This window comes from Hippocampus zosterae, chromosome 19 (assembly GCF_025434085.1).
Source record: "Hippocampus zosterae strain Florida chromosome 19, ASM2543408v3, whole genome shotgun sequence".
Taxonomy (NCBI): Eukaryota; Metazoa; Chordata; class Actinopteri; order Syngnathiformes; family Syngnathidae; genus Hippocampus; species Hippocampus zosterae.
Window position 1 is genome coordinate 10,295,627 of NC_067469.1, and position 283,729 is coordinate 10,579,355.

General features: G+C 44.0%; 18 protein-coding genes, 1 long non-coding RNA gene and 1 other non-coding gene across 39 annotated transcripts; 8 read left to right on the top strand and 12 right to left on the bottom strand.

The window, feature by feature from the left end:
- The first annotated feature begins 774 nt into the window (after positions 1-774).
- On the top strand, positions 775-13,029 carry LOC127591917 (uncharacterized). Its single transcript, XM_052052219.1, has 7 exons — positions 775-834; positions 5,368-5,606; positions 10,289-10,478; positions 11,126-11,139; positions 11,316-11,381; positions 11,981-12,076; positions 12,615-13,029. Exons 1-7 carry the CDS (start codon positions 792-794, stop codon positions 12,699-12,701), a joined length of 735 nt encoding a protein of 244 aa, XP_051908179.1. The 5' UTR covers positions 775-791; the 3' UTR covers positions 12,702-13,029.
- A 1,099-nt stretch (positions 13,030-14,128) lies between these two features.
- LOC127591891 (cytochrome P450 2K1-like) lies at positions 14,129-25,494 on the bottom strand. Of its 2 annotated transcripts, XM_052052168.1 has the most exons (14): positions 25,030-25,420; positions 24,383-24,545; positions 24,166-24,315; positions 23,545-23,705; positions 23,232-23,413; positions 19,830-20,004; positions 19,216-19,378; positions 18,991-19,140; positions 18,530-18,690; positions 18,256-18,438; positions 18,005-18,143; positions 16,410-16,594; positions 14,918-15,059; positions 14,129-14,786 (listed from the first exon to the last, which is right to left on the bottom strand). In XM_052052168.1, exons 1-14 carry the CDS (start codon positions 25,234-25,236, stop codon positions 14,596-14,598), a joined length of 2,352 nt encoding a protein of 783 aa, XP_051908128.1. In that variant the 5' UTR covers positions 25,237-25,420; the 3' UTR covers positions 14,129-14,595. The 2 variants fall into 2 exon arrangements, with proteins under 2 accessions (XP_051908128.1, XP_051908127.1); XM_052052167.1 differs by lacking the exons at positions 14,129-14,786; positions 14,918-15,059; positions 16,410-16,594; ... (4 more) ...; positions 19,216-19,378; positions 19,830-20,004 and adding exons at positions 21,273-21,719; positions 21,787-21,928; positions 21,995-22,179; positions 22,248-22,389 and having other exon boundaries at positions 23,234-23,413; positions 25,030-25,494.
- LOC127591927 (uncharacterized) lies at positions 14,990-23,000 on the top strand. 4 transcript variants are annotated; one of them, XR_007960019.1, is made up of 6 exons: positions 14,990-15,139; positions 16,426-16,619; positions 19,008-19,145; positions 19,276-19,392; positions 19,860-20,092; positions 21,517-23,000. It is a non-coding gene; the product is annotated as an uncharacterized LOC127591927 (long non-coding RNA). The 4 variants fall into 4 exon arrangements; XR_007960021.1 differs by lacking the exon at positions 14,990-15,139 and having other exon boundaries at positions 16,471-16,619; positions 21,517-21,749; positions 21,842-23,000; XR_007960020.1 differs by lacking the exon at positions 14,990-15,139 and having other exon boundaries at positions 16,471-16,619; positions 21,517-21,734; positions 21,842-23,000.
- Positions 25,495-25,575: 81 nt separating the features above from the next.
- vash2 (vasohibin 2) lies at positions 25,576-37,647 on the top strand. Of its 2 annotated transcripts, XM_052052193.1 has the most exons (10): positions 25,576-25,715; positions 25,946-26,238; positions 27,160-27,571; positions 29,070-29,158; positions 29,254-29,310; positions 30,822-30,896; positions 33,741-33,978; positions 34,059-34,202; positions 35,924-36,048; positions 36,855-37,647. In XM_052052193.1, exons 3-10 carry the CDS (start codon positions 27,266-27,268, stop codon positions 36,922-36,924), a joined length of 1,104 nt encoding a protein of 367 aa, XP_051908153.1. In that variant the 5' UTR covers positions 25,576-25,715; positions 25,946-26,238; positions 27,160-27,265; the 3' UTR covers positions 36,925-37,647. The 2 variants fall into 2 exon arrangements, with proteins under 2 accessions (XP_051908153.1, XP_051908154.1); XM_052052194.1 differs by lacking the exons at positions 25,576-25,715; positions 25,946-26,238 and adding an exon at positions 26,536-26,725.
- On the bottom strand, positions 32,680-32,752 carry trnat-ugu (transfer RNA threonine (anticodon UGU)). The gene has a single exon. It is a non-coding gene; the product is annotated as a tRNA-Thr (tRNA).
- Positions 37,648-45,306: 7,659 nt separating the features above from the next.
- Positions 45,307-49,629, bottom strand: angel2 (angel homolog 2 (Drosophila)). Of its 4 annotated transcripts, none has more exons than XM_052052161.1 (9): positions 49,473-49,629; positions 48,172-48,596; positions 47,810-48,042; positions 47,665-47,734; positions 47,002-47,426; positions 46,697-46,841; positions 46,536-46,608; positions 45,946-46,079; positions 45,307-45,850 (listed from the first exon to the last, which is right to left on the bottom strand). In XM_052052161.1, exons 1-9 carry the CDS (start codon positions 49,481-49,483, stop codon positions 45,690-45,692), a joined length of 1,677 nt encoding a protein of 558 aa, XP_051908121.1. In that variant the 5' UTR covers positions 49,484-49,629; the 3' UTR covers positions 45,307-45,689. The 4 variants fall into 4 exon arrangements, with proteins under 4 accessions (XP_051908121.1, XP_051908120.1, XP_051908122.1 ...); XM_052052160.1 differs by having other exon boundaries at positions 45,946-46,082; XM_052052162.1 differs by lacking the exon at positions 49,473-49,629 and adding an exon at positions 48,837-48,998 and having other exon boundaries at positions 45,946-46,082.
- Positions 49,630-50,267: 638 nt separating this feature from the next.
- On the top strand, positions 50,268-53,445 carry LOC127591921 (phospholipase A and acyltransferase 1-like). Its single transcript, XM_052052222.1, has 4 exons — positions 50,268-50,428; positions 50,839-50,959; positions 51,432-51,730; positions 52,679-53,445. Exons 1-4 carry the CDS (start codon positions 50,285-50,287, stop codon positions 52,772-52,774), a joined length of 660 nt encoding a protein of 219 aa, XP_051908182.1. The 5' UTR covers positions 50,268-50,284; the 3' UTR covers positions 52,775-53,445.
- A 753-nt stretch (positions 53,446-54,198) lies between these two features.
- On the bottom strand, positions 54,199-116,459 carry galnt14 (UDP-N-acetyl-alpha-D-galactosamine:polypeptide N-acetylgalactosaminyltransferase 14 (GalNAc-T14)). Of its 4 annotated transcripts, none has more exons than XM_052052155.1 (15): positions 116,113-116,459; positions 111,895-112,064; positions 82,254-82,352; positions 75,674-75,741; positions 74,191-74,256; positions 67,092-67,213; positions 64,850-64,937; positions 64,437-64,521; positions 63,167-63,270; positions 62,914-63,040; positions 62,436-62,528; positions 62,103-62,186; positions 59,494-59,638; positions 57,437-57,589; positions 54,199-55,833 (listed from the first exon to the last, which is right to left on the bottom strand). In XM_052052155.1, exons 1-15 carry the CDS (start codon positions 116,287-116,289, stop codon positions 55,675-55,677), a joined length of 1,740 nt encoding a protein of 579 aa, XP_051908115.1. In that variant the 5' UTR covers positions 116,290-116,459; the 3' UTR covers positions 54,199-55,674. The 4 variants fall into 4 exon arrangements, with proteins under 4 accessions (XP_051908115.1, XP_051908114.1, XP_051908112.1 ...); XM_052052154.1 differs by having other exon boundaries at positions 62,103-62,189; XM_052052152.1 differs by having other exon boundaries at positions 63,131-63,270.
- Positions 116,460-117,931: 1,472 nt separating this feature from the next.
- LOC127591918 (AN1-type zinc finger protein 3-like) lies at positions 117,932-125,301 on the bottom strand. Its single transcript, XM_052052220.1, has 6 exons — positions 124,743-125,301; positions 122,484-122,524; positions 121,077-121,271; positions 120,933-120,998; positions 120,658-120,846; positions 117,932-119,627 (listed from the first exon to the last, which is right to left on the bottom strand). Exons 1-6 carry the CDS (start codon positions 124,808-124,810, stop codon positions 119,473-119,475), a joined length of 714 nt encoding a protein of 237 aa, XP_051908180.1. The 5' UTR covers positions 124,811-125,301; the 3' UTR covers positions 117,932-119,472.
- An 811-nt stretch (positions 125,302-126,112) lies between these two features.
- btbd9 (BTB (POZ) domain containing 9) lies at positions 126,113-136,869 on the bottom strand. 2 transcript variants are annotated; one of them, XM_052052144.1, is made up of 11 exons: positions 136,725-136,869; positions 135,494-135,699; positions 134,208-134,571; positions 133,879-134,146; positions 132,505-132,724; positions 132,014-132,133; positions 130,275-130,384; positions 129,982-130,171; positions 128,652-128,759; positions 128,475-128,553; positions 126,113-126,879 (listed from the first exon to the last, which is right to left on the bottom strand). In XM_052052144.1, the coding sequence occupies exons 2-11, from the start codon at positions 135,679-135,681 to the stop codon at positions 126,688-126,690; spliced, it is 1,839 nt and encodes a 612-aa protein (XP_051908104.1). In that variant the 5' UTR covers positions 135,682-135,699; positions 136,725-136,869; the 3' UTR covers positions 126,113-126,687. The 2 variants fall into 2 exon arrangements, with proteins under 2 accessions (XP_051908104.1, XP_051908105.1); XM_052052145.1 differs by lacking the exon at positions 136,725-136,869 and having other exon boundaries at positions 135,585-135,699.
- A 314-nt stretch (positions 136,870-137,183) lies between these two features.
- LOC127591920 (uncharacterized) lies at positions 137,184-139,932 on the bottom strand. Its single transcript, XM_052052221.1, has 2 exons — positions 139,465-139,932; positions 137,184-139,141 (listed from the first exon to the last, which is right to left on the bottom strand). Exons 1-2 carry the CDS (start codon positions 139,792-139,794, stop codon positions 138,776-138,778), a joined length of 696 nt encoding a protein of 231 aa, XP_051908181.1. The 5' UTR covers positions 139,795-139,932; the 3' UTR covers positions 137,184-138,775.
- Positions 139,933-140,514: 582 nt separating this feature from the next.
- On the bottom strand, positions 140,515-153,945 carry slc35f1 (solute carrier family 35 member F1). 2 transcript variants are annotated; one of them, XM_052052175.1, is made up of 7 exons: positions 153,594-153,945; positions 150,361-150,536; positions 148,693-148,820; positions 146,482-146,641; positions 145,512-145,668; positions 142,934-143,225; positions 140,515-141,452 (listed from the first exon to the last, which is right to left on the bottom strand). In XM_052052175.1, exons 1-7 carry the CDS (start codon positions 153,686-153,688, stop codon positions 141,231-141,233), a joined length of 1,230 nt encoding a protein of 409 aa, XP_051908135.1. In that variant the 5' UTR covers positions 153,689-153,945; the 3' UTR covers positions 140,515-141,230. The 2 variants fall into 2 exon arrangements, with proteins under 2 accessions (XP_051908135.1, XP_051908136.1); XM_052052176.1 differs by lacking the exons at positions 150,361-150,536; positions 153,594-153,945 and adding an exon at positions 149,274-149,360 and having other exon boundaries at positions 148,693-148,868.
- A 1,759-nt stretch (positions 153,946-155,704) lies between these two features.
- On the bottom strand, positions 155,705-165,434 carry nus1 (NUS1 dehydrodolichyl diphosphate synthase subunit). The gene is made up of 5 exons (XM_052052213.1): positions 164,884-165,434; positions 163,691-163,822; positions 160,387-160,539; positions 158,224-158,323; positions 155,705-156,426 (listed from the first exon to the last, which is right to left on the bottom strand). The coding sequence occupies exons 1-5, from the start codon at positions 165,275-165,277 to the stop codon at positions 156,336-156,338; spliced, it is 870 nt and encodes a 289-aa protein (XP_051908173.1). The 5' UTR covers positions 165,278-165,434; the 3' UTR covers positions 155,705-156,335.
- A 533-nt stretch (positions 165,435-165,967) lies between these two features.
- Positions 165,968-185,244, top strand: rad51b (RAD51 paralog B). 5 transcript variants are annotated; one of them, XR_007960012.1, is made up of 12 exons: positions 165,968-166,177; positions 166,337-166,450; positions 166,838-166,942; positions 167,937-168,073; positions 168,217-168,336; positions 169,384-169,567; positions 172,664-172,706; positions 175,907-176,025; positions 178,749-178,827; positions 181,409-181,430; positions 181,462-181,592; positions 184,697-185,244. XR_007960012.1 is itself a non-coding variant. In XM_052052195.1 (10 exons), exons 1-10 carry the CDS (start codon positions 166,094-166,096, stop codon positions 184,786-184,788), a joined length of 1,077 nt encoding a protein of 358 aa, XP_051908155.1. In that variant the 5' UTR covers positions 165,968-166,093; the 3' UTR covers positions 184,789-185,244. The 5 variants fall into 5 exon arrangements, 1 of the variants encoding a protein (XP_051908155.1); XR_007960014.1 differs by having other exon boundaries at positions 181,462-181,552; XR_007960013.1 differs by lacking the exon at positions 181,409-181,430 and having other exon boundaries at positions 181,440-181,592.
- A 4,365-nt stretch (positions 185,245-189,609) lies between these two features.
- Positions 189,610-217,035, top strand: psmc6 (proteasome 26S subunit, ATPase 6). 2 transcript variants are annotated; one of them, XM_052052185.1, is made up of 14 exons: positions 189,610-189,615; positions 211,913-211,992; positions 212,285-212,324; positions 212,420-212,472; positions 212,560-212,627; positions 213,009-213,123; positions 213,468-213,555; positions 213,652-213,713; positions 213,790-213,913; positions 215,770-215,831; positions 216,117-216,237; positions 216,310-216,390; positions 216,493-216,564; positions 216,662-217,035. In XM_052052185.1, the coding sequence occupies exons 5-14, from the start codon at positions 212,605-212,607 to the stop codon at positions 216,778-216,780; spliced, it is 867 nt and encodes a 288-aa protein (XP_051908145.1). In that variant the 5' UTR covers positions 189,610-189,615; positions 211,913-211,992; positions 212,285-212,324; positions 212,420-212,472; positions 212,560-212,604; the 3' UTR covers positions 216,781-217,035. The 2 variants fall into 2 exon arrangements, with proteins under 2 accessions (XP_051908145.1, XP_051908144.1); XM_052052184.1 differs by lacking the exon at positions 189,610-189,615 and adding an exon at positions 211,321-211,459.
- Positions 194,894-204,063, bottom strand: zfp36l1b (zinc finger protein 36, C3H type-like 1b). The gene is made up of 2 exons (XM_052052217.1): positions 203,855-204,063; positions 194,894-197,721 (listed from the first exon to the last, which is right to left on the bottom strand). Exons 1-2 carry the CDS (start codon positions 203,903-203,905, stop codon positions 197,014-197,016), a joined length of 759 nt encoding a protein of 252 aa, XP_051908177.1. The 5' UTR covers positions 203,906-204,063; the 3' UTR covers positions 194,894-197,013.
- A 1-nt stretch (position 217,036) lies between the features above and the next one.
- On the bottom strand, positions 217,037-224,744 carry cgrrf1 (cell growth regulator with ring finger domain 1). The gene is made up of 6 exons (XM_052052204.1): positions 224,532-224,744; positions 222,835-222,971; positions 221,535-221,712; positions 220,246-220,393; positions 220,027-220,134; positions 217,037-218,168 (listed from the first exon to the last, which is right to left on the bottom strand). Exons 1-6 carry the CDS (start codon positions 224,633-224,635, stop codon positions 217,815-217,817), a joined length of 1,029 nt encoding a protein of 342 aa, XP_051908164.1. The 5' UTR covers positions 224,636-224,744; the 3' UTR covers positions 217,037-217,814.
- A 373-nt stretch (positions 224,745-225,117) lies between these two features.
- ddhd1b (DDHD domain containing 1b) lies at positions 225,118-241,922 on the top strand. Its single transcript, XM_052052137.1, has 13 exons — positions 225,118-226,170; positions 227,356-227,532; positions 227,668-227,796; positions 228,253-228,400; positions 228,470-228,579; positions 232,525-232,631; positions 232,819-233,075; positions 234,766-234,841; positions 235,400-235,549; positions 236,321-236,385; positions 237,290-237,468; positions 240,209-240,460; positions 241,714-241,922. The coding sequence occupies exons 1-13, from the start codon at positions 225,438-225,440 to the stop codon at positions 241,896-241,898; spliced, it is 2,568 nt and encodes an 855-aa protein (XP_051908097.1). The 5' UTR covers positions 225,118-225,437; the 3' UTR covers positions 241,899-241,922.
- Positions 241,923-246,186: 4,264 nt separating this feature from the next.
- Positions 246,187-255,369, top strand: stxbp6l (syntaxin binding protein 6 (amisyn), like). 2 transcript variants are annotated; one of them, XM_052052216.1, is made up of 8 exons: positions 246,187-246,371; positions 248,007-248,174; positions 248,553-248,683; positions 248,773-249,067; positions 250,185-250,283; positions 254,047-254,159; positions 254,611-254,657; positions 254,749-255,369. In XM_052052216.1, exons 2-7 carry the CDS (start codon positions 248,021-248,023, stop codon positions 254,632-254,634), a joined length of 816 nt encoding a protein of 271 aa, XP_051908176.1. In that variant the 5' UTR covers positions 246,187-246,371; positions 248,007-248,020; the 3' UTR covers positions 254,635-254,657; positions 254,749-255,369. The 2 variants fall into 2 exon arrangements, with proteins under 2 accessions (XP_051908176.1, XP_051908175.1); XM_052052215.1 differs by lacking the exon at positions 246,187-246,371 and having other exon boundaries at positions 247,982-248,174.
- A 22,221-nt stretch (positions 255,370-277,590) lies between these two features.
- Positions 277,591-280,823, bottom strand: gjd2b (gap junction protein delta 2b). The gene is made up of 2 exons (XM_052052211.1): positions 280,240-280,823; positions 277,591-278,467 (listed from the first exon to the last, which is right to left on the bottom strand). The coding sequence occupies exons 1-2, from the start codon at positions 280,308-280,310 to the stop codon at positions 277,627-277,629; spliced, it is 912 nt and encodes a 303-aa protein (XP_051908171.1). The 5' UTR covers positions 280,311-280,823; the 3' UTR covers positions 277,591-277,626.
- Between the last annotated feature and the right edge of the window lie 2,906 nt (positions 280,824-283,729).

Sequence of the window (283,729 nt, forward strand, 5' to 3'; positions counted from 1 at the left end):
CTCTGAGCATTCTGCGCTGTTCTGGTCTTGATCCAGATGTGCTGTCAAGTTTCAGGCCCATTTCCAAACTGCTTTTCATTTCCAAAATTCTGGAAAAAGTGGTGCACATGCAGTTGAAACTTTTCTTGGATGAACATAACATCTTGGAGGTCTTCCAGTCAGGTTTCAAGACGATGCATAGCACAGAGTCAGCCCTGTTGCGCGTTTCTAATGACATCCTCCTGGCAAATGACTCTGGAGACCACATGTGTCTAGTTTTATTGGACTTAACTGCAGCATTTGATACAGTGGATCACAGTATTCTGCTGACTCGTTTGCAGCACTTGGTGGGCATTGTCGGGAGTGCTCTTGGGTGGTTTAGGTCCTATCTAGCTGACAGAACCTTTTGTGTCAGCCTTGGCTGCTCTGAGTCACGCACTGCTCCCCTGTCATGTGGTGTTCCACAGGGCTCAATTCTGGGGCCTCTGCTGTTCTCGCTGTATCTGCTCCCATTGGGTTCCATCTTAAGGAAACATGGTATTCCCTTCCACTGCGATGCAGATGACTGCCAGATCTATGTCCCACTGAGCAAGAAAGACGCCTTCTCATTAAGGCCACTCCTATCCTGTCTGGAAGAAATCAAAACCTGGATGGCACGAAATTTCTTGAAATTTGTCCCAGTTTGGTCCCAGTGGCCCATGTACATTCCATCCTGTAGCCTTGTGCCCCCTGTCTCCTCAGAACTCCTCAATGGGAGACGCTCACGTGGACCTGAATTGTTCCCTGGACTGCTTCCCAGGCAGTGGATGTAGATGGCGGGTAGGAGGCCTCCGCTGGTTGGACGAGCAAGACAAGGTGCGTTCCCCGGTTCATACTGAGCAGAGCAACTGCATCTCCTTCCTCAAACTGTTTCCTGTTAGCTACGAAAGGAAATAGACGTGCCAATTTGTGGCAATTTGTGGAGGGAGACTATGCAAAGGTCCAAGTCCGGTACACAGCGCCCTTGGCAGAAGTGAACAAAGCATACCTGTCAACTTTTCGGAGTGCCAACCTGTATAAACTACCAAAAAAATCCTTATAAAGACCAAAAAATCCTTATAACATACTGTTGGGGGAAGAGTGGCCTCCTCTTCCCTGCGTGTTCGTTGAATTTCGGACGAGGAGAATGTTGGTACTCCAAATAAAGGCTGGAGGTGATGAACAGTTCCTTCGAAGCGTTTACTTTATTTTTCTGCAGTTTACGAATAGATTCAGGCTCTTGTTGGGTCCAGATTTGAATCAGGAAGCCTAAAAGAAACACATTCATGAGATATATAATATGATAATGAGAGGCGGGGAGGTACCCCTCTCAAGCAAATACCCCTCCCAGCCTCCCATGTGGCTGGAAGAAGTTGGGAGTGGTGAGGTGAGACCAGACCACCACTGCCCACCATTTGGTGTGATGGCAGGAACACAGATATTTGAGATAACAGTTCCTCTTTTGATGTTAAACATGTCCTGTGCAGGGGGGCCCTAAAAGTGGTGGGAGACGAGGGGCACTAAAGGTGATTGTAAACACAGTGAGCAGGAAATACCTTCAACGGCATTCTCCATTGTTTCTTTCAAGTGTCTGAACAAACACAACTAACAGAGAGGAATAACACCTTAACCATCAAACCTAACTAAGAAGAGAGGAATAATACAAGAGTATTCCAATTCTAGTAGATGATTGTTACAAGGACGCAAAGCTACGCTGTGGGCATGGGAAGGTTATACAGCATGACTAAATATGAGCAAAATACAGACTTCAATACCAGAGCATTTTATATGTCAAAATAACAGCAGAAAAAAACCCCACGACATTTTCAATTATATTTATTGTAGATCTCCATAATACAATGACTGGTTAACTCATTCACTCCCAAAGACGTTTTTAAACGTCTTTTCAGACTTGCTCCAGAATTGGCTGGTACTGAATGAGTTAATGTCTAATCATCATTCTACTTAGTGGCATTACTGTGTTCAGAGTTGTATTCCTGCGTTACTTTTTTCACCAACTCCAAATGCTGACCCATCGGCTCGAAGTTACAGCATCCATTCATATTTACTTTGCACTGCAATAACGCTGTCAGTGTTTCTGGTGCAAGCGATCAGTCTTACCAGGCATTATTGCGCCATTAAACTGTGATATCCATTTTTGAAGAAACCTTCCACTGTGCTTCGTTTTACTTCTCTTTCTTGTTGGTTCCATTGTGCAATATGAATGATATATTTGTTTACTTGTAGAAATTGCTTGTACACTACCCAAGTATGCAAGAATACTCTGCTGTTTTCAACTAGAAACCATGTGATTTACTGGAATGTTACCGGAAATGAAAGCATTCCAGTAGACTAGCAGCACCATTCTGGGCAAAAGCAAAGGGAACTACCTGTTAGGGGGGGACGGGACGGAAATTTTCAGAATCCTTATGATTTGTGCGATACGGCCATATACGTAAGATTCACCACTATACCGTATGAACTATGGCTAAACGGTATGAGTTGACAGGTATGACAAAGAATGAATGCAGAATAAACCTGAGTGATGCAAATATGTGCGTATGTGTATGGGGCTGGATTACACTTTTTTTTTTTTTTTTTGCAAGTCACCACAAAGGGGAAATAATGACATGGACCAAAAGCTCAACTTGCCCATTGAAGATGATCACGCGGGAATTAATTCTTATTTTTCTACTTCACTTTGGAGGTAATTGACTTTCTGATGTATCAAAGTTGTTTCACCGTTTGCTAACAGGAACCTCCACCTTAACACTTTGCTCATACTACAACACAGGAACAACATTGGCTAGTGTTAGTGTAAGTGTCATCAGAATAGTTCAATTGGAAATGAATAATATTTTGTTTCAACTTCAAGGCAAAGAGGACATTTTTTTCTTTGTCTTAATGCACATTATGTATTCACGATGTGAAATATTTATTTTGTAAAATTAAGTTTCGTTATTTCGATGTTATCGCTATTATCACGAGACGTGCGCTGTGGTAAGGTGGTTTTTGCCCAGACACTCGAACGCAAGACATAAGAAGAGCAGCAGTTTTCAGGACTGTTGGCTCGTTGTTGAAGATCCCAAAAGTGTATTTTTTTGTTGCCCAAGACCTCCGAAATTGCAGGCGGCAATGAGTTTTCAAGATGTTGGTGTACCAAGACAACCTCAAAGACACTATTAAACACCCGTCATTTGGAAACCGGGCCCTGGTTTTGTTACTTTGGAGTTACAGTTAGCATAGTTGACGTGTGCTCATTGTCTTTGCCCGAGTGCTGCGCGAGAGTCGGCTTTCCAGAATTGGAGGACATTTTACGTCCCACCCACCAAATTTGAAGTCGTTTCCATTCAAAATACGAATTTACCATTTACTTATTCCGAGACCAAATCTAAAAAAAAATGAGAAAAGAATGCTTAAGTGGTTTAGAGTACTGGACCCTCAAATCTTGCCCCAAGCCCTCATGACCAAATTTAATTTCAAATAAAATAGTTAAAATGAAATGATATTTGAAATGATTTTTTAAAATTGTTGTTTCTTATAAACGTGGGAACATTAGTGTTAGGCTCCAGCACCTCCCGCGACCCTAGTGAGGATAAAGCTGTTCGAAGAATGAATGAATGAATAAATTATTGTTCATGGAACGTGTTTCCCACAACACACACCTAATCCTTGTTCCCATAACCTTAAGCATGATAGAAGAAGAGGAAAGCAGTAAATCACCCTTCAACAGCCCCCACGTCGCCGAAAATGTATAGGGGCCATGTAGGTCTGATAGATAAATGCAAATATTCAAATGAGCAACCGTTTGGGATAGAGGCCGCAATAAAACAGTTTTATTCTTTGGCTTTTGACTCAGAATGACTTTTTAGTGTTACTGTTTTTTGGCTTTCAACTGTTTTCGTTAATTTGTAAGAAATTATTTTTGAGCTAATATTGCTGACCAGTGCTAACAACAGCAGCGAAATTAGCTGATCTTCTCCTATACCATACCTTATTGTTTCCCCTCTGTGGTGTCTTGCAGTTGTCAGCGGAAAGCTCACAGATGTCTTTGCCAGGGCCGGGGACGTGGCCATCCTTTCCTGCAAGAATTCACCCTGCGACCGCTTACACTGGTTCTATAGTCGGGACCAGAGCGGAGTGGAACGTGAGGTGAAAGATGGCCAAGTGGTGACCAGCTCGGCCAGAAGTCAGCGCCTCAGCCTGATGGAGGACTGCTCGCTACTCATTCACAATGTGGTGGCGGCAGACGGCGGTTACCTTGTGTGTGAACTCGCTGGACAACAGGACCGCATCTTTGTGCTGATGGTGATGACATGTGAGTTGTCTCATCGGACAGTGTCAACTACTGTAGGCTTGCCCGCCAGCCGTTTTGCTACATTGTGGCCCAGGAGGTGGAGCGGGTCTGGAGTTAACTGAAGTGTCAAGAGTTTGAGTCTCGGGTCCCGCTGTAAAGAATTGAAATGTCCTTGGGCTTGGCAGGGCCTTGCATGGGAGCAGGCGACCGTTGCTCCGTCAACGTAAAGAACTTTGGGCACCGTATGGTGTTGATAAAAGCAACCTTTTTTTTACCTTCAATCTCAAGTCTCATTCTTGACTTGATCTCAAAATCTCGGTCTTGAGTCTTATGGCCTGATTTCCAACCTTAAGTTCCCAAGTAGTGGCTTTCAACTGGCATGCTCACTCGAGCAGATTGTAGGTGCTCGTGTTGCACGTGATCTTCCAAAATTCCAGCCTTACTTGCCTATAATCGAGTTATCAGATCTCAGAAATTGTTTTAATGCCCTTTCGCTGGCATTGTAGCCTTTTGTATTGTACTTAAGATAGTAAAAGAAGCTAAGGAAGTGGTCTCCGCCCCAAAATCTGTAGGAACGGCCTTCGCGCCAGAGCGATGCAGCTCTGGTAAAATGGCTCGGTCCTGCGTGATGGTTGTTGGGAGGACACAGGCTGCCTTGGGCTTGGAGGTGAGGATGCGGTGACTGGGCTCATGAGACTGCTGTGCTGTGCTGTTGCTGGAGGAGCTCCTTTTATCATTTTATGTTAACTGTTCTGTTTATGGTGGCGCGGGTACCCGCAGCGGGTCCTCTCTCTCCCGTGATTGAGAGGAAAGAAGTTTCATCTGTGCTGTATGTTGCCCATAGAACACATTTGACAATAAAGTTGACTTGACTTGAGACGTTCGCTGCTGCCATCTAGTGTAGAGGTAAGATTGGGCCGCCCGATCCCGAGCCCGACCCGGGCCTTCAAATGTCAATCATTCCTTTGGGTTCGGGTCGGGCTTCTCTCTCGCTGACTTTTTTTTTTTCGAGGCCGTGAATAGTTTTGGCCACGAGAGACCGTCCGTGGTTTGCAAAAAAACAGAAGTCGCAGTGACGCCGTCGTCTTCTCCAATGGGAGAGCATCTCTTGTTTCTCGAGTGTTCCCTGACCTGCTGGCCAGACAAGGCCTGTAGATGCCTGGAAGGAGGCCTTCGCTGGTTGGACGAGCAAGGCAAGGCGCTTTCCCCGCTTAGTACTGAGCAGACCAACTGCGTCTCATTCCTCAAAGTGATTCCTGTCAGCTACGAAAAGAAGTACACATGCCAGTATGTGAAGAGTGGCGACGTAGAGGTCCAGGTCCAATACACAGCCGCCTTGACAAAAGGGAACACAAGAGTTCCTGGGGGTCATGGAGCTCCCCCGCCTGGCCATACCCAGCTTATCAACATAATTCGGTTGGCCGTCGCCGCCTTGATCCTGATTGGGATTGTTGTGGCCGTCGTCCTCGCCAAGGTGAACTTGAGAAGAAACGCAGGTCAGGGTAGAATGACTGGATAGTCACTAATAGTGATCAAATTCCTTCTGAAGTATCCCAGCAATTCTTTTTCAACAAAACAGTCTTACACATATGTATCAAACGTCTGGAGCGCTTCTTTCTCATTAGCGCTCCAGTTAGCGTAAGGTTTTTAGCCTTCGAGAGCTAACTATGGCCATCGAGGACTACGAAGCGTTCGTGGCTGGCTTAAAAGTTCATTGCATGCCAGGAAGTATTTGTTATTGTTAGATTCAGACGAGGATGGACGCTGCATTGCTAAAATGGCTACAAAACTGACCTTTTGATGTCGAGAAGTTAAGACAAGAAGAGCTCTGATGCCTGAAGAGAGGGTAAAAGTGATCCAAATGAAAGATGGAGCAAGCAAAATATAAGACATTATGCAAGAAATTGATGTAAGTGAAAGTGAATGCTGATCGTAAATTTCGCAATTTCTTTCCCTTTTTTTCTTTCTACACTGACAATATGAAGTGTCAAATGAGTGTGTGTTCATACTTATGCATGTCACGTCGCGTGTCCGCCGGCAGGTGGCGGGTTTTTTCCTCCGCCATCTGCACACCTGTCCGTAATTTCGGGCTGATTATCCTCCTTTATTAAGAGACTGCGGCAGTCCTCTCACTGCCGGAGAAATCCTTACCGTGCCATTGCTCTCTCGCGCTATTTCATCGTTTGATATTACTCGCTGCCTTTTTGCCTTACGGCCACTACTATTGTTATTCGCGTTGCATCCAAATTGTTATTGCTCTAGTTTACTGATCTCTGTACTTTCTCGCTCTTTGTTTTTCCGCGAGCGTTTTCGGTTGTTTTCCTTATTTCCTGGTCCTTATTTGACCAGCGTTTTTTGTTACCGTTTTCCCTGTCGGGCTCTTTCTGTTCGTTATTAAAACCTTTTGTGTTTCATACAAAATCTTTTCGTGTCTGCTTTTCCCTGGGATCCACCTCGTTATTTTTGTTGTGCACGAGGCGATTTTTCATCGCCTCTGGCGCAACGTGACAATGCACTATTGGAATAAAAATAGAGTACACGTACGTTTGTGTGTGCGTGTACACGTGTTTGTGTGTGTGTGGGTGTGTGTGTGCTTATATCTGAGATCAAGTTTGCTACAGTGAAAACCCCCCCCTGTTGTGAAAAATTTCTTGCTGCAAACATGATTTCGTTGGAGAGGAGTTTCACTGTACAACTCGTAGTACTACTCTGAAACTCTTGTCATTCAGCTACAACTGAGTGAATGGTGAACGTTTCAGTGTCACACTTCCTGTTCCTGTATTAAGAGTACAGGTCCATCAGTGAAAAACCTTGAGTGGTAAGACAGTCTCGGATCAGCTGTGTGTTAATCGTTCGTGTTATTCGGTCTCTGTTGTGAATGGGGAGCAGGTGTGTTCAATTTGGTTTTCGCGCTCTCAAATTGCTCAGTGGAAGTTTATCGAGGCATTTCACGAGGAAGATCTCTCAATATTTGAAACAGGATTCCATGCTGAATATACGTCCACTCCAAAAATATTTAGTTCTATTTCTTCTTTTTCCACTTCCCGTTTGGACGGGATTGTGCTGCGATTAACAAGATTGAAAAGCGTTGCCGCCGCTCGGTCGGGCCTCTTGTGAAATACATTTCCTCTAAAAGGATATATGCAGAACAAACCTGAGTGATGCAAACGTGTGCGTGTGTGTATGGGGCTGGATTATACTTTTTTTTTTTTTTTTTTTTGGCAAGTCACCACAAAGGGGAAATAAGGACACGGACCAAAAGCTCAACTTGCTCACTGAAGATGACCACGCAGGAATTAATTCTTATTTTTCTACTTCACTTTGAAGGTATTTGACTTTCTGATACTGTATATCTAAGTTGTTTCACTGTTTGTTCACACTTTACTCACCCCGGGCCCTCACCACAGTGACAACATTGACTCGTGTTAGCATAGTTGACGTGTGCTCATTGTCATGGCCCGAGTGCTGCGCGAGAGAGTCGGATTTCCAGAATTGGAGGACATTTTACGTCCCACCCACCAAATTTTAAGTCGTTTCCATTCAAAATACGAATTTACCATTTACCTTTTGTGAGACCAAATCTAAAAAAATGAGAAAAGAATGCTTAAGTGGTTTAGCGTACTGTACCCTCAAATGCCATTTTCTCTTACCCCACCCACACCCCCCATGACCACATTAAATTTCAAATAAAACAGTTAAAATGAAAGGATTTTTAAAATTGTTTCTTGTAAACGTGGGAACATTAGCTTTAATAAACGTATGTCAAATGATTATTGTTCATGGAACTTGTTTCCCACAACACACACACACACAACATTGTTCCCATAACCTTTAGCATGATAGAAGAAGAGGAAAGCAGTAAATAACATGATACACTGGGCTTGACATTAAATGTTTTCCAAAACAATGGAGAGTGCAAAGGTATGGCATCTTTTCTATTTTTCCACATTTTCATAACATAGTAAAAATTGAATTTCTCCCTCTACCTCATGTAACCTTGTTCTCCTTATGATCAGAATAAGAACCTTCTTTTTTTTCCCTTTACTTCGTGACACACCACCCTTCTAAATCACCCACATTGCCAAAGTGTATAGGGGCCATGTATGTTGGATAGATAAATGCCAATATTCAAATGAGCCACTATTTGGGATAGAGGGGGCATTAAAACTGAGTTTTACTGTTTGGCTTTTGACTCAGAATGAGACTTTTTAGTGTTACTGTTTTTTGGCTTTCAACTGTTTTCGTTAATTTGTAAGAAATTATTTTTGAGCTAATATTGCTGACCAGCGCTAAAAACAGCAGCGAAATTAGCTGATCTTCTCCTATACCATACCTTATTGTTTCCCCTCTGTGGTGTCTTGCAGTTGTCAGCGGTGAGCTCACATATGTCTTTGCCAGGGCCGGGGACGTGGCCATCCTTCCCTGCAAGAATTCGGCCTGTGACCGCTTATACTGGTTGTATAGTCGGGACCAGAGCGGATTGGTACATGAGGTGAAAGATGGACAAGTGGTGACCAGCTCGGCCAGAAGTCAGCGCCTCAGCCTGATGGAGGACTGCTCGCTGCTCATTCACAAGGTGATGGCGGAAGACGGCGGTTACTTTGTGTGTAAACCCGCTGGACAACAGGACCGCATTTTTGTGCTGATGGTGATGACATGTGAGTTGTCTCATCGGACAGTGTCAACTACTATAGGCTTGCCCGCCAGCCATTTTTCATTCATTCATCTTCCGAGCCGCTTGATCCTCACTAGGGTTGCGGGGGGTGCTGGAGCCTATCCCAGCTGTCTTCGGGCAGTAGGCGGGGGACACCCTGAATCGGTTGCCAGCCAATCCGTTTTGTCAAATTGCGGCCCAGTAGGTGGAGCAGGTCTTTAGGTGACCGTAGTGTCCTTTTGGATAGTACTTAAGTAGCTGTAAAGAAGCTGATAGGGTGTTGTGACCTTCGCTGCTGCCATCTGGTGGGGGAGGGCATGAAGCTCACTTTCAAATTATATTTTTACTGGCAACATTAAGCAACAAAAAAAAAAAAAGAGTGACGCTTTGTAATTGGAAAAACTCTCAAGTTGGGGGACTCATAAATGAAGGCCCTTTCCCACTGCCGCAAAATCACGGCTAAACACGCCTTTTTTGGGCAGTGGCAAATGCTCACTGGCCAGTGTCGATCCGTGTCCACCAGGACGCCATCTGAGGCGGGTTGTGATCGCCTCGGATCGCCTCCGCTTGCAGTTTGAAAGCCCAACACGGGACTTCCCGGTAATTACGTGATGACATTGGGCGGTATGCGATGCGTCATAACATCGCGCGCCATCGGCCTCTCAGCACACCCCCATGAGATCGCCCCTTAAGCTGTGGTAGCAATCCGCCATCTCCCAGCCGTTGCAAAGACTTCATCCTCCGCTGCTTTTCTGCCTTTCATTTTGAGGACGGTAAAAAGCATGATAAAAGAAAGAACACTCGCTTGTTGCTTTGTTTACCACCAAGAAATCTGCCGCACTATCATCTACGCAATCACAGCGTGGTGACGTAACGAGACGCAAATTGGTGGTGGTGGTGAGGAGGGGAAATCGCCTTCTGTTGGTCAATGGGAAAGGGACATATTGCCCTTTGGTTGCGTGTCGCCACTGATCACTATTAACCGCATGTTTCAGTGGGAAAAGGGTAAAACAAATGTCTGGCCAGTTTTTGGTCTTTGGTCCACCAGGTTTTGAATTCTCATCAGTTTTGGGTAATTTGGTCTCGTCTTCTTCCCTTCAGTGACGCCGGTGTTTCCTCCAATGGGAGAGCATCACTTGTTTCTACAGTGTTCCCTGACCTGCTGGCCAGACAAGGCCTGTAGATGCCTGGAAGGAGTCCTCCGCTGGTTGGACGAGCAAGGCGAGGCGCTTTCCCCGCTTAGTACTGAGCAGACCAAATGCGTCTCCAACCTCAAAGTGATTCCCGTCAGCTACGAAAAGAAGTACACATGCGAGTATGTGAAGAGTGGCCACGTGGAGGTCCAGGTCCAATACACAGCCGCTTTGACGAAAGGGAACACAAGAGGTCCTGAAAGTCCTGGAGCGCCACCACCTGACAGCAAATTCTTCATTATCATCGGCGCCGCGGGCGGCGGCATTTTGATACTGATCATCGTTGTTGTGGCCATCATCCTCGTTAAAATAAAGTCAAGAAAAAACGCAGGACAAGGTAAGAACATTATTTGATAATTGATATTCGGTTCGAGTCGAGGTGAGACTTGTAGGTAAATCCAACTAGTATTTCTGTGATTTAAAAAAAAAAGTACATTTTATTTAACAATTTTGGGGGGACAGTGAGGGGCTTCTAATTTGACCCAAGAAAAATTACACCACTCTTACATGTTTTTTTTTTTTTTTTTAAACACAGTCCCTTTATTTAACCCTTTCAGGGACAGCGGTGACTACAGTGGACAGCTTATCGTTTTGTCCGGGTGCATGAAAGGCTAAAAAAAATTGCAAGTCTGTCTACTACACATGACTAATTTGAAATTTATGTTTAAAAAGAAAATCAGGAACCATGTAATTTTTTTTAAATTCAATCAAAATGTATTCATTACTTTCATTTTTGTATGGTTATTTAATTAAATGTTCTTGTAATTCAAATGCATTTATGATAAACACTTTGAATGATACATTTTGCATTAAATAAGTGGTTTGTAAATAACAGTTGAATAGCATCAAATATTTGTGTGATTGTGAATTTAATTTTTAAATGAATTTTATTTCAAGTTGACCTATCACCCGTTACTCCGTCTAAGAAATCAGCTTCCCCCGATGACTAATCACTGTATTTGTTCTTTTTTGGTTTCCCCACAGATGACTCCAAACATGTAAGTTTTTTCCTCCCCTAATCCTTCATGTATGTTAAAAAATACCCCACCAGGCCGTATTTCAACAGGAACATCACCTGGTAGTTGCAAAACTTTGATTTTCGTAGATAATTTCGACCAATTGAAAATGACTGGAGGTAACCAGTGAAACATGACATTTTCTGGTTGTTGGGCAGGAAGAAAACAACGTGACCTACGCCAGCGTCAGTTATGACCACAACACAGAAATCAACAAGCACCAAGTGAGAATGTTCTTCCATTATTATTATTATTATTATTATTATTATTACGACAACAGTCTTGAGATCAGTTTTATTCCATCTATGACCAAATTTCCTCGTTCAAAGGGACAGATATGCCATTAATCTGTTCCAGCTTCCTCCAAACCACAGGTCATTTTTAAAAAAGGTTTTCAGAATTTAAAATGCACTTTTCACGCAGCGTTGATGTGTTTAAAATGTCCTCCCCTCACAACATTTGCATTTGCTCCCTCAGAACAAGCAAACGCGCCGCAACGAAAGTGTATCGAGTGTAAATTCCTTTTTTTGCCGGTTGGCAGTTGGCAAAGCAGCTGAATGGCGCACTGGCGCCATCAACTGGTGATGTCTTGCCACTGCAAGGAAACGTGCACGGCGCTACACCTGAGCTAGCTTGTGCTACAGAACGTGTTGGTCGTCGTCAGCTGATAGTTCCTGGCAAATAAAAATAAAGATAAGCCTTAAAACACAGAGTCATATTAACAACAATGAAGAAATTGCTTCAAAAGACGGAAGAGAATTCTTGAGCAGTTATTGAATTTGTTCTAAATATCACGCTTGCGTTTATCTTCTCATTTTAAAAGGGTGGGTCCCCAGAAGAAACTGAGAGCGGCGTGACATACGCTACTGTGAACCTGAAGAAGAAGAAGAAAAAGGAGGAGGAGAACGGAAAAAAACAGGTCAGTGGTGCCGACTGCTTTTCAACCTCAACTACATCCTTCACCACCGCTTTCCCGAAATCCTAATGAGGATTTCTTGCTTTCCTTATCTTGCTTTTATTTTGGGATCGTCACATGATAGTATCCCCATTTATTTTTCCAGTTTTGATGTTTTATTTGATCTTTTCCTTTCCTGATTTCATTTTGGGATTCCATCTTGATTTTCATCATAAACAGGCACAGGGGAATTTGCAAAGCTGTGAGGGTAATTGTAAACCTTGTTAAAAACTTCTGGTTGAACACACACGGATCAGCAACACATCCAAACATCCATGGGAAAATATTCTCACTTCAAGTAGGAACAACAAATGCAGCAAATTATAATTTTTTTCTGGTTCCAGTTTAAAGCTAAAGAATAAGTTGATAAATAAAGAACTGCAGAGGTTTATTTGGAGGGGAAAAACAAAATTGTGAAAAGGTATTTCACAAACATCTGTCATTTCATAAAAGAAAACCTTAAGCTTACCTGGCTGCTAAATTCATGTTTGTGGCTGCGCAGGTGGCTGAAGAGGGAGAGGAGGTGGTGACCTACGCCGCCGTCAGGACGCCGGCCAGGATCCCGCCTCAGCAAGATGGCAGCCAGTGAAAAGACAATCAACAGGAAAGGACATGTAGTTGTCATGTCAACAAAGTTAAGGAGCGCCGGCCTTATCGACACACAAACACGCGCAGAAACACACAGTTTGCGGCTGTCGTTGAGTTGGAAAGACAACTCATTTGAATATTTATTCAAATGAGTTGTTGTTGTTGTTATAAGAATTGTGACTTTTCATACAACTAAAACCCTGGCAGGGGAAACATGTTTAATGTTTAACTGAAAAAATACAGCGAGTGATCTTTGAACCGCATGCAATTGGCTTAACAGACTTTTGATTCCATGACAAATCAAATAAATAAACAGCCAGTAAAAGTCATTGGAAAGTAAGTGCGAGTCAAAAGACGATCATTTCAAATAGCACCGTGGGAAGGAAATAAAGATGCTTGCTTTTCGTGAATGGAAATCAAGTTCAGTTCAATTCAGCTGTTAAAATACCCCCCCACCCCCAGCTTTTTTTTTTTAATGAGTTGGGCAACCTTACGTATCACAATGACTTCCAACTATGAATAACTTGTCACTTTTTTTCTGGCAACGTTACCCCAAGCAACACAGTAGATATGAAAAGTCTACACACCCATGTTCCCACATTTGATTGGGAGGTTTTGTTTGGGTCGGGGCAGCCCAGTGGTCGACTGGTAAACGCGTCGGCCTTACAGTGCAGAGGTACTGGGTTCTATTCCAGATCCGGCCTTCCTGTGTGGAGTTGGCATGTTCTCCGGGTATTCTGGTTTCCTCCCACATTCCCAAAAACATGCATGACAGGTTAATTAATGGAACACTCCAAATTGTCCCTCGGTGCAAGTGTGAGCGCGGGTGGTTGTTCGTCGAGGTGTGCCCTGCGATTGGCAGGCAATCAGTTCAGGGTGTTCCCCGCATACTGCCCGATGACAGTTGGGATAGATTCCAGCAAGCCCCACGACTCTTGTGACGATAAGCAGATCAGAAAATGGAGTCTGATGAAAGGAAGGTTTAAACATTTGGACCTAATTCCAAAAAAATGCCGTAGCTACTGTGATGCATGTTGCTGGCGTTGTCATGAACAGGGACTGCAACTGGCAAGAGGCAATTATGAGCAGATCCAAATAGCAGTCAGGTTTACACAAAAGCTTCACATTTCTGCAGGAAAGAAACAACATGTCAAAGAAAGCCTACTAGATCATTTTAACTTGATTTGGTGTTAATGGAGGGGCGGCGGGCGGATGGGGGGACTTTAAACGTTAGCGTTTGTGTGCTGCTGGCTCATGTCGAACTTGAGTTGCAATTTAATTGTTTCATTCTGGTGCATTCGACACAACCCCAACTCTGGCTGGCAAAGCTGTGCACGCTTGTGCAACATTTACACTTATTTTTACTTCCCTCCTTGAAAAAGACCATTTTTAATGGAGTTTGTTTTAAGATAATTTTACCCTCGTCTCTTTGTTTTTTTTTTTTACATTTGAACAGTCGTGTGTAACCTTTCCAAAGCCATTGTATGTATATATTTTTTTCTTGATAGCTGTGAAAAAAATGCGTTCTTTTTGCGGAAAATAAATGTACTTTTTTCTCAAAATAAACACAATCCCGAAAAAAATTATTTGAAATGCTCAACAATTTAACATTATGGTGTAAAAGAGTAAACACTCTGAATGTTTCCACAGTGAGGACACTTGACAAATGCATTTAATCAACTTTATTCACCAAAGGTGTCAAACACAATTTAAACGCATGTGGGACATTACACGCTATTAGCATCTACTGGACATAAACATTTGTGCAAAGATTACAGAGTCACAAATAACAATGTATGCGGTTATTAGTTGTGTGATTTAAAAAAAATTAACTGCTGGGAGATGATTGCAAAAAAAAAAAAAAAAAGCCGCCGTGACGTTAGCTTGCTAGCTGGCTAGCCGGCAAGGGAGACGGCGCGAAGCTTGTGTGGCGCGGGGCTCAGCGTGCCACCCACCATCGGGGTCAAGTCCAGCTGGTCCTCTGAGACACCTGGGGGAGGCCGGAAGCGGAAGTGCTGCAGCAGAGTGACGAAGAAGACAAAGAGCTCCATGCGGGCCAGGCTCTCTCCCAGGCAAACCCTGCGACCTGCAGCGCAGCAAGTAGACCATTATTAGTTTATTTTTAAGAATATTCTAACTACTCTCTACACATAACATAAAACTGCGTCAATTTCTGCCTAGCAACAAGTGACGACGCAAGTCTCCCGTTTGCCGCACCTGCCGAGAAGGGCATGAAGGCGTCGTGCTTAATGAACTTTCCGTCCTTGTCCAGAAAATGTTGGGGATGGAAGGAGTGAGGCTTCTCCCACACGCTGTCGTCGTGCAGGACGGACGTCAAGAGGGGGTACACTGTCGTGCCCTGGGGGGAGAGGGCGGAGGCATTTTTAGCAGCGGTGGGATGTAACCAACAACAAATATTCGGTCGTGGTACTTCTTCAGGTATCTCTATTTGAGCATTCAATGTTCAGACCATTTTTTTAACTCGATACATTTGAAAATGAATCTGCCCTCTATTTTTTTGTTGTCCTATCATTGAAGCTGGGATCTTCTTAAAAATTCATTTCAAATTGTTACTTTTTTTCAACTTTTGTACTTGAGTACATTTCAGAGTCTGTGCTTTTTTTAATGTAACTTTAGACTGTCTAAAGCGGATTCAGGGACTGAGTTGAGTTGATATTCAACCATTTTAGTTTTCGTGTTTGCTTTTGAGAGGTGGCGGGGGGGGGGGGTACATCAAAAACCGATACATTTGAAAATGAATCTGCCCTCTATTTTTTTGTTGTCCTATCATTGAAGCTGGGATCTTCTTAAAAATTCATTTCAAATTGTTACTTTTTTTCAACTTTTGTACTTGAGTACATTTCAGAGTCTGTGCTTTTTTTAATTTAACTTTAGACTGTCTAAAGCGGATTCAGGGACTGAGTTGAGTTGATATTCAACCATTTTAGTTTTCGTGTTTGCTTTTGAGAGGTGGCGGGGGGGGGGGGGTGGTACATCAAAAACCGCACTTGAGCATCTGGCTCGAGTCGCCTCACCACCGCTGCATTAGAAGTTGATCACTTTTGTTCCTGTCGGTGGCTATCTGGCACAACTGCAACATACACTTAGCTAGCTAGCTATGCCAATGCTTCCCTTCAGATAGACTGCTGTTGTGGTTGCTTTAGAGCGCCTCGTTGTTAGCTGCAAGGGCACACAGCGCTTATCATGCAGAAAGATGAAAGTAGGAATAAGATCCCCCCACCCCTAAAGTAAGACTTGACGACTAACGAGTTGACCGGTCTTTGGTCTGGTGTGGCCGCTTTAGAGCGCCTCATTGTTGCAGTGTGTCAAAGCCCAGCTGAAAATTATTCCACCACTGTAGGCTTGAAGACGATATCTTTTAGCAGCTCAAGCGTAGTTATGGGTAGGCATAAGAAAGGTGAGTTGTATTTGATTGAGAGTTAAGAATGGAGCGGGGCTGGTTTAAGCGCATTCAGCGGGCATTCCCGCAGCGTTTGGGAGAGAGATGGGCTTATTTTTTTTTTTTTTTTTTTTACAAATTTCAAGACTTATTTGATATGTTTGGCAATCTTTTTAACTGTTTACAACTTGGCAGGGTTTGTTCAAACACTCATGACTGGTCACATGGTAAAAATTTTGAAGGCGTGCCCACTTTCACTTTACTTTGTGTCAGGACTTTTGGCACCTCTGCATTTTCCATTTTGCTGACCTTCTTGATGAAGTAGCCGTGGAAGGTCACGTCCCGGCTGGTCCGGTGAGGGAGCGCCATGGGAATGATGTTGGCCAGCCTCTGCGTCTCATGGATGACGGCGTCGGTGTAGGGCAAGTTCTTGCGGTCTTCCACCTGGACCTGACGATCTCCGATCACTTGGTTCAGCTCCTCTCGGACCTTCTCTGCGGGTTCACAAAAACGAGCGGGGTAAGTGTAACTCACTTTGTAACCAAGTAGACGGTACTTGATCATCTGCGTGTCGTTCCGTCTTTCTACTTTCAATTGGCAATCAAACATCCCAAAGTGTAAAGTGACAGATTATTGAGTTGCTTGCTTTTTTTTTTTAATCCAACACAAACATGGGAGGAACACCTGATTTTCCTAATGTCATGGTGCCCTCAAATGCTTAGCGGCTGTGATCTGCTCAACAGGTAGGAGCTCTTAATCTTGAAATAATTAGTGTGGAGGAGAGAAAAGGAAATAAAGAGGCAAAGCAGAACATGAAACAGACAAGCCATGGTTTGAGTTAGTGGTTCAAGAAAAGTCCCAAATCAAATTGATAGCCAAGTGGACAAAGAAGGATGCAAGTCCCTCTGTGGACAAACTTCAAGAATACCACTGACTAGTTATGAACATTCTCATGTTATGATGCTCATATGTTTAAATGTCATGTTAGCCTGGCGATTCGCTTAGTCGTTAGTTTTGCCACATTTTAGGGTGTCCAAGTGTGATTTTTTTTTTAACACCATTCAGGACATGACCCTAGCAATTAGCTCAACATGCTAATGATAACGTAAAATGCAATTCGTCAACCTCAAGTAACGTGTTCTATAAATGTGTTGACATGGAGCCAAACTAGCAACCTTAGCCGAGCTTAGCATATCTTAAAGTGTGCTTGAGCAATGTGGTCATTTTGTTGGGAGGGAATAAAGGCCTACTTCTTAGCTCGAGGAGAAAACAAATTCATATGTTATAATGTGATACAGTTAATGTTTGATGTAATAAATTTAATCTGATAATTTGAAAAATTATCAGGCTCAAATGGGATCAGTTTTATTTCTGTTTGGCAAAAAAAAAAAAAAAACAATTCCTTCCAGTTCAGCTCACTAGTCCACCCCGTTTATGGGTATGTTTGTCTTTTAAATATTAAATGAATAAAATTAATTTTAAAAAACAATTTAACAGTTTATAGTTGGCGTAGCTAGTGACTTTGATAAGACACAAAAAGGTCCGCCTGTGAGCTGAACCAGAAGGAGCTGCTTTGGTTTATTAGCGGTAAAAATAATGGATGATGGAAGTCAAACTTGTCCCGTTTTCACACATTAAAACGGTGTAAGCTTCCGCAATTTCACGCATTGATGGCATGACTGTTGGCTTTCGAAGTTTTCAAGCTGGTTTCAAGACCTCAATCCAAAGACGCTATATGGAGGAAGAGAACCTGCCGTGTGAGTTACGCAGGGACTTCGCTTGCTGCTGTTGGCCTTTTTAGAGTGAAGAGAATGAGGCAAAACTTCAAACAAGTCAACATTCAGTTTGGGGCTATGATTAAAAAAACAACAACCAATGCAGAGGTGGCACACTGTTCTTGTTACCTTGTATGTGGGGATACTTGGCCATGAGGAGGAACGCCCATCTCAGCGTAGTGGAGGTGGTTTCTGTGCCGGCAGCAAACAAGTTGGAGACGGTCATGAGAAGGTTCGCATTGTGGAAGTGACCCACATCCCCGGTGTCCTACACAAACACGCACAAATGGAAGCGCAACATCGGCGGCGGCGGGGTGGAAAATCAGTCACTCGACTTTGCTAGCCGTTGCGAGTTGTCACGTTAGGTTGCGCGGCGCCACCTCCTGCTGCTTCTGTCGGAGGAGGAAAGCGTCCACCAAGCCTCGGCTGCTCTGCGGGTTGAAAGTCTCCTTCAGAGCCTGTATCAGTTCCGTGGCCTGCTTTCGGTTGGCCTTTCCTAGATTGTGGAGCTCCTCCCTGGCCGAGGAGAACAACTTGCCGAGCCACGGGAACATATTGTACAACTGAGGAAGAGCAACATTTTGACGCAGGCCTTGAATCGATCTGCTCTGCGTAAATATCACGTTGTGTGGAAAAGGACGGCACCCTACCCACCAGCAAAGATGGTCCGCCCACGATTTGAATGCTTCTGCTGGTGCGCTGCACCATGGCGGTGAAGGCGGGGTCGTCGTACCGGAACCTGCTGCCAAACACCAGCGAGCAGATGATATTGGATACGGCGTAGTTGACCGGCTGCTGCGTGTCGAACGCTTCCCCTGAAACCATAACCAGTACTGTCAAAGTAAACAGTTGAAGTAGGAGTGGCTTCTATACCACTTTTCATCAGACAGATAGAAGCATTCGCTCCTGAATCGTCACCGATACCACAAATACTTTTGATACATAAAATGAAAAAATAAGGCAATGACAGAATAAGTTCTTGATTTCTTTTTGCTCTCATCAGCAATTTTACTGAAACTGCAAAGACAAAATTTGAGAAATTATAGGAACATACAAGTTCAAAAAGTAGGCAACGGGTGAATGCACTGAGCTCCTCTGTGTTGCATGTGCGTCACCTCTGAAATTCTTGAAGACTTCCAAGAGGTGCTGACACTCCTCGATGATCTTGTCCTCGCACGCCTTCTTTCCCATCCCAAAGTCTCTCAGGTTGGTCAAAGTGAAGCGTCGCATCTCCTTCCACGACTCTCCGTTGTTCCACAGGACACCTCGGGTGAGCCACACGAAGTCACGCATTCACTTCCTGCGCTGGCCGTGCACTCGATCGTTGCCGTGTTGCTTACCGTGCTCGAGCTTGACCTCCTTGGCGGTATTCAGAGGTTCTCGTTCTCCGAATTCTTCAGCGTGCTGGATCAGGGCCTCTTTCACTGTCTTATATCCGGCCAGAACCACCACTTTATTGGGGCCCATGTAGAAGGTGAACACCGGACCGTACTTCTTGGACATCTTGGACCAAAGAGGTGAAAGTGCACGCCAGAGTGAGAAAAAAAAACAACAACAAAGCAAACAGATTGGTTGAAATTCGTTGTTGCTATTTATTATATTTTTTTACTTTGGAAGGACACCAAAAGGGTGCAACCCAGCCGGGCTACAATCCCAAAGTGCACAAATCAGAAGTCCAAAAGTCCACAAATAAAGTTCCCGGCTCATTATCGCGCATCACGAAAGAAGCCTATTCCGGCATAAATTGCGTTTCAAAATAAACGTTAAATAAAAAAATATATATATCAAATGTTCGAAATTGTTTACTACTTGATATAGTGGACTAAAATGTCCACTGAAAATGCCAAAGTAGTGACTCGGGAAAGGGTGAATGGTAACAAACGCCTTCATTCGCAACGCTACGATATAGCGCGTAATTAAATGTCGTCCGCGGGGTGCATTCGAGGACGCTCACCTGCAGGAGGGTCTGGTGCGGTCCGTTCAGGTTGAGCTGGAGCAGGTTCCCGAGCAGCGGCAGCGGCCTGGGACCTGGGGGCTCCTGTCCCCCGGACTCCGTCGACCTGGAGGCCGACGACCAGGCCATGTAGCCGACGAGCAGCGCCAGCGCGGAAGCGAGCACGTAGCTGGAGCTCAGCGGCAAGAAGTCGACCGAAACGTCCATGTTTACGAGGCTGAAAAGAACGACCCCGAGCTTCCCTGTGGGTGCGTGACGGCTCGGTAAGTCACTGCGGTCAGACCAGCCTCCACTCGCAAAGTTTCATGTCAGGCCAGCCCTCCACTAGCAAAGTCCAACCCACATCGGGGCGGGACGCGACGGGAGCTCAATCCCCAAAGTTCTCCGTCGTTCGTTTTGGAAACGGAAGTGTGGACTAAACACAAGTGAATCAATAACACGATGAAGTGCTTTTGGTGTCCTCACCGGAAATGGCCAAACGCGCTCACAAGATTTGTCCACGACTTTGTCGCGTCCCCCACACTGCTCTGACGAATAATACGGTGTCTATCCATCCATCCGTTTTCAACATTCCTTATCCTGAAGAGGGTGGTCGCGGGTAGTTTCTTGAGCCTAACCCAGCTGACTTCGGGCGGAAGATAGACGACACCCTGAACTGGTCGCCAGTCAGGCACAGGGCTCATATGGTGACAAACAATCATGCACACCCACATTCACACCATCACTGAGTGGGACCCCATCCCCGCTCCCCGCACACAAGTTCGGCTCGTGTGTCTCGACACCATTAGTGACTGAATATGGTGTGTGTGGAGGAATTGGTGACATGCCTAACACCCCCCACCGCCCCCCCACCCCGTTCCCCAACATGGTTGCATTGTCCTAAAACTGTCGTATCAAGTCTTTTTTTTATTAATTTGAAAAAATAAAAAACACAAATTTAACTCCATAATATTTTTGAATACATATCGCAACTATGAAAAATTTCAAGAATGATAAGTTCATTTCTGACCCTTATGGTGCACGTGTGTGATTTGGCCACAAGGTGACAGTATAATACATTGATGGATGTCAAAGTCAAGGTCCGGGGGCCAGATCTGACCCTCCACATCATTTTATGTGGCCCGCGAAAGCAAATCATGTGTGTCAACATCCGTGACCCTTGCTTAAATCTGAACTGAAATTTCAAATTGTCATATGGAATAAATAACTGACATTTTGCGATAACTTTGTCACCCGGTTTACACTCGCTTGTACAATAATTGAACAAATAGTTTGACCGATTTCAAATCTAGTGAGCCAGTTTATTTTTTATTTTTTGTTTGTGTACAAGTATACGATGTGATGATTAAACATTTTCACTGTCGTAACGGCCCTGCGGGGAAGACGTAATTCCAAAGTGGCCCACGAAAAAAAGGAGTTTGACACCCCTGGTATAATACAATATTGCAGACAAATGATGAGTTTATTGTAACACAGTTTTTGGCAGAGGATACAAATATGCCTGAGCGGATTGATCTCGTCTGTCTCCATGTGTTGCTTCACTGATTGTGGTCAAATATAAAGCTGTCACATGGATACTATTCTTTAGCCTGTGGCATTTCCGATTATGTGTTAGAATTTAACTTAGCTTAGCATAACATTTCTGCCTTTCACAACTTCACTTTGGAAATCAAATCATCTTTTTCAGGTGAAACTGTGACGCTCACATGCAGTCCAGCGCTCTGAGCTTGTGCGCTGTCGGACTGATCGTGAAGCCAACGCGGGGAGTCAAGTCCAGGCTGTCCTCGGACACCCCCGGGGAAGGTTGGAAGCGGAAATGCTGAAGCAGTGTGACGAAGAAGATGAAGAGCTCCATGCGGGCCAGGCTCTCTCCCAGGCAAGCCCTGCGACCTGCAAGCACAATCAGTAAATAGCGCGGCCGTGAGCAAAATGTTTCCATCATGTGTCATTTCCCTACCTGCAGAGAAAGGCATAAAGGCGTCGTTCTTGACAAGCTTCCCATCCTTATCTAGAAAGTGGTCGGGGTGGAAGGAATACGGCTTTTCCCATTCGCTCTCGTCATGGAGGACGGACGTCAGGAGGACGTAGACGGTAGTGTTCTGCGCAACAGTAATCTCGAGAGACAGTTCCAGTCCTGAGAAAAGGTTTTAGTGTACCAGTCTTACCTTCTTGATAAAGTATCCTCGGAAGGTGACATCCTGGCTGGTCCGGTGAGGGAGGGCTATGGGTGCGATGTTGGCCAGCCTCTGCGTCTCGTGTATGACGGCATCGGTGAAGGGCAGGTTCTTGCGGTCCTCCGTCCGGACTTGACGATCTCCGATCACCCTGGACACCTCCTCATGGACCTTGTCTTTGTGGGTGAGCCAGGCCTTTAGGTTATGATGCAGAAGACTTGAGGTCTTTTTTTTCTGGTCTTACCTTGGATTTCAGGATACTTGGCCATGAGAAGCAAGGACCACCTGAGCGTAGCAGCCGTGGTGTCGGTGCCGGCGGCAAAGAGGTTCTGAACTGTCCATATCAGGTTTTCGTCATGGAAGTGACTGTTGGTGATCCCGCTCTCCTGAACGCACCAATAGACCAGCCATTAAGCAAAAGACGTTTAAGAAGTTGCCAAAAGGCACCTGAAGAACTTTCAGACCACTAGATACCAAATTCTTGGGTCTGACGAGACAATCGTTGAAGTCTTTGGTGTGAATTCGAGTCACCACGTGATCACCTTTTCCAGATTAATCTGGACTGAGGGGAAAATGAATGCTGTCATTTTCAGAAGCATACTCGATGAAAACCTGTTCCGGTGCATTCTTCACCTCAGACTGGCCTAAACGTTTATCTTTTTCGCAGTTTTATCAGCCCTACGCACACAGCTAGATAGGAAAGGAGTGGCTTCAGGATAACACTGAATGACCGGTATATGACTCCAATCTGATTGAATATCTTTTCCTTTGACCTGCACAACATTTGGGGGATTTACCTTGTACAATACAGTTTATTTTCCGGATTATAAAGTGCACCTAAAACGATTCCATTTTCTCAAAAGCCGACAGTGTGCCTTATAATTCGGGGTGCCTTCTGTATGGATCAATATTCCGATTTCTTGGACGTAGTATTTTTAAATGTTATAGCTGCAGCAGTTGTGACATCTTGATATAAATAAAGCTGTATTGTGTTGTATTGTATTGTATTCCCTTTAGCGTAGCTCCATCTAGCGGTGTGCCCTATATATGAAAATAGGTTTAAAATGTGCCATTCATTGAAGGTGTGCCTTATACTCCGAAGGGTCTTATCGTGCGTAAAATACGATGGTTATTTCAGTTTGACCGGTGCAACTTTTAAGGCATGGGGGTGGGGGGGGGGGGGGGTCACGCTAGTCCTTTTTTTAACCTATGCCATTTCAGTCTTTGCACCTCCAGCTCTTGCTTGCGGATGAAGAAGGCATCCACCAGGCTTCTGGGCAAAAGCGGATTGAGGCTTTCCCTGAGTTGGCTGAACATTTCCAGAGTTGTCTTTGTGTAGTCAGACGTCAATCGGAAGAATTCCTTGTTCTGTGGCAGCCACTTGCCAAGCCACGGGGACAAGTTGAACACCTGGGGAAGGAAGTTTGACCGTCACGCGAAAAGATTGCTATTGGAATGAGGAGCGATACAGTGAATGCCGATTTGACACATGTGACTCTATGTTCCAGATGCATGAAGAATTTGAATGATGATTTCAGAACCTGGGCAGAAGGTGAGCCTGCCAGCTGGATTCTCCGATTCATTCCGTCCACCATGGCGTTGAACTCGGGATCATCGTAGTTGAACCTGTCCCCGTAGACAATGGAGGTGATGATGTTGGAGACCGCGTAGTTGATTGGTTGCGTGGTGTCGAAGGCATTGCCTAGAATACAAAATCAAAACAAACAAAACAATTTTGGCGTGTATTTTGAGATCCTTATCTGGAAATTGCGGATGTCATCCATACGTCTTCAACCCGCTTGTCTGTCCTTTTATTTATTTTTATTTATTCTTATTTTTGTATGTATTTATTATTTATATTTTTATATTTATTTTTATTTTATGTATTTATTTTATTGTTTTTATTATTTATTTATTATTTTTAAAATGTTATTATTTTTATATTTATTTTTATTTTATGTATTTATTTTGTGTTTTTATTATTTATTTATCATTTTAGTATTATTTATTTATGTATTTATTAATGACAACTCTCCGCATGACATGCAGTCCACTTCTTCAATTTAATATGACCATGTGACCTGTCCGTCGTTTGTCAAGATGCAAAAGACGACTGTCGGAAAACGTGTAGCCGTAGTGTCCCGTTAAACAGAAAGCCTTACCTTTGAAGTTCCTGACGACCTCCAAGAGGTACTGACACTCCTCGATGATCTTGTCTTCGCACGCCTTCTTTCCCATCCCAAAGTCTTTCAGGTTGGTCAAAGCAAAGCGTCGCATCTCCTTCCACGAGTCTCCGTTGCTCCATATGACACCTCGGGGTTGAAAATCAACTTCCATCATGATGAGTGGTGCTCCAGAAGGTGATTTCGCTTGACTCACCGTGTCCGTTGTTGTACTGGCTCACGATGCGTAAGATATCTCTGTCCCCAAACTCCTCCGCGTAGTTGACCAGAGCTTCTTTCACTACCTTGTGGCCGGCCAGGACCACAACCTTCTTGGAGCCCAGGTAGACCCTGAACACCGGCCCGTACTTCTTGGACATCTGAGGATGTGCAAGACAATATGGTTAGTCCCTCAATGTCAAATTGGGTTTGTTTGACTGTATCCAGCAGAGGTGGGAGTAAAAATTTGGTACATTGGGCTTTCAGGTGGACATTGTGAATTTCTTTTATGTATCTGACCTTTCAGAAATTTTTGAATACCAGTTGTTCATTTTAGTCACACACTTTTTGCACATGCTGTTTGACAATGAACTGAAATCCAAAATTCATGTCATTAAATTCTTAGCCAGTTTTGTGATTTTCAAACATAAACATGCATCTTGTCAGATTATGAAATTCATGTCAAAACCAAGTGCAGCATCATGAATTCCATATCAAATTCAAGCCCGGTTTCTCATAAAGTTTAGCCAAGCAAGTCTTCAAATTGGCAATTTAGTCTAAATAACCCGAGTCAAGTCATGTGACTCGAGTCCCCCACCTCTGCTCTTTCTAAACACAAGGAGAAGGCGTTTGAATGCTGTGGACCTCCACGAGGGTGTTGTAGGGTCTCTTGAGGTCCAGCTGCAAGAGATTCCCGAGCAGAGGCAGCGGTCTCGGGCCCGGAGGCTCATTGGAGTTTTCCTGCGGGATCCACGCGGAAGAGAGCGCATAGACCAGTAGCAGGACGCCGGCCGCCGCCAGCAGAGTTGCCAAGACGCCGCCGGACTGAAGAGAGAGGTCCAGGATTCCCATTTGTGGTCTGATGAAGGGCGAAGTTGCACAACAACAACGACACTAAAATGTTGAGACGTGAAACTTGACACAATGGATAGAAAATGTAGGAGGAGTAAAAAGGCGGGGGCTGGGCTCGTCGATCAGGTTTTGTGGCCCACATTTAGGTTTGAAAGTTTTGCGTCCCGGTCGTCGTCAGGGTGTTCACGCATCGAGCGCCGATTTGTCTTTGACGTCTGACAAATGCTGTACTCTTCTCGTCTTTGTCATGCAAAATAACATTTTTTCAAAAGCAAAAAGAGAGAGACATTATTTTTTTCAGGCGGTACGTTATAAAAATTACATTTAAAAAAGCTGCTCAAAGTAATTAAACAGTCGTGAAAATTTTGCAGCAACTGTGATTTCAGTTTTTTTAATACACTTTATATCCAGCAGGGGTGGCTATAATACAAGTGAAGGCGCGTCATCATCAGAGATAAAACGCCACTTTGCAGCAGACAGTACGTAAATGCTTTTTCGTGCACTTTTATGCACTCAACTTTTTATGCTGAAATCGATGCAGTTGAGTTGCATGTGTGCAATTTTCCTTCTTATTGTATTTTATTGTTTTTATTTTATTTATTTAAAAATATATTTTTCAGATATTTGTTAAGAACCCTGTGTTGTAATCAAAGTTAGTCAAATTAACACAGATGTGATAAAGTGCATCAGTATCCTTTTCATATTGCAGACAAGACTTGTTACGCCTCACACCTCCGAACTGACCAATCGGAGAGCAGCGTCGGGCAGCGATACCCCCCTCCGTCCCGCCCCTCATTGTTGGCTCGACCAATGGGAAACCAGCCACCAGCACAGGTTACGAGCGACTTGACAACAGTAAGGACCGAGCCGCATCGTTGCTTCTTCTTCACTGGTGGTTTAATCTTGTGGGAAACTGGCGAGGGGGCACTTGAATCAACATGACGCTGAGATTGCGGGGGAGGTGCCGGGGAGGCCGCTGACGGCGGGAAAGGCTAACAAGAGGTAATTTATTTCCCCGTTTGAGAGGCAATAGCGGCCCGCGGTGAAACAAGATAAGTGTACATGAGCGAGGGAGTCAAACCAAGGATGTCCGGCAGGGATTTTCAAAGTTCAAACACTCACTGCTAGATTTTGATGCCCTAAGTTTATTGACGGTCTCGTGTGATTGAACGCATGATTATTATGAATATTTAATTTGTTCTTTAGTAATTTGGTCTTTGTCGATTATCAAAATCGTATATTTGTAGGCTATGAGGGCTTAACGCTGAAGTGAATTGTACGCGTTTCCGGTGGTAGAAGTCATGTAATCGCGATTTTGACAACAGTTGGGTGTAAAGGGATGAAGTTGCAAAGGCTCGCGACACCAAAGCAAGACAAAACTAAACAGGAGCGCAACTGAGTTTTTTTGTTGCATTTTTAAATATTTTAACGCAGTTTTGACCATTACGTCTTTTTCAACGTCTTTTTCGTGACGCCGGTGCACGATTTGGTGAGTTTGAATTGACGACGTTTCAACGGATGTCCTAAAGAAAAAAAAGAACAACGACAACAAAATGAAATAAATTTGCAGTCATGCTACACGTTTACGGAATGCTTGTTGTTTATCAGATTACTTAAAAAGAAAGAGAGAAGCATCTCAGTATCAGAGTTCCAGTGACCAGACGTCGCTTTCTGGGGGGACCTTTGACGTCATTGTCACAGTTGCAGTGTTGGACCACTTGTCGACCCCCATTTCTATTTTTAAATAGTTTAGCTCTTTTGCCAGTCAGTTCTCACGTGATTTGACGAGTTTACTTCGTTTTCTATAGATTAGAGGCTCCTAGTTTGAAGTTTTCATGTTGTACTCAAAGTGTTGTGTGAGACATAGGAAAATGTGTTTGTTGTGTTGTTAATATTTACTCTTGCTCTTGCTACGTTTTTCAGCATGTTCTCAGCGAAGCAAGGCGCAGTCAGGAGCATGTTCCCTTAGCGGGACTCGTCCGTCATCCTCCTCTTCCTTGTCCCCCCCCCCCCCCCCCCCCCCCCCCCCATGACCGGCCCTGACCCCCCGAACCGGGTGGCAGCCCGCTCGGCCAAGCTCAGCCGGCACGGACGCTCCAAAAGCTCCAGTGCCCACTGCCTACTGCGCCGGGCTGCCTGCGAGGATTCGAGCGAAGGCAGCAGCCCCAACCGCGAGGAAGAGGAGAAGGATGGAGGACTGCTCTTCCACGTCAACCGCGCCGGCTTCCCCATCGAGGGGGCCACCTGGGAGAGGATGTGGGCCCATGTGGCCGCCGTGCACCCAGAGGGCCAGGAGATGGTGGACGCCATACGCAACGCTGCCTACCTGCCCAAGGTAAGGTTGACGGTCAAACCCTTGTTTGTTGCGTGGGAACAGAGGGCTGCGTCCTTTTAGCAATTACCCACAATGCACTACCGGCGGCCATATTGGAGGGCTGTTATAAACACGAATATAATTCGAAGTCATATAATTCGTGTATGGCTTGTTTATAACAGCCCTCCAATATGGCCGCCGGTAGTGCATTGTGGGTAATTGCTAAAAGGACGCAGCCCTCTATACAAAAAAAAAATCTGCACTATACCGAGACTGCAAAGAAACAATTTTTCATGAGTCATTGCAGTGATTTGCGAGACAGCTTGCCTACCCAATGAAAAGCGGACTTGACCAATTTAAATATTGGTGGCACAAAACGAGTGACCGATTTAAACGTCTGCGCCAGCAAATATGTCCCTAGGAAGTTTAGGCATTTGTTTTCCCAACTTTGGTTCACACACGAGAACATGCGCACAAACAGCACACCAACAAGAAGAGGAAGAACAAGCGCAAGCATTTTTTTCCTTGCCAGCCGCACATTCCAAATCATTCAAAAACAATCATCCATTATGAGAGTACTAATGCTCTGAGGAGTTGTGCATCACCCGCAGACAGGAGAAGAAGCGCGCCGACACACACACACACATACACACACACACACACACACACTTTTTCCAGGGTAGGAAGTTTAGCCGTTGCCACCGCTGCAGCGGCCTCCATCTTGTCAATCCCAAAAGCCGTCTGTGACCTTTCTGGACGTAACAATCTGTGTGAAAACTTGACCACAAGACAATAGCTTCTAACAGGAATGTGACATCTCCCTAAATATTGACACCACTTCAAATGGTCTTCAAAAACATGAGTTGGAATTGTTATTTTTTTGTTCAGCTCTTTGACTTTTGTCATTTATAAATCCTTGACCATGTAAAATAATCGCATGTGATTTTTTTCCCGGGCTCGCAAGCCTTCGCAGTGGTGATATTTCGTGTCGCGCAGCGGTGTTCTCTCCCTCGCACCGCCTTTGTGGCCTAAATTACACAAAGAAAATAATCCCTCCAATACAATCTGGCCAGCGGATAATCTCCGGACGCCAGCAGGACTTTGAATGAGCGTGGCACGAACCGGCCCGCTTGATACGGGACGCTCTTCCCGTTGTTTAGGGAGGTCTTGATCGCGCTTTCTGTTTTCCTCTTTGAGCGCAGAGAGGCGGGATTAAGAGGAGGAAGAGGGCGGACGAAACAGGAAGGGAGACAATTTAATTGTGGGGCTGATGCAGCTGGCCTGGCAGGAAGCGTGATTCAACACTCGCGGCGTCATTGACTTCAGGTTTGCACGTGCAAAAGAAAAAAAATGCAAAATGAGAGGCGATGGGAAGAATGCATCTCTTTGTTTGTGTAAACACTTTCTGAAATGCCAGAAACATCAACCACGGAGACTTGGAGTTTCTCTTTCGGTCGATCACGTGACATGAGACTATATAAAATAATAACTAACGGCTCTCATTTCTCTCCCTTGGCAGCATCACGTCCCCCCGCTGCCCACCTTCAGGCCGGCAATGTCGGTGCCAGACTGGCTTGTGGTGGTCCAGAATTTCATGAAGGCTCTGCAGTATCCTTATTTGGTGTGTGTGTGTGTGGGGGGGGGTCGCAGCTTCCATTCTACACACAAACAGCAGGCGATCGCTTCATAACTGCTTCCGCCAGATATAACCACACGGGCACGCAGTTCTTCGAGATCAAGAAGAACCGACCTCTCTGTGGGTTAGTCACATTTCCCATTGTTGTTGGTGGTGGTGATGGGGAGGGGAGGAGTGGAGGGGGGGTATAAACATATCAACATGTCATATGTCACATGGCGCGAGGTTAAAAGTCGAGTTTCCTGACTGCTGTGGTGATGTGATTCAGAGTACACCGGGAACTCAAATTGGACCGCATGTTCACTAGCAACGCAGTGAGAATTTTTCGGTTTTGTTTCTTTGAACAAAAAGGTATGAATTATAATTACACTGTCTAAGATGGGAATTTAACACTTTCAGGGACAGTGGTTGCTACAGTGGACGGCTTATCATGTACAGTGAAAACTCCTCTACAACGAAATCATGTTTGCAGCAAGACGTTTTTCACAACAGGGGTTTTTTCACTGTAGCAAATTTGTTTGAGCATACACTTATTTGACACTTAATATAGTCAGTGTAGAAAGAAAAAAAGGGAAAGAAATTGTGAAATTTACGATCAGCATTCACTTTCACCAATTTCTTGGATAATGTCTTTTATTTTACATGAGGATTTTTTCACACTAGGAGGTATTTTGGCCCATGTAGGTTTCGTTGCAGAGGAGTTTCACCGTAATCAGGTCACAGGGTGCATGAAAGGTTTAAGAAGTAAAGCGAAGAAAAGGGTTTAATAAAATATCCCTCCTGTTGTTTGCATGCAGAATTAAGCACTGCAACTTTTTCGCTCAATATTGTCATAATGTGACAAGTTCTCTTTCATTCTTTTTTGGGGGGTTGTCAAATTACCAGTCCCGCTAAACATTTTTGGGGTTGTCCTTTTCAAGCGGTAATTTGTAAAATGACAGAGAGTGTTCTGAGTTTTAAAATCATAAAGGTCTAAAAATTGTGCTTTTAAAGATCAAACTTGTAATTTTTATCAGTAGAAAATGTATTTCTTAAATTTGGGGAAACAGACCACAGGGCGGATTTTGAGTCCCAAAATACAAGGGGTGTCCCAAACGTTTCGGGCCTGGAGAACATAATGACCCTGGAGTTGATTTGATTTGTTCCATCGATGCTGCGGTTGCACAAAGTCCATCCCGGAAGCAGGTTTTGATCGCAGCACGTCGCACATCTTCATCAGAACCAAAATATTGACCACCAGGTTCATGTCACAATCTGGGGAATGACACCAAGTCCGATGGGGCCAAATGTGCTGAGGAGGGAGGTTGAGGAAAGGGTCCGCTATCCAGACTCGCCCACAGTCCACATTGAAAACTGGTTGAACAGCTTCTGAAACCAAACACCACGTCCAAGTTCCCGCCGACGTTGAAAAGTACTGGCGCGTTGATCGCTGGTGATTGAGCAGCACCAATATTCGGGCCTCTCCGCTGTAGCCAACACAAATCAAGATGGCGTCCGTGTGAATTTGTTTTCAAGGGTGAGGCCGGACGCTTTTGGGACGCCCCTCGTAAGTTATACTTGGAAGATTTGAGTTGTAGCGTCGTATCGTATTGAGAGCGTTGTTTTACGATACAAGCATGTTTTTTTTTTTTTCAGGTTAATGGAGACGGCGCGGGAGATGGTGCGAGAGTCTCTGCCAATCAAATGTCTGGAAGCTGTCATCCTGGGCATGTATCCTTTTTCACAGCAACAGCTGCGGCGCTTTTGCCTCGCCCCAATTGGACGCTTGACCCCCAACTGAACCCAGAGACCCCTTTCTTCATCTGAACAAACTGTCCCCCAATTAACACACACACCCGCATGCACGCACGCACAAATAGGTCGGAGGTTTTGTGTGCATGTGAAATCTAGCTGACGAGCTGCTGCACTCGAACGCACCGCACCAGCGCCGCCATCCTCTGCTGTTCTTGCCCAACCCTGTTGCCAGGCAACAAGGGCTCACTTCAAAGTTCCCCACCGCCGCCCCTCGCTCCCCTTTACCGGCACGCGCGAACACACGCTCGTGCACGCGTAGCTTCGTTGTCTTATATTCGCAAAGGTTGAGTTGTAATCATTGGCCATTTGCAGCTGAGAATGGATTTCTCTTTGCCTGGCTGTTGACAGCAAGTAAAAAAAAACATCAATTAAAGACAGACTACAAATTGTACAATAATGTAGTCATAAATAACTGGACAAAATATTCTCCAATCCGCATCCTTCAATCAATTCAGGATGGCGTGAGCTTGCCCATATTTGGCACAGATTGCTAAGGAACGCAGCAGGAAATTGCCTGGTACCTTTTCGGACTGGTAAGGATGGAAGAGAACCGAACAGAAAGTCCCTACAAGGAGGACAAGACGCGATCCACGTGAGGTGCGGCTTTGAGGTGGAACGGTCAAGATAACCCACTCAAGGGTTTAGGTCTTGGTTTTGGGGCCACGGCGTGGTACGTTTTGAGTCCAAAATATTTCCTTGTTTCGAGTTACCCATGACTTTAATACAACTCTTTCGAATGGTAAACTGCCTCTTCCTTTACTACTCCTTGACGAATTATGGACACGTGACGTTAGAGTAGCATCAAATATTTTCAGCTAATTAAAACATACAAACATAAAAGGAAAAAAAACACTCCGTGTGGAGCAGTTGGATTGCACGTGGGTCGGTTGGTTGACGCACATCGAACTATTGTCGCTTCGCCGTGTTGATTAATTGCATTCTTTGATTGTATTTGGATTGTCTTCACATTCATTCTTTAATTATATTCCATAGCCTCAAGGCAGACAGATTTGCGTCACATTTTAAACAATGTTCTACCATCTCTGCTAAAAAAAATCATTTTGGTTTGATTGTCACTAAAATAAAAAAAAAAGCCATGCGCACACACATGCACAGGTGATTTTTTTTTTTCATGCCTGACGGTCCAATGCAGTTGGATGCGGATGTACAGTCTCGCTTCACTTCTGTCTCACTGTCTGCCTTGATGTTATTCGTCTGTGTTGTGCGGGATTAGGATGTAATGCCCCCCCCCCCCCCCCCCCCACTCTTCATTTTCAACTATTGACTCATGGTAATGGAGAGGAATACAGGTTCCAGCAACCCAGGTTCTAAATAAGATTCACTGTCACGGGCAACTGTTGAGGGCTTGTTTGGTTGTGTGCTGGAACCAACTGAACCAAGGTTCATAATTAGCTGGAAGTGAAGTGGCTTGAATATGCTCACCAGTGAAATTGATTTGAAAAGCTTATAATAAGGTTATATAAAAAGGTTGATACGGCGCAGTGGAGTCTGAAAAGGCCTATCATGTACTGTACTGTTGTTGCTCAGAAACAAAGGGAAAATGCTGTCCAAACACTGCACAGCCTCTTCAAATTGCTTATGTTAAAAACGGGAAAAGAAGTGGTTCACCGAAGTCACATTTGTTTCGCGTTATTTGTATTTTTCAATCGTAATATTAATCGGGGGAAAAAATGGAAGCAGGCCCCAGCGAGAATTGAACTCGCGACCCCTGGTTTACAAGACCAGTGCTCTAACCACTGAGCTATGAGGCCACATGCCTCTCAGAGCGCACTCTTCACTATACCACTACTTACCAGATAGAAGGTTCTCTTTCACCTCTGAAAGTAACGTGACCCCCTCCGAGCGAAATGTATAAAAGTGTGATTTTTTTTTCCGGCTGTGTCCCATGACGAGTCCGCAAGCTGCTTCCATAAAAGGACCATTCATGAGTCACGACACGGATATTAGCATTTCACTTCAGCTGCTTTAACACTTTTGCAGTCCATTACTATTAGAAAAGCAAGAAATGAAAAAAAGCGATTGGATTATTTCCAGTTGGCACTGGTTTGCTTTGTTTGCAACGCCGACAACGCTAGATGACGTCACTCACACCAGACACATATGGCTCGCCTGATCCCGCGATAATTGCAAAACGCGCGAGAATTGCACTTCTTTCAAAACAGGACGTCAAGACAGATAGATAGATTTCTTAACATTCAAAATAAAACGACTACAAAATATACTCAACTAGATTGATGCCGTTCAAAAAGGTTAAAAAAATACCAAGGTAGAAAAGACAACTCAATTTTATTCACTCACAAAGTGATTTACAAAAGTACAAATTGGACATATAAAAATGAAGCCAGTTCAAACAATAAATGAATCAACTCAAAACAGTAAAGACAACAACACACTAAAACAATACAGAGTCAAAAGCCAAAAAATAAAAAAAGTGATTTAAGACGAATTTTAGAGTTGGCTTGCTAACGTTTCATTCCAAAGGAAGAGACCGGCAACGAAAACATCTCCCATCACCTCTGAGGCTCCGCTTAGTTCTCAATATCTCCAATGGTGTCTAGCCTGCCTGGCAAGTCCATATTTTTATTTAAAATCGGTGTTAGACTGTTTTAATTTGTTGCTTTGGAGTGACGTGACATTGGCAGCATTTGACAACTTGCCTTGCTACTGATGAACTTTGTTGGCTGTACGCAGTGATGCAAATTTGATTGTGAAGGCAAATCCTTACATGGCTGCGTCCAGCTACCTGACCAACGGCCTGACATCGCTGGAGCGCTTCCCCATCAGCTTCAAGACGCAGTTCTCGGGCCACTGTTTCCACCACGTGGTCCTGGGCGTCTACTGCAACGGACGCTACGGCTCGTTGGGCATGAGCCGGCGCTCGGACCTCATGGACAAGCCGCTCAACCACCGCACGCTCGGTGAGCTGGTGGACGACTTTGAGAGCTCCTACAAGCGATACCAGCACAGCCTCAAGAAGGCACGTATTTAAATTGTCGCATGTTCAAATTTTTTAAAAATGATTTCAACTATAAGTATGTGCGCTTTTTGGGTGTTCAGGTGAAGATCGGCCTGTACGTCCCTCACGACCCTCACGTGTGCCAGGCCATCGAATGGAAGTACCTGGTCCTCAACGCCACCAAGATGGCCGCTCCGGAGATGAGGCATGAGCTGGAGAAACACGGGCGAGACATGAGGATGAAGGTACGCGTGCACACATCGCAAGTTTTGCGAGATGTCTGACCTACATAACTTATGACACGCAGCCAACTCCATGCGGCGTTATTTGACACCTGTCATCCGATCACGCACGCGCTTAGCCAGCACAAGCACGACAGCGTCAGCTGTTTGGGGCTTTGCTGTGATCGCCGCTCAGTCCCGAAGTTTTTTTTTTAACCCTTTGAGGGACAGCGGTTACTACAGTCGACAGCTTATCACATTATCAGGTTACATGATTTGTGCATGAAAGGGTTAAATATACCTGTACTTCAGAGTTTATGTGTCCCAGTTGTATTTTTGTCAGCTTTGCCATGTTGGGATTTGCTACGGCTAGCATTAATTCATGTTTAAGTCGTTAAAAGAAACAAAAAAGCTGGCAAAAAGTGGGCAAGTGTGCAATATTCTTTTTTGGGAGAGTTACCAATGGAGTATCAACGGAACTAACTCATCAGTCCCAAAAAGCACAAGATGAGAATCCATTCGAATGCCACTCGCTAAAGTCCACGTGAGTGTAGCGTTCTTGACATGCTATGGCACCGCCCTTCTCTTCTGGAATACTGTGACCAAAAGTAGCGTATTGACCCGGTGCATAAAGCCTAACAGCAATAATATAATAATAATACCGTCTTGGCCCGAATATAAGACGATGTATTTTGCATTGAAATAAGACTGAAAAAGTGGGTGTCGTCTTATATTCGGGGTCTAGACATTATACCCATTCACGACGCTAGATGGCGCCAGATATCATTGAAGCGAATGCTGAACTTGACTCCCCAGGCCAAAGTGAACCCCTGTCACGAAGAATAAAAATAAAAATTGTGGTAGCATGAAGAAGAAAAATAAAAAAAAGCGGTAAGAAAGAAAAGAGAAGAATATTATAGAAACAATAACACAAAATGGAGAAACGTAGCGACAATCTGGAGAAAAGTGGCTCGAAGATCGGCCAGGTTAACCGGCAGCTGAGGAGAAGTTATGATGTCATTTACATTTCAAAAACCAGAAGCCATTCATTTGCGAATGTGATTGCACTTTAGTTTACATATTTAAATGTTCAGATATTAAGATTTGAATGAGGCAAAATAACCAATTCTCTCAAATATATTGTTATAATCATTTTTTTCCAGAGGTACTGTAATTATTTTCTGTATAAAAATTAATTTGGTGTTCAAAAAGTCTTTTATCAAACGTGAGTATTGAAAAAGTTGTCTTATAATCAGGGCCGTCTTATATTCGGGCCAATACGGTACGTGGTTGAGAAAATTTCTGTTTCAAAAAGGAGGCACTCGGCCAGCGGCCTCAACCAGAAGGAATTGCTTCATTTTCTTTTGCTGAATGCGTGCGGAAGTGAAACTTGGCACCTTTTAACATGGTGAATTTGTTACATTGACATGTGACATTTTGTCCAGGTGTGAAATTTGTCACGTTAAGCAACAGTACTCTCACTTGAGTACTTTGTGGCTACTCGAACGCACGCACGCACGCACGCACGGGATGACCCACTAATCAAAACTGACAACGGCGAGCTGCAGCTGTTCACACAGTGCCAGAAAAAGCCGTCACGCATCCCTGTTAAGTCGGCACTTTTTTGTCACCTGCTGACTCCTTAATGCTCACACACGCACACAAGCACATGCACGCGAGTGCTACTTTTGTGTGCTTTGATTGATCTGGACAGCGAACGGTCACTGTGAATTTGTTGATTTCAGATCCTGAAGTCGTCAAGCGCTCAGTCTCCCATCAAGGAGCGAAGTCGCGGCAAATCGCTCTCGCCGCGCCGCCACCGGCAGGGCGGCAGCCCACAACGACGACTGGGGCGACGCAGGGACAAGTCGTAAGTAGGACACGGCATCGTGCAAAATAAAACGGCCGCGCGTTGCTGCCTGGGTGTGTGAGAAATAATGTGTAAATAATAATAATAATAATAATACATTGTATTTATAAGCGCCTTTCAAGACACCCAAGGACACTTTATAATAACAAAAAACACAAAACAATACGGGTTGGGCAGCGGCAGCCAAACGCGGCAGCCAAACGCATCAGCGTTCACTCAACCCGGGCTCGGATACATTTTGGAAGGGACGACTGTCGATCGATAGATCGATAGATCGATTGGTAGATAGATAGATAGATCGATCATCCAATGGGGACCTCCCTCCCACACAACGAGCCTGACCTCATGAAGACAGGTGTACTGGACATGATAAGGCGCCACGGTCTCCTCTCCTTTAATCTCCACGCTGATGTGCATGCGGATGGCTCCCGACGCAGCAGATTTATCGGTCCTCTTGTCGAGGTTATTGTACGTGTGCGCGAATGTGAACGTCGGCTGTACGGCGGAGAGGAAACACGAGCCGACTTTGACAACAGCTGCCAGTCAGAGACCACGTGGCACCACCTCGTGTTACCGTGTGTGTGTGTGTGTGTATGTGTGTGGTGAGTAATTCGAGAAGTGCAAGGTCTAGAAAGAGTGGACAAGGACAACATTTGTGTTATAACAACAAGACAATTTTTTTTTTAAAAGCACACGACACCAATGTGATGTCACAAATTTTCACGGTGAAATTGTCATTGCTTGTTCGCATGCATTCGTGTATGATCAAGTTTTCAGGAAAATAATTTGTGTCGCATTTTGTCCAGGCCGGCGTGCGTGGAGGCGAAATCTCCCGAACTGAGCACACTGACTGACGGATACCAGATCCGAATTTGACTTGCGGATCCTTTCCCGGGCCTCTTCGCTTCTTGGCCTTCAGCAACGTCAACCGTAGCCAGTCTCCTTAGACTCCGCCCACTTTGCACACAGCCAAAGGCACGTTTATGCAAAGCGTCCAATCACGGCAAACCTGCCGACGAGCTCATTTCGGCGCCAGCACAAATCTCCATAGCGACCACGACGGGCGATAATCAATCGCAGAACCACTAAAAGAGGAGCTCGTGGATTTCAGATTCATCCTGACAATTCAAACATCTTCAACTTTCAGACCTGTAATGTCAACTTTTCAATCAGTATTTTATTTTGTAGTAATTGACGTTTGAGTGTGATGCATTTTTGTTCCAATTAAGGTTGTTAGCACACACACACACACACACACACAAACACACACACACACAAACACACACACACACACACACACACACACACACACACGCACGCACACAAAATACAGTGGAGCAAATGAACAAGTGGCCTGTCCTTAAAACCAAGATGTTTTGTATTTACAGTACTTGCATCTAAAACATTTTTTTAAAGCGTTTCAGTGTTTTTCAAGTTGAACGCAAAAAAAATCATGTAGAGTGTGCTTGCTTTTGTAGCTATGGGAAGACGCCCCCCCCCCCCCCGGCCCCCAACCCACCATTGCAACTCTTGTGATGTCATCTGACTGTTACCACGACAATGCATGTCTTCAGCAATCAATAAAATGATTGAGCTTTTTTTGTGGTGGTGGGGGGTTGACGAGTTACTTCATTTGGCACAAGACAGAAATTCTCCCAACAGTTATTTTTGATGGTCAGGATGCCTTTGAATGAGCACCCTGCTTGTGATTGCGCTTGCAGTTTTCGGGAAGGTGGTTGAATGCGGTTGGTGTCGAATCGCTTTGGAAGGCGGAAAGAGCGAGGATGGCACACGTTGCCTCAGCAGCACGTCGGTTCGCCTTCACAGCCGATAAATCGGCTTTACCGTCGTCTGTGCGTGTGCGGCGGATTTGCAGAAATAATCCTTCATATTTCAGGGTTGCAGTACGTGAAAGATCAACAAGCAGCAGGCACCCCATGAGGACGATGTGTACGTGCGTTTGCATGCGTGCAGTGGGCGAAGCCCATGGGGCATCCACAGCAACCCCCACCGCCGAAAAATTTTCAGGGCCAGCCCTGTCAAAAAATCATTTTTCAGGGGCAGGGACCAGAGTGTTATGGTTTCAAATTATTCATTCATTCATTCATTCATTCATTCATTCATTCATTCATTCATCTTCCGAGCCGCTTGATCCTCACTAGGGTCGCGGGGGGTGCTGGAGCCTATCCCAGCTGTCTTCGGGCAGTAGGCGGAGGATACCCTGAATCGGTTGCCAGCCAATCGCAGGGCACACAGAAACGAGCAACCATTCACACTCACACCTAGGGACAATTTAGAGTGTTCAATCAGCCTGCCACGCATGTTTGTTGAATGTGGGAGGAAACCGGAGCACCCGGAGAAAACCCACGCAGGCCCGGGGAGAACATGCCAACTCCATACAGGGAGGCCGGAGCTAGAATCGAACCCGGTACCTCTGCACTGTGTAGCCGACGTGCTAACCACTGGACTACCGGGCCGCCCGGTTTCAAATTAATTGAGTTCAAACAAGGGTCTTAAATCTTGGGTTAGGGTTTCAAAGCAGGGTTTGAAATTTGAGTTACGGTTTCAAAGTAGGGGTCAGGTTTTAAACCAAAGTTAGGATTTCAAAGTAGGATTTTAAACTAGGGTTATGGTTTCAATGTCGGTTTAAGATTTTAAACTAAAGTTAGGGTTTCAAAGTCGTTTTTTTTACCCTTTCAGGATCAACCTGTTACTACAGTGGACAACTTATTAGGTTACTGGTGCATGAAAGGGTTAAATATGGCCGTTGTTCCAAATTAGGGTCTTATATCCAGGGTTATGTTTTATTTAGTAGTGGCTCTTTTGGTCATTGGATCGAATGTTTCGAACCAGATATTAAAAAAAAAAGAACCCGGAAGAACAACTCTGATTTGATTTTCGTTTTAAAACAGAAACACCAAAATTGAAATCCAGCTTGATTTTCTCGTTTGTTGTCGAGAAGGAGTTAAGTAAAATGTTGCAGCTCTGAGACCAAAAGAGCAGCGGTCTTGGGTTTTAATCGTACACTTTATTAATTTCATGAAGCTCCCAAAAGAATACAAGAATCTCTCACGCACTCTTCTTCAGAATTCGGATCGAGAGGCATTCAAGGACCGCATCAGAAAAACGTAAATTAACGATACCTTCAATGGCAACAAGAAAGTTTTAAAAAATGCACTAAAACCTGTTGTGTCCAAGGCCTGGCAACCCGAGGCCAAGGCCAAGGACTTGGAAAATGTTCTGAGGCCAAGGACCAACTGATTTTGAAGCTGAGGCCTAGCCGAGGACGTGTATAAAACAATGCGATCATACCACTTGGCAAGTCTTCATGATTTGCAACACCCCTCCATCATAACCCCTTGCACTCCCTAACGTTTGAATGAAGTATTTTTATTCAAACAGTAGAACAGTCAGGGTACATGTTATTTATACTGAGAAAAACAAAAAAGCATATGATAATGTACATTTATGAATTAATGTTTTAGTGCACAACCGATTCAGGGTGTCCCCCGCCTACTGCCCAAAGACAGCTGGGATGGGCTCCAGCACCCCCCCCCCCCCCCCCCCAGCGACCCTAGTGAGGATCAAGCGGTTCGGAAAATGGATGGATGGATGTTTTAGTGCAGTAGTTTCTTAATATGAAGTTGTATGAAGACAAGTTGAGATATTACTTTGTATTGAAGTCAATCCCCTCCGAGAGTCGTCACCTTACCGTGGTGGAGGGGTTTGTGTGTCCCAATGATCCTAGAAGCTAAGTTGTCTGGGGCTTTATGCCCCTGGCAGGGTCACCCATGGCAAACAGGTTCTAGGTGAGGGGCCAGACAAAGCACGGCTCAAAGACCCCTATGATGAATGAAATAGATGGATCTAGGTTTCCCTTGCCCGGACGCGGGTCACCGGGGCCCCCCTCTGGAGCCAGGCCTGGAGGTGGGGCTCGTTGGCAAGCGCCTGGTGGCCGGGCCTACACCCATGGGGCCCAGTCGGGCACAGCCCGAAGAGGCAACGTGGGTCCCCCTTCCCATGGGCTCACCACCCATGAGAGGGGCCAAAGGGGTCGGGTGCTATGTGAGCTGGGCGGCAGCCAAAGGCGGGGACCCTGGCGGTCCGATCCTCGGCTGCAGAAGCTAGCTCTTGGGACATGGAATGTCACCTCTCTGGCAGGGAAGGAGCCCGAGCTGGTGTGTGAGGCACAGAATTTCCGACTGGATATAGTCGGACTTGCCTCCACACACAGCCTGGGTTCTGGTACCAGTTCTCTCGAGAGGGGTTGGACTCTCTTCCACTCTGGAGTTGCTCACGGTGAGAGGCGCAGAGCAGGTGTGGGCATACTCATCGCCCCCCGGCTCAGTGCCTGTACATTGGGGTTCACACCGGTAGACGAGAGGGTTGCCTCCCTCCGCCTTCGGGTGGGTGGACGGGTCCTGACTGTTGTTTGTGCATATGCACCAAACAGCAGCTCAGCATACCCACCCTTTTTGGAGTCCTTAGAGGGTGTGCTGGAGAGTACTCCTGCTGGGGACTCCATTGTTCTGCTGGGGGACTTCAATGCTCACGTGGGCAATGACAGTGAGACCTGGAGGGGCGTGATTGGGAGGAACGGCCCCCCCGATCTGAACCCGAGTGGTGTTTTGTTATTGGACTTCTGTGCTCGTCACGGATTGTCCATAACGAACACCTTGTTCAAACATAAGGGTGTCCATATGTGCACTTGGCACCAGGACACCCTAGGTCGCAGTTCGATGATCGACTTTGTTGTTGTATCATCGGATTTGCGGCCGCATGTTCTGGACACTCGGGTGAAGAGAGGGGCGGAGCTGTCAACTGATCACCACCTGGTGGTGAGTAGGCTCCGATGGTGGGGGAAGATGCCGGTCCGTCCTGGCAGACCCAAACGTATAGTGAGGGTTTGTTGGGAGCGTCTGGCGGAATCTCCCGTCAGAAGGAGTTTCAACTCCCACCTCCGACAGAGCTTTTCCCATGTTCCGGGGGAGGCGGGGGACATTGAGCCCGAGTGGACCATGTTCCGTGCCTCTATTGTTGAGGCGGCCAATCTGAGTTGTGGCCGTAAGGTGGTTGGTGCCTGTCATGGCGGCAATCCCCGTACTCGCTGGTGGACACCAGCAGTAAGGGATGCCGTCAAGCTGAAGAAGGAGTCCTATCGAGCCTTTATGGCCTGTGGGACCCCAGAGGCAGCTGACGGGTATCGACTGGCCAAGCGGACCGCGGCTTCGGTGGTCGCCGAGGCAAAAACCCGAGCGTGGGAAGAGTTCGGTGAGGCCATGGAAGCCGACTTCCGGACGGCTTCGAGGAAATTCTGGTCCACCATCCGACGTCTCAGGAGGGGGAAGCAGTGCACCACTAACACTGTGTACAGTGGGGATGGGGCGCTGCTGACTTCGACTCGGGACGTTGTGAACCGGTGGGCAGAGTACTTCGAAGACCTCCTCAACTCCACCAACACGCCTTCCTTGGAGGAAGCAGAGCCTGGGGACTCTGAGGTGGGCTCTCCTATCTCTGTGGTTGAAGTCACCGATGTGGTTAAAAAGCTCCTCGGTGGCAAGGCCGCAGGGGTGGATGAGATCCGCCCGGAGTTCCTCAAGGCTCTGGATGTTGTGGGGCTGTCCTGGTTGACACGCCTCTGCAACATCGCGTGGTCAACAGGGAGAGTGCCTCTGGATTGGCAGACCGGGGTGGTAGTCCCCCTTTTTAAAAAGGGGGACCGGAGGGTGTGTTCCAACTACAGAGGGATCACACTCCTCAGCCTCCCTGGTAAGGTCTATTCAGGGGTGCTGGAGAGGAGGGTCCGTCAGGAAGTCGAGCCTCAGATTGAGGAGGAGCAGTGTGGTTTTCGTCCCGGCCGTGGAACAGTGGACCAGCTCTACACCCTTAGCAGCGTTCTCGAGGGTATGTGGGAATTTGCCCAACCAGTCTACATATGTTTTGTGGACTTGGAGAAGGCGTTTGACCGTGTCCCTCGGGGAGTTCTGTGGGGGGTGCTTCGTGGGTATGGGGTACCGAACCCCCTGATACGGGCTGTTCGGTCACTATACCACCGATGTCAGAGTTTGGTTCGCATTGCCGGCAGTAAGTCGGAATCGTTTCCAGTGGGGGTAGGACTCCGCCAAGGCTGCCCTTTGTCGCCGATTCTGTTCATAACCTTTATGGACAGAATTTCTAGGCGCAGCCGAAGCGTTGAGGGGGTCCGTTTTGGGGGCCGCAGTATTGCATCCCTGCTTTTTGCAGATGATGTGGTGCTGTTGGCTCCTTCAAACGGGGCTCTCCAACTCTCACTGGAGCGTTTCGCAGCCGAGTGTGAAGCGGTTGGGATGAAAATCAGCACCTCCAAATCTGAAACCATGGTCCTCAGTCGGAAAAGGGTGGAGTGCCCCCTCCGGGTCGGGGAGGAGATCTTGCCCCAAGTGGAGGAGTTCAAGTATCTTGGGGTCTTGTTCACGAGTGGGGGTAGGAGGGAGCGGGAGATCGACAGGCGGATCGGTGCAGCGTCTGCTGTGATGCGGACGTTGTATCGGTCTGTCGTGGTGAAGAAGGAGCTGAGCCAAAGGGCGAAGCTCTCAATTTACCGGTCGATCTACGTCCCAACCCTCATCTATGGTCACGAGCTATGGGTCGTGACCGAAAGAACAAGATCCCGGATACAAGCGGCTGAAATGAGTTTTCTCCGCAGGGTGTCCGGGCTCTCCCTTAGAGATAAGGTGAGAAGCTCAGTCATCCGGGAGGGGCTCAGAGTCGAGCCGCTTCTCCTCCACATCGAGAGGAGCCAGATGAGGTGGCTTGGGCATCTGATTCGTATGCCTCCTGAGCGCCTCCCTGGTGAGGTGTTCCGGTCATGTCCCACCGGGAGGAGACCCCGAGGAAGACCCAGGACACGCTGGAGAGACTATGTCACCCAGCTTGCCTGGGAACGACTCGGGATCCCCCGGGGAGAGCTGGAAGAAGTAGCTAGGGAGAGGGAAGTCTGGGCTTCCCTGCTAAAGCTGTTGCCCCCGCGACCCGGCCCCGGATAAGCGGTAGATGATGGATGGATGGATGGATGAAGTCAATCAGTGAGTGCAGAAAAAGCGGTAATCTCTGCAGTGATAATTTTACAGTTAACCGGCAAGCGAGTCCCAGGACTCGCTGATCAGAAAAGTAAGAGTCCCGTTATGCATTGAGAGAGTCCCAAATTTCAAATTCTGAAATGGTCTACTTATTAAATTGCATATGATAATAACACAAACAACAACATATATATACAACTATAAACAAATGCTGCAAAAATTTAAATAATTCAGTAGCAGGCCTGAGGATTTCGGAAATTCATGGAAACCGTTTTTCGGTTCCGTCGGATTACCCAATGGGAAACCACAAGAACAAATTTGGGTTCCGTAAACGTTGATCATGGGAACCCATTTTTCTATTGTGACTGATATTCATAATCAAGAATTCTGACACTCAAAAGTATAATGTTTCAAGGGTAAATGATTGAAAATGATGCATGATTGAAAATGATGCATGAACAATGAATGCCTTACATGGTCGTTGTTTTTCGGCTAAAAATGCCTTACTGTAGATGGTCGTTTTTTTTGGCTAAAAATGCCTTTTTATACATGGTCGTTTTTTTTCGGCCAAAAATGCCCTACTATACATGGTCGGTTTTTTTGGGGCTGAAAATGCCTTACTATACATGGTCGGTTTTTTTCGGCTACAAACGCCTTACTATACATGGTCATTTTTTTCAGCTAAAAACGCCTTTATATACATGGCCTTTTTTTCGGCTAAAAACGCCTTACTATACAAGGTCTTTTTTGGGGGTGCTAAAAATGCCTTACTATATGTGGTCGTTGTTTTCGGCTGAAAACGCCTTACTATACATGGTCTTTTTTTTTTGGGCTAAAAACGCCTTACAATACATGGTCGTTTTTTGGGGCTAAAAATGCCTTACTATGCATACATGGTTGTTTTTTGGGGGCTAAAAAAGCTTTACTATACATGGTCGTTTTGATGCTAAAAATTCCTTATTAAACATGGTCGTTTTTTTGGGGTAAAAACGCCTTACTATACATGGCCGTTTTTTTCGGCCAAGTATGCCTTACAATACATGGTCGGGTTTTTTTCAGCTAAAAACGGCTTACTATACATGGTATTTTTTTTCAGCGAAAAACACCTCACTATACATGGTTGTTTTTTGGGGGCTAAAAATGCCTTACTATACACGGTCGTTTTTTTCGACCAAAAATGCCTTACTCTACATGGTCGTTTTTTTTTCGGCTAAAAACGCCTTACTATACATGTTTTTTTTTTTTTCCTGCCAAAAAGGCCTTACTGTACATGGTCGTTTTTTTTTGGGCTGAAAATGTCTTTATACATGGTGGGTTTTTTTCGGCTAAAAACGCCTTACTATACATTGTCATTTTTTTCAGCTAAAAACGCCTTTATATACATGGCCTTTTTTTTCGGCTAAAAACGCCTTACTCGACATGGTCGTTTTTTTCGGCCAAAAATGCCTTACTATACAAGGTCGTTTATTGGGGGCTAACAATGCCTTACTATATATGGTCTTTTTTTCAGCTAAAAACGCCTTACTGTACATGGTCGTTTTTTCCGGCCAAAAATGCCTTACTATACAAGGTCGTTTTTTGGGGGGGCTAAAAATGCCTTACTATATGTGGTCGTTGTTTTCGACTGAAAACGCCTTACTGTACATGGTCGTTTTTTTCGGCCAAAAATGCCTTACTATACAAGGTCGTTTTTTTGGGGGGCTAAAAATGCCTTACTATATGTGGTCGTTGTTTTCGGCTGAAAACGCCTTACTATACATGGTCTTTTTTGGGGGGGCTAAAAACGCCTTAGTATATATACATGGTCGTTTTTTGGGGGCTAAAAATGCCTCACTATATATACATGGTTGTTTTTTGGGGGCTAAAAATGCCTTGCTATACATGGTCGTTTTTTTTCGACCAAAAATGCCTTACTCTCCATGGTCATTTTTTTCGGCTAAAAACGCCTTACTATACATGATTTTTTTTCGGCCAAAAAGGCCTTACTATACATGGTCTTTTTTTTGGCCAAGTATGCCTTACAGTATTCTATCTGCGATGCAATCATCAAAAGAGCCACATCTGGCTCGTGAGCCATAGGTTCCCAACCCCTGCTTTGGGGGCTACCTGGTGGTTGACTGGTTAGTATGTCAAAGACAAGCTATACGTAAATTCAAATGGAAACAAACTCTTCAAACACCAATAAAAACAACACCGCATTGTGTTAAGAACAGAAGCCCTTTTATTTAAAAAAACTATTTGATTTGTCTTTTAGTAATGGAAGATCATTTAAAAAATCTATTTATGTATACACACACAATCTTCATGTATCCATTGTTTGGTTGAAAGTGTCCAATGTTTTGTCACTTTGAGACTTCCACTTGCCATTCTCACCGCAGCTTGTCGGCAAAATCCAAAGGTTTTGTATTCAGTCTTCTATATTCTATATGAAGGATGCTAAGTAGCGAGCATGCAAGCTACCCAGCATTCAAGGTTTGATCACCTCTAGCGTTCTAACAAGCCCAAAAATGAGAAACACCAGAATTCCAACATACAACAAGAATGACAACATTTGAACTATAGTCCTTTGTTAGCACGGCGGCATCACGAGCGCTCGCCGACCATCCATCGAAAGCGAGCAAGTAGCGGGAGGTGGTCTGACGAGTGCCGAACGTTGGGCAGGCCGTTCACTTCCTCCAACTCGGGCTGGCCCACCAATGACAGCCTGCCCAGCAGCTGGAGGCCGCGCCCGCCTGGAAGCGACTCTGCGCGCAGGGGGAGGACACGCGCGTACAACATTTCATGTCAATGTGCCGTGTGGTGAAAGTAGGCTTGGCCGCTTGCAAGCGGGCGAACGTACCGCATGGCGTGTACAGGATGTAGTCCACCATCATGGCGCAGCGTGAGTGGCACGTGGTGACGGCAGCTCGCCCGTCCGGCGGCAGGCAAGGCGGGTAGCACGAGCGCAGCGGCACGACATGCTCCAGACGCCAACTGCAAGCGTGCGTGTACAAACACACACACACAAATTGGTACAACATTTTTGTTTGAGGAAATATGCACCTTTTCAGAAACTTTTTTTAAAATAACTTTTTGAAGATGGCCAAATTTATTTATAAAATTATACAACGTTTTTTTTCCTCTAAATTAAATGACTTACAAAAAATCAAATCTAAAATATAATTTTTTGGGGGGGTAAATATATACAACTTTTTTGAGTTGTTTTTTTTTTTTGGGGGGGGTTGTTTTTGTTTTTTGAAAATGTACCAAAATATTTAACTTACTTTTTATACACAGGTTTTTTTTCAGAAAGTACATTTTATGTTACAATAGTTTGAATTCTTAAGAAATGTCTCAACACCAACTGCATTTTTTTTTTTTTAGGATGAGGCTCATTCCAAACAAGACCTTCCATTTCGAGAATAAAAAAAATTACCAAAGCATCAAAACCTGTTCAAAGCTTTATCGGCGTCTGTTGGTTGGGCGACTTCTTGCACAGTCAGCTCGGAGATTTCTCGTTCAACTGCATGCATACGACAAGTCGACGTAAGAGTTTAGTGAGCGTGCGGTTGGAGTTGCAGCGGGCGGGCGGGGCAGGGATGACCGACCGGCGGCGGCGGCACCGCAGGAGTGCGAGGGCGTGACGGAGGCGCTGGTGCTCTCGTACTGGCATCGCTGGTTGATGCCCAAAGCGGGAGACCAGATGGGACTCTCCAACAGTCGCTGGCCACGAGAACCATACTCCTGACCGGACACCTGCAAGCACGCACGCGTGCGCACACACTTTTAAAAAATATATACACTTCGCCCCCTCCCAAAAAAAAGAAAAATTAACATTTTCAATTTCTTTTTCAAAAATCGTTTTAATTTTCCTTTGACCGTTATGATGAATATTTGATTAAGAATTTGTTGGCACCGTGCTGATGGGAAGGTGGCGGTAGTCAAGTCGTCCGTTGGTGAGAAAGGTGGCGAGCGGACTCCACGGCGTGGAGTTGAAGTCCCCGCACAGAAGCACGGGGTGGGCGGTGCCATTCGAGAGGCGGGACAAGCGGCCAATCTCGGCCAATAGTATGGCCAGCTGGGCCAGCTTGACGTCGCCCCGGCGCGGGTTGTACAGAAGGTGCGTGTTGGCCACGCACAAAACGTCGCTGGCATCCACGCCGGCGCCCGCCGGCCGCAGCAGGACCACCAATCCCACGTTGTCGCGGTCCAGGAGGGCGTCGCCCGGCCGTAAGAACTCAACAGGTTTGGATGCGAGCAGGCACAGGCGCGAGGTCTTGAAGGCCACGACGCAGCCGTCTGGCTTCTTGCCCGTGCGCTTCTTGTACACGCACTCGTAACCTCAAAACATCGGAAAACAGCAGGACACTCAGTCACAACAACAAAAATCTTTTTCACATGTTCTTCCTTCAAGTGAGTCTCACGGAAAAGCGCGAGGGACCAAAAAACATACAAACACCCCCCCCCCCCAAAAAAAGTTAAAAAAAATTAACGCAGTTCTAAAAAATAAATTGAACAAAAAATAAATAAATAAATACCAATCTGAAAATATGAAATCTCCTCTCCAACGGAAAAGTACCTTGTGTGTGTAGCGCCGGCCGTATCTGATTTTCAAAGTGGTCTTCCTGAACTTCCTGAAGGCACAGCACCTGAGGGGACAGGGGCACAGAGGTCAAACGTCACGTGGGGCGAAGGTTAACCTCGGCGCAACGCGGCGGCCTCACGTCAGCATCGTAGTGGCGCAGTTCAGCCAATAGATTGCGCAGCCGGTAGGACCAGCGCAGGGCGGCGGGCGGGCAGTGAGTGTACAAGTAGCCGTTGGCTCGCAGCAACTCCTGCGACAGGATGTTGTATGACATCACTGACAAGTCCAATGCTCTGCCACCCCTGTGTGGCGCCATTGCCGTGGCGCAAGCTGGCGACCCTTCCCACCATCTGGGCAGCAGCGACTCCCAACCTTTATTCCGCCGAGGCACAAATTTGACATGCAAAGAAAAATATTTCCAGGCCTTTGAAGTGTTCATTGCATCTTTTTTTTAGAAATTCCACAAAGGTTCGAAATGTCCCATGTGCTCCAAACGCTCACCTCGCATTGGAGCTTGAAGGTCAGGTGATTCAGTTCCCGGTGGAGGGGGCTCCCCGACAGCATCCTTGGAGGATGTTCCGAGCATCTCCTCTTTGCACTCACTCATGTCCCTCATAGTCCTTGCTACGTGCTTGCTTTTAAAATCTCCGCTCAAAACTTTTCCAGGGCGGCTCGTGTCTCTCGGGCGAGAACCCCCCCTTAAGCCGGGGCCTCCTCCTCTGTTTGCATCCGTGTCTTTGACGCTCCTCTTCTCCTCCGCGCTCCGACTGCGTTTGGAAGGAGGCTCGTGGTCCATCATGAGGGCAGGGTAGGTGGACAGCCAGCGAGGACTTGTGAGGCAGACGAGGATCAGCCGGCAGGCGGACAGATGTTGAGGAAGGAGGCCGCTGCCAATGCCGCTCAACTGGCCAAGAAACATAATGCGGCTGGCACCAAGAAGAATAAAATGAAGATGAATTCATTGTCACTGCACGGAAAACACTCTTTTTTCCACAAACGGAAACATCACACAAGATATCTAAAAATAAAAATTAATCCATAACAATGCGACTGATTCGCCGGAGAAGTTTAAAAAAATAAACTCACAATTAAACAACGAAGTGGAAAGTTAAACATAAACTGGAGTGATCGCTACTCGAGTTTCCGTTTGTCTTTTAGGTACTCACGTCGTTTCTCAGTCAGTGACGGAGACATAATTCGTTTCCAAAGCACTATTTTAATAAAAATTACTAGGAGTATTTATAGTGAGGATAATACATTTGTAATGCCAGGTCTGGTTGGGACAATGTACACCGACGGTCGTCGACATTAGACGTCATTGTCACGTAAGAATAAGGCGTCAGAATCCACTGAGACGTTTATGACTTCGGAACATCGATATATTTTAGAGCTTTATGCTCAAATGTTTGCATAAAAATAACAAATTAGTTTAAATATTTCATTTAAATGATCTGATTAATATAAACTGTATATTAATTCAACTGTTTTCTTCTCCACAACTCACATTTCATTGGCGGCAGAAAAACCTAATATTTTCCCGAAAGACATTGAACGCAGCACCAGAAGTCGACTCTTCATTCGTTTGTGTGATTTTGTTGTGGCTCATAAATGGACTACAAAAGTGTTGGTGCTACGGGAATAGCATCTCGACTGGAATCTTTTTTTTTCCATTCCAGTGTCACGATTTTGAGGAGTAACATTAGCAATGTAATGATGCAATTAGCATATTTATATCGAGGTAACATTTTGATATCGTCGCCAAAATAAAACAAATGTTTTGAATGATTAAACTTATGACTTACTATTTGTGCATGTCGGTCTGCCGGTTACCAGCAAGCGAGCAACTCACCGTTGCAAGCCGACATGTCAGCTTTCCTGCGGCGCCGTGTTCACGTGCCGCTTTTTATGATGCAAAGTTGCACGATGCAAGGCGGGATTGATTTTCACGGGGGGGGGGGGGGGGGGGGGGGGGACAATAGCCAGCTGTAGCGATGGCGAGCCCCTCAATTAAACATAAGACGGTAATTTCGCAACAATTTTACCAGCCTTTAGGCAAATTACTTATGACGAATCACTCTGACGTTATAAGGAAATGGATGGCTGGATATCCATCCAGCCATCCATTTTCTGGTCCGCTTTATCCTCACAGGTCGCGGGGGGTGCTGGAGCCTATCCCAGCTGCCTTCGGGCAGTAGGCGGGGGACACCCTGAACCGGCTGCCAGCCAATCGCAGTGAAATGTATATGAAAGATATAATAATTCAAAAAGATTCTTCTTTTTCTCCTTTCGGCTTGTCCCTTTTCAGGTCAGGCTTGTCATTAATTTCCATCTTTCCCTGTTCTCTGCATCCTCTACTCTGACCCCCAACTACCTGCATGTCTTCCCTCACTGCATCCATGAATCTCCTCTTTGGCCTTCTTCTCTGTCTCCTACATGGTAGCTCTATCTCTAACATTCTCCTACCAATGTGTAAAATAATTAAAAAAGATAAATATGTACAAAAAATAATACAGTAATTTTTAAAAAAGCATTTGATACCCTTACTTCACGAAAGAAAATGGAGCCTCCTTTTCTACTTGAACTACTTTCGATGTCTTAATTACTCTCAAGTTGCATGCATTTGTCAGTGCCCAAACCTGAATTGCACACTTACACTCTGCAAATACACACACACGCCAACACACGCCCTTTTCAAACACGCACAAGTCAACCTCAAGGTAAGCTGTCAGAGGAGTCCAGGATGGACCTCGAGGCGCAGGTAAGAATCATAAATATCTAGATTTTGAACACAAATTTGAGCAAAACCTCTGATATTTAGGATGTTACATCTAATGCCATTATTTTCCCAGTCGTTTTTGAACGTTTTATCAAACAGCGATGAATGAAGATCTATTATTTGTAGTGAATAATTTTTTCCTGGCACCACGGGGACTAGAGATCACTGTTCCATATTGCTGTTATTTATTTATTTTTTTTAAACCAACCCCACATTAAGAGTACACTTTCAGGTATTCACAGCCTTACTGAAGGACGTGAGATACAATTGTGACTTGCACATAGTTGTATTATTCCCACCAGTGTAGTAATGCAGCGCAACCTGCTTGAACACGGGTTGAGGTGTGTCCCATACATCTTTTACCTTCTTCGGTTGTTGCTGTTTTTACTAAGATCGAGGAGATCGCGTCATCAGCCCAATTCGGAGACCTGATTGAGTTCTCGTACCCGATCGGCTACTCGCACTGGGGCGTGTACGATGACGACAAGCATGTGATCCACTTCGCTGTGGCGGGTGAGTAGAGAAGTCCAATCCATGTTTTTTTTTTCCAAATTAAAAGAGTTGCCAGGTATCATAATAGCACATCTGTGGAATGCTTTCATCAAATTAGGCATAGGCCCAACTAGGGTTTCAGGGGTGGATCTGTCTCACGATACTGCTGGGCCAATTGATCACAGCCATTCCGTGGCATCTCCTCATCTGTACCGTTACGGTCTGCAGAAGCTTGAATTTCACAGACAAGCTGGATCGGAGCCTGTTCCACCCCTGTTGAAAAACTTGACGAAAATATTCATTGGTGGCATTCACTCCCAAAGACGTTTTTTTAAACGTCTTTTCAGACTTGGTCTAGAATTGGCTGGTACTGAATGAGTTAATAGTTGCATGGTTTTAAGCGTCCATAGCAAAATGATTTAACGTTGTAGTAATGCACATGGGAAGTGTTTTTATCCTCTAAAGGTTTTCAAACATCTTGTGTGTTGCACAGACCAGGGCCAGCTCATGAACAACTTCCGCACCTCTCTCCAAACCGTGTTCCCCCTTTGTGGCGACCTGCTGCTGGGCACCACTCGCATTCGTCGGGTGCCGCTGTCCGAGGTCAACGTCCCCAGTGGCGTCCACATCCTGATCAGCAACAACCGTCACGCTTACAAGCCGTCCTCCCCTGAGGAGATGAGGCGGCGACGCGACGCCCTGGAGGATGAGGAGCTCACCTACAATCTCTTCTGGCTTAATTGCGAACACTTCGCCACATTCGTGCGCTACGGGAAAGCCGTCTGCAACCAGGTAGTCACCTCGCCGGGCCGCTTTTCGCTCAGCTCAATAGATGGATGACATACAAAAGCTAAGCTAACATTGCATACACATTTCAGCGAAGTGACAATAGCTTTGCTCCAAAAGTCCCATTAGCTTGCTTGCGCCATGGATACTACTAACAAGGCTTCATATTAGCAGCATAGCATTAGTCTTTCTGTCAATGATTGATAGGGTATCGTTACTTTATGACAATTCCAACAGCCTATGCTAACATAGCATCAACATCCCAACACAAAAGTGACACACAATATTCAGATAGCCCTGGACTGTTGGAGTCCATCAAAAATTAGCATTACAAACATAGCAACCCGGAGCTAGCTGTGTTAGCTAAGCTTGTTATGGTTGCTGTCGCCATGGAGACTAGTAACTAGGCCTCATCTTGGGTGCATCGGTATGTCAAGATTTTGGTTGACCAACTAGCAAAAGCATGCCATGGCTTAACGGCAAGTAAAAGATACATGTTGGTAAGCTAACTTAGCATAGACATCAAAACGGAAAAGTGATGATACAATACAGACAAGAGAGCACTGTCAGTGCTCCTTTCAATTATTAAAATTACTTGACTGAAACAGACAATAGGCAATAAAAATGTTGACACCATGTGCAAGCCTGGCGAGTTTAGCTTACTAGCCTACTGCTACGGTTCTGCGCCGCAAACTCTGTGCTGCAAATAGTGCTGCGTAGACTTTTCCGCTTAGGCAAAATATGACAGCTTTGAGTACATGATTTGCTTTCACGTGACTCCATCTGACTTCACCAGCATTTTAAGCCATGATGAGTGAATCTTTTTCAAATGAGCACAGCATAATGTAGCACTTCACTGACAGCCATTTTTCACAAAGAAAGACTGAGCCATATTTTGGTCGACACAGAAAAAAAAAACACTGATATGTCCTCCCTTCACTTCCCCTTCCACAGATTCCCACCAAACCCAAAAACGTCGAGACCAAGTCCGCCACCAAAGCCTTCAAGGAGATCGTTGATGCCAAATACCCAAACAAAGACCCTTCCTAGCCACACACACACACACACACACACACACACACACATTATCATAAACACATTTACAATTGTATAAATAAGTAATAGTAAAAATGATTTTAAAAAGTAAATTTAAACAATTGAAACGGAGGGGCAGTGACCCGCCAGTTACAGATGATGAAGAAAAGCTTGCTGTGTGTGTGCGCATATGTCACTTGCTTCTACTTTTTAATGATCATTACCGCCATCTATAGGACAAGAGTGGAACTCATGATGTTTTGGCTTGTTTGGCCTTGATGGAGGTTCAGGTGGTCAGATTCTTTTTTTTTTTTTACACTGACTGCCACTGAAGTGTTTACATAATAAAGTGGCCACTGTACTTAGGTTAACATAATAGACAACATTGGGAGTCCACACCGACCTGTAAAGTACTTTTTTTTGTTTTTTAAAAAATTAAATTTAGTTGTATGGGCTCAGGTCACATAAATGGTAAAAAAGGTTTCGATATAATTCATCTTGGTTTCACTTTGCTACTTTGCAAAAAAAAAGTGGTTTTTGAACAGGAGTGGGTACACATTCCATATGCACTGAATGTTCTCAACGTTCGTTGTTGTGACTTGAGGTGTCGGAATGAGATTGTAATGCAGTCCAACCTGCTTGAATAAACGTGTACGACTGGCTCTTAGGTGGGGGCGTGTCACCTGCATCTTGTGTGATTATTGTTGTTGTTAATTACTGGACTACGCTTTGTGGGGTAAATCAAGTAATAGATGGCCCTTTGAGAACTTTTTGGGGGAAATGACAGATGATGGGTGCCCAAAATTATCTACAAACAGACGAATTAACCAATCCATTGCTTTTCTTTTTGTGCCCCAATATTGACTAGCGACCAGTCCATTTGTGGCAAGAGGCAGTGACCCAATTTATGTGTGATTGGATTCCACTTTTTAATGTGCATTACGGCCACCTGCAGGACTGGAGTGGTATACTTCAGGGGCAAACGGTGCTAAAGTGCGTGAACCTAATAAAGTGCAGCTGTGCATTGCACTAATATTCATTCATCTTCCGAGCCGCTTGATCCTCATTAGGGTCGCGGGGGGTGCTGGGGCCTATTCCAGCTGTCTTCGGGCAGTAGGCGGGGGACACCCTGAATCGGTTGCCAGCCAATCGCAGGGCACACAGAAACGAACAACCATTCACACTCACACTCACACCTAGGGACAATTTAGAGCGTTCAATCAGCCTGCCACGCATGTTTTTGGAATGTGGGAGGAAACCGGAGCACCCGGAGAAAACCCACGCAGGCCCGGGGAGAACATGTAAACTCCACACAGGGAGGCCGGAGCTGGAATCGAACCCTGTACCTCTGCACTGTGATGCCGACGTGCTAACCACTGGACTACAGGGCCACCTCCATTGCACTAATATTGGAAAAAAAATTCTCCGTCAACGATGACTCGGTCGTTATAAAACTTTATTGTGATGAAAATAAGCTAGAAAATAATCTTCTAGATCGACGAACACACTTCCATTCGCTCAACTGTTACACACTAAAATGTGGCAAGACAGCTCATCAAACTCGAAAATGTGTGCGTGATACAAACATGCAGAGCAATCTTTTCTTTCTCCCTCAGTCCACGCGTCTTGTACAAAAGCAGCACGTGCTTCGCCAATCTCTACGTGCAACAGCCAATATGAGTTTGGTTACGCTGGTCGCCATCTTGGAAGGGTAACCTCGACTTTAGAACGTTGAGGACTCGATTTTGTGTGTGTGTGTCGGAATTGAGTTAATTGATTAATTCCATTTTATTTACGAGGACTATTTTTAGGAGCGATTTTCATTGCTTTCCGTGTTTTAAAGGGGTAGTTTACAAAAGTCACTGTTGTCAAACTAGCGATAATTCCTTTTTGTGCTTTTCCAGTATTTAACAACTCTGGGAGAACAAAGCAAAAGTAGTTATGAATAATGTAATTATCATTTGTATATATTTGTAGCGATGGGGTAAAAATGAATTAAAATCGACAATTAGGGCTTTGTGGCGAGAAGAAAAAAATATGGCCACACTACCCAGCCCTATTCTGTAGTTGTGTGCGTGCGTGCGTTGTGGGTGAGCAGACAACACAGCAAGCAGGTGAGTCGCAATTAAGCTTTGGTACCACTAGGTGGTGCTCTCATCCTGCAGCAAAAAAGAAGCCAACAGAAACGCTACCCGCTCTCCAATTAAAACAGAATATACTTGAAATTAGTTGTCATGCTGAGATGTGCACGTTAACAGACAACAACAAGATGACGTGTGCTTTGTGCCACAATACATAAATACACCAGACACAACTTCAGCGACACCCGCCTTGGACTGCACCCCGGGGACAAATTATCTCTCACATTTTAGTTGCCTCATTTACTTACAAGAGAGTCAACATGAAACAAACACGTATCAGTGCATCCATTATCTGAGCCGTTTCTCCTCACGAGGGTCAAGGGCATGCTGGAGCCTTTCCCAGCCTCTTTGGGTAGTAGGCGAGGTACACCTTGAACTGATTGCCAACCAATCATAGGGCACACAGAGACAAACATACATTCACACTGGTAATCACACCTAGGGACCATTTAGAGCGTTCAGTCAACCTAGCATGCATGTTTTTGGAATGTTGGAGGAAACTGGAGTGACCGGAGAAAAACATGCAAACTCCTCTGAAATGTATCTAATGTTGTGCCAACCAATGAAATAAATAGACGAGTAGAATTCTAAGGTGCACTTGGTGTCTCTTGTCCACAAAGCCGTCACGGCGCAGGGGGTCGGAGAAGGTCACCTCCGAACCCGAAGGTTGGTGGTACGAGACCAGAGTATGCGGTAATGTTGACCTTGAGCAAGATATGGAATTTGCAGTTGGGCGTCCCACAGGCTTGCTGGGGCGAGCTTCCGGCTGGCGGGTCAGGAGAAAGGGACGTCCCAGCGCTGCGTGGAGGCGCCCGGCTCACATGGGCCGATGACCAGCATGCGAGACGAGTCCAGCCCGTCCAGCGCCATGGCCGAGTCCAGGCAGAAACGAGATGCCACGTGCTCAAGGTGCGTGCCCGACTTCTGCCAGCGCTGAGGGATACACACACACACACACACACACACACACACACACGCACACACACAACAGACTTTTACTGCCTCCTGCTTGACAGGAGTGACTCCCTCCTCCTGCTTGCTTGCTCCACTGTACCCCCCACCCACACCCTCCACGCTCCCCACTCTCACATAACCATCACCCCTCCCACCCCCAGGTGATTTATGACTTGTCAGGTTCTTGCCGCTGCAGGGACTTCGGGGACGTTGTCAAGGTGCCCACTGGTCAGGGAATGACAAGTGTGTGCCTGCGTGTGTGTATGTGTGTGTGAGAGAGAAAGAGAGAGCATGAGAGAAAGAAAGTGAGAGCGCGTGGAAGGCGAGAGAAGCGGAAAAAACGATAAGAGTGGCAAGAGCGAGATGGAAAGCAAGAGAGAAAGTGAAGAAGACAGAGCGACAAAGAGGGCAAGACAACAGACAATGAGAGTGAGACCGAGAGCGAGATAGAGAGTGAGAAGGAGGAAATGAGAGTGAGTGAGTGTGAGAGCCAGAAGGAGTGACAGTGAGTGAGAAAGCGACAGAGTGAGAGGGAAAACGAGACAGAGATATTTATTTCATTTTTAAATTAGCGTTTTTTCCGCGCTAAAAGGCGCACCTTCAATGAGTGGGCTATTAAAAAAATATCTTGCACGCACTGGACGATAAGGCGCCTTCTACAACGCATCCACTAGATGGAGCCATAGCCCTTCATTTGACTCGAGCGGAGTTCATGACCACCCCCCCCCCCCATAAATTAACGATTACTTCAATGAAACTACGAAAAATGAAAATACAGTAATGCATCAAAACAGAAAAATCAAAAAATAAATTCTATAGCTCCTCCCGTACAGAATTGATTTGGGGATTTCCTTGAGTGTTGATACAACAGAACGATCAGATGTCAGTAATTGGAGGGGACTCGACTGTCTCAGAAGTGTTTATTTATTCCTGTGTTATGTACTGTATTCACAAACGAGGAAATCACAAAATAAATTCTGTAGTGGGGCTGTACAATTTATTTTGGGATTACCTCGCTTGATTTTCTGTTTTGATGCATTATTTTCAATTTTCATAGTTTCATTGAAGGAATCCTTAATTTAGGTTTTTCGAGGCGGTCATGAACGCCTCTCGAGGCAGAACGGAAAGAGAGAAGGCAAGAGATGGACAGACATACCTGTATTTGTTGAGACTGAGAAAAACATTCATAAAGTTTGTTTGTTTAAACAACATCACAGCTCTCCTTTTTTTCGGGGCTGCAACAAAAACTTATTTAATAAAGCAGCGACACAGTTCACTGAACCAACAGCAAGTTCTAACATTGTAAGCATGTCTCCAGGAAGAAGCCATCTTGGGGTCGACATACTACTGTAATGACCATACACGAGGTGCGCGGACTTTTCGGTGCGCCTTATTGTGCGGAAAATACGGTGTATTAAAAAACTTTGTGCCCAATCCCAATTGAACTGCATGTAATAAATGTGCACTCGGGGTCGCTAAGTTCCACATTTTTGTATTTGCAGCTTTGAAAGTGTGTGTCTTTAAAGGCGGGGCCTGGCCTGGTGAGTGACGTGGGCGTCAGCCAATGAGCACGGCTGCGTACCTGTTTGGCGTCGTCCGCGTGGCAGGGCAACAGCAGAATCTGCGAGGCCGGGAAGGTGGCGGTGACCGACACGCATTTGTGGGCGTCGGGGTCATCGGCGGCGTCGGCGTCACGCTGCTGTCGGATCTGCTGGCCCGCAGTGTAGATCCACTCCTGCACAAAGCAGTCACACGCTTTTTTAACGCTTGCAAGCACGTTGCCATCAGGCACGCGCACCGGCGCCTTCATTCGATGGCTAACACGAGAGCCATTTCCCCTTTAAAAAAAAATAATCATTTTCATTCTTTTGTTTTTCAGTCAATGAGAAGCAAAACCTGCACCGTAATGAGGTGACCGGAGCTCGTGTGCGCGTGTGTGCGTGAAGGCCAGTGAATGGAACGTCCACACGCGCACGCAGATGAAGCCACCGTTAAATAACGAGCACGTTGTCAGACATGGTTATGAAGTGTTGTTCCTTCCGTCAGCTGCTTCATTGCTTTGATCGTAAATGTATTCATTAACATGGTGATTGACGCACGGCCATTCGTTTTGGTCACGGCGAAAGAGTGACACGTCATATTAATGGAGACGCCACGACGCGACCGCAAACGACCTCAATTATACAATAATCGCAACCTGATATCTTTTAAATTGCCGCTGTGAAACATTGCTTTCGGCTTGAAATGAGCGACGGTTTGTTTATATTCGTGTCATTTTTTGCAAGGTGACGCGATTGTGTTTATTTTCATTTCGTTTGTTGCTCTGCTACTTTTTCAAAAGCCGCAGTAGCATCCAAATGATTTTGGAGCTGATGAAATAGCTGATCGAAAAGGACAGACAATTGATTTGTACTGTGGGTCAAAATGACCAATTTGAAAATCTGGAATATGAAACCTTTTTTTTTCCATTTTCTTGGAAGAAGAAGTCCAAGATGGCGCCTGATTAGGCAGCGTCGGCAAGTGCTCTCAAGAGCCTTGCTTTTTTTTCTGTGTGTGTATTTTTTTCGATGTTTTGTTTTGTCACATTGTCTTTGTTGTTACGTCGGGTGGACCTGATGTGGATTGTTTTCAGCATTTTTTTTTTTTGGGCCACGACATTCGTCAAAGGAGAAGAATCTGTGCTTGGTGGTTGCGCCTTCTCGGCGGCACGTGTGTACCAGCACAGATTTTGATTGGGAGGAATGTTGGTGCCATTTGACTGTCGGTGCTGGACAGCCCCGGGAGCGATTGTGTTTTTTGCGCCTGTATTGGGAAGCCTTTTTCACAGCCCCATTTTGTTCAGCGCAGATGTTGGCGCTATTGGAAAGTCTGCGTTGGTGGTTTTTTGAACCAAGAAAGAGGAGAGAGGAGCGTCGGCGCGGAACACGGATGTGTATTTGGAATTGAGAGTCGCCGTTTGGAGTTGAGGCGGATTCACATGGGGCAGGAGAAATTAACAAATCTTTTTTTTTTCTCATCAATAGACGCTACAGCTTCTTGTTTACTTTCAAACTTAGCTTCTCGTAGTCGTGTGCACATTTTGACACCTCTGATCCACTTGTGAAAGGACACTTTGATTCTCACCGCTTTCATCTAGAACTGCTTCAAACGACAAAGCGTATGCAGGAAAAAGAGGTGAACAATTTCATGACTGTCCGTGTCTGATGTTATGTGTTGTCTTATATTTTATTTTCTGTTAACTGTTTTATAAAGTGCTTTGTTACAGCTGCAGCTGTTGTGAAAGTGCTTTATAAATAAAGATGTATTGTATTTAAAAAAAACAACAAAAAAATTATTTTGTGCTGTTTGAAAATCTAAAATAAAAGAATAGTTTTAAATTCGGTACTGCATTTATGGTAGTCCTTTTTTCAGAATAAAATTAATGGAAAATAAAAGTGCATTGTGTTATTCTCTTATTTAAAAAGTAATTTATTGATTTATTTGCTAATTCAAGGTGGTTATGCGCAGTCCCAGCTGGCAATGATGGCAATGTTTTTGAAATTAAATGTTTTTTTTTAAAGTCGAACATCAATTCAGTTGTGCCCTGCGCAGAAGCAAGGAGTGCTGCTATTGTTGCCGCGTTGTGTTTGTAGTGTGGACCTGGTTGCGTGCGCGGCCACCGTCCCGCTCCACGCATGGCGCCAACATGAGGACGGGTGTCTCCTGGCCGTCCACGCGGCGAGACTCCAAGCAGTTGTGCCGCTGTCGGATCGGGCCGTACTGCCAGTCCGAGTCGTCGGGGACCCTGAACAAACACGACAAGATTGGGCTGAAGCCGTACGGCCCAAGCGACACAATTCGTTCCCCCGGCTTCCATCACGAGGCTCAACTTAGCTGCGTGATCTGAATGAAGTCTAGAAAAAGGAGCGTAAACTCATCAGGTCCATCAAGATGAAGTGTTTGAAAAAGCATGCGGACTTTAAATACTTGAGCAACTTTCTTGGGGTGATCAATCGGAGGAAGTCGTTAATTCAATCTGGTATCTGGCCTCCATTTAATAAGCCCTCAAAAGGTGGAGAGGGGCCGCTCCCCCGAGAACCGTGCTCTTCATTCCATTCGGGGGGATTAACACCGTGCAACCTTTTTAACTCATTAGTGGACGTTACTGTCGAAAGATTAGGCGGCCAGTAATGCCAGTAAGGAGGAAGAGAAATATGAACGTAGGGGCAGTCTGACAAATTTGGCCATGTGACAGTCCGAAGAGCAAGGATGTAGAAACCTTGTGTTGCCATTGGGAGTAACGATGACACAGTTCATGGATTGATTGATGAACGCCATGTTACAAAAAACAAAAAACATGAGCCATGTGGTGAATCAGCATTTCTTCTTCTACGCCTGTAAAATATAATTTGGCCATGCAAAGTCCTTTCCCAGTCTTGTTTAAGTTGTTTGACAGTTTCAGCAAAAAAACCCCCCAAAAAATCCATCAGTCACTTTTCTTTTCGCAAAAAAAACCAAAACAATAAATACATTTCTCTTCTTTTGGGTCAGAAACTAAAGATTTCCCCCCTTTTTATTATTTAGAGTTTTATCTGTGGTTTTATTGTTCTTTGTTTTGTCCTTGATTGAAAACTGTCCTTGAGTGTTGTAATTGTTGCTTTTCAATAAAATGTATTATTATTATCATTATTACCGTATTGGACCGAATATAAGACCCCCTCTTTTTCAAGACTCAAGTTTGAAAAAAGAATTTTTGAACACCAAATTAATTTTTATACAGAAAATAATCACAGTACATCTGAAACAAATGATTATAACAATATATTTGAGAGAAAAAGCATGTTATTTTGCCTCATTCAAATTTTAATATCTGAACATGTAAATATGTAAACTGAAGTCCAATCACAGTCGTAAATGAATGGCTTCTGGTTTTTGAAATGTAAATGACATCATAACTTCTCCTCAGCTGCTGGTTAACCTGGCCGATCTTCGACCCACTATTCTCCAGATTGTCGCTGCGTCTCTCCATTTTCTGTTATCTCTTCTATTATTTTCTTCTCTTTTCCTTCTTACAGCTATTTTTATTTTTATTCTTCGTGACAGGGGTTCACTTTGGCCTCGGGAGTCAAGTTCAGCATTCACGTCAATAATATCTGGCGCCATCTAGTGTCCTGAATGGGTATAATGTCTAGACCCCGAATATCAGACGACCCCCACTATTTCTTATTTCAATGCAAAATACATCGTCTTATATTCGGGCCAAGACGGTATTATTATTATTATATTATTGCTGTTAGGCTGCTGAATAAAAAATAAAATGATGTGAAAAAAAATTGTAAATAGCTTATCTATATCTATATTTACATTGCACTAAATTGAAGGGTGTAAATTGAAACTGTGACATTTATTTTGTGAATACAAACACTTTGTTTTTCTTCTTTCTTCTTTCTACCCACAATCTTAAAATAACATTTACGATTTAAGATATCCTTTATTTGTCCCACACTGGGGAAATTGACAGTCAGAGTTCAGAAATTAAAGGATATCTTATGTTATCTTTATTCTTATTATTATTAAAAAGACCAATGTTTCACTGCTGATTACTCAAGAGAATGAGGTTGAAACAAACTTTTTTTTCCCAGGTGAGATTAGTCAACTATTTCTTTCATGATTTCTGTGCTTATGTTGTCACAATATCCTGTGAAGTATCCTTAAAACGCTGTGAGAAACTGGTCAAAATGGAAGCAATGAAAATGTTTGGAAGCGGCCCGGTAGCCCAGTGGTTAGCACGTCGGCTTCACAGTGCAGAGGTACCGGGTTCGATTCCAGCTCCGGCCTCCCTGTGTGGAGTTTGCATGTTCTCCCCGGGTCTGCGTGGGTTTTCTCCGGGTGCTCCGGTTTCCTCCCACATTCCAAAAACATGCATGGTAGGCTGATTGGACGCTCTAAATTGTCCCTAGGTGTGAATGTGAGCGTGGATGGTTGTTCGTCTCTGTGTGCCCTGCGATTGGCTGGCAACTGATCCAGGGTGTCCCCCGCCTACTGCCCGAAGACGGATGGGATAGGCTCCAGCACCCCCCGCGACCCTAGTGAGGACTAAGCGGTTCAGTAAATGGATGGATGGATGGATGGAAGTGAACAAGTAAAAGAAACGTAAACAACAAGTAAAAGAAACAAAAGTATCGCGACAGCTCCGGGAAGTGACAAGGCAAGAAAATGGTCCAAAAGCAAGAAACAGAAACAGGCAGAGAGACTTGAGTGATACTGACTTGAGTTGCGGGTAGACATGCTCCAGGTACCACTTGAAAGGTTTGCACTTGAGCTTGCGCCTCAACTCCAGGCGGCCTCCGATGCTGCTGACCACAAAAGTCCCGTCAGTCACAAAACCTCACATCGTCGCGAGATGGCGGGGCGGCGGCGCGCTTGAATGTCAGCGCCGCGTCTGCGGGAGGCTGATAAACACTGACATTTTAACACGGCCGACACCTTTTCTCATCCATACGCAAATGAAGCAGCTGGGGGCCCTACCGGAAAAGCGTGACAGCAACAACGCCTTGGGATGCTCGTCAACTGTATGCGAGTTTGTGTGTGTGTGTTCTTACTCTCCGTACGATTTTCCTCGAGCTGCCGGCCGAGCCGAGTAATAGAAGAGGCGAAAGTCGTCCATCCAAACCTCAGCGGTGCGCCGCGTGTTCCTAACACACACACACACACACACACATACACACACACACTTTGTCACGCTTCAATTCATGCACGTGATCACAAATGATCCCCTTGTCCGCGGATGAGAAAGTGCGCTGCGCCCCTCTGCTAACTTGCTTTTGTCTCCAGTTTAGCGGACCGTAGATGCACGTCTGCCGTTGTTGCCATGGCGACATCCTGTCCTTTTGTTTTTTTCTTTGTGGGGGCCCTCCATCAACACGATGCGTTCATATGCGACCTTTTATGATATTTATTAATCCGATAAGGAGGAGCTCCATTGCGCATTTCTGTGGAATGCCGACGGACGGATGAACTTCCTGTTCGCCGACTCACATCAACGAAAAGCTTTTATGCTAACAGCCTTTATGGACGTACTTGATGTACGTGTTGGCGCTGCCCTCCGGGAAGACATAGGGATGTTTCTTCCGGAATACGTGACCCACGCGGCTACACGGAATGATCTCCAAGCTTCCGCCACACTGCCACACCCGGAAGGAGATCTCTGCACGTGCGCACACAGAAATCAGAGATTTAATTTCACTTGGTTAGCACGTTCGCTCGCCAACTCCCTGAATCTGACCGGCTGACGCACTTGTTTGATTGGTGCGCGTGTGGGAAAATGACTCACCAAAGTTCTCGCCGCCCCAGATGTCCATGGCCGTGTCGTACTTGCCCAGGTGCTTGAACCACGAGCTGTCGATCACAAATAGGCCGCCGGCGATGATGGGCGTCCTGCCAAGTGGCACAATCCTGTTACAGTGAAATTCCTCTACAACGAAACCTACATGGGAGAAAATACCCCCAAGTGTAAAAAAATCTTCATGCATTAACACCATTCCCACTTTCCTGCCCCCCATACAATGAAAAAACCACTGTTGCGTTTTACGAAATCTTTTTCTCTGCTCTTGCCTCGCGACGAGATTCACTACAACGAAGTCTAATCCAACAGCGACCTCTGCTGCTTCGTTCGGAAACGGCAACAGGAACCACCACACTGGTTTACACATGCGCAGTAGTCCAGGAAGTATTTGTTATTGTTAGTTTCAGACGCAGCAAGAACGTTGCATTGCTAAAATGGCGACAAAACGGACCTTTGGATGTCAAGCAACTAAGACAAGAAGAGCTCTGACGCTTGAAGAGAGGGTAAAAGTGATCAAAATGAAAGACGGAGGAAGCAAAATAATAGACATTATCCAAGAATTGATGTAAGTGAAAGTGAATGCTGATCGCAAATTTTGCATTTTCTTTCCCTTTTTTTTTCTTTCTACACTGACTATATGAAGTGTCAAATAAGTGTATGCTCATACTTATGCACTTTTGGAATAAAAATAAAGAGTACACATACGTTTGTGTGTGTTTACATCTGAGATCAAATTTGCTACAGTGAAAAACCCCCTGTTGTGAAAAATTTCTTGCTGCAAACATGATTTCGTTGGAGAGGAGTTTCACTGTAATCGTTTGGCCCCTACACACCTGCCCGGCACCTCAGGTCTGCGGACCAGACATTATTAGAAGTACCAAGAACTAAACTAAGGCTCAGACGGGATCGAGCCTTTTCTGTTGCTGGTCCCTCTCTCTAGAATGGCCTCCCACTGAACATTCGGCAAGCCTCCTCGCTGCCATCTTTAAAACTCGCCTCAAAACTCACTTGTATTCTTTGGCATTTTACTCAGCATGACTTAGATTTGTTCTTGGTTTTGCTGTTCGGTGCTTTCTACCGCCTTTATTACCGATTGTCTTACTGTTTATTGTGCATGTTGAATTGCTTTACTGTTTGTTGTTAATTTTGTGTTGTTATTTTCTCCCTGTACAGCACTTTGTATGCAGCGATGGCTGTTTGAAAGTGCTCTTTAAATACAGTTGAGTTGAGTGTGTGTGTGTGTGTGTGTGTGGGGTACTTGATTGGCAGGGTGGGGTCGGTGCGGCGATCCCTCTCCTCAGGTGATAGGCCCTCCCACTTGAAATGAAGACTCCAGTCAAAACCTGATGAGCAAAAAAAAAAAAAAAAACATGAAGATAAAGGATATGCCTCGCCTTTGTGATATTAACCCTTTCATGCACCCTGTAACCTGATCACATGATAAACTGTCCACTGTTGTCAGCTGAAAGGGTGAAGCCTGAGTCAGGTTTTAGGTCCATGATTTTAAACCCAGGTCGGGCGGTCAATCTTTGAGATTAGGTCCAAATCAGGATTTACATTTTGGAGATTGAGCCGAGGCAAGGTCAAGTAAATTCGGAGGTCTTTGCTGTGGGTCGGATGAGTTGCAGGTGAAGACAAGGCAAAGTGGTTTTGGGTGTGGTGTTGGCGTACCTCCTCGTAGATCAGCCGACGCGGCCACGTAGGCAAAGGTGTCCATATTGATGATGTCAATGACGGGGCTCACCACCCTGGTCGGGTCCTGAAAGAAGAACAAACGTGAAAAAAAAAACAAGCAAACAAAAAACGCGAAGCGCAGACAGGCATGCAACACATGCCATGGTTGGAAAAGTAAATAAAATTAAAATAAAATAATTGATCGATGGTAAATTGGGGCTTGTAAGTGCAGCTCTAGCATGTTAATATCAGATGGAGCTCAAGGCATCCCGACTTTCCCCGGTGACATCCAATAAAAGATCGGCACGGCGAAACCTTTGTAACTTTCCGGCTCACTAGCGCCCCCGTTAACCTTTAAATGAGATTCCGAGTGGCCGTTAAAAGACGATGTGGACCGGCTCCAAAGTGGCTGTGGCATCCCGTCGCCTCATGATGGGGATGAAAAGCCGGCTGCAGCTGGCGGCTTTAATGCCGGCGCGTGCCACCATTAGCGTGCTCAAACGACCGCCAATAATATTAGCCGGCAGGTGGGACGGTCGCGGGCCATTAGCTGCGGCCTGTGCATGCAGAGGACGTCGATTGTGTCCGCTATACACAGTCGGCCTCTTGAAAACCAGTTGGACGCCTCTGTGTTCGATTGAAAAAACGGCTGAGACGAGTTTTGTTCAATCGCCAACCTCACCGTTACCTCTAGCAAGGAGCCACTTCAATACTTGCGGCTTTTACAACAAACCGTTGCAGTACCGGACCAGGGATTGGATCTGCAACTGTGATGTTAAATCAGGTGTTAGGTTTTTGAGATTCCACTGCGGTCAGGTCTGAAATCTGTGACTGAGCTTCAACATTCATCCATCCATCCATTTTTCCTTATCCTCACAAGGGTCGGGGGGGTTTGTTGGAGCCCATCCCAGCCGTCTTCGGGCAGTAGGCGGGGGACACCCTGAACCAGCTGCCAGCCAATCGCAGGGCACACCGAGACGAACAAACATTGGTGCTCACAATCACACCTCGGGACAATTTGGAGTGTTCAATCACCCTGCCATGCATGTTTTTGGAATGTGGGAGGAAACCGAAGCACCCGGATAAAACCCACGCAGGCCCGGGGAGAACATGCAAACTCCACACAGGGAGGCCGGAGCTGCACAGTGAGGCCGACGCGCTAACCACTAGACCACCAGGCTGCCAGCTTCAATATTTTTCATGTTAAACCTCATGTAGGTCATCTTTGGTGATTCTGATGATCATAAAGTCGCAATTTATGGCTTTCAGGGACAGGGTTACGACAATGGACAGATTATCATGTTAGCAGTTTACAGGGGGCATGGAAGGGTTCAGACTGGGCCTAGGTCAAATTCTAGATATCTGAGACCAAGACTAGGGTCACTTGTGAACATTAGATCTTACGTTTTTGACAGTAAATTTATTTAGCGACACGAGGATGAAGTTACGAGACCAGAAATATTGTTCTCATTTAACAAAGAAGGACGTTGCCCACTTTGGGGCCAGAGCAAGGCCTTGTTTGTTCCGTGAAGGGTCTCTCAGGCTGCAACTTTCCCTACCCGCCGGCCGGACTTGACACCATTTAAGAAGCCGCCTCTCCCTCCATCAACAACACCCGCATTTCCATCTCGACACAAAGTGCAGACCGCCAACGCCGCATGATGCGTGACTCTTCCATCTCACGCACACCCACTGAGACAGAATATGGATGACGCATGTTCAGATGTGCATGCAAATACTTCATGTTTTTTTTTCTTTCTTCCCTCCAAATTCCGCTGCTGTAGAATGCGAATTTCTACATTGCGAGACAAATAAAGGCATGTTTATCTTATCTTATCTTAACTCATTCACTCCCAAAGACGTTTTGATACGTCTTTTCAGACTTGGTCCGGAATTGGCTGGTACTGAATGAGCTAAAAAAGGGAGGTGAGAGAGACGCGTGTCTCAGAGCAGAAAGGTCATTGATGTCAGGGGAAAAAAAAATCTCGCTGGGGTTTGGAGGACAGGCGCAGAGAAGGAAGACACGTCAGGTGAGGAAGCAACAGAAATGAAGACTGATGGCAAAGAAGCCTGATGAGAAGGAAGCCTGAAAAGATGCAAAAGAAACATGAAACAAAGGAAGAGGAAGGAGGGAAGTGAGGAGCCAGAGTAAAGGAAGTAGCCTGACAAGCCGGCGCGCGGGAAAAGCCATCGAATGAAGAAAGGCAAGGAGGCGCCTCCTTTGTGGCGAGGCGCAGACCTGCTGGATCCTGTGAAGGAGGGGCGGCAGCCAGTCCTTGTTGACCTCGCAGTGGCTGTCCAGGAAGGCCAAGACCTTCGCGCTGGCTGCATCGGCGCCGAAGACCCGAGACCGGATCAGACCTGACGCGCACAGACAGCAGCGTTAACCATCGTGCTTCGTTCCGTTTGACGTTTCTTTATTTCCATTCTGTTCAATTCCTGGGTGGCCAGGGTAGTCCAGTGGTTAGCACGTCGGCTTCACAGTGCAGAGGTACCGGGTTCGATTCCAGCTCCGGCCTCCCTGTGTGGAGTTTGCATGTTCTCCCCGGGCCTGCGTGGGTTTTCTCCGGGTGCTCCGGTTTCCTCCCACATTCCAAAAACATGCGTGGCAGGCTGATTGAACACTCTAAATTTTCCCTAGGTGTGAGTGTGAGTGTGAATGGTTGTTCGTTTCTGTGTGCCCTGCGATTGGCTGGCAACCGATTCAGGGTGTCCCCCGCCTACTGCCCGAAGACAGCTGGGATAGGCTCCAGCACCCCCCGCGAACCTAGTGAGGATCAAGCGGCTCGGGAGATGAATGAATGTTCAATTCCTTTTTCAGAATGCCTTTTCTTCATTTTTTTTGTCCACTTGAAAAAAAAAGATTGGCTTCAGTCTAGCTTGAGTTAGAGTTTTAGGTTTGTGTGTGTGTGTGTTTTTTGAACATGGACTATGTGACAAGCGCAACATAAAAAAATAAAGATCCCTCAACTCTTCTGTACGCATCTTCGTTTCCGAGCCGGCAATTGGTGTTGCTGTCGCACGGGGACGTAACCTTCTAACAAGACGGCCGCGCCACAGCAGACAGGAGGAGTCAGCATCCTGCTTGCCTGCATGTGCAAATGAGCTTGTTAGGCAAGCCCGTGTTCTATTCTGTTTCAACTAAATGCTCTGATCAATATTCACTGACATGAAACTGTGTGTGTGTGTGTCAGTGACATTGTCAGAAGTTTCACGCGGTGCCGTCGGGCCGCGGCTCAGCCAATTTAAAATCCCATTTCATCCTCAATAAGGCTTTATTTTCTGGTTGGGTGCACGCACGCACACACGCCCAGGCACACACACACACGCACGCGCGCACACAGAAACAATGAAGAATGAGGGCTTTTTTTTTGTTGAAACAACCGCTTGTGCGCGCGCGGCAAGCAGTATTGGCTCGTGTGTATTTATGGGCGTTGAAAAGACAATCAAGAAAGACGACCCGAAGTCATAAAGCGATGACGAGCCAAATGGAGATAATTGGCCGCGTGTGCGTGTGCATGATGCAATGAAGGTGGGCAGCGACACGGTGTGGGATGCCTTCGCCTTCCTGTCGTCAAAGAAGTTGAACGGGGAAGGAAAAGGACGAATGTCACTTTTCAGTCCACGAAAGGCACCAGAACTTAGCTGCTAATGGTTGTTTCACTCTGTTCTGTTCTCACTAAACAGAGTGGATGGTTAAATCATTTCCTTACTTGCCCATGGACGGAAATCAGTCTCGTAACATCGGGGGGGAACATATGTCACTTTCGGTTGCCTCACCCAAAGCTGTCCCCTTAACAACAACTCAATCTAACAATACAATTTTTCCAATGGTTATTAGCATCTAGCAAAGTGTGTTGAAAACACCACCATACAGTGCTTGTGTCTCAAATTTGGACTCGTAAGGCAACGCAATAAATAAAAAATATAAGACGAGTCACGACTGCAGTGATGACAAATCCAGCAGCAATAAAAACATCACATTTATATATTTACTTACTTATTTTTTTTAGCTGTTCCTGTCACGCTTGTTTGCCAGCATGCAGTGCGACGGGTGCAAATGGTGAAAAGCTCGTGTCGCTTAAATCCGCGCATTGTGTCGCTGTCACGTTTATTTGGCATATGGCGTTCGGTCTCATTCTATTTTTAAGAGCGTGAAAAAACGATCCGGGGAGTGTGACGACGCAGCGCAACCGCCGCATTAAGTCGGATTCAGACACGTTGGACATGCGCCCGAACCGTCTGCCCAACACACAGGTGGCACACTCCCTTTTTCACAGCAACAAATAAACGGCAACAAAAAAAAGGCAAAAATAAGACCAAGATATGCACTGTGTCATGTGAATATATACCGTATTTTTCAGTTTATACCTTGCTCCGGATTATAAATTGCATCAGCCAAAAATGCATAATTAAGAAGGAAAAAACATCTATAAGTCGCACTGCCGTATAAGTCGCATTTGGGGGGGGGGGAATATATTTGATAAAATCCAACACCAAAAACATACATGTCATCTTGAAAGGCAATTTAAAATAAAAATAAAATAGAGAACAACAGGCTGAATAAGTGTACGGTAGACTAACGTTACATGACTGACATGCCTGGTATTGTCAGTAACGACGTAACATATTAAGAGTTATTCAGATAACTCTAGCATAAAGAACATGCAAACAAGTTTACCGAACGATCAGTTTCACTCCAAATCACTAAATCCAATGAAATCTTCATCCTCCGTGTCACTTTTAAACAACTCCCCCAACTCGGGAGTTAGACGATGCGCCGCTTCCTCTTCCATGTCGCTTACGTCAGACTCATCGTCGATTTAGCAACATAGGCCGAGAGCACCCTCTTGTGGTTTAATTTGAAAATAACATGTGAAATGACATAATCATATGTTAATAATTTCACACATTAGTCGCTCCATTGTATAAGTCGCACCCCCGGCCAAACTATGAAAAAAACTGCGACTTATAGTCCGGAAAATACGGTATATATTTGTGTTCAAATATCCATCGTAGAAAGGGTTACATAGGCATTCCCTGTTACTATATGTGTTAGTATTAGCATGAAGCTAACTGCTAAATTGCCTGCCTCCATCCAGGGAGTGATTGTTCACGTAGGAACAAATGACACTGCCCTCCAGCAGTCCGAGCTCACCAAAGCCGATTCTAAACACCTTTTCTATTTTTGGGACAGTTGGGGTAAGTTAATGGTCCCTTTCTACCGCTTGGCTGGGGCTCAGCTTGTTTTAGCAGAATCCTCAGTCTTCACACCAGGCTCCAGTCCACCTGTCGGTCCCACAATGGTGTTTTTCTCATACAGTCATATTTCGGTTTTCAACCATAATCCGTTCCCGAAGATTGTTCAAAAAGCAATTTGTTCGAAATCCGAAACTATTTTATCAGCCCATGATTAGGGGCTAATACAACTGTGCAGAAATAACAAAATAATCAGATTTAAATTTAAATTACCGTATTGGCCCGAATATATAATATAATATGATTATAAGACGACCCCCTCTTTTTCAAGACTCGAGTTTGAAAAAAGACTTTTTGAACACCAAATTTATTTTTATACAGAAAATAATTACAGTACATCTGAAAAAAAAAATATTAAAACAATGTATTTGAGAGAAAAAGCATGTTATTTTGCCTCATTCAAATCTTAATATCTGAACATTTAAATATGTAAACTAAAGTGCAATCACATTCGTAAATGAATGGCATCTGGCTTTTGAAATGTAAATTGCATCATAACCCCTCCTCAGCTGCTGGTTAACCTGGACGATCTTTGACCCACTTTTCTCCAGATTGTTGCGACGTTTCTCCATTTTCTGTTGTCTCTTCTATTATTTTCTTCTCTTTTCTTTATTACCGCTATTTTTTATTTTTCTTCTTTGTGCTACCGCTATTTTTATTTGTATTCTTCATGACGGGTTCACTTTGGCCTGGGCAGTCAAGTTCAGCATTCGCTTCAATAATATGTGGCGCCATCTAGTGGTGTGAATCGGTGTAATGTCTAGACCCCGAATATAAGACGACCCCCACTTTTTCATTCTGATTTCAATGCAAAAACACCGTCTTATATTCGGGGCAATACGGTAAATCACAACACACACATCTGCTCACAATGAACGTTACACGACACTTCCTCATGTAAGGAAGCCGAGAGGAGTCGAGTGGCGTATTCGGTTTTGCTCAGTTTGGTCAAGAACTGGTTTTTGGTCGTAATCTGAGGTGTAAAATTCTCAAATTTTCTGTTCGAAATTCGATTTGGTCGAAAACAGAGGCGTTCAAAAACCAAGGTTTGCGTGGAAGTGCAGGAGTTGTAACCAGTTTCACCGAGATATTTATGTGATGTATGTTCTATGTTGATGCCCGCAACTGATGATGTTCTATGTATTTAAACACGTGACCATGTTTTCCTTTTTTCTCACTGTTTAAAAATTTCAATAAAAAGTTTAATTAAAAAAAAATGAGGTTTGACTTCCATTGGGACCGCCTTCCTGTTTTAAAACGGCATCCACCCCAACAAATGAGGTAGCCTCACCCTCGTGGCTAACATATAGCACGCTGCCCACTCATATCCACGTGAATTACTATTTACTCCACCCCCACTCCTCCCCGCCACCCCCACCCCTCTCTTCTCTTCTTCTACTCTGCCACCTCTTAACTCCATTTCCTGTGAACAACTCCGCCCCTACTGGCCCCACATGTCACTACAACCTTCAGCTACCCCATTCACACCATCACAGACACCTCCAATCACAGTGTTAATTCTGTTAACAAAGGCAATCACCTCAACATCCCACCCTGTTATCCTCATTATGGCTTCCAGTACATGTTTATTTACTCCTACCACTCAGTCAACACCCTCCCGTCATTTTGGTCTCATTACCACTCACTTTCCTACCACAATAGCCAAATCTTCACAACGCACCAGAATTGTCAGCATGAAACTTGTCAGTTTCAACTCGCGGTCTCCAAACACCAAACCTGTCATGTTCTGCTCTGCTTTGTTTTTGTTTTTGTTTCACAATCAACCGGAGTGTTGGGCGTCACCGTGCACCCGCGTCTTGTCATGCAATCAAGCTTCTTTGCATTTAACGACTCCGACTTCTGCTTCTCTTTGTCGGATAATTGACCTTGATCGCTGTTCATGCCCAAGTGCCGTTTTCTAGACCTCGTTCTCTCGCTCATGGTCGCTTTAGCCTCGATAGATTTTGATTTTGTACGTAATTTCTTTATCAAGCTATTTTTGACAAGTTTAACGTTCGTGTGTTTGTCATTTCGTTTGGTGGATTTTCGGTGATCAATTTTTCCTTGGAAGCGCTTTTTGTTCTCATTGGATTTATCTGGCTGTGTGTCGCCAGCGATTTCTGTTTGTACTTTGTCGGTCTCTCACTTTTCCCTAAATACATTTATTTTTTGTTGTCATAATTGATCTGAGTCTGCATTTCTGGGATCCCCTATGCACCCGGTCTTTGTTCAGATCTTTTCACATCCTCCACAATTTTATGGTAGCGTCATCTTTGATCCAACCCACATCACCAAAACTGCATTCTTTCACCTAAAAAATATCGCCCGCATTCGCCCTTACCACCTCAAGACCCGACAACTGCAACAGCATCTTCTACAACTTAACCACCAAAACCCTCAACAAACTTTATTGCATGCAAAATTCTCCTGCCCGTCTCCTCACCCACTCCCACGCCAGAGACCACATCACCCAAGTCCTCCACCACCTACACTGACTCCCCATTCAACAACGAATCCAATTTAAAATTCTTATCATCACCTTCAAGGCCCTTTACAACCTCGCCTCCTCCTACCTCACTGACCTCCTTCACCCCCCCCCCCCCACCCCAATGAAATCTAAGATCTGCCCCTACCAACCTCCTCACCCCTCCCATCCGAACCAAGCACCTGACCTGGGGAGACTTCTCTATCGCCGCCTCCTCCCTCTCGAACTTGCTCCCTCATCACCTCAGACACACTCACACATTCCCCTCTTTTAGAAAAAACATTTATTCTTTTTTTTTACACACTGTTGCACCCATACAGTTTTTAAAATTACGATTGTCTTATTTTTCGATTTTGTTACATGCCTAATTTGTTGTTGTTGTTTTTTTTTTACCATGTAAAGTGCCTGACAAACAAAATGTATTCATCCATCCATCTATTTTCCGATCCGCTTTATCCTCACAAGGGTCGCGGGGTGTGCTGGAGCCTATCCCAGCTGACTTCAGGGAGTAGACAGGGGACACTCTGAACTGGGTGCCAGCCAATCACCGGGCACACATAGACAACTATCTGTGCTCACACTCACACTTAGGGACAATTTAGAGCAGGGGTGTCAAACTCATTTCACATTGTGGGCCACATATGGACTTGGTAGATGTCAAGTGGGCCAAATCATTAACATTATACCATACTGTGCTATGAATCACAAAAATATCATCTCTTTCCTTTGTTTTGGTCTCAAGAAGCATTGATTTGGCGCTTTCATATCATTTGCTGCGTTGGGTCTATCTCGGTGACAGACTGAGACTGCTGTTTTCTTCCCTGATCAAAACAATGTTGTCTTCTACTGTGATCAAAACAGTGTGCCCCCAGTGGATAATCCACAAATTGCATTTTATTTAAAATATTCATTTGGTGTCTTTTTTTCACTTTTGAATGATCCCGCGGGCCGGATCGAATCTACTTGGGGGCCGGTTCCGGCCCGCGGGCCGTATGTTCCACGCGTCTGATTTAGAGTGTTCTATTCACCTTCCATGCATGTCTTTGGAATGTGAGAGGAAACCGGAGCACCCGGAGAAAACCTACGCAGGCACAGGAAGAACATGCAAACTCCATACAGGAAGGCCGGAGCCGGAATGGAACCCTGCACCTCTGCATGTGAGGCCGACGCGCTAACCAGTTGACTATTGGGCCGTCCATAAAATGTATTATTATTATTATTATGATTGATATTATTATTGAGAAGGTAGTGCAAAAAATGCTATGTGCTTGTTTTGAATGCACAATTCTCTTTGTGTTTAGTTTTAGAGTCTTCGATTCAATTGGGAATGGCTATGAACAGCTTCAAATCTCTTTTTTAATATGTTCACTATTTTACACAGCCCCAAATCCTGAATGGGATCTTGTACGTCAGGTCACTCTGAATATTACTTTTTCCAAGCATACTTCAGAAAAGCTAATTCACACACAAGCATATTACTGAGCAGAAAAACATGCACACGCACACACACACACACACACACACACACACACACACACACACACACACACACACACACACACACACACACACACACACACACACACACACGTACCTTCTCTCTTGTTGTTGTGTAGACATTTGACTTTGGGCAATTTGGTGAGAAGCTGACAGTCGCTGCCTGAAACAACAACAAAGAAAACAACATGAAACGCACAAAGCGCTCTGTGCGTCGTTATTTGTAATGGAAAGCAGCTCAACGATGAATTATTAAAATGAACGACAAGTTGAGGGTTTACTCAGGGTGCGTTTGCTACAAAAAAACAAAACAACTTCTCATCCTCTGTCCCCAAAATTTTATGGGGACTGAAAATCCTGCAGCCAGCATCATTTTCTTTGTTTACACGCAGCATCTGTCATTTAGATTTGCGTTTTCTCCCCTGATGGGACCACTGCACAACTTGCTCAGAGTTGGTCTACTTTCTTCTTCGGGTTCACTTTTCCTTTCGGTGAGAAGGACGCCGCGTGTCTCCAGGGACGAGCGGTTGCAGCTGGATGACCTCTACGCTCTCTGAACCCAAAATAGATGCCTCACTTTTCACCTGACTGCTTGCATGTGCGTGTGTGTGTGTGTGTGTGTGTGTGTGTGTGTGTGTGTGTGTGTGTGTGTGTGTGTGTGTGTGTGTGTGCCCACGTCTGTACCTTTGTACAAAGGCATCGAGATACGAATTTAATTCATCAATGGATTGTGCTCATAATTCAAATTATGTGTATCTCAAATGATCTTTCCCCATTGAAATGAATGGAAATGCCATTAATCAGTTTCACCTTCTCATCAAAACCATCATGTTTTTTCACTGACGAAAATAACATTCTGTAAAACTGTTTTTTAATAAGGAAAAAAAAGAACTGTGTAATATGTGTTATATAAACATACAGTGATAATAATGAAATAGAATTAGAAAGAATTTAGTCACGCTTTCAATTGTACTGCTCATTTTCTGGTGTGTGCACCTTGGCCGCCTGGGGGCAGTATAAGACATCCATCCATCAATTTTCCGAACCGCTTGATCCTCACTAGGATCGCGGGAGTTGCCGGAGCCCATCCCAGCTGTCTTCGGGCAGTAGGCGGGGGACACCCTGATTTGGTTGCCAGCCAATCGCAGGGCACACAGAGACAAACAACCATCCACGCTCACATTCACACCTAGGGACAATTTCTTTTAGAGAGTACAATCAGCCTGCCATGCATGTTTTTCTGGAATGTGGGAGGAAACCGGAGCACCCGGAGTAAACCCAGGCAGGCCCGGGGAGAACATGCAAACTCCACACAGGGAGGCCGAAGCTGCAATTTAACCCGGTACCTCTGCACTGTGAAGTCGACGTGCTAATCACTGGACTACCGGGCCGCACAGTATAATACAGCCATTCAGATGTACCTGTACTGTGCTCCAGACTGAACTCCTCTTCTGGCTTCTCATTGTGGCAGAAATACCAATGGTTCAGAGCAGAGCGCATATGACTGTGTGCATTGTTATATTGTCTGTTGAAATGTGTTGCTGCACCGTGTGTGTTCATGTTTGTGTGCATGCGCTCACCATCATCGCTGAAGTCGTCCACCAGAATGATCTCATGGATGAGATGAACAGGAGTTCTGTTTAACACACTGACAGAAAAACACATCGTGTCACACACACACACACACACACACAAACACACACACGCGCACACACACACACAGACACACACACAAGCACAGAGCTGAGGAATCCATTACGTGTGCGTGGCACACCATTTGTGTGCAGTCATGGAAAAAAGTCAGACTAAATTCCCTCCTTGGAAATGTGTTGGCTTTCTGTTGCCCGGGAAGGAAAAAAATATTTCATTAAACCTCAAGATTGAGACATCAAAAATTCATAAGTTGCAAGCGCCAAAATGAGAAAATGTCTTTTTGTCCAAGCATGGCTTTTATTTTCAATATTTACACTTGGCTCTGGCTGCCGCCGGCAGATGGGTGGGGGGCGAGTGGGGGGAAGGGGGGCACCAAGATGACAGGAAGAGGAAGACTGAACAAAATAAGTGGGTTTCACGTCCCACTTAGATGCATTTGAACACAATAAAATGGACCGCAAATCATGATGTGCCCGTATGAACATAAACAGGATTCACTAACTAGCATTCTCTAACTATAGAATGCCATCCCCCCAAACAGTGAACGATAAGGGTCTTGCTAATTAACTAAACATGTTTTTTTGCCGATTTGAAAAGGACACCCCCATTTCCCACACACACACACCTCTACCAGAAACCACTCTACCTAGCACCAGCACTGGAGCCCCACAGGGATGTGTCCTCTCTCCACTGCTCTTCTCTCTCTACACAAACGATTGCACCTCAACAGATCCAACTGTCAAACTCAAAGTTCGCAGACGACACCACGGTCATCGGTCTCATCAAAGACGGCGACGAGTCTGCGTACCGCCAACAAGTGGAGCAGCTGGAGCTCTGGTGCAGCCGACACAACCTCGGGCTGAACACGCTCAAGACTGTAGAGATGATCGTGGACCTCAGGAAACATTCTTCTCCACAGTTGCCCCTCACACTATCCAACTGCCCTGTGTCAACCGTCGAGACCTTCAAGTTCCTGGGAATCAAAGTCTCCCAGGACATGAAGTGGGAAGTCAACACCATCTCCATCCTGAAAAGGGCCCGGCAGCGGATGTACTTCCTGAGGCTGCTGAGGAAGCATGGCCTGCCACAGGAGGTCCTACACGAGGTCCTGCCGTTCGACACGGCAGTCATCGAATCAATCCTGTGTTCTTCCATCACGGTTTGGTTTGGGGCCGCCACAAAAAAGGACAAAATCCGACTTCAACGGACGTTGGCACCGCCCTACCCACTCTTGAGGACTTGCACACTGCAAGAATCAAGACAAGGGCACGGAAAATCCCCCGCACCCTGCCCACCACCTTTTCCAGCTACTCCCCTCAGACAGACGCTACAGATCCATGCGCACCAAATCCAGTTGACACTTAAACAGCTTCTTCCCTCTAGCCATTAACTCCTTAATGGTCACTGACATAGTCACTCTTCTTGTACTACAAAATGGTACTACAAAACTAATGGTTACTCTAAAATGGTTCAATGATTTTGTTGTTTACGATGATACTAATGCAGCGTGTTATATCGGAGACAAATTCCTTGTGTGTTCTTCATACTTGTTCCACGGCATACAACATGAACACAATAAATGGGTTCAGTTCTTACAGAGATAGAACTTGGAATGAATGCTTGGGTTCTGATCAGAGACGGACGTCCATTTTTGGGACGGAGGATGAGAATTTTTTTTTTAAAAAAGGTCGGACTAAGCACGGACGTAAATGAGCTTTCATCCATCCTTTTAAATGTCCCTCAACGGGTTAAGTATGTGGTGTTGGGAGGAAAAATAACAAGGCCAGAGTGTCGTCAAACACTGGATTTTCTTAACAGCCTTTAAACAGCACAACCTTTTTCATCTCAACAGTATTTTTATTACAACACTAAGTACCTACGGACACCCATTCCACAAACGATCAATCCAGCCGGTTAAGAAAGCTGGTTTTGTTGTATGTCTCTTGGTGCCCGCCCGCCAAGATGCTTTTGCGATTTTGAGGGACAGATTTCTATAAGTCAAGTTATTATTATTATTACCGGTATTCTATTTCATCATAGTAGATATATTTGTATTGTGAAATACTAATGTTGGGTTGCTTCTCACTATACGGCGAGAGAGAAGGGACAAATTACATGAGTGTTGGCAACTAAAGAGGCATTTCATTCATTCATTCATTCATTCATTCATCATCCGAACCGCTTGATCCTCACTAGGGTCGCTGTAGCCTATCCCAGCTGTCTTCGGGCAGTATGCGGGGGACACCCTGAATCGGTTGCCAGCCAATCACAGGGCACACAGAGACGAACAACCATCCACGCTCACACTCACACCTAGGGACAATTTAGAGTGTTCAATCAGCCTGCCATGCATGTTTTGGGAATGTGGGAGGAAACCGGAGTACCCGGAGAAAACCCACGCAGGCCCGGGGAGAACATGCTAACTCCACACAGGGAGGCCGTAGCTGGAATCGAACCCGGTACCTCTGCACTGTGAAGCCGACGAGCTAACCACTGGACTACCGGGCCGCCCTAAAGAGGCATTTGAAGAGTTTAAAACAAGATTCCATGCAAGCCAGAAACTCTTTGTAAATGTAAAATGAATATAAATATTATGTTTCTTTTCAATTCTGGAGCAGACAGTTGCTGAACCAGGTCGAAGTGAAATGTCAGTCCATCCGCCATATTGTATGTGGCGTTAATATTAGGCCATAATGAGCAAGGATCACATCATACGTTCGAAAACAATCATCGTGTATTCATCCAGTAAGTTTTTGATTGATGATACATTTAAAAAGAAGGAAGCATATTCACAATTTACTTCACTTCACTTAAAAGTAGATGAAATGAATATGAGCAGAATAAAGTTGGCTGGAAACGGTAACGGAATGAATATACCGATAAGCGGAGTTCGGAGCCGGCTGGGGTGAATCTGAAGGTAATAAGCATGTGATATGGATCAGGAGCTGGTGTTGTTGATGAATTGCCGGAAAGATCGGCATGGCGACTGCCTGTCTCATCAGGGGATGATCTATCGACGATCGCGCTGGTGGCAACAGCGACACGACATAATAAGCAGAGTTGCGACTATAATGGTGTGAACAGGAGCCGTCACCCACCTAAATAGGAGCCCAGTGAGGGGTCGAAAGACTACGGAGGTAACAATCAGTTCTTCCCACTCTGATACATATAAACAATGACCGTAATGATGCGTCATTTGTCGATTGAAAATAAATGCACAAAAATGACTGGATTCAGATTCGGTGACTACTTTGCTCTGTGCCATCTGTCAAATTAAAAGTTTTTCAAAGTAAAAGCAGATGTTTGCTGTCAGAATTTATGTAAGTAGGTTATTCCGCATTTACTCTTATGGTATTTACAAAACATCTGCTCAGGAGTGTTTCCTTGCAAAAACCTCATTTATGTTGGGATAAGTTTACAATGAGTGGTTTGTCCGTTTGGGAGAGACCAGTCGGTTCCTATTCTCAGTTTTGAAGTTAACACCCTTTGATGGAGTTAACGGTCTCTGATAAAGTGAACTGCTGCTTATGAAGATATCATCACCCCTTGGACGACGCACAGCGGGACGTCAGCGGCTGCAATCACGGACCACTGACCTCCAGAGTGACCCGCCTGACCACCTCAGGAATGAACTGAATGCCCTATTTAAGGAATTCATTGCTGTTCTGAAACGTGTGGACACTACCCACGCTCCTGCAGAAGATCATCTATCACGGACATCCTTCATAAAACCAAGGAGAAAAGCGTGGTTTCTTCAGAGCTGTCCAGGGACTGTAACGGTTTACACATCTCAGCTAGCTGCAGAGCTGTTCTGAGATTGTGAACCAAGACATCTCTCAGCGCACTCTGCGTGCAAGAAAGACAACTGTCAGTCCGGTCCCATACAGGCTCAGTGACTGCACGTGAGCCCATGACTACATGACGTGGACACGATGTCATGTTGGCGAGGGGCGGGCAAGCCAAGCCCAGCAAGAGGCCATCTGGCTAAGCGAGGCGGCAAGATTTGAAAAGCGCTGCTGCTGATGTTCCCGTCGCATTTTGACACCATGACGAATCAGGCGGTGACCTTCTGAGAAGAAAGAAAATTGTCCCTCTCAAGTTTAGTTTGTTGGAGAGAAGAAGCATGGAAGCGCCATGCTAATCTCATCGCCTGACTTCTCCCACAACGCCTCCGTCAGCTCTGATGAGACGATCAATTGTCAGATTGCGGCTTGATTAAATATCGACAGCGAGAGAAGAGAGCGAGATCGAGAAAGCATGTCTTTTATCAAAGGCGAATGCCAACGTGCACGAGGAACCAAAGCCGGCGGGTGCCGACTCCCCCCCACCCCCCCTGACTCTTCCCTGCACGCCCCAAGCCGCAACGTGAAGCTTTATCCCATTAAATTGAAAGAGACAACACAGGTTTTATCTTTTTCTTTCAGACCACCGTTACTAAATTACTAAATTAAAATATTAAAGGATTAGACGCGCAAAAAAAAAAAAAAAAAAAGAATCAAAGCTCTCCAACTACTCAGGAAAGTTACACAAAAAAATCCACTTTTTCTTTGCTGATCTCAACTACTTTAAAGGATAAATTGAGAGTATGTGACTTTTTATTAGTCCTTAAATAGCAAGCGCGCAGTGTGATGCAAGTGCCCCTCTCCCAGCCTCTTACAGTGACCATGGGATATGTGCTTTATTTTTTATTTTTTGCAACACTACAATAAAGTGGACTTGCACATCCACTACAGTAGGGGGCAGTGGTGATCACTTTTTTTTTCAAGCCAAATTGATACACATCAAATCTTTGCTGTTACAGACTAAATTATAATAGTAAGAACGTTATTCTTTGTGTCTCTACATTTTTATTTGTTCTTTTCTTTCATGTCGGATACAATGTGAAAGAGAGGCGCATTTAAAACAACGGGATCGACAAATAATACGATTTAGAGCCTGTACGGTTTTATATGCATAAGCTCTCTATCCACTCTACTGTATTGATGTTGTTTTGATGCGCTCTGAAATAATTGTAACGATACATACGAAATACATAAATAAACATCCATCCGCCTATTCTGGGAATGGTCGCAGACGTGCCGGAGTTTATCCCAGCTGTCTTTCGACAAATGGCCCACCCTGGAATGGTTGCTAGCCAATTACAGATTATAAACATCGATGAAGCGATACTGTTCATCTTGGGGGTCCTGGATCCAAAAAGGGGGAAACATATGGGACAATAAACTCATGTAAAGCCACGGGAGGGAGGGGATATTTCAATAGAGGTGATTTTGACCTTGCTGTGGAACCGTACAAAACATGATGACACACTGAGCGACCTCTCCCAGGAATATCCCCTCAATGTTTGGACTCTCCACACGGTTACAGGAGCGGTTTCTGAAAAAATGTTTTTGTATACTGCACCGTAGTGTTCCAAAGACTGAGCCTTCAAATACCTGAAACACTTAAGCTACATTTAAGTGATGAAATGAAGACACACAAATTAATGTGTGTGTTTCTTTCGGGCCATATTTATTGCTGAGGAGGCGCCGAGTATCAAACATCGCGTCTCCGCCTCGGCTCATAAATTATGCAAATACAAAATGTTCACACGCCACACTGCAAAGCTCGAAAATAATCAAAATGCAAAAAAAAAAAAAAGAAAAAAAGTGATGATTCCAAGAATAACGGCAGCGTTCGCTCGTTAGCTCACTTGCTCACAGTCTGTGGATGCGCCAATGCTGCAAACTCACCAACTAAAAATAAAAGCCGGCAAAATAGTTGCAGCTCCCAAGTCAACACGACACACACACACACACACACACTCAAATTGGGAAAGCACAGGGAGCAGCGTGTCCCAAGGAGACAGATTGTCTTTTAATTGGTTGAAAACTGCAGAGCTTTAAGAAGGCCTGCAGGGGAGGACGCAAACACACACACACACACACACACACACACACACACACACACACACACACACACACACACACAAAATGTCCTCTGTGATAGTCGGAAGGAGTCAGTCCCACCACACTGGCTGCTGTAATGAGCTGAACTCAGGCCAGTGTGTGTGTGTGTGTGTGTGTGTGTGTGTGTGTGTGTGTGGACCTGCTGATACCATCAAAATGAGCGAGAAAAGAAAGATGGTGCACAGATTGAGGGTCAGTAAAGTGTGTGTGTGTGTGTGTGTGTGTGTGGTTCATTTGGCTTTTGCTTTGCCACACAACACATCCAAAATATAGACAAGATGCACCACATCTTGTCTGCGCAGCACATACACATCAATGTCCACCCCATACATTTTCTGTTACAGACACCCAGGAAGAAGAAAACATTTTGCACCCCCCTCAACTCTCTGCCGTCACTCGAGTATCGCTGCGGCATTACATCATACCCTTATTGGCAATGAAGAAAACAAAAACAAAAGAAATGTACATTAACTTATAAGAAAAGTGACAAGAGAGCGACACTGCCACCTACTGTCGTGGATGTGCAATTGCACTTCATTCTTTTGTGTAGCGTGCATACCTCCTGACGGTGCGCAGCAAGGTGGAGCGTGCCTCGTTGTGAAAGGTGATGATGATGGAAGTCGGGGGGAGCTTGGCGTCGTAGCGCAACGAGCTGCACCTGCACGCAAAAATAAATAAACATTGGCAAACAGTAAGAGCGAGCGCTATGTTATCTTCACAAATCTCTCCCGCCCACACATGGACGTTGCACAGGCGCATACTTTCTCCTGAAGTGACACACATGTTCACGGCTGCAGAACATGATTTATAAATGAGCAGCCGAGCTCATTAAAAAACAGCCCGCAACAATGGGAAAGTGAAGCCCGCTGCCGCTGGATCAGCACACTTTTCTTCGCATACAAAAAAAAAGACGCACACATGCACACGCTTGCACGCACGCAGAGCATAAAGAGGACACTGGCCTTTATCGTGAGATTGATGGATGGTTAAAATTTTGAAACAAAAGCAGCTGTCTGCCTCACCTGTGGCCTTTCTACTGTGTGTGTGTGTGTGTGTGTGTGTGTGTGTGTGTGTGTGTGTGTGCGTGTGCGCGTGTGTGTGTGTGTGTGTGTGTGTGTGTGTGTGTGTGTGTGTGTGTGTGCGTGCGTGAGTTTAATGCGGTGACCTGCTGAAGTGTCCTTGAGCCTGACAGGAAATGTGAGCTCGTGCAGCGTGAGCGCCCGGCCGTGAAATAAGCCTATCAGGAGATCATTAAGCAGCAATTAGTTTTTTGTTTGACGTGAAAAAGGTAGAGGGGGACGCAACAGCTCAGAAGGTAACAAAAGTAGGGTGCACAGGACACAAATTAAGCCTCAAATGATGCTATAACCCTTGAAGCAACAGATTGAACACAGCGGCACTTGAAGGCACACAATATAGCAGTACTCACAGTCACACATTCTTTATCCTCTGCAAAGAATGATTGGTATTAGTGCTGTACTGATGAGCTGAAAGCTTACCCAATGGACAATATGTTGATCTGTCTGTCTTATACTGCCCCAGGTGGCCAAGGCAAGTTACTACTGCATGTTTTGACAAAGCGTGCTACTTTTCCTCATTAATTACACGTTTCAAAATATTTTGTTGAGTTTTATAAGAACGGACAAAACGGGCAAAAAGTAAGCGATAAGCCTTGAAGCAACAGATTGAACACAGAGGAACTTGTAGGCACACAAAATAGCAGTATTCACAATCACACATTCTTTGTCCTCTGCAAAGAATGATTGGTATTAGTGCTGTACTGATGAGCTGAGAGCTTACCCAATGGACAATATGTTTGTCTGCCTCACGTGTACTTTTTCTCTCATTTGCTGCGTGCGCCTGTCTTTGTTAGTATCGTTGTCTTTATTTGTTTGTTTTTTTTCTCTCAGGTAGCCCTCCGTTTCTTTCCAAAGAAAGTGAAAAGTGCTTGCTTGGTTGCTTGCGGCTGTGCCATTAGGAAGACGAAGCGAATGACTGTTGACACAGTCGAAAGCAGAGTTCAGCATGACAACGTTGTTTGTCTCCGTGGAGAGACATCATCGGTGTTATTACTAAATGTTTTGGCGGAAATAATGCCGCGTGGGGGAGCTGAAAGGGCTGCCACCCTCTTGGTCCTCTTCCTCCCCTTCTTCCTCCACTCCTCCTTCCTCAGCTTCCTATTGTCTCGCAGCCTCTTGCCAAGAAAGAGACTCTCCCCACTGTGTACACACACACACACACACACACACACACACACACACACGTATATATTTCTCCTATCGCATCCCATCATGCACCGCTGTGCCGCCATCTCCACTTTTGCCGCACTTGATTTATGCAGCAGCTTCAGCCCAGAGCAGCGATCGTGAGATAAAGGCCGACCTGAAACACGAGCGTGTGTCTGTGTGGCGCGCGCACACACACACACACACACACACACACACACACACACACACACACACACACACACACACGAACGCACACAATGGCGGGCACAGATGTACAGACAACGTTTGTGCTGACATATGACTGATGTTGGAGCTGATATGAACCCGCTCGCATACTCTACCAGTGTGCGTCTGTGGGCGTGTGCGCTCTTCAAGCATCATGTTCGGAATGAAGAGACAGGAACTCCCTTGTGAGACTCACGGGGGCGAGTCAAAGACGAGGACAACGCCACCATCAGGAAGAGGACACGAGGAAGAGGAGGAGGTGACGAGGAAGAGGAGGAGACAAGGATGGAGGAGAAAGGGCACGATAACGACGAGGAAGATGAGGCCGCAAGCTAGGGGAAAAGACGTGAGCGTGTGAAAAAGGAAAATGCGGGAAACAGGAGGATGAGGTGGAGTGCGTGTGTGTGGGGGTGGGGGGGTGGGGGGGTGAGGGGGACGGAGGTGCGAGTGAGTTGAAGATGGGAGAAGTGCGAGGACACGAGGAAGACAAAAACAAGACGCCGCTAAAGGGCGAACGAGAATGTGAGTGACGGCGTGCAAATCTGTCGGGGGTGGTCGGTCGTCACGCCGGATGGCTTTTTGACGCCCACCTGCTGTCAGTCATCCACCAAATGTGCGCATCCTTTCACAGGTTGCCACTTTGACAGCGGACGCCATTTTTCCCTTCGGGGGTATGTCACGAATGTGTCAGGTGAGGTAGAGTGAGAAAGGCGCTAAGTGCTTCAACGTCGAAAACTGCGAAAGCTGCATAGGGAGGCAGCCTCGAGGACCATCTTAGCAGGGTTTTTTTTTGGAGTTGTAAGCACCGTCTTGAGATATGAAATATTCCTTATCCTCTGCATAGAACAAACAATATTTGTGCTGTAATGATGAGCTAAGAGGAGTTGAGACATCTAAAAGGATGGTTTTATAGTGCCCCCGGTGGCCAAGGCGTGCGCAGCAGAAGGAGCAGCACAAGATGCATTCAACTGAAGCAGAAAGAGTGTGTTGAATTCTTTTGGAGCCCATCCCAAATTTCATGACCTCATCAGTGGACGTTTTGATAAAGCAGAAAACGATGGAGTGCTATTTCGCCACAATTTTGTTTATTTTTGGGGAAGGCTCGAATGGGTTCATTTCCTTCCATGTCCATGGGAAAAGCTGATTTGGGTTCCGAATTGAACTCATATCTCAAGGCACGGGTGGAAATGAAAGTTCGATGATTAAAAGTCATGATTCAAATGCAACCAAAACGTCAGGGAGCTTGATCGTTCAAATGTGAGAAGAGTTGGACTCTCGATGTGCATATCCCGACGCAAGTCCGACAAGTTTTGCTAAAATAAAAACACAACGGCAACAAGATGCACAGAGACGGGAGAAGTATTTCCGACTTTCTTCCAATGCACCGTGATTGCGATCAACATCATTAATGAAATGCAAACAAACATTCCGGGATAGGCAAAAAAAAAAAACTAAAAATCAGCATTCCTCCCTTGGCTTGTTATTCTGGCCGCCCGCCTTGCCTGCAGTGCAAAAACTGTGTTTCTTTCTCTTTGAAGAACATGATGCCAGTGCACGGGTGTACACGTGCAAATGAGGTTTTGCGCTCACATGAAAATAACGAAGGAACTCTGCTCGAATCATTAGTCAGTAGCAACGTTGGAGAACGGATATATTTTTTTTGCAATATTTGTGATGAACAAGGCACTCTAAAGCAGCCACGCTGGCGCAAAGTGACACAAGTGGGCACTCAGGATGGACCTTTCTCAAAAAAAACACCACACTCTTTGACAACAAGGCACAGTAGCCACACAAGGCACACTGGCATTGACCATACACTGGCTGTCAAGTCAAACTAAAAAAAAAAAAGATAATTCTGCCCTACCCGTTTTTTTGCATTTCTCTGTGGGACGTGCACACACTCACAGGTGACAACGAGGCACTCTAAAGCGCAACAGTCTACACGCAAGCTGTCAAGTCAAACTTAAAAAATAAATAAATAATAAAGATAATTCTGCCCTATGCGTTTTTTTGCATTTCTCTGTGGGACGTGCACACACTCACAGGTGACAACGAGGCACTCTTAATTGCAGCAGTCTACGTGCTAGCTGTCAAATCAAACTTTAAAAAAATAATTAAAATCAGCTGACAGCTGACAGCTGACAATGAGGCACGACGACAGTAGCCAGAAACTACAGTCCACTTGCTGGTTGCCATGTTAGGCTTTAAAAAATAAAAACTCAGTTTTTGGACATTTTCAGCAATTATCTCCAAACATGTCGAACGTATTCGGAAAGGAACATCTGCGACGCAAGCTTTTAAGGTTCCGTGTGGACAAGTGTACTTCAAGGTAGCGCCCTGCCGTGCTGCACTTTATTTCAGGCACGAAAAGACGATCGTAATGAAACATTTCGGCAGTCTGCTGAAGTGTACTTAAAGGTTATGTTGTGTGTACAAGTGGACTGAAATGGACTGCTGTGTGTACAAGTGGACTTAGAGCTCCTCGAGTGCGTTACATTGTGTCTTCGCGCGTGCTTGTGTCGTGGCTAACGACTCAGAGGGGGCCTAGATTGAATAATCGATGTTGTTAGTGCCGTGTCCATTTTCTTCCCTGCTGCATCTTTTTCTTCATCCTCTCCTCGCTGGTCCAGTTTCTTTTCAGCCCTGGCTAACAAACCGCACCATAACCACATTTTTTCCCCCAAATCCTTTTTGATTGTCTGCTTGCTGTCATTTAGTCCCACAGTGGCGTGAGTGAGTCTGAGATGAAATTGTCCAGATTTTCTATTTACAGTATGGATTGACTGTCAGACATATTGATGTATAAAATAAAACCTGGCAATTAAGCAAAATGGAACATTCTTTTCGCAAAATGCTTTCTACTACACTGAGATGCTGATTTAACCCTTTCGGGGATAGCTGTTACGACAGTGGGCATCTTATCATGTTATCAGGTTAAAGGGTGCGTGAAAGGGTAAAATTGGTTTATCGTATTGGCCCGAATATAGGATGGTGTTTTTTGCATTGAAATAAGACTAAAAAGTGGGTGTCGTCTTATATTTGGGGTCTAGACATTATACCCATTCACGACGCTAGATGGCGCCAGATATCATTGAAGCGAATGCTGAACTTGACTCCCAGGCCAAAGCCCTGTCACGAAGAATAAAAATAAAAATAGCGGAAGCACAAAGAAGAAAAATAAAAAAAATAGTGGTAAGGAGGAAAAGAGAAGAAAATAATAGAAGAAATAACAGAAAATGCAGAAACGTAGTGACAATCTGGAGAAAAGTGGGTCGAAGATCGGCCAGGTTAACCAGCAGCTGAGGAGAAGTTATGATGTAATTTACATTTCAAAAACCAGAAGTCATTCATTTACGAATGTGATTGCACTTTAGATTTGAACGAGGCAAAATAACATGCTTTTTCTCTCAAATATATTGTTAGAATCATTTGTTTCAGATGTACTGTCATTATTTTCTGTATAAAAATGTATTTGGTGTTCAAAACGTCTTTTTTTCACACTTGAGCCTTGAAAAAGAGGGGCTCGTCTTATAATCAGGGCCGACTTATATTCGGACCAGCACGGTAATTGATGAGCCCTACTAGAATTAAAAAAAATAATAAATTAATAAAAAAAAAAATTCAAACTATGTCCCATAAAACATCCCCAAAACAAACACACACACACACACACACACACAAATCGCTGCAGTCAGCCGTCTTGCAACAATTGGAGCGATTCATCCCAAATGTGTTTTCAGCTGGCATCTTTTGTTCAACATCTGCAGACTGTTCAGAGCACACGAGCGTACGCGCGCGTCTCGAGCTTCTTGTCTGCATCTATTCTATTTTTGCTTTATTTTGCCAGCGCGTGTTCGAGCAGCGTGTATGCCGGCTTCTGACTGGCCCACCGGTGCAATTCACAAAGGCCTCAAGGTCTGTTTTTGTTTTTCCAGCCCCCTCAAGGAGAAAAGCAAATTTCACAAAAAGTCTCGCTGCAAAGTTGGAAGACTTCAGCCTTTGCGTCTCCCAACGATTTGATGCACTTCATCCGTCCATAAGCCTGAACAGTTTCTGAGTTGATTGGGTCAAAGACGACGATGACAAAAACAAATGTAGGGTTTTTTTTTGGTGCAAAACTTAATCCCACTCAAGCGATCGTTATTTTAATCCCATTTGCTCGGACATGCTGATTAAGTGAATTACTGCGGCCCATTTACCACGCACGCATACTTAGCTTCTGTAATATGCAGAAGAAAAATGTATATTGCACTCGTTTTTTTTTTAATGTCCTTATTATATTTACTCACACCATTAAAAGACGCATTTAGCTTCGAAAATTGAGCTGTTTTCATTCGGGCAGCTCAAATTCAGTCTAAATAATCCTCTTAAAAACAACAATAGTGCGGCCATGTGCCCCGTTGTGTATCTACACGGAAATGTGGTTACACAGTGTACCCCTCTCATGGTTTAGCGCGTCCTTATGATTTTAAAAACTGGCGTGGGCAGAGCAGGTTGGATCTACAGTGGTACCTCCAGTTAAGAAATTAATTGGTTCTGGAAGGAATGTCTGAGCTAGAAAATGTTGTAAGTGGAGACACGTTGTAAAAGCCCTAATACGTTCCAAGGCCCCCCAAAAGTCAGACATCAATGTTTTCTAAAGCATAAAAATGCATCGAAATATGTAGCAAATACATGTTACAATTAGATTATTGCACAATAATAGAGAGTTGTGGATCATGTAAAAAATCAAGAATTGAAATGATGATCATTTAACCTTTTACTACGTCCTCATCTGGGGTTTTTTTTACCCTCTTTAGTTCATGTTCTCTCTCAAACGTTCTCTCTCTCTTACGTTTTGTAAAGAACTGATCCAAGGACGTTTGCTTTTGTTGGCTTGTAACAATCCTTCGAAAATGTCCATGGCAAACATCGGCATTGTGAGCGATCGCCCGACTGGTGAACACTTTTTCTGGGTGATTCACGTTTACGCAAAACTATCGGAACGCATCATGACACGAGAGGCGAATGACAAGGACGCCGCATAGACACAAATTGATCTATCTAACACAGACACATTTGGTAAAGCTCCCTCTTAGCCAATTGGATGCCAGGAAGATGCTCGGTAGTAGCCAATGGCAGCGCAGCTAGAAGTATGTTGCGTTCAGGAAACTTGGAGCACCGAGTCGCAGACCAGACTGTATTTTTACCTTTTGTATCTTGAAACTTCTTTCGTGACACAAGGAAATATTTTCCTGTTGATGCGTTCTTAACTTGAACCTTTCGTGTGAAGAGACGTTCGGAAGTAGAGGTACTACGGTAGTTGGAACCCGTCAACCTCCCACACCAGTTTAGGATCCTGAGCTAGCCGGTGGACGGGGGGTGGCGACATCGCCGGCTCTAAAACGTGGCTGCTGAAGGTGGGGATCCGAGCACCCGCTGATGTCCCCGCCCTCGGCCGGCAACCAGATCAGCGAGCAGTGACCCGCATCCAGGCCAGGGAAAAAAAAAGTCTTCCACCAGTTTTCTCTGGTCCCCGTTTGATCGTGGTCACCCTGCCAGGGGCATAAAGCCCCATATAACCGAGCTCCTCATGTCATTGGGACACAAAACCACTAAACCACAACAAGGGAACAGTTCAGGGAGACGGGAAGATATTTGACATCTGAATTGGCATTTTTTGCAACGTGCCATGTGAATTTTAGCTACGATGATCTTTGATTTCAAGTACTCGTTAATCAATCCGGCTGTTTGAGGCAGCGAGCGGGCTCATTCCACGAATCAAGTCCTGGCCGTAAACAAACACCTCCAGCAAGAAAAGGACGGGCCGCATTTTATCTTGGAAGTCAAGCGGGAAGTTCATTTTGGATGGTTTTTTTTCTTCTTTTTGTAGCGGCACGACAGGAAATGAAGTGCATCAACGCCGCCGCCGTCGCCTCACGCTCATTAGTCTTTGTTGTCGACCGCCCGTCGATGTTTCATTTGTCTACCGTGAGGCTGACGGAGAAATAACGACGTGGAAAATCACGTCTGAATCACTGCGTTCAACACGTCAACCACTTTTCTGGAGTTGGGAGGGGGGAGGGGGCAAGGGGTGGGGGTTCCTCCCCTGACTCAATATTGTCTTTGATTTTTCTCTTTTTAAGACACTCAAGTAGCAGCACTTCTCTCATCAAGGTGGCAGCGGGTGAGCTGCAGTTTGTCCCAGCTGATTTGGGGCAGCAAATAATAACTTCAACTGGTCGCCATCCAATCGCAAAGCACATGTAGACAAACAATGGACTGGTCGCTTGCCAATTGCAGATCACTATCAGCCAAACATACATAAAAACATCAGCGCATAACTTTCTCAATCATGAAATCATTCTTTTTCAATTTCATTAGCGAACTGCGAAGCAAACGCGGGAACCGTTAGCTCACCGTGCTGTCCTAAAGTTGTCATTTTCTCGAAAATTGCAGCGGTTAGTGTGTCAGGAATGTAAATAAAAGGAGACAAAAGCCTTTAGTGAGCCCTAAAACACTTTGGAAATGTTTGTTAATTGGCGACCGCCGCGACTAACAAGACAAACAAAGATGCTAGCTAGTCTAAATGTAAATTTTCTGCGCGCGCGACTGCATCACATGAATAAATAACGAGCCAATAAAGGAACCCTTCTGGGACGGAGGTGAGCAGCAGCGCTGCTGAGGTGGAATGTCAAAGAAGGGAAAGCGATCGTTCAGCTCACGCACTTGTAGGTGGCTTAAAGCACACAATTTTTAAAAAAGGCGCTTTTAATGGCCCCACAGATGTCCTTGATGAGCTCTCTCGCTACACAAGCCAAATGTTTGGAACGCTTCGCTTTACTCCTCCCAACTCGTTAAGTGTTACCATCACTCTTTGGGTTTCCCTCGCAAGGTTGCAAAAACCATTAGGAAAGAAAACGTCTTGGAGAAAAGCTGCCGGCAGGCCAATCAGGAAGTTTGCCTGAAAACTAAAAACGCCATCGGTCATGTGAAAAACGAATGTTCAATTAACTGTTGATTAAAGCGAGCTTATTCTTATCTACACCAACATGTTTGATTGTTTTCTTTCAAATTAAATTACGCTTATTTTACAACCGTAAATTGATGCTAACAATTGCTACTGGAGCTACTAATTGTGTTTATGCTAATGCTAACCAAGTGTCACTTCTACATGTCACTCACAGACTCAACTCAACTTCTTCGCACTTTTATACCTTTTTTTTGTTGCTTTCCATTTTATTTTTCTACCTTTTTTATTCGTTTTCCATCCAAACACGTGCTTATATTCCAACGATAAATGGATGCTAGTGATTTTTATTCTGATTTTCTTCGTAAAGCTAAAGTTATCTTGTCAGTGATGTTTGATGGATGGTAGAATGTCAGAATGAACTCAGCATATCACTGAGAATGTATTTTTTTAACCGTAAATTTATGCTAATAATTGCTACTGGAGCTGCTAATTGTGTTTATGCTAATGCTAACCAAGTGTCACTTCTACAAGTCACTCACAGACTCAACTTCTTGTCCCCTGCACTTTTATACCTTTTTTTTGTTGCTTTCCATTTTATTTTTCTACCTTTTTTATTCGTTTTCCATCCAAACACGTGCTTATATTCCAACCATAAGTGGATGCTAATGATTTTTATTCAGATTTTCTTCGTAAAGCTAAAGTTATCTTGTCAGTGATGTTTGATGGATGGTAGAATGGCAGAATGAACTCAGCATATCACTGAGAATGTTTTTTTTTTAACCGTAAATTGATGCTAACAATTGCTACTGGAGCTGCTAATTGTGTTTATGCTAATGCTAACCAAGTGTCACTTCTACATGTCACTCACAGACTCAACTTCTTGTCCCCTGTACTTTTATACCTTTTTTGTTGCTTTTTTACTTTTTTTGGTTTTCCATCCGAACACGTGCTTATATTCCAACGATAAGTGGATGCTAATGATTTTTGTTCGGATTTTCTTCGTAAAGCTAAAGTTATCTTGTCAGTGATGTTTGATGGATGGTAGAATGGCAGAATGAACTCAGCATATCACTGAGAATGTTTTTTTTTTAAAGAACTGTGGCATAGCAGGTCTACATTTTGTATGGTGGTGCGCCGTTTGTTTGTTTTTTTTCAATGCAGAATGCGTGCCTTGCCTCAGCAAAGCTTGGGAAAGTCTGCAAGCAACCAGCCACAGTTGTGATGAAACGCAAAGTCAGCACTTTTTCTACCAGCCGGTCTTTGTGGACATTAAATATCGGCCAAGGTGAGCGGCGGTTGGTCGGTCCAGCGAGCCCGGCGGGATCTTTTGTCAAATTGTAATACGCTGGCACGCTTTGCTTAATCCTGTCCTGTTGATGGCTAATCCAAATGGAGCACTGAATAGCCTTGAAGCTAATAGCTTCCCGGGAGCCGACACCTCCGCTCAACCCCGCACCCCCACCTCACGCCCTGAGGCCATTAAAACCTGCTTCCAATTTTTTTTTTTTTTTTTACCACATTTCTCCACCGGCTGACTGTCTCGGTCCTCCTCCGCCTTTGCTGCCCTTTTCATCCTCTTGGGAGGCTGGAACGGACGCAAGCGGAAGAATAAAATAGAAGCGCTTTGATGGGATCAGGTTGTTAAGTGAACAAACAGAGTGTTAACTGAATAAATGTGCTGTGCAATTTTTGTTCTTTTGGCTGCTAACGAGCACCCAGCGGGCACCAGACTGAAAAAAATAGATATCATGAACCCTTTCATGCACCAATAATGATAACCTGATAACATGATAAGCTGTCCACTGTAGTGACCGCTGTCCCTGAATGGGTTATTAACTGTTGCTCCAATAAGATATTTTGTGATGTTTTCTTTAATCAATGTATATCTTCTCAGTGAAAAACTGCTTTGAGATGATTGCATGACTTGGTGACTTGCTTGCCTAAGCAATTTCAGAGATGGACTCTGGAGCCTGCCTTGACGACTTCAGAGATAAACTATTGAGCCTGCTTTGACGACTTCATAGTCTGCTTTGCTTGAATTGTCAAAACTTGATTGTGATCAATGCCACTTGATTACACAACAAACAGTGTGGCGTAGGGAGGGATGAGAATGGCCACTCACCCCTCCCGAGGCACACACTTTAGAGGATAAAAGGAGGGGAGCGATGCTCCTCAGCAGAGTCCGCTGTGGGTTAACGTAGGAAACGCCCAGCTCGTATTGAAGCTCACTCTGCTGAGGGTGTTGGCTCTCCACCCTAATGGCATACGGTAAGAGTTCTTTAGCTTCATACAACTTGTTTGAACTGTGTTATCACTTCTGTGTGGGACCAATAAAGTGCCTATTGTTGGTAGCCAGAAGTGTCTTGTCGTTATTTCTGAGTGCCTATCTCCGACGATCCTTTATAAAACTTGATATTCATTCAAATTGAGTATCAGAAGTGTTTCAAAACAGGAAGTCATAACTTCCTCATTTGTACAGTGGTACCTCCACTTACGAAATTAAGTGCATTAATTGAAATTTAGTCTGAGAAATTTCTGAATTAGAAAATTTTGGAAGTCGAGACGCGTTTTCCATGTAAATGCCCTAATCAGTTCCAAGCCCCCCCCAAATTAAGACATAAATGTTTTCAAAAGCATAAAAATGCATCAAAATATGTGACAAATACATGTTATAATTACATTATTGCACAATAAATGAGAGTTGTGCATAATGTAAAAAACAAAGAATGAAGACTAAAAATGATGGTCATTTAGCTTTTAACGGTGTCCTCATCGGTTTTTTGCCCTCTAGTTGATCTCTCTCAGAAGTGGTTTTTGCCTGGTGTTTTGTAAAGAACAGATCCAGGACGTTTGCCTTTGTCGGCTTTTAACATTTCTTTGAAAATGTCCAAGGCAAACATCAGCATAGTGAGCGATCGCCCGACTGGTGAACACTTTTTCTGGGAGATTCAGATTTACGGAAAACTATCGGAACAGCTCAAGGCGCTGAGGGGCAAATGACGAGGACACCCCATCGACACATCTCTATCTACACACATAGACAAATACGGCCGATGTCCCTCTTAGCCAATTGGATGCCAGGAAGTTGGTCGGTAATAGCCAATGGCAGAGCAACTAGAAGTATGTTGCGTTCAGGAAACTTAGAGCTGCAAGTAGCAGCCCACACTGTATTTTTTACCGTTCGCATCTAAAATTTTCTTTTGTAACAAGAGGCAATAGTTTCTTGTTGAGGCGTGGTGGGGGGGTTATTTATTTATTTGTTTTTAATGATTCCGACATGGAGGGAATCCATTTTGTGTGCTGCGGGCACCTCATTAGAGCGTGATGGAGTTTTGTTGGCAGCAACACGAAGAAGAAGAAGAAGAAGGTGACAGAAGATGCAAGATCCGTTTATAGTGCCAGCTCGTTAGAGCCCCGTCACGCCTTCTGCACCGGCGGCGTGTGAAGCGCAGGCCATGAAGCCTTTTTTTGGGGGGTTGCTTGCACCGTGCTCACTTGCTTCTCTACTTGCTGTCTCCATCCCATAATAGTTCCAATGACAGCCAGTGGCTTGAAACTCTGGCTCATCTTCTTGGAGGAGGAGGAGGAAGAGGAAAGCTGTTTCGGGAGGGTTTATGGTCTGCTGAGAATGAGCCGGGCCAGCTCTTAAAAGAGCGCCGTTTAGGGTACCACCGTGTAAGCGGGGGGTGTGGGGGGTTCCGAGGCCTTCATTGTACTCGTTTGCTCCATTCGGCTAATTGCTAGCATTGATGTCAAATGAAACGGGCGCGCCATCTCGTTGAGGCTGAGCGAAGGACTGGCGTGCAGAGAAACGAAGTCTACGGTGAGCGGGGCTAGCTTCTCCTGACACGTTTTCACACGTTGCTCTTCATTTCCAAATGAGAGCGTCAGCATATATACTGTAGATATGTGAAAAGCAGCACACATTTGGCCTTTTTTTCCTCTCTGGTTTTAAGTTTGGAGAGTTTGTAATAGCCAGTTTAAAACAAAAAAACAAAGATTGCGTAAGGAGCACAGAAGAAGGCTGATTCAGTTAAGCGAAGTCCATGTGCGACTTTGGTAGTGTGACTTTAAATGATTTCAAAAGGTCACACCTTCGCTCTCATATTGGTTGTTTTTCCTCGGACGCGGTGATTTCTTAAAAATCAGAGTTGAGGTACAAAATGGCACCAGAGAGAGGATTCCTCCCACCCCCACAGATCATTTTAGTGACGTTTATGCTGATAGTATTTTTTCCAGGGGCGGGTGATACAACCTTTGACCCTGGAGAACCCACGGGGTAAAATTTGGCCCCTATAAATTCTGCTATTTAAATGCTACCCTTAAACCCCAAAGGGTCAAATTTGGCCCTAATCGTAAATTAGGATTAAAGCATTAAATATTTGAAAAAAGAAAACCACTAAACCACACAAAAGCAGTCATTTAATGTATAATTCATCATTTTCCAAAGAAGAAAAGGGGTCTTCGGTCTTTAGGGTTAATTGAAGCTTTTTTTTAGGGGGCGGGGGGGGGGGGGGTTCAAGGTTCCCCTTGTGTGTGACTTTTTGTTAGATTTTTTTTTTCTGACCCTGTTGATGGATGCAACATTTTTGTAGTAGTTAGTTAGTTAGTAGTTAGTTAATACAATACAATACAATACATGCTGATTTATATAGCGCTTTCACAACAGCGGCAGCTGTAACAAAGCGCTTTACAAAACAGTTAACATAAGGTAAAATAATAATAGTTAGTAGTTAGCCTAGTATTTGGGCTCTATTGATGCAAATGAGAACCGAACCGGCATTTGGCGTGTGAGGTGAACTCTGCGGGCTGAGCTGAAGTAACAACATTCCGTGAGCATTCACACGCCCAAAATATCATCCTCATCATTTCCCGTCGCTGCTTTCCACGACATTCACCGGGGGACGAAAGTATGCGCGTGAGTGTGTGTGTGTGTGTGCGTGGGCACCAGATGGTGCATGACGACTCCCAGCGGCGCAGCTGTCCGAGCCAATACACCGGTGCACCTCTTCATCACGTTAAATAAGCCCCCATAGCACGCACACGCACAAGCGGGGAAACAGACACAGCCGCCACCTGCTGTGGCCCTCGGCTCGGAGCCGCCGTCTGTGTTGCTTCCCTCACACATGCACGCGGTGTCTCCCCCCCCCCCCCCCCCCCAACCCTTCTCGTGCGCAAGATGTCTGTTTCCACACAGATGTGACTCAATTGTGTCTCACTGCATTGGTGTGTGCGCGAACGGGTGCCGTCATTTACACAAAGTGAACAAAATCGTAAACATGAGGGGGGGAAAAAATGAACATTAAAAACGGGAGCGTTTTGAAAAAAGAAGCTAACAAATGACGCGTTGTGTTTACAAAACGATTCGGAGTGAACTGTGGTTTTCCTGTCTGCATCAAAGATTTTATTGAATTTGTGCCAGCAGGGGGCGCACGCACAGAAACGCATTTCATGAAGTGAGCATCGCACGCACGTGATGCGTGAACTGTCGAAACGTTCTTAAATGGCTTCGATATGTCGGCCAAAATTACGGTATATTCATTGAAAATGAACTAAATGCACGCATCATCAAAAATATGTTTGTCTTGTCCGCAAAAGTGAAAACAAAAGTCAAAACGAAAGGAAAATCCAAATGATGAAAACTCTCAAGTGGTTGAATGGGTGTGCGCAGATGATTTTTATGAGGCGACAAACTTCCACATTGTTGTGAAACCTTGTCAAAAGTCAAGTCAGGGATAACTGAGTATATGCGCGTCTGTGCGCGCGTGTGCGTGCGTGTGTGCTTGTAAGCAACCATCTCATTGTTGAACCTTGATTGTGCTTCTGAATTTAATGCGTGTGCGTGCGTGTGCGTGTGTGTGTGTGTGTGTGTCTGTGTGTGTGTGTGTGTGTTTTTCTGGGAAGCTCTCCAAATTAGGACTCGCCCTCCAATCACCAGCTGCTTACCTCAGATAGCTAAACGCGCACACACACGCACACGCACACACACACACACACACACACACAGACACACACACAGACACAGACACAGACACAGACACAGACACAGACACACACACACACACACACCATGACCAATACTGGAATGACGATTTGTATACATATATAAGCAGGCATTTATATACAGGGTACATGTGCATTCAGTGTATATAAAATTCCTCGTCTATAAAATTCCTCGAGGGGGTGTCCGTCCCTCATTCAGCTCGGGTCCTCTTACCAGAGGCCAGGAAGCTTGAGGGTTCTGCGCAGTATCCTTGCTGTTCCCAGCACTGCACATTTCTGGACTGAGATGTCCGATGTTGTTCCCGGGATCTGTTGCAACCAATCATCTAGTTTTGGGGGTCACTGCCCCTGAGTGCTTTTTTTTGCACATAGAAAACTGATTCATGATTCCATGTTGATGAGAGCATTAAAATGGGGAAAAATAGGACAAAAACTATAAAAGGAAATTCAGAAACTATAAAAGAGTTTTTAGTTCATTTGAGTTAATTATGACAGTTGCATTTTTAATTAGATTAAATATTTTAATCGTTTAATAACTCTAATATGTATATATATATATATATATATATATATATACAGTTGGTAAGGCATCGGTTTGGCATTCGGAGACGGTGGTTCGAATCCCGCTTGGGGCAAAAATGAGCACATAACACCATCCAGTGTGGGTCCTTGGGCAAGATCCTTCACGCTAATGCCTACCTCATACAATGATGAGAGACAATAAAACGAATGACATGCCGGCTCAGACGTCGCCCGGCCAAACAAGGTCTGCGTCAGGTGCTGGGGAACCAGAGCACCTTGATGAAAAATGGGCTACTGGAACAAAGCGGAGATGGGCGAGATGCGATAACATGGCTCTGTTGGAATGCTACTACTCAAGCAACCCTAGTCAGAGGGGTTACATGCAGAGAATGTGGGCTAAATGGTTACTTCGAAACCCACAGTCACGGTTGACCACGAAACAACTAGTAGCTCAGTGTTCCAACATCCACAAACGGCAACTGCTGTCACAACTTGAGATTGATGAGGTACAACGCAGGTTCCATGGTGAAGGGCCCCAGGCTGCCAGATCAGAGGAAGAGGTCATACAAGAGATTGGGAGGCAAGCCCCAAAGAATGCAGATGATGAGATTGGGTGGCCAGCCCCAATGAATGAAATGCTGAGCGAGGCAGCAACTGACCTGAAAGCTAAGATCATGGCGAGAATGAAAGCTGGGCAACCTAGAAACCGATTACAACGGCTATGTGAAGTACCATCTGAAAGTCTCATAGAAAGTGTGAATGCAGCACTGAGGGCGATCCCTACCGTAACGATCACAGAAACCAATGAGCTGATATACGCTTCAGCATCAGTGATCCTGGAGACTCTGGGCTATAAGAGCAACCATGGAAGCCATGAGATATGTTACCCACCATGGAAAAGACGGTTGGAGGCTAAGATCAAGGCGGCCCGGAAAGATGTGAGTCAATTGACGGAGGCCCAGAGAGGTGTGATGAAAAGGCCGATACCCGAGAGGTACATCCAGATGACCATACCTGAAGCACTCGAAACTGCCAAACAAAGGCTCCAAGCCTTGTCCAGTCGCCTAAAGCAGTACACGAAAGAGAATGAGGCCAGACGAATAAACAGGCTGTTCGCAACACAACCTGCGAAAGTGTACGCTCAGTGGCAGGGTCCTAACAACAGAGCTGACCCACCAAGACTGGAAACTGAAAGGTACTGGAAAGGGAGAAGGAGGTTGCACATAACAGCAGTGCACAATGGCTGGTGACCCTGAGAGAGGAGCACAGACACCTCCCTGAACAGAACCCAGTTACCATAACAGTGGCAGACATACAGGAAAGAGTCTCAGATATGAAGAACTGGACAGCACCAGGCCCGGACATGGTCCACACCTACTGGCTAAAGAAACTCACAGCACTCCATGAGTGCCTAGCAGTACAAATGAACCAGCTGCTGAGGGATGGGACTCACCCAGAATGGCTAACCAAAGGGAGAACGATCCTGATCATGAAGGATCCCTCGAAGGGTGCAGTCCCATCCAACTATCGGCCAATAACCTGGAAGCTCATGTCAGGCATCATTGCAGCTAAGATAAGTGGACACATGGATCAATACATGAACGAAGCGCAGAAGGGCATTGGTAGAGATACCAGAGGAGCCAAACATCACCTCCTGGTTGACAGAACAGTCGCACAAGACTGCAGGTCCCGACCTGTGCACAGCTTGGATTGATTACAAGAAAGCTTATGACTCGATGCCACATACATGGATCACTGAATGCTTGGAGTTGTATAAGGTGAACAGGACCCTTAGAGCCTTCGTTGCGAACTCGATGAGGATGTGGAAAACCACACTTGAAGCCAATGGCAGGCCACTTACCCAAGTGTCCATCAAATGTGGCATATACCAAGGTGATGCACTCTCCCCACTGCTGTTCTGCATAGGACTGAACCCCCTAAGCCAAGTAATCACCAAGACAGGCTATGGATACCGCCTCCGAAATGGAGCTACAATCAGTCACCTCCTCTACATGGATGACATAAAGCTGTATGCCAAGAGCGAAAGGGACATAAATTCCCTGATCCACACAACCAGGATCTACAGCAGCGACATCGGGATGTCATTCGGGCTTGAGAAATGTAGTCGGATGGTGACTAAGAGAGGAAAGGTAGTCCGCACTGAAGGGGTCTCACTCCCTGAAGGAACAATAGCAGACATTGAGGACAGCTACAAGTACCTTGGTATACCACAAGCCAATGGCATCCTCGAACTGGCAACAAGGAAAGCGGCTACGGCCAAATACCTCCAGCGAGTGAGGCAAGTCCTAAGAAGCCAGCTCAATGGCAAGAATAAGACCCGGGCAATAAACAGCTATGCCCTGCCAGTGATCAGATACCCTGCAGGAATAATAAGGTGGCCAAAGGAAGAGATTCAGACCACGGACGTTAAGACCCGAAAGCTCCTAACCATGCATGGAGGGTTCCATCCCAAATCCAGCACCCTGAGACTGTACGCAAGCCGAAAGGAAGGAGGCCGGGGACTAGTGAGTGTGAGAGCCACTGTCCAGGATGAAACAGCCAAGCTCCATGAATACATCAAGGAGAAGGCTCCAACGGATGACGTACTCAGAGAATGTCTCAGACAATGGGGAACAGAAGATGAGGCGCTGGAAGAGGGACCATCATGGGAGGACAAGCCCCTACACGGGATGTACCACCGGACCATAACTGAAATGGCTGATCTCAAGAAGTCCTATCAGTGGCTAGAGAGGGCTGGCCTGAAGGACAGCACAGCGGCACTCATCCTGGCTGCTCAGGAGCAGGCCTTGAGCACCAGAGCCATCGAGGCCCAGATATACCACACCAGACAAGACCCAAGGTGTAGGTTGTGCAAAGAGGCACCTGAGACGATCCAACACATAACTGCAGGGTGTAAGATGCTGGCAGGGAAAGCCTACATGGAACGCCATAACCAGGTGGCTGGCATAGTCTACCGAAACATCTGTGCGGAGTATGGACTGGAAACCCCAAGGTCAAAATGGGAAACACCTCCGAAGGTGGTGGAGAATGACAGAGCGAAGATCCTGTGGGACTTCCAGATCCTGACTGACAAGATGGTAATGGCGAACCAACCAGATATCGTGATCATAGATAAAGGGCAGCGGAAAGCCGTTGTAGTGGATGTAGCGGTCCCAAGTGATGGAAACATCAGGAAGAAGGAACATGAGAAACTCGAGAAATACCAAGGGCTCAGAGAGGAGCTGGAGAGAGCCTGGAAGGTAAAGGTGACAGTCGTGCCTGTGGTGGTCGGAGCACTCGGGGCAGTGACCCCCAAACTAGATGAGTGGTTGCAACAGATCCCGGGAACAACATCGGACATCTCAGTCCAGAAATGTGCAGTGCTGGGAACAGCAAGGATACTGCGCAGAACCCTCAAGCTTCCTGGCCTCTGGTAGAGGACCCGAGCTGAATGAGGGACGGACACCACCCGAGGGGTGAGATGAGGATTTTTTCTTTTTTTTTATATCCTCTGAATAAGTCCTATTGGGCCTTTATGGCCTGTGGGACCCCAGAAGCAGCCGACAGGTATCAACTGGCGAAGCGGAACGCAGCTTCATTGGTCGCCAAGGCAAAAACTCAGGCATGGGAAGAGTTCGGTGAGGCCATGGAAGCCTACTTCCGGACGGCGTCGAGGAAATTCTGGTCCACCATCCGACGTCTCAGGAGGGGGAAGCAGTGCACCACTAACACTGTGTGCAGTGGGGATGGGGCGCGTCTGACTTTGACTCGGGACGTTGTGAACCGGTGGGCAGAGTACTTCGAAGACCTCCTCAACTCCTCCACACACGCCTTCCTCGGAGAAAACAGAGACTGAGGACCCTGAGGTGGGCTCTCCTATCTCTGTGGTTGAAGTCACTGAGGTGGTTAAAAAGCTCCTCAGTGGCAGGGCCCCAGGGGTGAATGAGACCCGCCCGGAGTTCCTCAAGGCTCTGGATGCTGTGGGGCTGTCCTGGTTGACACGCCTCTGCAACATCGCGTGGTCAACAGGGAGAGTGCCTCAGGATTGGCAGACCGGGGTGGTAGTCCCTCTTTTCAAAAAGGGGGACCGGAGGGTGTGTTCCAACTACAGAGGGATCACACTCCTCAGCCTCCCTGGTAAGGTCTATTCAGGGGTACTACAGTGTGGTTTTTGTCCTGGCCGTGGAACTGTGGACCAGGTCTACGCCCTTAGCAGGGTCCTCGAGGGTACGTGGGAACTTGCCCAACCAGTCTACATGTGTTTTGTGACTTGGAGAAGGCATTTGACCGTGTCCCTCGGGGGGGGGGGGGGGGGGGGGGGGGGTTATGTGGGGGGTGCTTTGGGAGTATGGGGTACCGAGCCCCCTGATACGGGCTGTTCGGTCCCTATACTACCGATGTCAGAGTTTGGTGAGCATTGCCAGCAATAAGTTGGAATCGTTTCCAGTGAGGGCTGGACTCCGCCAAGGCTGCCCTTGGTCGCTGATTCTGTTCATAACCTTTATGGACAGAATTTCTAACACAGCTGAAGCGTTGAGGGGGTCCGTTTTGGGGGCCTCAGTATTGCATCTCTGCTTTTTGCAGATGATGTGGTACTGTTGGCTCCTTCAAGCAGGGCTCTCCAACTCTCACTGGAGCGTTTCGCAGCTGAGTGTGAAGAGGTTGGGATGAAGATCAGCACCTCCAAATCTGAAACCATGGTCCTCAGTCGGAAAAGGGTGGAGTGCCCTCTCCGGGTCGGGGAGGAGATCTTGCCCCAAGTGGAGGAGTTTAAGTATCTTGGGGTCTTGTTCACAAGTGAGGGCAGAAGGGAGAGAGAGATCGACAGGTGGATCGGTGCAGCGTCTGCTGTGATGCAGACATTGTATCGGCCTGTCATGGTAAGGAAGGAACTGAGCGAAAGGGCGAAGCTCTCAATTTACCGGTCGATCTACGTCCCAACCCTCATCTATGGTCACGAGCTATGGGTCGTGACCGAAAGAACGAGATCCCGGATACAAGCGGCCAAAATGAGTTTTCTCCGCAGGGTGTCCGGACTCTTCCTTAGAGATAAGGTGATCGGTCATCCGGGAGGGGCTCAGAGTAAAGTCACTTCTCCTCATCCTCCACATCGAGAGGACCCAGATGAGGTGGCTCGGGCATCTAATTAGGATGCCTCCTGGACGCCTCCCTGGTGAGGTGTTCCGGGCATGTCCCATTGGCAGGAGACCCCGTGGACGACCCATGACACGCTGGAGAGACTATATCACCCAGCTGGCCTAGGAACGCCTTGGTATCCGCCAGGAAGAGCTCGAAGAAGTGGCTGGGGAGAGGGAAGTCTGGGCTTCCCTGCTAAAGCTGCTGCCCCCGCAACCTAACCCGAATAAGTGGTGGAAAATGGATGGATGGATATACTGTGTAATATATAGATAGATAGATAGATAGATAGATAGATAGATAGATAGATAGATAGATAGATAGATAGATAGATAGATAGATAGATAGATAGATAGATAGATAGATAGATAGATAGATAGATAGATAGATAGATAGATAGATAGATAGATACAGTAGATAGATAGATAGATAGATAGATAGATAGATAGATAGATAGATAGATAGATAGAGAGAAGAGAGAGAGAGAGAGAGTTTGCATGTTCTCCCTGTGGCTGCTTGGGTTTTCTCCGGGTACAGCAGTTTCCTCCCACATTCCAGAAACATGAGTGGCAGATGAATGGAACACTCCAAATTGTCTCGAGATGTGAGTGTGAGCATGGATGGTTGTTTGTCTCTGTGTGCCCTGCAATTGGCTGGCAACCGGTTCAGGGTGTCCCCCGCCTACTGCCCGAAGACGGCTGGAATAGGCTCCAGCACACCCTGCGACCGTTGTGAGGAAAAGCTACGTATTAAATTGCTGCTGTGTCATTTTATAAAAAATTCCACGCACAAACGCGCACATCGCAGCACTGCGATGGGTGTTGACAGGTTTGCATGGGAAGAAAGCGGCGAGGCTGTGTGGAGAAGGTCACCTTTGTTCTTGCGCCGCGAGACAACGGGGGAATAAAACGTAGACCCGCACTGGATCGTCAATTCATTGACAACTAAATTGGGAATTGATTCATCCTTCAGAAGCCTCGTTGAACTTTCAACGGTTGAACAACAATTTCAACAGTTTCCGAGGTTACCGCCTGACCACCGAAAGTCGAAGTTTGTCCCAGCAGAGATGGAAGGACAGCCTGCACACACCTGGCTGCCACATTTCCTCCTTTTTTTCGAGGGGGGGGAGGGTCTGGTTGCTATGACGACGGGCCGGCGCATCAATGAAGGGAGCTTGCATCATTCATCAGAGTCATGCCGGCGCGGGCGCGCATCACCCGCTTCATCTGTGATTCAGCGCTCGTCTAGCGATGCCTTGAAGCTGAATGTCGCAGGAAGCCAAGCTGAGCGAGTGGCTTGTTCGCTTTGCCGTCCTCGAGCGATCACTCCCGAACGCATCTCGTCTCTCCATCTGTCACCACATCTCGGAAAATCGACGCCATTCAGCCTTCAAATAAAAGTTTTTTTTTGTCCTCCACACAAAAATTCTGGTAGGCGTAAGGATGTCGAACCAAAACTATTCGCTAATGGGTTTGCAGACACCCCGCAAACCTGTTGACTCGACTAATAATAATAATAATAGTGCATCCAATTTGCACAGCAGCCTTGGTTTGGTCAGTCCTGACGAATGACAAAGTCTTGGCGGAGGTCTTTTCAAATCCGTCACCTCTGAAGATGTGCTTTGTGTGTGTGCGCTTTTTTAAAAAAGTGACGCTGGCTCGTTGCGGTGCAAAGTGTCTCATTAATGCCGAATGTGTTGCAATGAAAGCGAGAAAATAAATGATTGGAGTTAATTGTATTTTTTGATTAAAAGTCACTCTGTGCTCAGCTCATTAAAGCTCAACATTCATTCAAAGCTTCGTCACAACGCCGGCCGCTTCAAACGCGGATTTCTTTTCTCTACCTTTCATTGAGGTTTTGCCCGCGCGAGAGAAGAAAATGCCGCTTGGAACTCATTTTAATGATTCAAGGCGTTGTAAAAACATCATCAGCATAATAACGATGACTCTAGGTGAGCTGCCAACCTCGCTCGCATTTGGCTGGCATCTGCGTCAGCACTCGGAAAGCAAAGCCAGCAATCCCCAAGATAATACGCGAGGGACATTTGGTGACATTTAGCACTTTGTTCTTTGTTGTTTGGATGACTTCATGTCCACTTTGCCTGAGGAGCTTCATTTTCATAACGAATAACATGAAACGATGCAAATGGACAGAATTGAAAAATGCTTTTTTTTTTTTTACCCATTAGTTTTTTTATGTTAATGTTCCCAATTGGACCATTAGATTGCAGCGGTATGATATGCCCACCAGATGGCGTTACTTTCTGCCATTCAAAGCATGAAGCAACACCCTCCATCCATCCATCCATTTTCTGATCCGCTTCATCCTCACAAAAGTCGTGGGGGTGCCCGAGCCCATTCCAGCTGACTCCGGGCCGTAGGCGGGGGACACTCTGAACCGGTCGTAAGCCAATCGCAGGGCACATAGAGACGAACAACCAGCCGCGCTCACACTCACACCCAGGGACAATTTTGATAATTATAATAGTAATAATAATACATTTCATTTGCAAGCTCTTTCACAACACTCGAGGACACTTTACAACTAAGAGCAAATAATAAAACCACAGATAAAATTATAAACAAAGAAGAGAAAGATTTAAGGTAGATAAGCAAGTCTGAATAGGTGGGTTTTCAGCTGGGTTTTGCATTTTGAGAATAGGCTGCAATGCATGTTTTTGGAATGTGGGGGGAATTGGAGTACCCGGAGAAAAAACCCACGCAAGCCCGGGGGAACATGCAAACTTCACACAGGGAGCTGGAATTGAATCCGGTACCTCTGCACTGCGAGGTAGACCCGTTAACCACTGGACCACCCGGCCGCCCAAAGCAATACCCACATTGCATATTTTTCTGAGATCGCACAGCCCTACTTTGTAGCCTTCATCAAGTGTGTCTATCTGCAAAATCGCTGCTCACCATGCGTACCAACCCCCCCCCCCACCCCCCTTCTTGCAATTATCACGAGTTGAGTAAAATCCACAAAAGTACCGCAACTGAAAACGCATTTTTGTTGAAGAACTAATACACGCATGAAAATGCTTTTGACAACAAAAGTAGAATATATTTTGCCTTTGTCAATGAATATCATACAGGAAGACCTTTCGGGGGTTCATTTTAAATGTATTAATTTGTACTTTTTATTTTGCACCTGAGAAATATTCCATATTTTATTTGAAAAACAAAACCAAACCAAAAAAATAACAATCCACCAACACTAATAAAAGTCCATTAAAATTAAGCTTTTTTGTAAAAAAAAAAAATCACTACACTTCCTGTAACGGCGAATTTAAGTAAAAAAGGAAATAAAAAATTAACTACCAATGCAATCGAGAACCTGCCTTACCCGAGACGGATGAGGGTTAAGAAAACAAAGCTCCATCTTCAAGGCTCACGTGCGTGCCCTCACACACACACGCACACACACACACACAGGAATGAGTGTGCTTCGTACCGAGTTGGTCACATAAACACGTTGGGTGCACATGAAGGCACAAGCAGCTGTACACACACCGGGAATGCTGACAGCGTGTGTGCATGTGTGTTCCGTTGGGTGATGAATGAAGCAATATTTCAGTTTAAAGCAGCGTCTCAGCACAGATGCTGGCACGGAGAATCGCAGATGTGACACTGCACGTGCATGCCGCCGCCTATATGCAGTGAAAAACACATCCTCTCCCCTGCAAGAGCAACAAGGTCTGCCGCATCGGAAAAATCACCTGTCTGTTGATACGCGTTCGTTGGTGCTCCGTCACTATACGGAGGATTGTGTTGTTTCATTGGACTGAAGCAAAGCAGACGACGGGGCTCAGTGGCAGGCAAGCGTCCGGCGACGGCTTTTCGCACGAATTGTATTGTATTGAATTGTAGAAATTCAAGCCGTTTGCAACCGTTTCAGTTTGATGGGCAAATTAGTCAATATCAACGCGGGCAAGGCTTCAGTGCATTTAGTGGACACATCCACAGTGTTTGAAAATGGAGGCATTGCCTCCACTTTTAAATTTTGTTATAATTATTTACTTATTTATTATTATTTTTTTACAATTTGGTGTGTCTCATTTACAAGACGTTTTTGTTTTCACGTTGAGCACAACACAAGGATTCTCGTGACTGTTCTTCCTCAAGCACCACCTCATTTTCATTCGCACCGTTTTCATGTGGCTCGCCTTCGCATGCTCCTCACACTCCGTCGCGTCGCGCAGGTCGGCACTTTGACCTCCAAAACAGTTCGGCTGGCGCGAGAAGCCGGCGTACGTTTCTGCGGCTTGACTCGCCGGGCCTTGTCAAGGAGACGCGGACGAGGTCGCTTTGCGCGTGATTAATTGCGCTAATTGGCCCTTTTGACAGCCTGTTGCTTAGCGGCAATGCCGATGACGCGTATCGAGCGGTCACGCCTCCGCAGCGTTGGCTGATCAAGGCCGCGACGAGCCGATAAGATCATTAGCGAGCCGCTGAAACAGCCTCGCGGCCAGAGCGCCGTCCTCCTTCAAAGGAGAACGGAAACCGTCTCTCAGTTCTGTTTCCACTCGCAGTGCTTGCTGGACATTTTGAGAGACTAATTAGGCGTTTGGAACGCTTGTTAGCTTTGCTTGTGTCATGAAAGGTTTGACTGCCATCAAAAAGAAGCGCATTAATTTTTCACACAAAGCTTTGATTTGTGCAGTCACTCACGACTGGCTTCGTAATTAGCCCAGTGTTTGTTTTCAACAGGCCCACAAAAGGCACCAGTTTTGCTAAGCGTGTGTATCCTCGCGAAAATAGATACATCCGAGGCGTCTCAAGCACAACACTCCAAAAGTGGGTGGACATTTGTGTTAGGACAGGATGAGCCAGAAAGTCGCAAGGAGCCACGCACCAAACTGGAAAACGGAAGTCGGCCATTTTGGTTTTACGGTGGTCAAATTCACCAAGAGTTGTACCCTGGAAAGTTACCAAAAAACATTTAATCAGCCCCTGACATCAGTTACACTGATCGACACACAGTCGATTGAGCATGTCTATCGTAACCAAACGTGGCAAAAACTCTCAAGGAGCCACGCACCAAATTGAACAGGAAGTTGGCTAATCTTGGTCAGAAGCGGCCATTTTGGGCAAAGTCTTAATGTCCGGAGCGCGCTTCGCGAAGAAGAGATTCCGAAAGATAAGAGACGGGCGTGTTTGTGTATCGTCTCGAAGCGCTAAAATTTGGTCGAAATTGCTTCTTTTGCTGTTACCATATCAACACGTCAGCGGCCATGTTCGCTCTCGGCATGCTTCGCCTCATTGTCTCGCTGCTTGGATCCCTTCCCCGCTGAGGGAGGTGCTCCACTTCACTGAGATAATAGCACAGCACTGGCTAGGGTACTTTGCGCACGCCCAGACTTATCGGTGCTCTCAGCATCTCCTCCTTAATCCCCTTCGGTATCGTTCCCATCTGACCCAGCGGCAGCCGCAGTTGTGCTTGAACTCGCTCCAGCAGCAGGAACATCTCGACACTGCGCCCAAATAATCATTAAAAAAAAGCCGGCTATATCTGACATCGATTCTCCTCTACATCTGCTTCGTGTGCTGTATTGCCCCCTTTGGTATGGGACGCAAAAGCCAGCCCAGTTTACCGTATTTTCACGACTATAAGGCGCCATTAAAATTCTTACATTTTCTCCAAAATGGACAGGATGCCTTATGATGCGGAGCGTCTTGTGTATGCGCTGAGTTCCGAAACCTGACTGACAGCCGACACGCTGTTTATATAGAGAAAAGGCGGAAGTGACTGTGGACAGGCATGCGACAAAGAAGTCGGCCAATCAGTGAAGGGTGGGCGTGTATATATACATATATGGAGAGAGAGAGACAGAAGGCAGACGTGAGAGAGGACAGGCATGCGGGGGAGAAGTCCGCCAATGAGTGAAGGGTGGGCGTGTAAGTGGACGCTAAAGGGACGCCCCAAGCAGGTACCAACACCTGTACAGAGTGTGGCTATGTGCATTGTTGCAAAACAACTTCGGTTTGGGTTTCTAAGAACCCCCGAAAATAAATTCTACAAAGAGACACGTCTACAAAGCTCAGTTCAAACTTCAAGCCATCGGTTATGCTTTTGGCATGCGTGCCCATCTCACAGCAGCGGTGAAAAACCAAGTCGAGCAAATGAACTCTGAGCTTGCCGCTATTCCCGGAGGCTTGACTAAAGAACTCCAACCGCTGGACATCGGCATCAATCGGGCGTTCAAAGTAAAGTTGGGAACGACATGGGAACAATGGATGATCGATGGCAAACACAACTTTACAAAGAGTGAGAGGCAGCGTAGGCCGAGTTACGCCACAATTTGCAAATGGATCGTGGCTGCTTGGACGAATGTGTCTGCCTGCACTGTTGTTCGAGTTTTTGGTATCATTTCTGTGGAGCCACATGGCAATGAGAGTGACTCTGACAACGAGAGGGAACGCGGCGTTTTTGATGGATTACCGGTACTTGCACAATTGTTCAATTCTGATACAGAGGATGAGGACTTTGATGGATTTCTGGGTGATGATTGATCGAAAAACGTGAGTACATTGTACGATGGCTAAATAAAATATAACGGAATTCAGTTTTGCTTCCGTTGCCTTTTTAAAAACGTGTTTTTAGCTTGTATCTGTATCTCTTGGCATGCTACCGTATGCTACAAGCTAACGTGTTTTTAGTGTGCGCGCATGCGTGCCGTATGTTTAAGCTGTCGTATGTTTTACCATTATAAAACTGCGCCCACTAATACAGCGCGTTTTGTCTTTGTGTCAAATACAGAAATAGAACCCATTAATGAGACTGCGCCCAACCATACGGTGCGCCGAATGGTCATGAAAATACGGTAGCTATGGCCCCTCCCCCAAAAAAAGTGGTGCTTTTGAAAAATAAATTGATTCATATTTTCTTATTTTAAATGATTATCAGGACTTGTGTGGTAGCTTCACTTACTTAATCAATTCATCAACACAGTTAATTGATTGTCAAAATTAATCAGCAGATTAATCAAGATCTTGTCCAAACTGCAAAATGGCGGCCACTCAAGCGTAAATCTTCTCTTCTGTCATCCTCCATGAAAGGAGACTGATTGTTGTTGTTTTATTTTTCAAAAGAAGGCATTTACAAGAATCTTTGCTTTGACTTTAGAAAATCAACATTTGATCAACATTTTGACTGATTTTGATGACGGATGTTCCGGACCAGAACAGGAAGGGAATCATCAGTAAATTTCCCCATTGTGGGATGAATAAAGGATATCTTATCTTATCACTTCATATCGGATCATTTTCTCCACTTGTTTTGGAAATCAAGGGACGGAAATTAAAACACACACCTTGATTGAACGGCAGACTCATTCCTTTTTTTGTTAAACAACAGCCAAGTGGATTGAAATTCAAAATTTGAATGGAAAAAAAGTGGTTGAAAACTGTGACGGCAAATATGAGATTTCACTGTACGTATTGTGTGTGTGTGTGTGGGGGGGTGATCATGAACCTCCCCAGCTTAACATGCGCCAGCTTCACAATTACTGAGCCATAGATCACAAACGCACCATCATCATTATCATCCTCGGCAAGGTAAATGAACATGATCAACCCCCACCCTGCCACCAGAAAGTAGACAGAGCCCAACATCTTACAACTTGCCGTTTGGGCCCATCTGGCAAGCAACCGAGATGATTCGATTTGGCTGTTCAGACTTGATGAACAACTGCACAGCCGCAGCCAAGCGAATGGGGAGGCGACCTGCCGTCTTTGGGGCCCGGGAGGACCCAAATGTGATGAAAATGCCAACACACGTACACAATGGCGTTTTTGTTTGCCTTTCCAGCGAAACAGGCGATTATGATTTTGCAGCATCAGCAAACGGTCCCAAACGTGGAGTTGCCACATGCGAACCTTCCGCCACGTTAAGCAAAAATGAATTGGGGTGCGGCGGGGGCGGTCATGCAGTCAGCAGTAGTCGGGTCCCCTCACGCAAACCCGCACATCCCACAAGCGCCCGCGAGCAAGAGGGTTTCTTTCGCCGTCCGAGCGCGTCGCTGTTCAGTTGTACTTTGTCCTTTTCATTTTATTTCCACGCTTGGCAGTTTCAAAAGTTTGCTTTTTTCTTTCTTGGTTTTCCACCAACAGTGGGCGGGAGGACACTTCCTGCTGGCAGAAAGGTTCCCTGAAGTCAAAGCAGGACAGAAACTTGCTGCTGTGTTGCTTGTTTTACCCGTTTCCCTCCAAACCTTCGACGAGACTCCATCAAACCTTATGGCTGAGGAGAAGAAATCAAACGAAATCCAGTGGTGCCATGAGGTACAAGCTGAGGTCAATTGACCTTGCTCCGAACTCCAAACACCTCCCCACCCTCCAGGTTAAATGGGAAAATGCCATCTAATAGCTCCAACCACCCCGCCCCCCCAAAAAAAACACATAACCAGCAACAAAACATTCAGAAATGTCATCTTCAAGAAGGAAAAAAATTGTACTTCATAATAATCCTTTATTTATGACATAAATAAACCCAAAGTCAAGAATGAAATTATTATTAATTAAATGAATTTAGGATTAATTTAATTTTTAAATTACTTTGCTTAATCTCAATGGGTATTGTGCTGCTCCTTCTGCAGTGCACATTTAACCACCTAGGGGCAGCACAAGACAGACAGAGGCATAAACTGTACATGGAGATAATCCCAGCTCCTCTCCCGGATCCTCGGCGCAGCACTAATACTAGTCATTTTTCATGGGGGATAATGAATCTATGACTGTGATCGCTTTGGTAAATTCTCCCTGTGTTGCTGCGCAGTTTGTGTTAAAATAACTGGTGCGAAAATCTTTATAACACCACAATGATTGATGCAAATTATGAGTCTGTAAATGGCATTCCCCATTGAATACGTTAGCATAGCACCACATTGCGCTCATAGCTCAAGTTTGCAATGGTCCTTAACAACAGTTGCACGACAGGAAACAGACAAAATTTTAGACTGACACGGCACACATTCCAACTCAGGAAACCTGCATTCGAGCAATTTCATGTCTTCGCAATCGCTCTACCTGAGCCAAAGAGCCTCAACGGGTTTTGGCTGACGAGCGGTTGCATCGGATAAGGCCTGAAGCACGTTTGGCCGTGTTGGTGAAGTGTTGGTGCCGTCTTGCACTCACCTGTGGTGGCGCGTGTCAGCGAGCGCTCGATTGCTGGGGACACGTTCGCTCTCCCGCTGGTTGAAGGCGTAGCGCGTGTACGGGTCGTCGCCGGGATGCCAGCGTCGGGCGCTCAGATAGCCGCGCTCGTCGAAGCCGTCCAGCAGGTCGTCCCACTCGCTGTCCGACATCTGCCCGCCGAGCACACACACCGATTAGCGCCACGCAACGACCAGACAAACACGCACGCGCACACACACACACACACACACACACACACACACGCACACACACACAAACTGTATGGACGCCTAGGCAAGCGACATGAACGTTGTGCACGGCCTGTTAGTCTCCTCCCCCATTGCTCAGCCACACACTTGCTGATGCCACACTTTGTCTAAATGGGCCCATTAGGGGGGCTGGGCGAGTATGTGTGTGAGTGTGTGTGTGTGTGCACGCGCACGCGTCTCGTCACTCCCCGGGCAGCGCTAACAACGGAGCGTGAAACAGACAAGTACAAGAGAAAAATGAGCAAAAGAGGAGGCAAAGCAAAGATGAACAAGGTGGCAGGGAATGACAGGAGACCAGCAGGAAGTTGGAAAAGCGGTCGGTTGCCTAAATAGGAGTCAAATTCCAGAATGCCTGTGATTGGTCGCCGCCGTGACTTGCTGTCATTTGTCGAGTTTCTGTTGAGGCCATCCGGTGATGAATCATCAGTATCATGGCACATAAACACGCACACACACACAGAATGCTGTTGTGATGAGTCAGCACGGTGACGAAGAGCCAAACGGCTGCGATGAAGTCTGCGTCAAGCAACTGCGCTTCCCTTTGGCACAAAGTCGCTGGTCAGCAGCATGGAGGCGTGACAGCAGCGTCGCCCACGACACTCCACGTGGCTCATCGGAAGATAGACAACAGGTCGCAAACTTCGTACGTCTGAATATCGTCAATTAATTTCGCAAATTGATGCCACTGCATGGTTAGTTGTTTGGATGCAAATTCACCCATTGAAAGTGATGAAATGTCTGAAGTCATTCACTACCACGGACATTTCTATCGAGATGCAAGCGATGCCGAGCATATTCGCAAAGTCTGTTTTTCAAGATTTCAAGATTGCATATTCGCAAAGTCTGTTTTTCAACGGTGAGCTTTGACCAGATTACCTGAGAAATTCATTGTTATGAATCAGTGTAAATGCCAAGAAATCCATGTAGACGGTGACAATTCATCGTTTGGGATTTGTGATCAGCACAGCTTTTAAGTAGAAGATAACAATTGGGTGGTAAATCTCAGTTTGTCACGTCAATTATGAGGGACAGAAATGCTCCAACACTCCACAAAGCAACACTTCGTGTATATGTCGGTTAAAAACAAGCGTGTGTCGAATGTGAGAGTCTGAAGGACGAGCGAAAATGACGAACGGCGTGTAAAAAAAGCTACCGGTGTTCAACTTGAGTCATGCGGTGAGTTAGCGTCGCCCACAGTACGTTTTGAAGTTGCATATCTGTTCAGACATTTTGTTTCTGCCATCAAAAGCCATTCCTCAGTTTTGTTTTTGCTGTTGTATACGCTCACAAAAAACAAAACATATTTGCGTCCAAGTTCCCCAAACAAAAATTCAGTTTTTAACCGCCAAAAAGCATGGTGAAAACTGCGGACAACTGCGGATTAGCAAAGCCTGCCTGAATAGATTTTTACTTGCTGCTCCTTCATCAGAGCAACACAGTGTTTGTTTGTCTCCAGTCCAGGCTTAAACTGGCTCCACAACACACACACACACACACACACACACACTCATCGATTAAGATGGTGCATGTGTGCGTGCCTGCAGCAGTAACGCTTGTTTGGGTTCGATATTGCTTTTCTCTTCCAGCTATGATATTCATCTTTGTCTACGACCACACACAGGTGCGCACACACACACACACACACACACACACACACACACACACACACACACACACACACACACACACTTCTTTGACAACTTAAACACTGTTGCATTACTATTTAACGAGGAAACAGCAACCGTGGTCGACATTTAGCGTCATTAGCGATTTATAGCCCCTACCGAGCAGGAGTTCAGAACATTCAGAGTCATTCTCATTCCCCGAGGCGTGGAAAAGAAACAAAGCTTGCACTTGTATGTTCACATCCCCTATTAAATCCGTATAATCTTTATTTTCGAGCAGCGGCATAACTCCAATCGTGCGCGTGTTTGCGTTCGCGGGCGCATGCGGGCGGATGGGAAGCCATTTTGCGCTGAGCTGGCACAGTTGCACTTTCTGCTTCCCACTTTAAAAAAAAGACAATGAAATATTTGGGGCGAGTTGGTCCTGATGTTGTGCAACCTCCTTCTCGACCAATCACATCGCTTGGGTGCTAGGTACGGTACAAGTAGAAATACTTGGTGCTGTAGTTGAGAGGATTTATTTCGCAGTATTAAAATATATTTTTTTAAATGAGGACTATTACAAAACAAGGTTTGCCATCCGCTGTAGGAGCGGGAATCGTGGCCATTATTATCATTTTTATTTTGTATCCTTATTTCTTCTTGTTGTTATTGCGATTGTGATTTTCCCTGCAGGAACCACTTCCAGCTGCTCCGAATCTCATTTCCTTCACAGGCGCCCGCCGAATCGCTCGCATTGAAGAACAATGGCTGCAGCCAGCATGACGCAAACCAAGCAGAACTTTAATAATCTCTGCCAAGCGTGCGCACGCATTTGTGGATGATGCTTCGCGGGAGATAAGACAGAAAATACAGCGAGAAAGCAGGAAGTGGACAACAATGTCTTGGCTAATCAGAGGCCGAGCTGGCCCTCATCTGAGTGTGCAGACCTCTGCCAGCGTCACATATCAAATAAAATAAATGAGTGACAGGCATCAGGTGGCTCCGATGATGCAAATACTGGACAAGTGCCACCTATCAACACGTTCAAATTTGATTTTATAGGTTTTGTTTACATTGGCGCTTATTAAATGGATGTCGCCGGGATTGTTTTGCAACCACTTTGGATTGCAAGGCAGCGGAGGCGCTTGCATCAGTCGCCTCGCGAACGTTAATGGGTTCAACTTGAAAGTGAGAGCAAATCTTGGCATTTATGTCACTTGAGCGGCGTTTTGGTTTGCCGTCAAGTGGCGCGATGAACATGCGAGTGCAAATACACGTTAGACGTGAATAGAGTGCTAAACACGAAGTAAATACGATGCATTTGTTTTCTGGATCATTACTTGCGATTTAAAAATGCCACAATGAACACATAAACATTCCATATAGGACTCGGTGGTGGTGTAAAAAACAGGACATTGATGACGCGTGCGACAAGCAGGTCATTCAAAAATAAACGTGGCACTCATATTTGGCTTCACAGGCGACCGCTTCCACGTGCGTGAAGATGAAGTTGACGTCGAAGGCCGTAATGTGCCAACGCTGCAGGTGCACTGACGTTCACCAGCAAAAATCACACGGCTGATATAAATAGCTTACTGACTTTGTGAAGTCAAACAGTCCTTCTGAATTCACGTTGAGAGCTGACCGCACGTGCCTCACGTTGAGAGCTGACCGCACGTGCCACAAGTTACAAAATAATGACGCAACACAGAAGCAGACGACATTTGTCATTGGCTGTCGATGGAAATTAATAAAGCCGAGGTCAAGTCAAACATTTCTTGACACCAACTCTGATGTCTCGCAAGTGGCAAAATGGCCGCCCTGCGAGATGTATAAAACCCGGTGGCTGTTGCTGCTTCATTACTATTCACCAAAGAATGCCATGTTTCAGCGAGTTAGGGTGTGTAGAGCATATTAGTGTTTATATTCTTGACTCAACTTCATCTTTAAATCTGGATTTTAGTTTTATCAATCTTCCAACAAGCAGTTTTTACATATATATGAACACATAGCGACAGGTAAGAAATAAAAAGCAAATAAATATTTGCAGTGTTATCCTCTGTTAATAAGATGTCTAAAGGGTTTGTGGCTTCGCTGTTTTGTTTTGGTTTTTTGGGGGGGCGCGGGGGGGGGGGCGGGGGGGGTTCTCCCCCTGAACTTATTTTAGAAGACCGCCAAGCCTGCTGTCAGATTTTACCACAGGTGCTCCCACGTGACAGCAGCTGCACCAATCAACAGGCGCATGCGCAGTCACGCACATACAATCACATTGGCGGGAAAACTGTCACGCAAGTGCGCGTGAAGAAGGTGAGTGCGTGCCTGCGTGCGTGCGCGCGCCTCACCTGTTTAGTTTGCCCCGCTCCAGGTCTCGCTCCGTACCCGACACTGACGCGCCCGGCGCCGGGGCCCCCCCCAAATTCGGGCTGCCTCCTGCGGCTGAGCACCAGAAGGTACACGAGCGCCCCGAGCCACACCAGCACCGCCGCGGCCACCGACGCACGCCGACACACGCGCTTCATTCCCGGTCACTGAAGCGGCGTTGACAGCCGCCCCCCGGAAGCCAATCCGAGGAAGTCCGAGCACCACGCCGCCGCCACCTCGCGCTCATCCTGCCCTCGGTCCTCAGCGCGCCGACAAAAGGAGGAACAAGCGAGCGCTCGCCACTTGGTCCTTCCTTCAACTCTGGCGACCTGCAGTTTCCAGCCAGCCAGCATGCGCGTGTGTGAGCGCGCGTCAATCGCTGCGAGTCAGCGTGGAAGAGCGTGCGCGCGCTAGCCCGTTTCCGGGGGTGATAGCGCCACCTGCCGATTCACACTAGCTCAAGGGTCTAAAATCGACGTTCAAAAAAGTGACTGGGATGAAAGAAGTGAGAAATTCTTTTATGTTAGATGGCTGAGTCAAATGGAATAAAATTTCAACATACTCATGACACCTGATTAGGTACAATCGTGGGGGGGGGGGGGACAAAGGGCTCGCAGAAGAAACACGTGTAGCCTGTAGACCAGGGTTACCCAACATTTTTTAAACAAAGATCTACTTTTCGAATTACATACTGCTGACTGCAACTTCCGGTGATGCAGGTCAAGAGCCACCGTAGGTTAAAGCGGACCTGCTTTTTTATTTTAGTTCATTTTTTTCCAAGACTTTTTGTGAAAATGAGACTGATAGGATGCTAAGGGCACTCACACAAAAATCCCTCATATTCATAACACAGACAGAAATGTTTTGGGTTGGGGGTTTTTTTCCCCTCCACACCTCTTGCAATTGGAGCTTGACTTGAGCAGTCCGCAAGCTACAGGTCGATCGCGATCGACATATTGGGCACCCCTGCTGTAGACAGTGGCCCCCTACATATTTGCCGTTCGGCATCTGCAGATTCACCTGTTCCCAGATTTAGATTTTTTTTAAAAATATAAATAATCATGGAAACACCCACTAATTCACAGCATTTTTTCAGTCTTTTTTTTACCTGAACCTCTGATTATTTTCTAAAAAGGCAATTATTTGTGGAGTTTCTTCATTTTTTTTAGACAAACTGGTTAAATGAGAATGCATTATTTTACACACACGTTTTGACTTGATTAAATCTAAAAATTACCTGGATGTTTCTTCTTAAAAATTAAATGCGACCCTTTCAGCATGGCGTTTCCCAGCCCCGAATTAGATCCAAACGGAAAGAGACCGTAGATACAGTACTAACACGTTAGATTCATCCATAAAACAAGTATGATTCGTGGCAGCAAATCCCAAAAGTGTGCCACGCGGTCCTCTGCCGCCCTCTAGTGTTCTCCAGAAGAACTGCTTTACTCCAAGAACTTTCAGAAATTGTCAACGTTTCCGACGGTCCCAAACGTACCACTATTAAAATTATCATTGAACAGAAATGAAACGATGTGCTAATGAGTAAAAGCCACAATCATCGTAAGTGAAGCAGTATCGCTTACATTTTCTAACATGGGACACTAAGTTGGGTTTAATTGGGACAAACAATAGAAAATGACTTATTGTACTACACATCCCGCAAAATGAGTCAATTTTGAGTTATCCATCTCTGAAAAGCAAGCAGTTGTGTATTTTGCTGTAAAAGTGGGGCTAACTGACTAACATTTGGTCACTCTCAAGAAGGCAGCGTCCTTGGAAGAAAGTACAGCAAACCACATTATCTACTCCAGTTTATTTCCTCATCAGAAAACGCAAGACAATAAAATTAAAAAGGAGAAACTAAGGACAGAATTCTGCTTTCATAATACATTGAAACTATGCCACTCTATGCTAGGGTGTAAGTAACTCAAACTGATATACGGTTAAATAATTCTTTGCTTTAAAAAGGTACACAAAGATATTTTCTTGTTCTTCAGTTTCTCATCAGCACTCAAAAAACAAAACAAATCCAGAAAAGTAAGATCCGCACCGTGTCCTTTCCTCTCACTCTAGCGCCGTCGCGCATCTCCGTGTGAGGAGGAAGAGCTTCAAGAGGACCGGGACCAAGTGGCAAAAGTTGCTGGGCTTTCCTGTCGCATCTCCATTGAGTTGTGACACTGATGGAAACGAGACGATTTTTTTTGCCAATCGAGAGCGAGGACACCACAAAGTCTTTTCGAACGGTTGAGTTTGCATTTGCCATGTGGAATTCATTCACTGGGCCACATCAATTATTCAAACATTGAGAAATGTTGTCTGATAGCAAATATCGAATGTGTCTACTAGATGGACAGACACCACCAAACGTGGGGAAAAAAATGGACTTTTTGTCATTACGTTGGTGACTCGCTATGAAAAGCCAGTTTTAATGAGCAACACCAAGTTTGGTCACAATCTCAAGAAACGGCAGGAAGTCAGCCATTTTCCTTTCCAAGAGGCAATTTTGAGTTAGTTTTTTTTTCCCCCCAAAAGTGTTTCACCTCACAAAATGAAATTTGGTAGAGTCCCGAATCACAACGAATCCCCGCAAAGACACAGGAAGAGGCTAGCGTTAGCTTCAGCCCGTGTCGCGAGCGCCAATTTAACACGAGTAAGAAAAGACTCTGTTCACACTCCAAAACAAGCAAACACTCCCAACAATCAAAAAAAGTACAAACCACACCCCATCGATTAATTATAACCATGAAACACAACCCCAAGAATCAAATAAATTAACAGAAGCCTTTGGGGAGGTCACGTAATGACTTTAGATGCTCGGCAGCCATGTTTTGGTGAACAACTTCGCCCCGCCCCCGAAAGGAGAGAAAAAAAAACTTCAGTCGTACTTCCCCACTTAGTGCAGGGAGGAACTATGTACTGAGCATCGTGAGGAGGAAGAGGAAGCTCTCACGTGCACGCACGCAACTATGACACAGATCGGGTTGTGTTCTCCTGGAGTCCATGCGATCAGAAGTCCAGTTCAGAAAGGGCGGCGAACATGCCGCTCCCCAAACAAGTGAAGAAGAAAAGGAGGACGAGGGGGAGGAAGGCGGGTTCGACCTGAGAGAGAAGACGGCAAAAGTTCTGCGCAACTTCCTATGGGTGATGGAAAAACTCGTGCAAGTGGACCAGAGACCAGCGGGGAGTAGGTAGGGGGAGGGGGGGGGGGGGGTTAAGGCTGAGCGAGTGTGAGCGGCGTCCAGGTCCAAAGTGGCTCTGACTCCTCCTCCTCCTCTTCCTCTTCTTCCCTTCTTGCCTCCGTCCAGCCACACGCGTCTGCGTCGCTCGGACGGCGCGGCCGATCAGGAGCACTCCTCGCCGATGCGCTGGCACGAGCGGCCCACCTTGCGGTCCAGCTTGACCATCTTGAGGACGGCCTCCTGCCGCCCGCGCCCTAAATGGTCGAAGAGGCAGTCGTGCTGCTCGGGGAGGCGGTGCAGCATGCAGAACACATAGCCTGCAAAACAGAGCAGCAACATGGAAATAAGGACACCGTGCCCGTCAAGAGTAAATCAAGTCGGACATTTTGCTTCCAAGCGACCATTTCAGGGTCAATTGGACCATTGTCAAGGATCCTTTGAATTTATTTAGCCACCAAAGCCGCTTACGCATGGCAAGACAGAATTTCCATCGAGATTATCACCTCGCTCCGCAAGTTTACCATTTTGCCCACTTCACAATTTATTTGGCCATTTGTGAGGGTCATGAGCATTTTGGGGGGGGGGGGGGGGGGGGGGGGGGGGGGGGGAATTCAGCCCTCAAAGCCAATTCGCAACATGAAATCTGGTCGCTATATTCTATCATGGTGCCCCGGGCGTCCAGTGGTGAGCGCGACGACCTCACAGTGCAGAAGTCGTGGGTTCGATCCCTGCTCTGTGGCCTCCCTGTGTGGCGTTTGCACGTTCTCCCTATGCCTGCGTGGATTTTCTCCGGGTACTCTGGTTTACTCCCACATTCCCAAAACATGTATGGCAGGTGAACGGAACACTCGAAATTGTCCCTCGGTGCGAGTGTGAGCGCGGATGGTCTGTGTGTGCCCTGCGATTGCCTGGCAATCGGTTCAGGGTGTCCCCCGCCTACTGCCTGAGGACGGCTGGGAGGGGCTCCAACACACTCAGCGACCCTTGTCAGAATAAAAGCAGATCAGTAGATGGATGGATGGATGGATTCTATCATGAGTAGACCCACAAAAAAAAACGTTCAGCCATCTCAGTGTCAACTCCGCCCTTCCCATGTGTCCTTTTGAAATTTTTAAAAATTTCTAATTCTACCTCAAAGCCAGTTTTTCCACTTGGCAAAATGAAAGTTGGTGGACATGTCTATTCTTAACTGATTCAGTACCAGCCAATTCTAGACCGAGTCTGAAAAGACGTTTAAAAACATCTTTGGGAGTGAATGAGTTAACAGACCGAACCCATATGACTCAAGGAGCCATGCAGCGACGTGTTTTGGGGCAAAATGTTGTCGAACGTAATGTGTGCACCAACCACAGCGACAGGAGCCCAGTTCCTGCTGCACCAGCTCCAGTTTGCTTTGGCAGCTGTAACAGCGCCGGCGGTTCTTCTGCTTGGGCGTGCCGCCCCCCGCCTCCTCTCCATCTTCTTGTTCTTCTGCTTCTTCTTTCGCCTCAGCCCGTGGCCGCTTCTCCGGCGTGGCCTCGCTCTCTGAAGAGGAGGCTGTGAACGTAGCGGAGGAGAAGAAGGAGAGGTTTAGCGTCGATTGTCCGGATACGGGTTTGGCAGACCGGACAAAAAGAGCATACCCGACTCTCGAGGACGTTTCGCAGATGCCCGCATCGTCCTCTGCGCCGTCACTGTCGACGACACGCCTGAAAGAGGCAGAGAAGACACTTTTTATATATTTGACATGCATCAAGTGTCAAATTTGGTTCCTCCTGCGCGCTTACTCTCCGCGGAGGCGGCGAACAACGGCGAGGCTTCCTCGGCGGCCGGCGGCTTCATGGCGGTGGGCGGGGACAAAGACGGCGACGTTGACGACGATATCGATGGAGCCTTGGTGGCGGTGGCTGCGGCGGACTCGCCGCTGCCGCTGGTGAAGACGGCCGATTGGCTGTCTACGCCCGGCTGCTTCTTCTTGATGTCTGCACAGTGCAAGCCAGGAAGAAAGAAAGTAATCGCTGCCATTTTAATTTTCACAATCGTTGAAGGAATTTAAGACTTTTCGAGAAACAGAAGAGTTGGTCAGAGGAGTGGCCGGAGTGCCAAATAGTCAGGAGGACATTTTATGATGCTGCTGATCAGATATTGAAAGTTTCAAACATTTTCAAGTCTTTGCCATTTTGTCTTCGCTTACATTGCGTTCTTAAGAACGCTGCACAAGTGGTAAGAACAGACCTTTTGTTGTTTTTGCGTTTGTTTTGTCACTTTGTGTTTGTTGTTACGTCGCGTGGACCTGATGTGGACTGTTCTCAGCATTTTTGGCCATGACGTTCGTCAAAGCAGAAGAATCTGTGCTTGGTGGTTGCGCCTTCTCAGCGGCACGCGTGTACCAGCACTTGTCTTGCGCCTGAAATAGGCAACATTTCACAGCCCCGCTTTGTTCAGCGAAAAGGTCGGTGCTGATGGACAGTCTGCGGCTGAATGGATGGATGCATGGCTTGAGGAGCCGACGATGAGAAGAAAGGAGCGTCAGCGTAGTGCGCCGATGCGTATGTGGAACTGGCTGTCGCGGCTTGGAATTGAAGCGGATTTACATGTGACAGGAGATGAGAGCCAATCACTTTTTCGTAAGGGATGCTACAGCTTCTTTCAAGCTTAGCTTGTGTGCACATTTTAGCATGACGTCTTTGATCCACTGGTGACAAGGACACTTTGATTCGATCCTCTTTCATCTAGTACTGCTTCAAACAATAACGTGAATGGAGGAAAAGTGGTTCAGCTAGCACGTCTCTCTGTTTTATGTGTTGTGTTGTATTATTTTGTCAATTTATTTTGTGCTGTATGTTCACACATTTGACAATAAAGTTGACCTTGATGTCTCCCAGTTCTGAGGTTCTCGGGGCAAGAGTTTTTGTTCTCCTGCACTTGCGGGGATTTCCACTGACTTCCTCCCCCACAGTCACATGCTGGGTCACTGACGATTTAAAATCGTCCAAGTGCAAAGGGCACCGCATTCTGGTCTGCAAATTGTTCATGCTCAAGCTAAAGTGCCATCTTTGTGCCAAGGAACTATGGCAAAGTGAATTGAGCTTAAATGCTACATTAGCTAAGTAGTAGCTACTGTACTTGAAAGTTCTTCGACACGTCTCCCTAATATGCGTTTTGCTATTTGGCAGGAGTTTGAATGAACTTACCAGCAAAACACTTGGAACACATATTCATGGTCTTGCTGGACCTACAACAACAACAACCAAAAAAAACCAGTCATGGTTAGTGTCGACATGCCCCAGGGTATGCCGGTCTCACTCAAATCTGTGAATCGTCATTTCAAAGAATGATTCAACTCTTTGACAGCATTACCATGCCTGAAAACTCTTGGCAATATATGTTTTATGTTAGATATAAAAAAGAATTAAAATCAAATTCAGTTCCCGACACCAGTTTCAGCAATTGACATGAAAATTGGATGGATATGTCGAAATGTCTCAAGGACCCAAAACACAACACCAAGTGAGCCATTTTGGTTTGAAGCGGCCATTTAAGTGTACATTCCATCCCAGTCCCCCCTCCAACAAACAAACAAAAAAAATCAGAGTTTCATACAAACAAAACTAGTGACGGAAGTGCTGAAAACGTAGGGATCCCCGAAACAAGTTCAGCAAAATTAAATTACACTTTACATTTACATTTTAAGGCTCATGAAATTACGCTAAGGTGGCCTGCAGCTAAGCAACTACTTATTTTGTTATTTTCAAGCCTTCTTAAAAAAAATAAGAAAAAAAAGGCATGGATGAACTTGGCATGTGGGCAAACTGCTTTGCGGTGCATTTGACAAGTGGGAGTCACGTCGCAAACATGCACACGTCACCTGCTGTTGACAGGTGGGCTGTCAGCCCAACTGGCACACCCCACAGGTGGGAGGCAGCGGGATTTACAGGTTTTAAAGAATCAATGAGATCACACATCTTCCTGCTCTAACTTTTTTTTGATGCTCAATATTTTATGGAGGCGGGCTTTGCACTGCATGCTATGGATGACAATTCCCATATTTCTTTTTCCCACTCGAGTGACACAACTGGAATCTGCGATATATCCACCGCTCACAATCAGACCTCTACCAAATGCGGCTCAAAAATCTGACAAATATCTGCCAAAGCAAAGAGCAGGCTCGACCCATAGACAGCACCATCACTGAGAGGGAAGTGAACATTTGACATCTGCAAAAATAAGTTCAGTAGAAGAAATGAGATTGAACATTGAAGGGCATCACTCAGTAATCATGTTTTGCCACTAACTTCACACATGTTGCTTCTGTACTGCATACATCTACGGACTCATTCCAAAGTCCATAAGTTTTTTTTTTTTGCACTGTCTGTTGTCGAGTTCAACAAATAAGGATGGCGTATTGGAAAATAGATGTTATGCATGAGAGGGACAATAAAATGAAATTATTTGATTCATAATGTATATTTTTAGATTAAATTGTCCAATCAAACAGTAATCGGATTTTATTTTCCATCAACTATTAGAACAGGAGTCAAGCAGTAGTAATCATTTGATATTTGTGCATTTTCTGCAATGTCAGTTCTAAGTCATCTCCATTAAGCGTCGACATTTTGAAAGTTTGATGCATCTGATACCTTTGTTAAACATGGATTTTAAAAAATATTAGTTGCAGCTATAATTTACAGTGTTTTTCCACCTATAGCCATACAAAGAGGTCAAAAAGTATTAGGGAATATAAAACTGAAGGTTCCCCCTGTAGCCACGAGGGGGCACCCTTGCGAACCGTTCCCGGTAGAATTACTTTGTCTTCGTTATTAATTTACTGTTTAGTCGTTTGTTGTTGTATTGATTATTTTTGCTCCGTGTACATCCCTTTGTGTACGGCGGTGGTTGTTTTAAAGTGCTCTATAAATACAGGTGAGTTGAGAAAACCTGAAAACTACTCCTTGATGACGTAGCAGACTGTGAATCATATCCGGTATGCAACAGACCGCACGGTACCGTGCATCCACTTTGACGTGACACATCAAACATGAAATTCCAATGAAGATAAGAGAAGCCCTTTAGAACCTCAACCCGAAGACAAGTGAGCATTTTACTCCCAATTCTAAAGTACAAGTTGTCATTGTGAGAGCAGCAACAGGCCAAGCTGCCTTTACAAGGAACCTGCTCAAACTGCTGCCAATAAATCATGCTGGACGTTGGCACGTCAGGTCCCAAATGTCATCGAACGACACCCAAAAGACGACAAGACACTGACCGGGTCCCCAAAGTTCAGCAACAGCTGTCACTGGCAGGCAGGAGGTTGATTTCTTAGGCAACTTCCCAACCCCCCACCGTCGGCCTGCTCAACGTAACAACAACAATGGGCGACTTGGGTCCGTTGGGAAAGATTTCATCCGCGCACTTTGGTTTCATTGCGAGGCGACCGAGCGGACTAAACTTACCCCCAAAAGCCGCACGGACACCGGGGAGGGAGGCCGGGCGGCTTGCTTCTCTCACTGGTGTCGCCCATGGCAGCCGGCCGCAGGCGACGCGAGGCCGGGGATGATTCTGCGGCCTGCTCTTTCGCTGGAGCCTACCCCCTAAAAAAAAACTAATTTGAAAAAAAAAATGGGGAAAAGCGACACGGACGATAACAAAACGTCCCCGTCGGGTTGAATAATCCTCGGAAAATAGGTGAAAAGGCAAGCCGCTAAAGTGTCGAGCTACGTTTGAAGAGAATTGAAAGGCACTCAATGCAATCAGCTGGACACGTTAGACACGACCAACAAGCGAGGGGCCGGGGGGCATCCGCGTTCAACTACAATCCGTCGAAAAACTCGCCAGTCTTCCGCCGAGGTAAAAAAATAGTGACTTAAAGAGATGTTGAAGCCGTGCGAGGGCGTTTAGCGAAAGCAGATCGCTCGAATCCGCGAGGCCGGCCCAGGCGAGCGTCCGGGGACAACCCCTCCCGTCAAGACGTCCATGGGCTGAACCCAGCTGGGCCGGAAGTGCGTCCAGCAAGACCAAAAATGTCAACAGTGGACAGCAAAATCGACAAGGCGACTTCAAGTGAGCTCATGTCAGGCAACAATGCGACATCTGTTGCCACGATCGACTAGAAATGTTCAAGTTGCTGCTCTTGTACGGCTATTCGTTTAGTTTGAGCATTCAAAGCAATGACACCCCAAACTTTATTCCATCGTGACACAACTGCGCATACGTTGAAATCATGTTTCATAAGTCGATGAAATATTCAAATTGATTCCCCACAACATCGCTGCATTTTCTGACTACGTATTATAAAATTGCAGTGAAATAATCCATTCAACCGTTTTTAACACCGCATCCTCATTGGGAACCAGCTGACAGGGCCATAAATGCTAATTTAGTTGGCATCCTCATGAATGTCTTTCACTGCTCACTCACTCTTTCTCTCGATATATACACGGCAGGCGACTGGTTGGCGCGTCGGCCACACAGTGGAGAGGTGTAGGGTTCGATTCTGGCTCTGGACTTCCTGTGTGGAATTGGCATGTTCTCCGCGTGCCTGCGTGGGTTTTCTCCAGGTACTCCGATTTCCTCCCACATTCCAAAAACATGCGTGGCAGGTTCATGGAACACTCTAAATTGTCCAGAGGTGTGACTGTGAGCGTGAATAGTTGTTTGTCTATGTGTGCCCTGCAATGGGCTGGGAGCCAGTTCAAGGTGTCCCCCGCCTACTGCACGATGACAGCTCTCCCTCTCTCTCTCTCGCTCTATATATATACACATATATAAATAAACACACACACACACACACTTCATTGATTCACTGAACATACTGGGAGCGTGATTGCTTTGTCAGTCAAAAGACTCAAGGCGAGATCTTTATTTCCACAACTTGAGTCTTGTAAAGTGCCAATAGCAGCTGCTCGTGTTATGTCAAGTTTAGTATTTTTGCGCAAATACAGTAATTTGCTTTGGGCTCCTCAGCCCCAATTGCCATCAACTTATTGCTTTCCTTGGCAGCAGGTGGGTAAATTTAGTCGATGGAGACGTGTTGATATCAGTCCGGTTACTGTTGTGGTATGGGCGAGGGGGTCAAACAGTTTGTCACTGAACACTTAAGTAGGGGCTGGTTGGATATGCAAATGCATCATCATGGGATGAAGTTCAAGTGCATATAAACGCGTTGCAAAAATAGTTGCCTGATTTCTTCAAAATACATCACATTTTCAGGAAGTCGGAATCAGACGGCGTCCAGCACGTCACAAAAACGTATCAAACGTGTCAGGACGACGGCAGGTTCGAAAAGGCGCGTGAAGACGACGAAAGAGCAGCACGAGTTATGACGGCAAGACGGCGGCGGCGGTGCAAAAACGGCAGTCCTCCCAACGGCTTCCAGCAGGGGGCGTGGCTGCGGCGGTGTTAGCGATTGTTGGCCTGCGAGGAAGCTGAAGACAAGTTGCAGGGCTGCAGGATGTGCGTGCGCGACGGCCGTTGAGGTCGCGGCAGCTGCGAGGTGGAAGGGGCCGAATCCGAGGCATCTGGGCCCGAGCCGTTTTCTTTCACATCTGTGTCCAACTGGGCCGGACACTCAAAGTGGACGCAGTGGAAGACCTGCAAGGAAGACATTGTGTGAAGGTGCTGGTGGTCAGTAGGAAGACACAACCACTGGTGCAATTTCAATGGCTTTTACTGAGTAAATGCTCAAAACAATCCCGAAAGAAGCACACAAACGCACACGCTAAAATTGGCCGAATCACGGTAATGTGTTAGCCAGTTAACAGCCAGCCAAGCCTACGCTCTCAATGGCTGAGGCCCACGTCACTCACCAGGTCCGGCGCCACCTTTTCGAGCTATACACACCGTCATTAGGTGAGAATGGTGACCACAAGTGGACAAAAAACCCTGCACCTCATGTGAAATCTGAATCTACTCAATCAATGGGCTAGTCAGTAGAATACTTGATTGAAAAAAAAAAAACGATTGGCCAAAATGTCCTTTTTTCTTTTGATTGCCAGTGTATCGACTGGGATTCAGGCTGGTGTGGCGGCCTTCAAGCGCCTTGTTCTCATCCATGAATGCACAGGTGGGTGATGTCAGACAGTGTGTGAACTGGCCGATTTTGAGTATGTGCCTCGTTGTTGCGGCGTTAAAAAGCAACACAAGGACATCCTGCCATTGGAGGCTTTAAGAGGTGGTGTTCGATACCACGTACCAATACGAGGGTTCGCACTCTTCCACTTGCTTTTTATTTATGGACCTTTTAAGTACTTTTGAGGGCAAATTTAGACATTTTAAGGACTTTCTCCATTCAGGAGGGGATTCACGGTGGATTTAATGCCCGCTCAGCAATATGCGAGCTGACCAGAATGCCACATATCACTGAGTTGGTGGAGCTTTTTAGGGGCAAGCAGCTAACCCTTTATTTGACATACTGTATGTCAAATTTTCATTTTCCTACCTGTACTAGGTACAGTACTGTACAGGTAGGAAAAAAAGTACACTAACAATTTTTTTAATTTAGAAAATATAAAATTTCAATTTATTTTTGAATAAAAATTTCTTAAAGGATTTTTATTGATTTTAGAAGCTTCCCCTGAAAATTAAGAACATAATTTTACAACTTCTTTTTTGATGGATTTTTATGAACTTTAAGGACTCGTAGGAACCCTGAATACGGCAAGTAGTTTTGATGCATCACATTTCAGTGAACATAACAGATAACTTGAATGACACTTTCCCTTGTTTCTGACGCACATGATGATTCACCAACGGGTAAAACCGCCACATTGTAGGACCAACAACTGGCAAAGAGGACTTAGTCAATGTCCATTTTTTGGGAAATATTAACTATTGATGGCTGGTTTCAGCAGCCTTCAAGAGTGGTCAAAATGTCCAGAATATGTATTTTGGCGGCTCGAGCATCCAAATTATGTGTAGGTAAAAGAAAGATGCTAGACAAAGACGGATTCGCTTTTCCAAGTGGTGCTCCTCGTATTTGATAGACAGCAGACAGTTGAACAGGACGTGCCTTCGACATAGCAATTTGATTTAAACTTTTATGTTGCGCTTGCAAACAAATGGCTGGAGTGTGAATTGATTGCGCTTCTTTGGTTCGGCTACGTCCCATTTGTGTGAAATGTGTGACACGAACGCAGCGTGGCCGAGACGGACATGGAGAAGGCGTGTCAATGGCGGTCTGCGCTCACCTCGTTGGCGGTGTTGTGCGTGCCCACGATGCGGATGAAAGAAGCCGGCTGCTTGTCGAACTTTAGGCTCTGCCAGGACCTGCCGCACAAGGAGGTCACATGGACAGCATTAGCGCACAAAAAGCAATGCTGTCCGTCCATCTATCGGCGCTTATCCGTCGCCTTCGCTGGCCTCACCGACACGTCACTCGAGTGCGGTCCACCACCTTGGTCCACTGCTGCTGATTGGTGGAGACCTCAATGTAATAACTGTATGACCGCTCGTCGCAGTCCCACAGCAGGAGCCTGCGCACAACGTAAAAAAAGTGAGCATGACCGACAGAAATTGGTTTTCAAACAATATTTTGGGGAATTTCCAGCACTATAAGGCGCACCTAAAAGCATTCAATTTTCTCAAAAGCTGACGGCACGCCGTATAATCCCATGCGCTTTATATTCATTCATTCATTCATTCATTCATTCATTCATCTTCCGAGCCGCTTGATCCACACTAGGGTCGCGGGGGGTGCTGGAGCCTATCCCAGCTGCCTTCGGGCAGTAGGCGGGGGACACCCTGAATCGGTTGCCAGCCAATCGCAGGGCACACAGAAACGAACAACCATTCGCACTCACACTCACACCTAGGGACAATTTAGAGTGTTCAATCAGCCTGCCACGCATGTTTTTTTTGGAATGTGGGAGGAAACCGGAGCACCCGGAGAAAACCCACGCAGGCCCGGGGAGAACATGCAAACTCCACACAGGGAGGCCGGAGCTGGAATCGAATCCGGTACCTCTGCACTGTGAAGCCGACGTGCTAACCACTGGACTACCGGGCCGCCCTGTGCTTTATATATGGATCAATATTCTGCTTTCTTGGGTGTAGCATTTAAAATGTTTTATAAAGTGCTTTGTTGCAGCACAATCTAAATAAAGCTATAATATTGTATTCCTTCAGTGTAGCTCCATCTCGTGGATGCATAACACAAGCTCAGTATTTTATTTGTAGCTTATACTCTATGTGCCTTATAGTGCGGAAATACGGTATTCTTAAAATAAATGGATAAATAAATAAAGCCACAGCCACTATTGTAGCTTCTATTGTATGGGCCTTATAATGCAGTTCGCCCAAAATATGAAAAGGATTTTAAAATAAGACCATTGATTGAAGGTGCGCCTTATACTCCGAAGTGCCTTATAGTGCGGAAAATATGGTCATCTTAAAAAAAAAAGTTCCAAGAGAGAGCTTCAAGTGCTACTTCCAGTTCAAGGTGACTGTAAAAATCAACGTACGACAAAGAGAAAGACAACCCATGTACAGTCGGCAACCAAAGTCCGCTAGCTTAATGCTCACGCACAAAGCACAATTTTCTGTTCTTTGAAAAAATATACTTTCACCTCTTGCAGGCAGGTGTGGAAGGTGTGACCCCACATACAATGGGGGCTCACTCTAACAAATAAGATAACCTTTATTTGTCCCACACTGGGGAAATTTGCAAGCCCGTCCATTTATTGATTTGTGGGTCACCTTAAAGAGCCGATGCAGTAAGGCTGAGCCAGCTGGATGACGATGGCGCCCGAGCCCAGCTGGTGGCAGGTGTAGCCCGAGTCCCAGTCATAGTTGCGTGTGTCGCCGTTGAGCAAGGCGTTGCGGCTACGACTGACGCCTTCGACCACGCTGGCGCACGCCGCCACCGTGGCCACGTTCTCACTGGGCACTGCGCACATTGCACACGGCACGATGAATGGGAGAGGTCGGTGAGTGTGAGGAAGGAAGCGAGAGACGTATAAGAGAGAGAGCGCCCCGTTCTCGGAACTCACCCAGCAGTCCTTGCTCCAGGGTGAAGGTGCGGTTGGTGAACATGCACTCAAAAGCCACCAGATGGAAGACCTTGTTGACCGTGTTGTGCGTTCCCACAATGCGAACATATCTACCACGCGCAACAAAAAACGGTGCCGCGGTGTCAACAAGAGCAGAAACAACCCGAGCAGCAGCAGGCAGTGGCGTTCCGTCAGGGCCAACAAGGCCTTCTCTGCTGTCCTAAACATTCTCAGAAAAGTAAATTTAATAAATTTACTTTTCTGAGAATAGCATTAATTTGTTATTTCATTTTCATAAATTTGGAAACAAAATTATTCTCTGTATTCTTTACGTCATATTATTTCCACTTAGTCGAGTGGCTTTCAATATTATTTTAAATAACATTGAAAGCCACTTGATAAAAATGTATTTATTATGGTAGAGTTTTTAACCAATCATATTTCAGCTAGCTTGTGTTGCCAGGTAAATTAAACTTGCTCTGGGCCTTCAGATTAAACAGAGCAGGCCCTTGTGCACTGTGAGTGAAAGGGCACAGTCAGGTTGCAATAGGCAATCAGATCACGGGTCTCAGACTAGTGATCTGACTCGTCTGCATACTAGGGCCAGCTAGAAGGCCTTACGTCGAGACTGGCCGTGCGCGTTCGGTGATTGGATTAGCGCCTTTTCTGTTTACTGTGACTTGTTCAATAAAGATTCTTAAAAAAAGAAGATTGGATTAGCGCCTGCTAGAGCTATCACTGCATTTTACCCCAAAATGGCAGAAGGAGAAGACGTTGATCTGGTTGCAGAACTACTTTCCACACAATTTTCAAGACGGACCTTCCACGAAAAGCTATATTGTGCGAAGAGGTCGGCCAACTCCTGCGCTAGCTAGCCTGTCCGAGCAAGGAAAAGGGTTTGTCCGTCATTTTCAGACGAGTAATTATGAACGGTACCCGTGGCTCACAGCCTCTGAGAAACACTGCAAATTGTACTGTTGAGAATGCTTGCAACTGACCGATTTGGTGTTTGGAGCCACACTGGATTGTTTTACCAAGGCAGCAAGGAAACATCAGAGCACGGCTGGACACTTACAAGCTACGGTGCGTTTAAAAACGTTTGGGGCCACTCGCGTAGATCTGCAGCTCAGTGAACAGGCACTACATTGGTGTGTAAATGAATTTTATTTTACATTTCTTCTTGTCATTTGATTTCATTTGTATTAAATTAATGGTAACAAAATAAAATGACAAAGATACAAAAATGTATCAAATAAATCTGTTCACCTGCAATTTATAATGCCGCATTCATGCACAAAAGTTTGTTCAATCTCAGCTGTTCAACATTTTCAGTTATTTGCTGTTGTAGCGCCGATTTTCAAAATGCAAATGATCTGTTGTTTACTTAATTTTCAAAGAATAGTTTGTTTTGTTATTGGTTGGTTGGTTGGTTGGTGTCTTATACGAAACTGCGACATTGCGCACTTTATTCGACAGACTTGTTTAAGATCACACAGCGTAATTTGGGTGGCATTTTATTTAGTATTTTTAAATCATCTTTTTATTTTTGACAATATCTGTAAATTTAGTTTCCTGCTCTTAATTGTGAAATCATACTTGATGGTTTTAAATGCTCCTGAAATTAAGTGCTGCTTGACGATCCTATTCTATTGTGTATGTATGTGACGTCACAGAAGGCCTAAGGTTGAAATGCACGGCCCGCCACTGGCAGCACGTAAGACACGGGGGGAGGGGCTTACCTGCACACCCTGGGCGTGAAGAAGAGATTCTGCCAGGAGCGGCACAAAAACTTGGAATGGTCCACCACGCGAACCCAGTCCAGCTCATCCATGGAAACTTCGATGTAGTAAGAATACGAGCTGCCATCACGACAAGACAACTTGGATGAGATCACTCAGCTGCACTTGATCACACATTAAACAAAAAGGAAGAAAGGCAGACTTTTTCCCCCTAGAACAAAAAAGATTTACTTTTGCGGCGGTGTGAGCGATATAGATTCATTCTTAAATCTTTGACTCCAAAACCCCCCTAACCTGAAATCCAAAACACTGCCACCCACATGGACTGGTTTGTCATTACAGTTGTGTGGAAGTTTGATTTTCAGACAAGGTCACACAAATAATGAAATGAAGATCAAGTCGGCAAGCACTGTCGCACTCAATGCCTGCGAGGAGGAAAGCGAGGCGCCTTCGCAAGACAGGACAACGCGCTCGCGAGGGGGCGGCCTTACCGGCTATCTCTGTCCCACAGCAGCAGTCGCACGTGGTTGATGATGGACGGCTGTCCCAGTTTGACTTGGATGCCGGCCCGGCCGTCCTCCTCGATGGGGTGCCTGGAGAAGCCGTGATCCAGGTCATAGTTCTGAGTGTCCCCGTCCAGCAGCGCCGACTTCAGCTCGCCTTTGGTCACCTGAGCGCCGTGCTTCATGGTTGCGATGTTCTCCTCTGGTACTGAAAGACAACAAGAGCGTCAATGCCTACGTCGTCTTCTACTGGCGGCAAAACAAACATGCAGAGCATATTTCAACATAAACAATGAATGTCGAGGAGTGCTTTTTGAGGTCCAGGATGCTTTGGGGTGTTGTCCTCAGATCGCAACATATGGGACAGGAGCATTTTAGTCAATGGAACTAAAAACAAAGATTTGTATTGGCAACGGCAGCTTTGTTCTGCTGGTGGTTTATGTCATATCACTCGCGTTCTGTTTCAGACGCTTCATTCCTCACGTCCGAAGTCGCAGATCTCATCACATTTCTCATGACACGTCTCATTCTCATGTTACATTCAAGTTCCAAGACCCGCGTTTCAATCCTGATCCTCTCACATTTCAAGCCCCCGTCCACTATTTGTCAGGTAGCGATTAAATGTAGTCTGATTATTTTGAAGGTGTTTTGAAAGACAAAAGAATTACAATGCTATAAATACAGCCATGGGTGTATTTAACTCATTCAATCCCAGCCATTTTCACTGGAGCAACCCCCTCAATCCCAGAGTTTTACTGGATTTTGACTGATCTTGTAAAGCCCACAGAATATTTGGTTCTAAAGCTATATAAACATGGAGCCTACCAAAATAAAGTTTGGACTCTTTTCTTTCAGCAGAATTTTTTTTATATTTCTTTTCCATTCTTCAGCAATCAGCCTTACAAAATGTCTACGTTTCATGAAAATGGCGATTCCTGAGCAAAAAAAACGAAGAAAATGAGCTTTTCGTAAAAGCATGCATTTCAATGACGTGAGGCACCACTGCCACCTACTGGTCGCTTTTTTTTACATAATTTACAATGCAAACGGCTTATTTTCATTCAGATTGCATCAGACCCTCCTGCTATCTATGACACAAAAAAAAGACTGAGACTACAAGTACGTCCTTGGTAGGCGGGGCCTAATTTTAAAAGGACGTACAAGTACGTCTTGTGGAATGAAAGTTAAAAATGCTACATGGCGGATTTAACCGCTCTATAGTTCCTAGTATGCATGCAGGATGTCTCTCTCATATCTTTTTTTATGCACCATGTCATGTCACATCACATTTCATATCTCCCGCACGCGGGCAGCGCCCAGCTCCCACACTCCATACGCACAAATAAGAGCAAGGGTACTGACTGAGCATGCCGCGAAAGTTGAGGTCCATGTTACGGCTCTCCGAGCGCTGCTTGATGGCGTCCAGCAGGTGGTCGGGGCTGAGCAGGCCCGAAGGCCGCACCACGTTCAGCATTTCCGTCAGCGTCATGAGCGGCAGCCGCACGGCCGCCATCACCTCCTGCGTCTCGCCGCTCTCGCTGCGCTGCCGGCACCAGCGGCACAGCGCCTGGAAGATCTCCCGCTCGCTGGCGGCGAACGAGTCACGCCGCACCACCGTCAGCAGCGCCGTCTGTCAATGCAGAAAAAGCGTCAGCTCTGCGCCGCGGCACCGGCTCCCCTTAAGTCCTCACCTTGGAGAGCGCCAGGAAGCCGTCCGAGTTGAGCACGTCGGGAGCGTGCTTGTCCATGTAGGAGCAGCAGGCGGCGCCCAGCGCACTAAGCGAGTACAGGCTGGCCACATCAAAGACCAGGCACACGTTACCCGTGTGCAGGACGGTGCGCAGGAATTCAGAGGTGGAGTCCTCCAGCGGCTGCAGGCCATAGCGGTGGGCCAGGCCCAGGAAGTCCAGCAGCACCTCCTCGCGGGCCGAGCTGAGGCTGGCGCGGCCCGTGTACAAGTAGCGCAGCAGCATGGAGAAGGCCTCTGCCCGGGTCTCCTCCAGGCTCACCTCCGCCTGTGGCTGGGACTCCTTCATGCCACCGTACAACAGCGCCCTGCCGGATGCACACGAACATGCAACAGTCAACTTGGGCGGGCTTTCAATGGAATCCAAACAAGCATTCAACATTTCTTTTGTTTTCAACAAGCATTAACTTGAAACCAACTTTAACACAAATTAGAGAAGCGCTTTAACGTGTTTCGTTTCATGACATACAATAAGTGTGTCTCCCATTGTCTTCAATGACAGTATAGCACAACAAACTGCAAGAATAAAAAACAAAATACTTCTTTCACCAGAGAAAAAAAGTACAAAAGTAAAAGTTTTGTACTTCTGTAACCAGCAATAGAACACAAAACACCTCTTTCTGACCAAAAAGCTATGAAAATGAGATTTCTGTCAGTAAAACATCAAAACAAGACTTAGAAAGGGTTTTGATGATCACTTAGACAGGTTTACAACTGCTGTCAACAACTAGTCAATGATTGAGTGAACCTGTAATTACCCAACAACTATTTTGATAAACAGTTAATGGTACCAAGGCCTTGTTGAAATGAAAATTGTTCATCTCCTCAGAATTTCAGCCTATCAACAGTAAACACTATTTTGATGGCTCTTCATCCATGAAATCCAACTGATTTATCTTCGCGTTGAACCAGGTTTTTGGGGCCAGGTGGCTGCTTCTATTTTGGAAATTAACAATCAGCAATTTTGGTAATTTTGGGGGGGGATCTTATGGACAAAAGCAGTAAGTGAGGCCTTGTCAATTTATGATGCATTTTTGACACTTTCAATTTGTGTTGACATAATGCGGGCTGCTCCTTCCTACACTACAAAAACACCTGCAGCGCAAATAAGGGTAAGCAGTCTCGAAGACGACTTGTTTAATTTTTTTTTTTAATGGCTTCTCTGTATTTTTGTTTGTCTTTTTTTTTTTTTTTTACTGAAAGGAAAAGCTCATCAGTTGCAGGCACTACCTGAAGTAGTGGCAGCGCGCGGCCAGGATGACGCGATGCGCGGGGAAGCGCTTGCCCTCCACGATGAAGGTAACGTCGCTGTAGTCCTCACCCAGCGCCAGCGTGCCCAGCTGCTCTGACAGCAGGTGAATGTGGTCGATCTCCGACACAGAGGCCGGCGGCCGCAGGGGGTGGCTATTGTTGCTCATGCCGGTGTCGGGGCCCACCTGCCGACAGCGAGGCAGACAGCACAAGCAAATGGAGAAAGAGACAGTAAGCTGGGCAGGCTTCTTTCACTTGAGTCATTCAATTGAGGTGCCGAAAAACAGGTCTATGACCTCTGTGGTTCAAAGTAGAGCCCCGCTGACCCACATTGTTGACACTCACAACCAGGTTGTAAACAGAGAGTTGCAATGATTAATCGACAACTCATCAATTATCAAATTGGTCTACAAATGTTTTGACAACAGATTCATTTTCAGAGCCCCTTGTTCAACTTATTGACTGATTTCTGTAATTGTATATGGTAGACTATATGGACTATTTTTGTGTTTTGATTGTTATTTTTATTAAGCCAGTTGCTTTTTTTTTTTTTTTTTTGAAACGATGCTCAACATTTTTGATTATTTTCTGACTGAAGTTACAGACCAATCCAGTAACTGATTGATAATCACTGTTTGCTTTTGCATTTTCTGCACTGGCACATTGGAATTGTATTGTGCACGAATAAAGCGATAGAAATTAATTATTTTTTTGTAGCTGATTCGTCGATTAAATGAAAACAATCTACTTTTCGTTCAATTCTCAAAACAATCCTTGTTTGATGTTGAATTGTTGATGCATTACAAATAAGATCGTGTTTAAATTTTGACAATCGAGGCATTTGAGAAATAACTCTTTTACATATTATCTGGAAAGAAAAAAACATTTATTTCGATTATTTTTGTGAAAGTTAATTCTAGCATGCTTGACAGCAGCAGAAATACAGCGAATGCCCGAAGGGGAAGAAAGCATTGAAACAATGTGGCCTCATCGATCACAAGCAATCAGAACTTAGACTTTTTTTCGGGTTGGTGGGGGTTAATTGGAAGCGTTTATCAGTCAGCCTTGTCGTGAAAAATAAATTGCAACATAAATTAGCGGTTCTTGAAGGAGCTGAAGCAGCAGCGTTCGCTCGGTGTGTTGTGTCGGCACCGTAGTTGCGACTTACGCCAAACGTCCTTTTCCGTCCATTGCCGCGAGTTTTACTCACCAAGCAGCTCGCAGACAAACTCTTCGAGTGCTCAAACACGCTTCCAAAACGACCAAAACGCTGACTAATCCTCCGCGTTTAAAGGAAAAGCCTTTAAATGTCCAACATCACAGCGGCCCAAAAGAACTTCCGGGTCTTGAGTAACTATTTCCGGTTCACAGGCGGATCCTCCAATCTATTTTTTGAACACTTTTTTTCATGTTTTTTATTCCTCAGAATGTAAGGCCATTTTTTACATACTAACTGTCTGCATAATTGTTTGTTAATATCAAAATTTCAATGTTTTTTATGGGGGGGCTGATTTCATATGTTTCGTCGTCTTAAAAATAACCGAAAAAATCTTTTAAAGGATGCTGAAGGATACTTTAAAGGATACTTATTGTCATCATCGTGGGGTTTTACTGACACGCTGCATTTCATTGCTATTTCATTGAATATTTTATGAAATAAACACACAAATACAAGTAGGTATTACTTTATTGTCATAATAAAGTTATCAAAGACTTTTTTCCAAACGTGCTGATTCTTTCCTGAGTGGAGTCATATGGCTTGGAAAACGGCCACCATTCCAGGCCTTTTTTTTTTTGCATGGGAGTGTTTGTGTATTCACAGTCATAGGAACACGATGACGATGAGAACATCTTCATCCCGGCCTTGAAGTAGTTCTCTCGTTATCTTCAATGACATATTTATTACACTTTCTGACTTCAAAATAATTAGCAGCAGTTGACATGTTGATGTCTTTGATGAAGAATCTGATGAGGTGGCGGTCCCCAAAGGGCTAACTAGTAGCGCTAGTAGTAACGGCAGGTTTTCTTCTCCATGGCGAGGGGAAAAAAGCTCCATAACCAAACTAGAATCTTTCAAAAGGATATACACAAATATTTTATGTACATTCAACCAGTCTGGAAAAAAAAGTACATCTACACAAGAGACAAAGTGCAAACAGGTCGGAGGCTTCCTGCTCTCTCAGTGCATTCAAAGGCGAGGCCTTATTCACGCTATTGTCAAAGCCCCAGATTATCAAATTATCTGAAGGTGCAAAGCCGCAATAGCTGCCTGAGGAGGGAATCACATGCTGACAAAGTCGACGGGCGAATTAGCCGATATCAGAAACCGAACATTCACGCTCAGGAAGCAGCCGGAAGTCATGAAACGCGAGAATGCAAACGACATTGTATCCAAACGGGGAATTGCAGAAGAATAAGACGCAAAACTGTTTATACCGGTATATTTCATATTATTTTAAGTTCATTTCAAACAACCTAAACAGAGAGTTAAGATAACATTGTTCAACAAGATTCCTGCAAATTCATTTCATGTGACTATTTTCGACAGACATCCATCTGACCAATATGAGCCAAAGTGTAAATAGACATATATCAGTGTTTCTCAGTGTTGTATGATACCACCAGTAGTACGTGGGCTCTCTCTAGTGGTACATGAAAGAATCACTGCCTAAGTACAGTTCAACTGTATTTAACATTTGAGTAAATTTGCAATTCATCTTTAATAACAGTTTGTTTTTAAAATTTCTGTCCGATATTTTATTGCCTTTTGTGTACAATTAATTTTAATTGACACGATTTAAATATTTTTTTCTTCCTATATTTAAGGAAAAGAAAATGGAAAACAGTGTCGAGTGGATTAAATTATTAAAATTACTTCTACCAAACCTATATACTATATTTCTTGATTAAATTTTAATGTTGGTCATGACTACTTGGAGAGCAAAGTACTGAGCTGATATTTGGTGTTCTGGAAAAACGGTTATAAAATATAATATTAATATACTAAATATTATGAATATAGTATTTGTCTGAATAATCAGATTTTTTTTCAATAAATTAATAAAATGTTGTATTTAGGGTATTTACTGGATATTTAACAATAAAAATTATCGAGATACACATCGAACCTTAACTTTGGTGTCTCGTGAAATTATCAAAGGGCCTGAAGCGGCAACGGCTGTCAGCAAGGAACAGGTGGCTAAATTTCAACCTCCACCGTTACGGCATAAGCTAAACTCGACCTGTGATTCAACTTTGCGGTCACGCTTGACTTTCAACCTTCAGAAGCGACTTCAGGTGGTTGCTCGATATTTCTCGACTTTTGAGTTTTGGACTCTGGTTCTTCCGGACCCAGTGGCTGGGGGGTTTGGGCAGGATGCTTGGCGAGGGCGGCTCATTGAACCTGGCGCCGGCGTAGACTTTCTCGCCGTCCTGTTCTTTGAAGCGCTCGGCCGCGTTCTTGGTGTTGGGAACGTTGCTGCCCCTCTTCTTGCGTGGAGCCTGGCCAGAGTCCGGGTTGTGTCGCTGGGCGATGTTGAGTGGCTCGTGTTTCAGAAGCATGCGGGTCGCCGAACAAGCCGGCTGCGCGGGTCCTCGCTCCAGCCAACCACATTTGGACCACAGCAGCTACCACAGAGAAAAAAATACAACATTCCTCTGGTTACTTCTTTCAACAATCAATGAGATTTGGTTTTTATTGAGGTTACATTTCAATGACAAATTAGGTCATGTTTCACTAATGAGGGAGATGATGCGTCACAGTAATCAGTGTGAGATTTTTTAAATTCTCAATTAGGTCTCGTTTCGGTTTTTATATGTATTTATAGTGAATGGTGAAAAGTCCTGGCTTAAAGGGGACAGACTCCTTCTCATCCTAACTTTTAACATGGCCATTATTGATTTGGACATGGACTTGACGTGACCCGATAACGACGTTCCAAATGAGTTACCTCTTTTTTGCTAATGATGGCTGATGTCCGGCCGGGCTGCCCCGAAGCGGATAGGCCGGTGCTCTGCTGCTGCATGTTGTTGATATTGTGGTGGTGGTGGTTGGACAAGGGGGAGCTTCTCGGGGGGTTCTGCTGGTGATGGTGCAACGACGGCGGTATCTTCTTCTTCCTCCTTCTCCTCCCCCTGTTCGTCGTTTTCTTTTTTTTCTTCTTGACGTTCGTCAGCTTCGTCGCACCACCGGTATCTCCTTCTCCGCTCGCCGCCGTCGTGGTGGTGGTGTTGTCGGCGTCGCCAACCTGAGGTTGCTCGCTGCGGGTTGTCGAGTCCATCGTCGTCGGCAACTGTCGAAAAAAATCGACGAACTGGGGGAGCAATTGAGCACTTCCGGGTTCTTCCTCCCAATTCACAGCGAGCTCTCCCGCTCGCTTGCCTGACGTCACAGACCGGCAGCAATCGATAAATCTATACACCTATATCTATATACATCTATCTATCTAGTTAGATAGATAGATAGATAGATAGATAGATAGATAGATAGATAGATAGATAGATAGATAGATAGATAGATAGATAGATATACATGGACGAAAAAAAGCATTCTCACCTGCATGTGGTCATGCGATGTCATGTTTTGTATCGTGTTTACATTGTCATTTTGTCACGTTCTCATGGTACGCTGCTGTCATGTAATCCTGCTGTCACAGTTTCTCTTGGCTCGATGTCATGTTATCATTTGTTGAAGTACACTTTTAAGGAATAAAACTGCTGCCTCATTTGAGATGAACATTAATTACTACAGGCCTACTATGGTGCTATTTGTAAAAGCCATTATGGTGATACGAGGAGAGCCCAAAATGTATGAGTGGTTGTTGCAAAACGTTTGGGAACTACTAATTTAAAACAAAACAGTTTAAATCGCGACTCTAACAAAAAGTGCATATTTTACTTGAAATGACAGCATCTGCCTTTGTATTTCATTTTCATTGTCTCATCAACGTAATTTGTCCATGTATTTGTTTACTCTGTCAGAAGCAACAACACAACAACTTTTACCTCTGTTTTATTTCAGAATTGTTTTGCTTTGTCGTCATTTTTCTGTAATTTACAAATTATACAATTCTGAAAGCAGACCGGAGTTCCTGTAATATTCACACATGGGTATTTGTGCTGACCAAAAACTCAATTTGAACTGAATAACGTCCATTTACTGTATAGGTCATCAAGTTTTATTTCCATTTGTGGCAGTAAAAAGTTAAAGGCTCAAGTCATTAATCACTACCACATAGTTGTGTTTGAGCAGATGGCTTCACTGTAAAATGTCAACAAAAAAAAAAACACATCAAGCATCCACAAACAAACAGACACAGTTTCCGCACGCTTAGCAAGCGCAAACAGTACAGTATCGAAAGAGCTAACGAGAAAGAGAAAATAATAATACTTTACCAACCTATGTACATGGTTTCATAATTTATATTCACCACTGTTGCGGCCAGTCTTGAGTGAATCAATAACATTCCGTCTTTTTCAGATACACGTTCTGGTAGGTAGAACGAAACTGTCGTGGGGGATCTGTAGCTTCTTGTTCTTGTTCTGAGTATAGCCCATAAAATCAATACCTGGTCCAAACAGGAAGTGATCACCCAGTTTTACGTGAGCATCAGAGACAGCTCTTTGTACACAACTGTGGGCCAAAGCGTTTGCATCCCACATATCCACCATTAGTCTCCAACAATCAACAATTTAATATACCATGCTAAATGACATGTTAATTAGGTTCCTCCCCCAACTCAGGGCCCAAGCTGGTGTATGCTACAGATGGTTCCAAGACTCGCTGACTGGGCTGAAGGGACTCACTGGGACGATGGTTGACTGTGTTCCTGAACTGCTTGTAGACTCGGGGGTCCTGGACCATATAGGTGGATGTAGAGGAATAAACCACCAGGCCCACGATAATAAGGATGAATGACAGCAAATAGAGGCAAGAAAACTGCAATACACAAGCACAAACACACATTTTTAGGTCATTCACTTTTTACCCTGAAATACTTGACTGAAATGTTGGAAAACAACCATGAACATTCATTCAACCCAAACTATGAACCATCATAACCGCTCCATCCATCCATCCATCCATCCATCCATCCATCCATCCATCCATCCATCCATCCATCCATCCATCCATCCATCCATCCATCAATTTTCTAATCCGCTTATCCTAGGAAGGGTCGCAGGCGTGCTGAAGCCTATTCTAGTTGTGTTCGGGCAGTAGGCGGAGGACACCCCGGACTGGTTGCCAGCCAATCGCAGGGCAGACACAGACAAACAACCATCTGCGCTCACACTCACACCTTGGGACAATTTAGAGTGTTCTACCAGCCTGTCATGTATGTTTTTTGAATATGGGAGGAAACTGAGTACCCGGAGAAAACCCACACAGGTACATGGAGAACATGCAAACTCCACACAGGAAGGCCGGAGCCGGAATCGAACCCTGCACCTGTGCATGATGAGGTCGACGTCCTAACCAGTCCACCACCGTGCCGCCCAACCCCTACATACTCTATATATAAATTAGTATATATGTAATGTTAATACTGTAACCATTTAACGTTATTGACTGCTGTATAAGTGTAAAAATATGGTACGCACTGTAAATGTAATAATGACGTCTAAATTCTTAACTGGTGGCCCGGAGGTCTAGTGGTTAGTGCGTCGACCTCACAGTGCAGAGGTCGTGGGTTCGATCCTGTGTGGAGTCTGCATGTTCTCCCTGGGTCTGCGTGGGTTTTCTCTGGGTACTCCGGTTTCCTCCCACCTTCCAAAAACATGCATGGCAGGCTGATTGGACACTTGAATTTGTCCCGAGGTGTGAGTGTGAGCGCGGATGGTTGTTGGTCTCTGTGTGCCCTTCGATTGCTGGTTTAGTGTGTCCCCAACCTACTGCCCGAAGATGGCTGGGATAGGCTCCAGCATGCCACAGCGACCCTTGTGAGGATAAAGCGGATCAGAAAATGGATGGATGCATGGATGGATGAATTCTTAACTAATGGCACGGTCATTTTGTGACAAAAAAGATAATAGCTGTACATAAATAACAAAACACGCACTTTGTGATGCAAAAATCTCAAAATTGGTTGTCATTTGAAATGGATTAATGGAAGCCCGTACATTATGTGTTTATTTATCAAGAGAAAATCCACCAATTAAAAAAGTTCTCTTAAAAACCATGTTGAATAAATGCAAATTCAATACCAAACAACTACATTATCGCTTAGAACCTACAAGATGATTACCTCATTATCCCTTCATTTTGAGCCCTAACATGCGACCTTCAAAAATAATGCTTTCATTGTTCGATGGAGACTCACATTTCCATTGATGAAAGTCTTTAAAAAAAAAAAGATTTGAAAAAAAAAATCAAAAATCTGGACAAGGTACATGATTGACACCAAATCCAACACCTGTTACCTTATAATGAAAGAGGAAGTGGCCACACAAGACACTGTAGAGGTCAGCTGTGAGCAGAGAGAGATTGATCGAGGCGGCACTCGTCCTCTTCATTACCAGCGGCATGAAGCTGTACAGGCTGAACATGAAGGCACTGAAGCCCACATAGAGAAGACCTGTAACGCAAACAGAGATTTGTTGTATGTCCTTTACGCGTAGCGTTTTGAAAAATCCAAAAATCCAACAGAGCCAAAACTTGCCTATCTGCCAGTTCCAGGGAACCCTCAGCAGCTCCTTGTGTTCCATTATGGCCCTGCAAGCCAACAGACAGACTCTTGGCATCCGCTTCCTGATGTCATACATGCATACCGTATTTTCGGCACTATAAGGCGCTCCTAAAAGCATTCCATTTTCTCAAAAGCCGAAAATGCGCCCTATAATCTGATTAACCTCATATAAAGGAATGTAAACATTACAGTATATTCCCCATTGAGTTGTTTCGCTGTTAGTGTTCCTATGCCATCAAGTGGTGATTATGAGAAGGAACCAATTGTAACCTAAAAGAGTTCTGCCCGACATTAACTGTCATTTGCATTCGCAAACACACGCTCAAACAGACAACTACTTTGTGAGCTCTGAGCAGCCATTATGAAACGAAGATAATACCGAAAGCATCGTTAACTACTGACTCAACGAAGGAAAAAGGAGACAAGCAAGACTTCTAAGGATATTTAGCCCCTTGTGGATGTGAGCCCAGGAGGTTTGTGTGCCTTTTTGTTGAATCAATTGTCTTCAGAACGTTTGTCTTTCATTGATAGTTTTGTAATGCCATTTGGATTAATGTGTTACATTTTTCACGTCCGTGTTTGTGACCAGTTCTCATTTTGACAGCTGCAGTGGTTGTGAAGGCTCTATATAAATAAAGGTTTATTGGATTGGATTGGATTGGATTGGACTCCCTTTAGCGTAGCTCCATCTAGTGGATGCATAGTGCGACCGCAGCCACTATTGCAGCTTATGCACCTGACAATGCAGTGCGCCCTAGACATGAAAACAGTTTTAAAATAGGCCATTCATTGAAGGTGCGCCGCATACTCTAAAGCACTTTATAGTGCAGAAAATACGGTTAAATATATTTTCTGCCCATTGTGAAAATGTGTGTCGTTTTCTGTCCCAAAGTGTAGTTTCTCTCAAAAAAGGTAAAGGAAAAAAAAATCAAGAAATGTTTCATCGTGAAAAGAGATGACATTGGAACTATGTACCCCAAAAAAATGGCTTGAATTTTGTTCTCAACATGTGCATGTCCATCTGTTGCATCACAGAATTCTGTGTCATCATTTCATCTGCCGCAAAGACAGAACTGCTCGTTCTGCTCACTTCCTCTTCGGGTGGGCATGGGCGACGAGCGGCCCGCAGGCCACTTGTGGTCCACACCCACCCTTAAGGAGGCCCTCGATTAAGTTTTGAAAATAAACATGTTTTCGTTCACGGAATAGTTATGAATTGTAGTATCAGTGTTCACCACAAGATGGTAGACATCCTTAAAGAATGTCTCCAAAAGGCCAGGACCAAATTGTTATGATCCTGGTCTTGTGTGTCTCCAAGCAGGTGGCAGACGAGAGCCATCCCTTCAATGTGCTTAATCGTCATTCGCTATGTGTTTAAGTACTGACCAAGTGCCTGCAGTTTATCGGATTATTGACCTTGTGGCCGCTCGTGCTCAAGTCTTTTTCTAGACCTCTCATTCTCCACACAAATCAAGAGAACGACACTCAAATATTTTCGTTTGACTCCCATCCAAAAATCCTTTTGGTCTACAACAGTGGTTCATGGATCCTGGGTTCGATTGAACCTGAGGGGTTCGGTGAATCGGTCTCAGGGGTTCAACTCAGCCTCTGCCATGGAAGTTAAAACACACCTGACTCAACATGTCAATTAGTTATGATACACCTGCTTGGCCATCACTGGCTACAAATGATCACATTACATTGCTTGTCCAATCTGTGCTGCGGGAAATTTAGTTTGTTCAGTCATCAGCGTGTGACTGTCATGATACAGTGAAACTCCTCTACAACGAAATCATGTTTGCCGCAAGAAATCTTTCAAAACCAGTTTTTTTTTTTACTGTAGCAAATTTGATCTTAGATGTAAACACCCCCCCCCCCCCAAAGATTTCGTATAACGCAACAGGGTTTTTTTTTCGTTGTATGGGGGGCAGGAGAATGCGAATGGTGTTAATGAATGAAGATTTTTTCACACTTGGGGGTATTTTCGCCCATGTAGGTTTCATTGTCGAGGAGTTTCACTGTAGTATGTCTACAAATTTTTAAATTTTTTTTGGCCAAGTAATTTAATTTAGTTTTCTAAATAAATGTGTTTTTTTAATGTCTTGAATTTGTAAAAAATCACATTTTTATTTTTCACGAATGAATGGTTCGGTGAACGTGCATATGAACTAGTTGGGTTTGATACCTCTAACAAGGTTAAGAACCACTGGTCTAGACTAGATCATTGATGAGGATTATGACATTTACATTATGCATGATTGTATATGTGGAGGAGGTGGGGTTCCGAAGTTGTACTATTCTTATTCACTTACAGTTGGATGCCACTGAAAAATGACCCAAAGAGACCAATCATGCCCAGGAACTCCACACGGTTCAGGTTCTTCACGATGAACTCCTCACAGACGTTGGAGATCCCGTACAAAGTTGCTCCTCCCAAAACTAACAGATCACCAAACAGCTTTTGTTCCCCTAGACAGAAGAGTATGAGGAAAATCTATTATTTATATATCAATTAATTATGCATGTTATTTTTGCTGTTATCATTGATTGTTTTTTTTAAATTTGAATTTAAAAAATCAATTTTGTTGACTATAATTGAAAACGGTGAACCCTCAGAAATCAAACACATTGTTTTCCAGGAGGCATGCGTTCATTTTGGAGTCCATTTTCTCCAGGATGAAATTTAATTAGGCCATTTCAGGGTTCAAAGACAGCCATCTATTTGTCCCACGGCAGAGAAATGCATACATTGCCTCAGCTATTTTCTGCGGCAACGTATGCATGACATAAAATAAAAGCATACAAGAACTGTCGAAAAAGAAAGGAGTTTAAAAAAATTCTAAAAGGTTCCTCCTTAACCATTAAACAATATAGTGGAAATGCTTTTATCCAATACTACCGTATGTGAAAGTTGGTTGTGCAAAACTGCCATTATCAAACAACAACATTGTGATTACTGAAAATACTGAGTGGTTTGTAACCCTGGGAGACCACTCAGCACTGTGGGCAAAATACTGAATGTCAAGCCCTGCTGAGCATCATGAACCCTTTCAGGTACAGCGGTTACAACAGTGGACAGCTTATTATGTTCTCATTATTGGTGCACGAAAGGGTTCAAGTTAGCCTTTTTATTTTTATTTTTTAGAAAATTACAGTTGCAAACAACAGTGTGCTATGTATCAATAGTTGCACGATTATAGGATGTCAGCAGCTCCGTGAAAAAAAATCATGACTTATAAAATCAAAGCAAAAAACAGGTACAGCGTTTGTGAGTTCACTCACCGAGAGCCTGCTGAGGGCCAAGTAGGATGTCAGCCCCCACCATGCACCCAACACCCATAAGACACAGTAATGTGCCTACAACGTGGATGAACTTGTATCTCACCAACAGAAAGAACCAGGACAGCAGTAGGACCACTGGGATAACAAAGCAGTCTAACAACTGAGAGAAGCAGAAGAAAAAAAAAACAAACAAAAAAAACCGAGAGAGAGTCAGAGTGAGAGTAATACTAAAAGCACAGATGATGTAAGTAAGAATCATTGGTCTCCAACTGTGCGCCTCTCACGTGCCAATGTTAATGTGAATGAGAGGAACCGTTTTAATTAGCAGCAAATCAACTCAATTGTGTTCATGGCCACGAAATGCCCATTTTTAACTGTGCTAAACTATGCACATATGCGAAAAAAAAAATATACCAAAACCTAGTCCAGGGGTCGGCAACCCAAAATGTTGAAAGAGCCATTTTGGACAAACCCCTCCCACCCCCAAAAAAACAAATACCGTATTTTCCGCACTACAAGGCGCACCTAAAAGCCTTCCATTTTCTTAAAAGCTCTCCACTTTCCACTTTCTCACAGTGTGCCTTAAAATCCGATGCGTCTTGTGTATGGTCATTACGGTAATATTTCGACCCCAAAATGGCTCCTTGCTCGAGACATGCTTAAAACGCAGAGTTCAAACTTAAGGCGATCGGTTACGCAGTTGAACACAGAAATAGAGCAGCGGCAAGAGCGTTCAATGTTAACGAGTCAATGTTATAACTTGCTGTTGGTTAAGTGAACTGTGTCGCTGCTTTGCTCCATAAGTTTTACTGACATCTGATCGTTCTGTTGGCGATTCCTTGAGCGTAGCTCCATCTAGTGGATGCATTGTATATTGCATCTTATAATGCGGTGCGCCCAATGTATGAAAAAAATTATCAAATAGGCCATTCATTGAAGGTGCGCTTCATAATTCAGTGCGCCTTTTAGTGTGGAAAATACAGTATGCCTGGAGCCGCATAAATTAAAAGCCTTATAATGAAGGCAGCATATGCTGTACGTATTTATATTAGCTATACTACTGCAGCCTACTATTAAAATGACTACTTTGGCTACAAATCCACAATGAGCCTTTTTTTCCCTCTGCAGTGCCTTCTGTAGAGCAGGGGTGCCCAACATTTTTTGACGGAATATCTACTTTTCGATCAACCAACGTCCCACAATCGACCCGTTACCACACACGCACGCATACGCACACACTAACAAACGCATGCCATAACGAGCAACAGCCGTAATGGCCGCTAAGATGAACGAGGCATGGGACGCACTTTTGCAGCGGGTTAACTATCGTAGCTCAGGTGTACCGTTTAAAAATGCTTCTCTTGGCCCTCCAAATTCCCATTTTTTGCCCGTACTCTCGGTGAATTGTACATAAAACGCCTTTTTTTTTAACAACAGCCACCTTGCCTGGCATCACATCCTGGTAATAGAAATATGTGTCGCAGGCTATGACGCAAATCTTCGTTGAAAGAAATGTTGACATTTAATATTTATTTTACACATTTTTACAGCATTGGAAAACGTTGAAAATGTTTGTGTCATCTTTGTCCCCCTACCGAAACCATATTGAAACAAAAATCATACTATATCCTGGCCCATCTTTTTCCACTTTCAAACATTTTTGGAGCCACTATAGGGCGGCGCTAAAGATTCCATTTTTAAAAATTAATTTCCTTTCAATTAGTTCTTATGGCTTTTTTTTTATTGACAATCGACTCTGTCGGACTTTGGAGTTTGCCAAATGGAAAAAGGAAGCACTACATTAACCCTTTCAGGGACAGCGGTCACAACAGTGGACAGTTTATCATTTTATCAGGTTACATGGTGCATAAAAGGGTTCAATTTAATCTGGACTATTTGTGTTATTGTGCCTGTAAAAACGTCATACATAGATGCAAATTGTTGTATAATCAATGAACTGTAGCATGTCCTACAGAGCATAGCAACACAAAAGTAGATGTAACTTTTGTTCAAACAACAACTTTAATAAACAACTCTTCAAGAAATACTGTAGCTTTTATCACATGATTATAAATCACCTTATCACCAAATGGATGCTCCTCTGGAGAGCATTATTGAATTTTTTTTCTCTCCCTGGAAAGCTGCGCCAGTAACATTGGGAAATACCACATCAATCTGATTCTTGCAGTTAACCAATACAAATGCAAATACCTGCACGCTGGACAGTGTGGTGTATTGGTAAGCTTTTAGTGTCAGGTAGTTGGCCTCGATGTCGATGAAACCTAAAATCATGTACTTCCACCAACGCTGCTTCAAAATGGCCAACAAGTTTCCTTCACCTGGTGAGACACACACACACACACACAAAACACACACGTTCACACAAACTAGTGGGTAAACCGAAACATCATAAATAGCCAACAATCTTCTTCTTCTTTCGGCTTGTCCTTTTTGGAGAAGAAGAAGATTATAATATAATAGCCAACAATGAACAGGTATTCCATTTTAAATGGAAGAATCTAACTTTTTTTGGGGGGGGGGGCGGGTTCTCACCTTTACAAGCAGTCTTGAGACTTACATAAATATTTTAATTGATGAAATGAACGAGTAAATAGAATCTTTCTGCAGTGTTGCCGCATCACACCGTAATGATCGGCCATTTGAAATTACTGTGTGTGCATCTGCTTATCCTGTAGATCAGCGGTCCCCAACCTTTTTTACCCCGCGGACCGGTTTAATGTCAGACAATATTTTCATGGACCGGCCTTTAAGGTGTGGCGGATAAATACAACAAAATAATTTGATATGACCTGGATGAAAACTGTGATATTCTGTATACATAATAAACACGAATCATAACACGAGGAATGTCCTATCTGGCCGCATGGTAACGTTGAAACTGAATTCAAAATAAGACACACCGCAGATAAAAAGTGCATGAAAAATACTACTTTGGTGCGTGGGGATCTCCCGTTGAGATAAATCCGTATTTTAGGGAGAATTCCTGATACTGTCTATTAAATGTAGAATTCTTTTGCTCGAAAATCGTCGGCTCCTCTGCTGTATTCGGGCTTCCTTTTATTTTAGCTGTCACTTATCAATGACGACCGATAACCGTGCGTCAAGAGTGACATACTTTAGACGGATGTAAGAGAGAATCCGGTAATTTTTCAAAATCATTTAGATATCGAAATGAATAAAACGGAAATAATGTAAGTTATTTATCCTTTCTGTGCGGCCCGGTACCAAATGACCCACGGACGAGTACCGGTCCGCGGCCCGGGGGCTGCATGTGATGCTTATGTAAGCTTTTGTTAAATTGTTAATTATTATCATTTTATATTCATGCATTATATTCTTTTATGTTAGTTACCTTAATTATACTCTGTTTAATACGTCCTGAAATATTCTTAGGTTGCTTACATGTGATTGGAGAAGAAAAACAGGAAGGCGGGTCGTTACCGGAAGGGGGAGTGTTGGTTAGAGCGTTAGCGGGGAGCGGTTGAGCAGAGAAAAAAATAAAGAGAAAAAGAGCTGTGTTCAAACGAAGTCGTCCTCTCCTTTTGCCCATTCTAAACGTAGAGCAATCCATTCAAAACCTGCGAACCCCTCAACTTACACTTATATGACAATTTCCAAGCGGTGTACATAGGAACTACAGTTAAAATAAGAGATGTTTGACCTACTCTTCGGATTTTAATATGTAGCTCCACACTGTTACTACTCGTGTTGTAAATGTTTTCCAAGCAGCCGTTACACCAAGGACCGCAAATAGGCACAAATATTTGTTTTTCTTCTATTTTTAATTTTTTTTAGGTGGGTATAGATGCTCCCATGACACATTTTCAGTCAACCATTTAACGCACGTTCTGTGTGTACCTTGCCTGACCGCCAGTGTGGTGGTGTAGACCAGAAACAGCAGGATGTAGTTGAGAAAACTCTGGAACACCGGCGTGTTAGCATGGAAGTCATCAGCCAGGTATTTGCTCGTCAGGCCAATGGCACAGATTAAACAGGACAAGACTTGACCGAAGGCCAATGTCACCAACAGGTCCCTGCAGGGAACAGAAGACATAAAGATTCAGACCTCCTTGGTTTATGGTGGCAGTGCATTTTTTGGGGGGGAGAGGGGGGCACAGGGAGGATAAACAAATTGAATTCTAAAAAAAAAGGGCATGCGATTTGTATTGTCTGCCAGTGTGACGTCTTCTTACAAATTATGTGGGCTCTGATTTAGTACAGCAATGGACACTTCATTTTACTCGTTGTGTCAATGCTAAAGAGCAGTCCCGCATGGTATACGTGGCATCTGAGGTATTATTTTCCACATTGCCTTGAAAAATTCAAAATTTGAAGTTCAACCAAAACATCACGATGGCACTTTCACCAATCCTAGAATTCCAACAGGTCCCAAAATGCACATTTTCACAGTACAAGCCGCCCCTTCCCCCGCCCTCCACCTCCACATTCAAATTCAAATATTAAGAAATTTCCTCCTCCTTCCACATTATTCTCTTCTCCTTCCATATTTCACGACTGATTCAAACCATTCCAACTTCAAAGCCTACGCTGTCTTTGGCTGGGTAAAACCTGAACTGATTGCCAGCCAATCACAGGGCACACAGAGACGAACAACCATCCACGCCCACACTCACACCTAGAGACAATTTAGAACGTCCAAACAGCCTGCCATGCATGTTTTTGGGAATGTGGGAGGAAACCGGAGCACCCGGACAAAACCCACGCAGGCATGCTTCTCTCTCTCTCTGTAGAAAATAAGTATATCCTCCTGACTACCAGGGAAAAAAAATGTTGTCCAATCACATTTATTTTGAAATTCCCCAATCTATGTGAAGTAATTGGACTACTCCAAAAGAAATTTTTGAAATCCCACTACATTTTTTAACAGGCTCAAATACACTTAAAACAACACTTTAACATGTTCATAAGTGTCACGTTGTGCCCGAAGCGACAGAGTAATCGCTTCGCGCGCAACAAATTGGAGATAAGTGGATCACCGAGATAGCAAACACAGAAAGGAACTTTGTCACAAAAATGATATTTATTACAACACAAAATCGCCGTCTAAATCAGGGGTGTCCAAACTTTTTGCCAAGGGGGCCAGATTTTATGTGGTAAAATGTCGGGGGGCTGACATTCTTTACATTGAACAACAATATTGTTCAACAAATTTTAGTAAGCCAGTCTGTTTCACATTTCCATTTTAATTTTAATTTCAACAATCTTAAGAATTTCTTTTGGTTCATTTGAAACAGGTATATCACATGCAACTGCTTATTCACTTGACTTTTTCTTAAACAGAAGTCTCCTGAGTGCAAATTGATTGATTTGAAACATAAAATGTATCACCATGACTTTTCAATAGTCACAAAACCTTTGACTCGAACAACAGGGAAATGAACAAGCAATACACATATCCACAACTGCAAGGATCATTTGAAATATGACATATCAGTCAATATAAACACGGAGTGATGTCTTGTTAACTCGTGAGTGATGCCCTGTAGTGTCTAAATACTATTACTCATTTAGTGAATGCTATTACTCATTTAGCCACTAGAGGGAAGCAGTACTCTATGAAACATCACTCCCCAGTCTACGAGACCTCAGTCAATGCAACACGTGTTCCATTGCGCCCAACCTGCGGGCCAGACGGCACTGATTTTATGACAGGGGCCGAGGGCCGGATGAAATTCGACCGCGGGCCGGATTTGGCCCGCGGGCCGGACTTTGGACATGCCTGGTCTAAATGAACAACAGAAAACGCTGGTCAAAAAGAGAACCAGGAGATAACTGTAACGAGGCAACAGAAAACGCTTGCGGAAAAAAAACAGCAAGGAGAAAGTTTAGGCAAAAATACTATGATCACTCACGAGAGGATATTTAGGAAAGCAACAATTGTCAATAGTCTTTAAGACAATGTTTTAACCGCGAAGGAATAGGCAATGGCAATAGAAATGGCACGGCGTGGAATACTCCGGCAGTGAGTTGACTTCCGGGTCGCCTAAATGCAATCACCTACTAATGGGTGGCAGGTGTGCAGGCGGCAAGCAAGCACGCCTGCCCCCTGCTGTCGAATACGGAACGTGACAATAAGAGTCTTATAGTTAAAATGCCAACAGCATTTCAAGACAAAATGTGTTTGGTAAAAAGTATTTATTTTCCTCTTCCCATAATAAGTGCTTGCACTGAGGGAATCCATTTTTTTACTTTTTCTAACCCGTACAAATTTGGTATCAGTGGAAAGCACAGAATGTCCTCTTTAGAGTAACAAAAGGAGTTAATGCGATTGGATGCACTGGGTGGGAGATATTTAGGTTCACAAATATCCTCGACAGAGGACAAATTTGAACTCCTGGTAGTCAGGAGGATATGGAATTAGTAGAAAAAGTATAAGATAATCTCTGCACTAAGAAACATTGCTGCCTTTGCGTGTGTACAGCAGGTCAATTGTTTTCCATAAGACTCTTCATCTTTGTTGGATGTGACAATTGAATGTTACAGTGTAGGAAGACTTGATTTTTGTATCCATTGAAATGACTTCCACATGACTAATTACACACGTGCACGCGCGCGCGAGTACATTCATTGCCACGGGCCTGATATGCTGATCTCAAACTCATCTTGCAGCCCGTCCAACAGCTTGAGGACAGACAAGAGCAGCCAGGGATAAAAGAGCAGATGGGAAGAAAGTGGAGGAGGTTGCGCGTGTCTTCGGGATACGCGTGGTCTCGGCCATGCAGGTTGATCTCGTGCAAGTGTTCGGAAACAAGTTTGCATGTCATGAAATGAACGAGCGAAAAGAGCTGCCCCCCCCCACCCCCACCCCCAACCAAAAGGTGCAGGTTGACGACCCGAACCAGGCGAGATCGCGTATGCAAGCGTGCGCGTGAAACAGCTGAACCGCACGCGCGTGATGTGACGTCCACGCAACGCGTCTATGTTAACATCTGTTGCACGAACCGAACCTTTGCAGTAGAAAGACGTGACAGGTGATGTTACAGGTTGAAACAAAAGAAGCGTCCGCAGTGATGAGCGGCTGCTCAGCGTGGAGTGGATGTGAAAGGAATGCTAGTTCGGTCTTGTCTTACCTGTTTAAAATCTTTCTTATCCGCTGGTACACGCTCGGTGCCGGGGTCCCCGTGCCCCTTGGAAGGCTCTCCACAGTGGACACGACGGAAATCATCTTTGCTCGAGCGAGAGGAGCGATCAGCACATTTCTGCTTCGTGGAGAGAGGAAGGCGGGACAAGACGGGCAGTGGCCTCGAGGAGGAAGGAGGAGGAGGAAGAGGAGCCTCCTGTGCCCTGTATTGAACGTTGAAGAGCTCAGTCAGATGATGTCCAAGTGGTCCACGCCGGTTTCCAGGATTCCAAGCGCCTATTTTGAAGCCGTAAAACGAGAGACTGGACCTGTGTGGACAGTTGAAGATTTTCACCACTAGGGGCGCCCTTTTACGCGGTGGCGCTCTTGGAGGACAGCTGTAAAAGTACATCCTTGTAAATGCAAGGATGTACTTTTAATATCTTCTTAATTTGCTCATCAAGACATAAATGCAGTTTACTGTCATGTAATTCAAAGTTTAATGCAACCAAATTTTTATGTTACGTGTTCTCTTGTATGATTTTTATCCATCCATCCAGTTTCTGATCCGCTTAATCCTCACAAGGGTCGCGGGGGGGGGGTGCCGGAGCCTATCTCAGCTGTCTTCGGGCAATAGGCGGGGGACACCCTGAACTGGTTGCCAGCCACTCGCAGGGCACACAGAGAAGAACAACCATTAACGCTCCCACCTGGGGACAATGAGTGTCCAATCAGCCTGGCATGCATGTTTTTGGAATGTGGGAGGAAACTGGAGTACCCGGAGAAAACCCACGCAGGCCCGGGGAGAACATGCAAATTCCACGCAGGAAGGCCAGAGCCGGAATTGAACCTCTGCACTATGAGGTCGACTCTCTAACCACTGGGCCGACCTGTACTACATTATCCACGCGTATTCTTTGCACGGCTTTACCAGGGGTGTCAAACTAATATTTATCGGACACTTTGGAGTTACGTCTTCCCTCTGAGGGTTGTTTCGACAGTGAAACTGAATAGATGTTTAATCGTATATCTCATCGTATTATTGAAAACAAAATTGATGGATTACTCGTTTTGAAATCAGCCAACTATTTGTGTGTTGTTTCTTCAATTATTGTTCAAGTGAGTGTAAACAGGACAACCAAATTATTGCAAAATATCAACGTAATTTATTACTCATGACAATTGTGACATTTCAGGACAGATTTTCGCAATCCTCATCAAAGTTGACACATATGATTTGCTTCTGCGGGCCACAAAAAAATGATGTGGCGGGCCGGATCTGGCCCCCTGGCATTGAGTTGTGGTTTATACAAACGTACAGCCAACGGTGAAGTTAGTATGTTGATATTTATTTACTGGTAGTTGTTGTTTTTAAGGCCCGAGTAAGACTTTTTAAGGCCCGAGTTAAGATGAGCTAATCTACTACCTTCCGAGTTCACTTCAATACAGATCTCTTTGCGTGATGTCACATCTCATCACTATTTTTGAAGAAACCCTACACGAGCCACTTTTGAGCAAGAAAATACAATTCTATGGTACCCATTTTGAATCGAGAATTTATTTTATGTGAAAAATATGAGGCAGCCCGGTATACAGTGGTTAGTGTGTCGATCTTACGGTCCAGAGGTTCAATTCCAGCTCCGGCCTCCCTGTGTGGAATTTGCATGTTCTCCCCGGGCCTAAGTGGGTTTTCTCCGGGTACTCCGGTTTCCTCACACATTCACAAAACATGCATGGCAGGCTGATTGAACACTCTAAATTGTCCCTAGGTGTGAGTGTGAGCGCTGATGGTCGTTCGTCTCAGTGTGCCCTGCGATTGGCTGGCAACCGGTTCAGGGTGTCCCCCGCCTACTGCCTGAAGACAGCTGGGATAGGCTCCAGCACCCCCCGCAACCCTTGTGAGGCTAAAGCGGATGGGAAAATGGATGGATGGATGAAAAATATGGCCACATCATTGATTTCATGGTTTACTACACACAATTTTACCTACCGGTATATAAAGTTTAATATAAAGCTGTATTTTAGGTAAATTTTATGTAATTTTTAACATGACTGTATACCTTCTTAACATGTATTTAGAATTAGAAAAACACAAGCAATATTCAAAACAAACAAACAAAAAACAGTGCATTTCTTTATTTCAGCGGTCTGGTCAGTCAAGGTGGAGCCTTAAGTAAAAATGATTTGACACGATAACTTAGAGGCGGAACACACAGAGTCATATGAGCTTCTTGAAATGACACAATGAATCACTCTGTCCCCTCGTGCCACTTCCTCTTACATTTTGAATTTTATTGAAGGACTCTCGAAAATTAAGCTAAATTTCAGCAGTGCGGCACAAAGCTCGGTTTCAGATTCTGCTGCTTCGGAGTCAAGTTCTCAGGGACAAACAGCAGCTGGAAATTGAATGCCAGTACTGAGAGAGACACACAGAGGACAGACGGTCCTCTCATCATGTTGGTATGTGTCACGGAGGGCTATTTTCCCTTGGCTCAAAGAACATGCTGCAGAGGTCCTAGAATTTCAGTTTATTGTGGTACAAGAGCTGGTGGCAGGAAGTGAGCGATCGTCTCTGACTCCTGGCTTTGTTCACTGTCCCGGCGATCCAGGAGAAGCCCCGCGTGTTGGACAGAGCGGGTTCAAGTCATTACGGAGAGATGAATGGTCACAGTCTTACTCGGGCCTCCCTCGTCTTGACAGTATGAACCCCCTGAACGTGTCTTTTGTGATTAACTCGAGGCCAGCCTGCACGTCACTGGCCCAGGCGCTGCTGGCATTCGCAATAACGCTGCAAGGCGCCCCAGAAGTCCTCATAAGAGATGTTTCTGTGCGACGGCAGGGAGCTGAAAACAAAGAACGACACTTAGAATACAGGAAAACGTATTTGCGAAGCAATATGTGAATTTATGTCTTTAGGCTTTACATAACTCAAAAATTGATTTTCAATAAAAATAATCAAAGTTGACATGTAGACTTTCAGCTATAATTTAAGGGGGTTTCATAAACATGTAATGTACCATGAAAGAATTACAGCCACAATATGCCCGACTCAAAGTTTATTATTTGGACCGAGGACCAAAGGAACCATAACCATCATTTTATAATATTGGGTTACGCCCCTTTCTGTCAACCCCCCCCCCCAAAAAGTCAGTATTACAAATGACCATTTACAGTGAAACTCCTCTACAGCGAAACCTACATGGGCGAAAATACCCCCCCCTAATGTGAAAAAATGGATGCATGAAAGCCATTTTCACTTTTCTGCTCCCTCTACGATGAAAAATCCCCCTGTTCCATTATACGAACTCTTTTTCTCTGCTCTTGCCTCACAACGAGATTGACTACAATGAAGTCTAATCCAACAGCGACCTCTACTGCATCATTCAGAAACGGCAACAACAACCAACACACTGGTTTACACATGCGCAGCAGTCCAGGAAGTATTTGTTATTGTTAGTTTCAGCCGCAGCAAGAACGTTGCATTGCTAAAATGGCTACAAAACGGACCTTTGGATGTCAAGCAGCTAAGACAAGAAGAGGTGTGACGCTGGAAGAGAGGGTAAAAGTGATCAAAACAAAAGACATTATCCAAGAAATTGAGAAGTGTTGGGAAGCAAAGAGTATAAATGATTTTTTAAAGCCAACAGACAAAGTGGAGTGATTAATATAAAACAATTGTATGTTAATGTTAAAAATATCAAATAAGTGTATGCTTTTATGCACTATGTATAGTGTTGGAATAAAAATAAAGAGTACACCTATACGTTTTGTGTGTGTATGTGTTTACATCAGAGATAAAATTTGCTACAGTGAAAAACCCCCCGTTGTGAAAAATTTCTTGCTGCAAACATTATTTTGTTGTGGAAGAGTTTCACTGTATTACAATTCACAACGTCCCAGATGCTTCTGCAGAGGAAATGGAAAAAGCGTCAAGGCAACATCAATCTGCTGTCATGGGATGTGATTTACATGCATTTGGTCACTCCGAGTAAAATCTATATCAAATTTCTGTTGCTGTGATTTATTACATTCACATCAGGTCAAATTGCAATCGAAAAATATTTAGTAGTAAATTACCATAATTAACACTAGTAAGTGAAGCATTGCATCTCACTGCTACTGAGTAAGCATGGTTGCAGTTGTGAGAAAGTACCGTATTTTCCACACAATAAGGCGCTCCGAAGTATAAGGCACACATTCAATGACTGGCCTAATTTAAAACAGTTTTCCTACGTAGGGCGCACCGCATTATAAGGATCATAGAACAAAAGTTACAATAGTGGCTGCGTTATGCATCCACTAAATGGATCCACGCTAAAGGGAATACAATGCAGCTTTCTTTACATAGCACTTTCACAACCGCTGCAGCTGTAAGAAAGCGCTTCACAGAACATTTAAAATACCACATCCAAGAAATCAGAATATTGATCCAGATATAAGGCGCATCGGATTATAAGGAGCGTTTGAGAAAACTGAAGGCTTTTAGGTGCGCCTTATAACGCGGGAAATACGGTGAGTTCAATATCACAAGAAAGTCAAGATGTTTTTTTCTGGTAGTGGGTAAAGTGGGGAGACAACTGATTGGATTGGGGAGCCTCTTGATAAATCAGTGTTTGATGATAAAAATGATAATGTCTTACATGAATTCCGTGAGTCTGATGTGCCATGGGAGGAAGCCCAGAGTGCTGTTGACAAGGCCAAACTTAACCACCAGCTCCGGATCTGGAATATTGTTTGACTCTGGAAAAACAACACGGGGCGCTTATGATTCTATACGCTGAGTTATGTTCTTCATAAAGTATCAAGGCATGTCAATATCCACGGTCAACAATATCAAAAGATTCTGAGAATTTTGGAGAAATCTCGAAAAGTGAGTGGCACGGCTATATGCATACGCAAACCACTGCATATCGCACCAGCAGATTTGCCAAGTATTGTTTTGTGTTTTCATTTACGTTTTATACAACCTCATTGGAATCTGAGTTTGTATTTGCTGTGCTGCTCGTCAAGTACCATACACAAAAAAAAACCCACCTGAAAAAATGCGTTCAATAATTAAAACCCCCCCCCCCCCGAACATTAATGAAATTGGTCCCCCGCCGCACCCCTCTCCACTCCTTGGTACTTTGCATCCTCTTCAGCATATCTCATTGAGTTTCTTGACATTGGATTTCTTGAGCACTGCAACGTCCTCTGTGCATTCCAGACATGTCGGTGCTTGGGAAAAAAAATGTCCACTGTTTTTCTTATAAGTAGCTGTTCTCCTCATCAACCTCCCTCTTTGAGGGGGGTTTATCATCCCGTGACCCATGAGTTTGAGACCCCGATGTACAGTACCGTATTGGCCCGAATATAAGACTGTGTTTTTTGCATTGAAATAAGACAAAAGTGGGGGTCTAGACATTATACCCATTCACGACTCTAGATGGCGCCAGATATTGAAGCGAATGCTGAACTTGACTCCCCAGGCCAAAGTGAACCCCTGGCATGAAGAATAAAAATAAAAATAGCGGTAGCACGAAGAAGAAAAATAAAAAACAGGGGTAAGAAAGAAAAGAAAATAGAAGCGATAACAGAAAATGGAGAAACGTCGCAACAATCTGGAGAAAAGATCAGCCAGGTTAACCGGCAGCTGAGGAGAAGTTGTGATGCAATTTACATTTCAAAAACCAGACGCCACTCATTTAAGAATGTGATTGCACTTTAGTTTACATATTTAAATGTTCAGATATTAAGATTTGAATGAGGTAAAATAACATGCTTTTTCTCTCAAATATACTGTTAAAATCATTTGTTTCATTCATTCATTCATCTTCCGAACCGCTTGATCCTCACTAGGGTCGCAGGGGGTGCTGGAGCCTATCCCAGCAGTCTCCGGGCAGTAGGCGGAGGACACCCTGAATCGGTTGCCAGCCAATCACAGGGCACACAGAGACGAACAACCATCCACGCTCACACTCACACCTAGGGACAATTTAGAGTGTTCAATCAGCCTGCCACGCATGTTTTTGGAATGTGGGAGGAAACCGGAGCACCCGGAGAAAACCCACGCAGGCCCGGGGAGAACATGCAAACTCCACACAGGGAGGCCGGAGCTGGAATCGAACCCGCTACCTCTGCACTGTGAAGCCGACGTGCTAACCACTGGACTACCAAAATCATTTGTTTCAGATGTACTGTAATTATTTTCTGTATAAAAATTAATTTTGTGTTCAAAAAGTCTTTTTTCAAAATGAGTCTTGAAAAAGAGGGGGTTGTGTCATAATCAGGGCCGTCTTATATTTGGGCCAATACGGTATATATTTACAAAATAAACTTCTGAATGTGGGACTACTCTGACATGAGCGGCAATAAATTCGTCGATTTGACTTGGAGACCAAACTGGAGTAACAACGGTGCTCCGTATAATCGCGACTGCATTTCTTCAAATGTTCCGGGTACTTGTGCTGCTTTTCATGATCGCTCGTTTTCAGTCCCATAAGCGCTCTCTGCGGCGCAATCAATTATTTATGCCTTGTTGCGAGCAAGCAAGGCGGAGGCACCAAATGCAAAGAAAGTGTTTTTTTTTTCTTTTTTGAAGACGGAAGTAGATGGTATGATTTCGAACTGGGCAATCGATGAATAACATTTAAAAATGTATAAAAAGACATGGTGTTCATTGGTGTGGTGAAAAGGCAGATATTGCGCAACACGTCACTCTACTTCTTTTCATCGTAGGCTGAGGCATTGTCACATGTAACGGGACATGGCAAATGCATGTTCCAGACACACGTTCACGACAAGGGAGGTTATGAAGTGTTTACCTCTGAGCAATGTGTCGAGCATCGACACGGTGATGTCTTTGGAGCTCCTCTCTTTGTTTTCCACAGAGCGACAGAGTTGCTGTGCAGCCTTAACGATACTCTGCTTGCCATCTTCTGGGGACAGCACCTTCACCGTGGGTCTGCACGACAGCACTGAAACACACATATATAGTTTCCAATTGAAGGGACGACTGCAAGGTATCGCACCGGATAGCTTGAAGCTTTTCAGGTGCATTCTGATATGTAAGTGAATGTCGTAAATGCTGAAGCTGCTGAAACTCAATTAGCTTCAGTCCTTGGAAATTAAACTTCATAAAGTCATCCTCAAAACAAACAAAAAAAAAAGCCATTACCATTTTCCGAATGAAACTGTGACCAATGTTCCACACACAAAAACGTGGCCCGTAACAAAGAGTACAAGCGCCGCTTTGTGCAGATGAATGCGGTGCACAAAATTAGCATTTTGATTTACATTTGAGAACCCGCCCCTCTCACCCTCCAAAATATTTCTGAAGTCAATACTGTATCTGGAATTTCTCCATTGCGAGACTAATAAAGGTTTTCTTAATCTTAATCTTTTCTTAATCTTACATCCTTACAATGGTGTTCCTTATACAGTGGTACCTCTACTTACGAAATTAATTGGTTCTGGAAGAAATTTTTGAATGAGAAAATTAAGAAAAAGTAGAGATGCGTTTTCCATGTAACTGCCCTAATCCGTTCCAAATCCCCCCAAAATTAAGACATAAATGATTCCTAAAGTATAACAATGCATCAAAATATGTCACAAAAAGATGTTACAAATAGATTATTACACAATAAATGAGAGTTACGTATAAGGTAAAAAAAAAGAATACCATAAAGAATAAAAATGATGGTCATTTAACTTTAAACAGCGTCCTCATCGTTTGCCCTCTTTAGTCCATTTTCTCTCTCAAAAGTGGTTTTGGCCTGGTGTTTTGTAAAGAACTGATCCAAGGACATTTGCCTTTGTTGGGCTTTTAACAATCCTTTGAAAATGTCCAAGGCAAAAATCAGCAAAGTGCGCGATCGCCCGACTGGTGAACACTTTTTCTGGGTGATTCACATTTACATTTTACATTACAACATTTCATTAATGGATGCTACAGCTTCTTGTTGCTTTCAAGCTTAGCTTGTAGCAGACGCGTGCACATTGCAGCATGACGTCTTTGATCCACTGGTGAAAAGGACACTTTGATTCACTCCTCTTTCATCTATAACTGCTTCAGACAACAAAGTGCATGCAGGAAAGTGGTTAAGAATGCACAATTGTCTGTGTCTCATGTGTTGTTTTGTATTATTTTGTCATTTTTGTGAACTTTTCTTTTGATAGACGCACAGACACCCGCAGCGGCTCCTCTTGTTTTATATGAGAGGGAAGAAATTTCATCTGTGTACAGCACATTTGACAATAAAGTTGTATCCAATCCAATATAAAACTATCAGAAGACCTCATGCCCCGAGAGGCGAATAACAAGAACACTGCGTAGACGCATAACTATCTATCCACACACAGAGACAGATACGGTAGAAGTCCCTCTTAGCCAATGGGATGCCAAGAAGATGCTCGGTAATAGCCAATGGCAGAGCTGCTATAAATCTGTTGCGTTCAGGAAACTCAGAGCTGCATTTAGTAACACACACTGTATTTTTACCTTTCTTATCTCGAAATCTCTTTCGTAACAAGAAGCAATATTTTCCTGTTGAGACGTTTCGTAATTTGAAAATTTTGTATGACAAGACCTTCGTAAGTAGAGGTACCACTGTATGTCACTTATTTGTTGCTATGTTTTCAAGCTGTTACATTGAATAATGGGACATTAGAAATCTTTTTAAAAAATAATAATAATTTTTAAAAAGTCAACCAAAAACCTCTCAGTCCAGCACTTGAAGCAAAGGTCAACCGCTACTATTCTTCTAAATTTTACTTCATTGTTGTGCACGGCCATATGATAAGTAACACAACGAGAGGGCTGAATGTAATTGCAGCGCTGAGCCTGACCGGTCAAACTGAACGGGAGCAGAGGGACTTTGGCCAGCAGAAAACAACCCCGACACGTTGCATCAAGTGAAAAGACTGGCTGCACCTGCTCGGCGCTCTCTTCCGTACAGATTCTCAATCAAGGAAAAAAAAATTCAACACTTCAGTGGTTTAGTATGCCTTACTGGAAATATTTATGACCGAAACCAGCAATTCTCACCAGACCGGTCAACCTGGTTAAAAATAGCTTTTTGTGATTGCAAAATACTCTGGACAATTGCTCTGGCCACTCGCACACCGGTGGAGTGTCAATTGATGTGGGTGTCCTGTGTCAAAGGTCGGAGTGGGCACAAAAATAAAAAAAGGCAACAAAGATCACAATATTTATGTCAGTGACACTATTGCTATACCATAGAAGCAAATGCAATCCATCTTTGGTAACCTAAATTGAACGGCTAAAATTTAAGATACCGTATTTTCTGCACTATTAGGCGCTTCGGATTATGAGGTTCAATGAATGGCCTATTGCAAAACTGTTTTCATACAAATGGTGCACTGCATTATAAGGCGCATAAAATAGAAGCTCCAATTGTAGCTGCGGTTGCACTATGCAGCCACTAGATGACGCTATGCTAAAGAGAATACAATACTACTTTATTTATATAGAGCCTCCACAACCGCTGCAGCTGTAACAATGAGAACGACAATGAGTCACAAACATGGACATGAAACAAATACAAATGGCATTACAAAATAATAAATGAAAGACAAAAGTTATGAAGATCCATCAAAAAGGCTTACATCTACAAGGGGGCTAAATATCCTTAGAAGTCTTGCTTGTCTCCTTTTTCCTTTGTTGAGTCAGTAGTTAACGATGCTTTCGGTATTATATTCCTTTCATAATGGCTGCACAGAGTTCACAAAGTAGTTGTGTGTTTGAGTGTGTGTTGGCAAATGCACGTCAATTAGTATTATTAGCTAATAATCACCACGAGATGGCATCGGAACATTCACAGGAGCACACTGTCGCTTTTGAGAAAATTGAATGCGTTTAGGTGCGCCTTACAGTGCAGAAAATACGGTACATGAACCCCAGTGGACAAGTGTGTATACACAGAGAATAATTTAAACTGCCACGGAGACCAAAATGATCCAAACTTCTCATTTCTCCTTCGACCTTTGAGTGATTTATCTTTCCCCTAGAGTACGTGGCAAAATAGAAGGCTTGTGTACACCATTACATAATCCAGCGAGTCACCATCAGGTCACTGGAGCAGCTCGACAGATGTGCAGAGTCCTTACCATTGTTATGGGGTTTGTCGGCACAATCACTCAGGAACTCCACATTATATTTGGACCCCTCTGTACCGAGAAGGTGCTGCTGTTGTATCAAAATCACCTCGAGTAGACGGGAGTTGTTCTTCCTGAAAATACCTGCCAAAAAAAACAACAACAAAAGAAAACAGAAAAACGTGACAACATGGACAATGACACAAACAGATTTACAACATACTAATGATTGTATTATTCCAATTAAGGTATGACATCTTGTTTTCATAAACACGATTGAGCCTAAATGTGCATATTCTAAAATATTGTACAGTTCACATTATGGTATGCAACTCAGGTGTATGATGTGCAATCTTGGCAAACTGCATCATGGAGAGCATGATTGCATTTTGGAGGAGTCGGCCTGGAGAGGTGTTGATTGAGCAATATCAGCAAGCCGAGGAAAAAAAACGAGAGGACTTACTGAGGTTGAGCCGTTGTTTCAGTTAGCAAACAACTTTCCAAACCGTGCTCGATTTTAGATAAAGTCTTTGTTAATTTTAGATAAAGATACAAATCTCAGCGCCAATGACAATAATGTCTCAGTTTACCGTAAATACATTCAATAGTGGAACTGCTGTTAGCTTGTATTGTAATTATTAATTAATCAAGATGGACCACAATTATTGTATATTGTCCACTGCCTAATAATAATTTTGAATTAGAATTACTGCCTGAAAACAGCTGGAAGGCTTCACAACCCTCCTGAGTATAATTGGCTTGGATAAAGAGAAATAATTTGAAGATACGTGTTCTTTCATCTCTTTCATTGATGTTTGATGTGTTCTGTTCGTGGTATCTTTTCATGACTGGTATGCATCCATTCTCTGACAAGCTTATCCTCACTACAGTACTTCGGAAGGTATAATACCGGTTATCGGATTTCGAATTTTGGTATTGCGACTGACTTTACATGAGCCCACTGTCCAAGCCTCATTTATCTGACATTACTGTACACTCACTTTGACTAAACAGGAGAAACCAAGATTTGAGATTAAATGTGAAGTTCACTGCAGCATTTTAGTGGTAACAAATGTTTACAGCTTCGTGAAAGCAATCAGTCAGCCCAAAAAATTACCACAGATAACATCAGTATATCTTAGAAGATAGACTTGCATATCTATTTACATCGTAATTCCGTTAAGTTAGGTAACGTGTATATTTACCGTGATTATCATAGATGCTGACATAGGATATACCAACAGCCATACACCAGACAACCAGGTTGGCAATGTCAGTGTAGCTGGGCTCATCTTCTACTACCAACAGGCCGATGTGGTTCGGCAACTTCTCCAGAGACCTTCCGTCAGTCAGCCACCGGTGTCGGCGATTAGGAAGACAGTTTCCATTTCCGGCAGTCCGCCGAGCATCATGGTTTAACTTCCCCCGGTGGTCCGGGAAGCCAGCCATGGACATTGGAAGGAGCAATGTGGCCATCGCTCGCTCCCACAACCGCCCCTTCCAGTTCCGAAGCCGGACACGGAGCCAGGAGACGAGTGCTCTGTTGCTATGAAGCAGGAACAGCAAGAGCCGCCACAATAAACCGTACAACAGTGCCATTAATGTCCTTGACTAATTCCAAAATGGGTCGGGGTATTATAAGTACGGTACACGTCTATTATGTCTAAGTGCAAATTGCCTATCAAATCCTAGTCGATGTCACCCGCCTGCCGCCATCTTGCCTTCTCCCAGACAACCCCTGACCTCTGAACTGTCAGCGTGATTACACGTAACGCGCGGATTGGTTGAGACGAAGGTGACGTCAAACAAAATGGGGCGTTTTCTTCACTTAAATTTCCACTTTTTTTCCCCGCTTATCTCGTATTAACCGTTTGTATTTGTTTCCGAATATATACAGTATACCACAATACAGTAAACTGTATACAGTATATTAAGTACAGAATTGGACCCCGAAGAGCCAGATGTTTTCCCTTTTCCTATCCATCCATCCATCCATCCATGCATCTATACATCCATCCACCGTTTTATCCTGACGAGGGTCAATCCCTCCTTAAAAATACAAATGTAACAACGTTAAAGGAGCACACGCACGACTGACTGTAAATATTGCCAACAAGTGAATCTCAACAATTGCAATATTACGCCAAAATGTCCGCCACACAGTAACAATAACAATAAAAATTAACACTAAATACATTAAAACTAAGTAAAACTTTAAAGCGTCCCAGTTTTGCTTCGGTGTTGGTATTCCGCAGAACAGGAGAGGGAGACATTGTGCAGTAAAAAAAAGGCAAGACAAGTCACTCATGTAATAAGAAACGAAGAAGACGAGTGAGGCATTCGTCCTAGTTTTGTTTGCTTTAACCAGCGGAACTTTAAAATGGGTTAAAAATCATAGTTCCAAAAAAGGTAACAATGGCGTCAAGAGTATTGAAGCGAGCCGGCATCTCTTCTGAGTTATGCGAACAACTCAAACGACATAAAATAGAAAGCTGTAAGGTAAGATTCTGTCGATATAAAAAAAATCCTGTCATTGTTGGACGTCTATTTGATCAATAGCATACTCCTTCTTTTTAGTAGAAGTTTAGTAGTTAGTAGTAGTAGAAGTGTTGTCATTACACACAAGCGTGTCTCATGCAGCATGTCATTCCTTCACAGGATTTGTTGTCGCACACTGCATTTGAAGTAATGTATGCCGCAGGATTGAGTTACCAGAAAACTCTAGAGATGTTGGAGTCTGTGAGCAAGATTATTGCTCCCTCACTCACCACGGTTTGTGCAAATGCTTCCCCACAAGCCTCACTATCTGGTTTGCGTTAGTCACCAACAAGGAAGTGTTTTGAGATTCACACTCTTGGGAATTATCATTAACAACATGCTTTCTCCATGTAGGAGGGGATTTCTTTAAGAGACTCTACTTGATGAGCTATCTTGGATCAGCTCTTCAGTATTTTGAAAAAAAAAAAAAAAACTATGCCAAGAATTGAAAATTTGGGTGCAATTGCATTTATAGTGGCAATAGTGTAAACTGTAATCAATTCTAAACGCGCAATTCATCATCCGTCATTAAATCAGTTATGGTAACAATGAAAGCAAGGCAACGTGGAGCAAAACAAATTAAATATCACTGTACTTTTGAACTTCTGCTATTTTTGACAGGCCTTAGAGTTGTGGAAGCGTCACTCAGATTCTTGCTTCTCAACAACAATAGCTGCTCTGGACAAAGTGCTGCGTGGAGGTCTTCGCTGTGGAACCATAACGGAGGTGCACCAAAGAAATGAACTGCATTCGATCATTTCTTCTGGATTACTTAATAGCACACGCATTGGCACAAATTCAACAGTCTGTTGCATTGATGTTAATGATGATGTTTCTCGTCCAAGACGTTCTCTTGTCATGATTCATAACATTGGTGGAAAAGTAATTGTCTAGCTTTGATTTGTGTGTAAGGATAGAGGGGTGCACGCAGGTTTTCAGTCTTGTGTAGCACCTAAGCGTCGATACACTTTTAATTATACTTTTGATGAAACCAAACAAAATGCATCATGTTTATGTTGTACCTGTCTAAAGTGAGAAAAGAGACAGAATGGAAAAAAAAGAGCAAGGGAAGCCACCTTTTAAAAGAGTCTTGCTGACAACTGAAAGGCTCCACATAATGCAGGCAAGCACATTTAAGACAACCAAAATTCTCTTAGCGTTTCAAGAAAATATATTTCGGCTGTGCAGCACAATCTGAAAAGATTCAAACAACTTTGGCAAATTGTTATCGTTCAGAACACATTAGTCAACGAGTTTCCTCTCTCCCAGAATATGAGCAGAGATGGCAAGAAATATGATTTCAGTCTAAAATAGGGCTGCCCAACCTTTATTGACCCGAGATCTACTTTTCAAGCAGCCAACATCCTAAGATCGACCAATTTAGTGTCAACATCCACACGACACACCTTTTCTAAGATGCCCTGACTACACTCACAACACTTTTTAGCAAGAAACCTGTTGTTGATGCACATATTTTACACTTTTTCAAATTATGTGGCCCCTGGACATTGAGTTTGACACCTGTGTGCGGGAAAGTAAAAAAAAAATGTCAGGAGCAGTCTACTAGACATCAGAACTTTCTTTGGGGTTCATGAATTGCATTTGAAATCGCGGCAGTTGTGTGCTGACTTTGATTTCACCTGAGGTCGAATATGATCGGTTAATTCTGAACACAGCGTGTTTTATTTACTGTAGATGTTGATCATGATACTCTTTCTAGGTGACCGGACCATCTGGATGTGGGAAAACTCAGTTTTGTTTGATGCTGAGTGTTGTGACCACTCTACCGAAGGAGCTGGGCGGGTTGGATCGCAGCGTGATCTACATTGACACCGAATCAGCGTTCTCTGCTGAGAGGTTAGCATATGGAGTCTCCCAATCTCACAGCAAACAAGCACAAATGTACACACAATGTACAAGTTTGTTTATTTCTCTTGAGTTTTGCATATTGGTTAGAACAGATATGAGATCGTCAAAGTACTACTGTGTTGTGGTACTAGGTTGGTGGAGATTGCACAGAACAGGTTTCCCGACTACTTCAACTCGAAGGAGAAAGTTCTGCAGATGGCAGGTAGGGTCCATATCTTCAGGGAGATGACCTGCCAAGATGTCCTCTGCAGGTATATAATTCCAGAAGGATTTGGATTTTGCTCGGCAAAAAAAAAAAAAAATGTCCACTGTTTTTCTTATAAGTGGCTGTTCTCCTCATCAACCTCTCTCTTCAAGGGGGGTTTATCATCCCGTGACCCATGAGTTTGAGACCCCGATGTATAGTACCGTATTGGCCCGAAAATAAGAAAATAAGTTTTTTGCATTGAAATAAGACTGGAAAAGTGGGGGTCCTCTTATATTCGGGGTCTAGACAATATACCCATTCACGACGCTAGATGGCGCCAGATATCAATGAAGCGAATGCCGAACTTGACTCCCCAGGCCAAAGTGAACCCCTGCCACGAAGAATAAAAATAAAAATAGCGGTAGCACAAAGAAGAAAAATAAAAAATAGCGGTAAGAAGGAAAAGATAAGAAAATAATAGAAGCGATAACAGAAATTGGAGAAACGTAGTTACAATCTGGAGAATAGTGGGGCGAAGATCGGCCATGTTAACCGGCAGCTGAGGAGAAGTTATTATGTCATTTACATTTCAAAAACCAGAAACCATTCATTTACGAATGTGATTGCACTTTAGATTTGAATGAGGCAAAATAACATGCTTTTTCTCTCAAATATATTAGAATCATTTGTTTCAGATGTACTGTAATTATTTTCTGTATAAAAATTAATTTGGTGTTCAAAAAGTCTTTTTTCAAACTTGAGTCTTGAAAAAGGGCGTCGTCTTATAATCAGGTCCGTCTTATATTCGGGCCAATACAGTATTTTCTAATTTTGCAGTTTAATATTCTCATTATAATCTACCAAGGGAAAATTCACTGTGCTGTATATTTTGTGTTGCACACTGTAGTAGTGTAGTAGCACACTATTTATTTGAAAAGGAGCAGAAATCAAACCGTGGCCACTTATGTCCAAAGCTCCTGCCACCCTGCTGAGAATAATATATAAATATACTTTTGTCCATGTTGTCACGTTATTGTCACCACAACTGTGAGTTGTATTTTCATTTTGCACGACTTGCACTTCCTCAATGCATCTCTATTTCAATTGGCAGACTGGAGAGATTGGAGGAGATCATCATCTCAACCAGAACGGGCCTGATTATCCTTGACTCAGTTGCTTCAGTGGTGAGAAAGGAATTTGACACAACGTTGCCCGGCAACCTGATGCACCGCAGCAACCTGCTCGGACAAGAAGCTACCATCCTCAGATATTTGGCCCATCAATTCAACATCCCTGTAAGTAGTCCACAGATTGCTCTGTGATGGTAGCAGGGTGTTTTTTTTTTTTCAAAATAATGCTCGTCTTGAAATCAGATTTTCATCACATTCACTGCATAAGAAACATATGCAATTCTGCTTAGCTGCCAAGTTGTGCGGAAAACTTGATGTGGGTAACAGCGGGATGCAAAATAAAGTAATTTTTCCGCAATATGTCCTCTTTAAATAAAACAAATTTTTATCAGTATCGATACCGTTTATTAGCATACAATAAGCTCAATGTTACCTGTATTGTGTTGCTTGATGATCGAGGACCCAAAGTGTAGGCAGGAGCAGGGTGGACTGAAGACATTGTATTAAAACACTGGAAAAACTAAATCCAAAACAATCTAAATCTGGAAAACGCCAGGAAACCAAAGAAACAAACAAAGCCCCAAAGTTACCCAATGACGGCCGCATGACATGCGGTGCCTGGAACAGGAACGAGGGACGGCCGCATGACATGCACCACCTGGAATGGGAACAGGTGGTAGCGTGACATGCGGCGACTGGAATGTGAACGAGGGACGGCAGCATGACATGCAGCGCCTGGAACGGGAACGAGGGACTGCCACATGACATGCACCACCTGGAACAGGAATGAGGGACGGCCACACGACATGCGCCGCCTGGACCAGGAACGAGGGACGGCCGCACGACATGCGCCGCCTGGACAGGAAAGGGTACCGGCCGTAGGATGTGCTCTGCCAGAACAGGGTGACAATAGGATCAGGCCCTTTGACCGTGCGAGGTCCATTTCTTGGTCGGATTGTTCTGTCATGTTGCGGGATGGTGGAGGACCCAAAAAGTAGGCAGGAGCAGGGTGGACTGAAGAAAATGTATAAAAACACTGGAAAAACTAAATCCATAACAAAGAAAATCCTGAAAACACGAGGAAACCAAAGTAACAAACAAATAAAAAACCCATGGCAGAGACAAAAACGTGACAGCAATACAAACATAAATCCATGACAGGAACAGCACAATGATCCGACCCTGAGTGGTCGGCAAAGCACGAAAGAACCAATGACAAAGAAAGAACTAATGACATGATGATGCGCGACGCTGTAGGAGGAGCCCAACAGTGCCACCTGTTGGTCACAAACAAAACAATCATGACAATAGACAGTAGATCAGGGGTGTCCAAACTTTTTGCCAAGGGGGCCAGATTTTATGTGGTAAAATGTCGAGGGGCCGACCTTGGCTGACATTCTTTACATTGAACAACAATATTGTTCAGCAAATTTTAGTAAGCCAGTCTTTTTCACATTTCCATTTTTATTTTAATTTCAACAATCTTAAGAATTTCTTTTGGTTCATTTGAAACAGGTATATCACATGCAACTGCTTATTCACTTGACTTTTTCTTAAACAGAAGTCTCCTGAGTGCAAATTGATTGATTTGAAACATAAAATGTAACACCATGACTTTTCAATAGTCACAAAACCTTTGACTCGAACAACAGGGAAATGAACAAGCAATACACATATCCACAACTGCAAGGATCATTTGAAATATGACATATCAGTCAATATAAACACGGAGTGATGTCTTGTTAACTCGTGAGTGATGCCCTCTAGTGTCTAAATGCTATTACTCATTTAGTGAATGCTATTACTCATTTAGCCACTAGAGGGAAGCAGTACTCTATGAAACATCACTCACCAGTCTACGAGACCTCAGTCAATGCAACACGTGTTCCATTGCGCCCAACCTGCGGGCCAGATGGCACTGATTTTATGACAGGGGCCGAGGGCCGGATGAAATTCGACCGCGGGCCGGACTATGGACATGCCTGCAGTAGATGGAGAGATATATTTTCGAAACTTTTGGGTGCTGAAATGGAGATCGAGGCCTCATGAACCCAAAAGGAGTTACCTTAAAGGCTAAAAGAAAAGATTGAGACCACCAATGTTAACCCCCTCAATGCCCCGGCTGCACTTCAACCGCTTTTTCAGCGTGCGTGCTTTTGGAAAGACGAGGCCATCTCTCTGACTCGGAGTACCGATAGTCTTATTTGTCATTACAAAGTGGAATAAACTTGCTGCATTTATGTTGACAGGATAATTATTTATGTAATGATAAGCATCTCATTAAGTGTTCGTACCGTACGTGTAGTGGTTACCACTGTAGTGTCATATAATCACCACTAGGTGTAAGTGGTGTTGTGCAGTAGAAGTGCTTCTAAATCCAAGAACTGCACAGAGTGTTTTCCTTTCGTCTTTCTATAAGCCAGAAAGTCGACATTTGGAAAAAAAATTAAAGAGCTGAATGAACATCCACCGAGACGCTGCACCGGGGAAACAACTGCACATTTTCCCATTTTCAGTTCTTCCTATGGGGATGCGTCCCAGTTCTTTTGTTGATGCCGGGGTGCCCAAACTTTTTGGACCGAAGATCGACTTTTCGATCAACCAACCTCCCACGAGCAACCCGTTACCGTGCACACCATGATGAGCAACAGCCTGTCAGGGAGGCATACGACACACCTTAGCAGCCTGTTAACTATCGTAGCTCACACATACTGTTTTAAAGTGCTTCCCTCGGCCCTCTAGATTCCTATTCTTTGCCCGTGCCCTTGGTGAATTGTACACGAAACAAACTCTGAATGAGAATAATGATAACAATAAGATATTGCACAACAGCTCTGATCACAAGCTGCAATTGCAGACTGCTGAGCGCTAACAACTTCCGGTGATGCAGGTCACGCGCCACCGAAGGTTAAAGATTTACCTGCCTTATTTTATTTTTGTAAGACCTTTTGTGAAAATGAGACTGGTAGGATGATTACGGTACAGTGTACATTAACAAAATACATTAGTAACATGCACAAAAACACACAAATGGTTGTTTGTTTGTTTTTTTTCTCCTCTACAGCCCTCGCGATCGACCGGTAGATTGCGGACTGGTCGATCAATCGATGGTCGATCGTCGTAATGGGCACCCCTGGTTTAGGCAGTTTGTAGTTGTCATCGTAATGTAAGGTCTAACATTGGAAGTTGCTTTCTCAGGCAAATATAAACCAAAACTTTCCATACGCAAAAGTTTGCAATTTGTATGTTTTCTCTCCCCAGGTGTTCTTAACCAACCAGATTACGACTCATACAGGGCATCAAGGTGAGCGCTCGCCAGGAACAGCACTCAAAAGACTTTTTCTTCCAGTTTATTAATTCTTTGACCAAACATCAGTTTTCTGTTGTTATTGCTTTGGACACGTGTTGTTGTTTTTTTGTTGCAGCAAACCTAATTGGGAGTTGCGGTCAAACAGTTCCCACATTGGTCTTGCCAGACTATAACAAATTTTAACCACATGATATTGACCGACTTAGTTTTGCAACCCAACCCCCCCAAAGCCAAACACGTGGATAATACAAGACATTGTTTTCACACGTTGCACACAACCACTACTTTCCAGAAATGAAATTCGATTTGATTCATTCAAATGCTTTGAAGGCTTTGCAGAGCATGACTTTTGTTCCGAAGATCCAACGACTCGATCAGCTGAATTTCTTTTGGGGTGGATCAGCGCGCTTTTTAAAGAAGACATAATATGGATTATTTTTTATCAATTTCACAAAAACAGTTTCCAGGCGTCTTAAAAAGGTCAAAGGTGAAGTGAACTTGGCCAACCATCTTTTGAGTAATACTAACAGGTAAAACTATTTGAAGCAAATTTTAATTTTTTTTTCATGCAACCCACCCAGGTTCACAATTAGACCAATAGCAATGCGCTCAACAACGAAAATTTAATCTTCGGGAAGTGACGTCATTCAAAGATTGCTGAGTGGCAGCCATTGTACCGTATTGTTGAATGACCCGTTAGCTGCTGTCTGCCATTGTTATCGAGTTATTCGGCAAAATGCCTCGGCGCTGTGTGGCGGTGCATTGTTCACTTTCAGGCCAGCATGTGTTTGAATGCCCCCCCCCCACCCCCAAAAAAGGGGGGGGGCGTAAATAGACCAGTTTCGGTCTCGCAAAGCAAATTAATTTCACGCCGGTTTCGACAAGAATTCTTTGTTTACAATCACTTTGAAGAGCGTTTTACTGATGAGAAAGGGTTTGCAAAAAAGTAGGTGTGATGATCGATAACTGGCTGTTGTTTACAAAATCATTCAAAATATATGAGTGCATGGATAGAATCCTCTGTCATTGTTTGCAACTATGTTAACACTACTGCTATGCTAATGCTACTAATGCTGCCGCTATATTGTGCGGACGGCAATGCAACAGACGTACCTTACCAATGACAATGTAGCACACCAAGCCACTATGACTTGCGTTCTCAGTGCTAGCGGGAATACATGGACCAAGCAGGTAACCTTATCGTGCCCAATTTATAGCGCGGTACAGCATTCAATTTCAAACAATAATGCTAGGCTAATAACCGTAGCCGTGAGAGCTTAGCATTTTTCCAATGTAGTTGGGTCTCAACTCCAGTCGGGCACAACATTTTCCGGATCTTGAGCATCTGGTACGTCCATGTTTGGTCCAACTATTCTGCCCCCAGTGATTGTATTACAGTGCAGTGCCCCTAGTGGCGGAAGTAGTTAGAACCACTCAAAAAGTCAGAGGGGTAGCCATTTTGATTCATAACAGTGGATAGGTTTGATCACATCCACTTCGATCCGCTTTCTTTTGACACGTTCAGGCACAATCTTTTTACTCTTCTGCCCTAACCATGCGTTTGACATGAGAGCATGGTGTGGACAGCGAGCTAAACAATCCTTCCATAAAAATACCAAACGGTGGATTCTCATCTTCGTGTCTTGTGCAGAACTGTGAAATATCAACTCCCACAAAGCTATTTTTGTCTCAGACACTGCTTATTGATACAAGGAATTATGGTTGAAACACTATGATGCTATCAGCAGATTTTCTGTCAACTCTGTAATTACAATTTTTTTTCACAAGGGGTTGTGAACATCGCGGCATGTTATTAGCATTCTGATCACATGAAAACACTCGTTCAGCAAGTCAAGCAAGCAGAGATTAAGCATTCCTTGGAATCGGGTTTCTCGTCCACTACCTCAATCGTGCCTATTGCTCTGGTTTGTTGATTCACCGATAGTGTATTTAAATACCGTCGAAGAGGCGCCGCACAGCTCCAAACATGGTAGATGAGATTTGCGTTGGCACAAAAATGAAGTGACGCCTGTTTTGACACAGAGCGCAGGGGTGCCAGTCTTCTAAAAATAGGACCTCTTAGCTGATACTGTTTAATATTATTTTGAACAAAGTCCATTTAATAAATTAAAGTTGCTGGAAGATGGCTTTGGTGTTATGGGTCCTCCTCTAAACCCGGCCTGGTTGGTCAATGCGAACATTTCAACAGGTTTCTCGGCCAGTCATTGCAGAATCATGAAATGCAATGAAATCACAGTTTCACGTCAGTCAGGATTAACAAAATTATATTTGCTGAATTCCAGAATGACCGAGGGATTTTTTTTAAAAACTGAAACTTTTCCACTACTGCATCTTGAATGTCAGAAGTTTCCGTACAGTAAAATGACTGCCTTGAAACAATTTATGAAAACCAATATTATGTCGTCATGTCTGAAACAATTTATGAAAACCAATATTATGTCGTCATGTCTGAGCTTCTAGTGTATTACCGTATTTTCCAGACTAACTCGCTCTGGAGTGTAAATCGCACCAGCCATAAAATGCATAATAAGGAAGAAAAAAATCATACATACATACATAAGTCGCACTGGAGTATGTCGCATTTTTGGGGGAAATTTATTTCATGAAATCCAACACCAAGAACAGACATGTCATCTTGAACGGCAAATAAAAATAAAGTAAAGAACAGACTGAATACCGGTAAGTGTGCGGTATGCTAACGTTACATGACGCATAAACAATTAACTGTGCCTGGTATGTTGACGTTACATATGAAGAGTAATTCAAATAACTTAAGCATAAATTCCAACAAGTTTACCAAACCACCAATGTCGCTCCAAATCACTAAATCCAATGAAATCTTCATCCTCTGTGTCACTTTTAAAGAATTCCACGAACTCCGGTGGTAGAAGATGCAGTGCTTCCTCTTCTACGTCGCTTACGTCAGAGTGATCGTCGTGGTTTTTATCCGTTACCGCCTATGTGGATAGTATCAACACAGGCCACAGCACCCTCTTGTGGTTTAATGTGAAATTATATATTGTGTTAATCATTTCACACATAAATCGCTCCAGAATTAAGTTGTACCCCAAACTATGAAAAAAAACCTGCGACTTATCGCGTATGACCCCAAGTAAATTCAAACTGGACAAATTCGTTCAAACAGGTAATGTGCGTTCATTTGTCTTTTACAGATTCGGGTTCAGCTGCTGTGGGCGATTCGGGGATCGTGACAGCAGCTTTGGGAAACACCTGGAGTCACAGTGTCAACACACGTTTGATCGTCCAATATGTTGATGGACTTAAGAGACAGGTGGGGGGGGGGGGATACATTCCAGACTTGTCTACTATACCTTTTGATAATACATTTTTCGTTGGATGAGATGGTCGGTCCTTGGTTATTGTCATTTACCACTGGGGGTTGTTTGTGCTAACGACAGAGACACTTTTTTCCCCCCCATGACATACAGTACATAAAACTGATACAGTCTGAGCGCTGCACCACTGGCACTGAATGAAAGCAAAAACAATAAAAGACATATTGGAACGCAGTTCTCAAGACCTCAATGCTAAGATGTAGGGCAGCAGGCATCAAGGTTTTTTGTGCCGTGGACCATTTTCACGTTAGCTTTTTTTGGGGGGCGCGGCCGGGTGAGCGACTGGATAGGACGTCTGCCACACAGTGTAGAGGTTCAGGTTTCGATTTCGGCTCCGGTCTTTCTGTGTGGAGTTTGCATTTTCTCCCCTGTGTGGGTTTTCTCCGGGTACTCCGGTTTCCTCCCACATTCCAAAAACTTGCATGGCAGGTTGATTGGGCATTCCAAATTGTCCCTCCGTGTGATTGTGAGCGCGAATGTTAGTTTGTGTATGTCTGCCCTGCGATTCAGGGTGTCCCCCGCCTACTGCCCGAAGACAGCCGGGATAGGCTCCCGAACGTCCGCGACCCTTGTGAGGATAAGTGCATTCGAAAATGGATGGATGGATTTTTTTTGAGGGACTGGCATTGAAAAAAGTAAATGATAACATATACGGTACAATTCATTATTAAACTGAATGCAGCCTATGGGAGCCCTGTGCTGGTTTCCCTCCACAAGCCAGTTTGGCCTTGGGCAATTTCTTTTTTTTTTTTTCCCTTTTCGCCCTTCAAAATTATTTTGTGGTGCTGGTAAATTCTCAGTCTCACTCTGTTGGGTATATTTGATGTGGTCATACTGGCTTAGTTCTCATCTCCTGGCAAGTTCTGACATTCCAGGTTTTGTTCTAAAAAAAAAAAAAAAAGAGCGAAAATGTTGATATGAGAATCAGAACCTCCAAATTGTAGTCGATGGTCCTAAGTTCCAAAATGGAAAATGACACCATGTCCTCTGAAATGGGAGTGTTCTACATCTACGATTTTCAAACTATCCTGGTTGATCATGAATATGGGATGGATGGCGAATCATAGACAAAATCTTTCATCATGTGTGGCTTTCATTTTATAACCAGCGGATGATGAAACCAAACAATAATTTTGTTCCACGATATGGACGTTCAAATTCTGTCAAATTTCAAAATCAAGTTAAATCCTGAGGTGGAGGTTGTCTGCATCAGACGTGGGTGATAGTAATTGCATATTAATATGACGGCAGTGGACTGAAACCTAATGTGGTCTGACAGTGCAATATTCACAAACGTCGTAGTTCCCAGGGTTCGCCAAAATATATAATCACTGACCGCAAGTACTCTAATCTGCTGTGAAATACAGTAGCACCGGTACTCAAAGTTTATTAGAACTCCAGAGAAGAAATGAACATCATCTGGAACTTGTTAGCTTCAAATTTCAGTCTGTTTTTCATGTGGCGCCGCACTTCAGGATTCGGTTAGCACAAGATTAGCTGCATATGGATGTTTTTCATCGCCAAGTGTTCCAGATCTAGCATCCACTGGCGACTGAAAGAAGATGTTCACAAACTTTCATTCATTGGACAAAAATCCACTCTAACTATAGAAGAGCACACAAAGACCATTGATTGTTGTAAAGATAATTGAATCTACCGGTAAAATGTCTTCAATAATTGTGAAGGGGTCAGGAACAGGTTGTGTGTCTCCAACTGAAACATGATGTGGAGGGTGGGGGTAGGGAGGTGGGGTAGATTTACATAATAGATTATGCAACACTTCTCTATTGTACATAAATTCTTGGCTACACACATGGAAAAGTTTTCAAAGACTTCGTAATTTTCTCCAGTCGCATGTTGTCGATTCGCATACTTACATTCTTTCATGGGTACGAGTGTCCAAGAGAGGAGGAAGTGCGGCTGACCTCAATTTGACAGTTTGTTTAATTTTGTTCATGTCCTGAACCAAGCAGTGACCACTCTTGCGATCATCCACCAAAAATATAAATGTATATACTATGTATATATACACACAGACAAAATATTTTGATCGACAATATGTGATATATGCATGTATAAGAAGTGTGTATATTTTAATATACATATGTATATGGGTATGCGTACCGTATTTTCCGCACTAGAAGGTTCTTCGGGGTAGAAGGCGCACCTTCAATGAATGGCCTATTTTAATTCTGTCTTCATACATAAGGTGCACGGCATTATAAGGCGCGTAGATTAGAAGCTACAATTGTGACTGCAGTTGCGTTATGCATCCACTAGATGGGGCTGTGCTAAAGGAATACAATACAATATAGCTTTATTTATATAGCGCTTTCACAACCTCTGCAGCAAAGCACTTTACAAAAGATTTCAAATACCACGTCCAAGAAATCAGAATATTAATCTATATATAAGGCGCATCGGATTAAAAGTCGCACCGTCATCTTTTGAATGCTTTTAGGCGCGCCTTATTGTGCGGAAAATACTGTTTACATTTATGCATATACATCTAGTATGTTTGTCATATACGCTCAGTATTTCAAGATGATTTTCATTTATACAATATATCCGTAGATTCTTTATTCCTTTACATCATCTATTAATCATCTTTTTATTTGCTCTTTAGCTGACAATACTTGATTTCGATATATCTCCACAGCTATTGGTCGCCAAGTCACCCGTGGCTCCCTTTGCTGTGCTGAACTACACAATCAGAAAGGAAGGAATCTGTATGGATGGTGAGTAACTGTTTGGCTTATTTGAATAAAAGCCAGTAATTTCACAAATAGAGAAATAAAATGGAATGCAACTTTAATTGTTAGATATAATCACTGTGTCAAGGTGATGGTCGGTTCCTTCCAAAGTGCACAAAATAAACAATACAGTCTGACAAATCCAAACGCATCGCATACTGTGTCCATTCGTTTGTTGTTGTTGTTGTTGAATTATAATCTCATTTTTCACTTAATCTTTCCAACAACCCACAGCGGTCGTTTTGAAGATTTATGAAAGTCAAAATATTACAGTTGCACCGGTACTCCAAGTTTATTAGAAAAAACGTTTTTTATAAAGTTAGTGGGAGTTAGTGGCCTTGAATATAATGTTTCACTTGTCTATGCCAACACTTGGTGGATTAAAAAAAAAGAATTAAAAAAACATGTCAACTGAAACTTTAAAAGTATTGTTTTACTTGAGTTCGTCTTTTTAGTTTGTTAGCTTAACGAACCGAAATATACAGTACTTTGCTTATGGACTAGTTATCGATGATGTAGCTGTATAATCCGGTTAAAAATTTCCAACGTGGCGATGACGGTCAGTCAAACAGAATTAGGATAAATCAGCTACGGAGAACAGCTAAGGAGCAAGAAATAGTTAAGTGCGGATAAGAATAAATTCCCGTCTATTCCGGATTATAAATCGCTCCGGCGTATAGGTCGCACCAGCCATAAAATCCATGATGAAGAAGAAAAAAAAAACCCATAAGTCGCACTGATGTATAAATCGCTGTTTGGGGGGAAATTTATTTGATAAAATCCAACACCAAGAACAGGCATGTCTTCTTGAAAGGCAATTAAAAATACTCATAAAACACAACCGCAGGCTAAAATAAGTGTACGACATGCTAACGTTACATGACACATAAGCAACGAACTGAGAACGTGCATGTTCACGTAACATATTAAGAGTTATTCAGATAACGACAGCATAACATGCGAACAAGTTTACCAAACCATCATTGTCACTCCAAATCATTAAATCGAATGAAATGACTCCGCCAACTTACATCAGACTCATCATTGACTTACCAATACAGGCCTAGAGCGCCCTCTTGCGGTTTAATGTGAAAATAACGTGAATTGATATAATCATTTCACACAAGTCGCTCTACCGGCCAAACTATGGAAATAAAAACTGTGATTTATAGTCTGGAAAATACGGTAAAAGTGACGCATAACCACTACACTGGAATGCAATCTGAGGACATTGTTCAACACTCCGTAAAACCCTGGCTTCAATCCACAATCCGTATCGCAGACAAAGTCCTCTCTGTTCAAGCTTTGCCACCCTCTTTGTATTTCCCCATCACTGAATCGTTCCCCTTCTTTTTTTTTTTTTGCACTTCATATTCTCGACCCATCACCCTCAATTTATCTTTTTTTTCATTTTTTGGATGAACCATTATTTAATTAGGAAGTCTTATACGTTTCGGCGGAGAGACAGGGCAGTGGACTCTCAGTTTGGAGTTGTAGGGGTGGAGACATGGATGTTCAGATGAGTGTCGATTATTTTGTCATGTTTTTCGTCCTCCAAAGATGGATGTTTTCCACATAGTCCAGGGGTGTCCAAACGTTTTGCCAAGGGGGCCAGATTTTACGTGGTAAAATGTCGGGGGGCCGACCTTGGCTGACATTCTTTACATTGAACAACAATATTGTTCAACAAATTTTAGTAAGCCAGTCTGTTTCACATTTCCATTTTTATTTTACTTTCAACAATCTTAAGAATTTCTTTTGGTTCATTTGAAACAGGTATATCACATGCAACTGCTTATTCACTTGACTTTTTCTTAAACAGAAGTCTCCTGAGTGCAAATTGATTGATTTGAAACATAAAATGTATCACCATGACTTTTCAATAGTCACAAAACGTTTGACTCGAACAACAGGGAAATGAACAAGCAATACACATATCCACAACTGCAATGATCATTTGAAATATGACATATCAGTCAATATAAACACGGAGTGATGCCTTGTTAACTCGTGAGTGATGCCCTCTAGTGTCTAAATGCTATTACTCATTTAGTGAATGGTATTACTCATTTAGTCACTAGAGGGAAGCAGTACTCTATGAAACATCACTCACCAGTCTACGAGACCTCAGTCAATGCAACACGTGTTCCGTTGCGCCCAACCTGCGGGCCAGACGGCACTGATTTTATGACAGGGGCCGAGGGCCGGATGAAATTCGACCGCGGGCCGGATTTGGCCCGCGGGCCGGACTTTGGACATGACTGACATAGTCTATATGTGCATTTTGTTATGATCCATCTGCAACGTGGTGTCATCACCATGTTGTAATTCTATGGCTGTAATTGGAGCAGACAAACCACATCAACCTTCTGGGTTCGGTTGGTGCGTGATGATTAAGCTAGCGGCACATAAATAAAAAAACCTAGCGGGGTCTGATGAGGTCAAAACTCAATGCTTCGGAGGGTGTGACAGCACTTGAGCGGTGATAAGGCTTTTCCCGAAACATGGATGATTTGGAAAGAAGAGTGAAGCAACCTCTGTTTGAATGTTAAGATTGCTGTGAAAGGTCATCCAAGCATCTTGTGGTCAGAAGGGAGAGCAGGGCTTTGTGGTCTGTTATCAGTGTGAACTGTAGTCCCATGAGATGAAAGCCTGTCATACACCTGCGTGACAACAAGCGCCTCTCAGTGTCTGTTAGTCATCTTGAGATGTAGGTCACAGGCCGCGACCTGTCATCTGACAGTTTTTATGTGAGTACGGCTCCAATGCCGATACCATATGGTGACGCGTCTGCAAAAACTCTTGCTGTGTTTGGAATACTGAACGAGCACCTCAGGAGCACTTAGTCCATCCATCCATCCATCCATCCATCCATCCATCATCTACCGCTTATCCGGGGCTGGGTCGCGGGGGCAACAGCTTTAGCAGGGAAGCCCAGACTTCCCTCTCCCTAGCTACTTCTTCCAGCTCTCCCCGGGGGATCCCGAGTCGTTCCCAGGCAAGCTGGGTGACATAGTCTCTCCAGCGTGTCCTGGGTCTTCCTCGGGGTCTCCTCCCGGTGGGACATGACCGGAACACCTCACCGGGGAGGCGCTCAGGAGGCATCCGAATCAGATGCCCAAGCCACCTCATCTGGCTCCTCTCGATGTGGAGGGGAAGCGGCTCGACTCTGAGCCCCTCCCGGATGACTGAGCTTCTCACCTCATCTCTAAGGGAGAGCCCGGACACCCTGCGGAGAAAACTCATTTCAGCCGCTTGTATCCGGGATCTCGTTCTTTCGGTCACGACCCATAGCTCGTGACCATAGGTGAGGGTTGGGACGTAGATCGACCGGTAAATTGAGAGCTTCGCCTTTTGGCTCAGCTCCTTCTTCACCACGACAGACCGATACAACGTCCGCATCACAGCAGACGCTGCACCGATCCGCCTGTTGATCTCCCGCTCCCTCCTACCCCCACTCGTGAACAAGACCCCAAGATACTTGAACTCCTCCACTTGGGGTAAGATCTCCTCCCCGACCCGGAGGGGGCACTCCACCCTTTTCCGACTGAGGACCATGGTTTCAGATTTGGAGGTGCTGATTTTCATCCCAACCGCTTCACACTCGGCTGCGAAACGCTCCAGTGAGAGTTGGAGAGCCCCGTTTGAAGGAGCCAACAGCACCACATCATCTGCAAAAAGCAGGGATGCAATACTGAGGCCCCCAAAACGGACCCCCTCAACGCTTCGGCTGCGCCTAGAAATTCTGTCCATAAAGGTTATGAACAGAATCGGCGACAAAGGGCAGCCTTGGCGGAGTCCTACCTCCACTGGAAACGATTCCGACTTACTGCCGGCAATGCGAACCAAACTCTGACATCGGTGGTATAGTGACCGAACAGCCCGTATCAGGGGGTTCGGTACCCCATACCCACGAAGCACCCCCCACAGAACTCCCAGAGGGACACGGTCAAACGCCTTCTCCAAGTCCACAAAACACATGTAGACTGGTTGGGCGAATTCCCACATACCCTCAAGGACCCTGCTAAGGGTGTAGAGCTGTTCCACGGCCGGGACGAAAACCACACTGCTCCTCCTCAATCTGAGGCTCGACTTCCTGACGGACCCTCCTCTCCAGCACCCTTGAATAGACCTTACCAGGGAGGCTGAGGAGTGTGATCCCTCTGTAGTTGGAACACACCCTCCGGTCCCCCTTTTTAAAAAGAGGGACTACCACCCCGGTCTGCCAATCCAGAGGCACTCTCCCTGTTGTCCACGCGATGTTGCAGAGGCGTGTCAACCAGGACAGCCCCACAACATCCAGAGCCTTGAGGAACTCCGGGCGGATCTCATCCACCCCTGGGGCCTTGCCACCGAGGAGCTTTTTAACCACATCGGTGACTTCAACCACAGAGATAGGAGAGCCCACCTCAGAGTCCCAAGGCTCTGCTTCCTCCAAGGAAGGCGTGTTGGTGGAGTTGAGGAGGTCTTCGAAGTACTCTGCCCACCGGTTCACAACGTCCCGAGTCGAAGTCAGCAGCGCCCCATCCCCACTGTACACAGTGTTAGTGGTGCACTGCTTCCCCCTCCTGAGACGTCGGATGGTGGACCAGAATTTCCTCGAAGCCGTCCGGAAGTCGGCTTCCATGGCCTCACCGAACTCTTCCCACGCTCGGGTTTTTGCCTCGGCGACCACCGAAGCCGCGGCCCGCTTAGCCAATCGATACCCGTCAGCTGCCTCTGGGGTCCCACAGGCCATAAAGGCTCGATAGGACTCCTTCTTCAGCTTGACGGCATCCCTTACTGCTGGTGTCCACCAGCGAGTACGGGGGTTGCCGCCACGACAGGCACCAACCACCTTACGGCCACAACTCAGATTGGCCGCCTCAACAATAGAGGCACGGAACATGGTCCACTTGGGCTCAATGTCCCCCGCCTCCCCCGGAACATGGGAAAAGCTCTGTCGGAGGTGGGAGCACTTAGTATCTCCTTTAATTTCTGGAACACCGTTTTTTTGTGGATCGGCTCACAGCTATTCATTTCTTTCCTTTCCACACTAAAAGGCACACCTAAATGCCTTCCATTTTCTTAAAAGCTCACAGCGCGCCTTAAAATCCGATGCGCCTTGTGTATGGTCATTACGGTAGTTTGTCAATCAGGGTGTAGTGTAGTGTAGTGTTGGCATTTCCTTGAGCGGAGTGGATGCATTGTAGATTGAGTCTTATAATGCCCAATGTATGAAAAAAATTACAAAATAGGGCATTCATTGAGGGTGCGCCTCATAATCCAGTGCGCCTTTTAGTGTGGAAAATACGGTAATGAAAAAAAATGATTCTGAAAGGAAATTGAAATGATTTGTCTTTTTTTTTTTTTTTTTTTTTTAAATGATCTTTGAAAGTCTCTATTGTTTAAAAGTATTTCGGCTTTATTTACTTTATCTTGATTTCCTCCAGGGGCAACACAGGATACAAAAAGGGCATTTTTAGAACGGTCACAGTTACCAAAAATAATCCATCAACAACTATCGTGATTCATTTGTTAATTTCTTCTTTGTTCCCACATCTCGACTGCGGTCAACTCCTACACAGTGACGGTTCGGCAGTTGCGAATTCACTCTTAGGCTGATTAAAAATAATAATAATAAATCAGCCTACTCTCGATTTTTCAACAAGGCAAGAAAAAAAGTCTGAAAACTATTTTTGATGACAAGTCCCTTTTATGGGGAGGCTGGAGCACCTGCCCCCCAAAAATGTCTGTGCATCTGCATGTGTGAAAATTGGCAATGCGGCCTAAACGTGGACTCGTCTAAAGCCTGCTTCCTGTGTGTCCTCGGCAGTGTTTCTGATGGCTGATATTGGTTCTCTCTGCGTTTTAGGAAACGACGACGAGGAGAGATTTTATGAGGGCACTGATCCGAGTCTCCAGGCTATCGGGGTGAGAACTGCGACCAGCCTCGATACAACCTAAATAGATGCGCCAAAAGTGCAGTGAAAGTCATCACTATTTTCATCGTCATTATCACAGTTACTATTGTGAAATTATGTACAAATGGAAAAAAGCCGCCCAAAAATACACATTGGGTGCCAATTTCTTTTATCGTCCCAGTTAAAAAAAAAAAATTGTATTGCTGTTTTATTTTTGGACCTATTTTTGTTTTTAAAAATTTTGGGGCCACGTCCAAAATTGTTTGATCGTTTAGTCATTTGATTTCCCTTCTGACCAAATGAACTTAAAACTTGTTTATGTGTAAAGTACACTGAGAGAAGGTGATACTGTATATAATAAAAACTGCATCTTGTACTAACAGTGGCGTCACAGTGACGCCAGAGTTTAAGATACCAGTTGTAACTTGCTGCAAGCATTATACAGTTTACGGACTTGGAACATTTGTATTTATTTTTTTAATAAAACCTCAAAAAGTGCTGCATGTCTACGTATCCACATTTTTAATCTCGCCAATTAAATTTGCTCATCTCAAATCTCAACTCCACTTTATTTATAGAGCAAAATCAATGCTGAAGATGAGTTTTAAAAATGGACAGAGAGAGAAAGACATTTTTCCAAAGCAGTCCAATGTGTTTTGCAAGATACCAGGATTATTTCTCCTGTTACCGGTACATATCATTTCCACAGGTACAGTAATCAATATTTTTTTTTCCCTTAAAAATTCTGCTTTTACAAAATAATCCCAATTTGGGCATGTTACCAATTTGTGCTAAAATTTGTCTCTCTCGCTCTCACACACCCAAACACACACAAAATAAAAGTCACCAGTTAGTTTTTCAATGGGTGAAATGTGTGGAGGCTTATGTCGAGTAATGGGAGTGGCGTTCCAACGAAGCGCATGTCGAGGTGCGCTTCATTTGGGCAAAATCCGTAAATCGTGACGCCTCGCTGGCCGACTGGACCGCGTGACTGCTTCAGGAATGGTTCAGCGGTTTTTGGCGGGCATTGCAAATACAGTACAGACGACGGTATAAAGCGTCCGCAAAAACGCAATGGTGATCGCCAGTCATCTCACATTTTGTGGTTTCCGGTGATGCTGAGAGAGAGGAGACTCGTGAAACCAGACCAATCTTACGTTAGGAAAATTAAACGGTGTAACATATAATGCAAATGAGTTAGCCAGCACTATAAAGCTCGGTCAAGAAGTCGAGACATCAAGAAGTCGAGACGAGATGGTAAAACATGTTTTGAATATGCCCTGTGAAAGAATATTTTCTAAAACAAACCATTCAAAGCCAAACACTCTGGTAAAGCTGTTACTTCTAAATAAAAATGACAAACAAATTATCCTCATAGCACTTGTTGCATTTTGTTCATAGAGTCACACAAGCACATTCATATCATTTTCTTAAACAAACAGCCATAGAATTCTCAACACTGTTGACCTTTTTGGGCTTCTAGACCACTTGAGCGCCAGAAAATGAAGCGCCATGAAGCTTTGAACCATGTGTAAATCAATTGGTTGCAAAGCTTCATTGCTTCATGAAGCTTCATTTGGCCGTCACTCGTGCCAATGTTCAGGCCAATCTAGTGTCCCTTTAATTTTGAGCTCCATCTTGCAGGCATCTTAATTTTCCTGTTAACTCCTGATAGCGGAGCCATAGGCGAGCACCACAAGCTCCATTTACCTGCCACCTGAGTAGAAGAACCTGTGGCTAATGTTTCCATCCATCTTCCTGCCAAATTGTTGCGTGTTGTAAACTTTGGTGCCAAAAACAAGTCAGGACAAGAATTTGGCCAAGCAGTTGATGCCTGCCACTAAAGAGTTCACTTGCCACACGGTAAACATTAAAATTCCACATCCAGCTCTCGTCGTTTTTGTCTTTCCACCTCTTGTGTTGAATTTCCTCTCTGGTTCCACGACGATGGCTCAGCACATAAAGGCAAAGGTCAAGAGCCACTGCGAGTGCACACAGGTTCCATTTGATGTATTTCTCACCAATCTGGTTTGCTCAATCGAAGTGCATGCTGAATAAAATGTTCTGACCCTTTAATTGCAGCCTGCAACCACAAAAACAAGTTTCAAAATGTTGCACGTTTTTTTTTTTGTGCGACTGTGACTGATACACCTTATAAGCTCAAATGGCATTACAGTAATTACTGTACCTTGTGGTTTTGTTTATTGTTTGAGTGGAACCATCATTTGATACTCCAAGAAAAAAAAAATTAACTAGAATATATTGAGGCCACTTGGCGGGAGGGCAGTCACAGCGTTCTGTTTGCTTCCGGATTTTGGCCGCATTCGTTTGTATTTGTGGATGTGAGTCTAAGCAACACCCCGCTTGTGAACAATAGAGGAACAATGACTGCCAGCTTGGTCCCTGAATTTCTGGAATGATGATATTCTAAATTTAACACCAAGTCAATGGATGCATCCAAGCCGGGGGTGGGGAGGGGGAAGTCTACAGTTGGAGGGAAATGAGGACATCAGGCTGCCCTTCCTGCCATCTGTTTTTCTAATGTGTGCTCTCTCAGCAACAAAATCGACAAAATAAGTTTACTGTGACAGACCGATAACGATTTCAAGAAGAATGTGGTTGTTACTTTTACTGAGACTTGAGGTTTCCATTCGACATAAAAATTGCTGTCCGCTGCTGAAGTTTATTGCCGTAAACTACAAACCCTTTCATGCACCTGGGGAGTTTACTTTGATTATATTTTTTATGTGTCTACGTCTAGCCCAAAGTTAACACCAAATACGAGAGGAGTAGCTTGTCTTAACAGCTGAATACAAACATTGAGAATAAGCGACCAAATTCATTGCGTTTGGCTCTGGGCGAATTTCAACTCGTGCGGTTTGAAGCATGATTTACCAGTACCTAAATAGAAACAACTAGTCAGCTGTCGCACTCTGGAGGGAAATAGAGCATAGAGTCGTTAGATTGTTTTTACTCTCTCCATAAAGCAGCATTTTGTTCTCTTTGTCGTACCTCCCTCGGAAATTCGGACCATTATTTAACTCAGATGGGCCCATTCTACAATTAAAAACGTAGCACAGCCACAGCTAGTCTCCAAAAGGGTGGACAGCAGAAGCAAATCTCACCTGCCACTTCCACTGTGCTAGCTAGCTTGCTAGCACCAGTTTTGACTGACATTTTTCAAAAATAGATTTTTTTTGAAAGTTCTTGCTTGTTCCAAGTCATACCTCACTCAACAGTCGACATGAACTACATGAAATATAAAGTGGCTTCTGCCGTCCCATCTCAATCCATTCGAGTTAGCATGCAAAGATAACTGCTCATTGGATGATGCAGTGAATCAAAGTCTTCATTTTGCTCCGAACCACAGCAGAATAATTGTTTTATGGATTTCACTGCCACTTTTAATACAATCCTGCCAAGCGGATCTATAGCAGCTTGGTTCTCTATGTAATCCATAGTAAACCAACCCTGGGGCTCCTCAGGGATGCGTGCTATCGCCATTTTTTTTCTTTACATTTCTGATACAAAAGACTGCATTTCCAACACCACCACCTTCATCAAATTGATTACGTTTGCGGATGACGCCAACCTTCGTCCGTTGCATCAGGGATAATGAAGATACCTACAGAAAGGAAGTGTTACTTCTAGCTGCTTGGTACTCTGCAAACAACTGGAAGCTCAACCCGCAGAAGACAGTGGTCATACACTTTTGACAGAAAGTAGAATGCATTTTCATTTTTGTGCCGGGACATGTTTAGTTTTGCATTTTGATGTATTTGATAAGGGCGGCCCGGTACTCCAGTGGTTAGCACGTCGGCATCACAGTGCAGAGGTACCGGGTTTGATTCCAGCTCCGGCCTCGCTGTGTGGAGTTTGCATGTTCTTCCCGGGCCTGTGTGGGTTTTCTGCGGGTGCTCCGGTTTCCTCCCACATGGCAGGCTGATTGAACACTCTAAATTGTCCCTAGGTGTGAGTGTGGGCGTGGATGGTTGTTCGTCTCTGTGTGCCCTGTGATTGGCTGGCAACCGATTCAGGGTGTCCCCCGCCTACTGCCCGGAGACAGCTGGGATAGGCTCCAGCACCCCCCGCGACCCTAGTGAGGATCAAGCGGTTCGGAAAATGAATGAATGAATGAATGTATTTGGTAAACTGTCAGGTTGTGTCACACTCGGTATTTAGATATACAAAACTTGGTTGTGGTTATGGAAGGGAGCTGTGGAGAGAGGAAGGTGATCAGCTGCTAATGGTCAAGACAAAGCATTAAGTCACCACGCTCAGATCATTAACTGGCTCCGACAGGCTGTTGCCATGGGAACCATTCCCATGACTTCAGTTCCCATGGTGGTGGTGGGGGTGAGGGGGCTACAGGGTTTTTCAGTTAGGTAACAATGGTGTCGTTTGTGGCGCTTCCTTCTTGTTTGACGAGCGGGCACAAACTGTTGGACGCGCGTGCACTTTTCGCACAAGGAACTTGTGTTATTTACCTCACTCAAAAAATAGCTATTATTCTCGATCTACCTTTGAGTAATGCAGTCATTTCCTTGGCCATTTTCAAGCTGCATGCAGAAGCTTATCTCAGCTATGTGTGTGTGTGTGAGGGGGGTGGGGGGAAGGGAGTCTTAACTCAACCACAGTACTCATTTCAGACCCTTCACTTAGCTCAGAGCTGAACCTGTTTGCACGGTAGCACCGTTAAGAAGTAATATGGGCATATTCTCTCAAAACTCATTTGCGGTTTTAAATAAAACTCACTGTTGTTGTTGTTATACGATGACCTGGAGTTTAACCCTTTCATGGCCCCTGTAACCTGATAACATGGGAAGCTGTCCACTGTAGTAACCGCTGTCCCTGAATGGGTTAAAAGAACACTTGCCAAGACTTACACTGGTCAGCGGCAAATTTTAATCCGAAATTGTTTTGTGGGTCCCAAAACGTATTTCTGACAGGGAATTTAAAAAAAAATTATTCTGAAGAATTGATGGTGCTCTACCAGTCGACCGCTGTGCAAAAAAAATGGAAAATAAATGAACACTTTTCAGGGACAGCGGTTATTACAGTGGACGGTTTATCATGTTTTGGGGTTTCAGGGTGCATGAATGGGTTCAACAAAAATACGTTTAATCTACAGAAAGTAGTAAAAAAAATGCTGATGTGATATATTTTTTTGTATTCAAAATATTGGGTGTCATTGAGTGTTTTTGGGATGTTTTATTTGACCGATATTTTGACACTGCTGACCTGTGCTAATTTGGGTTTTTCCTTCGTATCTTGTAGGAAATCTAATACAAAAATAATTAGAAAATTATGTCAAAGCAGGGTGGCATGGCAGTCGACTGATGACCACATCTGCCTCACAGTGCAGAGGTTCAGGTTACGATTCTGGCTCCGGCCTTCTTGTATGGAGTTTGCATGTTCTCCCCGGCCAGTGGGTTTTCGTGTGGGTTTTCTCCGGGTATTCCGGTTTCTTACCACGTTCCAAAAACATGCGTAGCAAGTTAATGTATACTGTTATGGTTCTGTTTGTCACTGATGTCATTGACATTATCATCACCTGCATACTTGAGGACTGCCACACCGACCGCTTGCTGTCAGATCGTCATGTTGTTTTATTTCCCAGGTGTTCACTTGTTCCTTTGGGTTTTTCCAGGACTTTGTTAATGCTATCAAATTAGTTTTTCCAGTGTCCCCCCCTCTCCAAGTGTTTTCCTTGATACATTTTGTTCCCTACACCCTCCTTCTGCTACCTCTGGGTCTTCTAACCGTGCGCAAACATGACAGTGTGCTGCGCTTTGTGAAGGTTTTTGCTCCATTTAAACATCTGTTGGTTCATGGCGGTGGCTTAAGCCACATCCTTCCTCCCATTTCTCAGAGGTCATGTAGCAAAGTATAGGACACGATATTTTGGCAGGGGTACTAAGGTATGACATATTGAGTTCTATTCTCATACTCCTCCCTTGTGGTACAAATGCTGGTGGATCCTGATTTTCATATCAGTGCTGACATGGCCAAGCGTCCCCCCACCCCCCTATTTAATTTTCAAGACATTTAATATTTAAGACAGTATGGTTTGTATTTATTTACGATTCCGGGCCCCGGCCTTCCTGCTGCTGCAACGTGTGTTAATGTGTCAAATGCGTAAGTTTTAATAAACCTGGACAGTCATTTATACGCAAGGACACTGGGTCAAGTTTTCTCCCAGATAAATCCAACAATCTGCCTTTTAGATCCAATTCCCACTTCGCTTCTAAAGACATTTTATGGATTCTTTGAGAAACAGATTTTACATGTCGTCAGTTGCTGTCCTCAGACGGGTTCTCTTCCTAGTCGCCTTTTAATGGTGAAGCCCTTTCTGGAGAAAAGCAGCTTGAAACCCATGTGGCATTTAAAAAAAAATTGACACACTTATCCAACTTAGCGTTTTAAAGTAACATTTATTTCCTGAAATTATATATATTTATTCATTCATTCATTCATTCACCTTCCGAGCCGCTTGATCCTCACTAGGGTCGCGGGGGGTGCTGTGTATGCATTAACACAAAAAATATATTAGTAACATGCACAGACACACAAATGGAGAAGAGGATCCTAAAAAGGCCACATTAGACAGTATCAAGAGTCCTAATTAAAATACGGATTTATCTCAAGGGGGAGATTCCCACGCACCAAGCCCACTTTCCATGCACTTTTTATTTGCAGTGTATCTTATTTTGAAGGCAAGTTTAAACATTACCATAGCGACCAGAGAGCGTTGGGGGCATATAGGACATTCCTCGTGTCATTATTCTTGTTTGTCATGATGTTTAGAAAATACCACAAGTCATATCAGATTATTTTGTTGTATTTATCCGGCCTTAAAGGCTGGTCCTTGAAAATATTGTCTGACATTAAACCGGTCCGTGGGGCAAAAAAGATTGGGGACATTTTTTTAAATAGACTTAAGAAATCTGGTGGGCATTCCTGGTACTGCTTTTTTCCTTTCTCACAGACGCAGGTTTCTTTATAAGGACGCATACACATCCCTCCGGAGCCTATTAAATTAAATGTGGGTCAGAATAAAACAAAGATATTTGCTTTTATCCGCCATCCAGCTGACACACCAACGCCTTTGGTCATTACTAAGGTTGGTGAGCCTATGGAGGGGAGAGTGGCGAGGGGTGTCACTATGTCACCATCATAGAGCTTGGAATTGTTCTTAACTCTTGTCCTCTTCAAAAACTAGAACTTGGCTCTCTAACGGCATTCCACACATGGAAAGGAACCCAGAGTCAATAAATGTCAGCCGTGTCATTCAAACAACTTTCTTATTGCTTATCCAGTATTGCTATTATCATGGGTCCCTTTTTATTTTGGATATTCGCAATCCTGAGACACAATAGGTTAAATAAATAAAACTGTCCCAAGGCAGCCAAACTTTGTCTTTCTACTAACCCCTCCCCCGACTCAACACCCAATTTCATCATGATGTCATTCTCTCTGGGGCAATTAAAAGGAGCCTTTTCCTGCCAACGTTCACATGGTTCTTTACTCTGTTTGTTTTTGCTGCATGTCAGCTAACAGCTGGCGGGGTGAGAGAAACTGTGGGGGTGGGTGGTGGGGTGCCATGGAGTGCAAACAAAAAGAAATGTCGAGTTTCGAGCTGAGAAGACTTGCAGAGGAGGAAATAACTGTGCGCGTTTACTTTGTTGCTGAGCTTTCAATCGTCGACCCATCTCTGAGGAAATAAGATGAAGAGGGCCGGGTCGCCAATATGCCTCATAAAAAAAAATCTTTATTAAAGTTGTTTAATTTTAGCATGACAACAGTAGTTTCTGCAGAATGCTAGCGTAGAGGGAAAAAACGGCTTTTTGTGATATACAAATATGAGGACCAAGTTAAATTCATTAAAAAAAACAAAAAAAAATTCCCCCACTTAACTATTTATTTTTTTCTATGTGTGTGTATATATGTATATAGAGAGAGAGGGAGACCTATCGCAGTTGTCTTCGGACAGTCGGCGGTAGGCAAACCCTGAACTGGTCGCCAGCCAATCGTAGGGCGCACATAGTCAAATAACCATTTGCGCTCACAGTCACACCTAGGGATATTTAGAGTCTTCCATTAATCTGCCATGGATGTTTTGGGAATGTGGGAGGAAACTCGAGTACCTGGAGAAAACCAATGGAAGCAATGCGACAACTCCACACAGGAAGGCCAGAGCCGGAATCGAACACTGCACCTCAGCACTGTGAGGCCGACGTGCTAACTAGTCGCCTTCACCAGTCATATTCAGCGTTATCTTATATGGGAGCAAACACACACTTGCCACCCTCTGAAGCACCCGACTAACCCCAAATAAAGATCAGATGTTCTTGTGAGTTTGTGATATTTTTGCAGATACGTTTCGCCAAAATCCACGGTCTTCAAAGAGTTTCCGTTCAAAAGGTAGCTTAGAGAAGAGAACAAAATGAATTCCAAAGCATTCAATGTACTCCGTCAGTGGAAAGGTGAGGACAGTCATCAAATGAAGAAAATATGGCTTCACAGTGACATCGTAAAGAAACTGAACATCCCTCCAAAATCCACATCAAGATGGATCCACAGTGATACAGTATCAACCCCTACCCAAAAAGACGGAGTGGTATCGTAAAAGCCATAAGGTGTTGCAACATCCAGCAGTTTTCGTTTGAGAGTGCATATTTAACTCTAACTACCGGTACACAAGACGTACTTGTACGTCTTTTTAAAATTAGGCCCCACCTTACCAAGGACGTACTTGTACGTCTAAGTCCTTTTTTTTGCGTCATAGAGAGGAGAGTCTGATTCTGTGAGAATAAGTCATTGTAAATAATGTAAAAAAGCGACCAGTAGGTGGCAGGTGGTGCCTCACATGCTTGAAATGCATGCTTTTACAAAAAACTCCTTTTCACCATTTTTTGCCCAGGAATCGCCATTTTCATGAAATTTAGTCAGTTTGTAATGCTGATTGCTGAAGAATGGAAAAAGAAACATTTTTTCTGCTGAAAGAAGAGAGTTCAAGCTTTATTTTGGTAGGCTCAGTGTTTATATAGCATTGGAACCAAATATTCTGTGGGCCTTGCAAGGTCAGTCAAAATCCAGTAAAACGCTGTGATTGAGGGGGTTGCTCCAGTGAAAATGGCTGGGATTGAATGAGTCAAGAAACCGGATTATTATACATTTATTTCCCCCTTGTTTTGTTTTTCTATTGAGTTAAAGGCCTGTTAAAGCTAAAGAGTTAAAGCTGGCAAACTCTTGCTTCGTCTTCCACGCTGTCTGGTTGGAAGAAACCACATGGTTCGACATGTCCACTCAGGTTGACGTTACCAAAGAAGGCTTCTTGTCCTACCGTATAATCCTGTTATTTCCGTTTGATCTCATGTGAATGTGGTTGTCCCAGAAATATTGCCTCGTATTGAGCGGGACCATTTTTCATATAACAAGCTTTTTAGATCCATTTGGATTTGGGAGTACGGTATGCTTATAAGGCACCGTGCTGAACACCTCTGAACATCCTAAATAAACTGCGATTCGTGAAAAACTCTTACATTTACACTACACCCATGTGAACAAACTGCTTGGATGAAAAGTGTAATTTGAATACCGTATTTTCGCACTTATAAGGCACCTCAGAGTATAAGGCGCACCATCAATGAAGGGCCCATTTTAAAACCGTTCATATATCGGGCGCACCACATTATAAGGTGCATAGAATAGAAGCAACAATAGTGGCTATGGCTGCATTATGCATCCACTAGATGGAGCTACACTATAGGGAATACAATTCAATACAGCTTTAGTTATATAGAGCTTTCACAACCACTGCGGTTGTAACAAAGCACTTTACAGAACTTTTAAATACTACGTCGTAAAAATAAATCAGAATATTGATCCATATAAAAGGCGCATCGGTTTAAGGCGCACTGTCAGCTTTTGAGAAAACCAAATGCTTTTAGGTGCGCCTTATAGTGCGGAAAATACGGTAGTTGTACAGATGTGCCTTAATGCGGTGGCCAACGAGCCATTTGAATGACGTTTAAGTTACACTTCTCTCCAAGTGAAACATCAGGATGATCTTAAGCACCAGCGTTTGTATAAGCAGGACAACCTTCGAATCTTTGCCGTGTTGTTCACAAACAGAAACTAACACATCCAATATAAACACGTTTTATTGGTTTTAACTGCAATCTGTCATCACAAAATAAACCATTAAACAAAGATGCTACTGTAGTGAGCAGCCACGGCTGCATTCCAATGCTGTTAACCTCTTTACCTACAGGAATAAATTTCAGGGCTTTTTAAGCATTCATACCATAAAAAAATAGGAAGGCACAACACCTGTGAAACCTGGAATGTTTTTTTAGGCACTTCATGGGAAAGAGTGGTCAAAAATAACCTTTTACATCATCATCATCAAGAAAAAAGTGCTCGTACATCTGTGCGTGATAGAGAAAAAAGGCAAGCTTGTTTTACTCTTTAAAAAAAACCAAAAATGAGCTGATAAATCTTCCTCTAATCACCCAAGACTCTGTGATGCATCACATGACATGAATCCCAAATCCCAGTTACTGCTATGAGGACAGGACTGCTCCAGAACCAGTCTACATTCTCGAGGCCTAAAACACACTTTGTAAGCAGCATTTGTCAATGCACGGTACAGGTGGTAAAGTAAACTAGGCTCATATGTTAAAAACAAAACAAAAAAAGTATTAGCATTGGTCACTTCATCGATACAACCTAGCAAATGCATAAGATATTGTTCTCTTATGTCGATTCATGAGACGTACAAGAGTTACGTTTCCCAGATAATTAGTGCAAAAATTCCAACGGCTGTAATCGAGCATAAATACCACCTGCGCCCTTTGCGTGCAAGACTGGGCCAAGCATCGGTCCAACACGCGGGAGGAGCAGGTCACCCAAAAAAAAAAAAAATGCTACACCTCGGTGCGCTTTGCTTTAAATTGAGATCACGTTCCAAGACAAAGAGGAAAAAATGCGTTAACAGAAATGTCATTGCAGTGTAATACATTACTGTAAAAAAAAAAAAATCATCGTCACAATCTTGCGATTGTGGAAGATCATAATTTAACAAAAGGAAAAAAAAATATATATATACTATTGTTTCATTAATAGATAAATACAACGTAAAAATGCTTAAGATCAGCAATAAATATACTTTGATAAATAAGCAGTGACAACCAAAGCCGAGACGCTTTAGGGCTCTATGGAATAAACGCGACAATAATAATAATAATAATAATAATAATAATATACAATCGATATGAACGAAGGGGGAATCACGCTAAACACTTCAGCTGGCCAAGACATCGGCTAAGACAGGGAGGAGAGACCAAAAGCGATGACTCAACATTTAGGAACAAAACTTGGCCAAGCTCAGAGGCCGCACCTTCCGAATGACTGCTCAACATCGTCTGCTGACACTTTAGAAATTTAGTTCGCCTCCTGCGGCCAGTTAATATTGACCTCAGAGGGGGGGCTCCATGATCAACAAAACTCGGAACAAAACAGAACCCGTGGCAACGATTAATCGCCCGAAATTGATGCTTCACGCTGCAGGGCCTGCACCAAACCGTCTTGTCATTTCTGTCCTCGGAACAGCTGCAGGATTCCAGCCTTGCTAAGTAGGAGCTACGTGTGACTAGCGGACATCGACAACAGCGCGAGCTCACTCGCCGTGATTTTAAAGAAACTGGGTTTTGATGAGGTCGATTGTTAGCTTGACAAAAACAAACAAACAAACAAAAAAAAATCTCACCTGATGTCCGCCTGTTCACTCCGCTGAGGCGATCCTTACAAATTAAACACTGAGCTTTCACAGGGAGGTTTAAAAGGTTGTGGCACGGGCAATAACGCGGGACTGCCCGGAGATTGGCAACAACGGCGACAGACGCGGCGCACAGCTGCCCTCCCTCGTTGCTGCCGCTTCCGATGAAAAGTGCACACTTTACTGCTTTATAAATCGGAGCTACATTTCACAATGCTTCACATTCTTTGACACGGCACCGTGGCCAGGGCGTGCGCGCGGAGACGATACTTGGGTTAGCAATTGTTCGTTTTGTTAGAGACCCGGCGGCAATTGAAAAGGGGTGCAAAACGCAACAGAAAGAAGTGAAACCCTCAAAAGATAAGGCATCTGATATTGGATATCGGAGTTCTTCTGTGAACAGAGCTGAGGAGTGGGGGAGTCGTGGTGGTGGTGGTGGGGGGGGGGGGTCCTCATCTTCGCTGTTGTCGCTCCACAAAATAAATCTTACTCGTCGGAAACCGAGAGCCTGCTGAATATCGGGAGGCGGCGGGACGCGTCCAGGAGGGCAGACGACTCGGAGTCACTCTGACTGCCAAGGCTGCTCTGGTACCCCTCCTGGTCAGACAGAGAGCTGAGAGGGCTGGGGGGCCCCTCCGAGGCTGGCTGGAAAAAACAGGAGATCGTTGGGGAAAGCCGGTCCGGAAGTTGAGGCTCACACGCAGGAGGGGCCCCCCAACCGGGGCCAAACAGGCCGGCGATCTCCTGCCTTGAGCAGGTGAAGGGATTGGCGGACCACTCGGTCAGGTCTTCGGTGGAGCGAGCGGGAGGCGGCGTGACCGAGGTGGGGCTGTCTTGGGAGCCGCTGGGGAAGCCCGCGAAGCTGAAACTGTGCTGGAGGCGAGGGCAGCCCATCTTGTTGAACGGCGAAAGCGGCGGGGGCCCGCGACGTTCCTCGGGGTTGTGGATGAAGTGGCAGCGGGGGCCGTACGGGCAGAAGCCGATGGTGTGAAAGGTGCGACACAGCTCGGTCTTGTACTTGGGGTGGCGGACCAGGCTGCGCAGCTCATGCATGCCGTGGGCGAACTGGCACTTGTCGCCGTACTTGCAAGCGCCGTTCTCCTCGAAGGGCCGGCACAGCTCCGTCTTGTAGCGGCTGGAATTGACTTGACCGCTTGCGCCGGCGCACGCCTGGCTGTAGTTGAACATCTTGTTCTGTGAGGACAAGAATAGCCCAGATGGGACAAAAGCCAGAGAGGACCATTAGAAACGTAGACTAGGGCCCGATCGATGAATCAGTCAGCCCGCAGCCAATCAGCCGTGAATTGTCAAAGCCGTGCATAGCTGCGGCACCCTCAAAAAGTGGTCGCACATGCAGTGGAGAGGAGAAAGACACACTTTGAAGGTAAGCGACTGCAGACTGTCATAAAGGCGCCCTACACCGCTACCTTCTGAATCAATTTCCCAATACAGTTCAAAACATCACACAGTCATCTCGTAGTCCATTTTGTTCTTGTAGGCGTGATCTTGTCGTGGCTTTTGGTCCCTGGGGTGTGCCAGCCATAGCCACGCCCTCCGACTTGGAGTGAAACCGAGAGACGTTTTGAAAATAACACGTGTGGGTTGTGCTTGAGAAACTGGGTGTGGGCGTTTTGTATTAACGTATTTGACAGATTATAAATGGCAGTAGCCATAAAATGTAGCATAAAGAAGAAACTGGAGTATAAGTCGCATTTTTTGCGGAAATGTATTTGATAAAATCCAATAACAAGAACAGACATGTCATCTTGAAAGGCAAATGAAAATAAAAATAACTGTACGATATGCCAACGTTACATGACGCATAAACAATGAACTGAGAACGTGCCTGGTAGAGTTATTCAGATAACGCTAGCATAAAGAACATGCTAATAAGTTTACCAACCCATCAGTGTCACTCCAAATCACTAAATCCAACGAAATCATCATCTGTGTCACTTTTAAAGAGCTCCGCAAACTCCGGAGGTAAAAAATGCGGCACCGGGAACCAGTTGCCAGCAAATCGCAGGACGCACACAGACGAACAACCATCCGCACTCACACACACACACACAATTTCGAGTGTTCAATCAGCCTGCCATGCATATTTTTGGAATGTGGGAGGAAACCGTAGGACCCGGAGAACATGCAAACGTCACACAGCAAGACCAGAGCCAGAATCGAACCCTGCGCCTTTGTCCTGTGAGGCTAAAATTTCTTTTTTTAAAATAAGATAAACGGTTGTTCGTGCACGTTTTGGCCACTTAGGGGAAGTGCGGTGGCAACACTACAGCAAATAGAAGTGACGATTGAACTCAAATGTAACTCGGTTTTCACCGATTGGGAAGAATTTGTGCCTTTATGTCATCTTATCTTACCCGTGTCTTGGTTTCCAAACGTTTGTGTGTAAATGTTATTTGAAGGAATATCACTCCTGAAGTCATGGCTCATTTCCCGTCATCATTTCACTCCCGCATTATCACTCGTGATGTTTTAAAAACCAACCATGTGTCTTTAAATACACAATGTGTGTAATTCTTTTTGGAGTTTGTTTGGCTTTTGGGTGTCATTATACAGCTTAAAAGCACCCCCCGGGGACGGCAGAATCACATAAACACGTTGTCACAAGTGCAATAAATCATTAAAATCAGGGCTCCTCATCCAACTTTTTGCACTGCTCACACTGGTGCGACCAGCTTTTTCAGTTGGTCGCACCCTTTTTGCGGGCGGTAAACCATGACCGTATTTTGCTGATGTATTGTCGTCGCAATTTCAGTCATTTCATGTAACTTTAAAAGCTGACAAAAATAAGAAAAACTGATTCAAAATGTCAGTAAAAAGCAGCGAAACAATGACTGACAGCTAAGAAACTTACAATTTCTCTTATTTGTCTTTGTTCAACAAAACAGCGTAAAAATACGTTTGAATAATTTTTAAACACAACTGAACACACATTTCCGGATTTTCCACAATATAAGGCGCACCTAAAAGTATTTAATTTTCTTTCAATTTTTTCAAAAGCCAAAGGTGTGCCCTATAATCCGATGCGCCTTGTATGTGGATTTAGAGTCTCTTTATATTCTCCATTGATTTGTTTCCCTGTTCGTGTTTATCTGCAGTCTGGTGGTGATTATGAGCAGGAACCAATTGTAACCAAAAGGGTTCTGCCTGACATTCAAATGATTCACCAACACACACCGAGACAGACAACTACTTTGTGAGCTCTGCGCAGCGATTATGAAACGAAGATAATACCAAAAGCATAGACAAGAAGGACTTCGAAGGATATTTAGCCCCTTGTCGATTTGACTATGAGGTTTGTGTGCCTTTTTGTTGAATCAATCGTCTTGAGAACTTTTCATTTATAGTTTTGTAATGCCACTTGTATTTGTTTCAGGTCCATGTTTGTGACTCATTGTTGTTCTCATTGTTACAGCTGCAGCAGTTGTGAAGGCTCGACATAAATACAACTGTATTGTATTGTATTGTATTGTATTCTCTTTAGCGTAGCACCATCTAGTGGATGCATAGTGCAACCGCAGCCACTTTTCTAGCTTCTATTCTACGCGCCTTATAATGAATGCGGTGGCCCTATATTTGAAAAATGTTTTTAAATAGGCCATTGATTGAAGGTGTGCCTTATAATCCAAAGTGTTTTACAGTGCATAAAATATGGTATTTAAGACTTTGAGGAATATACAGCAAAATCTCATTGAATATTTTAGTGTTGACATCCCAACCACCACACTGAAAGATGGAAGCCAACTGGTTGGAAGCGGGACAATGACATCAGTGACAATATGGAATGGTGACTGTAATCAGGTCAAATAGCAAGGTAATCTCACCCCCATCATTCTTCTTGATAGGACCGCTTTGGTTGACTGATATAAAATCCAAATTATTGAGAGAGTTGTAGCAAATAACGCATCAAGGTGTCAATGTTGAAGCCAGCCATCGCTTAAATACAAGTCAATAGTCCGAGACCCAACCAGCCATAGACAGTGTTTTTCAACAGGACAACCCAACACAATTTATATTTCCATATACCGTATAGCTGTGAAAGTAGACACGCGAGCAGTCTCCATTGGCAAAATGCGAAGCCGGTCATGAGAACCTCAACTCAGTGAATGGGAGAGCTGGATGGAAGGATACTGCTCGTTACTTTAGATGGCCGTTCGTTGGCAAAGCACACATCCAGATTTGGATATTTATTTATTTCATTTGGATAGGAAGGATTTAACCTGACCCGCGTTCCCCCTTCGGTGTGTGAGGTCTGGAAGGCGGATGCAGACGGGGAGCGGCCTTGTTGTATGTCGCGCTGTGTAACCGGATGGAGTTTTTAACCAGCACACAATGAAAAAAAAAACAGCAGCATTTGCGAGCAGAATGGTCGCACTTTCAAGCCCCGATTAAAATAGCCCACGGGAACACAACCAATCTTCAACAAATAGAAAATGTAAATCTCACCCACTTTTTGCAGCCTAACAGCATCTTCCAGCCTTGCTGCTCTACACAAGTTTTCTTTGACACAAAATAACTTTGTATAATGCTGAATAGTATGATTTGTTCAAATCATCTCTTTTTCAGGAAATCATAGTCGTAGTAGCATTGATAAAATCTTATGGATACACATGTTGGGATCCTCCGACAGATGGGCAAAAAAAGTGAACATCTGTGTCAATCTGGTGACCAGTGGGTGTGTTATTTACCGTATCTTGCACACTACGAGGCGCTTCAATGTATGAGGCGTGCCTTCAATGAAGGGCCTATTTTAAAACTTTTTTCATATACAGGGCACACTGCGATATAAGGCGCAAAGAATAGAAGCTCCAATAGTGACCGTGGTTGCATTATGCATCCACTAGATGGAGCTACGCTAAAGGAAATACAATTCAATACAGCTTTGTTTATACAGAGTCTTCAGAGCCGCTGCAGCTGTAACAAAGCTCTTTACAGAACATTTTAAATACTACGTCCAAGATATCAGAATATTGATCCATATACAAGGCGCATCGGATTATAAGGTGCGCTGTAGCCTTTTGAGAAAATTGAATGCTTTTAGGTGCGCCTTAGTGTGGAAAATACGGTACTTTGGCTAATACTAAATCTTATACTATAATGCAGTAGAAAATGACAATGCAACTGTATTGGGAAGGAATTCGAATTGAAGTCAAGGAACTGAAAAGCCAACATTGATCCTGATATAGGGAGTAATGCATTACAAGAGGCACTATCAATTTTTGAGACTTAAAGAACTTTAAGTGTGCCTTCATGGAGCGACAAATATGGTAGTGGTCGCTGATCCCATCGCAAAGACGAGGCAAAAACAGCAAGAAATTATCACAGAGCCCTAACTACCGCTCAAGAAAAGTTAAGTAAATCTGCACAACACACTCAAAAAAACCCTCGCAGAGCCATGAGTCAACATGTGCCAGCAAACCGTAGCAAAACATCATAAACTTTTTTTTTTGCCAAATTTGTCGGCAGTGAGTGATCTGGAGTGTCAAAAATGATTCTTCGGTTTAAAATGTTTGCATGTTGATTGGATCTTTGATATTCGTTTCTGTAATCATTACGACTACAATAATTATTACTTCCACTACTACTTCTATTAATGAGCAGTTAGCCAAGAAACCTGATTTAGTACATTCTTCTGTGATGAATATACAGCCTGGACATAACTTCAATTTATTTGTTTGTTGTAAACATTTTTTTAATTCAATATTGTTGTGCAAAGTTTGACAGAAGATGAATGTAAGCACTCTTAAAAAAATAATCAAGAGATGTAAATGGGAAGCAAGTTGAGATTTTTTTTTTCTTTCAGGATTTTATGTGCGATTGTCGGATTGTCGTGGGAGGATAATCTACCCCAAAAAAGAATATCCAACCCAAGCAGTAGGTACTTCATTTTGTGTGAAGTTATGTTGACGGTGAAGATGCTTAGTTGGACCTTATGCTTGAATTTCTATGGGGGGTAAAACAAAAAAATAACTGTCTCAAATCCAAACAAATCAGTGCAGATGTACCAGTGTCTCTATCAACACCATTACAAACAAACAAGATGAATTTATAGTTTACTGCATTTTAAAACGTGCTACAAAAAGCTACACGAGGACTCTGGTTGACTTTGAAGCATTGTTTCAAAAGCCATTTTAAACTTTGGAATCTTAGCCGTAAAATTCTGGCATTTCAATCACTCAGTATTTCAAAATAACTCCCCACAATACAAGTCGGATACAAAAGTCCATCCCACATGCAACTAGCAAGAACAATGACTTTGCAAAATTGAACGCTCAATATTTCCATGTGTCACTATTGTGACATTCTTCGTCTGTGACCCAACATGCGGATTACAATTTAGTTGATCAACCTGATTAATTAAGTATGAACACGCTGTAAAAAAAAAAAAAAAAACCAGAATATACTATCTTTGATAACGATTTGGATCTCAGAACTAAAAATGACAATCTATGACACAGGTGTCAAACTCAAGGCCGATTTGGCCCGCCACATCATTTTATGCTGCCCACAAAAGCAAATCAAACATGTCCACTTCTATGCTGCTTGTTAAAATCTGGAGCACCATTTAATTTCTCACATGTAATAAATAAGAGAGGTACTGTCAGCATTTTCTGGTTACCAAACCACTCATTACAGTAACAACAAGAAAAATGTTTTGCATTCAAGTTGACTGTGTCAAGCAAAGGGAAGCACCTGACCCAAATGTAACCCCCCGTCTAAATGTTGTCTACAAGACAGGGTGATCGGTTCAAAAAAGGAGCAGAATTCTCATATTTTATTTACAAAGTGGTAGAACAATGCTCGAATAGCATTGGCCATAAAATTGGCCATGCATACAACGTAACCACTACACGAGACTAGAAATGACAGCTAAAAAAAAAACCATTTGTTGCGTCACGCTGAAGTCGTTAAACAGCTGGGCGGTCAATAAAGTTGCGAAACTTCTTTTTTTTTTTTAAGTTTTAGCTTCTGGGTCATCATATTTGTAAATTGTCTGTTTTAGTAAAAGTCAACACAACACTCCAACTGAACTCGTTTAGCCCCAAACACTCTTGGTCATCTTATCTGACGTGAGATTGCAAACTGCGCGCAAACATTACATAGTGAAGCGCCCCGCGCCATCATGAATCGTTTTACTCGCCTCGCCGAGTCAACATGCAGCGTAATCGCGTATAATCAACACGCGAGCGCGTTTTGAACGTTCCGAATCCCCAGTCTTAACATTTTCGTTGACAGAAAAGTGTCAATGCTAACGTTAGCATGGTCGTTCGATAAAGGAAACTCGGCGCGCCAAATGGCTGTCGTTTACCTTGTCGGAGACTTCACTGTCGAAGAAAGGCGAAATGCTGGCCGCTGCCATGCCTTAATAGATGTTTACGAACAGCCAGTGGTAATTAGTAAAAGTCCAGGCTTCCCTGCTGGCTTCCTCACGTACAGCCCCTTTGGTAGTGGTGAGGAGCTGCGCAGTTGCTTTTCAGCAGGCAGCGACGGTCGGCGGCCTTCCGGCTGCGACCCTGCACACAGCAGTTTGGGAGGAAACAGCGCCTCTAGCGGTAAATGAATGAAGTGTCTGATCAGCAGGCCATATAATGTACAGAAAAATAAAACGATGCAAGAAACAATTTGAAATGATTCACCTTAATGTATTGGTTCAAATCAATGCTGGCAGTGTAGATTTGCTAAGTTGTGATGACAAGGCTCTTTGTATTGGTCTATTAGATACGCGTCAAAATCTTTTAATGTCATGAATAAGTTCATTTATTCCAGGAATATTATTCAAAATGTGAAAGGTGTGTAACGCATATATTCGTTCCACGGAGACTGATATATTTCAAGTGTTAATTCGTTTTCATGTCGATGACTATATCTGAAAACCATTTTTTTAAAAACCAAATTCACTGTCTCAGAAAATTAATAGAAGAGAAAAAGTAATAGAGTACTTTAGGCTATACAAATGAAAGGAGTTTGAGAAATGTTAGCCAACCAAAAAGTATAAACATGAATAAATAAATCAACTTTTTCATGATATTCTAAATTTTGACAAGCACCTGTACATTTATTTCAACAGACCCGGATCAAATGAGATGAGCTTTCGCTTTCTCTTTCCCTCCTCTCTCTCTCCCTCTCTCTCTCTCTTTTTATATATATATATATATCGCTTTCATAACAGCTGTAGCTGAAACAAAGCATTTTTTAAAAATGCCCTTTTTAGGCAAACAAACCTAACAGGGTGGAAAATCAATTACAAAATGTCGAAAAAGAAATATAAATGGTGTTATATACATTTTCAAATCTTATCTTAACTGTCCAAGTAATTTACCAGTCTGGAAAAAAAAGACTTTACACTTAAGAACGATAAAATATTCAACATTTATGTGGCTTTACTTGTCATGTTGTTAACATATTACTGAGAGAGAAGCGAGAAACTGATCTTATAAGAACGGAAGAAACGGCTATCTCAGGGGAAAAAAAGAATTGGGAACATGGAGATATGTTCAACACCATATGGCACGAAAGGAAGGTAACCCCAGTGTCAGAGAACCAAGCCTTCAAGTATAGCCCTAAATGGAGAATTCTGCCAACATGTTCTGGTATGTTATATGTAGCCAGAGACAACACAGCAGTTTTAAATTTCGCATTGTTTATTGACAGTTTTATTACAGGCCTAATAAGGTTCTCGACAGCGGTGACCCGCTTACAAATTGCTGATTTATCAATTATTGTGTGTTAATGTCAATGGGCATTGATCCAGGCATTGTGCTTACTACTAAGTAAAAACAGTGTTGAAACTAACTATCATTTAAAAATATATATATTTCCACCCAGTTTAGATGTTTTCCATCCTATTGATCCATTTTAAAAAATAATAACAACATACCAACTTTCTAACATATTTTGCAACTTTTTATGTTAATTCGCATTTCTGAAGGCGATTAACATGCAGCTGTTATTTACCCTTTAGGTTGAATGAAGTGCGAAATTGTGATGGTCCTAAACACGGACAAACATTCGACTTAAGAATTCGCATGTCATTGTTATTCAAAAGGAAAAATGCTTCTTTAAGTATTACAGCAAGCCCATAGCCTAATAAAACAGCCGTAACTCGCGTCATTTTTTTAGCTGTCTCAGTATTGCTGTCTTTTGTGTGCATATCCCTTTCAGGCACCTTGCAACCTGATAACGTGATACACTGTCCACTGTAGTAACCGCTGTCCCTGAAAGGGTTAATTTGGGGTATCTAGTGCAGAAATGGGCAACATAAATTATGGAGGACGCTACAATCTTTCATTACTGCCATTGGGGGTCCGCATAGCATCGCTACCAGAGGTGATTGCTCTAAGACTGCAAGGGAAGCTCAGATTCCCCTAAAATGTCCAAAAATAAGTGATCAAATATGTGTGTACATACAATTGTGTGTGCATGTCATTGACTAAATATGCCAGGCATGTCCAAAGTCCGGCCCGCGGGCCAAATCCGGCCCACGGTCGAATTTCATCCGGCCCTCGGCCCCCGTCATAAAATCAGTGCCGTCTGGCCCGCAGGTTGGGCGCAATGGAACACGTGTTGCATTGACTGAGGTCTCGTAGACTGGTGAGTGATGTTTCATAGAGTACTGCTTCCCTCTAGTGGCTAAATGAGTAATAGCATTCACTAAATGAGTAATAGTATTTAGACCAGGGGTGTCTAAATCAGGCATGTCCAAAGTCCGGCCCGCGGGCCAAATCCGGCCCACGGTCGAATTTCATCCGGCCCTCGGCCCCCGTCATAAAATCAGTGCCGCCTGGCCCGCAGGTTGGGCGCAATGGAACACGTGTTGCATTGACTGAGGTCTCGTAGACTGGGGAGTGATGTTTCATAGAGTACTGCTTCCCTCTAGTGGCTAAATGAGTAATAGCATTCACTAAATGAGTAATAGTATTTAGACACTACAGGGCATCACTCACGAGTTAACAAGACATCACTCCGTGTTTATATTGACTGATATGTCATATTTCAAATGATCCTTGCAGTTGTGGATATGTGTATTGCTTGTTCATTTCCCTGTTGTTCGAGTCAAACGTTTTGTGACTATTGAAAAGTCATGGTGATACATTTTATGTTTCAAATCAATCAATTTGCACTCAGGAGACTTCTGTTTAAGAAAAAGTCAAGTGAATAAGCAGTTGCATGTGATATACCTGTTTCAAATGAACCAAAAGAAATTCTTAAGATTGTTGAAATTAAAATAAAAATGGAAATGTGAAACAGACTGGCTTACTAAAATTTGTTGAACAATATTGTTGTTCAATGTAAAGAATGTCAGCCAAGGTCGGCCCCCCGACATTTTACCACATAAAATCTGGCCCCCTTGGCAAAAAGTTTGGACACCCCTGAAATATGCGCAACAACGCGCACAACTTTTGTTCCGAATCAGCTTCTTATTACTGGCTAAGACGTGACTCTCGTCTCATTCATTCCCTCAGCTTCACTGTGCTTTAAACTGTGTGGATGCTGGGCGTCGAGAGAGTTCAGTGTAGGTTGTCCCAATGCATTGAAACGAGATGAGTCATTGGATAAATGCTGGTTTTGTCCCGCTCAACAGATGCTCAGCGTCGCTGGCCGTCTATGGACAGTGGCCGTTTATGGGCTGGCCCCGACACTGAGCTTTTCTGTTTTATGATTGGATGAGCTTTCTGAGGCTGAATCTCTTTTTGATTAACAGCGAAATGAGCCAATCACCGAATCTTTTGGTGTCGGCGTCTATGGGAGCATTTTTCAATTCTCATTCTGTTCTGAGTTGGACTGGAGACTTCTTCTAATAATCTTAGCGACACTCTCTTTGATGAAAACGACTTGCGACAGATTAATATTTTATTTCTGGTGTGTTTTATTGTAGTTGCTTGTGTTCGCACACTGACTTAAATCAACACAGTTAGGACCCTGGAAAAGACGCCTTGTTGGTATGACAGGGTCACAGATGATTTTCTTGAAAAGGAACCAAGAGTAGAATTCATGTATAAATAAACGGACACATTTTATGATGTCGGCCGAAATTGATCTTCCCCTGCTTGACAGACCAGCATCAGCCACTGATCGCTACAAACCAGTCCAGATGTAATCCCAGTTTAAATAAAAAAATAAATTAAAAAAATCAAAAAAATCCCAGTTTAAATATGGAGAAAATACGTGCTCATATATATATATATATAAAATCCTCATCTCACCCCTCGGGTGGTGTCCGTCCCTCATTCAGCTCGGGTCCTCTACCAGAGGCCAGGAAGCTTGAGGGTTCTGCGCAGTATCCTTGCTGTTCCCAGCACTGCACATTTCTGGACTGAGATGTCCGATGTTGTTCCCGGGATCTGTTGCAACCACTCATCTAGTTTGGGGGTCACTGCCCCGAGTGCTCCAACCACCACAGGCACGACTGTCACGTTTACCTTCCAGGCTCTCTCCAGCTCCTCTCTGAGCCCTTGGTATTTCTCGAGTTTCTCATGTTCCTTCTTCCTGATGTTTCCATCACTTGGGACCGCTACATCCACTACAACGGCTTTCCTCTGCCCTTTATCTGCCACGATATCTGGTTGGTTCGCCATTACCATCTTGTCAGTCTGGATCTGGAAGTCCCACAGGATCTTCGCTCTGTCATTTTCCACCACCTTCGGAGGTGTTTCCCATTTTGACCTTGGGGTTTCCAGTCCATACTCCGCACAGATGTTTCGGTAGACTATGCCAGCCACCTGGTTATGGCGTTCCATGTAGGCTTTCCCTGCCAGCATCTTACACCCTGCAGTTATGTGTTGGATCGTCTCAGGTGCCTCTTTGCACAACCTACACCTTGGGTCTTTTCTGGTGTGGTATATCTGGGCCTCGATGGCTCTGGTGCTCAAGGCCTGTTCCTGAGCAGCCAGGATGAGTGCCTCTGTGCTGTCCTTCAGGCCAGCCCTCTCTAGCCACTGATAGGACTTCTTGAGATCAGCCACTTCAGTTATGGTCCGGTGGTACATCCCGTGTAGGGGCTTTTCAACCCATGATGGTCCCTCTTCCAGCGCCTCATCTTCTGTTCCCCATTGTCTGAGACATTCTCTGAGTACGTCATCCGTTGGAGCCTTCTCCTTGATGTATTCATGGAGCTTGGATGTTTCATCCTGGACAGTGGCTCTCACACTCACTAGTCCCCGGCCTCCTTCCTTTCGGCTTGCGTACAGTCTCAGGGTGCTGGATTTGGGATGGAACCCTCCATGCATGGTTAGGAGCTTTCGGGTCTTAACGTCCGTGGTCTGAATCTCTTCCTTTGGCCACCTTATTATTCCTGCAGGGTATCTGATCACTGGCAGGGCATAGCTGTTTATTGCCCGGGTCTTATTCTTGCCATTGAGCTGGCTTCTTAGGACTTGCCTCACTCGCTGGAGGTATTTGGCCGTAGCCGCTTTCCTTGTTGCCAGTTCGAGGTTGCCATTGGCTTGTGGTATACCAAGGTACTTGTAGCTGTCCTCAATGTCTGCTATTGTTCCTTCTGGGAGTGAGACCCCTTCAGTGCGGACTACCTTTCCTCTCTGAGTCACCATCCGACTACATTTCTCAAGCTTTCTCATTTTATATATATATATATATATATATATATATATATATATATATATATATATATATATATATATATATATATATACAGTATATATATATATATATATATATATATATATATATATATATATATATATCGTGTTTATCATAAGAAATTGCGCGTATAGAACATCCACTATTGAACACCAAAGATTGAAGCAAACTAAAAAATATGTGATTTTTTTAAAAATTGATTTTTAAGGCTCTTGCATAAACAAATGCAAGGGCGGCCCAAAACTGTAGAACACCATTTTTCCCACAAAAATCAACTCACTCAAAGTTTTAATATTATTGAGGTCGTTTGTCTTGCTTAGCATTCGCACGAAATTAGAAAGGGGAAGGGCATTAAAAGACCGTGCAAGCACAATTAAGCCATGCCTGCCACCAAGTGGTGAATTGTAATATTACAATTCAAAGCTATACAGTGGAACCCTTATATTCGCGGGGGTAGTAGGGACTGGGCCGGCCAACGAAGAACAAAAATGTAGCCGCAGGCTCACCATGAATGGGCGAGGAGGGGATGCTGACGCGGGGCATCTCGGCCTTCCGTAGAATGGGCGCACGGATGGAGAGCGACCTGCAGGACAGAAGACCATTTCGCCTGGATGCAGGCGCGCCGACTTATTTGGTTCGTCTTTTGGCAGCTTGTAGAGTTCCGAGTCAGTGGGAAAAAACTAGAAACTGTGCAGTCATTCAAATACTTAGGCTCTATTATCTCAGACGAGGGCTCGAGGCCAGAGATGTTGGCAAGAATTGCTCAAACATCAACAGCAATAGCAAAACTCCAAACCATCTGGAAAGATAAGAACATAGCTCTGCGCTCAAAGATCCACCTTCTACGCTCCCTTGTCATGTCAATCTTCCTATATGCATGTGAAACCTGGACACTAACAGCAGATCTCCAAAGAAAGATCCTTGCAATGGAGATGAGATGCTACAGGAAGATATTAAACATCCCTTACACCGATCATGTAACAAACGAGGAAGTTCAAAATAGGATACAACAAGCTATCGGGCACCACGACAACCTACTCACCATCGTAAAAAGACGGAAGTTACGGTGGTACGGCCATGTTACGAGATCATCAGGCCTTGCAAAGACGGTGCTACAAGGAACTGTACAAGGATCTCGCAAACAAGGAAGGCAGAAAAAGAGGTGGGAGGACAACATCAGAGAGTGGACCAACCTGGATTTCGCAAAGTCCCAGAGAGAGGCAGAAAACAGAGACGGTTGGAAAGAAACGGTGGAAGGGTCTTCACGGGCGCCCCAACGACCACAACCGAGGTCAAGGGATAGGTGAAGGTGAAGGAAGAGTGCTGGCCCCTTCTTTTGGCTCTATGATGTGGATCAGTGGTGCATACAATTCTTTACCAGTGTCAAAGTGTGGCGTTTCCTCAAATTAGCAAGTTTTTTTACCCTGCCAAAATGTCCTTGTTTTGGCGCTGAGCATTGTGGGATGCGTGTCTCCAACTTCCCATCGCGTTTTCTATGTTTTTGTACTTGGTTTTATTACTTTTTAAAAACTACTTTGATCTTAGCAAGTATTGTAGGTGCAAGAGTGCACCCAGTGTGTTCTATGTCGTTGTTTGCTATATCAGTGCAATCCTATTAAAATATAGTTATTATTCATATACTATAAGTGAATAAAAAATCGACCATTTAAAAAAAAGTATACTGGGTGAAGCTTTTGATTTATTGGCTATCCTATTTGTTAAAATTGATTAAAAACATAAATAAGTGTGCTGCTCTTTTTTGTCAACATTGAAAAATGAGATGAGCATCTTGGTTAGGTTTGTGGAAGGCGGCCGATAGTTGATGGTTATCCGCAGCCTCTGAGTCGGGAAAGGCAGCCCTGGTGGGGGTGGATGTACTCAACATGTCACCATTCAATCCACCATGGCGCCATACTAAAGACATTTCTTGCGAAGCACAATTTAAAAAACCAAAATATTTACAAAATGTGTCACCATGTAACAAATATGTATAAAGCAACATTCATCAATTCATCCATCGATTCCATTCACCCACGTCGGGTCACAGCACAGGCGAGCTGGAGTTGATTGCTGCAATCTAGTAACATGACAGTAAAATACGAAATGTATGTTTGATTAATACATTCTGATCTGCTGCAGAGAAGTGCACTCACGTCTCCTCCGCTGACCAGCAAAAAAAAAAAAAAAAACAATCGGTGACGCTTGTTCATACCCAGAATCCATTGCAGCGTCATGGCGGACAACCGGGATAAAGCGCTACAAGATTACCGTAAAAAATTGCTGGAACACAAAGAAGTTGACGGACGGTTAAAAGAATGTAAGAACCCATTTAACATGTACAACACGTTAATGACTGTGTACACGTTGTGTATTGCGTCTGTATACATTATAGTATCACACAACCGGTATCTGTTAGCTGGCTGGCTAGCTAGTGCTTTGTCATGCAGTGTGCATCGTAGTACACATGAATGGGAGAACAGTACAGTATCGAGATGCTAACTCGGAGCAAACAAGTGCATTTATGTTGAATTTAAAGTATAGCTGTCGAATCGCAATAGCTATTAATGCGTTCATGAATGAATATATACGTATATAACGTCACGAAACCGTCATCGATTTTTTTTAGTTCTAGTATTCTGTTAAGGAAATATACTATTGCTAACCGGCTAGCCAGCTGTCCACGGAGGCGTTCAATAGAAGTCGTTTGCATGTCTATTTATTTTGAAATTAAAACGCAGCTCCCGTCCCCCTAACCCCACTTGATTTTCAGTGAGAGAACAGTTGCGAGAACAAACCAAACAGTATGAAAAGTCAGAGAATGACCTCAAAGCTCTGCAGAGTGTTGGCCAGGTAAGAGTATTATTTGCACTCAATGCCCAGCAACTAATTCATGCCAACATAGTTTGTGTTAGGAATTTTATTTAGTGGTAGAACTATATGCCATTGCAAATTGTGTTGACATGCTTTTATATTGATCATACTGAAATGTACAATAATTTCTGATTACAGAAACATATCAGCATCTACACTGCAATATATGCTTTTAAATATTACTTTGTCTTTTTTTATATATATTGTAAATTGTGTCTGGCAGAAATGTGACTAATGAGGCTGAACCACATTAATGCTTCAATGTTTGCAGATTGTCGGAGAAGTCCTCAAACAGCTGACGGAGGAAAAATGTAAGCTTCTCGTTCTATCACATCTTTGTGTCATACTATCATTCGTGTGATAGTAATGTTTGTGTGTGTGTGTGTGTTTTTTTTTTAAATTACAGTCATTGTCAAGGCAACAAATGGTCCTCGTTATGTGGTTGGATGCCGTAGACAGGTAGGTACACAACATATACTCACGTGTTTAAAAAAAAAAAAGGTAAGGCTGTTTTTTTTTTTGTAATGGTCTTCCTAATCATCCTAGTTGGACAAGTCACAGTTGAAACCAGGCACAAGAGTGGCTTTAGATATGACTACGCTGACTATAATGAGGTAGGTGGGACTTATTACTTATTTGATAATAATTCCCAATGCATTCTGATAAATGCACAGTCACTGATCAGGAAATGTCGAATTTTCCTAACAGGACGAATAAAGTCCCTATATAGCAATCTAATGTCTCACCACACTATAATATAAAAAGGCTCTTATAGTCATGGTTGGGTTAAAAAAATGTGAGCTGTAACATGCTCATGTAGAATTTATATTCATTTGTCTTCCTTGCTTCACGAAATGAGTATCTGTTCCCAAAAAATAATTTACATGTGCCTTTAAATGTAGGAGAGGTAACAGCAATTTGACAAAAGAGTAATCTTGAAAAAAGGGTATTTATCTGGTGATAGGTCTTAACTCATCATGTTTTTTTTTTTAAAGGTACCTGCCTCGGGAGGTGGACCCTCTGGTGTACAATATGTCCCACGAAGACCCCGGCAGCGTCTCCTACTCTGAAATTGGTGGATTGTCAGAACAGATCCGAGAGCTGAGAGAGGTGAAACCAATTCCTCTCCTCCTTTCTACAGTACTGTCACAGAACAACTCTGACTTTATATTGAGGAGGAAAGTTTAGAATTATGATGCCCGTGTTCTGATGAACATGAGTGTGAGTTCCTGTATGGCTTTATCGCAGTCACTTTTTTTTTCTTATCCCTGAAAGTCATATAACTGCGGTAAAATAAAACAAATTTGACAGATTTGGAGGGGTTTTCTAATAAGAGTCCCCACACTGAGACTTCTCAAAACGTCCAGTGCTGTAATTAAAAATTAAAGGTGCCCGACATCAGTTTTTTCATCATTGAGTCCAGCGTGACGTTTGACGTTTTGATTTTACGGCAGGTGATTGAGCTTCCCCTGACCAACCCCGAGCTTTTCCAACGAGTCGGAATCATCCCCCCAAAAGGCTGCCTGCTCTACGGCCCACCAGGTTAAAAGTCATTCACGAGCTTTGTTCCGTTTTTATAAGTCTGTCTTTTTTTTTTGACAAGTTGGTTTTAATTTTGAATACTCGTTTCCCCTGTAGGTACTGGGAAGACTCTTTTAGCCAGGGCGGTTGCAAGTCAACTGGACTGTAACTTCCTCAAGGTGAGTGTCCATACCGAGGTGGTCACGTGAAGTCGTCTTGCTTCCGTGCAGCGCGTCAGCTGATGTTACCCCGCAGGTGGTGTCCAGCTCCATCGTTGACAAATATATCGGTGAGAGCGCCAGGCTCATCAGAGAGATGTTCAACTATGCCCGGGACCATCAGCCTTGCATTATCTTCATGGATGAGATTGATGCCATCGGTGAGAAACCCTGATTCTCTGCTGAATTTGTTCTGCATTCATTTTTTTGGGCCCATATTTGCTTTTTAATTAGTTTAAAACCACTTAAAATGAAGTCACGTTTTTTTATGTTACATACACTGACTGGCCATAGCATTGTGTTCACTTGCACATTTGAATAGGATCCAAAACAAAAGTTTTACTGAAGACTCTTCAGTTGATAAGAAAATGCTGCAACCCTAATTATGAACGCCAGATGACTCGAGTTGGCAATTTTCTGACTTTCGACTTGCTGGACTAAAACTTGTGGAAGACTCGAGTTGACTTTGCAGCCCCGGACGGCCACCGGTCCGACGGAGTGCAGAGCCCACCTCATTAAGCGAGTTTCATGGAGGGCGCTCCAAATGCGGTTTGGATTGAAGGATTATCTTTTGGATAAAATCAGTATAAAGACAATGACAAACATGCAAGCTTTTTATAACTCAAAAGATTCAAGCCAGAACCAAGACAACTAACTTCATTCAGCAATATGAAACCGAGACATTCAGAGAAGCAAGATTAGCTTCACAGTTAGGTCACATCTACTGTAGCTAGTCAAACATAAGCGAACTAATGAATTACAAAAGGCGACAACCTAAAAAGTGCACAAAGTTAATGCTTCTCTTCCACCCGTTAAGACAGGGGTGGGCATTTATTTTTTGCATAGGGCCACATGAGAACCAGAAAATATTATGGAAGGCCCGATCAAAAGGGTGAACTAAATTCGACATATTAATTGGATTTCTTTATTTAAAAAGCAGTATTTTGCATTTTTTGGCACGTTTTTCAGACTTTAAGAGTACAGTATTCCGTTGTATCGAACGGGATTTGCTTGACTCGGCGCTACTGTGGACTTCCGTATCGTCTCGCCGGATTTGGCCCGCGGGTCGTAGTTTGCCCACCTCTGCGTTAAGACATACTCATATATTTGTCAAAAACCAGTCACATCAAAATGTAGACAACTGGCATATACTGCATGTCACTAGCAGTCGATTGAGGAAAAAAATTTAAAAATGCGGCGACATCTTTGGTTTCAAGGATGATGGTTTGGATGAAGCGGGGGAAAAAATACAACGTGCAAGGTGTGAAATTTGAAGACGCGTCCAACAACATCTGCCTCTGTCTGATGCATCTAAGATGGCTCTGTGAATTTGAGCTAGCTTGGTTAGCTCAACGGTTTAGCTCATCGTACGCTGGTCAAGTACTTTGTCGTTTCTGCATTTGGTTCCGAAGTCCGGAAAGCGATAGATTAGACACCGCAGACATGTTACTCTTGAAATTATGCCATTTAAAACTGAGGTCATTATTTTAGCACAGATATCGATACATTGAGTCGAACAAAGAATCGTACTACATTAAATAGTCTATCCAGTGTGCTATTTTTTGGTTTTGAGTGTCCGCCATATTTGATGTGGCAGCGCACCCCTGTAAACTCATGTGCGTCAACTTCAGCCAATTAAACAAAGTGACAACCTGCGAAGTTTAGACATGTAAATAAATGTTCATAATGTACTTTTTGTAGTAAGATCAAAAATATATTTTTGCACGCCAAAATGCTTTACTGAGCAATATTTTCTGAAGTAACTTGCGACTTGGTTGAACCGAGTAATGATTTGACTTGCTTGAAATTTGGTGTCCTAACGGGACAACCCCCCACACCCCTTCAAGTGACTTGGGACTTGCCCATATGTGACTTACTCCTACCTCTGAAAACAGGGACTGTAAAATCAGCTCTGTCAAATCAATATTCCTGATTCCCCAACTAAATAGACTGTGTTATTAAGTTTCGGTGTACTTTGTCAGGTCAAATTTTAACTGTTGCACGTTGTTCTCTGTAGGTGGTCGACGTTTCTCTGAGGGAACCTCTGCTGACAGAGAGATTCAGAGGACTTTGATGGAGGTAAACGAGCCACTGATAACAGTGACGTATGATGTTGCTGTGCTGCTGCAATGGATATTTCATACATGGGAAGGGAATTCCTCACCGGTGTTAGGATTTTAATAGTTACAGCTTGTAGTTACAGATGAAAATTGGTGACCACGCCCCATAATTGACTATGTGGGACTGATGCATTAACAAAAGTCCAGTTTGAGTCCAAATTGCCTTCTATTTTTACCTAGAGCCATGTAAGGCTGTGGGTGAGCGAGGTCAAGACTGAAAACGGATCATTATGTTTCTCACCAGCTGCTGAACCAGATGGACGGATTTGACACACTGCACAGAGTCAAGATGATCATGGCAACGAACAGACCCGACACTCTGGACCCCGCCCTGCTACGACCCGGCCGACTTGACCGCAAAATCCGTAAGATAGCCTTTGAATTGTGTCTACAAATACAAATGTTAGCGGACTAATGTCATCATCTTGCTTAAACAGACATCGAGCTGCCCAACGAACAGGCTCGTCTGGACATCCTCAAAATCCACTCCAGTCTCATCACCAAACATGGAGAAATAGGTGAGCAAAAACATCACTCTAACAACGGTTTGTCTTTATGGAACCCAAGTCACGAATTGGAAGCCAATGAATCCCCGCTGTTGAAAATACCTTTCTGTTCAGATTTTGAAGCCATTGTTAAGCTGTCCGATGGTTTCAACGGAGCCGATTTAAGAAACGTTTGCACAGAAGCAGGTTAGACATTCCGCATCATTAGGTTTGGCTGTTTTGATGTGCCCTCTTGATGAGTTTGAACATAAACTTTGTCCACGTGGACTTCATGCGTGTGCAGGTTTGTTTGCTATCCGCTCCGACAGAGAGTACGTCACCCAAGAGGACTTCATGAAAGCCGTGCGAAAAGTGGCCGATTCAAAGAAGCTGGAGTCCAAGCTGGACTACAAGCCTGTATAGATTTTTTTTCCCGTTATCACAACTTCATGGATATGCTGTTGTATACATATGGCCCCGAAGAAAAAAAATGTATTCTTTATGTTTGTGGAGCAGCATTTGCATAAAGTATATTGTCATCTACCAAAAGTGATTTCTATGCTGTCTTTTAGTGTCCACCGTCATGAAATCTGATCACTTCTGGTATCCCACGCAACACTTGTATAAAAAACAAACAAAAGAAACTTTATATGACAATAAACCGTTCTGTTGAAATCTCTTATTTTCCAATACATTTTATTTCATAAACATGTGACGGCGTTAATTTGAAACTGTTGAAACTTAACTGAACCTCTCTACTGTTTTCAGTGCAAATGGCCTTCTCAATGAATTTTCAACAACAGCGCATACAACAGACCCAGCAGTTAAACTTGTGAATCTGAAAGATGCATATTTTTGGATCTGATCACCAACGTCAACATAATGTATAATTAAATAACCATTGCTCTTCAATTTAGAATTGAAAAATTGGACGGGGGGATTAACCAACTGTTCCTACATTCACATTCAGGAGGCATCCTTTTTTATGTCTAGGATCAAAGGGGGGCTGGAACCTAATCGCAGCTAAATTACTAGGGTGCGAGGTATCATTCGGGGCAGACAAACAAATGTTCATACCTAATGAACGCACTGTTGGAGAAAGGAGAAACATAAACCTTCACACTGCTGTGTAATAACTACACAAAATATTCACACAAATGTGAAAACAATTAATACACACCAACTACAATCTTCTTCAGTGGCAAAAATACAATTCGAGCAAATTTTAAATTATTACAGCCTTGAGTCAAACCAGCAAGCAACTTCATTAGCATATTGCTAAAAATGTCTTGTGGCCCTTCAGTGTTGAAAGAAAATTCAACAGGGAAGGATGTGTAAATCTTCATGTTCTTCATAGAAAAGCAATACCTAAACGGTTGAAAATAATTCCAATAAACTAAGCTAGTGTGACACATAATTGCTTTGGGGTTGACTTTGTTGTGGCAGTTGTTCAGTGTTCACTCGTAATGTAGTTCATTGTTCACGGCAGGACCAAGAGTCAGGGCAAAGGACTCCTGGATGAAAGCTCGACATATGGGGCAGTGTTTGAAGTGAGAGACACAATTGTCGCACACACAAGCATGCCTGCAGGGCAGCAATACTCTGTTGATGGCTGCGTTTTGACACACGACACAGTCTCTGCCCTGCCCATCTGACCAGCCTTTATCATCTTCTTCCTCCTCATCCTCTACCGATGACGCCACCGTCGCAGCTGCCTCTTCCTCCTCATGCTCGGTCTCACTGGGACGGGTAATCGGGTCGGGATCAGGATGACCAGATTCCCCACTAATATTAGCCGACATGAAGAGAGCCTGCAAAGAGGGATCGGTCAATGATTCCAGTTTCATTTACCGGATTTTCGACATTATAGATTCAGATTCAGGAAACTTTATTTATCCCCGTGGGGTAATAAGGACTTAACTTAGCACTTATAGGGCGCACCGAAGAGCATTCGATTTTCTCATAAACCGACAGTGCGGTTTCTAATCCGATGCGTCTTAGATATATATGGATCAATATTCTCATTTCTTGGACGTTGTATTTTAAATGTTCTGTAAAGCGCTTACAACTGCAACGGTTCTGAAGACTCTAAAACTAGATTTTTACTGTATTGTATTGTATTGTATTCCCCTTAGTGTAGCTTCATCCTGTGGATGCATAACACAACCACAGCCAGGTCTCTATATAAATAAAGCTGTATTGTATTGTATTCTTTTATCTTAGCTCCATCTAAGATTAAGATTAAGATATCCTTTATTTGTCCCGCAATGGCGAAATTACAATCAGACTTCAGAAAGGAAAACGCTGGGTCAGGAGAGGGAAAAAAAAACACGCTATGCTCTTCTGAGGATAATTTAAGTCCAGGATAAAAAAAAAGACCCTAGCACATAAATAAGCATACGACAGTTACAACAAGCCACAAGACATAACATGTAATGAGAGGGCGGGCGGATGGGAAGGGGGTGGGGGTGGGGACCGTGACGCAGTTTAACTGACCAGCTGCACGGTCCCCGATGCGCTCTGCAGATAATACTACGTCACGGGGGAAAAGAATCGGAGCGATGAAGACGGTGATAATAAGGATATGTATGCGCGTGTGATTGTCCAGTTGTGTATGTGTATGCGTGTACAGGTCATAGTTGCTTCGTCGAGGTCTGCTCATCATGAAGACAGTCCATGGCCGAGAAGGAGGGGGGTGATGGCGGGGGCCCTAGATTCCATGCGTACTTCCATCCAGGGGAAAGGCCAGATAGCGTTGTTTGTTTTGGAGGGACGGCCGCCAACAATTTCAGACAGCCTTGAGTCAGTGGTCTGTATCTCTTCACTGGCGCCGATCAGCCCGAATCCGAAAACTCTTTCCGCAGCGCGGATTCCAACTTCTCCATGTTGTTGTCGATCGCGCGGAGTCGCTTCAAAACCGCAACAATATTGCAGTTGAGCTCAGTCCCCGCTTGAGTCTGAGTGTTGGACATTCGAGCCAAACTATCCAGAATGACCGGCAGCCTCTTCACTTCCAATAAAGCCGCTCCCGTCGGTTCAATTTTGCGATAGAACAGAAAGCTGCCAACACCAAACAGCAGCATACCTGTTGTCAAAAGGCCAATAATGTCTTCCACATCCTCCACGGACAGTACTGCCAGGCACACCGGTCTCCACTTTCTCCATGGATCCAGAGCGTATCCGGCAGCAAATGTCCCCGGGGGGCAAGCAGGCTCCCCAATGCCTGCTCTTTCCGTCTAAAACATTTTGTCGATTGCATCGAGAGACCAGCCAACTAATTCCATGGTTAGTTGTTTGGATGAAAATACGGTAGGAGGCTAGGAAAAAGTTAGACAAAGACAGCACAAAGACTAAGTGGCGAGCAGGGAGAGGGTGCGGGGTGGGGGCAGGAGCTGTGCAAAAAGCGTCCGCCTTCGTCGAGAGCCAAGCAGAAATTGGCTTCTAGTGGATGCATAGCGCAACCGCAGCCACTACTGTCACTATATAGCCTTACAGGTGCATATAATTGATTGTGCGCCTTATACTCCGAGGCGCCTTAAAGTGCGGAAAATACAGTATCTTGGAAAGGTTTAAAAGAAAGACTGAAACACGCATTGCATTTAACAAGTGCAACTTGGAGAGTAGAAGTAAGTACAAAAGTATGGTCGGCTCGCCCTCATGAAAACATACTTTTAACTCGTACATGTTCCCTTGTGAGGTGAGAAGGTACTGGAAGAGGATCCTTGCAGACAGGTTGTATATATCATCTGGTACATGAATTACGGTGACACTGGCAACCTGAAAGAAGACAACATGATGTGTTCTAATAAGATGCTTTTGACATCCTGACTTCAGTTGAAAAAAAAAAAAATGAATAATCACACTCTTGTTGATATTCAAAGAACTCACAATGTCATAGGTGTCTCGGGCTTCTTGTTCCGCCAAGGTCAACACAGCCACGAGAGGATAGCGTCGTCTGGGTAATGGTCCAAAATCTGAGATTCCCTGATCAGCTGGAATACAAGTGTAGCGTTCCTCTCTGTCTTCGTTGCTGATACTAGGAGAATCGCGTCAAAGAGCCAAACAATCAGAGCTTTGACAGACAGCATTCACAAAAAAAGTCTGCAGTTTTGTCAGAGGGGCACATTCAAATCGTTTTCTGGCTCATGATAGTTAGCCTAAGCATAACCCAAAATGTAATGTTTTGTATTCCTGTCCATCACTTTTTTTTCCTGATAAAGTTGTACAAAATGAAGACTTTGTATCAGTCAGACGTGGTGAAAGAAGGAGCTGAGCCAAAAGGCAAAGCTCTCAATTTACCAGTCGATCTACGTTCCAAACCTCACCTACGCTCACGTGCTGCGGGTCGTGACCGAAAGAACGAGATCCCGTATACAAGTGGTCAAAATGCGTTTCCTCCGTAAGGTGTCCGGGCTCTCCCTTAGAGATAAGGTGAGAAGCTCGGTCATCCGGGAGGGGCTCAGAGTCGAGCCGCTTCTTCTCCACGTCGAGAGGAGACAGATGAGGTGGCTCGGGCATCTGATTAGTATGCCTCCTGGATGCATGTCCCACCGGCAGGAGGCCACGGGGTCGACCCAGGAAACGCTGGAGAGACTATCCCTCCCAGCTGGCCTGGGTGCACCTTGGGATCCACCGGGAAGAGCTGGAAGAAGTGGCAGGGGGGAGGGAATTCTGGGCTTCCCTGCTAAAGCTGTTGCCCCCGCAACCTGACTCCGGATAAGCAGTAGAAAATGGATTAATGGATGGATGGATAGTTCAAAATGAAAAGAATTTACAACGATATGTCCTATTTCTGTATGATGATGGTGAATAACCATGGCAATCCTTGTTTATTTGGAATTGGAATCCAAATTAGATTGAGCAAATATCAAGGAGTAGAGAGGGTTTGGGAAGCTGATATGGATGCGCCTCTATTTTATACAGTATTTTTATCTGGCAATAAATTTTAATCATAAGTGAGTATATTCAAATTTCCTAAACAACCATGTTGGAAAACATTGAAAAAGATTATGGAAAGACACTTAGGGTGTCCCGTTACAACTTTCAGTGAGAGATTAAGGGAGGGATTCTTCATTTGGCCAGGTCTAGATTTCCGTGTTCCAAGATTGCACTGCCAGAATGAACTTCTATGTAAATTAAGAATTCATGTACCGGCAGGGTATTTTCAAAAAGGATACTAGAAGCTCTGGCCGTGATGATAAAAGCGATGCAAGGCCTCCTTGAAATGCTGTGGGGTGCTGAACCTGGAGCCACCCTGGTGGGCCTGCAATGCTCGCTGCAGGGCGCTGACCTCGCAACCCCAGAAACAGTTTAAGATGCAGTGCTCCAAACAACCTGGCTTCAACCACGTGCCATCTGGAGGATTGGAAAGCAAGAATGCGAGGTCATACAAAACCAACAACCCTAATCTGCCATCATCTCACAAAAGGCTCAGTTCAGTGAACAAAACTTCCAAAAGGTTGATCGGAATGCTCCCCCTAGTGAGAAGAATATGCAGTACACCAGAAGTTATATAAAAGGTCTGTGATGGTCTTCAGTTAAAATACAGTGAAACTCCTCAACAACGAAACCTACACGGGCGGAAAATACCCCCTAGTGTGAAAAAAAATCTCCATGCATTAACACCATTCCCACTTTCCTGCGCCCCATACAACGAACCCCCCCATTCCGTTATATGAAATCTTTTTCTCTGCTCTTGCCTCGCGACGAGATTCCCTACACTGAAAACAAGCCTTCCGAAAAAGTCTAATCAATCAGCGACCTCAACTGCTTCATTCAGAAACGGCAACAGCAAACACCACATCGGTTTACACATGCGCAGTAGTCCAGGAAGTATTTGTTATTGTTCGTTTCAGACGCAGCAAGAATGTTGCATTGCTAAAATGGGGACAAAACGGACCTTTGGATGTCAAGCAGCTAAGACAAGAAGAGCCTGACGCTGGAAGAGAGGGTAAAAGTGATCAAAATGAAAGACAGAGGAAGCAAAATAAAAGACATTATCCAAGAAATTGAGAAGTGTTGGGAAGCAAGTGTGTAAATTACTTTTTAAAACCAACAGACAAAGTGGAGTGATTAATATAAAACAATTGTATGTTAATGTTAAACAATATCAAATAATTGTATGCTCATATTTATGTACTAGGTATAGTACTGGAATAAAAATAATGAGTACACATACATGTTTTGTTTTTGTGTGTGTGTGTGTGTGTGTGTGTACATCTGATATTAAATTTGCTACAGTGAAAAAAAACCCTATTGTGAAAAAATTCTTGCTGCAAACATGATTTCGTTGTAGAAGAGTTTCGCTGTAAAAGACTTCATTTTATGACCAATTGATGCAGAAATTGAATCAATTCCGCAGACCTTTTTCTGCCAGTGAATAGGATCCGCCCCCCACCCACCATGTGAAAACAACTGAATGTGCCTCAATATGGAGGTTCCGCTGTAGTTTAAATGGCCGAGTGCTGTACTTCTTACCGGCAACAGATGCGGATCTTGAACCAATTTCGAGGGAAAAGGGATTAGTCACTTGAACCATTTGCTTTTCACGTGTTGGTTGGATGGACTCCGTGTCATCGGAGCTACGCAGGATCACCGGGACATCAAAACCAAACCTGTAAGACATTGAAGCAAAAATAATAATATTGAGTGGCTGGTAATAATGTCAAACATGGATGTACAGTATTTTTTTTTTAATATAATATTTTCACAATGAATACCAGGGGCGGGCTGGCGTATCAGGAAGACAGGGGAGGACTCACTCAGACAGTCATAATGTCAAATTTTGGAAAGTTATATGGGGAGACCAATGTCACTTCAATCATGGCTCATCTCAGTCAGCCGGGGGTCTGTTATTGTTTTCTTATAATTATTATTATTATTATACGCTCAGAGGAGGCACAATAGAATATTTTTTTTCCAGAAAAGTTATGGTGGATTATTTTGATTATGAATAGATTACATGTTTATTTATTTATTGGTCTTGCGCAACAGCTGCTGTAACAAAGCGCTTGACAGAACATTAAACATTAAAAAAACAACAACAACAGAGGTGGACTGGTCGTTAGTTAGTTGCATGTTTTCTCCCTGTGCCTGCGTGGGTTTTCTACTGGTACTCCGGTTTCCTCTCACATTCCAAAAACATGCATGGTGGGTTTATGGAACTCGCCAAATTGTCCCTAGGTGTGAGTGGGAGCGTGGATGGTAGTTGTTTTGTCCGGGAAAACCAAGACAATGAAGGTGTTTGCACAATTATGAGATTTATTTAATCTACAATTGATGGAGAAACACCATTTGGAGATCTGTGATGGAGTGAAGCTCCAAGCAGTGGAGTGAGGCCCTTCTTCCCCCATTTTTTTCTTCTTGGGAGGGGTTAAAGCCTGACGTACAGGAAAATTATAAACTAGCATAACAACGAACTTGCATATCAACACTTACAGATAGCATGATGAGCTGATACAATGATACAAGCTAACAGTTAAGTATAAGATACAAGTTAACACTGTTAAATGTCAAATTCCCACTACAGTTCGTCTCTTTGTGCCCTGCGATTGGCTGGCAACCGGTTCAGGGTGTCCCCCACCTACTCCCCGAAGATAGCCGGGATAGGCTGCAGCACGCCCCGCGACCCTAGTGAGGATAAAGCGGATCGGAAAATGGATGTATAAAAATAATATTTTAAACATTTATAATAGAACACGTAACATAAAACTTTGATTGCATTAAACTTTGAGTTACATTACAGTTAACATAATCTATGTCTTGATGAGCACATGAAGAAGATATTAAAATTAATAGATTGAAAGGGCAAATTGATAATGTGTATACTGATTCAGCTAAAGGACAAGGTCTAGAGCCAAATGCTTCTTATTTAAATTATTGTTGCCCTGCAGATGGGTAATAGCAAAATAAACAATTTTCGTGTAATTTCAGACACGTTGGATGTTTTCAGAATGGCAAGCGTAGAGGGAAATGAAGATCCACAACCATTAAACGAGTTTTAATAGTCCAGTCTCCACCTCGTGTTATATAGGATACCTACGTGCATCGTGGGGTTATAAATATTCGAATCAAAAAGAATGAAATTCTCTCATACATTACAGACCGGTGTCATAAATAGATATCGACGGTTGCTCTGTTTACAGTCAAGTCACATATGGCGAAACATTACTTACCAGCCGAGGACCATGGCAGCTGTCACAACAAAACACAAAGAAACCACGCTAATATAAAAGAGTGGCGAATACTCGTACAATGTGATTAAATAACCTCCAGCCATTTCCTATCTTTTATACACTACAAGAAAATAATTACCCAAAACATAAAAACAGGAACATCTCACCACTGCCATGACAGGTTTAAACCCAAAGTACGGAAAGTCCCGAGGGTTAAAATAAAAGCGCTTTTTCCAAACACGTATTGTGGCTTTACAATGCGATTGTTATGGCTCTGTCATTCACGATTATTTAATCGAACATGTAAAAAAAGTGCCCAAAGCCAAAAAAGGTAAAGTAAAATTTCGTATTTGGTGCTATATAATGGAAAACTATATTGTTACAAATAGTAATTCAAAATAAAAAAAAGAGAATTTGAAACACTTTATTTCCTTGAAATACATTTTAAATTAAAACATTCTCGCAATTAAATGTGTTGTAATAGTGTTTAGTCGACAATATTTATGTGTTATACTATTCTTTTGAAACTCGTTTTTTCGAGAGTTATTTTATTTTGATGAGTTTAACCGGAATCTCTCTTGTCATTTTCTTTACAACCACACTTCTGAGATTGGCTTCCAAAACAGCGTCGTTTAATTCTAACAGAAGTAACTGTGATGTACGACGATTAAAAAGAGAGAGAATATGTAGACTCGCAACATGATATATTTTACTGAAAAGGTTCGGATCGGTTTGTTGGAATCCGTTGCTATAATGTGAGTGAATATAGTTGTAATGTAAGCGAATATTGTGGTCGCGACCGGCAGGCGTACAGATGTTACAAGGTAGGAAGAAAGAAGCCTTTATGCTGGGATTATAGAAGCACGCGTTGCGTTTTTTCTATGTAGAGCAATTTGAATTAAAATCATGAGCAATATGAAGGACAAAGCGAGTATGCGCCAGCAGAGCTCGGATAATAACTCGGTGAGCAGCAGTGAATGGGACATGGCAAATGATGTTTTCGTGTCCGTCTACGACGAGAACCCGATGGGAGTGGAGAACCGCACCGGCGAGAGTGACCCAGTCGAACCCGGTTTGGATAGACACATTCCTCTTTTATCACAGGATGGCATAATTCTTGGCCTATCTGAAGAAGAATACTCGAGCCCGTCTTATCTGGACATCGACCCGAACTACACTGAAAGTGACGGCAACGTGACAACCAAGAAACGCATACGTTCCAACAGCTCGAGGCACAGGGGTGAGATCGTCACGGAGCTGGGCCCGGAGGAGGTCAGGTGGTTTTACAAAGAGGACAAGCGGACCTGGAAGCCGTTCGTTGGACACGACTCATTAAAAATCGAGACCGCTTATGGAAGGTTCAGTGAGCAGAACCCCGACAAGGTCAAACGCCACTGTGAACCCGTCTCTACCGGCGGCAAAGATGTCGCCACGTCCGGTGAGATCCAGCCAGCGGAGAGCGTGACAGTGGATGAGGGCATCGTTCGTATTGAACCGGCGGTCCGTCAACGGCCTTCAGTGTCTGAGGATTTGAGAGACCGGGATGATAACAGCATTAACATGGAGGCAGTGTGTGTGAGGGGAGGCCTCTATGAGGTGGACATCAGAGAGAAGGAATGTTATCCTGTTTACTGGAACCGTAAGCACGCAAAATTCTTGTTTCTAAGCCTGCACTGTAAACACTGAACACCCGCCACATAACCCAATAAAGATAGGGCTATAAGAAGTAGGCCTATACTCAATCATTATTCATTATATCACTACACCACTATTATTACCCTCCCTTGGTGACTAATCAAACTGCAATTCACAACAGGGGTAAAAAGTTGCATGTAGTCTCGAAATACCAGATGAACACCCCATCTCATGTAAGATTTCTTGATAAATTTGCCTTACTTGATTCAGTGTTTCAAGAAATAAGCCATGTAAAAAGCAAAAGCCCTTTTTGGGCTGTAGCACCTGCCTCCTGCCACCCAAAAATGTCATGCACGTGCCTTCCTCTTCAAGGTGATGGAGCGCTGGAAGCGATCCCAATTTATTTAAAGCATATCCTTCAATTCACACTGGAGGGCACATACTGTCCACTATAAGGACAATCATTCTTGCATTCTCCCTGTTACTTTATGACACTTACTTGCAATAATGGCATTTGCGTGACTAGTTATATCAAGCCATGTTGATAAATCCACTATTGAGTCACCACGTCACCCAAATTTTAAATTACAAGCTAGTAGAGTGATCCCTCGCTATTTCGCGGTTCGTTTATCGCGGCATCGGTGCATCACAGATTTTTCCAAACATATTCATAAAAAAAAAATTAAGTCTGCAAAAAGTCCGCAAACAGCCCGCGAGAAGCAGCGAAAGTCAGCAAAACAACAGAAAGTCACACAGAGCAACATATACAGTACTACATGTATATGTTTACTGCATTTGGTTATTCATACACTAACCTAACCTAATTTGTACATGTTTAAATCTATTAGTATACAGCATTTAGTCATGTTAATTACTACAAAATTTACTTCTACGTGCATGTGCACCTTTAAATTTGGCCTTATAAATATTTTTCATACTCATACACATGTACATATACCGGTACCTATACGGGCTGAGGGGTCACTACTTCGTTTATTGTGGGTGGTTTCGGTCCCCATTAACCGCAATAAACGAGGGATTACTGTACATATAAAATGCCTAAGAAGTAGAATGTGAATGCTGAGAAATTCAGTAAAAAAAAAGAAATAAATAGAGGAGACTGAGTGATACTAGGTGATGATGAAATCAGAAGAATCTGATCAGATATGTTGATTTTCATTTTCCCTAGAGCAAGATCGCATTCCTGTGATGCGAGGTCAGTGGTTCATTGATGGAACCTGGCTTCCTTTGGAGGAGGACGAGAGTGACACGATTGAGCAAGAGCACCTGGTCCGTTTCCGGGGTCAACAAATGAGGGACACTTATGAAATTGAGGCAGTGACCACCACAGTAGACAGTAAAGATGGTAAGAAAAGAACCTGTAGAATCAAGCGATAAAGTATAGCGGTTTAACTGCATAAGTAGCGTACACGCACAAAAAATATTGGGGGAATTGTTCAAATTGAACTGGTTGTTAATTCCTGTCTCACTCTCTTGTCAGCTATTCACAGTTTGAAGCTGAGCCGCAGCCATGTCGACTGGCACAGTGTGGATTTGGTCTACCTGTACAGCGACGCCACCACATCCAAGATTGCACGAACTGTTACTCAGAAACTGGGATTTTCGAAAGGTATATGGAAAACTTGTAATACACGTTCATAGACGACCATAAAATGCATCTCACCACACATCTGGATTTTCCATGTACTCATTCTCACACCCTTTGATAAAAATGTAATTCAATATTCTCCATGAAATTCACAATGGCAGAGAAATTATTGCAAAGCAACACAGTATGCTCTATTTTTGCGACAGGCATCAAACTGGAGCGGAGTGTTTTTTTTTTGTATTGCAGGCGCCTAAGCCAGCATTATTTAAAAAAGGCAGTTTGCGCTGTTGTGGGCATGAACACAGCCGACTTCTGTCAATCAACATAGCTTTTATTTTCTTTAAATGCGGTTGCGCTCACATCTTGCATGGAGACAATTGGCAGTAATTACAATGATTCTTCACACTGCTGGACACACTGCTGGACACACAACCGGAGAAGCTAACATGCCGCCCCCCGGCCCCTCCTACCCAACAGCTTCCAGTAGCGGGACACGTCTCCACCGCGGGTATGTAGAGGAGGCAGCGCCAGAGGACACACCGCCCGAAACGACCCACATCGTGTTTGTTGTGCATGGCATCGGTCAAAAGATGGACCAGGGTCGCATTATAAGGAACACCAGCATGTACGCAAAACTACTCAGTACAATATGCAATCAATGTTATAGTTTTTGGTAACACGTTTTTGTTGGCAGGATGAGGGATGCTGCCAGAAAAATGGAAGAGAAGCACTTTCCGAATCGCACCACAGAGCATGTTGAGTTCCTTCCTGTTGAGTGGAGGTCCAAACTGGCGCTTGATGGAGGTATGCCGCACATTGACATGTAGCCATTTAAGATAAAATCAAAATATTGGCATGAGATACAGGTACATTACGAAATTCTGTATTCAAGTCGGGCGGCCCAGTTGTCCAGTGGTTAACGCGTCGACCTCACAGTGCAGAGGTACCGGTTCAATCCCAGCTCCGGCCTCCCTGTGTGGAGTTTGCATGTTCTCCCCGGGCCTGCGTGGGCTTTCGCTGGGTACTCTGGTTTCCTCTCACATTCCAAAAACATGCAAGGCAGGCTGATTGAACACTCAAATTTGTCCCTACGTGTGAGTGTGAGCGCGGATGGTTGTTCGTCTCTGTGCCCTGCGATTGGCTGCCAACCGGTTCAGGGTGTCGCCCGCCTACTGCCCGAAGATGGCTGGGAGAGGCCCCAGCAACCCACCCCCCGCGACCCTTGTGAGGACAAAGCAGATTGAAAAATGAATGAATTAATGTATTCATTCACTGCTCCGTCTTTTCAGAGAATTAAGATGATATCAAGTACATGTCCAAATGCCATAGTTCAACTTTATTGCGCATACTATACAGAGAGAGCGGCCCGGTAGTCCAGTGGTTAGCACGTCGGCTTCACAGTGCAGAGGTACCGGATTCGATTCCAGCTCCGGCCTCCCTGTGTGGAGTTTTCATGTTCTCCCCGGGCCTGGGTGGGTTTTCTCCGGGTGCTCCGGTTTCCTCCCACATTCCAAAAACATGCGTGGCAGGCTGATTGAACACTCTAAATTGTCCCTAGGTGTGAGTGTGAGTGTGAATGGTTGTTCGTTTCTGTGTGCCCTGCGATTGGCTGGCAACAGATTCAGGGTGTCCCCCGCCTACTGCCCAGAGACAGCTGGGATAGGCTCCAGCACCCCCCGCGACCCTAGTGAGGATCAAGCGGCTCGGAAGATGAATGAATGAATGAATGAATGAATGAATCAATGAACTATACAGAGACAGACATAAGATGTCGACACACCTGTTCAAATCCCGGACTTTTGCGATGTTAAAAATTAGTCCATGATAAAATAATTTCAAAACATTTTATAGCATTAATGTAACGTATCACCTTTACAACTCACTTGGAAAAGCCCTTAATCCTTATGTAGTAGTAGTGGGTAATGCAAATTAATTATGCACACCCTCTGATGGTGATGCGGCTGTGTTCAAAATTAGCAAATAAATTTCAAACTCTTATTAAATGGGAGCCAGCACACATTGCCATCATTTAAAGTCCCTCTTCCATCCACACATCCAGCTTCAACCGCTTATCCGGAATCAGGGTGCGGGGGCAACAGCTTTAGCAGGGAAGCCCAGACCTCCCTCTCCCCAGCCACTTATTCCAGCTCTTATCCCAAGGCGTTCCCAGGCCAGCTGGGAGACATAGTCTCTCCAGCGTGTCCTCAGTCGTACCAATGGGACATGCCCGGAACACCTCACCAGGAGGCATCCTAATCAGATGCCCGAGCCACCTCAACTGGCTCCTCTCGACGTGAAGGAGAAGCCACTTCTTCAAGCTCTTCGTGGCGGATCCCGAGGCATTCTCAGGCCAGCTGGGTGACATAGTCTCTCCAGCGTGTCATGGGTCGTCCGCGGGGTCTCCTGCCAACGGTGCATGCCCGGAACACCTCGCCAGGGAGGTGTCCAAGAGGCCCGAGCCACCACATCTGGCTCCTCTCGATGTGGAGGAGAAGTGGCTCTACTCTGAGCCCCTCCTGGATGACCGAGCTTATCACCTTACCTCTAAGGGAGAGCCCTGACCCTCTGTGGAGAAAACCCATCTCGGCTCCTTCTATCCGGGATCTTGTTCTTTCGGTCACGACCCACAGCTCGTGACCATAGGTGAGGGTTGGAACGTAGATCAACTGGTAAATTGAGAGCTTCGACATTTGGCTCAGCTCCTTCTTTACCACGACAGAGCGATACAAAGTCCGCATCAAAGCAGACGCTGCAGCGATCGATCCGCCTGTCGATCTCTCGCTCCCTCCTGCCCTCACTCGTGAACAAGACCCCAAGATACTTAAACTCCTCCACTTGGGGCAAGATCTCCTCCCCGACCTGGAGAGGGCACTCAAACCTTTTCCGCCTGAGGACCATTGTTTCAGATTAGGAGGTGCTGATATTCCTCCCAACCGGTTCACGCTCAGCTGCGAAACGCTCCAGTGAGAGTTGGAGAGCCTTGCTTGAAGAAGCCAAGAGTACCACATCATCTGCAAAAAGCAGAGATGCAATACTGAGGCTACCAAACCGGACACCCTCAATTCCTCGGCTACGCTTAGAAATTCTGTCCATAAAAGTTATGAACAGAAACGGTGACAAAGTCCCTCTTATTAACCCCAAATAAAGTTCAGCTGTTCTAGTAGGTATTACCTTACTGTAGAATCAGTGGCTGGTGCATCAAACTTAAGGTGAGCTGTTCTCTTGATGTACATTTAATAATTTCCATGGTGCGCTCTTACAGACTAGGGATGTGAATCTCAGCACTGAAGACGATTCGATACACATCACGATCCACTGCCAGCGATGCGATACTTAAACGATACATGGAATTTTCTGGCGATACGATGCGATACGATTCACCGTCGTCACGATGCGATACGATTCGATACACATTAAGTTCAAATCAATGTGATCCGATACGATACAATGCAATTTGTTGCGATATTGTGCAATTAAACATGATGCAAATAAGCAAAGAAAAAAACCTTTTAAAAAGATGGAATTCAGTATGGTATTACAAAAAGGATACCACTTTATTCCTTATAAAGAGTAGAACTTGTAAAACAACTTATTTAAGCCCTTTCACAATTGGGTTTTGTGCAAAGAAAATGTAAACAATTTGGCACCTGAGACTCACAGCTGTTGCTATAGTGTAAACACAAACAGACTATTGTCACTGAGTGTCTTATATGAAATATAATAATAATATATATATGTATATGAATCTCTAGCGCAAGATGTCCACCCATCCACTGTAAGTGCAACTCTTTGCGCACTGTTCAGCGACACAGTAATCTCACTTCTCACTTTGTTGTACACATCGGGAATATGTTTGTAAGTGAACACAGACCTGTCTGGTATTTTATACCTGGGTTCCAAAACGTGCACGAGCTGTCTGAAACCCTCGTTGTCCACCACGCTAAGGCTAGAGGTCTTTGCATATGAAATAAGCAGTGGCCTTAGTTATAGCCATTGCGCGGTCACAGTGAGTTGCAAGGGGACTCCCAAAATAAGAGGCAATTTTTTTCTGATCCTGACCTGGTTTACCAAGAGTTTCTCCGGTGTCCGACGAGGAACTGGGCGTGGAAGCGGGGGAGCGGGAGGGAAACTTGTCGGTGATCTGGTGCCATCGGTTTAAGTGGGTCTGCATATTTGTGGTGCTGCCGTTGTATGGCTTCTTAGTGCGACATTCCTTGCAAATTACGGAGGTTTTATCAAGCTTTCCGTCTTTCCTTTCGAAGGCGTAGTATTTCCAAACATAAGATTTGAATGTTGCGGCTGCATTAAATATAATAGATTCCTCGCTGCTGCTTGCGCTAACTTCCATAATGTTTCGCTAGTTGTGTACCGAACGTATTCAACGCAAAACAATGATGGTGCATTCATTGCGCCTAGGAAAGGGCAAATAGGTGACGTTTAACATGAATAAAACGGTTGCTAGAATCGGATTTTACCGATACCCACCAAATGCATCGTGATGAATCGCGATTTCACCCGTCAAAACGGTTGCTAGAATCGGATTTTACCGATTATTTTCCACACCCCTAATACCCATCAATGCATCGTGATGAATCGCGATTTCACCGATACCCATCAATGCATCGTGATGAATCGCGATTTCACCCGTCAATCGCATCGTACCCAGTGAATGAGCCGATGCACTCGGATCGCGGACGTGCGCATCGATGTATCGATTAATATCGATTATTTTTCACACCCCTATTACAGACATGGTGGACACCATCACTCCAGACAAACTGAGAGGTCTCAGAGACATGTTGAACAGCAGCGCCATGGACATCATGTATTACACCAGCCCACTTTACAGAGATGAGGTGAGACTTTTTAATTTTGTGCAGACTCATAGGACAAAACGTCTAAAGGGTTTAATATACTACATCATGAGTTTTGTAAACGGGTATGAATAAAGCCAACAACAATAAGAGTAATACATTATAGTAATAATACATTTTCTGTTTATCTGCCTCATGTGATGAATTATTGCTGTGTTTGTCAACGTAGATTACCCGGGGTCTGACGCTGGAGCTGAATCGTCTCTACTCACTTTTCTGTTCAAGAAATCCAGACTTTGAAAAAAATGGAAAGGTGTCCATCGTGTCACACTCCTTAGGCTGTGTCATAACTTTTGACATCATGACCGGCTGGGACCCCGTGCGCTTTCATCATTTAGAAGTGCCAGATCCAGAGGAAACAAAGGCCCGCTGGCCAAGTGATGAAGAGCGCCTTCTTCAGGAACAGCTTAGACTCACACGCCTCAGGTACGTGAAAATACTGCATGGACTGAAGTCATTCCATCTATAACAAAACAATGTGAATGAGTGGTGAATCGGTCGAGGAAGTGACTATTGATGTTCAGGGTACGTTAACACAATAACAATCATGTAAAAGCAGGACAGTGCATGTGATATGGCAATGCTCTTATTTTATATTTTCACAACGCGCATGGGCACAAACTGCTTGAATAAAATGTGTAATTTAAATACTGTATTTTCCGCACTGTAAGGTGCTTCGAAGTAGACCTTCAATGAAAGGCCTATTTTAAAATTTTTTTCAAATACAGAGCGCACCGCAGTATAAGGCGCACAAAATAAAAGCTACAATAATGGCTGCAATTGCGGTATGCATCCACTAGAGCTACGCTAAAGGGAATACTGTACACTACAATAAAATACAGCTTTATTTATGTAGAGCTTTCACAACCGCTGCAGCTTTAACAAAGCGCTTTACGGAACATTTAAAATACTACGCCCAAGAAATCACAATATTGATCCACATATAAGGCACATCGCATTACAGTCATACCTCGGTTTTCAACCATAGTCCGTTCCAGAAGGCTGTTTGAAAAGCGATTTGTTTGAAATCCGAAACTATTTTATTTGCCCATGATTATGGCCTAATACACTATGCAAAAATAACAAAAAAAGTCAGATTTGCGTAAACCACCACAATTCTGTCTGCTCACAATGAGCGTGACATGAGGAAGCGTCACTTCCTCGTTACGTGTGTAACGCACATTCTGGGCATACTATTTCTGTCATGATGATGTCATGGTGATGTCAAGTGTATTTTTCGAAAATGTTTTTCTTTAGAAGATAAAGCTTCTGTGTTGTTACCATATCTCATTGCCAAGATAATGAGGAATAAAAGAGATTGTTGTCACATGTACTAAACAGCCAGAAATTCCTGCAGGTCGCTCATATTGTTTCTGTCAGCCTCTTGGCAGCTTCTCTGACCAGTTTTCGTTTTTGTGTTTGAATCACTTTTGGAGGGACTTTCAGTTATTGGTCATGTCACAGTATTTTCTCCATTTGATGATGACCATTTTCGCGGTGTTGCCGTGAAATATTTAATGCCTTGAAAATTCATTTTTACCCTTTTCCCGACTTTTGCCTTTTAAACAATGTGATCTCGCTGATCCTGTGGAAGCTTTTTGTGGACCATTGTTTTGCTGTTAGATGCGACTCACTGCACACATGTCAGGAAAAGCCAACTAGAACTTTAGAATTTTATTTGGGGATGGCCAGAGGAATTTTAAATGATGACAGGTGTGTACCCAGTTTGAAAGTGAACGTTTATTCTGAACAAAGTCATATGCCCAGTTACAGCACACATTTTCTTATTGTTTATTTGGACTTCTCTGTAAAGATTTAATTTTTTTTTCAGTCGAACTGCAAAGTTATAGGTCACATCAGAAAAGTTTTTGAAATTATATTTCTTGGTGTCATTTAAAAAAATCACAATAACCTGACATTTGAACAGGGTTGTGTAGTCGTTTTAAACATACTCTCTGTTTTGGTAGGAAACCGTTACTGAACGCAACTGAACGTTACTAGCACAGCAACAGCATTGTGTCTACCATTGTTATTTTGTGACATCATTTATAACAATATCCATGCATATGTGTATTATGTAAAAAAAAAAAAAATAATGTGGCATTTTTCTGTACAGGTTGAGAGATTTGGAAGATCAATTCCAGGGTTTGCAAACATTGTCTTGTGTTGCAGTCCCAGCTTTGAAATTCAAGGTAATTTTGACAGCGAACATTTATTGAAGATCATCAAGCGCTTCAAATTCTGTACTGCACAGAACGTAGAACATTCGAATTAAGATTAAGATTAAGATATCCTTTATTTGTCCCGCAATGGGGAAATTACAATAAGAAACACAAATTGATGATCAAATTAATAAATAATTATTTGGGATACTTGATTAATCATTTAAAGACCTTTTTTGATTTAATCCTTTGAGGGACAGCTGTCACTCCAGTGGACAGCTTATTGTGTTATCAGTTTATGAATGGGTTAAAATAAGACATTTGCAAACATTGGTTTTCTCCTTTGGAAAACACCCCTCAACATTTTTCACGGTTTCTGTCAAGTGTTACAAACCAAGTCAGTTCCTGAATCATTATTATTTAGTGATGTATTTTTTGCACTGTCATTCTGAAACAATGTCCCGAATAACGGACTGGAAATCAAAATCCTTGATCTAACACCAAATTAATCGACAGATTAATCGATTAATCAAAATAATAATTATTTGTAGCCCTAATTCAAATCATTGCTTTTTTTTATTTTTTGAGGTGGAGAATTTCTTCTGCATGGGCTCCCCACTAGCAGTATTTTTGGCACTACGAGGCATCCGTCCAGGAAGCAATGTCGTGCAGGACCATATCCTCCCCACCTCAATCTGCAAACGTCTTTTCAACATATTCCATCCCACTGACCCTGTGGTGAGTTCATTTTCGTTACCAGGTGATGGTCTTTGTTTGGCTTATTTACGTGTTGGGCCTCATCTCGTGCACTTTGGGACAGCTACTGGCTTGTCACATGGTACCAACATTCACGGCTTGATGGGAAATATGGAACCGCTACATTCCAACTATTAGCCTTCCTCCAAAACCACAATCTGTAACTGGATTTATCTGCCATCGCTTTGCACTTGTCCCTGACAATCCAGCAACCCAAACAAGCTGAATTGCTGACAAAGCACCACAAATCCCCTGCAACCAACTTCCATAGGATGGATGGTTGCAGTCCAGGATCCCTCTCTGTGTTTCGTTAAAGAAATTTCAGTCCATTTACTTGAGTTAAAAATGCGTGAAATATCGCAAAAGCAGGCCAACCTGCGAAAGGGTGGGCCAATAATATGATCCGAAACAGCTAACTAACCATAACAGCTCAATTAGCAAAAAGGAAGACACACGTTGCTGCTCTTGCTAGTATGGACCACACACACACACACGTCGATCAAAAATGAAGCCACTGCTTATTTTAGGTTTTTATGTTTTCTTCAATAATTTGCGAGGGCCGCTCGGAAACTGGATGGGCTGGATGTGGCCTGCGGGCAATTCTTTGCATCGCTCATGGGGAAACATGACAAGCAAATCAGATGTCAAACCGCTTTCCCGGAACGGACTGCAGGAAAACACTATCCAATGCAGCAGAAAATAGGTCATGTTTCTGTCCGAATAATTTGTTTTTTTTTTCTCTGCTCTTTTTAGGCATACAGATTGGAACCACTTATTTTAAAGCACTACAGTAACATTGCACCTGTTCAAATCCACTGGTAAGTCAAATTGGAATGTAGTACATTTGTGGGCAGCAGCTGATTTTCATTTCATTCCGGGGTGTAGTCTTACGAATAAGATTCAATTTGAAAATCTGTTGATGTGAATCAGAAAGGGTATTTTTTATTTTATTTTTGTTTCTCCAATGTGTCATCCCTCTGATTGAGTCGAAATCTCTGAACAGGATTAGTAGGAAAGAATGGCTTTGGAACCAGGTCCTAGCACAAACTGTTCATGCTTCATTCAACCTTTTAGGGACAGCAGTCACGACAGTGGACAGCTCACCATGATATCAAGTTACAGGGTGCATGAACGGGTTAAACGAGGACAGAATTCAAGAGCTTGGTATGAAGCTCCGGTATTAAGTGACAAAATAACACCAGCTCAAAATAATCTGTGGTTTGATGTCCTTAATCCATGACAGATTTTAAATCAACAGTTTGAGAAGCTGTTGATATGGTCATGTTATGCAGTTGACGATTTGGAACACACTGAGCCCTGTATGTGTGTTTTAGATTTATTTAGGCATTTATTTGATTTGATAGGCTCCAGTGCGCCCCACGACCCCTGTGGGGATAAGCGGATCAGAAAATGGATGGATGGATAACCAAAATAATCAGAAAATGCAGTTTTAAATTTTTGTTTATTCACAAAAAAAACTGTTGGTCCCGATGGAACAAATTCGTTTTCCTTAGCGCTGGACATACCTTCGAAATCACACCTTCTATTTTTGACATCTGCTATTGTGTGAATACAAAATGGCTCCCACATCCTGACACTTCATATCACACCTGCGTCAAGAGCAGGCATCACCAACTCCGGTCCTCAACATATTTCTGTATGCATCTGTACATTGGTCGAAGTAGAAGTTGAAGTTGATTCATCTTGGATTTGATATGGCAGGTACAACACTACCAGCCCCACGCCATATGATCAAATTCGCCCCACGCTGCTGAACCTCACCAAGGAGACGACATCTGTATCAGACTCAGAAAGCCTTCCCAGCCCCTGCACCTCCCCACCTCAGGCACGACGACACTATGGAGAGTCCATTACCAGTCTGGGCAAGGCCAGCATCATGGGTAAGTCCTGATTTCTGTGCTATTTGCTTATTTATCACAAAGGTTTCAGTTCATCAAATCAATTTTAATATCACACAGAGATGACCCGAGGAAACACAAAATGCAGTTTCTGTTTGCCAATTTAATTTATCAAGAAATCACAAACTAACTGTCCCAATGTGAGAAAGACGTGTTTTTTTTATTTCAAAGCTAATATTCCCATTCAAATCATTTTCGTTACACCTCATAATACGGCTTAATTCATGCACCGTATTTTTCGCACTATAAGGCGCACCTAAAAGCATTCCATGTTCTCAAAAGCCGTGCCAGTGCGCCTTATAATCCGATGATATACTATATATATAAATCCTCTTCTCACCCCATGGGTGGTGTCCGTCCCTCATTCAGCTCGGGTCCTCTTACCAGAGGCCAGGAAGCTTCAGGGTTCTGCGCAGTATCCTTGCTGTTCCCAGCACTGCACATTTCTGGACTGAGATGTCCGATGTTCCCGGGATCTGTTGCAACCACTCATCTAGTTTGGGGGTCACTGCCCCGAGTGCTCCGACCACCACAGGCACGACTGTCACCTTAACCTTCCAGGCTCTCTCCAGCTCCTCTCTGAGCCCTTGGTACTTCTCGAGTTTATCGTGTTCCTTCTTTCTGATGTTTCCATCAGGTGGGACCGCTACATCCACTACAACGGCTTTCCTCTGCCCTTTATCGATGATCACGATATCTGGTTGGTTCCCCATTACCATCTTGTCAGTCTGGATCTGGAAGTCCCACAGGATCTTCGCTCTGTCATTCTCCACCACCTTCGAAGGTGTTTCCCATTTTGACCTTGGGGTTTCCAGTCCATACTCCGCACAGATGTTTCGGTAGACTATGCCAGCCACCTGGTTATGGCGTTCCATGTAAGCTTTCCCTGCCAGCATCTTACACCCTGCAGTTATGTGTTGGATCGTCTCAGGTGCCTCTTTGCACAACCTACACCTTGGGTCTTGTCTGGTGTGGTATATCTGGGCCTCAATGGCTCTGGTGCTCAGGGCCTGCTCATGAGCAGCCAGGATGAGTGCCTCTGTGCTGTCCTTCAGGCCAGCCCTCTCTAGCCACTGATAGGACTTCTTGAGATCGGCCACTTCGGTTATGGTCCGGTGGTACATCCCGTGTAGGGGCTTGTCCTCCCATGATGGTCCCTCTTCCAGCGTCTCATCTACTGTTCCCCATTGTCTGAGACATTCTCTGAGTACGTCATCCGTTGGAGCCTTCTCCTTGATGTACAGTATCCATGGAGCTTGGATGTTTCATCCTGGACAGTGGCTCTCACACTCACTAGTCCCCGGCCTCCTTCCTTTCGGCTTGCGTCTCAGGGTGCTGGATTTGGGATGGAATCCTTCATGCATGGTTAGGAGCTTTCGGGTCCTAACGTCCGTGGTCTGAATCTCTTCCTTTGGCCACCTTATTATTCCTGCAGGGTATCTGATCACTGGCAGGACATAGCTGTTTATTGCCCGGGTCTTATTCTTGCCATTGAGCTGGCTTCTTAGGACTTGCCTCACTCGCTGGAGGTATTTGGCCGTAGCCGCTTTCCTTGTTGCCAGTTCGAGGTTGCCATTGGCTTGTGGTATACCGAGGTACTTGTAACTGTCCTCAATGTCTGCTATTGTTCCTTCAGGGAGTGAGACCCCTTCAGTGCGGACTACCTTTCCTCTCTTAGTCACCATCCGACTACATTTCTCAAGCCCGAATGACATCCCGATGTCGCTGCTGTAGATCCTGGTCGTGTGGATCAGGGAGTCTATGTCCCTTTCGCTCTTAGCATACAGCTTTATGTCATCCATGTAGAGGAGGTGACTGATTGTAGCTCCATTTCTGAGGCGGTATCCATAGCCTGTCTTGGTGATTACTTGGCTTAGGGGGTTCAGTCCTATGCCGAACAGCAGTGGGGAGAGTGCATCACCTTGATATATGCCACATTTGATGGACACTTGGGTAAGTGGCTTGCCATTGGCTTCAAGTGTTGTTTTCCACATCCTCATCGAGTTCGCAACGAAGGCTCTTAGGGTCCTGTTCACCTTATACAACTCCAAGCATTCAGTGATCCATGTATGTGGCATCGAGTCATAGGCTTTCTTGTAATCAATCCAGGCTGTGCACAGGTTGGTACGTTGGGACCTGCAGTCTTGTGCGACTGTTCTGTCAACCAGGAGCTGATGTTTGGCTCCTCTGGTATCTCTACCAATGCCTTTCTGTGCTTCGCTCATGTATTGATCCATGTGTCCACTTATCTTAGCCGCAATGATGCCTGACATGAGCTTCCATGTTGTGGAGAGACAGGTTATTGGCCGATAGTTGGATGGGGCTGCACCCTTTGAGGGATCCTTCATGATCAGGATGGTTCGCCCTTCGGTTAGCCATTCTGGGTGAGTCCCATCCCTCAGCAGCTGGTATATATAGATATAAGGTGCGCCATATACTCCGAAGTGCCTAATAGGGCGATAGGGCGGGAAATACGGTACCTAATATGTGGTTTTGATGTTTTGGCTCTTGTATACTATTTTGATATTGTGAATATTTTGGTGTGTTTGTATTTTTGTATTAGATGCTGCTAAACTAAGAGCTGTTAAACTGTTTTTCATTGTATCTGCAACCATTGGTGGTGCCAGCTTGAATGCCATCTTGTGCCAAGACCCCCTTTTGAATTTGATCATTTTGTTCAACACCATTCATGAGATCAGGTATGGTCCTTTTTGCCCTTCAGGTGCTGCAAGTATCGGCAAGGGAATCGGGGGAATCCTGTTTTCTCGCTTTTCTCGATCAAGTGGGCAGGTGGGCGGAGTGGAGGAGGAGCCCTCAGATTTTGAGGGTCGAACCACAGAATTGGACAACGCAGCGGGAGAGAAGGCAATGCTCCCCGAAAGTGACAAGAAGGAGAAACAAGTCGAGGATGAGCGGAAGGAAATTGAGCAGGCAATGTCTCAGTCTGCTTCAGTAGTCTTAGACCACACCACCTGTAAGTGCAAAAGCTCCCTCTACTCTATTGTTGAATTGTCTGCAAAGTAAAACGCCAATTTCGTGATAATAGCACATTGTTAGCCAATCACTATGAATGTCTTGTCTGATACCAGAAGGATGGCTTTGTCATGAACTATCGCTCAAACCACAGGCAAACAAAACAGGCTAATCCAGCGTTTCCCAACCTTTATTGAGCCGAGCCGCATGATCATGTTAAAAAAACTGTCACATATGCTGATCACTGTCATTTCCTGTGACAATACGTAATGTTAAAAACAAAAACAAAAATCAAAAATTGTCCCACCAATTGGTGGTATGGTACAATAAAAAATAAAATAGGGGTGCATAAAACTCACATTTTATATTCACCATGTTTACCATGTCCCAGAGGTTGTTCAAAGAAACGACGTACTCACATTCCATCACTACATAATTAATGTGAGTGTTACAAATGAATAGGACATTTATATAATATAATATGTTTTCTGGTGTCATGTATAAATGTGCCTGTGTAAGTGTATTTTTTTCTTTTTTTAATTTTATTTTGCTGATTATATAAATGTGTGTACGTGCGTGTATTTTTTCTTTTTTAATTTTATTTTGCTGATTATATAAATGTGTGTATGTGCGTGTGTCTGTGTGTCTTTTTTAACTTTATTTTGCTAGTTATATAAATGTGTGTGTGTGTGTGGCTCTTTTTCTTTTTTTACTTTGTTTTGCTGGTTATATAAATGTGTGAGTGTGCGTGCGCGCGTGCGTGTGCATGCGCGCGTGTGTGTGTTTTTTTTCTTTTTTAACTTTATTTTGCTGGTTGTCTACCTGTGCTGTTCTTGCGTGTGATGTACTGTATGCTGATTGGCTGTCGCCGACACACCGTCAAAAGTTCACATCACTTCACTGACTGACGACTGACGGAGTGGGCCGGCCTAAAATTTTAAGATAACCACTGCCATACAGAGCTTGTATCTCAAGTTTGCATTTGCAAGTCAAAACAAAATATTGGCAGGGTGATGGCTTGTATCTTAAAAAAAAACTCATACGTCGAGTCACTCTTATTTCAAGTATCACCATAAGACACCTTGCCATCTCCAAAACCGTCACTTTTCAGCAAACTAAAAAAATTCCTTGTTTAATACATATTTTACACATTCTGTTTTTTGCTATGCTTTTGATAGGTATGACTGAATATTTTTTCTTCCCATCCAATGGACAACAATAAACTACTGCTTGCTGTGTTTCTATGTGTTTCAGTGGAACTGGAAAGACGCATCGACTTTGAGCTGCGGGAGGGTTTGGTGGAGAGCCGCTATTGGTCAGCGGTGACCTCGCATACAGCTTATTGGTGCTCTTATGATGTGGCGCTTTTCCTCCTGACGTTCATGTATCGACCCCAAGATCCTCCTGAGACTGCTGAGGACAACACAGATGCCTCTTAAAAAAACAAAAAACAACCCCCCCCCCCCAATCATTTCACACATAAGGCACGGTCAGTCAATTCATTTTCAATTTACACATTTGAAAAAAAGAAAAGAAGCGCTCCCATTCTCATTTGCTGTTTTATTACAAAAGGATCTCCTAAAAAAATGGTTTTGATTAAATACTGGTACGATTTTATACACCGGTATGATGTCTAAAATGCGTACACCTTGAATATTATGATTCAGTCAAGCCGTATTGATTTTCTTCCATTTTCTTGGTACATCATGGCTTCGAAGATAGAAATGTAAATGTTTATACAGTATTTATTTATTTATTTCAGCATGAAAATGACTGTTACCAAATGAATTGAAACTGAATTGACAGTGAAAATCATAAGCAGACGCAGGCACACACACGCAGGTACACACTCACAAACACACACACAATCTCAATTTGTCCCAGTTTACCCGCTCTAACCTTAATGTAACCTTTGACAGAAGGGATGTACTGTCCCCAAAGCCTCGTCCTCTCATCACTTTCCATAAGTTCCTCCTCACGATCTTTTGCGACAACCATTGCTCCTTTTACCAAAACGTTTGTGCTGTTTTTATTGTTGAATGTTCCCAGTGTGGTGTGTACCTACAGAACGGTTTCCCGCTATGACTGAGGCCACGATGATCCTGTTGCCCCACAATTGCTCTTATCCTAACCATTGAGCGCTACAACGGTCAGCTTTGATACTGTCATCGGTTCCCAACATAACATACCACGGAGAGACAGACGCTGAGCTTGACAGAATCGGCTTGTCTGGTGGCGATCATATAAAGCAGGGGTGTCATACTCGTATTTGTCGCGTGCCGCATTGTAGTTACGCTTTCCCTCGGAGGGCCATTATGAAGTTTGGGAATAACTAGTTTACAATCAGAAGCCAAGAATAATGACTGTTTTTGTTACTGTGGATTACATTTGACAATTTGAAATTTTGTTTCAGACTTGAGCAAGCATCACTGAACTTGACATGACTGATTTGTTTTCGCGGGCCACATAAAATGGTGTGGCGGGCCAGATCTGGCCCCCGGGCCATGACTTTGACACCGGTGATATACGTAGTGTTCCCTCACTTATCGGGGTTAATGGGGACCATAAGCGGAAAAACAGCGAAGGAGGGTTTCATACCCCCCTTAGAAAGTTTTGTCAGTGTAAGTGGGTACCAGCATGTTTTAAATATGTAAACAGTGATTATACTTTATATATTTGAAAGAAAGACTACAGAAATACCTGTAATTACTAAAATAGTTAATTATAAAACCTTATACAGTAATCAGCATTGGCTTCTGAGAGAGGCTCACAGACTTGTGTTGGTGGCGTAGAAGGCGGCTCTCACTTTACGCTCTGACGGTATAGCCGCCGTTAGCCTCCAACTAGCCCTTGGCCAGCTATCCCTGCCCAGCCAATGTGTTTATGATAAAACAGTCGGAATTGATGAGGAGTAGGGGAAGAGAAATGTGCTATTTTTTTTAGACAAATTCAAAAGATTACACCAGAGAGAGGTAGGCGAACGATCAGTGAGTCAACAGCGTGACGAGTCACGAGTCACAAGGGAAGGTGCTGGGTGGGGCTGCGAAACCGCGCAACCAATCAGCTCATGGGATAAATTCACTCGAGCTGTCATTGGTTGACGTCACGCCGGGAACCAATCATACGTACAGGCATGTACAAAACCTCTTGAGTCATTTGGCATTTTTTTTCGGAATACAGTACTTTGGGAAAAAAAGCGATGGACTGAAGCAGCGATAAAAGTTGATTTAAAGAAAAAGCAAATTTACGTTTTTATTTTTTTTTCCCTTTTCAGGATTTCTGTGAATTCAGTAGGAGTGTGAAATGGACTTCCTGTATGGCTGTGACACATTTGCTGGGTGTGCTTGCACTTGAAGATAGTTCGTGGTTACTTTAAAAAAACACGTCTTGTTGGATCAGATGGACGATATTTTGGTGACCACAACTATTCGCTAGTATCGTATCTATAGAAAGGATTCCCCTGTGTTTACAACAACTCTCATTTCCGACGTGTCGTGTTCTACCTCCGTGTGCCCGCGTCAATGCGTTTGTGTATGGCTGTATCCGAAGAGGCTGAATGGAGACAAAATGGACACCAAAAGACAACTGCTTCAGCAGTAAAATAACTCAGCCATAAAACGTATTGAAATACTTTTCTATATTTCTCCAACTGTGAGACTGCCAAGTCACAAAAGCCTTTTTTTCTGTTGTCCCTTTACTCCTGATTGCAAAAAGCCAGTTTTGTATTGACATGATTGTGCATGACAGTGGCTGAGCGGTTCGAGCTGACCTGAACGAAGGTAGAAACGTTCTTCACATTCTGAGTCACTAATACAAACCATAGAAAAATAAGATCAAGAATATAAAAACGAACTTTGTTGAATCATGTTGACTGTTATTGTGGAACTGACCTGGTGAGGCCCCTGCCTCACAATCTCTGTTCCAGTTCATCTCCAAATGTGTTTGATGGACGAAAATCATCCAAGCATGCCTTTCTCGTGCTTACTTTTTTAAGCACAATGATAGCATCGTATGATCACTGATTGTGAGGGTCATTTTATCTCATTTTTAAATGTAAAGCGGCCAAATGTTTGTGAGTTGCCAACACTATGTTGATTCCAGCAACATCTGTGAATTAAACATAAAGTCAAACCTCGGTTTTCGAACATCTCTTCTCGACCAAATTGGTTTTCGACTAAAGAAATGATGAGATTTTTATGCCTCGATTACCACCGAAAAACGGTTCTCGACCAAACTGAGCGAACTTGAATGCGCCACTTGACTCCTCTCGCCTTCCATACACGCGGATGTGACGCTTCCTCGGGTCGACGAGGAAGTGACGCTTCCTCGTGTAGCGTTCCATTTTGAGCAGACGTGTTCAATAAAGATTTTTTTTTAAAGAGTGTGGTTTCGGTTTTCGAACAAAAGGGTTTTCCGAACAGCCATCTGGAACGGATTATGGTCAAAAACCGAGGTATGACTGTATAAGCACAGACCATGATGCTAGAAAATTTACTTGATGTTTTTTTTTTCTCCATGTGGTCAAATACGGGGTAAATGGATCATCAACATAAAAAGAGTGGCAGATGAAGCAGGATAAGGTCCGAACTTTTGTTGCCTTGTTTGCTCGTTCCTCGATCAACCTTTGGAGAAAAAAAAAAAAACGTGTCATGCATTTGTTCGGAAACCACTTGGCTTGTACTGGTAAGCGGTTCTACTTTTACAGATAGCAGTGTACCGTTTACATTTTGTAAAGTGGATGGAAGTTCAGAGGCAGGGGTGCCCTTGGTTGATGACTGTCTCGTTCTCATAGCTGCAGCGGATTGGTCCCGAACCGATGCTAATGCAGTGTTAACGTCAGATTTAAAATTGGAATAAGAAACACTTCTAACGGCATAAATAAATCAAATAAGTATGGCGGGCGGGACATTTCTTGTGCAGCGAGCGGGCTAATTCATTGTTGTAAACTTGAAATGTCGTATATTGAAGCCGTCCTGAACCAAAGACCCCTTGTACAGTACATTAGTTTTTCATTCATTCATTCATTCATCTTCCGTACCGCTTGATCCTCACTAGGGTCGCGGTAGTTTTTCATTTCAAACAATTATTACATGCTCCCTTCTTTCCAACATCATCTTGAAATGACTGAAATTGATCCTGTTCCTAATTTGATTTTCATTAAAAAATTTGAGGATCCACGTTTTTGTCTCTATGTATTGTATTGTATTGTATTCATACGCCCTGTAACCTGATAACATGATAAGGTGTCCACTGGAGTAACCGCCGTCCCTGAAAGGGATAATTATACCTCACTGTAATTATGTCCTGTCCGAGCAATTGTGTCGGACTGCACCGTGTGATCCTGAGGCGTTTATAATATTTTGGGGAATGCCATTTGAAATTTATGACGCAACTTTAAGTGGAACGGGCTAATTAGCTTCACGAGGAACATAAAACACCTCCATACGAAAAACATATTTGAGACACTTAATCAACATCGGATTTTAAGAGCCCACAAAAAAAAAAAACAAGCGAGAGATTTACATCTTGTTACGTGATCAAAAATTCCCAAGGGTTGAAGAGAAGCCTTTTTTTCGAGAAGAATTCCACCTGTCATGATTTATGATTCAGTGATTTAAGTACCGATGTGTTGTTTGGATCTTAAGCAGCCGTAAAGTGCAGTGACCCATGGTTCTCTGTGTCTCAAACAGAGAACGTCTGTTTCTGCCTTTCAGTGTCATCCTCCCCTAATGGGACAGACTGTGATTTGTGTGTGCCTTTACTGCAAGGCACACCACTCGGTGTGCCGCCAGGGTATAAATTCATGACAGCTAAATTACCTAGTAGTTAATCTAACAGGAAACTAACATCACTTTCAACTAACAGGAAGAACTTGGTGCACTTTTGATCTTCGAGAGAAAGAACCGGGGGAGGTAAGTGAAACCGCTTGATGTTACAGATTGTTTTTGCCTTTTTCATTTTTGAGCAGGGAAAGCTGGATGAGTGGAGCACATTTTTTTTCATGATTAAAATGACGAACCCCCAAATTCTGTTGTGCCATTACAAGCATCAAAACATTACATTGACTCACCTTGCTTGCACCAAAGGCCCAAAAGATCATAATGCCCAATGATTTATTTGACATTTATGTACACTGGCAAAATGTATGACATTTTGGATGAAGAAAATACTAATAACTGAATAAGGACCAACTCATTATCGTCTTTATTGCTATATGCTGTTTAACATGCTTTGTCTGATCCTTCATGTGTCTTTAAATACAAAATAAATCCATCCATCCATTTTCTTAGATGCTTATCCTCACAAAGGCATGCTGGAGCCGTCCCCAGCCGTCTTTGGGCAGTAGTTCCCAGCCAATCACAGGCCACACAGAGACGAACAAAACATCCGCGATCACACTCACATCTAGGGACAATTTTTAGAGTGTTCAATCAGCTTGCCATGCATGTTTTTGGAATGTGGGAGGAAACCAGAGTACCTGGAGAAAACCCACGAAGGCCCGGGGAGAACATGCAAACTCCACACAGGAAGGCCTGGAATCGAACCCTGCACCTCTGCTCTGTGAGATGGGCATGCTAACCAGTAGACACGGTGCCATCCCAATACAATACAATATATCTTTATTTATAATGGGGCTCATCTTACAATTTCTGCCAGGTTATTCAAACATATAGTGTGAGCATGACTTTGTAATGTTCTCTCATTTAATAAATAAAAATAGGTCAGCATTTCAAAATAAAAGCGAGTCGATTAAAAAGTGAAATGTGCACATGTGCAACTCAAGTGCTTAACTTAAAAATGAAAATAAAGGAAAAGTTTGAGTTTCCTCGGTTTTATTTGGTAGTGATGGGGAAATGGAGCTTCAAATTTGCTTCATGAACCATTTTATTTTGTTTATTTATTTTACTCCTCTAGATGACACTCTCTGTTCAAAATTGGGCTGAAGCTCACAGACTTGCAACACAATCTTCCACGTATAGACGAATAATCAATTTCTGGGTGTAAAAAAGCCGCCGGCCGATGTTAGGTTCAACTGGCCTCCAGATGAACTGGCTCAGGCTTCAACCTGTGGCCGTTAAGGAAATGTCAGTCCAGTAATTTTGTGTTTTCTGTCTGCAGATTCATCACAAGATGCATTGAAATGATTTAACTGCATGCCTGTTCAATTCCTCAATAAGCACGTGTAACAAAATGTTTAATTTACAACTCCGGACTGGCTGCACGACAGTGTAAAGAGAGTAAAAATTAAAAAATAAAATGAACGTGGGGTTCGAGTAACGCAGTCATCTCGGTCCGTCTTTTATAATTAGCATTAAAAAAGTGAAACCATTTAAACGTGAGAAGTAGAAGAAGAATGAGAAGCCCTCCGATGCCACCCGTTGGTCACAAACAGAACAATCATGACATGTTTGAATTTTTAAAAAAGCAAATGCACTGCAGTGCCGAAAGAAAGAGCCTCATATCTTCACGGCAACTTACTTTTTGGCTATTATAATTACTCGTTCTCACCAAGACGTGTATCCTGTATTGTTTCATCACAAGTTTAGGTCCGACATCAACAATGAATATTCAGTCTACAATCAACAAAGAAGTCTTCATCCCCCGTAATGAGCGGATGCTGGTGGCAGTGGAGGTACAGAGGAGAATAAAGAAGAGAATATCTTTCTTTTCCCCTGGATCCAAAGGAGACTATGCAACATTCATTTGTGTTTCAGGTGCAAATATCACTTTTTGACTTTGTGTGTGTGTGTGTGTGTGTGCGTGTGTGTGTGTGTGTGTATGGAAAATAGAAACAAATCTTTGTTTTCCCAGCCTATCTTTTGAGGAGAAAAAGTGCATTTTTAAACTTTAAAAGTGATTTTTTTAAATATTGTGAAATTTGCAAATCGGAGCATTCTGTTTAGATTTCACATTCAAACAGTGTTTCAATTGTGCTTGCCGTGCGTAAATATTGCAGCTGATTAACTCCACCCATCTATTTTCTTTCCCCCGTGTACATCTGTTTGTTTTCCATCAGTTTACATTTTTCCACAACCTCAATTCATCGGAATTTAGTTGTCAGCAGTTAACGATAGTTTATGCTTTCTGTTTAGTGACCAACACAAGGCCGAACCAGCTCCTCATTTCAAAGGTGAAGCAGTTTAGCGGTTCCTTGGCCTTCACAAGGACATCACAGTGGGCGGTGGAGCAGCTACGGCAGGTCAATGGCATTAACCCCAACAAGGTCAGCATCTCAGAAAGAATCAATCAAGATATGCCCTCGAAGCGTATCAAGAGTACTTGCTTGCTAACAGGTTATCCACTCTCCACTAGGACAGCCCCGAATTTGACTTGGTATTCGTCAATGCTGTGGATCAGTGGGTGGCCAGCTCAGCGGCAGAAAAGTGCATCCTTGTCCAGATTCTATATCGTGCCTGCCAGACCTACTGGGCGGGAAAGGCGGGAAGTCTGGTCAAGGCGGGTCGCCGGGGTTCCCACCAGGATGGGGGGGCTGGTCCGATGGATTCCTCACCGGGGCCTTCATCCGGAACAGTAAAAGGACGACGGAAAAGCTATGTTGCACCCAGACCACCGGATTTCATCAACTGCCCATCCAAACTTACAGGAGGTACTTTGTCATTGAATTATCACATTCCATAGCATTGTGCATATCTTTTAGGCCATCACTATCCTTTTTCGTATTTATTGGCCACTCAACCAATACAGAAAAATGATCACGTCCTTGCGTTTTACCCTTTCATGCACCCTGTAACCTGATAGCACGATAGGCTGTCCACTGTCGTGACCGCTGTCCCTGAAAGGTTTAATTTCCTGACCCTGAAGTAGTAGAAAATTAAATGCTGCTGAGCGTTAATGATAAACTTAAATGAACAGGTTCACTGCAGGACCTCAAAATGTTAGCAAGAATACCTCTAGCCCTAGTCGAAACAAAGGACTTCACACTTATAATAAAGCGCAAATATTCATTAAAAAATTTGCTCCAAACAAATGAGCGAGTTCACTTTTGCTTTTCCAGGTGGTGTGGCTAACTGAAAATGTAAATAAACATTCGTTTGACGACAAATGAGAAAAGTATTATTGCTAACACTGTTACAATTTCTTATGGTAATGCTTTTAAACGTTTAGCCCCATAGTTCCTACTTCCTTTGACTGACTGAAGGCCCATTTATTGTATTGGAAGTTTGAAGCTAGCTTGCGTTCTTATGCTGTGAATCAATTGAGAAGAGCTAAAATATCAGTCGTGGTAAGCAAAGCACCTTTTCTCATGCCATCGGCCATCTTTGTATGCGGTGGAAAAAAACGGCCAAGTCAAATTGATGACTTATAAATGATTTCGGACAAACACACATTCTTGATAGTCTGAGAACAGAAGCAAAAAGACAATGACATGCAGCAACGGTGGAAGAGTTGCACAGAGATTACAATTTGACCCAAAAAATGACTCGGGCATTTAATTACGCTCACAATATTTGACTGCTAGCAAAGAGATGCAGTTAGCAAAGGTACCAAGTGTATTCTTTGTAATTGTTGTCTTCAATAATTTTAACTTACGTGAAGGTTTAGTGTTATATGACCTCAGTTCATTCTGTGGTCATTACAGAATGGCCAATACAAACCAAATCTAATGGGGGCCAAATGCCGCATGCGATACTGTATGCTATTTTCACCTTCAGTTGATATTTGGAGTTTAAAGTATCTTGTTTTTTTGTTTTTTTTCGTGACAGATTCTTCCTCAATGAATCTGTTCCTCTACCGCTGCAAAGCCTTCTTTAATCATATGAAAAAGAAGATGGTTGCAAACCAAAGGAGCCCGGAGAATAGAGGTAGTAGATTTTTACTGGAAAGAGCAACAAGTTAGTGTCAACTCTTTCTGTTGTGTTATCCAGAATTTGTCTTTTTGCATGTTTTTTTTTGGTCTGCTGCCCATTGTTTATTCTGTGGCCCTCTCCATCTGAAAGGCATCTTTGTGTTCTATGGCGGGGGGTGTCACATGAGTGCTGAGCAACAATACAATGCAATACAATGGCTGGTGCTGATGGGAGGGATAGGAAGGACCACGGCGCACCACTGAACCCACAGACAGAGGCACTGTAATTAATGGGAGACGTGCCAGGCAGCAAGACAGCAACAAGTCCCACTTCATTTGTACTTTGTGCTTCATTACCTCAAACAGTCACGAGTAGTCGGAACCGAAGGCCCGTCTAATTTCCTCAGTCAACTCCAGAGTTACTGCTGTGTCACTTAGGTTGAAAAGTTAAATTACCCGCGAGAACACTTTGATACTTGAAATTAACCTGCGAGTACAGCTGCTGCATTTTGGTTTCTTAGTTTCTTGGTTTGCTTTTGGTGGAACTTTGTGTGGAAGCCAATCTTGAACAAATATATCGTTGAGTTGCAGTTGGCTTGATTAATTTTCAGTCTGTTCAGGATCCGGAACAGAATCTGACTCTAAAAACGTGGACTCAGATGGACTTCAACAAAAAGAGTTTATTAGTGCTGTGAAAAGACAAGAAGACGGTCCAAAACGCAAACAATACAAAACCGAGACTACGCTTAACAGCGAGAATACTATGAAGAATGCAAAAATGAGGCTTGGAAAATACTAGCTATAGAATTCAACAGTTGTCTACAACATCATGAACAAGGTGAGGAATAATCTGACAGACATGGCAATTTGAAGTCCTGAAATATTTGACTGATTATGATTGGCAGCAGGTGTTCAGGCCGGAGGGGAGGCCCTCCTCTGCCACCTACTGGAAACACACAAAAACAGAATCATGCCACAGTCATTGATACAGTAGTCCCTCGTTTATCGTGGTTAATGGCTACCAAAACCACCCGAGATAAACGAAATTAACGATTAAATGTAATATTATATAATATTAAATATAACGATGGGCAGCCCGGTAGTCCAGTGGTTAGCACGTCGGCTTCACAGTGCAGAGGTACCGGGTTCGATTCCAGCTCCGGCCTCCCTGTGTGGAGTTTGCATGTTCTCCCCGGGCCTGCGTGGGTTTTCTCCGGGTGCTCCGGTTTCCTCCCACATTCCAAAAATATGCATGGCAGGCTGATTGAACACTCTAAATTGTCCCTAGGTGTGAGTGTGAGCGTGGATGGTTGTTCGTCTATGTGTGCCCTGCGATTGGCTGGCAACCGATTCAGGGTGTCCCCCGCCTACTGCCCGAAGACAGCTGGGATAGGCTCCAGCACCCCCGCGACCCTAGTGAGGATCAAGCGGCTCGGAAAATGAATGAATGAATGAATATAACGATTAAATATCAATGAGTATCCCACTTGATAAGACAGAAAAAGATACACAGCCAATCAACATGGCTTGACATCTTCTCAGACCCCCCCCCCCCACCCCACATGTACTGTACAGTGAAACTCCTCTAGAACGAAACCTACATGGGCGAAAATACCCTCTTATGTGAAAAATCTTCATGCATGAACACAATTCCCATTCTCCTGCCCCCCATATGACGAAAAACCCCCTGTTGCGTTATACGAAATCATTTTCTCTGCTCCAGCTTCACGAAGACATTCACTACAACAAAGTCTTATCCAACAGCGATCTCTACTGCTTTGTTCGAAAAAAGGCAATAGCAACCACCACAAAGGTTTACATAGTGAACGCTGTTTATTTCGGTCACAGCTGTGAGCTTCCTGGACTCAACATACTCATGGCTGCGCTGCCATTGGCTTACCGAGCATCATCCTGGCCTCCGATTGGCCAAGAGGGAACTCACTGTCTATGTGTGTAGACTGAAGCTAGATCCCTAGCATCCGATTAGCTGCTCGGAGTAAATTGCTTATGGCTCGACGGACATTCAAATAAAGGAACGTTTCCTCGAATGCTTTACTTGTTATCATGCTAAAAACACCCAAAGGACGCTTCGTAGTCCTCGATGGCCTTAGTTAGCTCTCGAAGGCTAAAAACCTTAGGCTAACTGGAGCGCTTCTCTCTCGCTCTCCAGTTAGCCTAAGGTTTTTAGCCTTCGAGAGCTAACTATGGCCACCGAGTACTACGAATTGTCCCGTGGCTGGCTTAAATGTTAATTGCATGCCAGGAAGTATTTGTTATTGCTAGATTCATACAAGGATGGACGTTGCATTGCTAAAATAGCTACAAAACAGACCTTTCAATGTCAAACAGCTAAGACAAGAAGATCTCTGATGCTGGGAGAGAGGGTAAACGTGATCAAAATAAAAGACGGAGCAAGGAAAATAAAAGACATTATCCAAGAAATTGATGTAAGTGAAGGTGAATGTTGATCGTAAATTTTGCAATTTCTTTCCCTTTTTTTCTTTCTACACGGACAATATGAAGTGTCAAATAAGTGTGTGCTCATACGTATGCACTATTGGAATAAAAATAGAGTACACATACGTTTGTGTGTGCGTGTACACATACGTTTGTGTGTGTGGGTTGTGTGTGTGCTTACATCTGAGATCAATTTTGCTACAGTGAAAGACCCCCTGTTGTGAAAAATGTCTTGCTGCAAACATGATTTCGTTGTAGAGGAGTTTCACTGTATACTGTATGTTGCTATGTGACTCGCTGTTGCTTTGCTTACTTTCACTGTTTCTTGCGGAACGTTTGCAGACTTTTTGCGGAGTTCAAAAAAAAAAATTTTTTTAGGAATATGTTTGAAAAAATCCACGATGCACTGAAGCCGCGATAAACGAACCACGAAATGGCGAGGGATCACTGTATTGTCAAATCTAATTTGTATAATTTGCTGCTATTCACTGATAACTATTAGCAATGTGAGAATCGATTTAAGTAACATGAAGCACCGCAGGAAGACACCGTCGAAGTAGTGGACCCCCCTCTTCAATATCCGCCCCCATTGTTCGATGCGGAATCCTCCAAAGCGTCGCCTCCAGCAAAATAGCCCACCTCAGATCGTGTCCTCGTTAGTCAGTTCCTTACATTGTCACCAAGGCCCCATTCCAAGCAGAGGAGGAGACTTTTATTTTCTGAAGCTCCCCCTAAATCCCAGGCGAGAAAAACAAATCATGGTGCCGCACTTGCCCTCCCCCGTTAGAAATTTTATCCATCTTGTTGGCGGAAACCAATCTTGTAGTTACATTTTACGCCACCAGGTGGCGGCCAACCACCAGCATGAGGCACGTCAATGGAGCAAAGGCAAACAAACTACGCAATCCTCACAGAATAAGAAATGTATTGAAACAGCGTGTTTATATTTGCTTGGAAAAACATAAACATTGACGGCAAGTGTATAAGTAAGAAAAGCAAAGACATGCTGCGTATATGTAGTACAGTACCTCAAAATGTTTTAATGTGTTCATAGTCAAAATAAAAATATTTCCATTCTCATTTAGGTGTACGAAATCGATGATTTTAACAACAATTGTGTACAGTATTTGGAAATTAAAAAGTTGAACCCAGAAATGTATTATACATTACACTACATTTTTCAGCGACTTTCAAAATGTTCAAATATGATCACTACCTGCAAATATGGAGTACCGGTAATTATTGGTATTGGATACTTTACTTTTCTTTCATTCCGTCATTCCATTGATATTAATTAAAGCTGTTCATGGTTTTCTACATAGTCCATCAGATGAAAGTGGCTCTGGGAGAGCGTGGGCACAAACTATCTGCGGCTGAAGACAAGACAGTCGGGCTGGTGCACACAGCCCAGCAGCTTGCAGACATTGCTCATAAGGTAAGTAAACAACCATTTGATTCCAAAATTCCAAAGGACTAAAAAAAAAACTAAAAAAATCAAGATAAGAGCAAAGTGTACACTGGAAATGTCAATGCCAGTGAAAGATTTGAATACCAGTACACAATACTTATTAGCGGTTAATATATCAGAGCAAATTATTACAGTGGTTCTCTATGACCTGAACAAGAAAAATGAATGTAGAAAATGGATTGGTGGGTCATTTTTGGAACCAATAAATGTTTGGGCAGAGAAAAGTAATAGCTGACCTATCTCAAATTGATACATAGCTGAGATGCCTTGAAAATGAACACCTAAGCGCTTAGTTTGCAGGCTAGCAAATTACGACTTAATGGTCTACTCTCCGAGCAATCACTCAACAATGCTCACAATGATTTGAATATTTGTTATACTGAGTATGTCATTTTCATGATTCCACTATCTATTTCAGATGGCCCTGAAACATGCAAAATAGCATCTGACCGGGCTCCTCCAGGATGAAAGAGATAAATAGAGAGTGGATGAAGTCCCCGCATATCCCTAATTGCTTCCTAAAACTATATTTCAAGAAGACTAAGGATCTGTACGCTGCCACTTGGTTCGTGTGTTCATGATTACATCTTTTAATACATGTTCATACTTAAAACACAAGACTATGGTGCTTATACTAACGACATACAGTATATACATTAAGATATCCTTTTATTTAAATCCGTTGCCAGCCATCAGATGAAACTTGTTTTGGTCAGTTGTGTTTGCATTGAAAGCACCTAACGCAAATGTCTGCATGTTGTTATCCCAACTCATGGTTATGTGTTGCGTGTAAAATTGTATTGTGCCTTCCTTGTCTTTGTCCGTGTTCTTTGAACACAAATCCATCAGTCTTGTTCGCTTAGTCTTCGTGTCTATGTGTCTTACAAGATGTGTCGTCTATGAGAATTGAAGAAAGAACGTTCAGGTATGTTGAAGTCGAGGCCCAATTGGAAGATCAGCAAGTGTGGAAAGTCGGTGTTCAAAGTTCAGAAGTTGAATGTGTTAAAAAAAAGATTACTTTTTAAGCATACTGGTGCTACACGTTTACTTCACGTAGGGTATTACAACTGTTTAATGGTTATTGTTTTGTTCGCTACATTTAGGTTTCACTGAATGGAAATCATACGTCTCAAAGTACAGCCACATTATTTAAAAAATAAATAATACAGTACCGATACTTGACTTGTTCAGCATTGCTTCTGTTCTGGTCCTTGAACCATTTGAACTCGATGGTAGGCAAACTGCAAGAAATTTATTGGTGTTCATCAACGTTTCTTTTCTTGGTCTGGTCGTGACTAAATCCTAAATGTGAGGCGTACCTTTCTGGATTTGGTGGCCTTCATCGTACAATTCATGACCCACTGAATTTGGGGTAGAAATCCCAAAAATAAAATTCCATAACGTGAAAATTTAAATGGAAGAATTTCAAAAATATGTTTTGTTTTTATTTGATAAATACATGAAGTTAAAATATGTATATTTTTAATTCTAAACATATCGCAAGAAAATGACTTTTCGGGTCATTTTTTACCCACTTATGCATCTTGGTGCATGATGAAATATCATTTTCCATTGGGGATTCTTTGAGCGATTATTTCAGCAAAGCAGCACACGACAGTAGTTGCATACCTGCATCTAAGCACCTTGTTATGGTTCATGGTAATTATTGACAAATAAAATACCTAATAAATCAATCACATGCTATAAATTGCACCAGTCAAATCTATAATGTTCAACAACTTGCCAAATAGTTTATTTCCATTTATTTTTTTCTCCTGAATGTCTCGTACTTTGTAACCCGCTTCGTTTAATCACATACATATCACTTTCTTTTCCGCGATCATTACTGTTCCTCTTCATTTGGACGCCATGATCTACCTGACGTAAATGTAAATTAATGAAATTAAAAACTTTCGTAATTCCAGTCAAGCTCACTGCAGTTAAGAGTCACTTGTCACCGGTTTGGATCCAATGATAGAAATCGCGGACACACTTATTCCGTCGTATCGAGAGGGATCTGCCGGGGAGTTGGCGCTACTGCGGGCTTCCGTATGGCTTCCGGAATTTTCGTTGTTATGAATCGATCATTAATGTAATACAGTAGTAGAAATGCCTACGTTTTTTAATATCTCGGGAATTTCCGTTTCGACAGAGGTCTGCAGGTGGTAGATCAGATTTCTCCCTCTATCTCTCTCACTCTCTCTTCGTCTTCCCCTCCCTCCCTGTGCTCTGCAACGTCAAGTAACTGCGCCACCTGGTGATGGAATGCCTGTCATTACAAGTCCAGATGAAATGAATGCAATCATTCACCTCGAACCTTAATTGTGTACCAACCTTCGGCGGGCTGGATTAAAAAGACCAAGGGGCTGGATCCGGCGCTTCAAGAGGGGCGGGGATGCCACTGACAGGACCTAGGTAGTGCAACATGTAAAGAGCGGCATCACAGTTAGTTTCAATCACGGTTCGTTCCGTTCGCGATCGGCAGTTTAAATAGCGTGTAAAGCCTTTCTGTAACAGTGGTGTCTTTTATTTAGTTATTTTTGCACAGTCGTCACGTTTGTGCGGTCGCACTAGAACAGGGGTGCCCAAACTTTTTGGACCGAAGATCTACTTTTCGATCAACTAACCTCCCGGGATCTACTCTTACCGGGACGCACGCGCACACACACAGACACACAGACGCAGACGCAGACGCAGACGCACACGCACACACACATACACACACACACACACACAAACACACACGCGCACGCGCACGCGCACGCGCACGCGCACGCGCACGCGCACGCGCACGCGCACGCGCACGCGCACGCGCACGCGCACGCGCACACGCACACGCACACGCACACGCACACGCACACGCACACGCACACGCACACGCACACGCACACGCACACGCACACGCACACGCACACGCACACGCACACGCACACGCACACGCACACGCACACGCACACGCACACGCACACGCACACGCACACGCACACGCACACGCACACGCACACGCACACGCACACGCACACGCACACGCACACGCACACACACACACACACACACACACACACACACACACACACACACACACACACACACACACACACACACACACACACACACACACACACACACACACACACACACACACATGCACGCCATGATGAGAAACAGCTTGAAACTGAGGCATGCGATGCACTTTTGCAGCCTGTTAACTATCGTAGCTCACACGTACAGTTTTAAAGGTTTAACTTTAAACGGTTGTTGTTGTTTTTCTCCTCGACACTCCTACTTGGGACCTGTCTTAGATCTACCGGTAGATCAGGATCTACCTAATCGGCACCCCTGCACTAGAATGTTTGTTTGAACCAAGTAATTTGCGTTACAGCTGGAGTCAATAATGTCGACACTTCACTTCCGGGTTTGGCCGTTGGGATTTGTAGTCCTTTTGCTCGATTCCAGTTCATCTTCCTAACCGCTTGATCCTCACTAGGGTCGCGGGGGGTGCTGGAGCCTATCCCAGCTGTCTTCGGGCAGTAGGCGGGGGACGCCCTGAATCGGTTGCCAGCCAATTGCAGGGCACACAGAGACGAACAACCACTCACCACACTCACACCGAGGGACAATTTAGAGTGTTCAATCAGCCTGCCATGCATATTTTTGGATTCCAGTTACGTTTGCTGAATGCTTTCTCATGTTTGGAATGATGAATATTGATAATACATAGTTTATGGTTGATTTAATTATTTATTATTATTGTGAAGTTGAAGGTATTAAATTAATTAATGTAGTATTAGTGGTATTGGTAATAATAGTAGTACTCAGAGAATGTTTAGAGATTCAGTCAAATCTTTACCTCTGCGTCCCGCGTCCTGGACGCATAATTTTTCCACGGGACGCACAGTTCCAAATAATGTGCGTTTTTGGGACGCAAGGAAATTTCTCAGTCAAAACAAATAAACAAACAAACAAAAATTACGGCAAGCCTGAGGGTTTCACGGTAACAATCGTTACTGGTAGCGTGCATTTCCGTGGCGTCATTTTCCAAATAATGTGCGTTTTTGGGACGCAAGGAAATTTCTCAGTCAAAACAAATAAACAAACAAACAAAAATTACGGCAAGCCTGAGGGTTTCACGGTAACAATCGTTACCGGTAGCGTGCATTTCCGTGGCGTCATTTTAACGGTACCGAAAAATAGTTTAACCATAAAAGTCACCGCACACGAGTTGATTGTGTGATCAACGCGATTTCACTGTGCCTGTATGTGTGTTTGAGGTTTGGTGTGGTGTGTGAGTGTCTTTTTTACTGTCTATTTTACTTTCGTTTTGTTTTGTTTTCAGTGTTTGTTTGCAACAGATAACGTTACAACGGGTTGCTATTTTAGTCCGCAAACTGAGGAATCGCACGGATGAACATTTGAGATGGCGGCGAAAACACCTCACAAAGGTCTACTAATTACGACATTTAAGAAATGGGAATGCCAGTCTGATTTTTCGTATGAATCGTCCAAAGGGCGTATTACTAAACTTACCTGGGATATATACACAGAACACGATAGCAAGATACGACGAGAGGCACGATTACGAGGCAAGTTGGTCATTAGATTTGTAGGCTAATCGTTATGAAAAATATTATGAAACAGTATTGGTTATTCTATAATTTACTGGTTGTAGCATGGTAACTTTATGAATAAAACATTTGTCACAAGGTGTAGTTATGATAACTATTGGTAGCACTCATGATGACGTGTGTTAAATTCTTTGGTCAAATTGATCGTAGGTTACACATGCATCGTCTTGGGAAGAGGATGTCAAGCCACATCAATACGTACTTGTATTGATTACCAATAAATCAATCTTTGCAGTGTGAGATTAGAAAAAATACTCTGATGATGTCACATGAGTACACCAGTTTTTGATCCATTTATTTTTTGGAATAAACCTGGAGGACACAGCTGCTGATGTAATGTTCATTGTTAATGCAGCTTTCAAACATTTACCCTTGAAACATTATACTTTTGACTTTCAGAATTCTTGATTATGAATATCAGTCAAAATAGAAAAATGGGTTCCCATGATGAACGTTTACGGAACCCAACATTAGTTACCGTGGGTTCCCATTGGGTAATCTGACTGAACCGAAAAACGGTTACCATGAATTTCCGAAATCCTCAGGCCTGCTACTGAATTATTTAAAAATTTGCAGCATTTGTTTATAATTGTATGTATATGTTGTTGTTTGTGTTATTATCATATGCAATTGAATAAGTAGACTATTGATCGTAGGTTACACATGCATCGTCTTGGGAAGAGGATGTCAAGCCACATCAATACGTACTTGTATTGATTACCAATAAATCAATCTTTGCAGTGTGAGATTAGAAAAAATACTCTGATGATGTCACATGAGTACACCAGTTTTTGATCCATTTATTTTTTGGAATAAACCTGGAGGACACAGCTGCTGATGTAATGTTCATTGTTAATGCAGCTTTCAAACATTTACCCTTGAAACATTATACTTTTGACTTTCAGAATTCTTGATTATGAATATCAGTCAAAATAGAAAAATGGGTTCCCATGATGAACGTTTACGGAACCCAACATTAGTTACCGTGGGTTCCCATTGGGTAATCTGACTGAACCGAAAAACGGTTACCATGAATTTCCGAAATCCTCAGGCCTGCTACTGAATTATTTAAAAATTTGCAGCATTTGTTTATAATTGTATGTATATGTTGTTGTTTGTGTTATTATCATATGCAATTGAATAAGTAGACTGTTTCAGAATTCGAAATTTGGGACTCTCTCAATGCATAATGGGACTCATACTTTTCTGATCAGCGAAAAGTATGAAAAGGAAACTGTAAAATTATCACTGAGAGATTACCGCTTTTTCTGCACTCAGTGATTGACTTCGATGCAAAGTCATTTCTCAACTTGTCTTCCGTGCCATGTCATGCCTGTTGAATGTTGATTTACTTCATCTTAAGAAACTACTACACTAAAACATTAATTCATAAATGTATATCATGTGCTTTTATTTTTGTTTTTCTCAGTATAAATAACACGTACCCTGACTGTTGTACTCTTTGAATAAAAACACTTCATTCAAGCGTTAGGGAGTGCAAGGGGTTATGATGCAGGGGTGTTGCAAATCATGAAGACCTGCCAAGTGGTATGATAGCATTGTTTTATACGTACATGTCTTTGGCTAGGCCTCAGCTTCAAAATCAGTCCTTGGTCCTTGGCCTTGATCTCGGAGGCAAGTCTTTGGTCCTTGGCCTTGGCCTCGGAAAATTTCTCAAGTCCTTGTCCTTGGCCTTGCCTCGGAAAATCTTCCAATTCCTTGGTCTTGGCCTCGGAGTCAAGTCCTTGGCCTTGGCTTGCCGGTCCTTGGACACAACACTGCCCCCCAGGTTTTCTGCACTTGCTTTTGTAAGTAGTTTTTCGTTGTAGTTATAGTGACAGTTTTTGTATTATATGCGTTGTAGATTTCGTCTTGTCTATTTATTGACAAGCAATTTCCATATATGTTTTTATGCCTGCCTTTTTTGCAAGCGGTTTTTGTTGTCTCCTTTTCCTGGCATTGTACCGGCGTTCTTTGTTGAACTTTGTCGGTCGTTTTTTTGATCAATTCTTTCCAAGTTCTGGAGTCCAATTCTTTACGGAAACCTGACAACGTGCTCATTCAAAACTATGAATCTGGCTTCTATGTGGAAGAGCAGAGTTTATTTGTGCTCATTCTGCCTTTCCTGTGTTTTCACATCAGAATTATTTGTTTACTGTGTAACACTTTTTTTGGTTGCAGGCCCCTGGGGAAAACCATGCAGGAAATCTCATAGGTTTTTTTATTGCAGCGAATAGGCATTAAGATTTAAGGAACCTCGCTTTGCAGGCCCACTGCAAACCACAGCAAAGCTTATTTGCATTGCAGTGAGTTAATGGTTGCATGCAAGTGACATCTGTCAGTAAACATCTGGAGCCTTCGATGTGTTTGTCAACAGGAAAGGCAGCTAAACTGCTCATTCATACAATAATTATTACAATAAAAGAGTTGTATATAAAGGATCTGTAGCACATATGATGCAGCTCTTACTTGTGCAAATCACCAGGTGAGAAAAATGTGCGAATATCAGCTCAGTGTGATCAGGAAACAAAACATGTAGGTCAACTCGGAGTGCTATGTGACACCGGAGGATTAAGGCCACATGTACACTGATTGAAAGGATATGACAGGAAGGACAAACTGAATATTTTAACATTATGACGTATTTATGTTGCATTTATCTGTCTTGGTTTGGCTCTGTTTGTAAAGGCTAATTTGCGATGTTGAAGGCACCACACATTGATATTTGAATTGACTGAAGGTTTCCGTAATTTTTTGGAATGTTAGCCATAGTGACAAAACTAGAGGGCAAAAAAGACAATGATGAGATCGAGAGAGTCTAGAAAACAACACTTGAGCAAGGGCAGCAACAAGGCCAATAATCCGATGGAGACTTGGCACATGGGAATTCCTTAAATACCGTATTTTCACGACCATTCGGCGCACTGTATTGTTGGGTGCAGTCTCATTAACGGGTGCTATTTCTGGATTTGACACATAGACAAAACGCACTGTATTATTGGGCGCAGTTTTACAGTGGTAAAACATACGCCAGCTTAAACATACGGCATGCATGCGCGCATGCTAAAAACACGTTAGCTTGTAGCATACGGTAGCATGCCAAGACATACAGATACAAGCTAAAACACGCTTTAAAAAGGCAACGGAAGCAAAACTGAGTTCCGTTGTATTTTATTTAGCCATCGTACAATGTACTCACATTTTTCGATCAATCATCACCCAGAAATCCATCAAAGTCCTCATCCTCTGTTATCAGAATTGAACAATTGTGCAAGTACCAGTAATCCATCAAAAACGCCATGTTTCCTCTCGTTGTCAGAGTCACTCTCATTGCCACGTGGCCCCACAGAAGTGATGCCGGCTTTGCCAAAAACTCGAACAACAGTGCAAGCAGACGCGTTCGTCCAAGCTGCCACAATCCATTCGCAAATTGTGGCGTAACTCGCCCAGCGCTGCCTCTCATTCTTTGTAAAGTTGTGTTTGCCATCGATCATCCATTGTTCCCATGCCGCTCTCAACTTTGCTTTGAACGCCCGATTGATACCGATGGCCAGCGGTTGGAGTTCTTTATTCAAGCCTCCGGGAATAACGGCAAGCTCAGAGTTCATTTGCTTGACTTGGTTTTTCACCGCTGCTGTGAGATGGGCACGCATGCCAAAAGCATAACCGATGGCTTGAAGTTTGAACTAAGCTTCGAAGGCTTGTCTCTTTGTAGAATGTATTTTCGGGGGTTCTTAGAAACCAAAACGAAGTTGTTTTGCAACAATGCACATAGCCACACTCTATACAGGTGTTGGTACTTGCTTGGGGCGTCCCTTTAGCGTCCACTTACACACCCACTCTTCACTCATTGGCGGACTTCTTCGCCGCATGCCTGTCCACAGTCACTTCCGCCTTTTCTCTATATAAACAGAGCGTCGGCTGTCAGTCAGGTAATGGCGCCTTATAGTATTGAAAATACGGTACATGGCTTAACTTGATCAAATTGGCAGCAGGTGTGTACGTTGGAGGGAAATCCCCTCCACTGCCATCTGGTGGAGATACACAACAGCAGGATCATGACAGGTCAGTGCTAAAGAAAGTCGGAGTAGCAAAGTGTAAGCAAAAGCAGCAAAGTTTATGTTAGCTGCAAACATCTGCTGCACAGGGATATAAGCTGATAAACTTATCAATGTCTGACGATTTTAGTGTGTGGAAAATTTTGTAGAAGCGCTGTCACATTCATAAAACTGAACATGGTAACTAAAGTATACCTCATCTAACATTTAAGTACCGATTTTCAGATATTGCACTTTGCAAAGAATACATTAAAAAGTTACGTTTCCCAGTCCATCCATCCATTGTCCACCGCTTATCCGGAGTCGGGTCGCGGGGGCAGCAGCTTTAGGAGGGAAGCCCAGACTTCCCTCTCCCCAGCCACTTCTTCGAGCTTTCCTGGCAGATCCCGAGGCGTTCCCATACCAGCTGGGTGACATAGTCTCTCCAGCGCTTCCTGGGTCGTTCTCAGGGTCTCCTGCCAGTGGGACATGCCCGGAACACCTCACCAGGGAGGCGTCAAGCCTCAAATTAAGGAGGAGCAGTGTGGTTTTCGTCCTTGCCGTGGAACTGTGGACCAGTTCTACACCCTTAGCAGGGTCCTCGAGGGTACGTGGGAACTTGCCCAACCAGTCTACATATGTTTTGTGGACTTGGAGAAGGCATTTGACCGTGTCCCTCGGGGGGGTTCTCTGGGGGGTGCTTCGGGAGTATGGGTTACCGAGCCCCCTGATACTTGACGGCATCCCTTACTGCTGGTGTCCACCAGCGAGTACGGGGGTTGCCGCCAGGACAGACATCAACCACCTTACGGCCACAACTCAGATTGGTCGCCTCAACAATAGAGGCACGGAACATGGTCCATTCGGACTCAATGTCCCCCGCCTTCCCCGGTACATGGTAAAAGCTCTGCCGGAGGTGGGAATTGAAACTCTTTTCGACAGGGGATTCTGCCACACAAACCCACACAATACGTTTGGGTCTTCCAGGACGGACCGGCATCTTCCCCCACCATCGGAGCCTACTCACCACCAGGTGGTGATCAGTTGACAGCTCCGCCCCTCTCTTCACCCGAGTTGTCCAAAACATGCGGCCGCAAATCCGATGATACAACCACAAAGTCAATCATCGAACTGCGGCCTAGGGTGTCCTGGTGCCAAGTGCACATATGGACACCCTTATGTTTGAACAAGGTGTTCGTTATGGACAATCCGTGACGAGCACAGAAGTCCAATCACAAAACACCACTCGAGTTCTGATCGGGGGGCTGTTCCTCCCAATCACGCCCTTCCAGTTCTCGCTGTCATTGCCCACGTGAGCATTGAAGTCCCCCAGCAGAACAAGGGAGTCCCCCAGCAGGAGTACTCCCCAGCACACCCTCCAAGGACTCCAAAAAGGGTGGGTACGCTGAGCTGCTGTTTGGTGCATATGCACAAACAATGGTCAGGACCCCTCCCCCCACCCGAAGGCGAAGGTAGATTTCCAGTATTCATTGTAATAATATGGAGAACGCTGTTTTTGTTCATAGCCCAAACTGCTATATTATTAGACGTGTGCAGTTACTATGGCGTGTGTGGAGTGTTCTTGTGTATGCGTGTGTGTTACGAAAGAAGGAAGGTACGATGATGTTTGAGTTGAGGTGGTTCACGGGCAGGACAAGGTTTCAGAGAGACGGGCTGTTGAGAAATGGGCAACTCAAACAAGGCCATATGGGCTGGAGGTTAGCACTCTGCTTCATTACCTGGCAAGCCATGCAATCTGCTTCACAACAAATGACCTGCAAGCTGTTCACAGGTCCTGACAACTGAACAAGGGGCACGCTTATTTAAGTTGATGACTTTGTTTAATAAAACACTCAAATGAATATTTAGATCCCCGTTGACATCAGTCTCCTCACCCATGAAGGAAAGAAATGGTCAAAATGTTTGCCCACCCCTGGGCTTGATTGATCTCTAGTTTGTTTTATTTTATATTATTTTATTTGATGTTGTTTTTAATTGCTTGTTGTAAGGTGTCCTTGAGTGCTCAGAAATGTGCCCACAAATAAAATGTACTATTATTATTTTAATTATTATTATAAAATGAAAATCAGAGACAGGAAGGAGGGCTAATGTGTCCATAGTGAACTATAGAGAAATCTTTTTACATTTTGCTTGGCTATGCAAGATAAAAGATTGAATATCTACCGTATTGGTCCGGTCCAAATATAAGAAGGCCCTGATTATAAGACGACCCCCTCTTTTTCAAGACTCGAGTTTGACAAAAGACTTTTTGAACACCAAATTAATGTTTTATACCTAAAATGATTACAGTACATCTGAAAAAAGACACTTTTTCAGTCTTATTTCAATGCAAAAAACAGCGTCTTACATTCGGCCCAATACGGTAAATACTGTTGCTTTTTGATACATTATAAGGGTAGCCTATCAAATTATGGCAACACTTGCCAAAAGTAACCGGGTCAAACTTGTCAAAGCATCAGACAGTATATGACCCTATGACAAAGACAACAGCAGTTTACCCCAAAAAATGTCAGGTAAATAAAAATTTTATGATCAGTTTTATGTACCTTATTTTATGTACCTATTTATCTTTTGGAGAGCCGTGCCCGGTTTGTGAAGTCACAATCTCAAAATTCAGAATGGCTTGCTCACAATTTCACAAATAGAGGAAAATCCATCCATCATCTACTGCTTATCCGGGGCCGGGTCGCGGGGGCAACAGCTTTAGCAGGGAAGCCCAGACTTCCCTCTCCCTAGCTACTTCTTCCATCTCTCCCCGGGGGATCCCGAGACGTTCCCAGGCCAGCTGAGTGACATAGTCTCTCCAGCGTGTCCTGGGTCTTCCTCGGGGTCTCCTCCATGTGGGACATGCCCGGAACACCTCACCAGGGAGGCGCTCATTAGGCATCCGAATCAGATGCCCAAGCCACCTCATCTAGCTCCTCTCGATGTGGAGGAGAAGCGGCTCGACTCTGAGCCCCTCCCGGATGACCGAGCTTCACACCTTATCTCTAAGGGAGAGCCCGGACACCCTGCGGAGAAAACTTATTTCGGCCGCTTGTATCCGGGATCACACTCCTCAGCCTCCCTGGTAAGGTCTATTCAGGGGTGCTGGGGAGGAGGGTCCGTCAGGAAGTCGAGCCTCAGATTGAGGAGGAGCAGTGTGGTTTTCGTCCCGGCCGTGGACCAGCTCTACACCCTTAGCAGGGTCCTTGAGGGTATGTGGGAATTCGCCCAACCAGTCTACATGTGTTTTGTGGACTTTGAGAAGGCGTTTGACGGTGTCCCTCGGGGAGTTCTGTAGGGGGTGCTTCGTGGGTATGGGGTATATTCGGTCACTATACCACCGATGTCAGAGTTTGGTTCGCATTGCCGGCAGTAATTCGGAATCGTTTCCAGTGGGGGTAGGACTCCGCCAAGGCTGCCCTTTGTCGCCGATTCTGTTCATAACTTTTATGGACAGAATTTCTAGGCGCAGCCGAAGCGTTGAGAGGCTCCGTTTTGGGGGCCTCAGTATTGCATCCCTGCTTTTTGCAGATGATGTGGTGCTGTTGGCTCCTTCAAACGGGGCTCTCCAACTCTCACTGGAGCGTTTCACAGCCGAGTGTGAAGCGGTTGGGATGAAAATCAGAACCTCCAAATCTGAAACCATGGTCCTCAGTCGGAAAAGGGTGGAGTGCCCCCTCCGGGTCGGGGAGGAGATCTTGCCCCAAGTGGAGGAGTTCAAGTATCTTGGGGTCTTGTTCACGAGTGGGGGCAGGAGGGAGCGGGAGATCAACAGGCGGATCGGTGCAGCGTCTGCTGTGATGCGGATGTTGTATCGGTCTGTCGTGGTGAAGAAGGAGCTGAGCCAACAGGCGAAGCTCTCAATTTACCAGTCGATCTACGTCCCATCCCTCATCTATGGTCACGAGCTATGGGTTGTGACCGAAAGAACGAGATCCCGGATACAAGCAGCCGAAATAGAGGAAAATAAGTTTTAAAAAAACACATTTAGAATATCTAAAATTCCATTTTAGAAGTCCAAAAATTTGGATACAATCAACTTGTCAAAGCAGTTTTTCTCAACATTCCGATTTGTTAGGAAATTACTCTGGAAAGTGCAAAGATTACGACACCCATGTGGCAGAGCACTGACACCACTGTTCTGGGTGTTCTTAAGAGTCCCAGCTGCTTGGTATTTTGTTATAAGCAGGTCCTCGGATTGAAATATGACTGCTCTACCTTGAAGCCTGACCTTGGACAACCTAAAATGTAAACAAAGAGCCAAACTGGATGTGGTGCCCTTATTCCCTCATGCATGCTTCCAGACGGACAATGGTCCTGACATGCCAGTCTGTTGTTGTACTCAACAGTCAGGAAACATCAGTATCAGAATTTGCACATCTTACTAAAACTGCTCCAGATTGTTAAAAGAACCCCACAAACATTGTTTTTTTGTTATTCAGTTAAACTTATTCGGACATAAACACAAGTGAGTCATTCCATTAAAACCATTCAAACTACTGTATTGCGAGTTTCGTTAAAAATATTATCAGACACTCAATACTGTATTTTTTTTTTGTAATCCGACCCCACATAAATTTTGTTGAGAATCAGTCAGGTAACCCCCCCTCCCCCACCCCAGCCCCAGTAGGTGAAGGAAAGTTTCCATTTTGAGGCAAATTTATAATATAAAGAAAATGTAATGTAAAATAAAATCTCAGGGTTTCTGCAACACAAAACTACATCGAAGGATGTGTGAACTGCATATCATAGTTTCCGCACTATAAAACACACCTATGAGCATTCAATTTTCCCAAAAGGCGACAGTGCCCCCTATATTGATTGTTCTACTACTTCCTTTCATAACTTTGCTGCTGTGAATTGGGAATTTCTTCATTGCGAGACTAATAAAGGTTTTCTTATCTTATTTTATAATCCGATGCACCTTATATATGGTGATAGTCTCTATAGTCCCCATTGAGTAGTTTCTCTGTTCTTGTTCCTAAAGTGGTGATTATGAACAGGAATCAATTGTAACCGAAAAGGGTTCTGCCCGACACTAATTGACATGGGCATTCACCAACACACACTCAAACAAACAACTACTTTGTGAGCTCTGCGCAGGCATTATGAAACAAAAATAATCCCAAAAGCATAGTTAACTCCTGACGAAACAAAGGAAGAAGGAGACAAGCAAGATTTATAAGGATAATTAGCCACTTTTTTTTTCCAAGATGCCGCCCGAGTAGGCAGCCTTCGGCAAGTGCTCTTCAAGAGCCTTGCTTTTTTGTTCTTTTTTTGTTGTTTTTGTCTTTTTGTTTTGTCACATGTTTGATGTTTCATCGTGTGGAGTGGACCTGATATGGACTGTTTTCAGCGTTTTTTGGCCGTGATATTCGTCAGAGGAGAAGTATCTGTGCTTGGTGGTTGCGCAGCATGCCTGTACCAGCACAGATTTTGATTGGGAGGAATGTCGGCGCCATTGACTGTCGGTGCTGAACAGACCTGGGGCGCTTGTGTTTTTTGCGCCTGTAATGGGCAGCATTTTTCACAACCCCGTTTTGTTCAGTGGAGATGTCTGCGCTTTTGGACAGTCGGCGTTGGTGCGGCTGGATGGATGCTACAGCTTCTTGTTGACCTTGAAACCTAGCTTGTAGTCGACGTGTGCACATTTTGAGCATGACGTCTCTGATCCACTGGTTAAAGGACACTTTGATTCTGTCCTCTTTCATCTCACACTGTTTCAAACCACAATGCGTCTGACAGAAAAGTGGTTAGGACTGCACGACTGTCCATGTTTTATGTTACGTCTTGTGTTTATTATTTTACTTTGTTAACTGTTTTGTTAAGCGCCTTGTTACAGCTGCCGCTGTTGTGAAAGCGCTATATAAATCAGCATGTATTGTATTATATTGTACTTGTGGATGTGAGCCCACAAGGCTTGTGAGCCTTTTCGTTGAATCAATTGTCTTTATAACTTTTGTCCTTCATCTATTGTTTTGTAATGCCATTTGTGTTACACTTTCATGTTACAAATGGTTGCTGCTAACAATCACCACTTGATGACATAGGAACACTAACAGGGAAGCAGTTCAATGGGGAATATAAAGAGACTGGAACACCATATATAAGGCACACGGTCGGATTTTGAGAAAATTGAATGCTTTGAGATGCGCCTTGTAGCGCGGAAAATACGGTATGTTATTTCTGAGTCATCTTCAAAAGTATCTGTTTTTGTTTCTGTCAAGCATCTTTGAGTGTTTCGAAAGATTTTCTGTCTTATTGTTGCCATATTATATAAAAATATAACTTTTTTTTCAGCAGCAGTTTAAGGTTCACTCTCCTCTGTGAGCAGCTTTATCCTGTGGATGTCCTGAACCACTGGCCTACTTCACCTGAAAAACACAGAGAATGAGAGGCAGCTGTAAATCCTATAATCCACACATGCTGCTGGCTGCTATGTGATTAAAGAGACCAGACACAACTCTCTGATTTGAATAACCCAATCTCGAATATGCCTAATGGTCTCTCCATTGGGGAACTGAGCCACATAAAACAAGGACCAATCTGTTGTGAGTGAAAATCCACCCAAAAGCAGCTTCTAGTCATTTTATTCATGTTTCATCATGACACATTAATTTTGTATCGTATTTGGATGTGAAACAAAAGATTATATCCTCCATAACCCAATGTTTTCTTAATTTGCCGTCATTACCCAAATATGCTCATATGTTGGTAGTACCTAGCATGGATCAAATGTCATGAAACCTCAAATAACATACTTCTGTACCTGCTGACCAGGGGTGTTGCTTAGCAGAAAGCTCAACTGGGGCACGGGCCCCCTTCCGCATTGATCTGCAAACCAGGTCGCCTAAATATATTATTTTAAAGTTCTGTATCGGCGCAAATGTGCCCCAATTGTTGGATCGTCGACAAAATGTCAGACCATGACCCGGTCCGTGGCAGAAAAAAAGGTTGGCGACCATCACCCCCTCTCCAACCACCACATTACCAGACCTCAAAAGGCATAGTATGCCCAGTGTTCCACACTCCGGTGAAAGCTGCGTACAAAGGTGCCTTAACAGTGCTAGCTAGCATGGCTAGCATGTGTACAAACGTAGTAAAGTACTATTTTTATTCGAACAGAGTTGCTATTGTTTTCCAAAAATTTATAGCACCTTGAAGAAATGAGAAAAGGCTATGCTATATTTGCTTTAATATGTTCATGTTACGTTCACAACTGTTTTTGCCAATTAAAACACTGTATGGAATAATGAACAGCCATTCGCAATAATAACTCCAATGTCTCATGTTGGTTTAATGCAGTGTTTCTCAAATAGTGGGGCGCGCTCCCCTGGGGGGTGGGGGGGGGGGGGTGATTCCATCAAGGTGGGAGCGTTTGACCTCGGGGATTTTTATTTTTTTACTTTCCTAAAATAACGTGCAGTTGCTCCTCCACTACGTTAGGGGGCAGTGTCGCTCTTATTGGCAGAGTTTGCGCAGGGAGCATTCTAAGGGAGGAAATAAGACGAGGCGTATGTAGCGCGGCAGACAAGGAAAGATCGGTGAGCTTACTGTGTCTAAAAATGTTGGTTGCGGACATGAAGCTTAATAAATTCATTCATTCATCATTCATCTTCCGAGCCGCTTGATCCTCACTAGGGTCGCGGGGGGTGCTGGAGCCTATCCCAGCTGTCTTCAGGCAGTAGGCGGGCAACACCCTGAATCGGTTGCCAGCCAATCGCAGGGCACACGCAAACGAACAACCATTCGCACTCACACTCACACCTAGGGACAATTTAGAGTGTTCAATCAGCCTGCCACGCATGTTTTTGGAATGTGGGAGGAAACCAGAGCACCCGGAGAAAACCCACGCAGGCCCGGGGAGAACATGCAAACTCCACACAGGGAGGCCGGAGCTGGAATCGAACCCGGTACCTCTGCACTGTGAAGCCGACGTGCTAACCACTGGACTAATTATTCATTCATTCATCTTCCTAACCGCTTGATCCTCACTAGGGTTGCGGGGGGTGCTGGAGCCTATCCCAGCTGTCTCCGGGCAGTAGGCGGGGGACACCCTGAATCGGTTGCCAGCCAATCGCAGGGCACACAGAGACGAACAACCATTCGCACTCACACTCACACCCCCTGGACTAATTAATTAAAATAAATTAAAAGCGCCACTTAAAGACATTACACCCCAATCACGCTGATAAGCTGATTTTTTTTCCAGTGAAAACGTGTCGAATATTGCCAACAATCATGCCGCTTTGTGTCTGCTACTTCAGTAAACTGAAATACAGGTCCCGGCTACACATTGAGCAGGAGCAGAGAGTTGCTGTGTCCTGCTTCAAACCTCGCTTCGAAAAGCTGTGCATTGTAACATGTGCTCATTGTAGCCATTAATCCAGACATCATCTTTGATTAAAAAAAAAAAAGAAGCACAAATCATTTTATATATTTTTGTTTTGCTGGTTAATGTTTTTTAAAAATACTGTGCTCCTGAGATGGTGATTAGTTTGAATGCATTATTAGTTATTGATTTTATGTAATTTTATTTTTCAGTATTCGTATGGTTTGACATGGTCAGTCAAAAATATTTATTGTTAAATTAAGGATTTAATGTTATTTTAGAATTTCAGATGCATTTAAAATCTATTCTGTTCCAGTTACTAAAGCTATTCTTTGTTGTAAGTTGGTCCATAAAGTCTCTTATACGTTAATAAGGATACAGTGTTATGCAAAGGTGTACTTATAACAATTTTATGGACAATTGAACAATTGATACGATTTATAGTCGTGGGGGGGGGGGGGGGGGGCGCGAGATGTTTTCCTCTTACTTGGGGGTCGGGGGGGCATGACAGAAAATAATTGAGAACCACTGGTTTAATGTAAGATTTAGCCTCTACCAGGAAATTCCTGGAGATATGTACCGGTAATATCTTTTTATCCCAAATAAATGAGTACAAGTTTGGGGAGACCAATCTTTACAGAAAGGTTGGTATAAATTTTAGCATTTGACAGCAAATGCATAATTCTCAAAAGAACAGGATGAACTTATGTCTGACACCCAATGTTTCATTGCAAACGACTTTTTAAGAGTTGTGTAGTTGATATAGAACAATATCAGCTGTCTCTCGGAGTCGGGGCCCACCTGCCAGTGCCGCTCAACACACAACAAGCTGGGGAGAAGTCGCAAGGAGGCAGGAGAGGGGAAGAAAGCGTCCGTCGAGAACGGGTAGCTAATTAATGTATGTAGGGAAACGCTGTTGCCCTTTGCGACATATGAACAACTGGGCAGCAATTTTTCTTTTTCTTCCCACTCGGGCCATAGAACACAGTCCACGCCTGATACTGGGGCACAGCTCCTTAATACTCAGTAAAAGGTGTCTGGCGGCGCCACCGCTTCTGTCATCAAGAATATTGTTTCGAAATATAGAATACAGAGCAATATACAGTACATTTCCCAAATGCTGTCAGGACGTTGACAACACAAGGCAGTGAGAATGAGCAGCAACAAAAGTATTGCGGCATTGGATACGCAAGCCTCTACAAACTACAAATGACAGCGGGAAACGTGTCAGCTCAACATTCACGGTTTGTAAATACGCTTCGCGGCCTGCTGCCTGTCATGAAGTGCTGACGAAGCCGTATGACATCACCCAAAAAATAAAAATAAAAATCCTTGCGTGTCATAAGTCAGCATGAGCGCACAGCAGAGCAGAACTCAACTAAGCAGACTCTCAATCTTTTGCCTCTAACTGTACTTCACATAATCTGAACTAGTGAGGGGAAAGTGACCGATCTGAAAGATACAAAGCTGACATTCCGTCCTATCAACCTAATACATATTGATATTAACCCTTTCCGGGACAGTGGTTACTACAGTAGACAGCTTATCATGTTATCAGGTTAAAGGGTGCATGAAGGGGTGAAGGGTTCAACCTAAATATTGTGAGATGACCACATGCTAACCGACCTTTTAGACTGGGAGTACCTCATTAAACAGGATATAAAAAAAAACTTTGCACTCAGGAAGAGATAAACAGCAGGTTACTGATAGCCATTATGATTCACTGGGCTTCTTTGGTTTTGATACAGTGGGTGTTTTTGGTGGACACATCCAGGTGTCAGCATATTGCACCCTGGCGTGTCACAATAGATATTTCAACATTGCGACAGTCTGTCACATCGAGAAGTGACCTCCAAACCAATGCATCAACGGCATGGCAAGTGATGTCACATGCTGTGACGGTGAAATGAGGACAAAGCTAGGCAAACAGATGAACAAATACACGACACACAACACCGGTGCGTGAACAGGACACAGACGAGTACGGCATCTAGAATAGCTGGATGTGAACCTGAACCGTTTTGTCAAATATTCCCTCGACCTTGTTCTTTCTCTTTGGTTGCTAGTTCTAGACAATCGATTGTATCCAGGCTTGTCCAAATGGCAATGCTGAGCAGTCATATCATGACTCAAAGCATATACTGTAGATATTAAATCAGGATCATAGTCAGATCGAGTTATATATGTCAGGATCCTGTTTTTGTAGGTGGCAGTTGAGGGCCTTTCCTTCAGTGTGCTCACCTGCTGCCCATGATCACTAGCCATGCATTTAAAATGGTCAGATTATTGGACCTTATTGCTGCTCTTGCTCAAGTGTTTGTTTTCTAGATCTCTCGCTCTCGTCATTGTCGTTCTTGTTCTCTTAGTTCCACGTTTTTGTAAGTATAGTCTTTGTAGGTATAGTCATTGTTTAGTTATTTGATCTTGCTTTTCTTCTGTCGATTAAACGGGACTCTTGTCATTTCGTTTGGTATTCATAGGCTAATTATTTCCTTGCCTGTTGCAAGTGTTTTGTTTTTCCTTGTTATTGTTAACCATCAATTTCTGTTCATTCTTTGTTTCTGGGCTTTTTTGTGAATAATTATTTTTGATGCAGTTTTTGTTTGGTGTCTACGTTCAGTTCATTTTCGAACTGTGACCTTATGAGCCAACGCGACACCTCTGTGAACACAGTCAAATACTTACTCTAGCACTTAAGCCCCAACTGGACCTGATTATGCAAGACCCTGACTTTTCCAGGACCATCAGTCAGGGACATTCACAGGGACACATTGGCGTGGAATGTGTTGCCGGGGAGTGGGGAGCCCCCCCCCCCCACCCATTTATCCTCTGATGGATCGCGACATCAATCTTGTCCTCATCTGTTTGTGCATCAAGTGACATTGTATCCACTGACTCAAAGGTATCACAAATCTTTTCACTATTATTCACTTTATCCCACGTGCTTCATCAATACCGTTACTATGACTAAATACTTTTTCCTACCGTTCGGAGGAAAGAAACATTTGCTGAGATTAGCAGTGAAGTGATAACGTTTTATTGTTTGACCCTGAGACACTTATAAGGGGCCACTGCTCCTTGCAACATCGTCAGCAAAATTACATTTATGGGTGGGGTGTGAAGCCTTCACGGACAATGTTGCTTGACTGGCAAAATCTAGCTCAGCGGAGGATGGAGAACTTGATGGTCAGTTATTTTAGCAGAATGATTGGAAAAGAGATATAAATGAGAACGTTTTTATTGTAGCTGAGTATATTGAAGCATAATTTCTACTCTAGGGTGGTCTTGTGTTGATAAATGTTGTTGTTGTGTTGGTTTCTTTAGTTATAATAATAAATTGGATTTATAAAGGCACCGGAGAGTGGAACATTTAGCCTCAACCAGAAAATTGAATGAACTAGATGTAAAATCGTTCCATTCCCAAATAAATTATTACCAAGCAGACAAAAACATGAGGTAGGTATGAGACAATTAATTATTATGAATGCAGTCGCGTCAAATGAAGTGAGCATGGTCCTAGTCAAAGGGAAAAGCAACTCGACAAGATTTTAAACAGTTAAATTGGTGCCGTTGTTAAATCCAGCTTCTTTCATTTTAGGCAACTGGCTAAAGTCAAGCCTCTCCTTTGTCAAGAGCACTTTGAAACAGGAATTCATGCCTTCGTTACATCCCATCTGGATTACAGTAATGCACTTTACTTTGGAGTCACTCAATCCTCCATGAAGCCTCTCCAGTTGGGCCAGAATACTGCTCCTTGCCTCTTGACTGGTACTCGTAAAAGGGAGTACAGTTGAGTTGGGAGTTAATTCAGATGGCTTTCTGATTTTCACATTGAAGCCACTATCGTAATTTGCCTTTCCCTGCTCGAAACAGTTTTGACAAACACTTGACATTCGGATTCGTGACGCAAAATCTTGTCAAATCAGACATCTGGCGCGTCATGTCAGAATCATATGGATCCAATAGCCAAACCTTCTTTTTGTGGTCCACATGTCGTCTTCTGTCCCATAACATCTGGATATTTAATCTGGATTAAGGGAGCTCGATTAATGCACCCGTGAAATACACTAACGTCAAATAGGTCAGACCTCATTGTGTGTAGATCACGTGTAATTCAGTGTCTGAGCTAAATGTCGTCAGTATTTAGCACTGTTCTGTTGAGTCGTGGATTTTTGTGATTGGCAGTTATAGTTAATATAGCTAATAGTTTTCGTCCAGTTTTAGTAGATGAAAATACAAAAAGATTTTGATCAATAAAAACAAGAATAATGTTATACATTAATTCTTTATGAATAATTTAATAATTTGGACAAATCACTTTCATGTTAAGAAAAAAATATCCTAAACTCTCAAATAAGCAAAACGAATATTGGGGGATGAGATCTTGCCCCAAGTGGAGGATTTTAAGTATCTTGGGGTCTCGTTCACGAGTGAGGGCAGGAGGGAGCGGGAGATCGACGGTGGATCACTGCAGCGTCGATTGTGATGTGGACTTGCTATCGGTCTGTCATGGCTAAAAACGAACTGAGCCAAAAGGCGAAGCTCTCGATTTGCCGGTCAATCTACGCCCCAACCCTCACCTATGGTCATGAGAGACGGGTTGTGACCGAAAGAACAAGATCATGGATATAAGCAAACGAAATGAGTTTCCTCAGCAGGGTGTCTAGGCTCTCCCTTATAATAAGGTGAGAAGCTCGGTCATCCTGGAGGGGCTCAAAGTCGAGCCACTTCTCCTTCACGTCGAGAGGAGCCAGATGAGGTGTCCCGGGCATCTGATTCGGATGCCTCCTGGATGCCTCCCTGGTGAGTTGTTCCGGACATATCCCACCGGCAGGAGGCACAGGGGATGACCCAGGACACGCTGGAGAGACTATGTCTCCCAGCTGGCCTGGGAATGCCTCGGGATCCCCCGGGAAGAGCTGGAAGAAGTGGCTGGGGAGAGTGAAGTCTGGGCTTCCCTGCTAAAGCTGCTGCCCCCGCGGCCTGAAGCGGAAGAAAATGGATGGATGGAAATACTGTTGACTTTAAAAGGGGGACTACCACCCTGGTCTGCAAATTCAGAGGCACTGTCCCATGTCGACCAGGACAGCCCCGCACCGTCCAGGGTTTTTTCAAAGTCCAAGCGAATCTCATCCACCACCATTTATCACCATGACAAATTCAACGCAAGAACAAGTGTTGTTCAAGACAGAGGAGAGTTTTGGCTCTCGCTCATGTGGCGTACTCACATGTTTGAATTAGTTCTGATGAGCTGTTCTCAACCTGAGTTTGCCCCAGTTTTTGAGTCAAGGGCTTATCAACTCAGAATTCAGGTGAAAGTTAAGAGCAGGCTTGAGAAATGAAATTGCGGTGATATTAGATTATAGGTGATTAAAATATAGACATCGGGCAAAAGCATTTAATTGCAAATCAATCTTGTCAGATGATGCCAAAATCAAACACATTTTAATCTTTCATAGGGGTCATTTTTATTAAATATGTTGAAAATACACAATTTTGACCCATGATCAAAACCCACGAAACCATTATTTTTCCTCAATTTTCAAATGTAAACACACAAACACATAAGCAAACAATCATTCATACAAACATTCCAATGCTTGGACACTTTTTGTTTTAACCCAAACGTGCATATTTTTGGGGGACATGGGAGAAAAACAAAGTAATTGGAGCAAACCCATGCGAGCTTTTTTAATTGAGACTCCTTTGAAAAAATATTTTGTGGGTTGACCACAAAATGTGTCATCGACATCTCTGAATACGTATGTACTGTACATTGCGTATTGTATGATAGAAGTTATACCAATATGCTGTGTTTACAATATACTGTACACGTATGGCACGTTTTAAATAAATACATAAATAAACAAATAAATAAATATGGCGCTTAGGTGTCATTAAAAAAATGGAGGGAGACCTCCAGATAAGGCCTGTGGTGCAAGCCCAGGTGTCCAGAGCATAGAAGTGTGTGTATGTGTGTGTGTTAACTATTCATCATCTAATGTGTATACTGTATAATGGCTGTCCTTACTGCATTTTGTTTACAAATATATTTGTTTATATTTTTAAGATGCACTTCACAAATATAGAACCATCACCGGCAGAGCTTCATCATTCCACTCGAACCATTCATGTCCATTTCATTCCCAAAAAAGAAGGGAAAAAACATTTCTACATGCGTACATCCAACTACGACAAATATTGATGAGCTATGTCGGCCATCTTCGTGGCACAGTACAGTCCAAGACAAAAGTCATATGAAAGTGTGTGAAACATATTGGCATGGGAATAATGCCACCAATGGTCATCTTAAAGTATGATTTATTTATTTTTTTTTTGGTAATTTTTTCAGCTTAATATATAAGTTACTCTAGTTTCTACACAGCTGTCCTGCAGTGTTTTTAATTTTTTTTAATTTTTTGTGATACACATATTTATACATATGCAGAGTCACTGGATTGAGTGCGTCCAAAATTGGGCATACTCATCCTTGGCAAGTCTTTGTTGCGGATTTCATAAATAGACTTCCTCCTGGCTCTCACTCCTCTAACGGCAGCTTTGATCTTCCGCCACCCGAGATGGTTGAGCTCTGCTAAGTTGAGCACCACGCAAATTCCACTGACTGCAAACATGAAGACCAAAAACACCGTCTTCTCGGTAGGCCTGGAAACATAACACTCGACGTCTTTGATGCAAGGGTATCGATCGCACTCATACACAGCAGGGACGTTGAATCCATAAAGGAAATATTGACCCACAAGAAATCCGATCTCCAGTGCATTTCTGAACACCACCTGAATGATGTAGAACCTGGATATGCCTTCCTGTCTTCTCATTTTGGACTTAGTCGTACGCATGACTGAATTGGGGGCGTCCTTGACCTCAAGGCAATCAGGTTCTGCCTCCTTGTTGGTGTTCTCTGTGTTCTGTAGCACGCCATTAACGATCGCGTTCTTGATCTTCTTGCTGTCGTCTCTTTTCGTGTCCTGCTCCTTGTCCAGTGAGAGGTAAACTGTGGAGTAGCGTCGCTCCTTCTGCTTGGCAGACTGGTGGACAGAGTAGGTGATAAAGCAAAGGCTGGGGCAACAGACCATAATGATCTGGAACACCCAGTACCTGATGTGAGAGATGGGGAAGGCTTTGTCGTAACAAGCCTGGTTACAGCCTGGCTGTAAGGTGTTACATACAAACATGGACTGCTCATCGTTGTACACTGTCTCTCCAACTATTGCCACGATCAGAATGCGAAAAATCACCACCACGGTCAGCAGGATCCTGAGGAGACAGACAGTGTATTGACTGTGGATTAAAAAAAATGTTGACGTTTGCTTGTTCAAATGACAGGTTTCTGTTGCCAAACAAAATTGCAGTCAGCACACCTTTAAAAGTGCTCCAGTTTCTCCCCAAATAAAGGTCAGCTGTTCTCATAGGCTTTCCTTGTCAAAAGGATGGTGCATGGCCGTGGCAACATCGTGCTTTGGCGCTGTTTTTTCTTCAGACGGAACAAGGGTTGAAATAGTTTTGGAATTTTAATTAGTTTTCATTTTCCCTCGACTTTTATGTTTGTTAGTTTATTTACATTCAGTTAGCTTTAGTCGTTTTTAGAACGGATTTCTAACTTTTTTTTAATGCTTTATTGGACTTTTGTTTTGATTAGTTTTGGTATTAGTTTTTTAAAAATGATATGGAGTATTTTTACGATTGCAAAAAAAAAGGTCAGAATACTGGTAAGTATAGTGTAATAATCAAAATTAAATTACAATCCCCAAATGACTGTTCAACCTTGCTTCTTCTGTATGGCTGCACAGTAATATTAAAATAATACCAGGGGTGGCACACGTGCCTTTTGATCCGCCCATTAGTGTCTTTTATCACATATGTTTTCATATCCCTGATTTTTTTTTTGTTTGTTTGTTCTGCACTGGGTGTTGACCTATCTGAGCATGTGTCGCTTATCAGAAGCAACCCGTCAAAGAGTAACATGAACGACAATATGCAAGTGAGCATGGGTGCACTCTTCGTTGGAAGCACCTGCTCCACAAGTTGTTTCGTTACCTGCGATTCCGAATGCGACTGGCCACATCACACAGGTGCTCAGTTGTTTCGTTTTAGTTTCCGTCTAGATATGATTTCCATTTTCGTTGTACAGTTCACATGAATAGTGGAAGAAGTTGGAAAGCGATGCACACCCAGAAGATAGTGTGCATCTTTCCGCACCCGCATTTTCACATAATTTGGATTGTTTATTTTTGACTTCCCTTCTCCGACAAACTAAAACCTATTCACTTGAGTTGTACAAAGTCATGGTCAAAATGTTTTTTTTTCATCTTGATCTCTTTTTATAATACATGACCCCAAAAAAAGGAGTTTTAAATGTTTTATATACTGCACACGTATCAATATTAATTTGTCGTCTGTTCCGGGGGACCCAAATAGTCATTTTGGAGGGAGGGGGGATAATTACATATCATGGTAAATTATGATACATGCCGTGTTTAACAAATGATATAACATCATGACCCAATGTAAGGTTTATGCCAGAGCTTTTTAAATTAAAAAGCATTGATAATTACATTTGTCTGTATCCAAGAATACATCAGAATATATACACCAAACAAAATGATATTCTAAATGTTGAATACAGTTATTGTGGCCCGTGAATTTGAAAATGTACTGTTTGACAAAAATCAGACATCTACCGCGAGTCCTTGTGTCGGTTTGATGAAAAACTCCATTGGACAACAAAGGCTATTTATAGAACAGAACTTATTACTATTTGAGCTGGGGCTGCTAAGATGAAAAGAAATCGGACTCCTTATCAATGGCGAACTCTCTGATCTGTTCATGACAATGTTAAGGATGCTGTCCACCACTGAAATAGCGTCACTTGTCACTTTGTAGTCCTTGGAGATGTGGGGGAACCTGTAGATGCTAACTTTCATATGTCATTTATTTCAACTACCTCTCCACCCGACATTTTGTACAGATTTTAACGTTATATTAATCACTAAAATGTAACTTTTTGATGACTGTCACTAAACTCTTACCTTCCGATCATCGTCGAATGCTGCTGTACTGCTGCCTCCAAGAGACGCTCCAATATGGTCCACTCTCCCATGACTGCTGTTCATTCGGATAAAATCTCACTTAAAACGCGAAAAAGTATCCGATTGATATTGCATTTTACTCCCAGCCACGACACGTGTGGAAATAAATGCTTCGGACGCAACTTGCCCACCCAGAACAGCTGCTACGTGCAAGCTTTGTGTGAGTGAGCTCGTCTCCCCCCTCGGTGAATGGCGTCTGCAGGCTTAGTTTCTGCGCGCACTTAAAAGGACGATTGCGAGCGAGTTAATTCCAGTTTAAGTAGACTTCTCGGCGTCACACGCATGTTCGACAGTCGGCGGGAGAGGTCGAGGACGCGCGCTTGTGGAGTGAGAACCTAAGCATCCTTTTAGCGGCTTCCCTCTGCTTGGGGTAGTGAGTGAGACGAGTGAGAAGATGCGCATATCTGCACGCTTGTGTGTAAATCAGGCAGTGTGGGCAACTGGCGGCCCGTGGTCCGACGACACTGAGTGGTCCCTTGATTAATATCCATCTAGCCATCCATTTTTCTGATCCGCTTTATCCTCATAAGGGATGCGGGGAGGGGGGACGGGGGTAGCCTCTCCCAGCTGTCTTCGGGCAGTAGGTGGGAGACACCCTGAACCGGTTGCCAGCCAATCGCAGGGCAGACCCAGACAAACAACCATCCGCGTTCATACTCACACCAAAGGGACAATTTAGAGTGTTCAATCAGCCTGCCATGCATATTTTTGGAATGTGGGAGGAAACCGGAGTACCCGGAGAAAACCCACACATGCATGGGGAGAACCTGCAAACTCCACACAGGAAGGCACTGTGAGTTGAACACGCTAACCACTCGATTACCGGGTCGCCCCCTTGATTATTAATAATACATACTTTATTTTTTAAGACCCCCCCACCCCCCACCCCCAAAAAAGTTTCAAAAAATGCAGATAAACATTCAATATGCTTTTTCACAAATAGGGAAATAGGGGGAAATAGGAGTGACACACCTCATGGACAAACTGAATGGCGATCGGCTCCCTCAAATGTAGATACAAACAAAATCTGTAACATTTTTTTATTTAGCGCCCCGGTGGCCCAGTGGTTAGTGCTTCAACCTCACACTGCAGAGGTACCGGGTTCAATTCCAGCTCCGGTCTCCCTGTGTGGACTTTGCATGTTCTCCCCGGGCGTGCGTGGGTTTTCTCCGGGTACTCTGGTTTCCTCCCACATTCCCAAACCATGCACGGCAAGCTGATTAACCAATCAAAATTGTCCCTAGCTCTGAGTGTGAGCCCGTATTGTTTTTTGTCTCTGTGTGCCCTGCGATTGGCTGGCAACCGGTTCGGGGTGTCCCGATCGGAAAATTAATGAATGCATGTATTATTTATATACAGAAGCGCACTGACAAAGTAGAAACAGAAATTGCTTGTCATAAGGAGCCAGGAAAAAATAATGCATAAACAAAAAGCGTCGTAGCAAGGTCATAGTAAATCCGAGAATATAAACAAAATGACAAGAGTCCAATTGCACAAATTACAAAACAACACTTGAGCATGAGCAGCAAAAAAGGTCAATAATTCAACGGTGACTCGGCAATCAGGCAGTCCTTAAATACATGCCTTAACTGATGATACATTGGCAGCAGGTATGCACGCTGGAGGGATGGCCCTCCTTGGCCACCTGCTGGACACACACACAAGAACAGAATTGTGACGCGGAGAAAGAATGTTTTTTAGACCTCCCGATTTCGTCATTGTCGTTTTTGCTCTCTTGTCTCTCGCCTTGTATTTAGTTAGTTTTTTTTTTATCTTGCTCATGTTTTCATTTCACTTTTCCTTTATAATCTCAGATTTGCTATTATCTTGCCTTTGTAAGTGCTTTTTGTTAATATCTTGTTTTTCTTGTTTTTTTGGGGCGTTTTTTTTACCAGCAATTTCGAGTCATACTTTGTCAGTGCGGTTTTGTTACTCAATAAACTTTTTTTTTTTGGTCTGGATTTTGTTTGTGTCTACTTTTGTGGAATCCGATCTCCCCTAAGTTCGTTCCCGAACTGTGTCACACTGTAGCATATTTTAGCAATCAGCATTAACATACTGTAACAATGGCATCATCAACAGTCACAATACGACCTTATTTGGTGAAGGCAGGATACGGGAGTGTCAGACAACACAAGAGACAGGCAGGCTGTCTATATTTAGCCATTTCTTCATGGCTGAGGCTGAGGAAGACTATACTTGGTTCCAGAGACAGTCATCTTTTAAAGTTTCTCACAGGGTCTCTAAAAATAGAAATGCATGAGGACAACCTGTTGTCATTGTGTGCAAGCATCAAGCGAAGTGTTCGTACTATATTTTGGAAAGCAAATGAATGAGGAAACGTACGCATTTCCTGCTACTCCAACTCCAGCTGCCCGTCGTAACTTTATTACTTCTGCCATATCCAAAAGAAATGTTTCAATGTACACTATAGAAACATAGAAACATTACACGACATGTTTGCGTGTTTCTTTATTTTATAGCTGTTTTACGTTTTTTTTTTTTTTTGTAAGTGGCACATCACTCTTGACAAATAGGTCAAATTATGTCATTTTATTTTTTTGTTCAGAATCATTTCACAGTATACTTTAAGTCACATGTGTCAAAGTCAAGGCCCGGGGGCCGAATCGGGCCCACCAGATCATTTTACGTAGCCCGCGAAAGCAAATCAAAGATGTCAACTTCCATGATGCTTGTTAAAATCTTGACCAAAATTTAAAAATCTTTTTTGTAATAAATAAGAGACATATTGTAAGTATTTACTTGTTACCAAACCCCTCATTACAGTAACGTCAACAATTTTTATTTACTTTTTTATATGGTTTCAGTCATAACGGCCCTCCAAGGGAAACGGTAATTAATAAATCATACTCCGAGTGTTCATACAATACAATACAATACATGCTGATTTATATAGCGCTTTCACAACAGCGGCAGCTGTAACAAAGCGCTTAAAACAGTTAACATAAAGTAAAATAATAAACACAACACATAACATAAAACACGGACAGTCGTGCAGTCCTAACAACTTTTCCGTCACACGCTTTGTTGTTTGAAGCAGTTTGAGATGAAAGAGGAGAGAATCAAAGTGTCCTTTAACCAGTGGATCAGAGACGTCATGCTCAAAATGTGCACACGTCAGCTACAAGCTAAGTTTCAAAGTCAACAAGAAGCTCCAAAACCCAAATTAGCCCTTAGATGGAATTTGGGGCCATCAGTGAACTATACTTGAACTCACAAAGCTGCTCCCCCAGTGGTTGAATGCCATTCTGAAAGAGTTGATAAGCAAAACATAAGCTGGCATTACTAAATCTGTTTAGGAAGCATTGGCCAGTCGTGGCATATCACGGTTGCCAGGGTCCACGATGAGACAAGTATTGCCCCCTTCATTTGGAATCCCTGAGCCATTTCGAGCAGTCCAGTAGTCAAG

Coding starts and splice junctions, on each gene's coding strand:
- LOC127591917 (XM_052052219.1), top strand. CDS start 792: ATGGCGGGTAGGAGGCCTCCGCTGGTTGGACGAGCAAGACAAG. Junction 835..5,367: donor GGTTGGACGAGCAAGACAAG/GTGCGTTCCCCG, acceptor CAGAAGTCGCAG/TGACGCCGTCGTCTTCTCCA. Junction 11,382..11,980: donor CAGAAATCAACAAGCACCAA/GTGAGAATGTTC, acceptor TCATTTTAAAAG/GGTGGGTCCCCAGAAGAAAC.
- LOC127591891 (XM_052052168.1), bottom strand. CDS start 25,236: ATGGGAATCCTGGACCTCTCTCTTCAGTCCGGCGGCGTCTTGGCAACT. Junction 20,005..23,231: donor CGCAAGCAAGAGCTGGAGGT/GCAAAGACTGAA, acceptor CTTGCCGCTGAG/CTCCAGCTACGTGCTCGCTT. Junction 16,595..18,004: donor CAAGTATCCCCACATACAAG/GTAACAAGAACA, acceptor GTGAACCCGCAG/AGAAGGTCCGAGAGGAGCTG.
- vash2 (XM_052052193.1), top strand. CDS start 27,266: ATGACCGGCCCTGACCCCCCGAACCGGGTGGCAGCCCGCTCGGCCAAG. Junction 30,897..33,740: donor GAAGCTGTCATCCTGGGCAT/GTATCCTTTTTC, acceptor GGCTGCGTCCAG/CTACCTGACCAACGGCCTGA. Junction 33,979..34,058: donor ACCAGCACAGCCTCAAGAAG/GCACGTATTTAA, acceptor TTGGGTGTTCAG/GTGAAGATCGGCCTGTACGT.
- angel2 (XM_052052160.1), bottom strand. Junction 46,842..47,001: donor GCCACCTTCCCATCAGCACG/GTGCCAACAAAT, acceptor GCGTGCTTGCAG/GTGTCCGGTCAGGAGTATGG. Junction 46,083..46,535: donor GCCGATAAAGCTTTGAACAG/GTTTTGATGCTT, acceptor CACGCACGCTTG/CAGTTGGCGTCTGGAGCATG.
- LOC127591921 (XM_052052222.1), top strand. CDS start 50,285: ATGCATTTGTCAGTGCCCAAACCTGAATTGCACACTTACACTCTGCAA. Junction 50,960..51,431: donor GATCCACTTCGCTGTGGCGG/GTGAGTAGAGAA, acceptor TGTGTTGCACAG/ACCAGGGCCAGCTCATGAAC. Junction 51,731..52,678: donor GGAAAGCCGTCTGCAACCAG/GTAGTCACCTCG, acceptor CCCCTTCCACAG/ATTCCCACCAAACCCAAAAA.
- galnt14 (XM_052052151.1), bottom strand. CDS start 116,289: ATGAAGCGCGTGTGTCGGCGTGCGTCGGTGGCCGCGGCGGTGCTGGTG. Junction 82,353..111,894: donor GCTGACACGCGCCACCACAG/GTGAGTGCAAGA, acceptor TTTTGCGTGCAG/GTGCAGCTCGTTGCGCTACG. Junction 74,257..75,673: donor GGACGACTTCAGCGATGATG/GTGAGCGCATGC, acceptor TTGTTGTTTCAG/GCAGCGACTGTCAGCTTCTC.
- LOC127591918 (XM_052052220.1), bottom strand. CDS start 124,810: ATGGGCGACACCAGTGAGAGAAGCAAGCCGCCCGGCCTCCCTCCCCGG. Junction 121,272..122,483: donor GTGTTCCAAGTGTTTTGCTG/GTAAGTTCATTC, acceptor TGCACTGTGCAG/ACATCAAGAAGAAGCAGCCG. Junction 119,628..120,657: donor ACTGGGCTCCTGTCGCTGTG/GTTGGTGCACAC, acceptor TCTGTTTTGCAG/GCTATGTGTTCTGCATGCTG.
- btbd9 (XM_052052144.1), bottom strand. CDS start 135,681: ATGAGCAACAATAGCCACCCCCTGCGGCCGCCGGCCTCTGTGTCGGAG. Junction 134,147..134,207: donor GCTTCCTGGCGCTCTCCAAG/GTGAGGACTTAA, acceptor CTGCATTGACAG/ACGGCGCTGCTGACGGTGGT. Junction 128,554..128,651: donor CGCACTCGAGTGACGTGTCG/GTGAGGCCAGCG, acceptor CTTGTGCGGCAG/GTCCTGGCAGAGCCTAAAGT.
- LOC127591920 (XM_052052221.1), bottom strand. CDS start 139,794: ATGGACTCGACAACCCGCAGCGAGCAACCTCAGGTTGGCGACGCCGAC. Junction 139,142..139,464: donor CCATCATTAGCAAAAAAGAG/GTAACTCATTTG, acceptor TCTCTGTGGTAG/CTGCTGTGGTCCAAATGTGG.
- slc35f1 (XM_052052175.1), bottom strand. CDS start 153,688: ATGATTTCCGTCGTGTCCACTGTGGAGAGCCTTCCAAGGGGCACGGGG. Junction 145,669..146,481: donor TGGCCCTCAGCAGGCTCTCG/GTGAGTGAACTC, acceptor TCTTCTGTCTAG/GGGAACAAAAGCTGTTTGGT. Junction 141,453..142,933: donor ACTTCCTCTTTCATTATAAG/GTAACAGGTGTT, acceptor TGTGTATTGCAG/TTTTCTTGCCTCTATTTGCT.
- nus1 (XM_052052213.1), bottom strand. CDS start 165,277: ATGGCACTGTTGTACGGTTTATTGTGGCGGCTCTTGCTGTTCCTGCTT. Junction 163,823..164,883: donor CAGCATCTATGATAATCACG/GTAAATATACAC, acceptor TTTTTTTGGCAG/GTATTTTCAGGAAGAACAAC. Junction 158,324..160,386: donor GCTCGACACATTGCTCAGAG/GTAAACACTTCA, acceptor TTGTTTTTCCAG/AGTCAAACAATATTCCAGAT.
- rad51b (XM_052052195.1), top strand. CDS start 166,094: ATGGCGTCAAGAGTATTGAAGCGAGCCGGCATCTCTTCTGAGTTATGC. Junction 166,943..167,936: donor GCTGTGGAACCATAACGGAG/GTGCACCAAAGA, acceptor TACTCTTTCTAG/GTGACCGGACCATCTGGATG. Junction 168,074..168,216: donor TCAGCGTTCTCTGCTGAGAG/GTTAGCATATGG, acceptor TTGTGGTACTAG/GTTGGTGGAGATTGCACAGA.
- zfp36l1b (XM_052052217.1), bottom strand. CDS start 203,905: ATGGCAGCGGCCAGCATTTCGCCTTTCTTCGACAGTGAAGTCTCCGAC. Junction 197,722..203,854: donor ACAGTGAAGTCTCCGACAAG/GTAAACGACAGC, acceptor TTGTCCTCACAG/AACAAGATGTTCAACTACAG.
- psmc6 (XM_052052184.1), top strand. CDS start 211,375: ATGGCGGACAACCGGGATAAAGCGCTACAAGATTACCGTAAAAAATTG. Junction 212,325..212,419: donor ACAGCTGACGGAGGAAAAAT/GTAAGCTTCTCG, acceptor TTTAAATTACAG/TCATTGTCAAGGCAACAAAT. Junction 212,628..213,008: donor ACTACGCTGACTATAATGAG/GTAGGTGGGACT, acceptor TTTTTTTTAAAG/GTACCTGCCTCGGGAGGTGG.
- cgrrf1 (XM_052052204.1), bottom strand. CDS start 224,635: ATGGCTGGAGGTTATTTAATCACATTGTACGAGTATTCGCCACTCTTT. Junction 221,713..222,834: donor AAGATCCGCATCTGTTGCCG/GTAAGAAGTACA, acceptor CCAATCCTCCAG/ATGGCACGTGGTTGAAGCCA. Junction 218,169..220,026: donor GGAACATGTACGAGTTAAAA/GTATGTTTTCAT, acceptor CCCTCTTTGCAG/GCTCTCTTCATGTCGGCTAA.
- ddhd1b (XM_052052137.1), top strand. CDS start 225,438: ATGAGCAATATGAAGGACAAAGCGAGTATGCGCCAGCAGAGCTCGGAT. Junction 233,076..234,765: donor CTTAGACTCACACGCCTCAG/GTACGTGAAAAT, acceptor TTTTCTGTACAG/GTTGAGAGATTTGGAAGATC. Junction 235,550..236,320: donor TCCATCCCACTGACCCTGTG/GTGAGTTCATTT, acceptor TGCTCTTTTTAG/GCATACAGATTGGAACCACT.
- stxbp6l (XM_052052216.1), top strand. CDS start 248,021: ATGAATATTCAGTCTACAATCAACAAAGAAGTCTTCATCCCCCGTAAT. Junction 250,284..254,046: donor AAGGAGCCCGGAGAATAGAG/GTAGTAGATTTT, acceptor TTTTCTACATAG/TCCATCAGATGAAAGTGGCT. Junction 254,160..254,610: donor TTGCAGACATTGCTCATAAG/GTAAGTAAACAA, acceptor TATCTATTTCAG/ATGGCCCTGAAACATGCAAA.
- gjd2b (XM_052052211.1), bottom strand. CDS start 280,310: ATGGGAGAGTGGACCATATTGGAGCGTCTCTTGGAGGCAGCAGTACAG. Junction 278,468..280,239: donor CATTCGACGATGATCGGAAG/GTAAGAGTTTAG, acceptor CTGTCTCCTCAG/GATCCTGCTGACCGTGGTGG.